This window comes from Prionailurus bengalensis, chromosome C2 (assembly GCF_016509475.1).
Source record: "Prionailurus bengalensis isolate Pbe53 chromosome C2, Fcat_Pben_1.1_paternal_pri, whole genome shotgun sequence".
Taxonomy (NCBI): domain Eukaryota; kingdom Metazoa; phylum Chordata; class Mammalia; order Carnivora; family Felidae; genus Prionailurus; species Prionailurus bengalensis.
Window position 1 is genome coordinate 27,140,523 of NC_057350.1, and position 288,358 is coordinate 27,428,880.

General features: G+C 35.2%; 1 long non-coding RNA gene and 1 pseudogene across 1 annotated transcript; one reads left to right on the forward strand and one right to left on the reverse strand.

The window, feature by feature from the left end:
• Nucleotides 1-54,435: 54,435 nt before the first annotated feature.
• On the reverse strand, nt 54,436-187,630 carry LOC122491289. The gene is made up of 3 exons (XR_006299325.1): nt 185,374-187,630; nt 114,815-114,859; nt 54,436-56,934 (listed from the first exon to the last, which is right to left on the reverse strand). It is a non-coding gene; the product is annotated as an uncharacterized LOC122491289 (long non-coding RNA).
• Nucleotides 187,631-187,730: 100 nt separating this feature from the next.
• On the forward strand, nt 187,731-190,278 carry LOC122491290 (annotated as a pseudogene).
• Nucleotides 190,279-288,358: the final 98,080 nt, after the last annotated feature.

Below are 288,358 nucleotides of genomic sequence, written 5' to 3' on the forward strand. Positions count from 1 at the left end.
GTCTAATCTGATACTAATTTTTTTTCCTGAAATCATTTTACAATCATTTTCCTCCACATCTTTATTTTATAAATCAGTTGTAAATGAGGAAAATGAAAAGGAGAGAGGTTCAGTTCCACAAGATAACTAATGGTAAAACTTGTATTAGAATGTGGTCTTCTACCTTCTACTTCACTATTCAAGTTCAGTGGTGGCACTTATGATGCAAAGGTGGAAAACTCCAAGTTTATTCTGCATATTTTGTTAACTCCCAGAGAACAGTCCAATTAGAATGCTTTGGTCCTTTGACTAAGTAATGTAATTGCTACTTTATGAAACTGAATGATCAATGTTATTGTATTAATTCACTTAAAAAAAGAAATTAAATAATAGCTTTTTTTAGAGGGATTGAAGTCATATGTAAATACTGCATTTTGGTCCAATTATTCTGGAAATAGCATTTTTATAAACCATAATTATTAACATTTTCATGGTCTATGGTTTTTAATCACCAGACCTTTGCATAGTATAGGGAATCATAAGAACAGAACATAAGCACTGCAAAATCCTAACAATACCCCATATCTTGCCCAAAGCAACTCAAAGTATATGGGTAGTTATTTCAGCTACAACTATAAAATAGGACACACCACATAGAAGTCTCATCTATAAAGTATAAAAGAGAATAAACTGCCAAATTACAAGACTTATGAAATGCTAAGGCACACAAAGAGGACAAAGAGTGTTAAATAAGACATATCTTTTGTAGACCATAAGCTATTTGAAACGAGAATATCTCTTTTTCTATCCTATAGGTGGCACTCAGGAAGCATGTGATAAACACATTTATAGTAAATAATTTTTAAGCGCCCCTGGATCTGAAATAATTTCCCAATGATGTTTGCCTCTCACAGTTTGGGACAGTGTACGCCCAGTAAATTTGGGTGATGAAAACGATAGTCTGTATAGCAAAGGCAAATAGTAAGACCCAAACAGGAAGAAATTAATATTCACTGAATGTTTTCTTGGTGCTAAAGACTAGGCTAAGAAATTTACTCAGATTATTTTATTGATCAATCATTAAGTCTACACAAGCCCTTGATATTAAAAGGTCATAAAAACTTAAATCAATGGGGGCACTTGGGTGGCTCAGACTCTTGATTTCAGCTTAAGTCATGATCTCATGGTCATGAGATCAAGCCCTGCATAGGACTCTGCGCTGGGCGTGGAGCCTGCTTAACAGTCTCTCTCTCTCTCTCTCTCTCTCTCCTCCTCCTCCTCCTCCTCCTCCTCCTCCTCTCCCCCTTCCTCTCCCCCTACTTGTGTGCATATGCATGCACTTACTCTCTCCCCCCAAAAATCTTTTTGAAAAATTAAAAAAAACTTAAATAGATGGAAATCAGTTTAGTTGTTTGGTAAATGACTCAGGCTACATCTAAATGCATTGAGGGCAACAATTACTTTTTATCATAATATCTAAAATTCTATAGCTAATATTCATACATCTGACATTTCATTTTAAAGCCAGTAAAATTTGTTAAATGATCAAGTCTTAATTGACCACAGTGATCCCACATGTTGATGTTGCCTTAATTCACTGAGATTTTTTTTAAGCTAGGTATACATTTGTGAATAAATGGATAAATTCATGGATTACCAGCTCATTTTGAGTTGATAAATTATATTTATGAACTGGCAAACCCCACATGAGTTTCATTCTCAAGCAGGGTCTCTCCACAACAGCAACAATGATGTGTTACTAGTGAGTCCAAATTTCTATCCTCTTTACAACTTGTAATTCCTGAGACAGAGAATGACAATCTTTTCCCAATATCTGTGTCAATTATAAAGGAGAACATTAGGAGAAAAGCTGCGAGAAATTTCAGTCCTGAATAGGTCATACTGGCCTTTAAATGGATTTTATAAGCAGTTGCTTATCTCAACATTAGGACTAATAAGGTATATATTCTTATAGATGTGCGTACTCTTTATAGATGCACCTGTCTTGTAGATAAATCAAGGGTAAAGAACATTTCCTAAAGTCAGTAAGAGATATGGCAGGGATCATTTTTTATCTTTCAAATGTAGCATCACACAGTCTAACTATTTATCAGCAGTTTGCTCTTTCAGAATCACTTTATTGCATTTATTTAAAATATTATAAATCATAGAAATGAATGGGAGGAAATGAGCTGAAAAGAAGACATAAGTTGAATATCTTTCTCCCAAAGTAGCAAGAGCACTTCTGTTATGGTATGTCTAATTGTTGAAAAATACATTATCTCTTTGTTTCATGTATATACTTAAGTGATTTTAGTCAGTGCACTAGGTGGCCCTCAATAGAGCACACCCTATGGAAAGAAAACACATTTTCTTTAGACATAAGATACAATTCCTTGGAGATCCTGTTAATCATTTTTCCTTTCTAATTGAAAAAGTCACCACAGAAATTAGAGTACGAATTTCATTATTCTAGAAAGAACCTTAAAAGTTGACATGTCTTTGAACAATTGTCTCAGAAATCCTTTTTTAAGTACATTTTCATTTTCTGGCATGGCTTGAATTGAATTCTAAACTTTCTGCTGCTTGTCCTCTAAGCCCCTCTGGTGAATTTAAATAGGCTTCCCTATATATTTAGTACATTCAAGAATTCTTTGTCGCAGTGCCTACTCTGCTTTATTATTAGAAGGCTGTCTCGGAAGTCCAGCAGCCAGTTTGTTTTTTGCCATTAATAAAGAGTCTACTTTTTTCCCTCACTTCTTTGAAGAAGTTGAAAGGACTCCATGTTGTGGGAGGGTGAGGGGAGCAGGAAGAGAGACAGAAGTGAAGTGAACCGACTGTAGTGTAATCCTCCAACAAAAAATGTTGTCTCATGTAGAAACCTCCCCAAGGTTTACAAATGCATAGGCTGGGTTTCTAGTGTGATATATAACAGAGTAATAACTTAGCCACAGCTGGGTTGCCCTCTCCTCACTAAGAAGACGAAGTCTACTAGGAGAAAGACATTACAGTTTTGGATCCTACAGAACCAAATACTCCCACCGTCTAGTGTTTCAACACAATCCAACTCTCTTACTGAAGATGTTTGGAAACTGGAAAGAGAATCACAATGTAAGTCTACAATTTCTCAACATTCACTTATATGTATAGGAAAATAAATAGAAGGGTTTCAAGAAAGACCTACCAATTTGGATGTACAAAACATTGATGTTGACTCATGGCCTAGGGAAAGCTAATTCAAAGGCAAGGAAAGATGATTCCACAGAATAGTCACTTGGTGCTCACAAATCATCAGACACCTACCAACAGAGAGGGAGAAACTTCTTAGAAAAAAGGAATGGTTAAATCCACCTGCATAAAAGAAGCCAAAATACCTTAAAAGACTAAGATGCAAAGTGGAAGTCACTATTCTTATTTCATTAACCTAACTGATATGCAGTCCATGATTATTCATACACTTTTTTAGGAATCAACTATTAAGGTAACAAACTTAAAATCACACTACTTATATGAACAATGAAAGATTTATGTCACCATATGAGAATTTTTCACTTTTAAATTCCCCATAAAACATGCATGAAATTAGCTGACTGATTATAAAAACAAAACTATTTAATCTTACATTCCCTTAATATCATTACCTTCAAGTTCCACCTGCTTTTAAACTTCCACAAGTAAAACATTACATACAAGTTAACAGTTCCGGATAGTAAGGCACTTCATCCAGTAAAGCTACATTTAACATAAGAGAGATTTGGGGAAAAGGCAATGAAAGTTGAAGCTAGCTCACTGAAAAACTGCTGTGGATGATTTTATGACAATATGTCAATTTTTACATTGATTTTATTGAGACTTTTTACAAATGAAGATATATACATATATAATAAATATATGCATATGTGCTTCAGTGTGTATTTGACCACAAATCATCAGAAAACTAAGTATGGAGATGACAGATAATAATAGCACCTAAGTTTCTGCACACTAAACATGTATTTGCATAGCTACACGAAAAAGTCTATTTTTCAGATGCTTAAAAATGCCCAGGATTTTTTAAAACTTCTCTATATTAGAAACTTCATTTTCCTTTTCCAAATACAGTTACTAAGAGATCAGTGGAATTTGAGTACCGAGTTAAATGTCTAGTAAGAAATTAAACAAAAGAATCTAAGTAATCAAAATGATGCCTGTGCTTGCTGCCTACGGAAATGTAGGCAGCACTGCATGTGTAAATGGCAAGAAAACTTGGGCGTTAGCTAACCCTTTATGTACTGTTTTCTCAAAACCTATCCAAATATGACAGCTTGTAAAACCATTTACATATTTATCAGGTGAATTCGACCAAACTTAGGCATGCCCATTTGGAAGAGAATGGAAGGCAGTATACACCTTTTCTGATTTCATTAGTAATTAACTTATACTATAATTCCCCTGTGATACTTATACCTCTTCTAGAGATTATTAATGTAGCCTAAAGCTTAAATGACTTAAGAATATCTCTATATACCTCTTCTTTAGCTTCTGGAACACTAAAGTGTTAAGGACTTTCATACGAAGAAAAATATTGATCCCATGAACCCTGCAATGAAATATAATCATATTTAGATTTGGCAAAATTCCAGAAGTGGCTGCCTTGATGGATCCTAAAAGACCTAAAAAAAAATGCCATTTTGGAAAATTGACATTTTCCTTACAGAGATTAAAAGTTAAATGCATGAGTATCACAATATTAACAGAGCAATACAAAAGAGACAGAAAAAAACTAATACTTCATTGGTCTTTGATAGATTTTAAACTGATAAGTTTAAAGTGAGTGATGGTTTTTAAAAAAGGAACTTGAAGTTCATAGTAAATTAACAAGCAATCTGAGAAAGGAATAAGAATCAAGCGGAGGTTAGTATATTTATGTAAAACAGTGATTTGCTATTTCAAAATTAAAATGTGAAAATAAGCTGGTGTCAGAGAGGAGGTGATTCCTCATTTCCACCGCATTGAGCAAGCTCACATCGGCAGCAGACAGCTCTTAATATATGCGTCTGGCTCAGGCTGGTCTCCCAACCAGGAAGCCATCGAATTGTTAATATCACTGCTTTTTTTTTTTTGTATGCAACACACATAATTTTCTCGTTCTTTGTTGTAGACCTCTCCTTTTATTTTAAGCTTAGTATGATCTGATTTTCCAAGTCATATTTTATACCCCCCAAACAATATTATTCTGTGACAGCTTAGGTAGAAATGCAGAAAAAGTGGCATTCATCTATCCATATACAGCATAAAGTAGTTTTATATAAACAAAGTCATCCACTTATATCTCTACTCACCTTTATGGAGTAAGAGAAAAGCTTTATCAATGATGTTCTCAGAAAAGATAGTTTATATGCAGGAAGGTTACATTGAGAGGGTTCAACGAATGCATGATGATTAGTAAAAAAGCAAGATAAACATCACTGCATGCTAAATTCAGCTCTGGTATCTTTCTTCTATGAAACAGAAGTTAATATATAGTGCAGTTCATAGATATAATAACATAGAAAATATTGCATTTGAAATAGCTTATATCTGATATCACTATAGCCAATAAACAATCATCCCTTATATTATTTTAGAAGTAAATTTATGAAACACCTTTTACGTGTTATTTATGATTGTGTTGAATCAGGTGTCTGTAAACATATACCTGTATGTGACATTGTTTTATATATGAGGTCATTCCTGATCGGATATATAAACATTGCTATTAAATATAATCAAGTCTCTATGCACTTGTAGATACATACACATAGAGTTCTTTGAATTGAGAAACTTGTGCTTTTAAAGCTGTCTAATTATAATGAAAATGTGGTTAAAACAAGTAAAAGATAAATACTACCAAAAATCTTCACTGTTTATATTACCTCCTTTCAGATGGAGTTTTAAAACCTATGTTTATACACACACATATACACACTTAAAATTTCAGAGATTCTAGATAAATGAAATAGGTGATATAAATAAGGAATCTGAATAGGTACAGTGTGGACACATGCTTAAACATATTCTATGTGGCTCGTATAGATGAAGAATATGTTTATAATATTGTAGTATCAATTTTTCAGGAAATACAAGTCATGGGTGATTAGGATCCTGGGATATTTCAAACATGAGTAATTGTAACAAATCCAATGAAAAGGTGAACAAAGACTCTCCATACAGTGTTCTAAAGTACATTCATACATTTATTTTAACAATGCAGAAGATACATATAATTTATAGCACCCATGTAAAGCATTAGAGTTAAGAGAATGAAATCATTTTGGTTCTTCTATTATGGAAAGTCTGTCATCTCCATTTTGAATCTTAGTATCTGCAATATTATTGTAAAATCTGTAAAGGGGTTTAATATACTGATTCCACTTACAAGAAATAAATATGTGATGTGGTAATGGCTAATAATGTTCAAATATGACACGGTAGTTATAGTTGGAATAGTTTATAAAACTGAAATTCTTCAAAAACGAAAACTATGCAGTTCAGATTCAGTTGACAGATGAATAGAGCAGTCTGACTTCATAGGTGGTGTTTACTGATTTATCTCACATAGGTTCATGATATATATACAAAGTAAAATGCAAAGACGAAAAGGTACCATATTTTTGCTAATTACTGATGACTCTTACGACCAGAGTATGCCTTATTATAATATGGCATATAAAGTATTTCGTCTGGTTAAAAGACTAAGGAAAACTCTGGGAGTAAATACCAAGTATAAAATAGCATTCTCCTTAAATCAGTAGTAAAAACTAATAGGGTCAGTAAAGAAGATTGTAAATGATTTATTTCTAGGCCTCAAGCATGATTATAGCTATACATTACATATTCTGAGCCATCATTACATGGAGACATATAGGATTTATGTAAGTAGCTAATGTATATATTTCTATGCATACGAAAGAAGTTTTAAATATAAACCACTCTCTTCCTTATTAACTAAGGAGGTATTCTCTTAGACTCTCTCAAAATACATTAAAAGAAGCATTTTAAAAACACCTGTATTTTAACTTTGCTTCTCACATAGTTATCTTCTATTGCTTTCATATGGTCTTTATAATATAATACAAATGCTACTCAGTGCAACTCTATAATCACTTTTGAGTACAGTTTCTGAAAATAGTATATTTGGGGGTGGGTCATGATGAAAACATTGCTGATTATAAAGAAAAGCATTGTTCTTTTCTCCTAGGCAGAATCTATGTATGTTCTTTTGTTCTGGTGGTAACTGCAGACAATCAATAAGGTCCAAAGCTGCTGGTTCCCCTCCGCCTAGGTCCCAAGAGCCTGACTTGTGATGTTACTAAAATACCTCACAAGTTAGGGTCTCAGGGACTAGGAAAAGTCTGGTTTGATGCGGTAGAATTCTTCTTCCAGTAATAAGGCTAGCTTAGAAATTACAGTTGGGTTCAGTTAAACTTTTTCGTCTAAATACTAATTAAAATACATACGTAGAAATATATAGGATATATAAAAGTTAGGATTAGCTGAATATTCACGACAACCATTTATAGACTAATTCCAGACCTTCAAATAATGAAGAATATGAGAAACAATGCAGACAATGAACAGTTAAGAGTCATTCCATCAGATCCAAAGAAAGAGACTAAAAATGGGTTAAAATCTGTTTCTAGCAGATTTGTACAGAAACACCATAGCCTCTATTACATTAAAGAAGGATTATATGCCAGTTAATGGGACCCTAATTGAAATTCTGCTTCCCATTACACTTCTTTACAGTACAACTGTTAAGGTGGGCCAAGGACATATAACACTTTAAATCTGATTTAAATATATACTGTTGCAGCTAAGAATAAAACGAAAACTTTTTTGCATGTCATAACTTAATACCTCTGAAGCTTGATTTTTCTCTTTGAATCTCCAAACTATTCAGACAGCAAATATTTCCATGCATACTCTGTAGCTATTTGAGCAATGCCACTTAAGAAACATGTAACTTAAAATGCTGGCAACATGAGAAGAAAAAAAAAAAGATTCTATTTCTTAAATAATTGCATTATAAAGCTCAATACTTTTGAAAATACACAATCCCAATCCTGCATATTCACTGAATTTCCTCCGATCTTTTAGCCTTGTTTGTGGTTCAAGAACAGAATTGGTACTTTAGGAATGATCCAAGGTTTAGTAGCATAAAACGCAGTGTATAACAATCGGACCAGCCATAACATAAAAGTCCTGGCCACAGAAGTGGAATCTGGTTCTTCTGAAGTGGTTGATCTTAAAAGGGAAAAGAGGAGGAAAAAAAATGGAAAGAATTAGAATGTTTTCCTGTAGAACAGGTGAATCATCCATTTCCAAGTAAGCTGCAAGGAAAGCTGAACAAAATATTTGCTAACTGGCCCCCCTCCTCCACCCTAGTACCACACCCCTTTCCAAACCACCACCCCCCACCCCTGTCCAGATCTTTACTTTGCCTTGCAAGACTTTAAATATTCTGCTCCATGATGTAATGCATCATTATATAAGATCTCTTTCTGTTTATCATTTGATTTTCCATAGTGAATCCGTTATGGCTTAAAATAGTAAATAGTTAAAAAATAAAATAAAAAAGCAGCACTCACAAAAAGCAAAAAATAAAACAGTCCTTAGATATAAGTCCATGCTTTTCCTTAAAACTGAATATGGCTTTACAATTTTTGACCATAGCATTCAACCAATTATTAGAATGAAAAATCTCACCCCTCCATAAATATGACATTAACATAATTATACCACCCCCATCACGGAGACCCATCCTCCTTAGGGAATACATCTGATGCTCCAAAGATGGAAATCAGTCAGATTTTAGTTGCTCTCCAACGTACCTTTGCTTCTCACTGACTGACTGGCTTTTACCCTCCACGCACTCACACGCCACCCCCTCCCCTCGGCTAGACACGGATGCCCGAGCGAGCACGCGCGCGCACAGGCATACAGACACCCAGCGAGAGGCGAGGCAAAGCATCTGATGCTGACTCAGAGCGCTTCTGTGTGCAGGGGGTGGCGGCGGCTGGTATTTTCACTGCGCTCATCATTAACATTAACTCACAGTCTAGCATCCACCCTCTCCCAGACCTGCGGGACTGCAGCATTTGCATGACGCTGTCACTCTAGCCTTTGCAGGTCAGATGATAGGGGGGGAAATAAAGAAAAGAAAGAAAGAAAAGGAGTGAAAAGAAAAAGCCCCAAGACTCTCATAAAGAAATGCCTTCATTTCTTCCAGGGGCTCCTTATGTTTCTACCTTTCTACTTCCTCTGTGGCTATGTCTCAGTTGTTTGACATCTTTCCGGAAGAAAATGTCCTGTGCTTCAATGAGCCAGTAGTCAGTTGGTCCTCCCCTCCCCTCACACTCGGATCCCCACCCCTTCTCCCCTCTAATCAATAAGACAGATCTCCAAATGCAGTTGTGGACACAGGCTCCGACACAGTCTCATCCTGGATCCACTACCTCAGAAAACAGGCAGCCAGGCTCACACGTGATAGAGAGATAACGCCAGCAATTCTTTAACAGTCCTAGACTTCATTCTACGCCTTCTTTTTCGGCGGCCCCCCCCCCCCACAGGCTGAAGAAAGAGCAAAAGGAGTCTTCCCACTTCTATATGAAGCCCCCAAAGAGCCCAAGGGACACATGAGTGAGACCCATCTGCATAGATCAATCATTTCTATTTAATAATGAACAAAACTACAATTTTAATAAAAATAATTGCTTAATATTTTTATTAGCTGTGCTCTCAGTTCGCAGGAATTATAAGATCTGCCAGGATCTGAGTCATCAATATGATTTAAACTGTGTTGAAATCCTAATTTGCTGCAATAAAACCAACCAACGGGATATTGGTATATTTTTTATTTTTATTTGATTTAAGAACTTATAAAAATAATAACAAATAGCTGTGTGGTGGTGAATGTGTAAAAGTTTTTAGGATTAAAAAACGCTTGCAGGCTGTAACTATTAGAGATTGAATATATGCTTACATAAAATATGGATTTGTGTACATATATGAAAACCGTCTACTATATACGTTGTTACAAAAGGGTCTAAAATATTTGGCTGAACACAGCTCTATTTGTGCTACAGTGTTTCACAACATGAAAGACGGTATGTAAGTATTTATCCAGTTCCTTTGTTCTTCGGTGGTTCTTTTTAATGACAGAATGTGGTAAACTGCCTACCTTTCCTTTCTACATGCGCACTATTTCTGAATTACTTGCCAGACAGAACTAGCCATCGATGACTCTGCAGCATACAAGAATTACATACAAAGGAAAGTACGGCCATTCGCAAGCCAACGGTAATGCTGTCTGGTGCTGTAGAAATTTCAGTTTACTCACACAGACAGATCCCAGCATGCACTGCAGCACTGCAGGACCAACTAAGGTAGCAGTTTGGCAACAGATCTGTGGCAACAAGCGCGAAGCACAACCATTTGCAGAGGTTCCAAAGAAAACATCACACAACCCATAAAGAGAAAGAAGCCTCTGAAGCAGGAGATGTGTGTCTGAAATCAGCTCCGACAGGCTCCTGATTTGAAAGAAAAAAGAAAAGAAAAGAAAAAAAGAAAAACTTAAGTGCAAAAACAAAACAAAACAAAAGAAAACAAAAAAACACAAATGAAAGAAGGGGGCACCCAAAGAAAACATGGAATTAAGTACACACTCTCATGAGAGAGAGAAAGGCAGGAAGGAAAAGCATAAGAAAAGGAGAAAGAAAAGGAAATGGAGAAATAGGAAGAGGGAGGGGAATGATGAAGGAGGGGAAGAAAGGAACAGGAAGTAAAGAGCAAAGAATCACCAAGCACTGAAGCAACAAATAACATATGAAATTAGATTTCAGAAACTCAAGATTCAGGAATGGTGTTCAAGCTCAGAATTTAATGAAAAACTGTAACAGAAATTAATGCGTGTACAGCAGAGCTTAAAATACTTATTGTCAGTAACAGAGATGCCTGCTGACTTCTTCCTTCCTGTTCTACCTGTATTAAACTGGTCATCTCTTAAGGTCTGTTTGCTCAAACCCATCTTTTTTTCTTTTTTTCTTTTTTCAAGCTCTCTAGCATCTTTGTCCTTTATGCTATTTTTTTTTCTAGACTGTGCCCACAATACTCTGGATAAATTAATGCCATGACCTCGCTATGGCTATCAGACGTAAAATGTCGACTATTTTAATAATTGAACATGCGCTTACAGCAAACTCCCTACTGATATCTTAGCTCCGTGCACTGTCTGCAAGAGCACCTCATTCCCAGCTCTGTGAATCAGAAACAACAGATGCAAATACAACTTTTTCCCCCCAAAATCTATGTCATCTCTTTCTCTTACATTCATAGACAGACACGCACAACACTCAACTTTACAGAAGGCATAAAAGCACTTACTAAGGAGGTTAGAAAATCAAGAGGAATAAAGGTTTGGTGAAAAATAATGATTATGACTGAATGGCCATGCATTTAAAATATTTATATCCAAACAGGAGTTAGCCAGTTTCAAGTGTCCAGGCTTCTGTCAAGACCACCATTAGGGCCAATGGGAATGCAGACTTGATTAAATCAATATTTGTTTGAAAGAAGATGTTGTAATCAATCAGTTCAATTGCTGCTGTCATAGATATGGGTTTAAGGTCTCTTCTGATTCTAATTTCTCATCACCAGTACTAAAACATCCCTAAATGAGGCTTTGACTATGGCTAAACTATTTACAAGGTAAAAATTTTACTATTTTATACTTCATTTAAGCAATGCAATGCAAGTATGGTCTTGCTAGATTAATTATTTTTACATGTTATTTGAGTTTTGCTCTGTTTCTTAAAAAAATAACCAAGATAGATCTGGATGTATATCAAATGAAATATTCAGTTAGAGGAAGCAATAACTACTGTGAAATACTTTAACATAACCTGTCCTCCACCTTACTGACAAGGCAGGGATATTTTATTTCTTACAGAGGCCATTTGAAATCAGGGTTATTATGGGAATCATATTTAAAAATATTGGTGGGGCTTGGGGTAAGAGATGAAAAACAAAAAAAGATCTGATTCAAACTCTGATTCAAAAGTCTGCATGGATATGCAGAATATATTGCTTTTTGCTAGTTGTATAATATTTTCATTGTTTTACTTAACCTATACTCTTCTAAAAAGGTCCGACCTTTTTAGAAGAGTGTAGCTGTTTTTAAAAATGTGAACGTAAGGGAAGGGAAACAAAAATAATATAAAAACAGGGAGGGGGACAAAACATAAGAGATTCTTAAATATGGAGAACAGAAGATTACTGGAGGGGTTGTGGGAGGGGGGATGGGCTAAATGGGGAGAGGACATTAAAGAATCTACTCCTGAAATCATTGTTGCACTATATGCTAACTAATTTGGATGTAAATTAAAAAAAATTAAATTAAAAAAAATGTGGCTATTTAAAAAAAAATTAATGTTTGTTTATTTTTGAGAGGGGGTGGAGAGAGAGAGAGAGAGAGACAGAGAGAGAGAGAGAGAGAGAGAGAGAGAATGAGTGGGGAAGGGGAAGAGAGAGAGGGAGACACAGAATCTGGAGCAGGCTCCAGGTTCTGAGCTGTCAGCACAGAGCTCAATGAAGGGTACGAACCACAAGATCATAACCTGAGTGGAACTCAGACGCTTAAACGACTGAGCCACTCAGGTGCACCCACATGTATCTATTAAATTAAAATTAAGTAAAAGTAAACATTCAGTTGCCTTAGCCATATTTCAATGTATAATATAACACACATGGCCGGTGGTTACCATCTGGGACAATGCAGCTATAGAATATTTCCACCCTTGCAGAAAGTTTTATTGGATGGGCTGACTTAAACTGTGTTTGTGAAAAGTTTATACATAACTGATCATTGGGCCCCAATACTTTCTTTTGAGTCTATTTTTTTTAATTTTTTAACGTTTATTCATTTTTTGAAAGGGGGAGAGTATAGGCAGGGGAGGGGCAGAGAAAGAGGGAGACAAAGGATTCCAAGCGGGCTAAGAGCTGACAGCAGAAAGCCCAATGCAGGGCTTGAACCCACGAGATCATGACCTGAAGGCAGATGCTTAACCGACTGAGCCATCCAGGCACCCCCTTTCCAGTCTATTTTTGGAGAATGAATCTATACTGATTTACTTAAGCATCTAAATTTCTTCTAACTGAAGAACATCTAGTGCTTTTGTTTACTAATAGTTTTGAAATATGCAAGATTAATTGCGGGGAGGGGTTTTCTTGCAAATGACTCTAAGGTAGTTGGTAACAAAACCATTAGAAGACACACACAAAACACTCAAGCTGAAGCCTCTGAATAAATCTGACAGATGCTGATTTGTCTAACCTTTCCCGATATGAGAGCCATGCTCTTTCTTTGTGTCAAACAACATATCTTACATATTTCTGTTTTCAATAAAGAAGGGATATAATAGTAGTGAGTAACAAAAATCCAGAGAAAAAGTAATTTTTAAAAATCCTAATCATATAAGGAACGAATAGCAGTTAAGAGCAGCAACAACTATGGTTAGAGTTTATATATTTTTAAGAGAAAACAAATAGTAATTAAAGTGTAGGGGAGACAAGAATCAGATGACAATACACAATGTTGATCTGGTTGGGAATTCGCTACTGAATAAAACACTGACAAAAACAAACAAACACAAAACTGGCGTGTGCGTGCGTGTGTGCAGACCTAGTTTGGGTAATTTTGAGTTACCAATCAGATTCTAGAACTAATTACCCGAAACAAAATGAAAATATAGTAAAATACAAATGTATATGAATTACAACTCTAAAAATGTTATGGTGAGGGATATGGTGAGGGATATAGCTAGTTTTTAACCAGGAAAAAAAATCGGACCTACATTTTCCTTTCAAAGTTTAGTATTTGGACTACTAGAGGATGATTCAGTGCTTAACTCAGACACTTTTGACTGGGATGCAAAAGGTTTATTTGTCAACCTGGAATTATTTTTTTAACTCTCTTTTGATAAGCACAGAGCATTACAACTGACATGGAAAAATAATCACACAGATTTCCTTTCAGGGGTGATCCTTTAGTTGCTGGTACATGAAATCTAATGTTCATTCTTCTAGTGAAGAAATGTATGATAGTAACTCTCTGTGGTAATCTCTCTCCCTCTCTCCTTCTTTCCCTCTTCCCTTCCCTGCCTCTGCTTCCCTCAAGTGAGCAACCCCTTGCGGATCCAGCCTGTCATCAATATCCACAAGGGGACCCCATTCAAAGCCACACCAGTGAGACGAGACTTGAGGAAAGCTTGTCTGAGACGGGGTAATTAGAGTAAGAACATGAACTTGAGGGAGGTCTTGAAGGGAAAGTGGCAGTAATAGCCACTGTTGTACAGCCACACACAGGAAGGACCAAATAGAAATAGGTCTTGAGGATGCTGGTGGAGTATCCGTCTTTTATGAAAAAGGCAGAAAAAAAAGAAAAACGGGTATGACAATGAGAGGCAATTTGGATATCATGAAAAAATGATGCCATGCCATATCAAATTATATGTAAATCTGGAAGAGTATTTTTCAATAGTTAGCAGGATACATGCCAATAATAAAACAACATTTCTGCTGTGTTGATGTGCTTCCTAGCAGGTGAAAGAGAACAGAATTAATCTTGGCTTTTTAAGATGGGACATGAGTAGAAAGGATTTAAATGGTATCAAATGACTTCAGAATAACTGTCATCTTTAGAGCTTGAACATTATGGCAAAGAAGCAATAATAGTTTATGTTTAAGCTAACGTTACTCTAAAAAAGTACTGTTTTCCTTATGTTCTACACACAACACTTTGAAACAGAGCTGGGAAATGGGAAGGGAAGTGATCTATGAGTCAGAAAACTGGGTCTAGTGCCAACTTAGTAAATAATAAAGTTTATGGTCGCAGATAAGTCACTTAACTCTCAGAACCCTAGTTCCTGTATCTTTAAAATTAGGAGGGATACTAGGTTAATCATCAAGGCCTAATTCAGCTCTAAAATATTGTGCAATGGAAGGGGAGTAAATTGGAAACACATGTCAGTCATTACTACTTACTATTTAGGTATTTGCATACATAATTATCTGATTTGATTTTCATAGTACTGTTTGTAGCATCTATCTCCAGAAAGATCCATGACACATCTTTATGTCCCAGTGATATCTCACCTAACAACTAAGTCTCAAAAATGCATCATTTCAGGGGCACTTAGGTGGCTCAGTTGGTTAAGCACGCAAGCCTTGACTTCGACTCAGGTCAGATACGACGGTTGGACTCAAGCCCCACATTAGGCTCTGCACTGACAGAGTGGAGCCTGCTTGGGATTCTCTCTCTCCCTCTCTCTCCCTGTCTCAAATAAATAAATAAATAAATAAATAAATAAATAAATATAAAAAATGTATCATTTCATATTAGCTGCATAATATGCTAATGTTAAAATGTTGCATTTGATATTTTATATGGTTTACCCTATTTAAATTTAAATTTTCATTTATTTGAAAAAATATATAAAATATTCTCATTTTAGAACTAGGGAGGTAGCAATTTTCTAAGATTTAGAAAAATGTGTATATACTGTTATGGTACATGCACTAGGGAGAAGTCATCGTTTCCTTGGATAACTCATTTTTAAAAATTAGCCTATATAGATAAAAAATGTTTTTGATTAATGGATCAAATAGACATATTTCAGCTTTAATAATGCATTCAACATGTTAGGCTAAAACACGTCAGTTTATAAAACTTCCTTCAGTAGATTTTAGAAGTTTTAAGTAAAAAAATCAGGCGCACCTGAGTGGCTCAGTTTGCTAAGCATCTGACTTCAGCTCAGGTGGTGATCTTGCAGTTCCTGGGTTCAAGCCCTGTGTCAGGCTCTGTGCTGACAGCTCAGAGCCTGGAGCTTGCTTCAGAATCTGTGTCTTTCTCTCTGCCCCTGCTCTGCTCATGCTCTCTCTCTCTCTCAAAAATAAACAAAAATTCTTTTAAAAAATCAGAAAATCAGGTGAATCATAGGTTTAAAAATCTGTCAACTATCAAAAACTTTTAAGACATCTTTTTGTCTTTTCAAAGTGCACATTTTGAATGCTGCTTCATTTGGATGGAATAAACTTATTAATGGATCATTATTATTCTGATTGCTCATAATTATTCATATTCTATATTTTTTAGAGTTTCCCTCAATATGAAAAAAATATGCTGATTTCATATGGTTTGTTTCATCATAAAGAAAAAAAGTCTTTATCTATTGATCATAATAGGTAAAATAGAGCAATAATGATTAAAAATGTATTTTGTTTATACTTTTATTTCTTTTCTTAATTTTTTCTATTAAAATAATGTATATTTTTGAAACCCATTATCATTTAATCATACATATTCTTTTTAAGACTGAATTTTCACTTTGTTATTTATATGCTCAATGACAAAAATTGTTTCTGGATTAATATATTTTTAGAAGTATAAATACTGTGAGACAAATTTAACTTTTCAAAACCTATTCTTTCATGAAGAATGCCACTATGCTATACTCTCAAATGTTATTACATAGGTTTTCCACAGAAGTTGAAGAAGGTTCCACTACCTGAGAGCAGAGGAAAATGCTTCTAGGCATGATGAACCCCATTTAAATATTTCTGAACAGTGAAGGTTCAAGTGTATCCTGCATTCCCATGCTTTGTTCCCATTCTTTCCAATCAATTGTATTGATTTGTTAAGGGTTAGAGGGTACACTTTCATTGATCAAGGAAATAGCCTGACACAGCAAAACCGTCTGACAAGTCAAGGCAGATCAATCCCACCTTTGCTTCTTTTTGGATACTTTATGGTTATTCATTCTGCATCACCCAAATTCCATAAGATCTATCTTAGCCTAAGAAAGGAAATGGAGAAACTTAACAGAAGACCATGGGGGAGGGGAAGGAAAAAAAAAGTTAGAGAGGGAGGGAGCCAAACCATAGGAGACTCTTAAAAACTGAGAACAATCTGAGGGTTGATGGGGGGTGGGAAGGAGGGGAGGATGGGTGATGGGCATTGAGGAGAGCACCTGTTGGGATGAGCACTGGGTGTTGTACGAAACCATTTTGACAATAAATTTCATATTAAAAAAAAGAAAGGAAATGGAGAAAGAATCACCTATTTTCTTGGGTAAAAAATAATACATTTCTGGATATTCCCCATACTGAATTGCTTTTGAACTTGGTGGGCATTATATCACCTGATCAAGTGCTTGGCTTCATCTTCTAGTTCATGCGAAAATTCTGTCCTTTTTCAGGATTTTACAAAGTATTAGGGAAAATTTTTTTCTTAAAAATGTTGAATTCATTTAGAAAACAAGTGTCTGTTTGAAAACATATCATTGTAGCCTTCTTTTCCAGAGCCATCTACCCATTCATTTTTTTACTGCCTTGGTGCAACCGGCTGAGCTGCAAATAGTCCACTGGTCCTGACAGCTTCTTTGTCACTTCAAGAAACTGGAGGACCCACTTTAAGTTGCCTTGGAAAATAAGTTAAAAAAAAAGCCTTTATACAGGGGTGCCTGGGTGGCTCAGTCGGTTAAGCATCAGACTCTTTATTTCAGCTCACATAATGATCTCGCAGTTCATGGGATCAAGCCCCGCTTTGGGCTCTGGGCTGACAGTGCAGAGCCTGCTTGGGATTCTCTCTCTGCCCCTACCCCACTATCGCTCCCTCTCTCAAAATAAATAAGCAAACTTAAAAACAAACCTTCACACAGTGTTATATTGGCATATTAATACACTTAGGAGGGTATTTTGTAAGACACTGTACTCTAAACCTCCAGGAGTTACTAGTACTTTGATTTTCACTGTCCTGAAAAGTTACATGCTATTTAATATCCTTCCTACCCTGTAAATTCTACTTTGGTAACAAAGTAAATATTTACAAAAATTCAAAACCCTCCTAGCCCAAATGGCCCACAGGCCTGTCAACTTTTTTGCAGTCATGCTTGATTATATTTCTTTATTTAGCAATTTAATTAATTTATTTTCTCTTATGTGCCACAAGCCATAACTCATTAAGGAAAAGGGTTAGAGTTTATGTTTAGATACTTTGCCATTATAGAACTTTGAATTTAGGAGAAACATATTTCCATTCCTGTGCTGGAAAAAGACATGTTTTAAAGTACACATTAAACAAAAAAGAACAGCTTTTCCATTACTAACTGCAGTAGGACAGAAAACTTACTGGTTCTCTTAAATACTACTAAACCTTTAAAACATTTGCTAGATGACAGCATTATAGAAAAAAATAGTTTCTTTAGCAAAGAATTAAAGCTGAATATGCAACATTTCTTAGGAGCATTGAATAAGTCTATTTGTCCAGCTTACTTTGCAAAGATTGCGTAGAAAACAGCACCATAAACACTTTCAGTCCCCACACAAGGGCTAAACAAAGAGTCCTCTTTCTAGCCATCTAATCGGGTAATTTATTTTTTCAACCATCACATAAATCGAAACACAGCTGTAACCAATGACTTGCAGATCCAGTTCCCAGCCAGCTGGAATCAGTTCTGCTGAAACAGCAAGATTTTTACATTGTTCACTTCTGTACATCTGGAGAAATCATTGAGGTTCAAAGGTGACCAGAAAAGCTCTTTAAATAAATTCAACCGACAGGGAAGATTTGCCTAAGGATCTACAAACTCCAGATTCACTTTTACAAAACGTTCATTTCATGAAATTAATTCTTATAAAGGCTATTTGCATCCTCCTCTGTATAGACTTTATGAGTTGCTAATTGAATTACGCACTTAAATGCCTGTTTCTTTCAAACAACTTGCTTAGGGTGCTTCCAAACTTTTCATAAGAGTTGTAGCTATTTAAAGATGGTTACATTAAAACATTATGTTACATGCAGAAACATGGACTACACAGACCTGGAACAAAAGCAGATACCAGAAATGTACCTACTCATATCTCAAGTTTAATCTTGTTTAGCTAATATAATCCTCTATTTAGATAAAAATAAAGGAGAAACACTATCCGAAAGAAAGCAGAGCAGGAACACCCCCGTCAAGCCAGGCAGGAAAATCCCTAAGGAGCCAGAGTCCTGGGAGAGACAAACCTCGATTAGGAATGTTCCACATGAGGTATTCCAGGGAGGTGATTCTGGCATAGAAAAGAAACCCAAGAGTAGCAGATACTTGTGCTCCGCCCTGGAAGCATATATGCGCACCCAGGGCAGAAGCTGACATTCCCAAAACAAAAACTGAGGCAGCCAACACTTGATGTAAAGAGCCTTCCGCAAAAGTTGGATAAACTAAGAGCAAATAAAAATCCAGAAGAATAAATGTAGCTTAGCATTTAAATTGCACACAATATATCGATTCAAATGCATCATTTTCTTCACTAAAGCCATCACAAAGATAATTCATCTTGGGAAAATGAATGTATAGGTCTGCCAAACTTCTCAGTAGTTTTTCTTGTGTTAAAAAAAAAAAAAGTACACAAACTAAGCACCAATACATTTTGTTCTTCCTTCTCTGGTTAAGTCTATATACAAGTAAACAAGTTATTTTCCTTAGCCGTCTTATGCAAATGTGTGGCTATTTCAATTACAGTGGAGGAAGAGTCAGTAACTTCCTTATGAATTATATCTCTAAAAAAATAAATATAAGTGAAAAAACAAATAGTACTAAAGTATACTTTTAGTTTTTACTGAATGACAGATGGTGTTCTCATAGTAAGGAGCAATTCCCCATTAGATGTTGAGTTCACATAAAGGTGTATATAAGTTCATTCACTTGGTGAACATATGCCTGATTTTTATGTCACTGTGCACAAAGGCTGTAGAAAAATAGTCTGGAACAGTTAGAAATGTGATTTAATAAATAATAAAATCTTCAGTGTCATGAGGATTACATTTATGATTTTAAGAATTTCGGAATCAGAGAAAATCGAATCTAACCAAAAGGCAGGAGATCTGCCCTCTTGTCCTCTACTGGTTATTGACTGGCCGTAGCACCTCAAGGAAGGCATGTAACTGTATAGATCCCTGTAAAATAAGAATCTAATGTCCCTTTCAGCTCAAATGCCCACATTCTTATAGGTAATTTTTGAAATCCCAATATATGTCTGTTTCTCCTATTGCTCCTGAAATGTAAAATCGTAGATTTTCTTTTTTAATTTCATCACTTTGGGGATGAACACTATTAAAAAACAACAACAACAATTATCTGTCCCTTTTTAGATATCAACCACTAAATCTAGAAATAACCAGAATCGACTACATCATATTCTTGATGAGTAGAAGTAAAGTTAACTTTATGGGAAAAAATTATTTAATGGACATAGCTTAATTTTATGAATACATCATTAAAAATTAAGCAACCAGTTAAATTTTTCATTGTTTTAAAATAGGTCTAAAATTAGGCAACTCCCACACTCTGTTCCCTACTGCAATATTAAAGCAGGCTTCATAAGGAAATTCACATGACTGAAGTTTCCAGTGCTATTTATAAACATTTTAGTTATTTAAATTCATATGTTTCCCAGAATCCTGTGATCTGTGATGTCTATACATTGATTCAAATGTGCAGTGTTTCTAAAACATCTGTAACATATGACATATTTACCACATATATATTCACATTTATACAAGTGAACATTATATTTGTAAACAAAAAATATCCAAAAATATTCATAAGCCGTGAGAGAAAATCACCTGTACCAATAGCGTGAAAAGTTCTCATGTTCCACAGACACTTGTTCATAACAAGACAAAAAAAATAGACTTCCCACAATAATTTCAACTGGATAATAAGAGGAGGGGTAAGTTCTTATTAGAAAGTAATTTGTCTTAGGTGTTTCCTAACTGATGATAGCTTGTAATATGCCCAGCTTACAACTAAATTTAATAAAAAATGAATTAGTCATGAGGATTCCCTTTAAGAATTTCAGGGTAATAGAAATAGTTCCTTACTTAGATCTAAAAAATCAAACTGTGATTTTTTTACCCATTTTCTTTTCTCACAAGTTTTCAACATTTTAGTTATAAAATACATATTTGTAAGTGATTCAGGAAAACTTGATAAAAAAATGCCCTATCTGTGTCATTATGAATTGTTAAGCTACAAAAATGTCATCCCTCGTTCGTCATCAAGAACTAAGAATGGGTTTTTCATTGAATTTTGAGCTGGTTAGACTATAAAGGTCTAAAATAGGCAAAAATTCAATGCCAATTTGTGAATTTTGCTTTTATTATGCTAAAGGATTATTTTGTCCATTGATATTAGCCTCTTTTTAAGTACTAGCCAGACATCGTATTCATCAATATTCCAAATCCTTTGTTAAGCATATTACATACAATCTTGTGTGATAATAATAGTTTTAATTTCTTTGGACTAGCTGTTTAGACAGTCACGATACACATTTTAAAAGTATGTCTTTAAATATAATTACCATTAAAATAGCCAGAAGAATTATAGTTGCAATTTAATAAAGGCTTTTAAAATCCTAATAATTGATTTTTTAATCATCTAGGCAGCATTTATTTATATTAGTTATTTGCTTATATGTATATTTCATTTGCAATGGTACCCAAGTTTCATCCAGTCTCTATGGGGAGATGGTAGAATTTTACATATTTAAAAGTGGTTTGAAATGTGGTAAGGTGGAAAGTTATAAGAACACACATTCAGGGAAGGGTGAGAAATCCAGTTTTGTCACATAAAGATGAGCGTAAGGAGAATGCAGGGATATGAGGCAGGAGAAGTGCCATGGGGTGAAACAGAGAAAGGGCTCATAAGACCAGATGATTTTCTTTTTTTTTTTTTTTTTTTAATTTTTTTTTTTCAACGTTTATTTTTGGGACAGAGAGAGACAGAGCATGAACGGGGGAGGGGCAGAGAGAGAGGGAGACACAGAATCGGAAACAGGCTCCAGGCTCTGAGCCATCAGCCCAGAGCCTGACGCGGGGCTCGAACTCACGGACTGCGAGATCGTGACCTGGCTGAAGTCGGACGCTTAACCGACTGCGCCACCCAGGCGCCCCAAGACCAGATGATTTTCCACACATGTTCTAGAGACTTCTTGACTCAAATAATACTTCCAAGTTATGATTATACATGAACTAATTTGTCTCTTTTCTATATAAAAAATATGTAATATTTAAACAATTTCTTCTCTACGTCTGATGAAAGAAAACTGGATGTTACATTCACTTGCAAAATATGATGGATTTATCTTTAAATTTTAAGCTCACCACTGCATATAATCAGGAATAAAGATTTTTGAAAGTCTACTCTGACATTGGAATTTCAAATTTTGATGGGTTTTATCTGTCAGAATCTGGCCGGTCCAGTCACTTCTCTACCCAGCTTTGGATATTGGTAATATTCCCTTCATATGAAATATTGAGAAAGTAATCAAGATATTTAACAACCGTAAGATTATGATCAAACATTTTGATTCTTTGACAGGATTATCAGATCTATGGACCCCTTGTCAGAAAGTTGAATATCATGAACCATTTTAGAATGTTTATACAAAAGGGTTTAGCCAAAATCTGGAGGTCAGGAAGGAATAGACTGTTAATTCAGGTATAAATTCTTTGGGAAAGAAAAAGACTACAAGTATATATAATGTATGTATGTGTGTGTGTGTGTGTGTGTGCGTGTGTATGTTTTTTATAAAATATGTATGTATAAAATATATTGTATATTTATTTATTTATATGCACATATATGCATATATATGCAATTATATATTATATTATATATATAATTATATATTATATATTATATATATAATTAATATATATATAATTATAATATATAATGATATATATGATTATATATGATATATATAATTATATATATAATTGTGTATATACATATATATATATAATTTTTTAGTTTAATCCTTTCAGTCACTCAGAAAGTAACTTCCTGTTAAAATGGCTCCTAGATTTATAAAGATATGAAGAAATCAAAAACCTACAAGGTGAAGCTTGATTTGGAAGCTTGATTGATATCACCTATCAATGGGTGAAGTTACATACCAGGCTACTACTAAATAAAATTATTTTAATTAGAGTAAAACTAGGAACTATCAAAATATGCTGACATTCATGTTAGGGCCAGGTTTCATTTTTTTCTTCTTTCCCCCAATATCACCACCCTTAATCAGTTTTAAAGAGCCAAAATTTCTTCCTTTCCAAAGAAAGGATTGTAAAATATTATGTTTGAAATCTTGAGTCTATTTTCTTTCAAGTGGATCTACAAGTTTTCCAAATACACCATGTTAGTCAATACATTTATCTTTCCATTTCTTCAAAAATTTCCCCAAATGTTATAGGCACCACCATAAGCGAGCCAGGGGCAGAGCTTTTGACCTACATAAAGGCTATATCCATGAATTAGCCTAGACAGAAGGCACATTACACCAATATTACTATAACTATAAGCTTTATATCTGTGCAATAAATTAAAATAAAGTTAGGGGAAAGAAGGGATTTGGGGTCAAGTATCTCAATACTTTTTGCCTTTTTTAGGAACCAAACTCACATAAATGAAAATTTGATACATAAAAAATTGGCAAAATCACATTCAATTGGACACCTCAAATAGTACACATCTTTCAAGAAGAGTTACGTGAGGCTATTTCTAAGCTTTCAGTCACACACGAATTTAATTTGACAGGTATTTTGTGAACATCCACTGTGTACAAGTGACTGCATCGCTAACAGAATTAACAAAATGAGGGGAGAAATGGTATCTGTCCTTGAACACCTTAATAAGTAGGGGAGGTGTCAGACACAAACAAGATTATAGTGCATGAAAATGTGAAGCATGCTATTTTATACAAAATGCTCTGAGAACAAAGGGGAAAGAGATGATTAATATCGAGCACTGCAGAGAAGGCCCATGGCAGGAAACTCCACTTGAGTTGAGCCTTGAAGGAGAAAGACACTAGAGGAGGCAGAGTTAGAGAAAAACAAAACAAAACAAAACAAAACAAAACAAAACAAAAACCAAAAACAAACAACAACAACAACAAAAAAAACCCATCTAGTCTGGAGGTAGAGAAAGAGGAGAGGCTCAAAGTGGGGATTCATGCAATATTTGGGAAAATGGCCTGGCGAGAGTGACAGAACTCTGACTTATGCAAGGAATGCTATTAGGAAAAGTGGCCAGGCAGTTGGACTGGAGCACAGTTATAACGGGTCTTTAATTTTATACTGGGAGTTAATTATTTAGGCAAAATAACCAACTAAATTCTTCTTGAATAGGTTTTTTTTTTTCAATTAGAATAATGACCCCATAGCAGTAATACCAGTAATTGTCATGGATTCCAACCCCGAATCTCTATCTAGTCCTGTGCTGATATACATCATGCCATTTTATCATACCAATGACTCCATGAAGTAAATGGCATTTCTCATTTGCAATTTATTGACAGGAAATCTGAGCTTCAAAGAAAGTTATGTACCCAAAGTCATACCACTAGTAAATGGCTAGAATTTGATCCTTGCCTATGTGATTCTGAAGTTTGTCATATCACCTCTTGAAATTAAATAGGCTTCTCTTAGAGAACACTTTTGAATCTGGATCTCACTACCCAAAAATGTGGGCAGACTACAGCATGCCAGGAAGATCCTCCACGGAACTTCTAAGAGGGTACAGAGATCCCTTTGTATTCTGGACAGTTTGGAAGTGACAAGGATTCAAACATGGGTCTTTCCAATGCCAAAGCTCATGTTCTTTCCTTCATTGCATGCTTCTATTTGTCTAATTGATAACTAAGCAGCTGTAGAAAATTTCATCTTGGGAATGTATCACAATTTGCTTAAATATTTCCCAACTGCTGAAAGTCTCTAGGGGTTCCAATTTGGGTATACTGTGAATAGTGTTGAAATCAATACTTTTTGTCTCTTGTTCTCTATTCGCATTTCCTCCTTTGAGTAATATTGCAGAAATGAGAAGGTTACAATGCTTTAAAATAGCTGAGTAATTTTGGCATAACTGAAAAACTGGTAGCCGAGAGAGGTTTTCCATTTTTATCTGTAGAATATCTCAAACATAGAACCATAGTAACTAATATGATTTCTTTAGAGCCTTTGCTTATAGGTTTCATTCATGCATTCAATTTTCCATTGTTTTATTACTCAAACACTTTTTTTGCTTATCTATTTCTGATCTGGCAACACATTAAATGAGAGATCAAGCAAAGATAATTTTTCCTCTACACGGCAGACTTTGAGAGTAGCCACTGAGTACTTTAATGTTCAAAGAATATATCAAAAAATATTCTATTTTCTCCTGTGTGGTAAAGTCTGAAGTTATACAATAAAAGAACATTTAGCAATACACCAGTATGTCTATTCCAAGGAATAAGGTCAGTTGGTAGAACATCAAAGTTTGTACCAAAATCTCCCATGAGGATTTTCTCGAAACAAGAAATCTACCAGTTTGGAAGCTTTTATTTGCATTCTATCGAATTCACATTTCAAACATTTTTAACCTTTTGAAAATAAGCATTGAAATCACAGAAAAGTATGGATAAGTGTATCACAGGACAAGGTTTCTGAGAGGTCTACATTAATTCTGAAAGCACACAGCACTTCTAATTTGAGAATTAGATATATTTTAAAAAGCAGATAAAAAGTGCGCTGAAACTTAGAAACTCTGAGTTCTAATTCTGCCTCTGCCATGTTCATTTTGAAACTACAGACAAGCTACTTAGCAGTGTGGGGTTTTGGTTTCACCATTGAAAAGGCATTAAGCTACCACATTGGATTGGAATGTCATTTCTGCAACTCTCAGCCCAATGAAAATAAAAAGTACCATATAAATGCAAAATAACATTTCCATATAACAGATTGATATAGGCTTATTTTAGCCGCTATTTTAAAATCAAGTTCTGTGAAATGAAAAAAAATTTCCCAATTCATCTCTGCTTCTTAAACCAGGCTTTACGCACCTGGATGTGGTGACAGAGTTTCTGGGTTTTGAAAATGTGATGCAGCACAAAGAGTACAGGAAAAAGCCTGAACTTTTTCCTTTGATTGAGGTACATATGGTCTAGTGGGGTAAAAAGAAATAGAGACTGCCAGTGGAATTTTCAGGATGTGAGGGCACTGTTATTCAGAGATGAAAAATCAGATAAATAAAAATTTCCAAACTGTAGTAATGCCATCCCATCACATATCCCTTCCAAAAAAGTTTTAGATTTACAAACCAAAGAAAAATATGAAAGGCATTTAGACTCCTTAAAAAAGATGACCTTATAATAATGTTTAAAGTAACTACCTACACATAGAATCTAAAACACATGTATGCTTATGGGAAGGAACAGGTGGTGAGGGAAAAAATCAAGGAAATGTAATATGTATGGGTCCTTTTACTGGTTTCTTCTATGCACCCTGGTGTTTCTGTACTAAGAGAAGCAGCAGCAGGGCACTTCCTCACCAGGATAGGAGGGGATATATTGGGTGGATTCTCAAATAATCCCAACCAGTTTTAAATGGTGCTGACTTGTACTGCAATAATTTATCCAAACCTCAGACACCCAACTTTTGCAATTGTAAAGTGAGTGGTACATGCCCATATATCTTGGATCATTTTCACAGTTTCTTTTCACTTTTAGTCATTATTTAGGGAAAAAAAGTCAACAAATAGTGCGGAGAAATATAAGGCATATTTTTACTCAGACTGCTCCTCATCTCCTATTCAGGTAGGCTCGAGAGTATTTGGAAGGATTTTGACCAATATTCTAGACAACACTCCCACACAGATCTGTTAACTAACTAACTAACTAACTAACTATATATATATATATATACATATAAATATATATATATACATATACATATAATATATACATATTATATATATAATCACATTGTTAGAAGTGAAAGGATTTCACTAATGTTTATTTCTTAAAGAGAATTGAACATGTTGAGTATTGCACAAATTAGGAGCATACAGTACAACAACAAAAGAATAGCAGCGATAGAACAAAGTGGAGCTTGTTTAATAAAAAATGCTTCTTCAGTCATTCAATCCGTATGGTCAAAACTCTTTTCACAAAAAGGCTATCTTGAACAAATCACAGAGGTAGAATTTCTAAACAAAGAGGCAAAAGTTGACCTTCCTAATTTTCAGGACAACTACCTAAACTATGCCTACAATTCTTGAGGATCCAGGCACTTTAGACTTTTATGTATCCCAAACACGTCTGGAATTTCGTATTCCTTTCTTCAGAACGGTTTGCCCTATCTTGAACAATGCCGAGTTAAGAATTTAAAGAAACCCTGTAAATTTTCCTTGAGATTAAGTACAAAATGTGTTAGACACTATTTTAAAAAATATGAAGATAGGAAAGAAAAGTCACGGAACAGTCTGTTCTTGAGGAGAAATAACAATGGTACATAATAATAAAAAAAGATGAAATTACTAAGGGCTTCAAAATTTAACAACACATGAGGTTCAAACATGTTTCTCTCACATTCCTCACTCTCCTGTTTCACTGGCTTATATCATTTTCCTCTTGGGATTTACCAGACAACTTCCATATCACCCGCTACTCATCCACTGAGCGGATGCATCGTGATAATGTGAAAACCATGCCTTCTAGTGCACAATCACTAATGCAGCTATGGGTGACAGAAATCCTACTACACTCGACTAGTTGAGCCTACTTCTATTTCTACCTATATTCAAGATGCTTTTTGCCGCCATTCCTATCATTTCCATCAGCTTTTAACCAACTACTAAATGGTCATTCACCAGACCTACTGATTTTGTGATTGCCTCTTTTTCTTTTGAGACTGTTGTGATAAATTCAGAAAACACTTGGTTACTCTTACTCAGTTGTCTTTGTTTGACTATTAGATGGTAGTAGTTTGGCATGTGTTTTGTTAACAAATATAGATCGATCCTATTTATTGACCTTGTTTTCAAACAATAATGAACCATTAAAAGTATTTGCACCTTTCTCTACTTACACATGCAAAATTCATTACATGAGTTTTCATTACATCCGTTACATTTTCTAGCTGTGACTGCAGCAATGAAAATCTTTTAAGTCTTTCCCAAAGTGCAGCAGTAACACAGCTCTAAGGGAAGATAACTTGAATAATAAAGAGTAGCCAGAGAATTGAATTTCATAAACGTGATAACAATTTGGAGCTTTAGGTCACACTAACCATGTTTCTGATAATGAAAGAAAACTTTTGTACCTTGAGTCCTGGTGATCAGAGAACATTGCTTAGTTCTAAGTTAGGAGTCTACACCAAGGACATCCTTACCTATTAGCCTTACCTGGTTTTAAAAATAATTTATTTTTAGAAAAATTATTAGGAAAGAACATACTGGTTTTAAAATTGTTATTGAAGAATGGATCTAATTCATGTATGATTTGAGTAATATGTACACATATATTACATAGAACAGAATACAACAAGGCTAGTATCACAAGGCCTCTCTCCTTTGGTCAAAATAATAAATGGAAAAGAAAATGCTAGCAATGGTAAAAGAGGTAATATGCATCAAGAGGAAGGCCAGCTGCCCATAGTTCAAAAAGCAGAGCCTTAGCTCTTCTGGAACAACTTGTGAATTTAACAAGGATCTAAGAGCTGTCACCTGATGTAGACTTACTGACCAGACTATCTGCCAAGTCCATCCCTATTTTTCCTGCATGGGACTGGACTGACCTTTGCTATTACCACCTAACAGGCAGCTCAGAGTGGGTGGGATAATGTTTAATTGGAATAAATCACGTAGGTAGCACTGAACAAGGCTTAAATATTTAAAGAACTATTTAACTGTTTGAAGATCAGCTCTAAGTAGGCTGATAAAACTGAGTTTAACCTAAACAAAGAAAAAAAAATAATTCAAGGCACGGACACCAGAAAAGGAAAACTCATGAAATAGAATCAGTAATAAAATGTGCAGGAAATATGTCCTTCTATGAAAACCTAATTATATCATGTTTGGGGTTTGTACACTGATGATGTGATGTGAATTTTGGCTGCCAGAAGAAATAGGGATATTTCTGAAAAAATGGGGGCAAACCACTTAAGCCATCTCATGGGCAATCATTCCTTTTTTCTTCAAAGTATGTGTAAATATACAATAAATATAAAGAACAGAACCATTATAATTATTTGAATATTAACCTTTGCAAAGAACTACACATAAGGCTATTCACAGCTATTCAAAATTAAGATGTTCTATTTTATTGAAATAAATGGAACTCATGGAAAGGAATGTGCATTATTTGTTTAAAAAAATGAGTAGTACAGACAAAACAAATAACGGGAGAGTTTGAATCTTTCAGTAGCAAAAGGGATAAGCCGGTAATACAGTCTTCATTTTGAAAACCCATCATTTCCCTGCAAATAGATAACGGGTGTTAAAATGCCTGTTCAAAATCTCAAAATAAAATAACTCTTTTCTGCAAAAACTATGACTAAAAATGTCCTGGATAGGAAACTTTTCACATACAAGCATCCTAATTATGGAATTAAAAATAAGCATTGTACATTCAAATACAAAGAGTTTATTATATCATGAGTTTCCATGTAGCCCTCTCTAACCCGTACTTATAGGACAGTTTAATTCATCGTAAGAGGCCTTCCTTCTCATATTCACTTGGTTTTAGTTTAGTTTATTAGATTCAAGGGGGAAATGTGCCTGTAATCAGACCTTCACCCCTAGATCCACCAGGAAAATATACACAGGCAACAGTTTTTGAGGCATTAAAAGTAGCAGCCTCAGGATGGTAAACACAGACTATGAACATTCACACTACATATTGTAGAGCGTTAATTGAAGAATGTTTATTTGGCACAGAAGCCATCCCTTTTTTGTACATTCCATAAGATGGAGGTGTCATGTTTACACGGCTATGCCACCTTGCAGCAATGCAGTCTTCAAAACAGTTTTTAGATGCTTATAATTACCTTTCTCTCAATACTGAATTCATACACTTAAGTCGATCTATGTTTTGAAACCCTACATGCAGACAACGTATAGCAAATAAATGGCTTAGATGCCTTTTACAATGTTGAAAGACAGGCATCAAATACAAACTGGTTTCACTGCATGCACATAAGTGAGTTGACTGTCCAAAGGAAGTAAGTAGGGTAAATATATTTTCTTATGTAGGTAGGATACTCACCTTTTCTTGATTTGTAAGAAATACAAAGCTTGAAGTCATTCTTTCATCTAACTGAACAAGTTAATTAACAGAGAGCTTTATCTAGGCCAAATATGAAATCAAGAGATGCATATAAACATATAGGGGGGATTTTTTTCATAGGAAAAAATATTAGTGAGCATGTTGAAGAAATTATCATTACTCATTTTAAGGAAGACCTTCTAGTATTGATGCATGATGTTGTGCTGTTAACAGGCAGTGTTAAAATAGGAACACCAAAAATGAGAAGGTTTGAATAAGTGGTCTCAGAGCAAGCCCTATAGAGTCTCAAAGACCAGGGAAACTTGAAAGATACAAGGGTCTTATATTAGTTTTAATAATTCAAAGTAAAACTGTTTTTTTTAGTTTACATTAAACTTGATTTAAAATTTAAAGTTGATTTAAATTTAGTATACATTAAATGGGAATGAAAGTTGCTAGTTACAAAAAAACCCTTTTTAATTAACTACTTTACAATATGGATTTATACTTTTCCATTTCTTGAATAGTAAAAGTAGTTTTTACAAAAGTAATCTCTTATTATGGGAACAAATGGGGCATGGTGGTTCCACTTAAAATTTTGAAAATCTGAATTCTCTCCTTAAAACTTGTTTTAACATAAAAAAATAATAAGCCTGCTTTTTTTGACAAATGATATTATAGTATCATAAAGTTATACACTCATAGTATTTAACATGACCAAAAAGCTCAGACTGCCAAAAAACCCTTAACAGCCTCTTCATCTGTATCTTTCTAAGAATTTTTAAATAAAAATTTTACTGATAAGAGTTGGAAAAAATGACTATGTGGGATCCACACTCAAATTCCTATTTGATGGCAGTTACTAATGTTTTAAAAATACACAATTAAGTTACACAATATTTAGCCAGAGATAATCATAATTTGACAGTGGGATCCTGTTAACTACTCCGTGTAACTCTTTCCTGACTAACTATATTTAGTATTTTATACACTTTTCTATGGGCATAGCTTTAGGACATAGCATTTATTATTTAAAATTTTATATTCACTTTTTAATTTTTAATTTTGAGCATATACAATAATTCTTTTGAACTTTAAATTATGGTGTGTAGAACATTCAAAATATGGTAACTTTCAATTTACTCTCCCACTTATCTCTTCTATCTACATTGTTTTTCAAAAAGCAATCATGTCTCACACACACACACACACACACACACACACGGGATTTAAGGGCAGACTATCACGTAAAAATGGGAAAATAAGATTGTAGGAATGAAAAGTAAGACCAAAGTCATACCTAGAATGGCATATATGAGACGTTAGACTAACAAGTCACTGCTTTCAACTCCACAATGTTATTCAGAATTTTGCAGATATATGCTGTCCTAATTTTTTTTTTTTAGCTTTTATTTATTTTTAAGAGACAGAGAGACCACAAGCAGGGAAGGGGCAGAGAGAGAGGGAGACACAAGATCTGAAGCAGGTTCCAGGCTCAGTTGTCAGCACAGAGCCTGACGCGGGGCTAGAACACAAGGACCCCGAGATCATGACCTGAGCCGAAGTCAGACACTTAACTGACTGAGCCATCTGGGCAACCCATACGCTCTCTTAATTCTTGATGCCTCTCAACTGACCAACAGAAGTAGATACATTCTCATCGGAGGACCTGAACTGTGATTTATTATATTTCCTGTAGATAACTAGTAAAGGTAAGATACTTAAGTACTAATTTATTCTACCTAGGGATGATAAAAAGCGCATACGCCAAGAGTTTAAAATATATACACAAAAATTCAGGATTACATAGCTGTAGTATTGAAAATACCATGCAGGTAAAACCCAAGGACATACATTTGAATAGCATGAAGAAATACAGCTATTTCAGGAAAAGTTTATTTTTAGCTTTTGGTCCCATAAAAATAACTTGTCTTATTAGCCATTTTTCATATGAAGGACAGACTGGAAAATACTGCCTTAAAAATCTGAGTCAACTAGAATTAGTATAAAACTCACTTTCAATAGCAAACAACATGACAAACAGTGATAAATGCCATTTATTTTAGGGTACTTTATAATGTTTACATAAAAGCAAGACTGAAATATGCCCAGGGTTTGTTCTGAGGCAAACACACACTTCCATCTTCCTACATCTATAATTTAGAAAAGAGAGGAATTTTGTTTTTGAAAAGAGAGGAATTATTAAAAGCAGGATTATAATCTCAAGTTAATATATGATCGTAATGAAAATTAAATGTTAAATTAGGTTCCCCCAAGAATATGAAGCTATAATATAAAGATTTTCTCAAAAAAAGATTGAAGCATGATGTCTATCTGGTAAAAAAAAAGATCAAATATGTTTTATAACAGGTGTTAATACATAAGGACAATGTAAAAAAAGCAGGAGTTACAGTGAAATCATACTAAATACAGATAATTACTAGACTTCCGTACAATTCTCTTGCTTTATTAAATTTTTTTATGTGAAGCTCATTTTTTAAAAATTTTAGAATCTTGCTAAAGTTTTATGAGAACGCTACTAAGAAAAATAGATATTGATAGAAAGTAAGGAAATTGGGAGCAAGTCCCCTCCATGCATATGAAGTTCTAGTGTCCCTTGAGGGGTATCTGGAGGTATCTTCATAGCAGTATAAACTAGTGACATAGCACAACTAATGCACTTTGCTGATCTACTTCTGCTTATCAGGGATGGAATGAGTTTCCTAACATTCTTTATTTGTGCATAGCAAACAGATGGTTTGTGAACACTGGTTAAGAGCAGGGTTTTTTGACTACTGAAGCCATTAACGGTAGTCAACCGTAGGTGAGACAGCCATAAGACAGTTAAACACCTCCTCCTCCATTCTTACACTGGGAAAATAGGAGCATCATTTGAGGGTAGTCAGATGGGGATTTCACCAAAGAATTATAAAGAGCATCCAAAAGGAAAAAAAACATCTAGCAAAATCTATGTGGGTTACTATGTTTATCCTTATAGACCTCTTCACTTCTTTTATCAAAAGCCTGGGTCTACACTTTTCCCCTTCTCGCAATGGGCTTATGACTTGCTTCCTCCTAATTACAAGGGAATGGGTTACCAGTGTGGACAATTCCAGAAAAGCATCTCCTTTTTTCTTCCCGTGTTAATTTTTGAACAAGGCAGTTTGAGGTGGATGGCCCGGGGGCTGAGCAAAGTCACCAGCGGGGGAGGTGCTCCTGGAATGTGTAGAATGTGCATTCTTTAGATGCTTGGAAGGGGTGGCTGCCCTCTTGGCTTCTACCCATTTTCACTGGTTTGGATGCGTCAGTAGAAAACAGGTACTACTTTTAACCACACAGTGGGTTCCCTAGCTCTTAATCACTGACAACTGATGTTCTTAGGATTTTGAAATTGAAATCAGGTTTTTAAACAGAGCTATGTTTTATCCACATATGGTTTAGGTCTCTTCAATTTTTGGTTTGTTTACTTTTTTTTTTTTTTAAATTTTAGAAGGAGGGTGAGGGGCAGAGGGAGAGAGAGAGAATCTTAAGTGGGCTCCATGCTCAGTGCAGAGCCTGACATGAGATTCAACCCCACGACCCTGGGATCATAACCTGAGCCCAAATCAAGAGTCAGATGCTCAACCAAAGGAGCCACCCAGGTGCCCATTTTTTTAAATTCTATTTCTTTTTATTTTAAAGTTTAGTTATTTATTTTGAGAGAGAGAGAGAGAGCAGGGGAGAGTCAGAGAGAGAGGGACAATGAGAATCTCAAGCAGGCTCTGTGTTGTCAGTGCAGAGCCCCACTTGGGTCTCGAACTCACAAACTGGGAGACTGTGACCTGAGCCAAATCAAGAGTCAGACGCTCAACCGACTGAGCCACCCAGGTGTCGCGTTTATTCTCTTTCTAAATTAAAAAATGTTGAGAGAGTTGTCTGGTCTTGGTTGAAATCTTTTTGGCAATGAGCAACACAGCATACTTAGCACTGGAAATAGATTAATAAGGCAAGACCACTTTCCTCAAGGAACTGGTGTGTTCATGGTTTGTTCTTCATTTGGAGTGACTTGGTGATTAGTAAATAATGGAAACAAACTCAGGCTATTTATTGGCCTTTACCTATATTTTCCATCTACTCAGTAAAGTACTTTAATTGCCATTATTAAATACTACTCTTTTCCATGGCTACTTCCTTTTCTCTGAAGAATAATTTAAAAACTCTGAAAAATGAAGTAAATCTTTTTATCCAGTCAACTAGTTTTTCTTGAAAAGATTTTTAATGAGCGCCTGGGTGGCTCAGTCAGTTGAGCATTGGACTCTTGATTTGGGCTCAGGTCATGATCCCAGGGTCGTGGGATTGAGTCCCATGTCAGGCTCTGCTCTGAGAATGGAGCCTGCTTAAGATTCTCCCTCTCTCTCTTTCTCTCTCTCTCTCTTTCTTCCTCTGCCCCTCTCCCCCACTTGCTCTCTCTCTCTAAAAATATAAAAAAAATAAAAAAATAAAAAAGATTTTTAAAAACAGCAGATGAGCTTCTGATCAAAACTCAGGCACACAGCTGCTTTCTAGAACAGTCTCATGAGTTCCTGACTCACCCTAAGCCATCTTCATGCCATATTGCACTCCTACCTAGTTCTTCCACTCATCAATTCTTGCTAATGTGCTTATGGTAATTCTCTTGAGAATTATCTTAGGATTTCAAGTTATATAAATGACAATGATGATAATTTTGCCTAACCAAGCCATTTAAAACTATCATAGATTAATCTATGTATAGACTTTTCTCTGATACCCAAATTAATGTATAATATGAACAACAATGAAGACTAGTTTGTTTAGAAATACTACTGCAATATTTATAATTTCATTAATTTGCACAGGCCTTTGGCTTTTTCTGAATTAGAAGGGTTATATACTACACATTGAGACACAAATGAGTATTCGAAGAATATTAAAAATTAAAATAGTGCAAATGAATATGCACAATCTTTATTCCTTCTTTGGAAATCCCACAGCACAAGAATACATTGTTCTGTGAAAGCCCTTATCACACTGTATTATAATTACTGTTTATAGTCTATTTCTCTGACGAGGCAGAGAGCTTCAGGAGGTCTTAACCTATTTATCTTTGGATCTCCAGCTCTGACATAATGTCTGGCACATAGAGGATGCTCAGCACAAATCTGCTGAATGAAGGAATAAATGAGGAAAGAGAACAGGCAGGATTTCCTTACTCTGCCCATTTATGGTGTGTGACCTCCTACTTCTTAGCCTGCACAAGTCCTCGGCTTCCTCATCTGTAATATGGGTGAAATAAGGAGTCGCAAAGAGCTTCAAAAGATGCCCTGTGTATGTAAACTAGGAAGAATTACACGGGGCTTGGTTAACTTTAGTGTATTTTAGCTCAATCGGAGCTGTTCAAGTTACAATGTGTGAAACTCTGGGCCAGGTTGTGGGACACCCAGCTCCTTTGCTAGTAGAGTGGAGAGTCTAGTGGGAGATAATGCCAGTTAAATGGGCAACTGCAGGAACACACATGACAAATGCTGGGCAAATTACAGGACCCTGAGGAGCACATTGGAGAGTCTTTCCCACAGCCTCGGGTATCTTGGGGAGATATCCTGAGGAGGATTCTTGGAGAATGTGATATTTAAGACCATGTATGGCCGGTAAATATTTCAGGAAATGGAAGAGAAGGTGAAGAGACCAAGAAGGAAGAGTGAGACTACGATGTCACATGTGTGTGAGGAGGGCTTTGTAAATTCCTCGTGTCTTAGTGTTGTTCCAAAGATCATGCAGGAATGCTTTTATAATCTTCTTTTATCTGTTTCCAAATCATACAGAAAAATATCTAAGCTCAATTACATTTTTTTTCTTCCATCATGTAGGAAGTTTTCTCTTTGGAACTACATTTCCAAAAGTCTCCTAACTCATATAACCTTATTTATCACTTTTGTGATTTAGCAAATGTTTCTAATGAAAAAAAAAATAATAGCAGAATCCCATCTTTACTATGGAAAAAAAATCTTGTCAATAATGTTGCTGAATAATTGTGTATAACAAAATTAGTTTTAAAAATCTGAAAGTGTTTTACCACGGAGTGGTTTCACTTCTCATTAATTACTGGTATTATTTGGCTTCCTTAAGGTAAAAAGAATACTCTTCACAAAAATATTTATGTTAACAGAATTAGCGACTTAATGAATGTTTGTCACATTCTGTTGCTACTTATGATTAATTATCACATATTGGATGATTTGTATGTTTCATGTCAATACCATAATCGTGTGATGTCTATTTCATGCTAACAAGTAAAGATTAAACCATGTACTAAGGTCAGTTGTCTTAAAATAACCTCTTTAAAGGAGTAGTGAAAAGAACATAGGCAAATCAGAAAATCTAGGTTTGATTCTTTGTGTAGCCACAAACTAGTTCTGTGGCTTCAGGTGGGTCACTTAACTTCTATTTTATTTAATAATTGTTTTCTTTAACCTTCCCATTTACACTTTAAACAATGTAGAAATAGTATTTGACTTTTCCAAGGAGACTAATTATAAACTACATACTTAAAGTTTACAATAAGTATGGGTAAATCCTAGAAATTAAAATCAAAACAAAACAAAAAACCTTCTATAACATTATCACCTTCTAATTCAGTACCTGAATTCTGAACTCAGAACTATCTCTTTTAGTACTGTTTTAAAATACAAATGTAAGTTATATGTTTTACTGAATTATTTTTTACATTATAACTATCCTCAGATATCAATGTTTAAAATGGACTGTGGCAACGTCAATAAAGAAAGACATTTAAACAATAACATTAATAGATCCACATATCCAAGATATTCAGTAAAAATAAGATAGAATTATGATGTTATGACAAGATTAGAACCTTAGGTATTTCTCTAGAAATTGTGATTATAAATATGTTTAAAAGAACAGTTTTATGTGTTGAAGGGAAGAAATTAGCTACAGAATAATCCCCATAATATTCACACCCTAAATGAAACAGTTCACTTTGCTCAGTATGACCTATCTAAAAATACACATACTACTCTCCCTGAAAAGAGCATATAGTAGAAAAATCTGGTGCCTTCCTGGTTGCTGAAAGAATTGAATGCTAATTACCTTGGAGGATAAATGTGGCTTCAAATCATGTATTTATTATACGAGTTATTATTTTTCCATCCCCAAATTTCCTAATGATAAGAAACAGCCTATTTTAATCAAATTGGCTTCCATTATGCTCCTTAAGTGAAAGAGACACCCATGTGGGCCTGGAGATAATGATGCCATGAGATGGCAATCTAAGTTTTAGGCCACAGTGTCAGGGTAGTCTTCTAAAAATAAGTGGCCATTTAAATGCTACCATATCTTGTTTTGCAAATCTATCCTCACACAGCAAATAATCGTTTTTGGTGCAAAAGTTAGTCATAAAATTCTCCATTAGTGGTTGGTAATGGACCATAATATTACATGTTTGTAAAAAGTGCATTTGGAAAATGAAATGCTGGAAGTAATGGCCAATAAGGAATATTAATATTTATATGAGATAACTTCGTAGGAAGAGATTTCCTTTTTACTGTCAACTGCCTGCACAGAATATTTTCTATTTTCTTGAGGAGGAAGAGCTTTGAAATTCTATCATTTGTCAAACTATATTAGTGCTCTGCTTTGTTGTGTCCTAGCTGCTTCAACAGAAAAATGGGAGTGATTATAATTGTTAGTTTTACGATAGATGTGATAAAATAAATCAGAAAGGAGTCTTGGAATGTTAAATATATTACAGGCAAACAATATTAACCTATGTCTATGTCAAAGTGAATGCTTACAGCAGATTTCCACCCTTCATTATTAACGCACAAACCCTAAAGGGATGAATTTCAGGCAACTATCGAGAGGGGGGTCTAGCACTTGTAATTGCACTTTCCACTTCAACATAAGGTTATTTACTTTCCTCATGTGGTGCCATCAACGCGAGAGACATGTTCAGTTTCCATCAGGGTCAAAAACGACAAAGATGCTTTTACTGAAAATAAGATGAACCAAAATCACCTAATTATATACAAAGAAATTAATTCCAAACACTTTTTTTCCTGTTTTAAAAGTAACTTGTTTTTATTCGCGTAAGGGAAAATACGATCGTATTTTCAATGATAAACTCAGATTGGATGAACTGTTGCTTTTAAGTTTTGCAAAGTCATGAATAATAATAATGACTAGGAGTAGTATTTACTGAGCACTCGCTATGAGCCAAGCGCCATTCTATTTGTTACTTCCTTCGCCCTTTTCCACAACCTTGCAGTTGGCTTTACACACGAAGCATCTGAGAGGCACAGAGAAGTTAAAGAACCTGTTTAAGGCCATACATCTAACAAGCGACCCCAGTTCTGACAAACTGATAATGGAACACACTCTATCTCTGTGTGTTGATCCTTCTCTCCCTGAACAGGGAAATGAAAGACTCATTGAAGGTTATTGCTCAGTTCAAGTGCTAATTACCAAATGCTGCGTTGCATTCCTAAACCACAATCTGAACCAGCCAGCTGTTTATTTTCATGAACTGAAGGGGCCTTTAGCATGGGGAATCAATGAGTGTATAGCCCATGGCTGTTCTTGGAACTTTGCTAGAACTTACATGGAAGAATGTTAGGTTTCTCCTACTGGTATAAAATAAGTATAGAATATTGTACTGGTGTAGAATAGGTCAGCCACAGATCAAAGGCCGACCCAACCCAGCAATGAGAAGCAAAATTATGCAATGTAAACTCTAGGATGGGAGAAAGGAGATCTTAATTCACACCAAATCTTAGTTTCTTCATCTATAAAACATGGGCCCAAATAATTTCCCTGCTTCTCCTTAGGTTATTATAGAATAGAAACAAGGTTAACAAGCCTGAAAGTAGTCTGTGGACAGCCATGATCAATTCAAAATAGGCATTATTGTGAGGTCACAGTTGAGACAATCAGTTGTTAGGCAAAAAAAAAAAAAAAAAAAAAAAAAAAGGACCACTGAGTTTGATGTCAAGGATAGAGGATCCACATGTCCAAGAACTTTACCAGGAAAAAATAATACCGCTTCAACTTCAATTTTCTCTGGGCCTGCCTCTAGGAGTATGAATCATTACAACTCAAAGTTAAGTGACTGCATTATAGAACCAGAAGAGCTCCTGACTCTTATAAGGATCATCTTTATTTAGACCACTCCAGGACGATCGAAAACTTTCAAGAGACCGTGAATCTTTCAGTAAGCGAATCTGTAGAAAAAGATGAAGTTTGACTGAAAGTAAATACAGTACAGTACAAAAACACTAAGTTAGAGTTCAGAACTTTGGCCAGAATAGTTTTGCAACGTTCATTTTTTCCAGAAGTATCCATCACTGTAGGTCTACCCTGAGCCAATCACTGTGGATACCTAAACTGATCAGGCAGACACCATTTTCTACTTCTTAGAAATTCACAGACTACTATGGAAGCACAAATTATACAATTAATTGTAAAAAAATGTTACTAATGAGTTTGAACTTCAGTTTTCCTATTTATTAAATCAGGATATTGGAGCAAATGATCGTCAAAGCTCCTTTCACTCTTCTTACCTATGACTGTTTCCGGAAGTGATAAAATAGAAAATGATACAATACCAATGAATACAGAAGAGAGTAGAAATGCCAAAGCATGCAAATTAAACATTATTAATTACATATTAATGTGAACATAGGGGATAAGCAGATCTTGAAGAATAAATGCAATTTTGCCACAAATAAAAGTAATTCAGAAGCTTTTAGAAGGAACAAAATAAGCAAAGACTTCTGAGTTCATCTTTAGCACATCACAACAGCTTCCACGTACTGCCTTCTATGCAACAAGCAATTTATATTATTACCCTGGTTTTGGACAAAGCAAGTGAGGCTTATAGAGACAGCTCCCACACCTGTAAAATGATACGGCCACATTTGTTCTCTGCTTATGTGCCTTACTGCCTTCCATTACACAACACAGGTGAATGGAGCCCCAGCGGGGGTGGATATAGGGCAGTGGTAAATGGGCATGACCTGGAAAGACAGGGGGCCAGGACATGGAGGGGTAGCCTGATATGGTTTATACTGGTACACTGGAAACAGATTTTAAAGTTCCTTAACATCCTGTAGAGGAATTTAAACTTTATTGTGTGTACAAGATAATAAATTTTTTTTTTTTTTTACAAAATATGCACTAGTCTTTGAGCAGGGACTTAGGGAGAAGAGCAGGAGCTTCGGGAGGCGAAAGAAAGCCAGAGGCTGAAATGAGGGTCAATGTGAAATATTGTGAAACGGAGTAAAAATCTAACTCAGATATGTGGGACAATTTTTTAAAGAATCCAATTACTTTAAAATATCCCATAGTTGACTTTGAAATATCCATAGAAACCATATAATACGTCTATTACTTTCAAATGTGTCATTAAACAGCCAGAAAATAATAACAACATTGGATACTACCATTTACTCACATATTTATTCATTTGAAAATACCTACTGAGTTACAAATACATGCTAATTAATGACTCAAACTTTAAAACAGAAAAATTATAGAATCATATAATCACAGAACATTACCGTATAGCCAAGAACTATGTCTAGAAACAGAAAGATTAAATAAATTTGTCAGGGTCAAAAAGCAGGCTAGGCAGAGATCTGTGAATGAATGGAATTCTTAGCAACCAAAGCAAAGTCTCTTAATAAATGTTATGAATAAATTCTAATAAATTGTCTAACAGTTTAGTGAAAATGCGTAGAGAAAACAAACATTTTCTGAAAGCCCACAATAAACAGTTTGGCTAGAGACTTTAAGTTCTCATTTACTTTTCACAAAGACATTATTCTCTGGTCATATGATCCTATAAGACAGAGGAAAAACTTAAGTCTCTGAAAAGATTGATTTAATGAAGGTATCAGGGTTCCAGCCTTGACTTGTAAGTGACTCCGTGACTTTGAAAACAATCTCTTGATCTTTATGTGCTCGTGTCCTTCTGTATAAAATAAAGGAAATGGGGCCAAGATGACAGGACAAATTGCCTCATTAAATGAAAAGATTCATGGTGTGTGAGCACGTGGACAAGCATATGTGTGCCTGGTGGGACTTGATGGGTGACATCGAAAGTCTCCAGGTCTGTGATTCTCTGCCCAAAGCCGCGAGAACAGGAAGGAACTTGGTGCTGATGAGTGTGGGGAGAAGACCCAGCCGGGCAGCTTGGCTCCCATGGGGGTTTTGAGCAAAACTGGAAAGCGTGGGAGCTGTTGAGCTGGGTGGGGGCAGGGGGGATGATCAGGAAGGAGCGGGTTTGGCTGGGGGAGACAGTGATGTGACATGGGCAAACATAGTGAGGGAGTCAGTGTCACTGACTGCTAAGGCACCATGTCAAATATTCACCGAGTATAAGACGAACACAGACCCAGTACAGGTTATCTGTGTGAGATTTATCTTGTCATAGCAACCGAGGCTGCAAAAGTTAAAGGGACTGACACAATAGATCCTGTGCAAAGCAAGGGAGGATTTACATTAACTCAGAAGTGAAAGTGCTTTAACCGGAGTGTTCATCTTTTGGGAGATTCTCCCTCCAGAACTCTCAACAAACAAACAAAGAAACCCCACAACAACCCCAAATTCTGTCATAATTAATGCAAAGTCCACTTAGAACATCAGAGAATGCACCAGGTAATGCGGCTTTGACATTATAACAAAATTTTAGTTCCCTGAATTTTATGCTGATGCTGTTGACTGGCTCCTGCTTGTTCAACGTCATTTGCTAAACTGCTTTGTTTAATCACGTGAGGTAATATAGCCTCATACTTATTTTACTTGACTTTAACATTTCGAAGAAAAAAAATTATTTCCAACTTTCTATTATTTTAACATAAGTTATTGTATTAATTTTGTATGCTTTTCCCTGGCATATCTTAAATCTCATTCTTATTTCTTTACTAGCTGGCACTACTCCCCTTATTTAATGAGAGTGCAAGTATATATGACAATGGCATGTGACACTTTATTTTGGAAAATGCTATCTAGAAAAGAATTGCCAAATAAAAATAATGCTTCTTCAGATAAACAATGAAAACAGCATGAGCTGCCAGACCTAGTGATACTAAAACAATTACTCATTATGTACCTAAAATTCAAATTTAATTGAGCATCCCATATTTTTATTTGCTAAATCTGGCAGCTCTCTATCTCTAAGGCCTATGTTTTATAATGAAACTATCTAAGTGAAGGTCTACCTTCCCTGTACCCAACAACTATCCATCAAATCTGAGGAGACCTAGTGTGAAGGCCACAGTACTTTCAAAGCCATCAGTAAGATAATCAGCATTTTAAAATGGGCAAGTTCACCATCTCAGCTCCTGAAATCTCTGCCACCTACTTAGGGCCAAGTAGGTAAAGATGCTATTTCTTGGAGGGTATTCAGGCCTTCCTCCAGGACCCAGGAATGTGATGTGGCCTGTCTGTAGATTTGTGGGACAGGATCAGAACCCTGGCTAATGGGTGTCAGGCCCCAGATGCCTTGCACAATTGAACTTTAGATGCTTATGTTGCTTCCTCTCTGGGAGAAACCTGCTTTGGGAAACTATCCAATACCCTGACAAAGAATCGTATTCAGCCTGCCGAAAAGAGAGAAAGAGAATCAAGTTCAAAACTTCACAAACTTTTGAACCCAGTGCAGATACCTCCTATCTAGAAGATGGTCTCTGAGAACCATCATCCCAGGTTGCCAGCTTCCCGAATAAAGCAACCTTTCCTTTCCCACCAAAATATTAAAAAATAAAAAGACTCCTGCTGTCGATTACCTAGAAAGACAATAAGTTACAATAAAATTACTGAAAATGCTTTCACTAAACTAACATGGAAGACCGAATTTAGTTTCTATAGGTTAAAAAAAACAAAAATAACTTAATCATGAAACATAGAGATCCACCCAATTTTCTGTTGAGAAATATTTAATGTAATCATTTTTATCGCACAGGCATGGTGTATATTCACTAGCTCAGACAGAAATGATTGGCTTCATAAGAAAGGAATGTGTTAGGACGAAATTACAGGACTAACTTAGCTTCCAATGGCATCACCTGAACAAGATGATGACCAAGATTGGCCAACAATGAATGTTTTAATTATACTATAGTTAATACCTTCCAGTGTCATATGAACTAGAAAGTCTACATTTCTAGCTGCTCTCATTGATTTAATTAATTCAATAAATCATTCATTTATCTAGTGAATATAATGTTCTTACTTTTGGCATTTGGCTAGATACTAAAAGAAGTAATTTATATGTAGTGACGGAAACAGACATTTGCAGAGAATTAAGCAATAAAAATATAAGCAGGACCTACCTACACAAAAGAGAAAAGGGAAGAAAAAGGAGAGAGACAGAGAGAGACAGTCACAGTAAGAGAGACAGGAAGACAGAGGTACCAAAGAGACTGAGAGAAGGACACAGAGAGTCACAGCAATAGAGACAAAGAGAAAGACAGAGGTACTGAAGAGACTTAGAGAGAGGGAGAGAGGGAGAAAGAGAGAGAGAGATCCTCTTCTTGGGGGAGGAACAGGTTAAGAATACTTTGATATTTCTCCTCCCCTGGGGGTCTATTTATAAAATTTCCTAGAGAAAAGTTTAAATGAGTTAATTTTCTATTATATATATATATATATATATATATATATATATATATAAATATATATATATTTACATATATATACATTAATTTTATTTATTTTATATATAAATTAAATATTTTATATTTAATTTTATATTTTAAATGGCTTAATTTCATATTTATATTAAAAAGCTGAGGCTTTTTCTCATTATATATTTTACTTTTTCAACATTTTGCACTGGAGAAATGCAACAAGCAGGGATTATTACTCTTATTTTACAGATGGGAAAAGGCTCTTAAGCAAATTATCACTTCACTTTATTTGTATATACACAGTAGTGATAAATTGCTTATGTTTACAAAAATATGAATTGTACAAATAGGAAAAGAATTAACTTCAGACATATGTAGAAGAACTGTAATTTCAGAAGGAAAAGGTGAGACTTCTTCACTATCATGCCTGACAATGAGAATATTTGAAATGTGACATATTCAAAACAAAGCTTGGCAGCAAAGCCAGGATGATCAAGAATCTAAGGAGAGGTCTTAGAGAAAATAACCACCTCCCAGTGTTTCCTGTGGTTGGCTCTGCTCAGGTAAATTCCACAGCTCTGGACTTGTGGGACCTTTAATAAATAAACAATACACTGTACAGTTTCAGAAGGCAATGATGGTCATAATAATTATATTCTTTCCACTCCTATTATCTGCTAGGTCCCATGCTTGCTAAATGCCATATACATATAATCTTTTAATCTTCACAAAAATCTTGCAGTACTGGTATCATAATTTTCACTTTACAGATGAAGATCGTAAAGCACTGATGAAAAGCTCTGTTTTTGTAGTAGTTGTTGACTCAAGACTTGTTATAAATTCAGGTGTGTCTGACTCTAGGGCCGGAGTTCAATTCCTTTATTACTGGGGAGTGGGGAATAGTCAATGACTGTGCTGTAAGTTTAACGTGGAATCAAAGACCAAACTATTTCAGAGCAGGGGTGACCTTTCTGAGGCCTCTGAAATCAGACCGCATAATGGGTGCCTATTGGAATGGGTGCCTGTGCAGATGGAAAATATGAATAATGCTGAGAACTTTTTCAAACTACACCCACTTCCCGCCCTCCATTCCTTTCCCCCTTCGGGTCCTCAAGAGAGACAAATTTGAGACCCACTGTTCTAAGAGGTCTTAAAACTCAGAGAAAGTCAGGGAATAATAAGCAAGTGTCAAGCTAATATTTTTAGCGGAGGGAGACGAAAAAGGAGGTCTTCTTAAATCGCTAGATTATGTAAGGAACAATGTTAGATACTTCCCAAATATTAATCAGCTAATCTCAAATAATACTTAAGGTTTACTGTACTCCCATTTTTAAAGTTTATTTATTTTGAGAGAGCGAGCAAGCCTGTAAGTGGTGGAGGGGCAAGGAGAGTGAGAGAGAATCCCAAGCAGGCTCTGCACTGCCAGCACAGAACCCACGAACCCACGAACCTTGAGATCACGACCTGAGCCCAAACCAAGAGTTGGACGCTTAACTGATTGAGACACCCGGGTGCCCCTATCGTACTCCCATTTTTGAAATACTTTAAAAACAGAAGTAATCATTTATGTAATAGCGAGATGCTGTTCAATGTTTCTCTTAGCCATTAAATAAACATTTAACCACACTGAGCTGATAAATTTCCATTAGAAATAAATATATTTGCTGTTTTTAGGTAGGTCTGGCAACCTTATGCTATTCAGTGTTTGAAAAAAATCAAACAGAAAAGAGCCCATCGAACTTTTGTTGTGTGGATCTCTAAACTGAAAGAAACACTGGGCCAGAAAATCTCTGGAAGCACAAAAAGGGCTGGCCAGCTCAACAAGTGAGGCTGTACTTTCATTTTAGAAGAAGTAGAGCAAATCTTACTTTCAAATTTTACTGTGGATACCTACTGCTTTCAAATTGCTGAGTCTCTTGTGGGAGGCATCACAACAAAGTAGTTGAAATCAACTCCTTTGGTGTAAGATGCATTTCAGTCCCAGGATTTACCATTTATGTGGTTGTAGGACATTACATAACCCCCTGACTTTTTTCTCACTTCTGAAAGAGGAGTAACCCCAGGGGAGCCTGGGTGACTCAGTCGGTTGAGGGCCCGAATCTTGGTTTTGACTCAGGCCATGATCTCACAGTTCATGGGTTCCAGCCCCACATGGGGCTCTGCACCGACGGCTCGGAACCTGCTTGGGATTCTCTTTCTCCGTCTCTCTCTGTCCCTCTTCTGCTCTCCCTCTCTCTCTCAACATAAATAAAAAGAAACATTAAAAAAGAAAAACAGGACTAATACTGTTATAGTAGAGTCCATCCTACCTGATGTGTTTGGACCAGTAGTTGACGCATTAAACAAAAATACTAGTCAGAAAGAGACACGTTAAAACATAAATACCTTAATTTTTCTTAAAACACATAAAGTTCAATTTTCTACTTTTCCCCATATTTTCACGTCCTTTTATTGAGTATAGGTTTGGTGACAGTCTTTTTGTGTTTCATAAATTATACTGGTTTAATGGACCCAATCACTCATAAGCAGAAAATTTGCAAACACACTGATATAATAAACTGAGAGATGGTCTAATCTATATTTTTATGATTTTGCCAATAATTCACAGTTGAATATTCACATTTCATATGACAGTGATTTTAGCCATCTAATTTTATTCAATCCTTCCAAAGAATTACGCTATTCTCTTTCTTAACTATGTTCCACAGGTTTAGCCAATTAATTAAATTATACATATAATATTAATTAAAATACATATAAATTATATATTGTGCAATGTTTAATTAGAATTTTACATATTTAATTACACATATAAACTATATAATTTGAAATATGTATGTGGATGGATGGATAGGAAGACAGATTTATGATGTTTGTAAGAAAAAGGCTTTCAATTCTATGTATTTACTACTTAATTAACTTCTGGTCCCTCAAAAAGCATTAAACAGCAACCTCCTGAAGTTATTCTTAACTTTTTCAGGAAATCATGGACTGCTAGGATAATCTGAGAAGAGCTGGGACTTCTTCCTCAGAAAAATAAACACACCTACATACCTTTAAAGTATTATACATTTTTTCAAAGACCCCAGAGACTCAACAAGTTCATTCTATGTCTCTTATGGATCCATGATCCTAAAGTAAGAACACATTTTTGTTTTTGTTTTGCTACTGCAATAATGCCATTTGCTTTCTAATTAGGTTTGTGTTGACTGAATGCTTCAGAAAGAGTTGCAAACCTCTGTAGTTTCAAATGTTTTGGCGGCCTTTTTTTGCATAAATTTTTAAAATCCCATCAAATTAAATCTATACCCAAATAGGAACAAAATAAACAAATAAAAAACAATAAAACAAAAATGAAATCCAAATCAATTAAAGTTTCCCAAGTTATTCTTCCCCTAAATCTTAATTCAGCTACTGAGGAAATACTTGTAATCACTTACCACTTCACAGATTAGCTGACATTTTCAACAGATGCTAAATGCTCCAGCATGCTAAATGCAAGTGTGATCCTTTCCAGAACTGCACTGTCCAATACATTAGCTACTATTCACATGTAGCTATTTAAATTTTAATTAACTAAACCTAAATTCACTTCTTCAGTCACATTAGACATCTTTCAAGTGCACAACAGCTTCATGTGGCTAATGGTTACTGTTTTGGACAATGTAGAGAACATTTCCATCACCTCAGAAAGTTCTAGAGCACTCAAGTATTTCTGCTCCCATCAAGTGATTTGTATGCTTGCCAGAAATCTGTTATGTTTGTTCCCAAACCAGTTTATGCCAGTTAGGTTAATGTGAAATTGTATCATTTAGTTAAATAGTATATAAACCAATTTAAAGATGAGTGAGAAAAGAATGAAGGGTTTTCTAAACCTTAACATTTTGGAAATGTTATATGATCATATTTAAAAAAATGCTAGAGAGTTGGATGTAGGTAAGACAATGTTAAAAGATTGGAAACAATCATAAAGAAAGTAGTATTCTGCTGTTAGATTTCTTGGCATTAGATGTGTGCTTAAAGACATCTGAGGAACAACAGAAATTAGAAATCATAGATGATGCATTAAGGGATTTACAAACAAAAAAAAACCAAAAAAAAATCACTAAGATCTGTAATCAGTAACCAAACTCAAGAGTAGTTCTTGGCTTGCATAAAAATACTGGCAAATATACAATCAAGCTTTTAAATTTAAACAAAATGTGTACTGTATGTATGTGTTAGTTTTTAAGATCCATTTCTCAAAAATCTTCATGGTATCAACAGCTAATCCTAATTGTATTTAATAGGAAGGTTTCTACTACACACAGCAACACTGCAAACATGAGTCTTCTTCATTACTACAAACTCAGTGTTTTCATAATTAGTTGTGTCATTTCTATTTGCCACATTTAAGTTCATTGGATTAAATTATATTGAAAAATTTATGGACAGGAACCTGATCTAATTCCAGATGTATGCATAACTGGTCTTTTAATTATCACACAATAAAATACAATTAACAACACCACCAGTTACTTTATTCTTGAGCTCTACTCAGTTGCCCTAATCTAAGACATTATACGGAGATGAAAACCCTTGAACTTTAATTGTGTTCACTCTATTTAACCTTTTGATTTTTTTCTGACTTCAAAAGGTTATTTATCCATCTATTTACAGTATCAAATATTTGAGAAATAAAAAGTATCAGGATTTCATTGTTTTGCACATTGAGATTCAGAGACAGAGGGAAACCTAAAACTACATAGTACTACTGGGACTACTATAATCACTACCACTACCTTTCTTTCATTAAAACAGCATCAAACAAATATTGCAATTGATAGTTGTTGCTTGATCAGTAAATATTTTCCACTAGTCCATTAAATTCAAGGAAATATTTAGACTATCATGGATCAGACATCTTTATTTGACATAATAGCATCAGCATAGAGTATCATAGATACTCCCAATTATCTAGGTCAACTGTAAGAAAAGATGCTTCTAGGTTTATTAAAGGAGAAGATTCATTGCAATTTTGCTTTACTGTGTGATATTTTCATGTAGGAGATGGAAAAATGGCTGCCCTTGGGAGCCAAATGACTGATGAAGTCACTTTGAAATACCTTGAGAGTGACTGTATCTTTGGTCTACCACAGTCCCTGTTCCTTCCTCTTGTCTTCAAGTCTGGCTTACTATATTGCCTAGACCCTGAAGCTATTCAAGTTCATGATCCCTGGTAAAAGTGTTTTACATAATGCTATCTTGTATGTCTTGGGGAGGATACAAGCAATTGAGCTCTGAAGTTGAGCTTAGTTATGGCTACCATTTCATATTAACTTTCATTCTTCCAAGCAACATAATACTAACAGGTTAACCAATTCACAGTTTCTTCCCTTTTTACTTAGGATATATCACTAACTGCTAGGCCATACTCCTCTCCCCTAGAGAAGGGTTCTGGAAGGAAGGGAATTACCATAGTGGACTAGAAAGTAGATAAAATTTTCTCTATGCCTCCATAGTAAGAGTGCATTTCTACTTGAAAAGAAAAAATGAAATGGAATGGATACAGAGTTCATTTTAAATGATATTAATTATATCTATCATATTTGAGTGTGCAGATAAATTATTGTGTTATTTGTAGTCTTTTAAAAATAAAACTTTATCATCTTATTTCAATCAATTACAATTTGTTTAATGATACTACCTAAAAATATATTGATAGCATACATAAAATACATCTTCTTGCATAGATCATTGACCTAGATAAAAATTTAGGCTGTGTCCATTACTAGTGGATTGGTTCTGACAAAAATCATTGAACATTCTAGGGCTCAGTTTCGTTATCTGGAAAATGGGTTATTGATCTCTAAGGTTCTTACCACTTATAAATCTAGATTTAATTTTTAATTTCAATCAAGTACTATTTAAGTTCTTACTAAGTAAATGTAATACATGAATTATACAGCTTACAAACTAACGTCACTGATCATAACTAAACCTACAAAATGTAATGGGAAAAACGAGGTTGAATATGATTAGGGTCAAGTAAGAGTTCCAGGAGTCCAGAATGAAGAGAAACAGAATAGGATTTAAGAGGGATCAGAGACAGGAGAGAGACATGGGTAAGTTTATTTAACTCACACATTCCACATGGAGTAGAAAGAAGTCACAAATGAAGGCACACACAAGACAATGCCAACTTAAAAATCAAGAACTACCCTCCAATAGACTTCTCCAAAGTTAAATATGATATTTCTAATTTCTCTTTAAAAAAACTTTAAAATCTTGAGGAAGTATACTTAAATATAGAATTACCCTAATGTATCACATAATGTTTTTGTTTCACTTAAAAATGTTTTGTTCATTCACCAAAGATTTCATCATATATGCAGAGCACTAGGGTAGGGAGTTGTGAGTTTGGAAAAGACAGCTATTTCTGTACACAAGGGGCTTAGGTTTAGTATAAATAATAGAGAGTAGCTAATTTCATAAATTACCTTCAAATAGTATATCACAGGCTTAACTGAACGTTATAGACTGTGTTAAAAAAAAAAACCTTATCCCATAATGATATATTCTTAAGAGTCTAGAAATATCTCAGATAACATAGGACTTTACTGCTGAAGCATAGTTTATTTTAAGGTGTGTATAGTTTCTCACCATTGCCTATAAATGATCTACAGTTCAACCCAATCCAACAATTAAAAAAAAAGTATATACAGTGCTAGGAAGTCAGTCCCCTTGGACACTTGGGCTCACCGCTAATGGAAGTTAGAAAAAGCTCTGTGGGAAAAAAAAGTTTCAATGGCTATCAGAATTTGAAATTGAGAAAGTCCTTAGAGAAAGAGTAAAGACTTGGGGATGAAGAAGTGATATCCACTAATCCTGAAGAACATGATGTTAACATGGAGCAGGTTTGTTTGGAAATAGTAGTGGATGGTAGCAATCAGTAAACAAGTAAGAGATGAATGCTCTCTCGGTATGTCAGATCCTTCACCTCATGGTCTTTCACAGGCATTCCTTACAGATCTTTTAGGGAGGTATCAGTGCTCCCCAAGATCAATGTTAGTCATGCAGAAGTCATAATAATTCTGAAAGGCAGAGGATATAATTAGTGACTTCAAGAATTATTCCTACATTCTGTGGAAGAGAATCCAGGCATGGGTACAAAGTAAGGTTCAGGGTGGCAGAATTTCGTATCACATCTTTTGGGGAATCTTAGGGAATCACCTATGCTCATGAGTCAGCACTTGATAATAGGGAATAAGAGAAACAGAATAATTATTTACAGAAAGAGACTCATTTATTCTAATAGCATAGTTCATGGACTTCTGGATTGTTTTCAAAAAGGCTCAGTTCAACTGCCAAGTAATTTATCTGATTCCCTCATAGTTCACTGAACTAATAATAACAAGCAATATAAGAGTATTAACATGAACTGGTGTTATAAACTAAATTAGACTTTTCTAGCATGGTCCAATTGACTGATTTGCAGTTGGTTTTCCTTTTCCTTCCTTTCTCCCTCCCTGATTCCATGCTTCCAGTTCCAACTCCTCCTGCCTCACTCCACAAAGCATCTAAACAAAATCAGCTACTCTGAACAAAAAGTCTCAAAATATCAAGAGTGATAGTGGTTAAGTGAAATTTGCCGATATTTAATTGTTTCCTGAATTTTCATACTTCTTTTGTTACCAATATGGAAATCTTGCTACATAATAAAACTTGACCACTTAAAATTCTTACAGGAATTACTCAATCTACACAGATGTTTCCTCACTGAATTCTAACTCTCTAAATGTACAATATTTCCCCATGGTTTATTGGGCATAATTGAACTATTCCTAGATATTTGATACCAGCAGTGGTCCTGAATCTTGGCTTCTTTGAAATAATCTCATCAATCTGTGTATTTGTCATCCATAATTTTTTTTTATAAAACTATATTAAGCTAAATAACCTCCATAGTTGGAAGAGAAAATTCATAATTAATCACTAGTGAAAGCATCCCCATGTAGTATTCTCACCCTACAGAAGAGTTTTTATTTTCTTCATTTATACTAATCATATCCTCTGCCTTTCAGAATTATTATGACTTCTGTATGACTAACACTTTTGATCACAGCTATGTCGTTGTAAGTTTTAAACTGTTCTCTCATGATAACAGTTCACTTTAGATAAGGTAGATAAGAGACCACAATTCTATGCATTTGACATGGTATTTTCAGAAGATTATCACTGTACACCACAGTTGACTTCTGTGATACACTTAACTCTGTTGCAACACGTGGAAACAGGCATTTCTGGGCAATAGTATTCTACTTGGCCCATCAAAGATGCTGACTTGGTCTTCAAAGCTATACACAAGAGTGTTGGGATACACACACACACACACACACACACACACACACACACACGTGTGTGCAAAAGGAACTCCAGGCTCTCAAGGGCTACACTATTTACAAAGATGTAATTGTTTACCACTCAGTTGTCTACTTCTTACACTTTTGTGTAGAACTGCTACCATTAGGCACAACATTGTTTTTCTTTGCTAGGAGTACTTTCCTTCTCATCTCTTCATTCCCTCTGTCTCTTTCTCACTCTCTTGTCTATGTCTCCTGCCTCTTGCTCACTATCTTTTGATTGGTCCTTAAAAAGACTCTTCCCAGGCTCTGGGCTGATGGCTCGGAGCTTGGAGCCTGCTTCTGATTCTGTATTTCCCTCTCTCTCTGCCCCTCCCCCATTCATGCTCTGTCTCTCTCTGTCTCAAAAATAAATAAACATTAAAAAAAATTAAAAAAATAAAAAGACTCTTCCTTCTTAGCAACTACTAGTATTTATTTATTTATTTATTTATTTATTTATTTATTTATTTGAGAGAGAGAGAGAGAGAGAGAGAGAGAGAGAGGCAAAGGGAGAGGGAGAGAATCTTAAGCAGGCTCCATGCTGAGTGGGGCTCAATCTCACAACCCTGGGATCATGACCTGAGCTGAAATCAAGAGTCAGATGCTCAACCTACTGAGCCATCCAGGAGCCTTAAGAATACTAGTCTTTAACCTCTGCGTACTAATCAAATAACTTTGCTTGAAATTATTGGTATTCAGCTTTCTAAGGCTCATGTGTTCTTCCTTTGGTGATTCAAAAGTTCCTTCTTCACCATTGTTGGCAAATTCTAGATTCTGAGATATTCTGGATGCCAGAGTGTTCTATAGGAAGCTTATCACCACATTGCCAGTATCTTAGGGTTCTTAACACATTGATATCTAAAAATCTTTTCTAATGTATTCAATGTTTCATACATAGAGTTTAAGGTTCCAATATCTACAACTATTCAATTCTGTGACTGAAAGATGATCTACATAAACTGGTTTCTCTATGTAAGTTACACCATTCATTGCCACTAAAATTTATGACAGTTTAATGGACTCCAAAGAGACTCATTTGCTTTGTACAGACAGAATATTACAGGTGCCTTCCCTTCAAACAAAAGTGTGATCTAATCCTCTATTATACTTCATATACTTATTATTAATTTCTTGACATACTTATGATATTGCTGTTTCTGGTTTATTCAACAGATGTAGCTGTACAAAAATAAAAGGTAGAATACAAGGGAAGTATACAAAACACAAAAAGCTGATTTGTAAAATTGATGCTGAAAGAAAAACTATTTATCTAGAAATCAAGGAATTTAAAAATTCAAAAGAAATATGCACAATCTAAATTTAGAGTTATAAACTATAATGAAATTATTAATAAAAATGAATCTGCTCTATTTTTATTCTAGGGAAAAAGTAATTCTAAATTTTAAATTGTATGTCTAGGATGAATGGGCACACTCAACACAGTAAAAAAAAAAGCAAGTATATTAACTGATGCAGAGCAGTGTGGGAATTAAATTTAGGCAAATTTCAGGGGACCAACACACAATACTCAAATTTGTGACTATTTTTGTAATTCATTCAAATATTCAGTAGAAACTCATCACAGGGTGAGATCTTATACTCCATTCATTCATCCAATAAATATTTAGATCTTATGTGAAAACCACTGTAGGGGATACAATGAAAAATAAGGCATGGACTTTGCCCTCAAGGGGCTTACAGTCTAGTATATACTGGGAAAAAAATAAACAAGCACATAGATAACCATAATATAAGGGAGAAAGTGATGTGTCATAAGAAAGACTCAGACAACGTGCTATTAGATCATTGATACCAGCAGACTTGTTTTTTATTTTTGTTTTTGTTTTACTGTAGTGTCTAAGTAGCCAATAGAATAGAAAGAGAGACCAATGATCCCTTTGCAAAATTAAGAGCCAAATTTTGTGAATCTGTGACTGAAGAGTTGCAATATCAATGCAGTTTAAGTCACAGCTCACCAGTTCCTAAAAATGTTCGCTCATAAAGTAACAACCTATTAGAAATACCATCTTGCCAATTTTTATAAGAAGATTCAAATGGAATAATCTAGTATTTAGGGATGAAAAGATCATTTTAATGTAATAAAGCCTCAAATTAATTATCCAAAATACTCATGACACATTACCTTCTTGCACAGAAATTGGCTTGATCAGATTAAAGTGGTGAAGGATTCCTCGATGGCTCAAGTGTGCTCCAAGGAAAGCTAGAAGGTTGTACAGTTAACTCCCAGGGTGTAACTCTAAACCATACAACCTACTACCTCAACCCGGATGCACACAGCTTCCAATGTTGCTTCAAACTCCTTATCATATCTTCAGTCAGCTCCTCCAAATATGGCGGCCATACACCTAAGGGCTTGGCAAGGATGTAGATATAATACGCTAACATTTCACCAATGAACTTAGTATGTGTCTCCTAGGACTATCCTAACCTCTTGGATTTCCAGCACAGGTCATACAAAATGTCCTCTGACATCTCTCCTGGCATAGTTCTCCCAGTAATTAATAATATTAAAGAGAAATAGCATTCAACTTCATTTTTCAAGAGAAAACAGCTCAATAGTAATACATAAATCCCAGTTATAACCTTTAATTTCCTTATTGAAGTCAATGAGGTATACTAACCAGTATAATGTGAACTTAAGTATCTGAACAGGATCTATTCAGACCATGTTTCAAACCCTGCTATAAAGATTCAAGTTTCTTAAGTAATTTACTATACTTGGATTCAAACTTAAATGGCTATGTTATAAACCCTTCCTAGTGTTCGACAATTGAAGCCTGCCTCTAAAGACAGATGAGGGTTAATATATACATGAGAAACAAAGAAAAATATAAATTCTTCAAAAGTAATCAACTAAAATTTAACAGGAGCTTGACTAAAATTTATTTAACGGCATTTGTCTATAACATTTTGTTAGATTACCACACTGACAAAGACCCATAGAAGCGAGCTTGTGCAGTCCACTTCACCACAAGATCGGATCTACGGGTTTATGCCAATGGGCAACATCTCACTTGGGCTCCCTATTAATGCAGAATTTGTTGTAAATATCTGATGAAATTAAATGAAAATAATCATATCGATCCTTTAGTATAAATATTTTAAATGCTAAAATGCTTTTAGTATACATATTCCCAGTTAAAGGCCTTCATAAATATCCTACACTAAATACAGGTTTCTATACATGAGAATTTAAAGACTAGTATATTGAAATATTTTTCACAGATAACTTTTGTTTTAATAGTGAATATTTTGTATTTGGACTGTTCTAATTAATAACGAGTTTTAAAAGAAAAAAAAGGATATATACATGCATGTATGAATTATGTAATTGTGAGGCATGAATGTAGTACTACCAGCCTATAATTAAGACCAAATTAACTATTAAGCTAATTGTGTAAGAGTCAGACTGTGCTTGTTTTAACTCTTTTATAAAACCTCGGTTAGTGGTTTTAAGGAATGGGTAACATTATAACTTTCTCATAAAACAAGTAAGATTCTGTTGACTAGACAGAGAATGCAGGAAGTTATTGAAAAGTATTAAATGTATACATATGTGTCTATAGTTGGAATAAAACTGAAATTAACTATATTTGGATAAACTATTATCAGAAAACCAAAATTAATGACATACTAGCAAGCATTACTACTACTAGCAATGTTACTACTACTAAAATTTATACTCCAGATCTATTGCATAAAAGAGAATATATCTTGCCTCTTCAACACAATATATTTAAATTTATTTTTCAAAAAAAGATATTCTTAAACATACTATATAGCTACATACAACTCTTACCTGGTCAACAGGTTGGGCAAAAATAAATTGTCACTAAAAAAATTTTAAACCACCAGACAATAAGCAAACACACAAAGAATAAACATAAAGCCAGCCACACTCACGTTTTTAAAAAGATTTTAAGCTCAACAGCAACAAAATTGTAAGTTGTACAATCATTAATCGTATCACTCATATCCACAATATTTAGCATTTCTAAATTATATCTTCATTGTGAAAAATAGTAACACTACATAAAAATTACTTAGTGTTTTTGCATGTTTTGAAATAAATGAAATGTGTTTCTTAAACTTTAAATAGATGATTCGGTCTACATAATTTTTGCCATTATTTGTTTTCTAATTATTGCCATACTTATTAAAAGCCACAGTAAAAAATCAACAATCATGCATTTAATTATAGTAAAAATGTCTCAACATATATTAATAAATTTAGATGTGAAATAAAAAGCAACATTTGTTTTGGGTTTTATCATAACTATAAGAATGTATATTTTGGTTTCATTATCTTAGTAGATCATTTTTTGAAAACAGCACAACTTTATTCCCTCCCCCCAGATTTCACTTCCTTTTATATGGTATGACAAATAAAAAATATATATTTTCTTTTTCTAAATTACTTTCTATTCAACCGTTCTATGAATGGATGTATAGCTACATGAATGGATATATAGATACAGAATTCAAAGGGACTCAAACTGCACACTGATCACAAACTCAGACAAAAATTTTTCACAAAGGTAGGTAACAGTATAAATTCTCAAGCCATCAATGAAAATTCCAACAGCTAGATCCATAGAGAATATGAAACGAATTCTTATCACTAAACACAGTCAAAATTGTTTTATTTTTTTCTTTAAAAATATTAAATATTAATTGCTCTTTTGCTTTTTGTTTTTACCTGAGATGATTTTCTCCTATGATCACTTTCTTCACTTCTCATATCCATTTTAAGTTTTTCCCTAAAACAACCACAAAAGGAGAAATATCAGACAACTGCTGTCTAGGAGAATCATCTGGCTGGATGGTGGGAATGAAGGTAGACGGTCGAGAACAAAACACAATGTCAAAATGGGCAAAACCTTTTAAAGTATTTTTTTTTAAAGGCTTGGAAGACTCACAGAGCCCCACCCAAGGCTACTCATATGACATATAATGTGGTTTCATAGTTTGCATTTATGCGTTCATTTTGGTTGGTGTTGTTTTCACAGTAACAGTTTTGAAAGTGAAAGGAGGCATGGCTGTTAAAGAAGCGACTAGGTTTTGCACAATGAACTAGTGAAAGCTGAAAAGAGATTTGGATTTGGCATGGAGCTTAATAAGATAATTAAGAGTGTAGAGATTAATGGCTCCTAAAAATAACATTTAAAATAATGTTTTTCAACTAAAGGATCTTGAAACATGAAAACAGGTTTATAAATGTTAATTAAGCCTGTGAAAGTTGATGCTCCATTAGCTGAGGCAGCATGAAGGAGCAAGGGCTATTTTTTAAATAATTAGTGAACAATAACCGATAAACTTAATAAAACGTTTTATTTGAATATTATCAGTATATAGGGTAATTGCAATTTCCCATAATTCTTCATGGAATAACAAAAAAGAAGGTAGAATGCATCAGTTCTATAATATTTTCTCTTTGTTTACCCTACATATTGTCAATATGATAAAATATGATTTTAAAAGCACAACAGTTTGCTTAAAGTTTATTCTTTTCGTGGCAAATATTATAGCACCAATTCTTAATATGCAAATCATAGTGTTCATTCATATACGCTGTATTTTTAAGAAGCACTTTCTCTTTTTAGCAATTTTTAAACATGTTTAGAAACAGTTTTAATCAAAATTAAAATAGGTGGAATACATCTGCTAATCCTTTCCCACTGAACCAGGCAAAACTGGGTTTTGTTATGAAATGCTTAAATTGCTTAGCAATTTACTTGTACAAATAGACAAAATAATTAGAATGCAATGCATTTATCTACTGAGCCAATCATTGCTTTAAACTTAAAACAAGTTTGTATGTACTTTTTCCACTAAAATACTTAATGGATATTTCTAGCGCTCTCTGGAACTGCCCTAAGACAAATGCTTCTTTTAAAATATATTTTAAAAGAGAGTATTATTGTGAAACAAGCTTCTTTTTTACTTAGCAACTGAGAACATGGTCTTTACATTTCTATTTCGGTTATACTGAAATCCTGGTAAATAGTTTAAATATAACTTCCCCCAAACTAATTTTATTTGTCAGTAGTTTAATGTATCTTCTAATATGACCCTTTTTTTTTTAGAAGTTCAAAAAGTTTCTTCTTCCACATTTCAAATTATGAGTCACAGCAAACGAAAGCTTTAGTTTCTTTAAACAGCTAGGACTAAACGCTCACTTTTCTTAGATAGCAAAAACTAATACTGTACATGAAAAGCATAGATAACATATTAATGTCTTTCCAAACTTCGATGTATAACAAAAGTAAAAACATGTACCGTCCTTTCCATAGACATTTTTCTATTTTTACTTAAGTTTCTATTCTAATCAGGATTAGAGCAAGACAGCAAAAGGAAAAAGTTAATAAGAGTAAAGTGGGTGATGAGCTAAATAAGAGTACATTGAAAGTTCAAGGTTCCCCTTTTATATAAGAGTAGGCTTAAAAAGAAACAACAAAAAAAGTTATACCTGATATGAAAGGTGCGATTTCACCAAGTGCAATATATTGCTAATTATGCCATATTTTTTGAAATAATAAAAATAGGAAGGCTCATTTGGTTATGTTGCCTTACAAAGCTGCTTTACAAAGCCCGATGTCTCTGTAGGTATACAAGCCAATGTTTGCTTTTTTTTGGTTTGTTTTGGTTTGGATTTTTGTTTGTTTGTTTTTGTTTTTGTTTTTGAGCAGGAGCGTCTCATTTTTTTTCAGCACTGTTGCATGAAGTAGGACAAACTCAGATTTTTTTTTCTTCAGGGCTCCTGTTATTTCTTGGAAAAAAAGGACCAGGGTGCTTGTCTTCTTTTTCTTCCTTCTCGGTATTCCAGGCACAAAGCACTGCGCAGAAGCTGCACCAATCCTTGCTGTCCCTGGCAGCAGAATGGTAGAAGGTGGGAGAGACCAGGAATCCTTCCAGGCTGAGCTGACTTTAGAAATGAGGATTGCACACGTTTGTCTCCTGAACCAAAAGGGTGAGAAGGCAGGGTGCCAGTTTGCTACTCTGCTGCAATGATCTCATGCTCACTGCTGCGGCCGTCCTGTTTGCCCTGTTCAAATGCCTGTTCATTATAAACCAAAAAAAAAAAAAAAAAAAAAAAAAAGTACTTGGATTCTTCAGCAAGCAGAAAGGGTATTAACATTAAAAAAAATCAGCAGTAAGAAAAGCCAAAAAACAAAAAGCACATACAATTTTAAGATTCACTTGTTATGCCTCAATATTCTGTTTATATTTTTCTTTCTTTTTTTTTTTTCCTATTTAGAGATAAGCAGCAGAATTTATCAGGCGTGAAAGGGACAGCCTCCTGGTGGCCTGCCAAAAACCCAGAATAAAGGCGAAGTTGTGCTTCAAAGCTCAGTCGCTTGCTGAGTCTGGCTAAAGTCAAGTATTAAGATCCACCATTTTCTGAGCCATGCTAGAAAAGAAGAAAAAAGTCAGGACGGTTGCTGCTTTCCAAGTCTCCGTTGGCACCATCACAAAATCTCAGTCGTAAGGTCACATGATTCTCTGCCAAATGTAGAGTGCATTCCCATCAAACCATTCTGCTGATACTGCGAAGGCAGCTATTGTCTCGTTTAGACCCAAAGTTCAGCCCACTCTTCATTGAATTAGCTGAAAAACGCATCACCTTTGGGGGCTGGGAGTCATGGAAACGTCTACCTGGCAAGCTGCCCACTTTTTCTGCCCATCAACCAGAGATGGAATTGTGCTGCCTGATGCAATGAGGACTTGGAATGTGAAGACTCGTCCAAAGTGAATCTGATTCTTGCAACGCCTGTTTCAGTTTGCACAGAAAACTCTGGCTTCTTTTATTTAAGGTGGGGGGGGGGGATCTTTCCTACTAACTGTAGCAAATAAAGGTCTGAACATGCCTACTCTGCAACTTTATTTCACAACACACCCAAATGGTTCTCAAATGAAAAGACGGAAGCCCTGCAAGTGTTCTGAGTTAAAGGCATCCCATCCTCTGTCTCCTACTCCTTACTAATACATGCAACAAGCTCAGGACATTTGTTTTAGTCTCTCACATTAAGATTAAAAATCTGTGCGATTCTTCTTGCTTTCTATTACTTTCTGATTTTATCTGGCACACGTTTTGTACTACATGGCCACAAAATCCACTAGCAACAGTGGGGATGCATTATTGCTTCAATCTCCTTCAAAGTGGTCCCCAGAGAGAGCTAGTTGTCTCTTCAACCACACAAAACCTTGCAACTGGGTTCTGTGGTAATCCTCATCAGTACCTAGCACAGCTGCTGTGCTGGTTTGCTGAGAATGACTCATGTAAGTAGTGCTCTTTCTGTTCCTTCGCTAGCTACAGTTTGCCTGTTTGGCATGAAAGATGCCTTTGAAAGATGTAGGGAATGTTATCAACACCTCTCAGGCAATAAAATGAAATGGTTCCCCCTCCCCAATGAATTTCCATTCTAGCAGGCGACCAAAGTTCCCATGGAGGAACATTTCCAGACTTTCTTACAAAAGTACAGTGAATTAAATCTTTCACCATTTCCTTAAGCAGAATCTAAAGCCAGGCGGGAAAACGAGCATTATTAGTATTTAAACCAAACATACTCAGTAGTACTAAAAAGAATCATGTTCTTCTCCTCCATTAAAAAAAAAATGGTTCGGTAATGGGAGATCTTTATCTAAAGTATAATTATGCTTGCAAAAAAATTATTTGCAGGACTTTACCAAACGATGGGCTAACATTATCCCTCCTCCATGGATATACAGCCACACAACGCACATTACATGACAAAGGTTTAAAGATAATCAAACCACGATTTAACTAAAAATCAATCATCATCATCAAAAAAAAAAGATTCAGGGATCTAGGAAACAGACCCTAAAAATAGTCTAGGTCTTTTTTATGCCATGTTCTTTGGGTCACTTTCTTTTGAAATGATAGGAGGGAATATGCACATGTGCACACATGCGCACATGCACACACACACACACACACACACACATACACACACGGGAACCATTCTGGCATCTGCCCCATTTGTAATTCAAAATACAAACAATTCTAAACCATAAAACAAAAACTGACACATGTGCTGAAATTAAAATTGCTTTCTTCTAGGTTGCAAAATTCTGGACAAAGTTTGCTAATGCCCTAAGCACATGCTTGGAGTGCCTGGTGGAAATCAAGCATGGGCTACAGACACATATGTATCATGCTTCAGCATAGCAAGAATCAAGTAGATATGCTCTTACAGAAAGAAAAATTTAGATTTTCAGTTCTCATTCACTTATTCAGCAGGTATTTATTAAGTACTAGAATGTGGGTTGGCCTTGTGACAGGCACAGGGTAATAGCAATGAATCAAATGAACCTTACCCACCCCCCCCCACCCCCGCCCATGCAGGAGTCATTCAGAGAGAACTTTCAAGTGAGAAAAGCTCACTTCTAAATGTAAGTGTCTCAATAAATGCTAAAGAAGACTTTATTGGTGATAAAGGAATCAAGAAACAAACTAGCAGAAACTGGAAAGTAGAAGTGAAATGGATATTGAAAAGTACATTACAGATAGAGATGTATTGTTTCAAGTTTTCTCTTTTTTAATAGAAAATTTATTAGTCAGTTTTTAATCATTCTGTTTAAGTTCCTTAAAGAAACTACTGTGAAAATTGAATATGCTGCCTTCCCAATTAAAAAAAATATATATAAAACAGAAAAAAAAGAAAGAAACAGGTGAAATTCACTTCCAGGAAGATGTAGTAGATAGTTTTTCCTAATCCTTCTGCTAGGTACAACGAAAAAACTCTGGACATCATACGTAAGACAAATGTAAGGAGACTCTGAAAGATGAAGAGAAGAAGACAGAACAGCTAGGGACCTCAGGACCCAAGGAACAACATCGTGGCTAATTCCTTGGATTTTAGTTTTGCCTCATATATCCAAACTTCAAGCTGAAGAAGCTGACAACCCAGAGACACCAACTGGTGCAGACCAGAGAAGTCCCCAACAAAAGCCTGTTCTCTGTAGCCAAAGAACCAAGAAAGCAGCAGCACAGAAAGACAGAAAGCACTGGGACAATACCACTTTGCTCTAGTCAGACACCACACACGCAGCCATCCCTAACCTGCAAAGGCCCAATGAGGAGCCTCCTACTGACCCTTGTTAGGCTAGAACAAAGCATCCTAACCTCCTCTCCCCAATCCTAGGGTGGTGTAAGGAAGTCTGAGTAGGGAATTGGGATTGGGACTTTTGTCCCTGTCAGCAGATAACAAAGTCTCTACTCTAACCTGATGTATTATCATCAGTAGACTCCAGATAGGGATCCTGGACTTCCACTGCAACTCAGTAATAATGAGACACTCTTCTCTCTCCCTACTAAGGTTGTGTTGGACAGAGAAGGCCAAGTGGAGAGTTGGGACATTAGAAACTGCCCAACCCTACAATTCCCCAACCTGTAAGGTACCAGCAAAGGCCATCATGGGAGCAATAACAAACCACTCCCATTACTCCTAGCCAATAAAGTATCAATGGATGCCTAGTGGGGAACAGGAACACTCACCACTACCCAGCAGTAACACAGAGCCCTCCCACTCAGGAGTCAATGCTAGCCAGGAGGGAGAGACCTGGACTTCCGTCTATACCTGCAATGACAAGTGTACCCCCTTTCTCTGCTGGAGTAGTGTCAGAGGAATCTAGATAAAATCAAAAGTTTAAATAATAGTAATAATATAATTAAATAATAATATAAAACTGAAGATAATCTGTCATACAATGAAGCAGAAACATCTCTAAATAAACATTAAAAAAATTAAAAAAAAAGGGGGGCACCTGGCTCAGTTGGTTAAGCATCCGACTTCAGCTCAGGTCATGACCCCACAGTTCGTGAGTTCAAGCCCTGCATCAGACTCTGTGTTGACAGCTGAGAGCCTGGAGTCTGCTTTGGACTCTGTGTCTCCCTCTCTCTCTGCCCCTCTCCCCCTCATGCCCTGTTTCTGTCTCTGTCTCTCTCTCTCTCAAAAATAAATAAACATTAAAAAAAAAGAAACATCTCAAACTAAATGTAAAAAGACATCAATACTTGTGAACACCAAGATAATAGAGATATTAGAATTATCTCACAAAGATTTTAAAGTAGCCATCATGAAAATGCTTCAGTGAGAAATTATGAACATGGCTGGAACAACAAAAAAAAATTAAAAGTGTTAGCAAAGACATAGAAGCTTTCTAGAATAACCAGATGGGAATTTTAGAACTGAAAAACATGGTAACTATGATAAATAAAAAAAAAATGCAGGGAGCAAAGGAAAGAACCAGTGAATAAGAAGAGAGAACAATAAAAATTATCCAATCTGAACCAGACAGAGAAAATATACTTTAAAAAAGTAAACAGAGACTTAGGAAACTGTGGAACTATACTAAAAGATAAAACATTTGTGCCATTGGAGTCCCAAAAAGAGAGGAGAAAGAGGGTAAGGCATAACACATGGTAAAAAATGGCCCCAAACTCCCAAAAGTTAGCAAAAGGCATGCAGATTTAAGAGTATGAACACACCACAAGCAAGGAAAAAAGCAAAGAAATCCACACCAAAACATATCATAGTCAAACTTCTGAAAACTAAAGACAAAGAAAAAATCTTGAAAGCAGCAAGAGAAAAACATAACCTTACCTTCAGAGGAAAAACAATTCTGACAAGTAAATTTCTCATCAGAAACCATGGAGGCCAGAGGAAGGGATACAACATTTTTAAAGGCTGAGAAAAAGAGCTGTCAGTCCAGAACCCTATATCCATGGAAAATATCTTTTAGGAATGAAGGGGAAATCAGGACATTATCAGATGAAGGAAAAATAATATAATTTTTCAACAGTAGACCCACCTTAAAAGAATAGCAAAGGAAGTTGTCTAAATAGAAAGGAGATGATAAAAGAACCGTGGACTTTTAGAAAGGAATAAAGAATTCAATAACAAATTTATGAGTAAAAATAATAGACTTTCCTTCTCTGAGGTTTTCTAAATTATGTTTGATGGTGGAAACAAAAATTTAACAATGTCTAACGTGGTTCTAAGTGTATATAGAGGAAATATTTAAGACAATTATAAATGGGTATGGACAAAAGTACAAAAAGGGAGGTATGGTTTCTGATTTCACTAGGACTAGTAAAATATACACCCGTTGTACACTGTGATAAGTTATGTATATATGATCTAATACATAAAACAGCCTCTATAAAAACTACATAAAGAAATACACTGAAAAATACTCGGTAAGTCAAAATTCTAAAAATTCTAAAAATTGTTTCAAAAACCCACAGGAAGCCAGGAGATATGAGAAACAAAGAAGAAAAAAACAAAGAAGAAACTGGTGTGCTTAAGCTATAACATATCAAAAATTACATTGAATGTAAATTGTCTGAATATACCAATTAAGTGGCAGAGATATGCTTAGTGGATTTTTAAAAAGATGGCTGAATTATATACTATCCAAAAGGAACTCAATTCAAATACAATGATATACACAGGTTGAAAGTAAAAACATGGTAAAACATGTATGTGTGTTATGTGTTTATGTTATATGTTATACCTATACATAGATATATCTGTTTTATGCAAACAAACATTAATTAAATAAAGCAGGAGTAGCAACATTAATATCAAGTAAAAGAACTTCAATAAAAAATTACCAGAGACAAATAAACATCATAAAATGATAACAAAGAATGTCCAACAAAACAACATAACAATCTTGAATGCACATACACAAAAGAGCTACAAAATATGTGGAGTAAAAGTGGTAAAATAGAAAGAAAAATAGACAAATCCATGATTACAACTGTAAACTCAACGTACCTCTCAACAATTGACAGAACTGACAGAAAATTAGCAAGCATATAGGAACTTAATATCATCAACAAACAGTATCTAAATGATATTTTTAGAATGTACACCCAACAAAAGAGGAATACACATTCTTTTCAAGTGCCCATAAATACATTCCAACATAGGCCATATCCTGGTCCATAAAGCAATTATCAACAAATTAAAAACAAGTGAAATCATACAATGTTTTCTGACCAAAATAGAATCAAACCAGAAAACAGTAGTAGACAGATAACAGGAAAATCTCTAAACACTTGGAAACTAATCAACACACTTCTAAATAATCCATAGGTCAAAGAGGAAGTCTCAAGAAAAAAAAAAACACTGGAGTAAATGAAAATGAAAATAGAACATAATAAAACTTGCAGGACACAGCTATAGCAGTGCTCAGAGGGAAATTGATAGCTCTAATTGCATACATTAGAAAAGTCTCAAATCAATAATCCAAACTCCAACCTCAACAACCAAGAACAAGAAGAGTAAAATCAATCTAAGGCAAAATACTACTACTACTACCATCAGTACTACTAAGGATAAGGATAAGAGCACCAATAAATGAAATTGAAAACAGAAAAACAATAGAGAAAATCAATGAAGCTATGAGTTGGTTCTTTGAAAAGATCAATAAACTTCTTGGCAAGGCTCCAGGATTCCTGACAAATAAAAAAGAGAGAAGACACAAATTGCCAATCAGAAATGAAACTGGTATATCACTACAGACACGTAAAGACAATACTGGAAAACTACAAACACTAAACACAGAACTTAGACAACTCAGATGAAGTGGACCAATTCTTCAAAAATACAAATTACCCCCAACTCACCCAATATGAATAACCATTTAACTATTAAGGAAATCGAATTTATAATTTAAAACTTGTCTCAAAAAGAAAACTCCAGGCCCAGATGGTTTTGTTGGATAATTCTAACCAATATTTAAAGATGATTTAACACATATTCAATACAATTGTTTTTAAAAAATCCAAGAGGGGAAAATTTCCCATTTATTTTATGACTCTAATGTCATCCTGATACTAAACCCAGCCAACATAGAAAAAGAGAAATACATAGACCAATATCCCTAACAAACATGGACTTAAAATCCTTCATACTATACTAGCAAATACAATTCAGCAATATGTAAAAAGAATATATACCATGACCACTTGAAGGTTATTCCACAGATGTAAATCTGTTCCAATATTCTGAAATCAAACAACATATTCACCGTATTAATGGCTAAAGAAGAAAAATAACATGATGATACGAATAGATGCAGAAAAATTCAGCACCCATTCATGATTGAAACTCTCTGACAACCAGGAATAGAGGGAAACTTCCTCAATCTGGCAAAGATCTCCTATATAAAAAAAACCCCACTATAGTTAGTATTCTACTTCATGGTGAAAAACTAAATGCTATCCCCCAAGATCATCAATAAAGCAAGGATGTTCACTATTACCATCTGTTCGATTTAGTGTTTTGAGTTCTAATCTAGCTGGTGTAAATAAGGCAAAAATAAAATAAAATAAAAAGGAAATAAAATGTAGAAATATAAACACAACATTATTAAAATCGCTCAAAATTTAAATACTTGGGTATAGATCTAACAAAATGTACAGAACTTGTATGCTGAAAACTAAAAAATGCTGATGAAAGAAACCTGAGAGATCTGGGGCACCTGCATGGCTCAGTCGGTTAAGCAACCAATTCTTGATTTCGGCTCAGGTCATGATCTCATGGTTTGTGAGATCAAGCCCCCATGGGTTCTGCACTGACAGCACAGAGTCTGCTTGGGATTCTCTCTCTCCTCTTTCTCTTCCCTTCAGCTGCTCATATTCTCACATGCCTATGAGCTATGTCAAAAAAAAAAAAAAAAAAGAACTTAAAGAAGAAAAGAAAGAAACCCAAGAGACCTGGAAAGACATATCATATTCATGGATTGCCAAGTCTCAGCATATTAAAGATGTCAATTCTTCCCAAATAGATATAAAGGTTTAACAAAATTCTCAACAAAATTCAGGGAAACTTTTTGTAGATATATATAAAATTATTCTAAACTTCACATAGAAGAAACTAGAATAGCTAAACCAATTTTGTTAAAAAATATGTTGGGATGAATTGTCTAATTTCAAGACTTATTTTATAACAGTATATCATTTAATATACTAATATTACATTAATATTATATGTCTATATAATAGGATATTATTATAGTAAATACAACAATAGATTACTATTTGATTGTAATCAAGACTGTGTGGTATTGGCAGAGGTATAGGCAGGTCAATGAAACAAAACATGGAATTTAGAAATAGACCCACACATATATGCCCAACTGACTTTTAACAATGACACAAAACCAATACAATGGAGGAAAGGTAGTTTTTTCAACAAATGGTATTGGAGTAATTGATCATCCACAAGCACAAAAATAGGGAGAGAGGGAGAGGGATGAGAGAGGGAGAGGAAGAGGGAGAGAGAGAGAGAGAGAGAGAGAGAGAGAGAGAGAGAGAGCTTTGACTTACATCTATACAAAATCTATATATCTTATAAAAAATTAACTCAGAATGGGTTGCAGACTTAAATGTCAAGCATAGAACTTTTCGTTAATAACCTAGAACAAAATTTTTGGGATCTGAGGCTAGGTAAAATGTTCCCAGAATTCACCAAAATCACAATCCATAAAACCTAATACACTGGTCTTTGTAAAAATTAAAAAAAAACTTTGCTCTATAGTAAATTCTATTAATAAAATTAAGTAGATAGATAATAGATAGATAAAAAGACCAGTTACCGATTGGAAGAAAATATTTTCAGACCACATTTGAAAGGACCAGTACCTAGACAATGCAAAGTATCTAGATAATGCAAAGTACTCTCACATCTCAACAGTAAAAAAAAATAAAATAAAATAAAATAAAATAAAATAAAATAAAATAAAATAAAATAATATAAAATAATCCAAATGGAGAAAATGGGAAAAAGATTAAAAAAAAGACATTTCATCCAAGAGCATATACAGATGGCAAAGAAGCACACTGGAAGATGCTGAACATCAGTAGCCATCAGGTAAATGCAAATTAAAAACATGAGATATCACTAAACTCCTATTAGAAGACCAAAAACAAAAAGCAAAATAGTGACAACACCAACGTTGGTGAGGATATTGGGTCACTGATATTACTGTTGATGAGAGTGTAAAATGGTACAGCAACTCTGGAACACAGTTGGTCATTTTCTTTTAAAAAGTAGACATATGCTTACCATATGACCCAGTAATTTGGCTCTTGGGCACCTATCCCAAAGAAATGAAAATGTATATTCATGCAAAAACCTGCACACGAATATTTACAACTCTTTTCACAAGAGCTCCAAACTGGAAACAACCCAGATGCCCTCACACTGACAAGCTGTCAAAAAAACTATGGTACATCCATGGGATGGGATACTACTCAGCAGTAAAGAGGAGCCAAGTATTGATATAGTCAACAACCTGGATGATTTCAAGAGAAATTATGCTGAGTGCAAAAAAGCCAACCCCCAAAGGTTATATTCTACATGACTACATTCTAAATTCTTGAAATGATAAAATTATCGAAATGAAAATGGATTAGTGTTTAAGGGTTGTTAAGGCGGGGTCGGGCGCAAGACAGAAGTGGGTGTGATCAGGGGAAGGAAAAAAAAAAAGAGGTTAGAGTGGGACAGAGCCAAAGCATAATAGACTCTTAAAAACTGAGAACAAACTGAGGGTTGATGGGGTGGTGGGAGGGAGGGGAGGGTGGGTGATGGGTATTGAGGAGGGCACCTTTTGGGATGAGCACTGGGTGTTGTATGGAAACCAATATGACAATAAACTTCATATATTGAAAAAAAAATAAAAATAAAATCTTAAAAAAAATAAAATCTTAAATAAAATAAAATAAAATCTTAAAAAAAAGGGGGTCAACATGAAGAATCCTTATGATGATGGAAATATTCTGGATCTTGAATGGATCCATGTCAGTATCTAAGTTGTGATATTACACTACAGTTTTCAAGGTGTTATCACTGGAGAGAACTGGGTAAACTACACATGATATATCTTTTTTTTTGTTTTTAAGTAACAAATACACCAAGGCAACTGCTTTTACTGGTGGTGTGCACTGCTCTTGTGTTACTGTAAAGAAAACTCTCCTGGAAAGATCTGAATGTCCTAGTTGTTTATTGGTTTGTTTAGACTCAAAATCCCAGAGTGCTAGTCAATGAACAGTGATTTGATTGGCTAGGAAAAATTAGCTTGGGGAAATGTTCTCAATCAGGGGGATGACAGATTCTTCTGTAAAGGGCTGGGTAAGAAATGTTTTAGGTGCTGCTGGTCATATGCTCTTTGTTGCAATTACTCCTCCCACTAGTGCCGTATGAAAATAGTCCTAGACGATGCATAAGTGAAAGAGTGTGGCAGTGTTCCAATAAACTTTATTTATGGGCAACAAAGTTTTAATTCATCAATTTTCACATACAAAATGTGTTTGCCTGCTTTTCCAAACACGCATAAATATAAAAATCATTCTTAGCAAATAGCCTACAAAAACAGGTCCTGGATTTAGCCCGTGGGCTATAGTTTGCTGCCCTCTCAGCAAAATAACTTTTCTGGAATCATCTACTGTCTCATGATTCAGTTTCATTTCCTTCTCTTCTTGAACATCTTCTACATTTCAAAGCTGCTAACTGCTCCCATTTAGGAATTCCTCATCACTGTCTTTCCATCTATATTTCCCCTGCTCAGGGTATCAAGCGATACAAACACAAGTTTAACTGTTAAAATGTGGAGCTTGGGACAAAGTAGAAAATTGGATAACTACCATGTTTTGTTTACATTTCTTCATAATTTCAGTGAGAAATAATGCTTCCTTTTGCATGCCCTGAGAATCTTTAAAAGAGGAAACTGTATGAGCAAATGACTTGAAACATTCGAATTTATTTAGACCAGAAGTTGAAAAAAAAAAAAGTAAAAGATAGAAAGGCAAAAAGAAACAGTGTGGCTTCTGTAGGATATAGAAGAAAGTTGTTCAGAGAGAGTAAATCCTAAAAGTTCTCATTGCAAGGAGAAACTTTTTTTTTTCCCTTCTTCCTTTTCATTTTATTGCACCTATATGAGAAGATAGATGTTAGCTGAACCAGTTATGGTAACCATTTCACAAGATATGTAAATCAAACCATCATGCTAAATGCTTTAACTTAAAGAGTGATATATGCCAATTGTTTTCCAATAAAAGTGGGGAGAAAAAGAAACTGGTATGCTGTGGTTATAGGTGTCACTTACATGGTAGTGGTGGGGGTTGGGGGGTAAGAGATGACATTAAAAAGCAGAAAAGAAGGAGCTCATGAAATTAAAAAAAACAGATTGAAATTGTTAACTTACTTAAATAAATTGATTAGACTGAGATGGCTTAATGTCCTAGAAGCCTTTATAAGCAAATCAAAACCCGGGTTGCCTGAGTGGCTCAGTAAGTTAAGTGTCCGACACTTGAATTTGGCTCAGGTCATGATCCTAAGTCATGAGATCGAGCCCTGCTACAGCCCCATAGCTGGCTCCATGATGAGCGTGGAGCCTGCTTAAGATTTCTTCTTTCTCTCTTCCTCTCCGTCTCTCTCTCTCCCCCTCCAGCCTTCTCCTCCCCCACTTTCTCTCTAGAATAAAATATTAATATTTGTATTTATATTTATTTATATTCACAAACCAAGACCTATGCCCCAAGGTTAAGAAAGAGAAAACTGGGGCATCTGGGTGGCTCAGTCATTTAAGCTTTGGACTCTTGGTTTCAGCTCATGTCACGATCTCATGGTGCATAGGTTTCAGCCCCATGGTCCAGGGCCTGCTTTGGATTCTGTCTTCCTCTCCCTCTGCCCCTTTCCCTGCTCATGAGCTTGCACTCTCTCAGTCTCTCAAAAATAATACATAAACGTAATAATAAAAAAAGAGAGAAACCTAAAGACAACCAATCACAGACAAGTAGGTGTTTTCAAATAAGGCAACTGCTTAAGCAATGGCCAATCAAATAATTTCTTGCCCTGCTTCTGTATCTTCTCTATAAGTCTTACCCCTAATGCCCATTGATGGAGCCCTTCTGAGCACTTCTAAGTGCTTTTGGTTTGGGGCTGCCTGATATGAATCAATTTTTGCTCAAATAAATGATTAAAATTTTTAATATGCCTCACTTAATCTTTTAACAAAATTAAACTTAGGTCGTCAGGAGAAAATAAAACCATACCAAGCACAAAGTGAAATTTAAAAGCAAAGCCTAGATGGAGTAAGGATCGTATATAATAATTTGTATATTCCTGTAGTCAAAATTTTCATTGAGGTCATGTAGGTAAAGGGGCAAGCTTCTAATGGAATTATTATTTTCATGAAATATAAGATTTTTTCCACAAATTATGTTTAAAGACACCATAGGCCGCAGTTATTAAATCATATAAATGAAGGACATCCTGGAGTCCTTAGACAATACTGTCTAGAATTTCTTTAGAAAATTAGAATAGACAAAGAACAAAGCATTTTTTAGAAATTAACTTCAAGTATTTATTAAAGAAAATTAAATTGATTATTATTTTTACCCTTATGATCAACTAAAAATGAAAACACATTAAGAACTAATGACCATTCATTATCTTTTTTATCAAATGATAAAAATTGATGAAAACATTTCAATTGGAATGAGAAGTTTTAAATAAACATAATTTCTTAAAATAGTGACCATAAAGTAAAATGAGATTTATATCATACTGATATGAGTTAATATGCATATTTAAAAATCCTGTTAAAAAGCTCTTTAATAGACGAGCACCTTGGTGGCTCAGTCGGGTCAGCATGTGACTCTTGATTTCAGCTCCAGTCACGATCTCAGGTTCGTGAGATCAAGCCCACATCGGGCGGCATGGATCTCTCTCTCCCTCTCTCTTTGCCCCTCCCCCACTCATGCCTTCTCTCTCTCCCTTTCTCTCTCAAGATAAACTTAAAAAAACCTCTCTAATAGATAGATATGCATAAATATTAATTTTTATTGAGAATTCTCAAATTATAGGTCTGGTGCTAAGCAATTTATGTGATTCAGTTGATAACTCTAAGATGGACTTCTCCAATCCAACTTCTATGAGAATGAAGAGTATCATACATGTATGGTTATCTTTGCTGGTACAACACTACTCATCACATGTTGGAGAAAAGAATGCTATTTTTAAGTGTGTGATAACATGGGTGTTTTAAGTGGCTTAGGGTTTTAACCATTACTTTTGCAGTAATTATGGAATTGTGCATTTCAATTTTTATTTTTTTCAAAACAAGAACCTGAATAATTTGAAATTTTCAGCATATGGATCTTTTCTAGGTAATTTTTAAAAATGCCTTTTTTGCTGCTTTTGGCTATCTGGGCCTCCTCAGATCTAGAGGTTTGGCCCACAAGTAATTAGTAGATTCTTTTAAACTTTGGCTAACTTACAAATTTGGAGTACCAAAATCATCTCCTGAACATACCAAATAGATTATAAGGACCTGAAATAAATTAATACAAGATTAATAAAAAAAATCAAGCTCCCAAATTCAAAGTGTATGTTGTAAATGCTCTCTTTTCTTGGGTCTTTTAAAATTTTTTTAATGTTTATTTATTTTTGAGAGACAGGGGGGCTGGGGGGAGAGAGACTGGGGGAGGGGCATAGAGAGAGGGAGACAGAATCTGAAACAGGCTCCAGGCTCTGAGCTGTCAGCACAGAGCCCGCTTGACGTGGGGCTTGAACTCACGAACCATGAGATCATGACCTGAGCTGAAGTCGGATGCTTGATCAACTGAGTCCTTTCCTGCATCTTTTAATAGGTTCTAGTAATATATTAAGAGAATGAAAAGGTAAATCATATCAAGTTTAAATTAATATATTTGGATAGTTAAAAATGTTACAGACTGGTAAAACCATTGGTTATCTTATTAATCTGATTTTGTTTAAGAAGAGCATTATCTTGGGGCGCCTGGGTGGCTCAGTCGATTAAGGGACCTATTCTTGATTTTAGCTCAGGTCATGATCATACTGTCGTGGGGTTGAGCCCCACCTGGAGCCTTGTGTTGGCTCCTCGCTGGGCATGGAGCCCACTTGGGATTCTCTCTCTCTCCCCTCCCTCTGCTTTTCCCCCCCACACATGTGCACAAGGTTCTCTCTCTCCATAAAAGAAATAAAAGGAGAGCATCTCAAATATGGGTGATATTTTATTTCTTGGCTTACAAACAAGTGAGGCTCACATATTAAGCAGTCTTGTAAGTCTGGCATCTTTTTTGCGCACTTAGTAGCTATGCTTTTTATATAAACTAATTTCAGGTTTCATGGGAATGAAGAGCTAGAACTTCTGTTTAGCAAAATGAAAGTTTTTTTATTAGAGTTAAGCACCAAAGTCATAAAACCAAGGCATTCCTTTCTACTTAATGAGAAGCACCATGAGGGTTTCCTTGATTTAATATTAAATGTTCATATAACTTCACTAATTGTATCTCCAGAAGTAAGTGGTAAAGCTTTTAGTATATGTGCTGCCGAAGCGAGCACGTGTGGTAAAGCTTTTAGAAACAAGCAGAGCATAAGCCAAAGAAGTCCAGTCAAGATCTGATCCGAGGGGCACCTTGGTGGCTCAGTCGGTTAAGCATTAGACTCCTGATTTCGGCTCAGGTCATGATGTCACTGTTTTGTGAGATCAAGCCCCACTATCAGTGTGGAGTCCGCTTGGAATTCTCTCTCTCTCTCTCTCTCTCTCTCTCTCTCTCTCTTTCAAAATAAATAAATAAATATTTAAAAAAATAAGATCAAATCCTAGATCTGAGGCAATATTGGGAGTACTGCTGGGAAGGACATGACTTCACTATTCCCTTTTAGCAACTGGAACTATTTGACAGGACTGTTTCTCCACATTCAAATGAATATGCTCAAGTGATGTCCCAGTGTAATGTAAGGATGTTTGGTGAATCAAAACCAGAATAATAATTAATTAATGCCATCCCAGAAAGGTAGAAGCAGTCCATTTTAGAATGGATTCAAGTGTCTCAGTGCACTTGAGAGGCTGCACCTTGGTTTTCTGTTCACCACATCTCTCCAAACTTTTTCCAGGGTCTGTTCTCAATACTTTTGAAGTCACGTATGACCTGACTTTACTCTCACACATGTACTGCCTATTACCGGTACTTTAAAATAATTTTGATTTCAGATAAAATTGCCCTCAACCTCCCTGCCAACTTGTGGTTGTGCTGGTTGGTGTTGTGCCATTCTGCAGGTCTGCATATCTTCTGTATGTGTGATGACAGATTCTCTTTAAAAGGGGTGTGGTTGAACCAAGAGTGGGCAGAATTAGCGAAACATGGATTAGTCATATGCTGCCATCTGTAGTCAATTGTGATAAATTTATTCCAGATCCATAATGGGAATTCTCCAGATTATTCCCATATTGGTGGTCTGACTGCAATCATTTTTTTACATCTCTCCGGGAGAAGCAAATGAAAATTCCACGGGATACTTACATTTGGAATCATGTCATGGCTACAGAAGGAACTTAGTGTTCATATTTTGCATGTAATCTTTTCTCTATTATGATGTTAATATGAGTGACAACTCTGTTTTTTGTTTATCAACAACCTTCATTTGTGGGTAATACAAGGATCATTTTATTCATATTTCCTTTATGAATTAAGAGCATTTTTTAATTACCCAAAACACTATGTGTAACTAAAAAAATAGAAGTGATTTGTGCATGAATTGAAAACACTTTAATCTGTTCTTTTCCCTATTGTTCCCAAATTCTTTAGCAGTAAGAAAGATATTACAGATATCGTCAGAGAATGCAATATACACATATTACTTTTCAGTACTGAAACTTTGTTATGTGAACAGGGAAATCACATTTAAAAACATGATATGTGATAGATGTGTGTGTGTGTGTGTGTGTGTATAGCATATTTTAACTTACCAAACAGAACGTATTATCATAACTTTAGTTTTACAGGTAGGTTTAGTTTTATAGGTGTCATTATTAAGAGCTTTGGTTATTGAACTTTGGTTGAACACAGTGTCCCAGTTCTGTAATGGAGCATGACAGTCTTTCACAAACAAGAAGGTAGATCAAGAGAATGAAAAGACAAGCCACATACTAGGAGAAAATATATGCAAAAATCTATCTGATAAGATTATATATCTATATCTATAGGCATATAGATATAGATCTATATAGATATATAGATATAGATCTATAGATTATATAGATATATATAGATATATAAGATTATATATATCTATATAGATATAGGTATATATCTATAGATATATGGATATACAGATATAGATATATAGATATATACTTGTTATCCAAGATGTATAAAGAACTCTAAAACTCAACAATAAGAAAACAAACAACCTAATTAAACAACGGGCCAAAGCCCATAACAGACACCTTGCCAAAGAAAATATACAGACGGCAAATAAGCATATAAAAATATGTTCCACATCATATGTTATCTGAGAAACGCAAATTAAAACAACAATGAGATATCACTACACACTTACTAGAGTGGCCAAATTTTGAAACACTGACAACACCAAGTGCTGACAAGGATGTGGAGCAATGGGACCTCTCCTGCATTGCTGGAGGGAATGCAAAATGGTACAGCCACTTTGGAAGATGTTTTAGAAGTTTTTACAAAACTAAACATACTCTTATACTATATGATCCAGCAACTGTGCTCCTTCATATTTACTCAAAGGAGTTAAAAACATACATCCACACAAAATCTACACACATATGTTTATCGCAACAGGTTAGAAGGAAAGAAGGGGCGAAAAGGCCCCGCACAGTGAAACTACTCTGTTTATTGTAACAGTTACAGCTGTCATTATATATTTGTCCAAACCCACCCGAAGTACAACACTGAGAGTAAATCCTAGTGTAAACTTCATGAACTTTGGGTGATAATGATGTATTCATGTAGGTCCTTCAGTTGTGACAAACGCACCGCTCTGCTGGAGGATGTGGGTAATGAGGGAGGCTATGAATATGTGGGGGAAGGTGGTATATGGAAAATTTCCCTAGAAAATCTACTCACAAAGAAGAATGTGTTCCCTTAACTTGTCAAGACATCGAGTGTCTGTGTAGCCCTACTGGACATAGTATAAAGTCAATATGAGTTTTCAAAAATAGACTCTGGTTATTTTTCTCTAAACTACATGGTTTTTATATATTTCTATTTTTATTATATTTCATATTGTATGATATATATTTTATAATTTTAGTTTCAACAGCTTCATTTACTTTTCTTTCTTTGTCTCTGTCAGGATGTTAATGTTTTCCTATCTGTCAGGGTCTATGCCAGCTCCTTATTTGCAGAATTGAATCTGCTGTGGCCTAGAAATAAACATATGACCAAAACATTATAGTAGTGTCCAGTTCTCCATCATTCAATTAATAGTTAATAAATAATGAGTATTATATATGTGCAAGGTGCTATGCAAGAAATAGGCCCATATCTTCAAAAAGCTCAAAATCACGTAGAAATGATAAAACATGTCAGAAAGTTCTTTAACATAGGCCAAATGTTCTTCCTCCAGCAGGTTATGACAGTAAGACATAGGTACCTTTAAAAGTTGATAGGAGTGCCTGGGTGGCTCAGTCGGTTGAGCTTCTGACTTGGGCTCAGGTCATGATCTCAGGGTCTGTGAGTTCAAGCCTCGCATCGGGCTCTGTGCTGACAGCTCAGAGCCTGAAGCCTGCTTCGGATTCTGTGTCTCCCTCTCTCTCTGACCCTTCCCCATTCATGCTCTGTCTCTCTCTGTCTCAAAAATAAATAAACATTAAAAAAATTTTTTAAATGTTGAATGTGATTGAGAATAGGTAGAAGGTTGAGTGAGAAGGGGTGGACCTTTACGTGGTCCTAGACACTGATGGTTAAGTTAAATCTGGAAATTAATTCTGTGACATATTTTGAAATTCAATCTATGCTTTAAGTATTACAAAAAAAATCATATACTTGATGGGATGTGCGCTACAAAATTTGTCTGACATTTAGTTTGAAGGTATCTAGAAGGCACCAAAAGAAGTAAGTATTTGGTGTAATAACTATTTTACCCCACAACCAATAACATACACAACTTCACGCCAAAGACAAAAAAGAAGAAGATAAAGTTCAGATATAATGCATATATCTGAATAAAATAATTATTGCATGTTTTGTTTGATTAAATAGTTCACATATGACAAGGTGGACCTGAAATCCTTGACTGCTTTGAAAATAATTTTGAGTCGATTTCTAATGAACAAACTCCATGTACTGCTTGTCCAAATGTGTGTTTTCTTATTATTTGAAAATGGAAAATAATATGAAAAGACAAAAATACGTATGTTTGTGTAGTGTTATTTACTTATAGTTGAATAATTAAAGGTATTCCTTATAATGGTTTCAATTTTAAAGAAAAGGAACATGCTATTATTTGTTATTTTCATTTTAACGTAGGAAAGAAAAGGAAGGAACTAGATCAGCAAAACTAAAAGTAATATTTACATATGCTAAATACATACTTTGGTTAAAATAATAATCTGAGACACCTTAAAATAGAATCTGTTTTAGAAAACAGCTCATACTATAGTCAGAATTGGGTCAGGGTTGACTGTTAATTTCACTTGCTTTATTCACTTCACAAACAATGCATCAATGATCACTATGTTTAACTGAACATATCTGAATCTGATAATGGTGGTTCCTAAAAGATGAATTCCCAGGGTGTGGAGAATAGATCTATTTAGCTATTCAGTCTGAGCTTCTGAAATGTTAACATGTGCATGTGTATATACAAAAATTTTGTACATATGTTGATCAAGCATGGTCAATATGTTTTATTTCAAAAGGTTTATTGCTTAGATTATACTGCAAAAATGTTTTCCCCATATACATAATAAGCATCTCAGAACACATTTATACAGTCCTATCATTATATTTAAAAACTTATTCTAGAATTGACCCTTCCTATTCCCTTCATTATCATTTACCCAAATTATATTGAAATTCCTTTCTTTAATAGGAGTAGTGAATTGTGGAAGTAGTTTTCTTTCTACAGTTCCAGGTATTCATGCTCGCGAGTAACAGGGAATTAAGTATCACCTTAAGTCAAGGAAGTGCCTTTTAGACTGGGGAGTCACTACAGAAGGAAGTCTCACCACAATCAGCACACCCACAGGCCCCTCTCATTTACTTACATTTCAACAGAGTCAGGAAAACTATAAAGAGGGATCCTATAAAAGAAATGGCCTTGCTGACACAGGGTTGGCCAGATATTCTGACACCCTTTTTGCACTGTGACCCTGAGTAAGTCACTTAACCAATGTATGCTGACTTCCCTCCCCTTTGCAAAAGGGATAAAGACAATAATTACCCTGTTAGCTTATTGAAAGAATTAAATAAGTTAAATAACCTAAATGGGTTAGAACATGTCTAGTGCAGAGTAAGCATTAAATAGGAGCTATAATAGTCATTTCTTAAGACTCAGAACTTTATGCCCAATTACAAAAAAATAACAAAAATCTATTTAGCAATATTTCCCAGCAACATTTCTTTTTCTTTCTCTTTTCTTTTCTTTCTTTCTTGTTTTAGAAAAGGAGCTTTTTTAAGTTTATTATTTATTTATTTATTTATTTATTTAGACAGAGAGGGAAAGAAAGGCAGCAGCAGGGGAGGGGTAGAGAGAGAGGGAGAGAGAGAGAATCCCAAGCAGGCTTCACACTATCAGCACAGGGCCCAATGCGGGACTCGAGCTCACGGTTCGTGAGCTCATGATCTGAGCTGAAATCAAGAGGTGGATGCTTAACCAACTGAGCCACCCAGGTGTGCCCTGCCACCGGCAACATTTCTTATGAATTAGGAGTACCAGTGATACAACCATGATTGTATGTTTATGTGATGCTATATTTTACACATACCGTTTCATAATCATATCTTTAAAAGTTAAGCAGAGCAGGTGCTATGATGCTCACCTACAAATCAGTGAACTGAGGTCAGAGTGATTAACATGCTTGCTTAAAGTAATATATCTGGGATATAAAACCCAGGAACCCAGGTCACCTGATTCCTATCCAAGGGCTAGTTTTTTTTTATTATTATTCATTAGGCATGATGTTATTTAAACAGTAAATATATTAGTTTGTTGTATTTTTTTCTTTCTGTTTCTCCCTTTCTCTCTTATATCTGTCTCACTCCCTCTCTTTGCTCCCATCCTCCCCCACCACCTGTGGGGTATTAGGAATAGGAGGAGGTATAGAATATAACATTATTTTTCCTGTATAATGATATTTAATATTTTTAGTCTTGTTTAGACCATTAAATGTTGGGGGGGGGTTGTTTTTACTCTTTTACATTCTTTTTCTTTTCTTTTTTTTTTGAGGGTGAAGTATAAAATTCACTTAAAATAAGTAAAAGTAAATAATTTTAAGTTTGGTGAATTCTGATTATGTGGACTGCTTGCTTTATGCGGAGAAGAGCATGAGGAATGTAAGGAACGTCCAGAGTTCTGTTTTGAGATAACTTCTGAAAAAGCAGCCGGTCAAGAATTCAAGTTGAATTATACTGTCATCCAGTTTTATCAACATAATAAACACACCAAAAGACGGCTTTTGGTGATTATTTTCATCAACAAGAGGCCTAGTTTTAAAAAGCATTTCTCTTACAGATTTTCCTATATGATCTTGAATCTTTGCAATTAAATTTTGTTCTTTTCAAATATAGTTAAATCATTATTGTTAACAACTTCTCCAAAGATCAGATTAAATCTGTAAGAATCACAGGAACACATGTGTTATAGAAGAGGACTGTACTAACTTAAATGTCTGTGAAGCTTAGATTTCACAAAACTCCGTGTGTCATTCTTAAATGGAAACGACATTGAAACCAAAATCTAACCAATATTTGTATATAAACTCAGGCTAAACGTTTTAGTAAGCACAAATAACAGGTAGGATTCTTACAGATTTTCAAACAAAGCATCCTTTCTATCATAATTAAATAAAATTTATTTAAAATATGCAGTGTGGTCTGATATTTCATTTTTTAAAATATTCATTAATATGTAATATAGATTCAATTAAGGCAAATCAGAAATCCAGAAAGTCCATAAGAAAACAGATAAATATCCTATTAGACTGAATTGCAAATACTTGAAGAGTAATTACAATTTGGAAGTGATGGAGAATCATTAATCTGGGTTTATTATCAAATTTTTTCTTTACTAGGGGAATAACATATTTTCTGTTCTAATCTATATCAAGCCAGTATAGTTGAAAAAGTCTAGAGCTTAGACAGAAAGAATAGGTTTACACTTGAAAGTTATCATGAAAACTCGTATCTGGACAAAGTGTCATATGTATTAGAAATAAAATTATTATGACAAGCAAAGGAGTTGTAGAGTTTGAATCATGAAATTAGCATCATTAAGTTAGTCTGTTTTTTTAATGGCTGATGATTCAGTTACATTCAGTCATACAATGCAGATGCATTAGATAAGAAAAGTGACTTAAGACGCATTGATTACTACAGGTTTCCTTGAGATAGGAAACAGAACAGAAGAGAAAAGAAGGATTCCAAGAAGGATCAAAAGAGTAACATCTAATCATTTGTTTTCATAAGGAGAGTTTTCTGCAGGTTCTAAAACATAAAATCTTTGTCCTGGTATAATCTTATAATTCTTTTTCCCTCTGAAAAAGAGTATACACAGCTTAAGAACACATTTGTGGGCTTTTAATCCTATAATGACAAATATTTTTATTTATTTAAATTTGGAAGGGAATTACTTCATAATATTTGAGAAGTAGAGGAGGGATTAGCTTCTCTCATTTGAATGTAAACTCCATGAGGGTAGGGATATTTGTCTGTTTTTTGACAGCTGTATTGCTGGTGATTTGAGGAGTGCATGCACAAAAGAGATGCTCTAAATATTTGTCAAATTAATGAATATTGAGTTGTTCTGACTTGTATAACCAAGTTAAGTTTCCAAGACAGTTTTTCACCTTGGGAAAAAAAAATGCTGTTTTATATCAAAGTTTAAACTGAATATCTTCATTGGCCTAAGTAATACTCTAAAAAAAAATTAACAAATGTGGAGTCAGCTGTATGTATTTATATACATATATACACATATGTATATATATTCAAAAATACACATATGTATATATATACATATATACACATACATACACATATATATATTCACTCATCCTCAAAGTAACAATTGTAGCAATGCAAACATATTCCTAGCATCTATATGTGCAAGAGTATAAATGCAAAAAACTTTTATTATTTATACAACATGAAAAATGTCCTTTTACATACTTATGGCATTCCATGCATTTGCTTTTTTTTAACAGACATAACTTGAGAATAAATTCTCTTTGTAATTATTTGAACTAGACAATATAAAATCTTACTTCAAAAAATTTGGTTCAACTGTGATTTTGATGAGCATTTCCCAAACTTAAATTTACCAAACACCAGTTACAGTGAGTGGCATTCCTTATCAAAAGCATGAGAAACACTGTGATAAAGTCAAACACTGAAGAGCTGAAATGCATTGTGGTATTGTGAATCCTCAAGAGGGAACACGGCACACAGTGTTTAAAAGATATATTTTCATGGGGTGTTTCATCAAACTAAGGTTATACTGAGCTTATCATTTGTGGTAATAAACCAGTAAAATGAATTATTTCACCAAAATATTTACTTCGAATATGACTTTTCCATCATGGTATGTACATATTTCCAATTTAAACATTTCTTTATAACCACGTATCTGAACACAAGGTGGCAGCCATCATGTGAACTATCCACCCTCAGAAATATGGTAGACCGTAGGAAGGACAACCACACTACAGTGCTACATTGAGTCTCTAAAAGTTTGAGTATTTATCTACTACAATGTACACTCCACTATGTGTACATTGTAGTCTCTAGCATTTTCCCTGGTTTTCATCTTACACTGGCCATTTATTCAACTGAAAAGATTTTGTGTAGATAAGGTTGGGGGTTGCAGGAATAATTTTTCATTCCTGATATTCTCTTCATATAGAACAATCCAGCCTCTCTCCTCCTCTTAGTCAGCCTTCCCAGTGACCCAATATGTTTGATATGTCTGCAAGAAAAACTGTTGTACATAAATCAATCCCCCTTGCTGCCCTATTTTCTTGGGGGGTGATCTTCCTATGAAAAGAGCTATCAGGCAAAAAATGGGGCCTGTCCCACAGGGGACACCTAGCTTTTCTAGTCTGAATAGATGGGTAGTATAATCTGAGGTTACTGTAAAAAAGTCACATACGTGCAGATTATCCTCTTATCTAGTCTTTACCCACAATAAATGTGATATTTTGACCAATCTGCCTCTTATTCCCCATCTTTTGTCTTGTTTCACAGTTGGTTCAGAACTCAAGGGAAGCCAGCCTGTAGGGTGTGTTTGTATCAGATCTTTTAAAGACACTTATCTGTTGACAAAAAATCAACATGCGGAGTTTTGCTTCACTTGCGGTTGGAAATAGATTCGATTTGTGGTTATAAATTAGTCTATTTTCCATGCTCTCTTTATATAATTCTTAGTATTGTTTATTCCTCAATGTGTCACTCGAGGCCACAGAAAGTTTCCTGTGAGTCCGTCTGTGGCAGTACTGAGTGCATAACTGATGTTTCTCTTCATACATGAATATTACTGATAAATCATTAGTAAGCAGATACAATGTGTAGTTGGGCACTTCTTCCAGGCATGTTGTTGGACTTACTTTCTCTTGTCCCATTTCCTTATGGTCGGTGGCATGCAACTTTGAGAATGTTGGCCTGAGCCTGAACTGTAGTCTGGAACACAGGAAGAGAGCAAACCTCACCAGCCCACACGGGGATCAAACCCAGGCTTTGGCTTCATTAGCCCCATGATTCAACCAACTGAGTTAATTAACCACAGATGCACAAGTATTACCAACTGCTGATCCCACTTCTTGAAGAATTATGGGTTGACAAATTGTATCAAAATGTCTGTAGGATAAACTGGGATGTGTTGTCTGAAATATATGTGCAGAAGTAAAAATTTTTCATTGTCTTTTCCTTTTCTTCAGAAATCTTAACAATTGTGGTAACTCTATCCAAATAGAAAATTGATCCAGAATTAAAAAAAATGTATGCCGATGCCTCCCTCTTCTTCACCACCCCCCATGCCACACACACTCATACATGGACAAAAATGTGCATCAACGTCCAGTGGCATTTATAAGCTCTCCTGTGGATATCCACTACTGTAAAGTTACATCAATGACATGGTTTTGGCAGTTCTCTCGGTTTTTACCACCAATTTCTCTTCTTTATGAAGCAGTTCCCTCACCTTATGTAAAGGTCTTCATAGTCTTTAGTTCATTCACGCACTACCCATCTTGTATTTCTCTTCTCTATTTTCTACCTACTACACCAGACTGATGGGAAAAATTCTTTTATGACAAAATATATATTTGTTTGGAAAAAAAAGCAGTAAATCTAAATAAGTCTAGCAAAATAATTTTTCCAATTAAAAATGATTACTGTCAGTGGCCTGAGAATACACATCCTGTCATTAGCAAATAAATTTTATTAATTTCATTATTAAGATCTATTAAACGAACAAACAAAAACCCTAACTGCTTGCTTCATGATGATTAAGCTACTTGGAAGATCTACGCTGCATTGTAAGTGGTAAGCCACAGGCAAAAACGCCATGCACTCCCAGAAATCCCTTTTTCCTATTTTGTTCTCTGCTGGTGAGACAATGAAATATTTGTGCTTTTTAGAGCCTAAGAAACACACAAGATTCTCTTTGTGGAATTCTCCAAATGAAAATTAAATTATAATACAAGAAGTTCCAACGTGCCTAATTTAAGGATAGTTTCTCACACTGACTTTTTAAAATTTGTATGAACTTTTCTCATGGAAATAAATCACCAAAGAAATTTTTAGAAAAACGTCATCATTATATACTTTAGAGTAAGAATTTTAAGCCCCTGGTTTGAATCTACTCCAACTTGACTTGTATTAATTCAGCATAGTTACAATTTGTAAAAATAGACCTACTTTAAGGCTTTATCTAAAATAGCTGCTTCATTTTTTTTTTTTTCCTTTTAGTATGGAGCAATCTGGTGCAATCAATTCTTGGTCTTTGAATTTTGATTTAATATCTTAAATAGCTTTATACTTGTCTACTCAATAGCATTCATTTCCTGAAGTAGTCCTAAAAAATATCAAAACACTTATTAAATATTGTCATACAGTTTTTTCACCATTTGCTATTTTTGGTATCATAAGAAGCTTCTGATGCCTTTCCTCTCCATGATCCTGGCACAACTTCCCTTTTGCTATCTTCATGTTACTATCTAAACTATTTACAATTTCTCTTCATCATAAACAAAGAATTCTTGTCTTTTCTTAAAATAGGTAATCACCACATTGATGTTTTAATTATCCTTATGTCTGCAAAAATTTAGATAAATTGGCTCTAAACAGTAAACTATATAATTTAAATCCATTTTTCCCCTTAAGTTTTTTAGGCAGTTAGGGCCAAGGGCAATTAGGCTACCTGTCAGGATTCTACCAAAGCTCTAATTCAGACAAGTACAGCTTAGAAAGTGAAATATTATCCTCTCCTTTTAAAAATGAAAGGTCTGCATTTCTGAGAGCAAATTCCTAGAGATTTTCAAACATGGGTCACTAATGTCCAAAATAGAAGTCGCAACTACAGGGTTCAAAGCTCCCTGAAAATACTTACCTCATTAAATAAAATTCACATAATATTTTTACTTACATCCCTATAATTTGTCCATGATTGACAACGTAGAAATAATATATAGTGATACGCATGGGTCATGAGTTATGAGTTCTAACAATTTAACCTATAAATATATGTTGTGTAAATAACATTCTTTTTAGGGAGGTATAAATGGCAGAAATAGACTAACAGATACACAGACACTTAGCATAAAAGTCTACAAATGTCGAAGGGGAAAAGTGTATTAAAAACAATCTTTTGATCAATCAAAAAAGCTTATTTGGATTACTTGTCAAGTTATTGATATGAGAAAGTCAGTTTTTAAAACCGCAGGACTAATGGAATTGACCGGGTCATTTTGATACAATATATACATATAGCACTGATACGTCAAAACTACCTTTTATTGAACCCCTTAGTCAGGTTAGAGTCTATACAGCAAAAGCTATAGATGGTTAAGACTCTTTGGTCCAAGTCTAAAGCCAAAACAACGAGAGCAGCAACAACAAAAACAGCAAAACACTGTTTGTAAGGTTGACACTCTAATTACAGAATGGATCTTATTTTTCCAATGGGCAGAAAAGAAAATTTCCCATTTTGCGGAAAGAATCCTCATCCTTGTTTTGCTGAACTCCATCTGATAAATGACCTCTAAATGGCATTTCAATTGGCAAGCACAGTATAAGTTACTAGTTTAACATGGGTAATGTATTCCTCTATCACTCGTAAGATTCATATAAGCATCAAATTCATGTCTTCATCAAATATGCTGTTAGTTTAATTTGGAGCATGCGTTCTGATAATTTACAGAATTAGTGAAGAGTGAAAGGCCTTCTTAGAGAGCTCAAAAAGAATTCTGTTAGTTTAACTTTCTACCATCTTTCTGGTAGCTAGGTTACCCTCCATGGTAGATTGTTTCTGCAGCTTAGTAGATGACATTTATGATACTATAGGGGGATGGTACCCATTATGTACCTGCTACCTTTTATTCCATAGAAGCAGAGTCTTCAGCCCCAAGCCATTAAATGGGTCACTAACCCTTGCCAACAATCTCAAAATACTGGCTGTTGTTCACACATACTGGCTTTGTAGAGGATTTGCCTGGTTCAGCAAATTCTACTGCCACTGCTGGAAAATAATTCCAAGTACATGCTTTTAGTGAACTCATAATATTATGTAGTACTATCTTTGTATAGACAGGACAATGTGGATTTTTAATAATGCCTTTAACTGAGAGAGATAAGGAATGCATTAACAAAACCATATTTTGTTCACAACTAACCCAACACATTTCAGACCAAACATATGAGGTAGTTAGAAGATTAAAATAGAGATATATAGTAAATTAAATGCCTTAGGTATCCTCTTTTCTCACACCATACTAATTGCCACCACCTGAAGCTAAAAGCTTATCACCGACTCCACACCTGCATTACTGTAACTTCTGACTCCGGGTTGCCTCTTGTCTTTCTTTACATCCGTCAACTGTCACGCATATATTGCATACTACTTCCAGACTCATCCATTTTAAATACTACTTTCATCATGTTGTGACTCTGCTTAAAAATCAATTATGGATTCTCATGTCAAACCACACCAAACACAGACTTTTCTATCTAGATGTAAACACCATACATAAACTGTTCCATCATCCTCATCTAAATTCACTTACTGTGATTCACCAACAAATACTTCCAGGGCACCTTCTCACTGCCTCATTAAGGATAACATACACTGGGGCACCTGGGTGGCTCAATCAGTTAAGCACCTGACTTGATTTTGGCTCAGGTCATGATCTCCTGGTTCGTGAGATCGAGCCCTGCATCGGACTCTGTGCTGATAGCTCAGAGCCTGCTTGGGATTCTCTCTCACCCTCTCTCTTTGCCTCTTCCCAGGTCACACTGCCTCTCTCTCTGTCTCTCAAATAAATAAATAAATAAATAAATAACCATTTAAGAAAAAGATCATATCCACTGAAACTGCATTCTCTTGTTGGTGAGATTCCCCTCGCATAAAATGCCTTCCACTGTTAACCATAACATACCCTTTATGTTAAGAAAGTTCAGTATGGCCTTCAACATTATAATCCTGGTATTTCCATTAAATACTCTCTTACTGCCACCATCATTAAGGCCCATCTCCTCTCAACTCCTATATCCTTTTTTTTAACTAGGCCCCATGTCCAGCGTGGAGCCCAACATGGGGTTCAAACTCAAGACCCTGAGATCAAGACCTGAGCTGAGATTGAGAGTTGAATGCTTAACTGACTCAGCCACTCAGGTGCCCCTCAATTCCTATATCCTTAATAACGCTTCCTGGTTATTATTCACAATTCTTTCGTGTGTTTTAGTCATGTTTTACAGAATGATATAATAACATATTTGAGAAAAGGTGCTTTGTTAATTACTTTGGTATCTTTTACTATGGCAAAACCTGTACTAAAATATAGAAAGCACTTAAAAATTATTGATTAATTGTAGCGCATTTCCACAAGTAATAAAAAAATTAAAGCATTATATTTTTGCCCACTTCTGAATCCATAAAGCATTTTTTCCTTTTCCAGTAATGGAGGTGGTTTTGAAGACACAATCGAATTTCTTTTTACTATGAAATGTAAAATGTGTAACATGGTCATGACATTAAAAGATAGAACTCTCGCATATAATAACTTATGAATTGCCATACCAATGTAGCACAGTATTTCAGAACCATGAGAAGACATGCGAATAAATTTCCGTTTACTTAATTTCTGCTTGAAAATGTAGAAACTAACTTCCAAATACTACATATGCTTAAGGGTTTTGGTAGTTCTTCAAAAATAAGTACAACTAGGGCAAGATGGCGGCATAGGAGGACGCTGGGCTCACCGCACGTCCTGCTGATCACTTAGATTCCATCTACACCTGCCTAAATAACCCAGAAAACCGCCAGAGGATTAGCAGAACAGAGTCGCCGGAGCCAAACGCAGACGAGAGGCCCACAGAAGAGGGTAGGAAGGGCAGCGAGGCGGTGCGCGCTCCACGGACTGGCGGGAGGGAGCCGGGGCGGAGGGGCGGCTCGCCGGCCAAGCAGAGCCCCCGAGTCGGGCTTGCAAAAGCGGAGGGGCCGGGCGGACTGTGTTCCGACAGCAAGCGCGACTTAGCGTCTGGGAGGTCAGAAATTAACAGCTCTGCTCGGAAAGCGGGAAGGCTGGAGGACAAAGGGAGGGAGAGCTGCTGAGCCCCCTGACAACAGAGCTCAGTTTGGTGGGGAACAAAGGCGCTCGCCAGCGCCATTTCCCCCGCCCATCCCCCAGCCGAAATCCCAAAGGGAACCGGTTCCTGCCAGGGAACTTGCTCGCTCTGCGCAAACACCCAACTCTGCGCTTCTGCGGAGCCAAACCTCCGGCAGCGGATCTGACTCCCTCCCGCTGCCACAGGGCCCCTCCTGAAGTGGATCACCTAAGGAGAAGCGATCTAAGCCTGCCCCTCCTGCCCCCGAGCACCTTGCCTACCCACCCCAGCTAATACGCCAGATCCCCAGCATCACAAGCCTGGCAGGGTGCAAGTAGCCCAGACGAGCGACACCACCCCACAGTGAATCCCGCCCCTAGGAGAGGGGAAGAGAAGGCACACACCAGTCTGACTGTGGCCCCAGCGGTGGGCTGGGGGCAGACATCAGGTCTGACTGCGGCCCCGCCCACCAACTCCAGGTATACACCACAGAACAGGGGAAGTGCTCTGCAGGTCCTCACCACGCCAGGGACTATCCAAAATGACCAAGCGGAAGAACTCCCCTCAGAAGAATCTCCAGGAAATAACAACAGCTAATGAGCTGATCAAAAAGGATTTAAATAATATAACAGAAAGTGAATTTAGAATAATAGTCATAAAATTAATCGCTGGGCTTGAAAACAGTATACAGGACAGCAGAGAATCTCTTGCTACAGAGATCAAGGGACTAAGGAACAGTCACGAGGAGCTGAAAAACGCTTTAAACGAAATGCATAACAAAATGGAAACCACCACAGCTCGGCTTGAAGAGGCAGAGGAGAGAATAGGTGAACTAGAAGATAAAGTTATGGAAAAAGAGGAAGCTGAGAAAAAGAGAGATAAAAAAATCCAGGAGTATGAGGGGAAAATTAGAGAATTAAGTGATACACTAAAAAGAAATAATCTACGCATAATTGGTATCCCAGAGGAGGAAGAGAGAGGGAAAGGTGCTGAAGGGGTACTTGAAGAAATCATAGCTGAGAACTTCCCTGAACTGGGGAAGGAAAAAGGCATTGAAATCCAAGAGGCACAGAGAACTCCCTTCAGACGTAACTTGAATCGATCTTCTGCACGACATATCATAGTGAAACTGGCAAAATACAAGGATAAAGAGAAAATTCTGAAAGCAGCAAGGGGTAAACGTGCCCTCACATATAAAGGGAGACCTATAAGACTCGTGACTGATCTCTCTTTTGAAACTTGGCAGGCCAGAAAGAATTGGCAAGAGATTTTCAGGGTGCTAGACAGAAAAAATATGCAGCCGAGAATCCTTTATCCAGCAAGTCTGTCATTTAGAATAGAAGGAGAGATAAAGGTCTTCCCAAACAAACAAAAACTGAAGGAATTTGTCACCACTAAACCAGCCCTACAAGAGATCCTAAGGGGGACCCTGTGAGACAAAGTCCCAGAGACATCACTATAAGCATAAAACATACAGACATCACAATGACTCTAAACCCGTATCTTTCTATAATAACACTGAATGTAAATGGATTAAATGCGCCAACCAAAAGACATAGGGTATCAGAATGGATAAAAAAACAAGACCCATCTATTTGCTGTCTACAAGAGACTCATTTTAGACCTGAGGACACCTTTAGATTGAGAGTGAGGGGATGGAGAACTATTTATCATGCGACTGGAAGCCAAAAGAAAGCTGGAGTAGCCATACTTATATCAGACAAACTAGACTTTAAATTAAAGGCTGTAACAAGAGATGAAGAAGGACATTATATAATAGTTACAGGGTCTATCCATCAGGAAGAGCTAACAATTATCAATGTCTATGCACCGAATACCGGAGCCCCCAAATATATAAAACAATTACTCATAAACATAAGCAACCTTATTGATAAGAATGTGGTAATTGCAGGGGACTTTAATACACCACTTACAGAAATGGATAGATCATCTAGACACACGGTCAGTAAAGAAACAAGGGCCCTGAATGAGACATTGGATGAGATGGACTTGACAGATATATTTAGAACTCTGCATCCCAAAGCAACAGAATATACTTTCTTCTCGAGTGCACATGGAACATTCTCCAAGATAGATCATATACTGGGTCACAAAACAGCCCTTCATAAGTTTACAAGAATTGAAATTATACCATGCTTACTTTCAGACCACAATGCCATGAAGCTTGAAATCAACCACAGGAAAAAGTCTGGAAAACCTCCAAAAGCATGGAGGTTAAAGAACACCCTACTAACGAATGAGTGGGTCAACCAGGCAATTAGAGAAGAAATTAAAAAATATATGGAAACAAACGAAAATGAAAATACAACAATCCAAACGCTTTGGGACGCAGCAAAGGCAGTCCTGAGAGGAAAATACATTGCAATCCAGGCCTATCTCAAGAAACAAGAAAAATCCCAAATACAAAATCTAACAGCACACCTAAAGGAACTAGAAGCAGAACAGCAAAGGCAGCCTAAGCCCAGCAGAAGAAGAGAAATAATAAAGATCAGAGCAGAAATAAACAATATAGAAACTAAAAAAACTGTAGAGCAGATCAACGAAACCAAGAGTTGGTTTTTTGAAAAAATAAACAAAATTGACAAACCTCTAGCCAGGCTTCTCAAAAAGAAAAGGGAGAGGACCCAAATAGATAAAATCATGAATGAAAATGGAATTATTACAACCAATCCCTCAGAGATACAAACAATTATCAGGGAATACTATGAAAACTTATATGCCAACAAATTGGACAACCTGGAAGAAATGGACAAATTCCTGAACACCCACACGCTTCCAAAACTCAATCAGGAGGAAATAGAAAGCTTGAACAGACCCATAACCAGCAAAGAAATTGAATCGGTTATCAAAAATCTCCCAACAAATAAGAGTCCAGGACCAGATGGCTTCCCAGGGGAGTTCTACCAGACGTTTAAAGCAGAGATAATACCTATCCTTCTCAAGCTATTCCAAGAAATAGAAAGGGAAGGAAAACTTCCAGACTCATTCTATGAAGCCAGTATTACTTTGATTCCTAAACCAGACAGAGACCCAGTAAAAAAAGAGAACTACAGGCCAATATCCCTGATGAATATGGATGCAAAAATTCTCAATAAGATACTAGCAAATCGAATTCAACGGCATATAAAAAGAATTATTCACCATGATCAAGTGGGATTCATTCCTGGGATGCAGGGCTGGTTCAACATTCGCAAATCAATCAACGTGATACATCACATTAACAAAAAAAGAGAGAAGAACCATATGATCCTGTCAATCGATGCAGAAAAGGCCTTCGACAAAATCCAGCACCCTTTCTTAATAAAAACCCTTGAGAAAGTCGGGATAGAAGGAACATACTTAAAGATCATAAAAGCCATTTATGAAAAGCCCACAGCTAACATCATCCTCAACGGGGAAAAACTGAAAGCTTTTTCCCTGAGATCAGGAACACGACAAGGATGCCCACTCTCACCGCTGCTGTTTAACATAGTGCTGGAAGTTCTAGCATCAGCAATCAGACAACAAAAGGAAATCAAAGGCATCAAAATTGGCAAAGATGAAGTCAAGCTTTCGCTTTTTGCAGATGACATGATATTATACATGGAAAATCCGATAGACTCCACCAAAAGTCTGCTAGAACTGATACAGGAATTCAGCAAAGTTGCAGGATACAAAATCAATGTACAGAAATCAGTTGCATTCTTATACACTAACAATGAAGCAACAGAAAGACAAATAAAGAAACTGATCCCATTCACAATTGCACCAAGAAGCATAAAATACCTAGGAATAAATCTAACCAAAGATGTAAAGGATCTGTATGCTGAAAACTATAGAAAGCTTCTGAAGGAAATTGAAGAAGATTTAAAGAAATGGAAAGACATTCCCTGCTCATGGATTGGAAAAATAAATATTGTCAAAATGTCAATACTACCCAAAGCTATCTACACATTCAATGCAATCCCAATCAAAATTGCACCAGCATTCTTCTCGAAACTAGAACAAGCAATCCTAAAATTCATATGGAACCACAAAAGGCCCCGAATAGCCAAAGGAATTTTGAAGAAGAAGACCAAAGCAGGAGGCATCACAATCCCAGACTTTAGCCTCTACTACAAAGCTGTCATCATCAAGACAGCATGGTATTGGCACCAAAACAGACACATAGACCAATGGAATAGAATAGAAACCCCAGAACTAGACCCACAAACGTATGGCCAACTCATCTTTGACAAAGCAGGAAAGAACATCCAATGGAAAAAAGACAGCCTCTTTAACAAATGGTGCTGGGAGAACTGGACAGCAACATGCAGAAGGTTGAAACTAGACCACTTTCTCACACCATTCACAAAAATAAACTCAAAATGGATAAAGGACCTAAATGTGAGACAGGAAACCATCAAAACCTTAGAGGAGAAAGCAGGAAAAGACCTCTCTGACCTCAGCCGTAGCAATCTCTTCCTCGACACATCCCCAAAGGCAAGGGAATTAAAAGCAAAAGTGAATTACTGGGACCTTATGAAGATAAAAAGCTTCTGCACAGCAAAGGAAACAACCAACAAAACTAAAAGGCAACCAACGGAATGGGAAAAGATATTCGCAAATGACATATCGGACAAAGGGCTAGTCTCCAAAATCTATAAAGAGCTCACCAAACTCCACACCCGAAAAACAAATAACCCAGTGAAGAAATGGGCAGAAAACATGAATAGACACTTCTCTAAAGAAGACATCCGGATGGCCAACAGGCACATGAAAAGATGTTCAGCATCGCTCCTTATCAGGGAAATACAAATCAAAACCACACTCAGGTATCACCTCACGCCAGTCAGAGTGGCCAAAATGAACAAATCAGGAGACTATAGATGCTGGAGAGGATGTGGAGAAACGGGAACCCTCTTGCACTGTTGGTGGGAATGCAAATTGGTGCAGCCGCTCTGGAAAGCAGTGTGGAGGTTCCTCAGAAAATTAAAAATAGACCTACCCTATGACCCAGCAATAGCACTGCTAGGAATTTATCCAAGGGATACAGGAGCACTGATGCATAGGGCCACTTGTACCCCAATGTTCATAGCAGCACTCTCAACAATAGCCAAATTATGGAAAGAGCCTAAATGTCCATCAACTGATGAATGGATAAAGAAATTGTGGTTTATATACACAATGGAATATTACATGGCAATGAGAAAAAATGAAATATGGCCTTTTGTAGCAACGTGGATGGAACTGGAGAGTGTGATGCTAAGTGAAATAAGCCATACAGAGAAAGACAGATACCATATGGTCTCACTCTTATGTGGATCCTGAGAAACTTAACAGGAACCCATGGGGGAGGGGAAGGAAAAAAAAAAAAAAAAGAGGTTAGAATGGGAGAGAGCCAAAGCATAAGAGACTGTTAAAAACTGAGAACAAACTGATGGTTGATGGGGGGTGGGAGGGAGGAGAGGGTGGGTGATGGGTATTGAGGAGGGCACCTTTTGGGATGAGCACTGGGTGTTGTATGGAAACCAATTTGTCAATAAATTTCAGAAAAAAAAAATAAAAAAAAAATAAAATTAAAAAAAAAAAAAAAAAAAAAAAATAAGTACAACTAAATAAATGGTATAACAGAGCTTGGCCATCCATACACCTTTAATAACTCTTCATCAAAGTATTATACTTGGGTTTCTCAAAGAATTTTATTTTTCTGGTTCTTTTCCTTCCTTTAAACTAAATAAGCTAGCAATTAAAGCTTTTAAAGCTCTGTGATCAGTAACAATGACACGCCTCAGGGTTATCAATTCTTGTTAAACTGCACTAATGAGTATTGATAGATTTAACCATTTTGAAAGGCTTGTGTCCTTTTGTAAAAAATTCAGTTTATTATTTGCCTATGCATTTCTTTATATGCCACTCATATTTCTAGAAGTAAGTTCCCATGATCATGCTTGTAGAATTTTTACAGACTTATAAAGAAGTGACTTTCTAAAGGCAAAAGCTACGGCAATTCTATTATGTAATCTCTACTTTGAGATGCTAGGATTACTGGTCAGTTATCCCAACCAGCCAGAATTGCAACAAGGGGTCCAGTAAAAGCTGTCCTAGATGAGAATTCTAATTTCTCCGAACTTCATTATTTCCTTGTACTCACACAGCTCTATCCTGTCCCTTCTTGCTTAGTGATTTAATTTGCCTACCTTAACGCTTTGCATATATGTTATCTTTGAAGAGCATAATGAATATTTCTATTATATCAATAATATTAATATTGATAATATTTTGATACTCCTGATAGTTGGAGTATCAGGATGGTTTATTAATATTTCAAATATTAATATGACAGAAAGATGTCTAGTGCTGTGGAAAGAAATGCAGCTTAACAGTTTTTTCAAAGCACGTAGAGATGGGGACTGAAAAGTATGAGAGTTTGTATGAATAGAATGGAAAGGTCAAAGTCATGGGATGGTCTGGGGAAGCTAGCAGACGTGTCTTTCTGCTGTATGTAATACAAATGTGCAAAGTAAAGAGGACAGCTTTGGTAACTAGTTTATTTTTATGTATGTGTTCATTTTAGCATTGCAGGATTATTCCCTGAAATATGATTTTTTTTCTCACCTCAAATTCAAATAAAACATTTTCAAAAAACAACAATCAAAAAAAAGGTGTGTTGTCTGTTTCCTTGTTGAATACAGGGCTACCTTTCATCTTTTATACAACTGGAATGAATAGGAGAGGCTCCAAAAACACAGAAATAGATCAAGAAATCTCCATCATCTAAAATACAACTTCTTTTTACTTCTTCAAATTACTTCAGTGTTAAATTTAAAATTATATTTCTATTTTTCCTGCTCTTAATTTTCTAAAATAGCTGCTATGTCTATGTCAACAATAAAAAGAGAAGTTATACCAATACTTCTTTGTTTCATCTGCCATGAGAAAAACAATCTCAATTAATGACGCAATGCCTAACAGTCCCCTTTCTTAACCTGTGCCCAGCTCAGCAGCCTTTTAATGAAAACCCAAGTTCAGTAATACGAAGGCATCCATTTCCCTGGAATTGACTACATCCGAATTATCCCTTTAATGAACTAAATATACTGGTGCCTGAAACTCAAATCATTGACTTAGTACAGTAATGAGTCTGTTTTTTCCCCAGCAATACTGCACATAATTATATTCATGAATTTCATTTTGCAAGCTCTATCTCATACTCTCCTCACATTAAGAAGGGCAATGTTTAGTTTTGTCTTATGAATTCAGTTACCATTTCCAAGTGTCAAAGCAGAGAGGATGGTAGCATTGGCCAAAAGACACTGTCCTTTGAAATGAGTAAGTATTAGCCTCTTTGCTACAGTATCTGCATGAATGCTCTGTTCATCTTGAAAAAAAATTTTTATTTGATTTGCTCTAGTTAGTTGGCATCCTCTATCCCTCTATAAGAATGGCGTTTCTATGATTAAAGCATATGTGTTGGATACCAAAACTACCAACCCAAAAGTGAAAAATTAAAATATTTTGGAAGGGTTATATTTTCATTTGTTTTTGGCTATAAGATTTAAAAAAATGGCAAGTTTAACTGAATTGTTGATGAAGTACATTGTGTGGTCCAAAGTACTGTGGTTTGGTCCACCTAGCCAGACGACTTCCCAGTATACTTAGGCTCTCAGATGTTTCTATATTCCATGGCTCCAGAGCTCATTTCCTACATAATATCTCTTTTTGTAATAAAGCAAAAGTAATTCATAGTGGTATGTGATGAAAGCACTAGAAACATATAATTCAAAGATGGAAACTATCACTTTTCTGGAAAATAGGAAAGGATTCTAATAATCAACATTTGTCAAAGGTAAGGGTATAGGTAAACAACACTCCAGATTGGTACTGAGAATTGTAAGAAAGGGTATGTATATGGAGAGCATTTACTCAAATTTCATCTACCAGAGTTTCATAAATCAGTAAAGAGTGGAAATAGGACAAAGGTACTGAGAAATGTCCACAGTTTTGTCTATGCATGCTTATGTCAAGCAAAGTTTTAGACTGCTGTAAGGTCTAATCATTAGATTCAAGTGTGAGCTTTTAGAGGAGGGTGAAGGAAAAGGGTGATGGGAAAAACTGATTACACAGAAAAAGAGGAAAATTAAAAGAGACCCGAGATCAAAGAAAATAATAAAAGGGAGAGACAGGCTGATTAAAAAGAGAAATGCTGTTATGCAGAAACCCCCAAAAAAAACCAAAACCAAAAACAAAAACTAGCAACACATAGCAAATTTCATTTTGTTTCAAATGGGAGCTAAAGCAAAAAACTGAGGTTTGAACTGTTGAAAAGCCAGCTTATGAAGCTCAGGATTTAATTTCAAACTCAGCTTTTCCCCATTTTTCTAGCATGGAGGTTTCCTTTTTTCCTTTTTAAAAAAGTGTCTTTGATCTTTTGCCATAACGAGCCTGGTCAATATGTAAAGAATCAAAATTGTGAGTGCTGATGCCTCTATTTTGTTAAATCAAGTATTAAACACGGCACTATTTGTGTGGTCTGAAGACTATTGGAATTATACTTTGACTGAGGTGTTTGAAGATTCTGGAAACAAAGTCCCTAACCAGAAAGCCACAGTGTTGTGTTTTGTTTTGTTTTGTTTTCCAAAAAGACTTCTTATTTATTTTGATGAATTAAGCTGAATAATATAAAAATAATCAATTCTCTATATCAGGGCTAATTAGTAATGACATCTGATAAGTCAAAGTCATTAATAAATGTGGATCCTAGTAACCCAGTATATGACCTAAGAATCTTTATCATTTTTCACTCTAAATTCAGCTAAACCAATAAGTATACTTTCTTTCAGCGCACTATCATAAATTAATAAACACTTTAAAAATTCAAATTCTACCTAGATTAGAGAAATAGCAAGTCTACTTCAGAGAGCTACTTAAAAAAATGAAATAATTTAAGTATTACTGATTGATTCTGTATATATAGTTTTTATAATTGGGCTTACCACTGGTTTTTAAGAGGACTACCACAGTTTACTGATCACTAGTTGCAAATACTATGCTAAATAAGATATAAATATACATGCAAATGCAAATATAAATATACACCAAATGAGACAGGTGATATTAACAGATGGAAGAAAAAACTCTCGATTTATTTTCCAGTTTTTGGTTACAGCTTCAAGCATGAGCCAGTGGAACTGATTATCAAATCAGTTGTTCTATTTTTCCATCAATAATTAACTTGTAAACTGAGTGCATATTTTGATTATTATGTTCTTAATTTTTTCTTTGGGAAGAAACATGTGTTTGGCTGAATGGAAGGCAGATTATCAAAAATGAATCACATGCATCTCAAGAAAGCTACAAAATTAAATGGACTTTAATAACCCCCATTTGGTGACAGTTACACAAAGTTACTTTGCATAATTTTTAAACTAAACTTAAATGTACACTCATATAGAACATAACCGCCATATCTAAATTATTTTAAATTATCTTAACTGCCTCAACTACGTATCATTTATATCTCTTAAAGCTATTTTTTAAAGACCCAGCAACCAGATACGATAAACATTACTGGGAAGTTCTAGATAGGTAGATCTGAGGTTATTTTGAAACACAAGATTTACAAAGGGTCTACTGTTTTGTAATTAAAGCTTGCCACAGTAGAACATTCTCTCAAAGTCTTTTGAAGTGCCAGCATTAGACTTTTCAGGCAAAACTGAATACTGAGAACAAGAAACAGAGAACTAAATACAATATTAAATAGACAGGGATCCCACATACATGTTAGGGCATATTTATCAAATGCTAAAGCCGTAGGTAGGATTTCAGGTGTCAGAAATGAGAGAGAGAGGTTTTGTGGGGAAAGGGGTTGAAATATACCAGTTTTGCACCATTTTAGGGTATGTGAGGTGGAGCTGAGACATTTAGTGAGGAAAAAGGAAATTTTGACTGGACTGTTAAAGGAGATAGTTTCTGAACCATGAATTTGGAGTTTATTTAGTGGATTACTCGGAATTGTTGATATTCTCTGCACAATGTGGTCAGAATGTGCTATAGTTACAGGTAGCACTGAGGTAGCAGTGGGTTAAAGGCAAAAAGTGGGAAGACAGGAAGACAGAAGACTCATAAAAATGGTGTTAAACATTTAAAAACTTTATCCACTAATTAGCATAAATGAAAGAAACCTAGTTTAAAATGATAAACTGCAAATTTTTATGCTTATCTAATTAGCCAACATTAAACATCGTAAGATTTCCCAATATTGGCAAGAAAGAGGTGAATTTGGAAGTCTTGCAAATTTCTCATGGTAATATGATTTTGTATTATCTTTCTGGAAAGAAATTTTGCAAAACATATCAAAAGTTCTACACTGCAGGATTATAGTAATTCCACTTCTAGAAATATATCCAGAGAAAAAAATTAAAATACAGATATTCTATAAAATAGGAGTCAGATATATAGGTGAAATAAGATATCGAGCTCCTGAAAAATTTTTACATACCAAGAAATTTTATTTCATCAGAAAGTACTTATGGAATTAATATTAAAACAGTGATAAAAGCAGGTAAAATGTGTTTACTTTAAAAATTTTTTAATGTTTATTTGAGAGAGAGGGAGAGTGTGAGCAAGGGTGGAGCAGAGAGAGAGGGGGAGAGAGAGAAAGAATCCCAAGCAGGCTGCTTGCTGCCAGCACAGAGCCCGATGCAGGACTTGAACCCACAAACCATGAGATCGTGACCTGAGCTGAAACTACGAGTTGGACGCTTAACTGACTGAGCCACCCAGGCACCCCAAAATGTGTTTAGATATTAACTAAAAACACATATATTTCATTAAAACTAGACAGTACCTGAAAAAAATAGCATAAAAATGTGAATAATTGTGTTTTTTTTTCCTGGATGATGGGATTATACATTTATTCACACACTAAGTAGTTATTGAGCATCTAGAACATACCTGTCATCATGTCATATGCTTCTGGGAATACAAAAATAATTCAGTTTATAAAACATTAGGGAGTTAGATACTAAATAAGTGTAGTGCATTGCTCTGCGTGCTGTCTAATCACGGAGTGGGATTTACAGAGGAGCGTGTGGACATTCTTAAGGGGACACTGACCAGGCAGTACACAGAGGCAAGGATAGGGGTATGCAGGGTGGGGAAAGCATAGAGAACGGAGGAAGAAGACTGAAGAAAAAAAGCCTATGTTGGAGAAGGTGGTGAGGCCATTGTTTGCAAGTTGTACAGGGAAGGAAAAAATGAAGGACATATTGTAATTAAAATAATGGAAATCTCAAAGGAGTAAGGAGAAGCTCGTCATGAATCTGGGAAAAACTGAGTTACTTCAAGCTGATTGGAACGAAAGTGTCAAAGAAGAAAGATGTATATGTAAGTTGATAAATGAGACAATAAACATCTCAAAATGCTTTCTCCAAAAAGTCAAGATCTGATTATTGTGGCTATAAGAGGAAAGGGCTAATTTTACAAAGAAAGCATTTCTTTTTCTTAATGCAATTTATTGTCAAAAGCGTTCTTACACATTTTTATCTCCTATTATGAACACATGAATTTCTTATTTTAAACCGAGGATGACAAAAACTTTCATATTCTAATGGATTATTGATGCTAAAAATATAAAATTTTTTTCTTGCTCATGAAATTCTAAGCTGGAAAAATATGTTAGTAGTTAAACTTAAGGAGTGATTTATTTTTGGATACTAAATTAAAGATAAATTCCATAAAATTGGACACAAGCTTCTTGCTAAAAGTAGATTGGAGCAATATTAAAATTAGCAAACACTTACTTTAATTATATATTTCATCAAGAAACTCATGTAAATACCAGCCTTGGATGACATACTTCAACATTCACTAAATAACCACACTGTCTCTCTTCTCCCCCACCCCGCTTTCCCGGTACTCCACTCTTCCCTCACCCCTACCAGTCTCTTCCCAATCCTCAAAGTCAGATTCCTGCAAACTTATGAGATCTTTAGAACCTAGGAAGGGAGTGTTTTTGGTTTTGTTTTGAATCTCCTCCTTTATAAGGTTTTTTTTTTTTTTTAAAGGTTCTCTTTTGAAAGCACTGCAAATTCTCTTGATATCTATTCAGCACACATAGGACAGAGCTATATGTGACTGTTTGGTCAAGGAAATATTCTACCAAAGAAAGAAGTATGTGCAGGAAAGAGAATGAGAGGTCAGGATCAGAACTGATAAAGGTTCAACCCATCCAACGTATTCATGAGAAATGACTAATCTTCAAATGATCACAAATGATAATATATTGATTTTGTTTGTGATGCAAACTTCTAAAACATTCATTTTTATATGGAAATGACTATTATAAAAGACAGACTTTATCTGTTTTGACTTGGACATGGCTCGATATAAATATATTTTTAAATGACAATTACAATAACATAACGAAAATAATGATATAAATTTTCTGACACCATAAATTAAACAAAATCCATTATCCAATTAAGTAATTAAGTTTTAACTCTAGTTTTGATAAAAGTTTATTGATTCACTTGAATAATATCTTGATGATGACAAAATACAGTAAAATCTGAGTAATAATGAATCCTACAGATATCTCACTAATGTGTATAGGTCTAATTAAAAGTTGAATATAGCTTGGCTAAAATATTAACCTAAAATATATTTTATATGATTTAATAGTCACCTAAAACCTATTTAATTCTCAAAGAAAAAAATGTCTTCTCAAAATATGTTTCTTTCTGTGGTCATCTAACCTTTCTATAACTTTGCTTTACAGTGTTAGATAATGAAATCATTATTCTTAATTATGTTAATCATATGAAGGTGCCATTAGACAAAATAGGAGCTGAGAAATATGTTATTCATATCAATATTTAATTTATTTTTAATCCCACTTATTTTTATGTTATTGGCATTATTTCTGATGAGCTAATGCAGGAAAATATTACCATGGCTAAGTGACTTAGATCACTGAAAATTTCACACTTTGAGAAGGTTGTTCTTAAGTGAGTTGGGTGCCATAAAGCTATTAAAAAACCAAAAAATCTGATAGGAAGAAGTAGGATCCTGAGTGCAGAATAAACTTTAATGATGTTTTTGTGCTCACACTTGAATAAGGTGGGTTTGAACATCTGTGAAGCAAAATATAAAGTGGACAGTTTAAAAAATTTGCAGAACCAGAACAAATACCAAGAGTTGGGTGCTCTTCTTTTTATTATGGAAAGATTTTTCCTAGACTTTAGATTCTTGTCTTTCAAAATACAAGGCATCTATTAAAGAAGTCACCCCACATTAATATTAAAAGACAATAAGATTATGGCCCACCATGGTTTCAAGTTCTGTTCACTTCTTACCATAAATATATTGCAAGACTACCCTATTTACATCAATGAATCAACTTGTACCTACATCTTTATACTGATTATATCCAAATCACTCTTTATGCTAGGTTTTTCTCTTAAGGGCCAGATTTATTCATTCAATAGTCTACTTACATAACTAACTGATTGTTGCTCAAACAAACATATCAACCTGTCAACATGTTCATAACTGAACTCATCTTTCCCCCAACCTGTTTTTTGTATTTAATTAATGGCATTTTCATTTACCCAACCTTTCCTGTAAAACTTGGGAGTTATCCAAGTTAACACTATTCAGGTAGTGTTAACCTCCCACACATGAACGGTGAAGTCTTGTCAATTTGATAGCTAAAATATCTCCTGAATAACTTACACAACTATATCTTCTCTCATTTTTTTCCTTCATTGATCACTCTTCTTTCTTGACCCTTTTTACTTGATCAATTTACTTAGCTTTCACGTTTGCAAAAACTTCCAGAGACCATACTAAAATATACATTCATGCCCATTCTTAAATTTACTCATTTGTTCTCTCCTATCTTCAGAACTTAATTCAAAGTCATTAGCATTGCATTCAAAGCTCTTACAGTCTGGCACATGCTAACTTGTCTTGCTCCTCCCCTACCTACCCTTTGCATTCCAAAGACCATATTGTTATTCCTCAAGTGTGCTTTTGTTGCCATCAATATTTGTTTATGGTACCTGGTACTCCCTTTTCCATTTTGTCAGTCTGTCTAACTCTTCAAATCTTCCCCTATTGCCCGTTTCTCTGGGAAGCCATACTTGAGGGTTTTGGCTGTGATTAAGGTTGAAAGCCTATCCATGCTTTTAGATCTATGGTGCATCTCTCTGAGGACAGATGATCTCACTTATGCCTGTGAGTCTACTATACAGTATATGACATGGGCAATACTCATTGATGAAATCCACAAATGAATAAACACTCAAAAGATGAAAATAAATGATGGGAAAACTACCTGCATGCTTTATAAATTTGGGTTGTTAAATATTTCTGAGTTTTAAAACACTCAACTTACATTCATACCTTTTAGATTCTATATATTTAATTTTTTTAATGTTTATTTATTTTTGAGAGAAAGCAGGGAGGGGCATAGAGAGAGGGAGACACATCCAAAGCAGGCTCCAGGCTCTGAGCTGTCAGCACAGAGCCCAATGCGGGGCTTGAACCCACAAACTGTGAGATCATGACCTGAGCTGAAGTCGGACGCTTAACCAACTAAGCCACCCAGGCGCCCCTAGATTCTATATATTTTAGATAGTTAAGCGAATTTGACTACTAAAACTTAACATCTGTGCTCATCGGTACAGAGGAAAAGGAGTTGCATCACATAAATTTTGTCTACCTTTTATGAAAGATAATCCAAAAAGGTAATTTGAGAAAATCATAATTTATTCATTCAGTACTTTACTTTCTGGCTTTTCCATTAACTGGGATGAAAAAAATTACTGAGTAGGTATTATGGTTGAAGTTTTAAGGACATAATGACAGCTATGCTGTTAATGTCTCCATTTAGTTGAAATCCTTAGGTTTTGGACTGTTATTTGGAAAAAACGGAGTTTGTGGTTAGGAAACTGAAGGATAAGTATTCTCTTCCAACTGACTATCCATTTTGAGTTTCACTGCAGGTGCTTGAGTTGGCTGGCGACCTAAGCCTTCATGACAATGATTCGAATATATGGAGAGTTCAATAATCTATTTGGTTTCTTTGGACATTTGAAATCAGAAGATTTCAAAGACTGGCAAGACTCAGTCACTGAGGTTTGTTGTGAAAAGGAATAAGAGGTGACAGAACTATCACATGATGACAATGAGGTAAATACTGGTTAAAGTTTTCCCTTTGCTCAGTGTATTACTCTCTAAACACAGAAGCCTATAATGCTACTGCTCTGAATTTTAAAGTATATTTTAAGTGTTTTCTCTGAAACCACCAAAACAGGAAGTAAATTTTCCTTTCTAATAATAGTGGAACATGAAAATATACCCACAAGCAAGGCAAAGCAGAAAACTAAGGCAATTATAAGGGTAAATTAGGCACAAAGGTTGTTTCTGCCTCAATAATCCAGGTAATTGAAACTGAAACACGTTCAGGCATGTAACTGGCACAGTTCCCCTCTTTGCTTTGGTAGTAGAGACACATGACATTTTCACAAGTCTGGAACCAGTTTTAAGCTACAGCATTTTTCTCTGTGGTACATTTTCAAATATGGAATGAATCACTAGAGATTCAAATGATACATTCAAGCAATAAGTTAATTTGACAGCAATAAATCAATGAGAAAACAAAGCTTTCACATGATTCTGTGTAGACAGAATTGACATATAGAATCCTTGCTATATAGACATACCTGTAATACATAAACATAAATACTACAAAAAATATATATATATATACACATACTCTTCTCCAGTTTTGACCTCTCTTCCTCAATGGGCACCTCAAATTTAATGTCTAAAATTGGATTCCTTTTTATGTCTCTCCCCTGCTTTCCAAATACTTACTTGTCCTCTGATTTACATTAGCTCAATTTAGGATATCCCCTAAATTGGATTCCATCCAGGAATCCAAGTCATAAATAAGGGGAACCTTCCGAGCTTTCATTCTTTTTCTTCACACTGTGATTGAGTCCTCCCCCTTCCACTATCCATTAACTGAGAAGTTCCATTGATTCTGTTTCTCAAGGGATTCCTGAATCTGTGCACAAATGCCCTTCCCCTATTCTCCATCCCTTCCTTTATTGCTCTATGTTATGTCTTTGTCTTTTCTTGCCAAGATGAGTAAAATGGACTCCTCATTATTATCACTGTGTCTGTCCTTCTCCCCTGCACTTAGTCATCTATAATTATACTACAATACAATCTCACAACGTCTTGCTCCTATTACCCATAGATAAAGCCTGGGGTCCTAGTATTGCAGAGATATGTCTCCATCACCTGTCTGCATTCTCCATATACACCTGTCTGTCATACAATTTTTATTCCACTGCAAGAGACTACAGATCTTCCCTTTCCCCCTACTCAGCATTGCTATTTTATGCTTTCATAACTTTGCCTAATTCTTCTTCCTAGAGTTGTGTTTACCTCTGGTTGGCCAGCTAATTTTAATGAATGAAATTGTTCATTCATTCAACAAATATTTATTAAGCACCAACAGTGTACCAGCTACTGGATTAAATGCTGAGTATCAGATTGTGCTCCTTCCCCATTCTGTCTTTCTAATCTAGTTTAATTTTCATCAAGACCTTTCATTGGCCTCATCTCCTCCAAGACACCTGAGAGGCTGATTTATCACCCAGGCCTGTAGGTCTTCTATACCTACAGATATCCCAATGAGTGTCCCAATCACTACACTGAAAACATGTTTGCTTATCACTGTGGTCATTGCAGGGCAAGTTCCTGTGTCTTATTCTTCTTTTCATTTCCTGATTTATGTCTGGTCCATGACTATTGCTTAATAAATATGTTTTAAACTGAGTTGAATGTTACTGAAATCGAAGACTGCCAATGTAAATGAAACTTAATGCAATCACATATTTCCTTCCTTTCAGGTCCCTCGTCCCTCCCACCATCATTATTTTTTATCCTCGTGCTATTCTTTCTCACATCAATTTTTCTCTTTTCTATATACATCTCACTATTCTTTATTTAAATATTTGGAAAACTGTGCCTAGGCTTTGTCATCTAGCAGTGGTATTAGCATTGGCCATTTTTTTTTTTTTTTGGTCAGAGGAGCTTATTTGTGTTTTGCCAGCAATGGGAATTCTAGGTTTCAGGTGGCTGAGAGAGAAAATGAGTTCATAAAGGAGAGGAAGAACAAGAAAATGTTCTATAGAGGGGAATACTATTGGACCCAATGCTCAGGATGCAATGAAATCAGATGTGGGAGGAGTTGCTATCACCCAGTATTGGAATCATGAGCTATTAGTGTCTGTTAAGGCTCTGACTTTTGATACCCACTCAACACAAACAAGCACACATACAAGTGCACACCCGCACAAAGGCACACACATGCCCTCACAATACATATGCATACTTTTCCACTTTATTATTCTTGAATTGCCCATTTCTCACTTTTTTATAAAGTAGAAAGATCCTACTCATTCTTCAGGTCCCAGGACAAGCTCACATTTATTCCACTCTACTCTGATGGGAATGACCAAAAACTGGGGTAAATGACTACATTTTAAATGTCTAGCTCCTCGCGGATCAAAGATTATGGCAAATACAATGTAAATGTGCTACTAGCTAAATTGAATTAAAGTCTCAGATAAAATATATCTAATACATAACTTTAGAATTATTAGATTCAGCAGAAATAGAATTACTTTGTCAAAATGCTAAAAATGATTTCTAAGTGTTTACTGCCAACTGCTCTACTATGTTACCATGAACCAGAAATAGCATGTAAACTGGAAACAGTCCATAAACCATGCTCTGAGAAACACTGCTATAATGAAATCAGTATTAACTTACATAGTGGCCAACGTATGCACACTCACTAAGTAAACTAAAGAACACACTTCTACATTGCTACGAGGAAGACACCAGAGCTTGTTGTTGTTGTTGCTGTTTTCCTATTTTGGACCTATTTTCTATTTTCCTCTTTAAAGTTTTGAATTATTTACTATTAGCATTAGCCAAGTGATTCAGAGTCAGTTTCCCAGTATAGGTGTTTATTCCTCAACTAGCATTTATTGAGCACAGCTTATACCAGACGCTGTTTTACATACGAGGATCCAAATTTATATAAGCTATGGTCCCTGCATCACAGAAACCCAAATTAAAGGTCTACAAAACAACTGGAATGTAATCTTCAAAAAATATCAGGGTCAAGGGAAGTCTGTGGAACCTTTCCACACTTACAGAGACTATTAAAACATGATTACTGAAGGAGGTGTATCATTTGGAAACAAATTTTTGCATTCTAAATGATAGCAGTTGGAATTTATCTGGACACCTGATAAAACTTGAGTGGAATCTGAGGATTAGATGATAGTAATATCAAGGTTAATTTTTTGATGTGTCAGTCAGCTCAGGCTACTACAACAAAATATCATACACTGGGTGGGTTAAGCAACAGGAATTTATTCCTCACAGAGGAAAGATTTGGGGATAACTGAGTTCTTAACACCTGAGGTTGATGACTTTATTGTCCTTATGTGGAAAATGTCTTTGTTTGTGAGGAGACAATAGCTGGCAATGTACTTTCAAACGGTTTTCTGTGTTGTACTTTTAAATTTTATATAAGCTTATGATTGTTTTCAAAAAAAAAGTTTTAAAGATATTGTTTCTTGTCTCAAGATTCTTCATTCTATTTGGAAAGAGAGATATGTGAGCAACTGCAATTAAATACCACTAAGTGCAGTGAACTGTGTCATAGCATAACAAAGTGTTGAAATAGAAGAGGGAGGGGTGAGTGTGCCCAGAAGGAAAGCAGGACAGATCTCAAAAAGGGAGTAAATCTTAAATAGGTCAGATTGGAAAACAAACCAGGATCAACTGAATCCATGTTTACTTAGTAATTATGTGACAGGATTTGCAAGTTTAATTTTTATTTTTGCCATGAATTTGACTTCCTTTCGATCTATCATCTTTATTCATCATTTCCTTTTTAAAAATGTTTATTTGTTTTGAGGCAGAGAGAGAGGGAGTGGGAGAGAAGGAGAGAGAGAACACCAAGCAGGCTCTGCACTGTTAGTGCACAGCTTGCCACGGGGCTTGATCCCATGACTGTGAGATCATGACCTCAGACAAAATCAAGAGGCAGATGCTAAACCGACTGGGCCAGCCAGGTGCCTCAATTCATCATTTCCTTTTAAGGTTTATGAGACAAAAGATTTGCAGAAATCTTGAGAAAGAGAGAGTGGCGTAAGGTAAGTTGGGGGGTCAGATAAAAGTGTCTAAAAATGATGTTTCTTAGCCATCACCTTTTAGCATATCATGATACATTTTAACCTTCTTAGCTTACTTGGTTCACCCTTGCTCTCCCCCTTCTGGCTTCTGGAATCCAGAGATAGATTGAAAAGGCTTATCTGGTAGGTTTCCATACTTAACACTGTGACTATACCCCTCCTTAAAATATTATATGAAATTTCTAATGGACAAGGGGGAAGAAGACTAGAGTGTTCTCTATCTATTTCTTATAGAAGTCTATGACTCATTTAGTTTTTTTTTATGGTAGATTTTCTTTTTGAAAATATTTATTTTGAGAGAAAGAGAGAGAGCAGGGGAAGGGTAGAGAGAGAATCCCAAGCAGGGTCCGCACCATCAGCAGAGCCCAATGCAGGCCTGATCTCATGAACTATGAGATCATGACCTGAACTGAGATCAAGAGTCAGATGCTTAACCGAATGAACCACGCAGGTGCCCTATGATTCATTTATTGATCAGTCAAAAATTTCACTTTTTCCATTCAAAGTCAGAAAATTGCCTACCTAAGGCATATCTTAACTCCTTAAATGGTTTCATTTTCAATGTAAGAAATTTAATCTAACACTCAAAAACTTTGAGATTTTACACAAAATTCCAGTATCCAACTCTCTATACCTCCAGAAATTATGGCCACTAGAACATACAATGAAATAGAAAATTTGACTGGAATGAGTAGAAATAGCTCTTGTATGCTGAGCATATGATCACTTGTTCCCCAGTTCACACCACTTCCTATTGAGTGATAACTGGTTTGTTACATTCACTTTTATTGCATGTGTGAGTCCTGAGGTACTTGCATATCCAATCCTGGCCTAATATATAACAATTCCTGGGAGCATTTTGAGAATAAAGAGAGCAGAAGTATGAATTTGGAATACTAAGTTTCTAGCTCCAAATTTAAAAAGGTCAGCAATGAGCTCAAAAAAAAATTTTTTTTTAAGAAGACTGACCAGGATTCTTTCCTCCTTCCCAACCTGCCCCGTAAAAAAGCATGTGAAATCAAAGTCGGGGCTAGTAGTCGGAGTAGGAGAAAAACTATTATGCACTCAGCATTATAATCAGTTTCAAAAGAGACTTTTACACCCACTAATTTTTAATTTTTCTGTAATGGAAATTGTTCTTGGTAAATCTGTTCAAATATTTGAAATTTAAAATTCCATTGAATTCAGACTAATGTGGAATCAGAGGATTCCTTCAAGCATAATTCCAACTATGAATAGCCCTACTTGTGCTAGTTGAGACTATGGTAAAGATTCATTTTAATGGCATGACTAGCAACTTGCATTATACAAAGTACTAAAAAGGTACTTCCTTTCTTCTAACAGAATTCACATAAAGAATTCTTTCACTTATTACTTCAATTTTGCAAATAATCATCCATATTAGTAATCCATAGAGTCAACTCTATGACTGCATTATTATTACAATAATAATGTTTTACCTATGTATAATGCTTTAAAGCTAGCAAACTCTTTTTAGGCCTGTATGAGGTAATGTGTAAATTCACCATACAAATATTTTTTTCATACATTCATAAATATTTTTCTGCAATATTTGACCTGTATTTGTGCTTTTGAGCATGAACATCACAAAAAATCATTAAAATCTGATTTAAGGTAATTTTCATTATATATCAAAAACCATGCGTTTTTACATTATTTGATCTCATTCATCAAAAGCACTGATTATTATTAATGCCAGAGACAATAAAAAGGCAGATAGGGGCACCTTATAAAATTTTGTTTAAGATTAAACATTTTTGCCTAATTCCTCCCCTTTCTCATACTTCAATCCAATTTAACTGAAAGACCATTGGTTCAGCATCTACAGGTTCAAAGATCAATAGCACACATTCATTATGGGTTAGCAGGCGAGTAGGAAAGAAAGACACAACCAAGGGTACCTGGGTGGCTCAGTCGGTTAAGCTTCTGACTTAGGCTCAGGTCATGATCTTGCGGTTTGTGTGTTTGAGCCCTGTGCCAGGCTCTGTGCTGACAGCTCAGAGCTTGGAGCCTGCTTCAGATTCTGTGTCTCCCTCTCTCTCTGCCTCTCCCCCGCTCATGCTCTGTCTCTCTCTGTCTTTCAATAATAAATAAACGTTAAAAATTTTTTAAAAAAAGACACAACCAAGATGAACTTTTATATCTGACATAATGTGATGAGATGTATTTTTCACTAAGGTGTTATGGAGATGTAAGACAACAGGAGAGAGTGAGGATGTGGAGGAGAGTCTCTTGAATGCACACAGAAGGAGATGTGGGGTGAACCTTGAAAAAAATCAGTAGAACTTTGGTTTTACACACCTACAAGATAGATGCATGAATATTGCTATTATTAGTCTTTCTCTATCCTGACCTTTTATGTGCACTTACCAAGTAATGTTTTGTATCCTTCTTTACTGTAACACTTTTTCTTCATTCCTTAATTTCCTGATTCAAAGTACAAATGGGAATAATTCTTTTGTATGCCTGTCAAAAGCATTATTAAGAAAGGCTATCTCTATTTTAAAGTTCTACTTCAAAAAAAAGGTTAAATAATATACCTAGGAATAAACCTAACCAAAGAGGTAAAAGACCTGTACTCTGAAAGCTATAAAACACTGATGAAAGAAACTGAAGACAACACAACGAAACAAAAAGACATTCCTTGCTCTTGGATAGGAAGAACAAATATTGCTAAAATATGTACACTACCCAAAGGAATCTACACATTTAATGCAACCCTTATCAAAATACCAAAAGCATTTTTCACAGAACTGGAAGGAACAATCCTAAAATTTGTATGGAACCACAAAAGACCCTAAATAGCCAAAGCAACCTTGAAAAAGAAAACCAAAGCTGGAGACATCACAATTGAGGCTTCAAGTTATATTACAAAGCTGTAGTGATCAAAACAGTATGGTACTGGCACAAAAAAAGACACAGAGACGAATATACCAGAATAGAAAACCCAGAAATGAACCCACAACTATATGGTCAATTATTCTTTGACACAGCAGGAAAGAATATATAATGGGAAAAAGACAATCTCTTCAACAAATGATGTTGGGAAAATTGGACAGCAACATGCAAAAGAATGAAACTTGGGCTCCTGAGTGCTCAGTTGGTTAAGTATCTGACTCTCAATTTTGGTTCAGGTCATGATTTCATGGTCATGATATTGAGCCCCATGTGGGGCTCTGCACTGGGCATGAGCCTATTAAGATTCTTTCCCTCCTTCTCCCCCCTTGCTCCTCTCCTCTCCTCACCTGTGTGCACTATTTCTCAAAAAACAATAAAACATCAAAAATAAAGAATGAAACTGGACCACTTTTTTATACCATACACAAAAATAAATTCAAAATGGATGAAAGACATAAATGTGAGGCAGGAAACCACTGAACTCCTAGAGGAGAACACAGGCAGAAACCTCTGTAACATCACTTGTAGCAACTTTTTACTAGACATGTCTCTGGAGGCAAGGGAAACAAAAGCAAAAATGAACTACTGGGACTTCATCAAGATGAAAAGCTTCTGCATAGCTAAGGAAACAGTAAAAAATACTAAAAGGAAACCTACAGAATGGAAGAACATATTTGCAAATGACATATCTGATAAAGGGTTAGTATCCAGAATATATAAAAACTTACCAAACTCAACACCCCAAAACAAATAATCCAGTGAAGAAATGGGCAAAAGACATGAACAGGCACTTTTCCAAAGAAGACATCCAGATGGCTAACAGAGACATGAAAAGATGCTCAGCATCACTCATCAGGGAAATACAAATCAAAACCACAATGAGATATCACCTCATACCCATCAGAATGGCTAAATCAACAACACAAGAAACAACAGGTGTGGTGAGGATGTGGAGAAAGGGGAACTCTCAAGATATGGAAGCAGCCCAAGTGCCCATTAACTAATGAATGGATAAAGAACATGATGTGTATATATACACAATGGAATATTATTCAGCCATAAAAAAGAATGAACTCTTGCCATTACCAATGACATGAATGGAGTTAGAGAGTAGAATGCTAAGTAAAATAAGTCAGTCAGAGAGGACACATACCACATTTTCCACATATGTGGAATTTAAGAAACAAAACACATGAGCAAAGGGGGGAAAAAGAGAGACAAACCGAGAAGCAGAATGTTAACTACAGAGAGTAAACTGACGGTTATCAGAGGGGAGGTAGGTGGGTAGGTGGGTGAAACAGGTGATGGGGATTAAGGAGTGCACTCATTGCGATAAACACCGGGTATTAAAATTAAAAATTAAAAAAACACAAAAGGTTAGAGGATATATTACATAAATCATGGCAAATGGGAAAAAGTTGTCTAACATGCAGCCATTAAAAAGGATAAAATGGATAACATATAGTGACTTAGAAAGATGTTCACCATGAAAAAGCAAAAACCATAATCACATATATGGTATGAAAATAAGGTAGAGAAGCTGAATACACTCCATTTTAGAAAGGATCCATCTCTGCTGTTTTTATGCTAAATTTTTACTTATGCTCCATATTTTGCTTCTGAGTAAGCTAAGTAAGCTCTGTTCCCACTTCAAGGGGGAAGCAAGAAAGTTAATCCTTCTCTGTTTTGTCTTAGGCCCCAAACACCTTTTAACACCTAAGAAAAGCCAGATCCCAAACACATTCCAGGACATTAGCTTCAAACAAACCTTGGCTGATGTTGGTATTAATACCACTCCTTCTGTGATTTATGGAGTAACACCTATTGTTCACCCGACACTTGCCTTTGATTGGACCTTACCCTGGATTCCTAGAGGAACACGTACCCTAGACCCTTTTCTAGCATAAACCCCTTGCCCCAAGAAATGATGAGACTCATTCTGCTTTCCTTTCTGAGTATCCTGGATATTCCATCTGCTATTCTCTACCTGTCACTTACACTATTTAATAAACTCTGTTTCCACTTTCTCTGCCTCATGTTTGATTTCTATCCTGTGTGAAGCCAAGGACCCTATTGGCTGGTTCTGTGGGACCCTTCTCTGGGTCTTTGGACCAGTCTGTCTGCATAAAAAGCATCATGTGGGGCACCTGGCTTAGTCAGTTATGCGTCCGACTTTGGCTCAGGTCATGATCTTGTGGTTTGTGAGTTCAAGTCCCGCATGTGGTCTCTGCACTTGATTTTCTCTCTCTCCCAATCTCTCTCTCTGCCCCTCCTCCATTTACATTCTCTCTCTCTCTCTCTCTCTCTCTCAAAATAAGTAAATATATATATATAATGTTAATCTATATAAAGAAAGGATTTGGTGGATATAATGCTCCAGCAAAACTTTTAGTACTAGCTAATACTGAAGGAAATAAATAATTTTCTGTTTAGTATAATTCTGTATTTTTTATTTTAAATAATTCAAATAAAAATATTTCCATTGAAAGAAGAAAAGTACACACCATCTGTTTTCCCCATTCTATAAACTAGAAAAATTGCTATTACTTTTAATCTCAGTAATTTAATTCAATAATTACCATGAATGAATAATTTGATTCAAGATAAACTATAGAAACTGTTAAAAATTATAAATTATATGAAAATAGAAATTCAAATTATTCAACAATCAAATTCCAGTGAAGAATGATAATTTTAAAAATTATTTTTATATTAAGGCAGGATTTTAATTTTATTAGGATTAAACCCAAAATAGTTTTTCATCAGTAAGGTTCACAATTTTCTGTCAATATGCGAAAACACTGGCAATAATTTCTTAAAGATAAAAAACAACAACTGTAGCAAATTCATGAAGCTGCTTTATCACTTTTCAATGCTTTAGTGGCTGGAAATAAATCTTTTTCTTTGAAAGTATAGTTGGCAACATATAAAAATTAAATACAGTCATAAAACCTCAATGATTTATGATAAAATGATACAATGCTCCATCACAAAGGCTGAATATGGAATATAACAGCTGGAAAAATGAAGAATTTCTTTAGCTTCCGCCACTACAGTATATCTCGGTTGGTCTCACCCAGAGCTACACAAGATATTCTTTCCCATCAGTGAGGCTTGCTGCTTGTTCTTCCCTCAACCAAACCACCAAAAATAACATGCTCTTCCCATATGGGATTAGAGCCACCACACATTTATTTTACATTCCTTGTTCTACTGCATCCTCATTGCAGTTCAACAAGTGGACAAGAAAGATATTACATGCATTTGCAGATGAGGAAACTTAGTATTCTAGAGGCACCATGCTTTGCCAGCCATAAATCGCATGAGCAGTGAGCAAACTATTGTGTACAAACACACAGCCAACACAAGAGATCATGAACAAAGGTATAGATCCGTGCAACCTGCTGTACCGTCTTCAGGAGAACTTTCTGAATCCTGGCCCACTGGTGGTTATGTTATTGTTGTTTTGATTTTAGTCTTATGTCTTTAATTTGCACTGTTCTGTCTCTTTTAAGCATTGAGCAATTTGTCTTGAATTTAGCAAAAAGGTACTGGAATGTGGGAGTGGGGGTTGACCTACATCTGAACGATTTGCATATGATTCACCACAATTAAACAATTGGGTTTGAAATAGCTACAATTAAGCTATTATCAGAGAAGTATTTACTAGACTAGAAATTCTAAATTTATCTTCACATAGGTCCTAGCCAAGAAAGGGACCACCTTTTCTGGCGCTCATATTAAGTAAAGCTAATAATGAAGTAAATTCTTCCAAATTAATATTTATATTACTAAATCACTGATAGCTAATTATACTTGTGGTTGCTTGGTTGTTTCTTCAAAAATTATAGGCTTAAAATAACAAGAAAAATATGAAATTAGGGTAGACAAAAGAATCTCAGTTTCTAATAATATATTACATGTATTATTATACACAAATGTACATATTAAAAAACTGCCTTCTTGATGTGTGAAAATTGTATATGATATGTCTCACCACCCTAAAATTATGGAGAGAGTAATATAAAAGTGTAAAAGAAAGACTAAATTCTGTCTACTGTAAACATAAATTATAATACTATATTATAGTATTATACATAGTGGTATGTATATTATATATAGTGGTATGTAATAGTATGGAAGAGAAATTCAAACTTATGATTAAATACTATGTGTTGGATGATTTCAAGTTTAGGAAACAAGTAGATGTAACAAACTTTTCTTTTTTTTTTTTTTTTTTTAAATTTTTTTTTTTTTCAATGTTTATTTATTTTTGGGACAGAGAGAGACAGAGCATGAACGGGGGAGGGGCAGAGAGAGAGGGAGACACAGAATCAGAAACAGGCTCCAGGCTCTGAGCCATCAGCCCAGAGCCCGACGCGGGGCTCGAACTCACGGGCTGCGAGATCGTGACCTGGCTGAAGTCGGACGCTTAACCGACTGCGCCACCCAGGCGCCCCTGTAACAAACTTTTCGATTATTCAGAATAAGCAACATCAATTCTAGCTATGTCTGACATGATGAATAAATTATTGCAACACAGCTAAAACAAACACAACATATTTTATAACCAGAAAAGTTTCTTTTTCCTACCTTTACAGGTGCATGAATATTTCTCTGATTAACTTCAAGAATACCCTACAAGAGAAATAGAACGTAGATGAGATAGAGAAGAATAAAACAGCAGGATTGTTTGAACATTATAACCAACACCATGTTAGTGGTCTCTTTGCTGGGTGGGGGGCGGGGTTTTTTTTTGTTTGTTTGTTTGTTTGTTTTTTTGTTTTTTTGAGAGAGAGGGACAGAGCTTGAGCGGAGCAGGGGCAGAGAGAAAGGGAGACAGAATCCAAAGCAGGCCCAAGGCTCTGAGCTTCAGCACAGAGCCCAATGCAGGGCTCAAACTCAGGAACAGTGGGATCATGACCAACTGAAACACCCAGGCGACCCCCCTCTGGGGGGGGCGGTGAGAGCTATTTACTGTGGCAAGGCATTGACTGTTTCATCCACCAATACACATGAATCTGGCAACACTGAAGGTGACATAGTACACACAAACATTAGAGTAAAGACGTGTGGATGGAGCATTTTTGCTATCCGTAGCGTGTGGATGTAGCGATTAGGACTCTTGTTCACAACTATAAGCCAATTTAGTTAATTTTACTATTGACAGTTGGTAAAGGTGGCAAGGAAAAAGTAAAATTACACCATATGGCTAAAATGAAGAAAGACAACTTACAAAACAAAGACTTCCAGATTCAATAACATCTTTTTAAAATTTTTTTAACGTTTATTTATTTTTGAGACAGAGAGAGACAGAGCATGAACGGGGGAGGGTCAGAGAGAGAGGGAGACACAGAATCCAAAGCAGGCTCCAGGCTCTGAGCGGTCAGCACAGAGCCCGACGCTGGGCTCAAACTCACGGACCGCGAGATCATGACCTGAGCCGAAGTCGGCCGCTCACCCGACTGAGCCACCCAGGCGCCCCAATAACATCTTTTTTTATGCAATTAAAAATATAGGTACTAATTGTAGTCCGTTTTGTGCATATGATCTCAAGATTTCAGCTTGGAATAAAATCAAGTCCTACATTTTGGAGATTTTAGACAGATGTTACTTGGCATAGGAAATTGCTATAAGAAAACTCTGGTGCCTATCATTAGAACAGAACTGGTATTAGAACTAGAGGTCAGCTTAAAAATTAACGGGTACAGAGGCACCTGGGTGGGTCAGTGGGTTGGATGTCTGACTTCGGCTCAGGTCATGCTCTCATGGTTCGCGGGTTTAAGCCCTGCTTCGGGATCTATGCTGACAGCTCAGAGCCTGGAGCCTGATTCAGATTCTGTGTCCCCCCTCTTTCTCTGCCCCTCCCCCATTTAAGCTCTGTCTCTCCCTCTGTCTCTCAAAAATAAATATAAAAATTTTTTTAACTCAACTGGTCCAACATCATCACTTTACAACGCACAGAAAGGTTGCACAGCTAGCTCAAGGCAGGACGAAGGGTCCTCAATACCTTATACTCATCCCACAGCATTACAATATTTAATTCTTTGTAACTTTCCAGGATTGGAAGGAAGTAGAGAGAGTGGGATTGCGTATTCTGCTCTTGGTAAGTTCCATCTCCTCGATGAAGCTTCATACTCCTGCCTGAATAAATGACCTGTGTCATCAATATGTATTACATCTACTTCATTCAAAACTTCTTTCCTTGCTGAAGGGAGATACCAAAGAATCAGATGACAGGATTCTGTTCTTAAGCTGCTTACAAATCAAGGGGAGCAAGCAGGAAAAAATCAAGAGAAAACGCACATGAATAACACCACTAGCTGGATAGGAGAGAAGCCACCCAGTAGTACTTCACATAAAATCTGTTTTCTAGGCAGCATTCAAAGAAAATCTACCACTGCTCTTTAACAAATGTTTTCCCTTTCTGAACCAACCTGTACTATTATACATAGTCATAAAATCAATCCCCTTTGCTTTCTGGCTAGGCCTCTTTTTTTAAAATATACAATTAACTTGTGATTCTTAATTAATACAATATAATTTCAGTAACAACAACAATTGCTTATTAAACCATTTCTTGTACATGCTCTCGAAAGACAATAACCTCTGGCCCAGTTTGTTTTGAAGTTAGCAGTAACCTCTATATCTTCAGAAAGTTCAATAACAGAATCAATATTACATGCACACAGAATCCACCTCTGTTCTATCAAGACCTAGAATTTTAAGAGACTGGGACCTGAGAAAGCAGCAATGAATCAGCTGTGGGGATGTTTTCTTGTGCTGGAATTGCAGAAACAGCTTGCGCGTGCCACGATGGAGGCTCACAGCATCAGTAAGATACCTGTGCCCTGGCTGGACAAACCCAATGATTAATTCATGCTTCCTTTGCAGAATGTCAAAGGATAAGTGTCATAAATGTAAAAGTTGTATCAGATATAAAAAAACACATTAGATAAAAGATGTTTCCAAAATGAGAGATTTAAATTACTCAAGCAGTAGGTCTAGCTAAAGTAGCTAGTGACTTTAAGAAGATAAAGCATTATTTAGTAAAAAGATGTATTTGCTGGATTTTATTATTCCAAGTTTTCAATTCTGCTTAAATCATGAAGGAAGAATGCTGAGACAACTTTTTTAGTGCCAAAGTTTAAGCAACTTAATCCAACCATATTTAAGAGAAATAAAGTCACAGAATAAATTTCGAAGAACATGTTTCTTTGAAATTTCAGTAATCAGTCAAGTAGAAAGTGGTCCTACATTTTTCTGCAAGAAGCCATATGACTATGGTTCAGCCGTCTTATTTTATAGATATACAGATATAAACACAGACACATATAGACACCATAGTGGGTGGGCACAATTGCATTGTATATAAGCAAATATAGTTAAATATCGAAATATACACTTCTGTCCATTATGTATTTTATGTTCTTAAATATGCTTGACTAAGGACTAGAGTTTTGGCTTTTTAATATCTCTAAAATCAGGTAATTATGGTAAATAAACATGTCTACAAGCTTCAAAGCGACATACATGGTCCCAATGACTGCCAATTTAAGGCAGGATTACCATAATGTAGAAGGCAGGATTTTGTAGACAGTTGGAGGACAAAGAAGTAAATGTCAAGTTACTATTTTTAATATAAAATTAGTTAGAAACTCTTCTTGCTCTTTGCTCTCCTCTTCTTCCACTGAAGAGACTATTTCTTACTAAGATGCTAGCACAAACACTTAAAAGATCTCCTGTTTTAGAAAAATCCAATTTAAACAACCGAGAGAATTTAAAATATGGTATAAATGTATTTAAGCTTTCATTCCTAAAGGCTTTAGTTCTTTCATCAAAATAGGAGGTCACAACAAGTGTATATTGTACAAAGAGAGCAAGGTGTTCAACGCATTTGAAGAATAGGAGCAAAATTAGACGTTAGCATTTCTACGGAAGCACATAAGAAACACCAACTTTGTTTTGTCTACACTATACACCTCTAACATACAGTAAGAATGATTTTCATGATGGACATTAGAGAATTAGACAACACATTTATTAAAATAAAATTTAACAGTATCGTTAAAAGCTTTTTGATTGTCTACATAAGTCCTCTTATTTTACAGATGTATAAATGAATTAGACATATACTATAATGTCTGTGAGTAAAGCCTAACTTTATTATCACAGCATACGTTTTATTTTGATTTCCACTAAGCTTAGTATAGCCATTTTAGGAAAAGCGAGCATTAAAACTGTCATATTTTTAGCTCTGAGGCTCACTTCCAGTCTCTCTTCAGGATTCACATTAAATAATGTCCATTACTAGATTCTCTGCTAGTATATTTTTTCTTGAAAACCTATAGTCTTCTATTCACCCAACAAAATATAAACACAAGATTAAAGTATAAAGTTGTATGTGATAATACTAATTTTTTTGACCTTAACTATTCACCAAGCATGATATTTGTTCATAAGAAATAAATATATTGTTTCCACCTGGCCTCTTACACACTCCATTTTCTCTTCTGTTCCCACAGTTTGAATGGCCCCAGTCTACACTTTGAATCCAAGTTTGGGGTAGGTGAGGGGTATGTTAGTGTCTAAGTTTTGGTCTGTTTAATAATTACATCAGGAAGTTGTGGCTTAGTTAATGGCACTAACAGATTCTTCTCACAAAAGGGGATAAGACCCAAAGCTTTTATAGCATTATAACCCTTTCTACTTCTTAACAATCATAAGATGATCTAAATCATTATAAAGGTCACTCCTGACCTTTCAAAAGTCAAACTTCCTTGCATGGTGCTAGATAGCATGTTTTGAGAATAGTTTCAACAGTAACTTCATGTCCAAGGAATTTGATAAGGCCTTTTTCCCCACAAAGGCTCAATTGGAGAGAATGATATGACTGGTTTTCTGCCAAAAGACCCGCTGTAGAGAGATTGATCTCTAGTGATCTTTTTTTTTCTTTTTTTTCCCACCAAGTGACAGTTGGAATATGCCCATTAGGATGGTTCTAGAAGTGTTCTTAAGCAACTTGTAGAGGCCCAGCTGAGGTCTTGTCAGTTGATCTGAGAAAAGCGGTGAAGGCATCCCAATGACAGACTGTCAGACTGTCATGTTTGATACCTTTCTGGAATAAAAATCTCCACGCAAGTAAAATGTGCTGTACTTTAAAATCACAGTTCCAGGAAGTGGAATTTTGAGCTATGTTTGTTATATACATGACAAAGTAAGTTTAATGCCGTTTATTAAAAACACACATGCACATACCTTCTTTAAATGTACTTTCTTTTGCAATAAATGAAATTCAAAGTATCTTATTTCTAAAAATATCTCGACATTTGTTTTGGAAAATACAAAATAATTGATGGTTTTCATTAAGGGAAGGTTACATCTAAAATAATAAATTGTTGTTCTTACAGAGCTTATAAACTACCAAAAGTAATTAATTTGTAAGTAGACATATAACATGACAAATGGTGGTAAGTGCTATGAAGAGAAATAAAGTAAGGAAGTGGGGAAGTGAGGAGTTGGTGGTATGATTTTAGATAAAGTGGGAAGATTAAGAAAATCAGGACGGAGAAGAACACAAAGAAAAGATCACACTGGTTCCTAGAGGTTATCATCAATCACCCTGGTTCTGCCATTATGGATGTTTGAGCCTGAGATTCTCCTTCATGTCACCATGTGATCTTTCCGTAAAATGGGATAACAACGTACACTGCAAATTTTTGTAGCACACAATTGATTGCAAAAATATTATATGTAAATATCTGGAAATAAAATACAGTGAATAAAGAGAATGGACCAGAAAGGAACTCAGTGAGGGGCATTTCACTTAGGCCACTTCCACATGTTAGTTGAAGCTCATTATTACTATTTCCATTTCATAGATAAGAAATAGATACTTAAGAGGAATAAGTAACTTCATAACATGGGAAAGACCATAGGCAAAGGCAAGGCTTTGATCTGGGTCTCTGGCACTCTGAAGCCCAGTTCCTGCAATGCCACCTTACTGCCCCTCTGAAGGCTAAAATACAAGGTTCCTTCCACCCTCATGTCAATTCTCTCAATCCCTAATATCTAGTGTAATAATTGCAATACTTTATGTTTCCATCATATCTTAAAAGTCTTCAAAACATGCTCCTTAATTACTTAATGTCACTCTTATAAAAGTTCTGGAGTAGGTGTTATTCAAGAAAGTGAAGGCAAAATGGTTATATAATCATTATGTCACCTCATCTAATTGTTAGTGAGAAAGGTGGCACTAAATCTTAAGTTAGCACACTATGAATCCATTTGTTTTCTACTATATGGTACTGCATTAAATTTGAGTTAGAAAAGTAAGGGAAAAGCTCTTCAAATCAGAAATGCAATTCTGTTTTTTCCTTGGGGTTAACCCATGTGGTAACAAATAAAAGAATTAAAAAGCAAGGTCCCCCATTTTCTGATTTTAGCATTCCCACACTTTATTTTTCACAATCTTATTTTACTCATCATTTTGTTCCCTGGCCCCAAATAAATTAATTTAATCAATTCTAATTTGGGGACCTATAAAGTTATACTTACTCAAACTTGGCAAATTCCAATTAATTGTTTATATCATAAACATTAATTAATTAATGTTTTTAACATTCCAATGAATTGTTTAAGATATCGTATCCATGATTATCTTAAAAACAAATGTCAATATTAGCTATACGTTGTTTTCTTTCTCAGAATTCCTCTATAAGTATTACAGTCTCGATGCAATAATTTGTTTTCAAGAATAATTTGTTTCCAGTTTTAGATGCTTCAAAAATTAAGGTTTAATAGTCTACCATGACCCAGAATGATAATTGTTCTTGTTTTGTGATAAATTTAAGGTGGTTTAGTCTATACGGTGTCCACTTAAATAAAATCTAAGTTCTTATGAAATTAATGCCTAAGTCAATAAATCACTTAAGACACTGAAGAAAGTTGGCAGCTCCATTTTCTACAAATGAAGAGAACGGGTCAATAACTTCATTTGACTAATATTCACTTTTTCTATATGGCAAACAATGAACTTCATCTGTCTAAGAAGTATATCACTTGAATTTTGTAGAAAATGATAAAACACTAGGGGAATAACATCAAATCAATGAAAAATTTCAAAGTCAGAAAAAAGTGCTCAAGATTCTAAACCAGTCCTTTGAAATTACTTGACATCCTTTCATATATTCATATACGCTCATCAAGAGTTCATCTTTATCACTTTTTCCATGTCCTCAGCAGTAGCAAATCACTTACAATATGTTTCTTAGCAAATCACTTACAGTATGTTTCTTGGACAGAAGACACACACTACCTCAAAAATCTTAAGTTTCCTTCTCACTGATACTTGAATTTTAAATCCCTTTTTAGCAAATGCACAAAGTTCCAATTCTCAAATGACACTGCAAAGGGATATTTTTTGTTTTGTCTTGTTCAGCAATGAATATGCCCCTCACATAGTTCTTCTGCCCTTTGCCTTGGACTCCTTGGCCTTGAAATGTTAGAAGCCTCAAATTTGGAGAAAAATCATAAATATTATATGGATACAATAGGAAACTGGAAAATGGCATATAAAAAGCTACTCAATTACACAAAACAATTTTTTTCTCCCCATTTAATGAACTAGTGAGTTACTAAAATTCTCAAAGCCATTAAAATCAAGGTGATTGCCCGATCGTTCTCAAAGATTTGCCAATGTTATCAAAGATAACATGCAGGTTGCTGAAGGTGCAGAACAAACTGACAGATCTCAAAATATCTAGCCAGTGAGCTCATCCGTAGATGACTACAAAAATTTCTCCCGTGACTAGACTTCCAGTTAGTTCTCCATGTGTAAAGACCTGTCACTACTATGTCTCCCCATACCTAGCATTGAGCCTGGCAAATGGTAGATGCCAGCTTAAAATTTCTTAAATATAAATTCTTAAGTTCTTCAAAATGCAGATTTAATCCTATACTCCTACTCATGCTTAAAACCCTTCAATGCCTTTCCATTGCTCTTAGACTGAAGTCTAAAATCCTTAACAGAGCCTACAAGGACCTGCTGGTTTAGCAACTACCCAATTCTCCAGGCTTGTCCCACATGAAACTCCTACTTTACTGTTGGTGCTAACTTAGATTTTTCCAGGACTTTGTAGACACGAGGCTTTTTCCCACTGACTGAAGGCATATGCTTTATGTAATTATTTTACAAATACTTCAAAATGTATAGAAGTATCAAAACTTATAAAGCGAGCTGTAATTATCCAACCAATATTAAATAGGCATTACCATTATGCCATGCTTGCCTCAGTTATCCTTTTTTCTCTAGTTCTTAAAAAAATAAAATAGAACATAGCTCATTACCTCATTTTATTCAGGTGTCTGCACAGAAAGAATTTCCCCTACCACTCCACCTGAAATGGCATCCCTCCCTAGCCTTTCTATCTTGTTTTGCTTTATTTTTCATAGCAATAACGACCACCTATTACATAATCTATTTATTTACTAAAATGTCTATTATCTGTCTCCTTTTCTAGAATGTAAGCCTCATGCTAAATAAATACTTTTTTGTAACCTAAGTTCTACCCAACACATTCCCTGTCCCTTCCAGTGCCCCCCAGATAGCCATAACAGTCTGAGGTTGGCATGTATTTTCTGTGTGTAGTTTTTACCTTTCCTATGTGTCTCAATAATAAAGACACTGCACAGCTCCCTTCCCCTTCTTTTTCGCCTGATGTTTATCCGTCCTCCAAATTTTAACTGTTGTGCTACTTCTTCAGACAAGCCTTACTCCACTAGCCCATTTATTCCTTTGCACTCCTTTTCAATACTTGTGACAGTTAACATTTTCTTTTTCTAACTCCCTGTGCTACTAGACTGTAAGCTTCATGGAGGTGGGGTCAATTCTGGGTTGATCATTCCTGGCACATTGTAAGTGCTCAGGAGACACTAGGGAATAAGTGAATCGAGCAGCAACACAATCCAGAGGAAATGATTCCTTGCTTACTAAGGCCAGGAATCAGTCATTTCCTTGGCCAGATTTTTCTTCTCCATTTTCCTACAAATGAAGTTGTTGGCCTAGCTAACATGAAATAAGGATAACAGGGTACTATTTCTCTTTGTCACACAGACATTTTCTCCCTGCAATGTTTTGTTATACTTCTGGAGAGCCTGCCATTTGTCTCTATGAATTGGTCAGTGCCCATATTGTTTCATATTTTAAGATAAACAACTTTATTTCAACACATTCCAAATCTAGGAGTCACCAAGTTAAATTCAGACACCAAAGAGAAAAGTACTTTGTGGTATTTACTGATGTTTCAGTGAATCAAGTGGAAATATTTCAAATTGTTGCCTCATGATTCTCAAAAACATTCCATATAAAATATGAGATCCAGTTCACCTAAGTTTCTGCTCAAAAGCTCATATAATACTGGATTAAATTACACAGCATGTGTACTTTGAAACTGAGCCCTTTTTCCTCTGGCCTTTTTTTTTCTCACATTCTTTCCACAGAATGTATACATACACACACACACACACACACACCCCTTGATTAAGAATTAAGGCTCAGACAATATGGAAATATCTATATTAGCATATAATCATTTCTATTTAGTTTTACAAAAAACAGACAAGTAAAAGTTCAACAAAACTTCAAAAATTGTTTTTGATTGAGGACTCTAAAAATATATTTATGTAAGAATGTATTTTAATAGCAAATTTCTGCAGGTCACATAGAATTCTTATACCTACTTTCACATCTGTGAAGTTATTTCTTTAGCTTATTACTAAGAAGAACAGAAAAGTAATATGAATTATGTTTTCAAAGTATCTTGAAACACTTTTATTAGATATTCTGCAACCATATAAAAGCAAAGCATGTCTCTAGGGTGAGTAATTCTTACATTGCACAAACAATCAAGTCAATATGTATTCTTTTAAACATAAGCAAAGACAAATAAATGTAAAAATGTATATAACTTTGATATATGATGTACAATACTAATCCATGACCCCCCCCCATGATAATTTAGTATTTAGGAGCAACTTCCAAAAAACAATTTTGCATTCTCTGATGTCATCAACTCAGCCATTACTTACAAATATGTATTTTTGGGCTACCTGAGTGGCTTGGTCTGTTAAGCATCTGACTTCAGCTCAGTTCATGATCTCACAGTTCATGAGTTCGAGCCTCACATCAGGCTCTGTGCTGACAGCTCAGAGCCGGGAGCCCACTTCGGATTCTGTGTCTCCCTCTCTCTCTGTTCCTCCCCTGCACATGTTCTCTCTCTCTCTCTCTCTCTCTCTCTCTCTCTCTCTCTCTCTCTCTCAAAAATAAAAAGAAACATTAAAAAAATACATAATTTTCCAGAAAATTTACTTAGTGTCCCTATTATATACCCAGATGCCTAAAACTCATATTCCTACAGAAACCCAGCAACATAAATTAATTACATGAACTAAGGTGAACTGTATTTGGCTCTAGAGTGTGTATCGGGAAGTTGTGACTTTGCTTTAAAGAAAGATGAAAACATCTCTGACGTATACCTATTTTTTCCCATATGCAGCAATACTTTTTTAATTAATTAATTCATCTTACATAGTGATTGCTTATACGCAACTTATTGTTTAAGGTGTCCCAAAGTTGCAAAGAATAATAAACCCATGTTTCTGTTTCAAGATGCCTATCATCTAGTGGATTAGACAAACTCATAATTGGAAAAATGATAACTGAGCATAGTAACAGCAATGATAGAGAGAGAAAGATACACAGGGTATTGTGGGAACATGGATCAGAGTCATCATTTCTCACTGAAGACAGGAAGTGCGTGAGAACAAGCTGGTTCTACAAGGACAGGTAAGAATTACCTGGAACTGGAACTGGCAAAAAGTTGGGAGTGTGAAGACAAAGTCTCCTGACAAAGAGATCAGCATAATCAAAAGCCCAGAGACAAGAAACAGAATGGTGTAAGAAGGAAATTTCTATCACTGAAGTGTTACACAGAATCTGAAATACGGACTGGTTAGAGATGAAACTGGAGAATTTGACAAAGGCTAGATCATGGATGACCTTATGTTGTAGTAAGGGGTTTATCCTAATCATTTTAGCAAGTGAATTTACTCTTATTGCCAAATTTTGCATGATGTAACTAGGTGGCTTAGTTTCTGTTTTGAGAAGGATTGAGAGGAAATATTAGGACTTTTTAGAATAGAATATTTTAGTTGATTACTAAATTTTCCATAGATTTGGGAATGGGAAGTCATGGCATTGATATGATATTTCCTTTCCTTGTTATACACAGCTGATGTCTTTCAATATATGTGTGGGGTAATATGTTAAAAGGTTTCTTTTTAATTGTAGATTATTCAGGAAAGACATGGAGTGGAGAAAGACATGGAATGGAGTGGAGTGGAGAGGATTTTGTGGTATTTCAGAAAAGAGAGGATAAGAGTTCTATACCAGGGCAGTGGGAATACACAGGGAGAAGACGGAAAGTTTCAAGAACTCTTTAGGAGGCCATATTGGAAGGAGACAGATATGGATGATGATGTTGAAGGAGCCACAGATGACTCTCCAGATTCAGGTTGGAGAATTGGTTCCTTCTGATGCACCACCTAAGATAGAAGGCATAAGAGCAAAAACAAATTTGGAAAGAAAAATGCTAAGATGTGACTTTGAGATTTAAGATACTGGTAGAGCCAACCTAGAGGGCAGTGAATATGTGGCTAAGGTAAGAAGTTGTTTTGTTGGAGATAAAATTGGGGGAACTATCAGCATACTAGTAGGAATTGAAATTATAGAAATCAATTTGCTCACCTAGAAATAGTGTTTAGGGTTTAGGGAGAAACATCCAATAATGATAAGTAATAGTGTTTGTAGGAGAAAGGAGCAATGGAGGGAGGAACAGTGAAAGATTAGGGGGAAAAAGAAGAATGCGGAGAGTCAGAAGTTAACAGAATTTCAGACAGGGTGGTTGACCAAGTCAAATGCACCAGAGGAATCCAATAAAGACTCTTATGACCCTTGCATTTGGCAATTTAGAGCTATGAGGTGACCATAGGGTAACAGAGTAGTTTCAGTAGAATTATAAGGGCATAAATTATATTTAAAAATTAATTGATAAACTTTTTCTATATTTATTGAATAAATAAAAGGCTATGGTTTATTCCTTTACATAGAAGGCACAAATAAATATTAATTTGCAAACAAACCATTTCTGTACTATTTTAGATATACAGAAAAATTAATCACATTTTAATTGAAATATGTATGAGTTTCAAGGTGCTTAGAGTTTAGTGGGTTAAATTCTAGATACAAAGGTGCTCTATAAGAAATAACTATAATTATTATGCATTTTAATGAGTTATTTTTACCTATTGTTATTCACTTCATTATCATTGCCTTTTGCAAATATTTATCTAAATTTTAATTTCTTAAAAAGCATACAGGATGTATTCTTTTATATCACTGAAAAAAGCATCTTTTAAAATAAATTAGTAGTCGGAGATAGTTTACATCATAAGACATCCTCTTTGAAATGTTATTTAAACATGAGCAATAAATTTAGGGCTTTGATTTTGTATAAGGTGTGAATCACAGGTCAAAATGTGAGAAGGTAGGGCAAGTTAGGTTATTCTACATGCAAAGCTTATAGGGTGACAGGTTACAATTGTACATAATGGAGTCCCTTAACACTGTGTCCAGCGGTGAATTCTCCAAATACTAGGGACTCTCACAACGTGACTATGAGAAGAAAATTCTAGATCTGTGATTTCTAATCCAGAAAGCATAGTGGGCTTACCGGGGAGTCTTTTCCAAACAAGCATGCCAAGGACTCACTCTAGACCTACTGAAGCAAAATATCCAGGAATGGGTCCAAGGCACGTGCATTGCGAGAGGCCCTCTGAGATGATGCTGATGTTCGTATGTAAATAAGAATCACTGTCCTACATGGGAGTGACGATTCCTCAACCCACAGATAAGCCCGCCTCTATTTTAATGTATTCTGCTTCAATCAAATGTCATAATGAACACAGAATTACTCCTGAAATTCCCTCATCAACCAGAAAAATGGAACTTTTCACCTGTACCAGAAAAGCTACAAGGTGGCCAAAAGACTGATATGGATTTTCCACTTCTCCATTAGGAATTAGAAAGAGATCCTAGGAGTGTCACTGTAGGACAAAAAGTAGGTTTCAGCTACTTTTTCTAAAATTTCAGTTTGTTACCTTCTAGGCTTTCCAATTAAACCAGGGTTGATGGGGTGGTACATTCAGATAAACAAACCTAATCACACAGTTTCACAAGTTGGACTTAGAGTAAATGAATTTAGTTAAAACCATTTCAGTCATTTAAAAATATATTTTTTTAATGTTTATTTATTCTTGAGACAGAGACAGAGCATGAACAGGGGAGGGGCAGAGAGAGAGGGAGACACAGAATCTGAAACAGGCTCCAGGCTCCAAGCTGTCAGCACAGAGCCCGACACGGGGCTAGAACCCACAAACTGTGAGATCATGACCTGAGCCGAAGTTGGATGCTTAACCAACTGAGCCACCCAGGCGCCCCAAAACCATTTCAGTCATTTAGACACATGGCACAATTGTATGAACTATACATAAGTACATAGCAATACAGTTTCAAAAATCAGAAAAATTTTGAATATCACATGATTTGATTTCAAATGGCCAAAATATTTAAATGACTTCTTAGTTATGCCTTTCCTTAGCCATACTCCTCCTTTTTCAAATCATAGAATGGAATCTGAAATAAGGTAGAGATGAACACTCAGCAGAATGTCCCCTATTCTCTCCCTCGGCTTCCTCACTTACTCTCTTCCCATGTAAAATGCCAGACCTCCTGTGCCTTCAAATGTGGCCACTAGGACTGTGCCCTTGAGAGCAGTGATTGGCAAAATGTGTGTGTGTGTGTGTGTGTGTGTGTGTGCACGCGCTCATATGTGTGAATGTGCACAGTGGGGCAAATTTCCCTTCTTGATGAAGGAAGCCTGCAGTCCCAGTAGTAACAGACAGAATAAACTGCTTACTGTATAATTATTAAAGGGAAGGAGGGGAAGAGACAGGAAGGGTCGAAGGGAGAGAGAGAGAGAGAACTTCTAATACGCTGGTGTTTTTGCTGATTCATAATATGTTCTAAGATTTTTACAAATGTAATCACTCAGTATTATTTTTACCATGTTTAATTAGCAAACTGTGCAATTCTTTCCCCATTGGTAAAGGAAAATGGAAAATATAATGTAGGCATCATTAAGAATTGATAAACAGAGAACTGGGAGAGCTGGTAAAAGGGAGCTATCTCCTCGTCTAGGAAGACAGATCCCACTGCTAAGAAAGTAATGCTCCACTTCCTGCTTCGGTGTAAATGGCAGGGACAGACAGCTGCAGAGCTTTTTCGAAATATCCATCCTATTTCTACTCCAGCTTCCTGCCCGCATCCTCAAGAATTACTGCCTTAAGGAATCCAATTTCTCCCAGAATTATCTGTCTTACATACACAGTTATTGAAGTCATTAAATGATTCTTCCCTGGTGCTCCTGATCCACAATTCTGAGAACATGGAAATCAAAAATCAGCAAAGACAAAAATGATGGTCTGGGTAAATTTTAGACTCCCTTGACCAAAAAAAGGGTTGGATTTACTTAAACATGTATAATGTGTTCCCCAGTAACGGAATAAAAAGAAACTGTACGAAGCTTGTGGAGGAACAATTTAGATTTTACCTATGTAGTGATTGAGGCTGGTAAATTGACTTTAAAGTTGGTAAGCCCATTCTCATCGGTTTTTCTCAATGGAACCATTCTCTTGCTCACTTTGATTCCAGATTACTAGCCTCCTTTTCAGCTCCTTAACACAATTTACTTACTCTGAGTCTAGACCTTTGAACATGATATTCTTTTTTTCTGACAGTCACTCACAACCAATTCATTTACCCTGCATGTATATACTGAGCACCTATTATATGAGGCACATTTCTAGGCGCTGGGAATGTGTCCGTGAAAAAAGAGGGGTACCCCTGCCATCATGGACTTGTATACCACAACTAGGGGTGGAATTATTTCAGGATTTCTCAACTTCAGCGCTATGGAAATTTTGACCTAGATAATTCTTTGTCCTGTGCAATGTAGGATGTAGAACAGTATCTCTAGTCTCTACCCATTAGATACCAGCAGCATTCCTCCAGTTGTGGCAACTCAGAATGTCTCCAGGCATTGCCAAAAGTCTCCTGGGAAGAGCAAAGTCCTCCAAGTTAAGAAGCACTGGTTCACTCACTAGCAACTGTTAGGCATTTCAGATTTTGTATTTATTGTAGTAATTATTAGAATACTGTCTTCTCCCACAAAGAGACACCTGTTCTCATAGAACACAAGGTATGTGTTTTTATTTTCCCCTTAATATCCCCAGCTTCTAGGACAATAACTAGTAAACAGTAGACACTAAGTAAATACATTTTAAGGGCCTGAATGATTAATCCAATTGGCAAACGGTTTCCTTCTCTCAAGCCCATTAGATGTTTTTATGTACTCCATTAGCTCTTCTTGCTTACCCCTTCAGCATACTTATTATACTGTATTATAATTGCCTTCTCATCCCTTTCATCCACCATACTGATCATTCCTTAAGGGTAAAGAATGTGTCAGGTCCATCATCATTTTACTTCCTAGCAGCATACCTGACAGAGAAATACCTAATGAATAGATAGATGAATAGCAACACTGATAATTACTAAGCATTCAACCTGGGGCAGGCACCGAGTTAGCTGATATGCTATACATATTCCATTTCCTCTTTACAGGAAATTTGGAAGGAAATATATAATCTCCACTTTCATAGAGCAAGAGCCTGAAACTTAGATATTAAGAAACATGCCCCAGGCATGACATGTTACAGTTAGAATCTGAACTTTCAAGGTCTGATGCAAAAATCCAAAGCATTACTCTGACTACATAGGTGGAAATTTCTTGGCTGTGTCTATGAGAACTTGTAAGTAAATGAGTCAGAAAATGGCACAGGAAAAGCAATCCACTTTTTTTTTTTTTTCAAATGAGATTTGAACAACATTTCAAATTACTATCTGGACCCAAGTAGTTTCAGAAGAAACAAACAAATCACTGTACGAATGAGATAGTTTCCTGTTATCTAAGTGTTTTGGGTGGGCAAAAAACTTTCACTTGAAAGTTAAATTTACATTTCATAAACACTAACCGTGGAATCCCAATTTGGTCCAAATTAAATCTTTTAAGTCAAATTTACATTTGTTTAGCTAATAATACTCCTGCCAAGTAGCACTTTATTCTGGAATCAACCGTAAGTTTGATTATACAAAGATAATTTTTGAATCTTAAAACATTTGTTTTCAAGCACTTCGACAGACTGAGATGTTAAGAAATGACATGGTTTTGAAATCTAGCGCTTAATAAACCATTAAAAAGCTCACAGGTTACATTTTAATAATTAATTCTTAAGTTATTTTCCCATTATTTGGTCCACAGTTACATTTTTTTGTTGTGACTGACTTTATAATTATTTTCAATATGCCTTCACTTCTCCTCCAGCCACAGATTAAAACAATACGTGCATACATCAGACAAGATTTTTATCAGTTTTATAAGAGAACCAAAGACTAGAGAAAGAAAACTAACAATTTCTGTCTACAGATAATGAATTAAAAGGTGGAATTCAAAACATACATTTGATTTTTTTGATTATTAGAAGGAAAATATCATAAAGCAGGTAATCTAATGCAATGACAATGTCTCAAATGTGGGCTTTACATTTTTAGAGCATACTCGTTTTAGAGCATACTCAAAGAATCTTACAGAATCTTTACAGTTCTGAAAGTTAGGTTTGGTTGCAATTATTATTTTACATGTTGTTGCTGAGAAATCTGAGATTTATATGACGTGAAACAGATTTCCAAGTTCACTGAGAGGGTAAATGGACTCACTTGAAACAATTCACATTCTCTGAATGTCAGTTCCAACCTAATGTTTAACTACACCTGCTGCTTTCTCAAATGGATGATTATATAGATAGTACCTAAGAAAAATGGGGAGAATTAAGGGCCATTAGGTTAATATCCCATCCAAGTTCCCGTCTTAGGATGTTGTACTTTCTTGGTATTTATTCATTTTCCCTTTTCTTAAAATGTAAGCATTCACTTCTATGACTGGTTTTGAAATTACTAAATAACGGTTGTTTTTCATTTTAACAAAGTATAAGTTTACCAATTTTATTTCACAAAAATCAATGACCCTATTTAAAGGCAACTTAAACTTCCCACCAGAAATGCCTTTATAAAACTAAAGCTCTTCTAACTTAAGATCATCACTAGAAGATCGTCCTTGTATCTTCTGCAGGGAGGTTCTTTTCTGCTGTGACAGGAAAATTTATTGCAATCTACCCATTGCTCCAGTTTCATCTTCTTTTTATTAAGTGATTATCTGCTCAAATTGTTTCAATTACTTTCATTGCCTGGAGCAGTGGTTTTCAACTTGCATCTGCTCAGAATGCACCCGAGGGCAAATTCATCTTCAGAGTTTTCTCCCATTAAAAAAAGGGGTGCCAGTACTGCGTAGTTACAAAGCCAGGACTTATGGAAATTCCTGGACTCTGAACTTCCAGAGGACTTTGTACACCTTATCACTCAGTTAGCATTTATGTGTCTAAGGCCTGATATTTATTAACATTTTGAAAACTTAATATTATTTCCCAATATAAATATAAACCATCAAGGTTAGAAACCTTGTTATATTTCTTAAGCACAAGACTCAGCACTAATAAATATAGTCGGTGCTCAGTAAACATTTGTTAAGATTAGCTAATTTGGCCATAAACTGATTTAACCAAAATGAGCTGAAACTCTCTCCATTTAAGATCAGAATCAGAATTACAATGATCAAAGCATCATATTATTTGCTACAAATGAAGTTCAGTTTCATTCAGATCATTAAAACAAACCTAATAAATTCAGTTCAATTCCAAATAGACTAGAATCCAAATAAGTGTTTACCAAAACATACTGTTTTAGGACATAAGAGAAGTGTAAGATGGAAAATAAAAGAGTCTGGGACTCTCACAACATCCAGTTCCCCCTGAATACTTGGCAATAACAATGGCAGGATGGAATTTCCATCCAGGGCATTTCTATTCAAGGAAGAGCTCCCCACTCATATCCCTTTAGTAGCCTTTGCAAAAATTATGAGAAAAATGATGTTTGATTTTCTTCTCACCCTAAATTCAAACAAAATACTTCTTTCTCTTTGTTCTCTTTTCTTGTTGGGAAAAAATTAAGGGGGCGGGAAATGTTGACAGAAAAAAAAAAGATTTTAAGTCAGGAAAAAAATAAGTACTGTATCATTCTTTTAAGTTCTCCTGTTCCCTCAGTTTGTTTACCTGCATGCGTGCATGTATACACACACAATATATATTCCTTTCATATATATATGTCATCAATACATGTTTAATAAACATGGCCAAAATCTTGCTTTAACTGCTATCGGAGTTATAGTCTGGAAAGGTGGAAAATATGTGAATCTATTCAGAAGCACTTGAATACCACAAAAATGCCTTTTTATTGATGAATTAATATCAAATATTCAATCTTTAAATCTTCTTCAACAGTTGAAATATAGAAACAGATACAATAAGAGAGTGCATATTAATTATATTGATTAAATTGTTATAAAAATTAGCTTGATTCAAACACCATTGGAAAGCCAAATGGGGAAAACCGTGACAAAAAATTAAATTCAGAGTTCAGATTAGTCATTTGAATGCAAATAACCTAGTTTATATATAGACATACACATATAGATATGTAAATACCTAGATATACTTTGTGTTCTGAGAATGATTACTTATACACAGGTTATATAACTGCTCTATACTGAATTGTCTACTCCCAGTATTTTTTTAATAGTCTGAAAAACAAATGGAAATGAAAGCACTGCAAAACAGACGTCCTTAAAAGAGTCTCCATGGGACATCTGGCTCAAGCCCTTACTTTAGAAATGAAGAAACTGGGATCCAAAGCAGTTTAACTGACTTTCATTTGAAACCTGAAATATAAATCCATTTGTGGATTCCATTTCTAATAAGTGAGGAGTCTGGTTGGCAATTCTTTAAATAGCGGTGTTATTTACAGCATCATTTCACTGAAAGAGATGTCCTTCATCTGCCTGGCAACTTGTTTGCCAGAGTCATAAGGTTTCACCAATGCTAACTCCTGTCTGTAGTTTTTGCTTTGTTCCTGTGCCCATTCTTCAAAGGCTTACTCAAATGCTACTCCTTCTTAATGATGTCTTCTTTGGTCATCCCAGCTGGAAGTGATCTTTACTTCCTCTGATCCCCTAGAGCAATTATCACATTCTGTCTTGTAATTCAACATGGCTTAGTAGGAGTGAATGGATGGACTCCGAAGTTAAGCAGATAGGGGTTAAAATTTTGGTTTTGCTGCTCACACGCAAATAAAGGGTAGGCATGTCAGCTTCTCTGAGCTATAGTTATGGACAAGTATAACTAGTTTATTTGTTTTTACCCCTCCTGAAATATGGTAATGAAACATTAAATTGCTAGAGAAGTTTTAAATCAATATGTCACATACATTTACAAAATATTTACTAAGTATCTTCAACATACCAAATACTGGACTAGACTTTTTCAAAATAAAAAAAGTCACATGGTCATTTATATAACTGTATTTCCTATCTCCCCAACCAGAAGATTTGCATCTTCAAAAGAGGGACAACAGAAATTATATTTTATGTTCCATGATGCTACAGGAGGTATTTGACAAATAGTTGAAAAAATGAATGAATGAATAAATGAATGAGAAATCAAATTGATTATTCCTCTTTTTTAAAACTTGATCAGCAGGTTGTCAAGAAGTATTACAAACTGTTTAAGAGCTAAGTATTCTTTTTGCACAAGAATGAACTATTTTTGTTGCTAATGTTAATCCACCTTAAATGAAAAATAAACTTGTTCTGTAGGTGTAATGAATTTAGATCTTTTCCCAAGGAATATACATTTGATTTCTTAATAATTTCACATGGAAGTTGTTAAAGGAAATTAAGCTTCTATTAAAATTTCTACATGGACTGAATGTTTGAATTTATAAATGTAAATAGACCTGCAGAATTGTTCACTCAATGGGAGAAAACACGATTTCTACTACTACCTACATTTATGATTTATTTTTCTCATATCAGCATATCATAACTCCTTCAATACCCAAAGCCATCTAATAACTATGGATAAATTACAAATGTCTGCCAGGACCTGGCACAATGCTTTGCATATTTAAATGCTTCAACACTCAGACCCCACAACCATAAAGCAGTGTAGTCAACATAGGCAGATTCATCTTTATGATGGGTTTTATTTTCTAAAAGGGTTAATGCTCAAAGCATCCTTTGTTTTGTGACAAGTATAATGTGAGGACCCTCAAAACCCTGATTTATCATTGCTCCTTTTTTTTCTCTTTCTTTCCTGGTGTTATTTTTTAAGTGCTCGCGATCCACATTGGATAAAAAAAGACATTTGAGGTCGAGAGCCGTGGAGGTTCAGGGTGGGAGGGGGGACGGCTATTTTGAATCTTGTGACAGTGAGGTTTCGTTCACTAAGGAGCTCTCTGTGGGTTTCTGGCATTGTAAGTGTTTTGTCTGCTTGCAAGCGAGCAGCTGATGGATGGGGAAAATGTTCATTGATTTGTAGTGCCTGCACTGCAGCCAACCAGCACTAGAATGAGGTGGTACCATCATGAATCTCTCAACTATGCATATTTATATGCAGCTGCTGTACTTCTAAACCTCCAGTGAATACAAAGTACTTGTGTGGCCACCAGTTCACACAATGCCGTCCTGCCGCATGCTCTGATTTAACTACTGTATGGAAGAATAGACTTGGGGGGCTCGGTGGGATATAGAAAGGAGAGGTAAGCATGGAGGGAGAAAAGACTCTTGCACAATTCCTTTTTCTTAGATAGTCAAGAGAATGAGATGAATGTGGGAACAAGTAGGGAACATTCTAATAAATGCTTTACGTGCTCGAATCTCAAGTTCTAAAATTGATTAATGGAAACGGAATCCTTTTAAAGATGGTGTGTTCAGTGAGCGAAGCTTTAGGACTACATGATAATGATGTGGTTAAAATATGCTGGCACCATTGAAATCATCATAGCACTGAGCCGTGTGTATGAGAAAGTCCCTCCCCTGGGGAAACCACAGCTTTAGTACGGAGAAATAGATGAGATGCTATACTTGATGGGGGGCGGGGGAAGGGGGAGAGGGAGAAGGAAGGCGAAATAAAGAATATTTAATAGCTTTGCAAAGAAAATTTAAGTCAAATGAAAATACACCGTTGTTAAAAAAAATACAGATGAAAGAGAATTCACTGTAAAATAGAAAATGGAGCAGGAGGGGTGGTTCGGAAGCAGGACAGCTATAGGGCAAGGTTCGAGAGCTGACCGCTTAGAAAAGGCGAAGGGGTACACCGTGAGCTGGAAAATGAAATTCAAGGGATACAAGAAACAAAGAGAAAAGAAGAGTCAACATGAGACTCCTTTCTTTCAAATAGCACACAAATATTTACTTGCGACATGTAGGTATATATTTAGAATTACAGGGTTTAAATAGTTTTATAAAAATGTAGTTTTATTGGGCTGTAAAACATGTGGCACAATAAATCTGAAAGGCTGGAGATTTTAGATGTGATGAGTACATTTCATTTTCCCGGCGTTTAAGGAAAAAGAATTAAAGAGGCAAGAAAGGAATTGAGGAAAATTGAAAATCACATAAAACTAACAGATACTATAAAATTTTTCTTGTTCATAAAGTTCTGAAGGCCAGATTCAGGTAAAAGCTACCGACAACAATAGTCCCACAGTGCATCTGACAGAAGTTCATTTTATTATAAGATTAAGGCTCAGCTCCAATATAAGCCCTATCAAAGCGACATCAAATGAAAAGTCAAATTCAGTATCAGGGTACAGTTTGATTCCATTATCAAAAATAAGCTTTATGCTTTTCCATGTAGAGTTAAAGCACTAATTCAGCCCAAATTGCAGCTGCTCTTTTGACCAGAACATAAAATGGCCTTTTTCTAAATAATTCTCTCTGAGTTTTCCAGGCAGGGTGTCAAACCTTATCTCCCACGGGTCTAGGCAAGACGGATCGAATCTTGAAAGTTATAATGCCAGAGCACAGTCAATGTTGGTATTATATTCCAGTCATTTAGCCTTTATTAAACATGTTCAGGTTTTTAAAACAATACACAAAACCTCAAAATTGATTAGGAGTTTCTCTCTTCTGGCACAGAAACACCCTTATAATACAGTAATATTAGACTCTGGGCTAGCAATGTACTCCACCCAGTGGTGTGTCAGAGTAAAAATGCCTTTTATAAAAGCTAACCCTGACCTAATTTCTTTCCACTTTTCACCCCCTAGAGTGGTACAATGTTAGATAAACATGTGAAATGTAACATGAACCTTACTCTTCAAAATGACAAAGTAGGAAAGGCACATTACCATTTTTGAAAGACCGTGTCTTCCAAGTTTTCAATTAAAAGTAAGTAAAATCTTTAATACAGCTCTCATATAAGGATTAAAAATAATCATCTTCACATATATGTGTGCGTGCACACACATACGCACACATTGGTAAAAGTGACAGTTTCTGAGGTCATTAAGTTGCTGCCTTAGGAGCGCCTGGGTGGCGCAGTCGGTTAAGCGTCCGACTTCAGCCAGGTCACGATCTCGCGGTCTGTGAGTTTGAGCCCCGCGTCAGGCTCTGGGCTAATGGCTCAGAGCCTGGAGCCTGTTTCCGATTCTGTGTCTCCCTCTCTCTCTGCCCCTCCCCCGTTCATGCTCTGTCTCTCTCTGTCCCAAAAATAAATAAACGTTGAAAAAAAAAATTAAAAAAAAAAGTTGCTGCCTTAAACTGATAAATGAAAAACACCATTTTCCTGATAGAGAAACAAAACTTGAATGATAAGCAAAGAAGCAAACAGATAAAAAGGCAAGCCAAACCACTGGTGACTACTAGAATACCTGGAGCATGGGCTCCTCCCATTAACTAAACTACCTGGTTTACTGGTCTAACCAGAACATCTTGCCCAATACTATTGAAATACCTAAAGTTCTGTTTGTTTATGCCCTTGTCCTAGTTGGCAGAGAACAGAGGAAATACAATGGCATCTTTCTTTTGTGATTTATCTTTATGATGATCGAAGACCATTACACATCAAAGATACTATGACTGAGATTAGGAAAGTACATTTAAAAAATTCTGGTTGCCATTTGCTTCTTATAAAAATTGAGCAGAAATAAAAACTGAATTAGTTTGGACATCTAACGCTGGGTTGGTGTTTTCCCATTTTAAACATGGAGGCATATAAAAGCCCATGTTTCCATTTAACAGACGAAGAGAATGTAGTTTGAGTAAAAATTGAAATGATATTAATGAGATAAATACATGGTAGAAAGCAACTTTGGACTATGTCAAATGACCACTTATTATTTCTATTCTAAATCTGCATTAAACAGATATGTAATATTAGGCAATTCACAATATTTTTGATTTACATATTAAAAAATGTACTGCTAAAACTAATTTACTCCCATTGCCAAGGAAGAAGAGGATTAGTAATTCTTGACTGTGTTAGTTTATGAACCTTTGGAGAATCTGATGAAATCTATGAACACCTTCCATAGCAAAATGTTCATATCCATAGACCCACAATGATTTGCATATAACTTTGGGATTTCAAGAATCCCCTGCCACTATTCATATACTTATATGATGACCATGAACTTCACGTCTGGATGAAGGTCTGGAAATTTTTATTAATTTGTATACCTCAACCAGTAGACTAAATCATTTATTTCTGTCCTCAACTCTCAAACAAGGTGCCTGGCCCAGAGCTGGTACTCAATAAATTTGGGGCATATAAAGTTGTTTTAAAATTAAAGCTCTGAGCTAAGGACTTAAGATCTGAAGAATTTGAGTTAAAATGAAAAGTAGAAACCAGGAACCACATCAACACATACTTAGTTCAATGAATATTCAGACTTTAAGTGCAATTTGACAAAAAGAGAATATTGGACCAAAATATTCACATGCATGGAAATATGGAGTATATGGCATCTTTGCTGAATTTTACATTGTCATCCTCTTTAGTTTTTATATAATGTGAGTGTCTCATAATTTTCCCATTAGAAAAAATATAATTACTCCATCAACACCTCATGGAATACAAAAGTTTTTCTTATAAAACATTATAAAAAGGCAATGCAGAATGCATACAGTCATTGTTCATTAAATAATGGACTCATGTTATACGTGACATCATCTGTAATTTCACATTTATAACTATACCACTGTGAGTCTCATCAAATATACAGTCCTGTTCAATGCAGCAAAGTAGAACAACCAGGTATAGTCTAAGCCCATTACGAAGTGGCTCACTATTAGACCCAGTAATACCCAGGGTCAAATGATGTCCCCAAGTAAAGCATAACATCCTCACTATGACTCAGAAAGCTCAAAGAGTTAGCATTACTCTTATTTGTTGCACTATATCATGATTACATTGTACTATCAAGGCAATTTTCAAAGATTTAGCCTGACCAAGAGAGAAGACATCTGTAGAGAGGAGCATAAATTATGGAGGAATAGAACTTTGGAGGAGTTACCTAATTCTTCTCAGAGGCCTCTGCTTACACAAAATGTTCAACATAATAGTAGTTGTGATTTTTAAAAGCCAAGATCAAGGTAAAGGGTACAGCAACATGCCTGGTATGAGGTAAATATTGAATACATGGTAGCTGCTACATTATTATTCTTAGCATTATTAGTACAATCAGACAACTTACTTAGTATGATCACAGCAGAATTCAGTCATTAACGTTTGCCTGTGCCTTTCCAGTAAAGTAAAAACAACAACAACAACAACAACAACAACAAACCCTGAAACTATCCTCTAATAGACAGCACTTCTTATAAATTCAGAACATCTATTCACCAAACTAATGTTTCAAGAATAATTCTTACACGACCAAATTTAGTTCTAAAGTTTATCCAATGTTTGTTTTTGAAAGGATAGTGGGCATAAAAGATACTGTCATGGGGCCTTTGCACCAAATACAATGTTTGAAACAATTGGTCTTTTAAATATTGTTAAAAATGTGTATAAGTATTATTATAACTACAGTGTCTACTTTCTTTGAATCGGGATCTTATGACAATGATCTCACTTCAAATCAGTAGTTGTGCAAATAACTGTCCACTGGTTATAAGTACCGAGCAATATAGCAGGGCATTTTTGACACATTCAAAACTGAATGTGCCTTTTTTGTTTGCATGTATCTCTGGAATACATGCCTGAAATACATGCCTTTTTTGTTTGCGTATATCTCTGGAAATGTTGCATATGTCACTGTTGAACAGGCATCTGTTGAACAGCAAAACATCTGTACTTCAATTTGATATTTAAATATTTATGGAGATGCATGATTACCTCTTAAGTGAAATAATTTTATTGATTCTCCTTTAGTTTTATTTATAGTAAGGACTAATAAAATAGTGGTGGGACATTTCATTTTATTTCAAAAGATGGAAAGATCTTATAGTTTTTCTTTTGTTTAATATTGACATCTGTTATGCTTGAATCTCTTTGGATTTTTTTTATCTTCTGATTTGGAGTACAAATCGACAAAACTTGCTTTATCTTCAATGAGTTAAGGTGCTTCTATTGAATAAGAACAATTTGGCTCATAATTCTTCCATAAAGTTTCTTTGGAAGATAAAAGAATATTATCAGAGGATAGATTTAGGAGACAGAAACATTATCAGAGGCTATAAAATGACTCACTGATAAACTCCAACTGTGCCCTGCTCCAGGGCAATAATAATTTGGTCATTTTTCAAATTAGTGTAATTCTCCTGACTTTTGCTTTGCCTCCAATGGCAGAAGGTGAGGAACTCGGAAATCAGGACAAAGGAGGCTCTGTGTTTATACAAGTTATGAAGGGAAATCAACGATTATATTTATACCTAAATTGAAAATTAGTTTTGTAGCGAAATCTTGGCCTGGAAAATGAAGGCAGATTTGAATTTCTTTTCCAGCCTCTAGATCTCTCAGAGATTCATAATGATAGCCTGAGGCACAGTGCTCCCTAACTCTGTCTCTATTTCACCACTGAAAAAATAAGACCAACACTTTCAGGCTTCCACCTTAGCTACACCAGAATAATTTTGCAAAAATGAATGTCAATGTGCAAACACGTAGTATCAATCTTAAAGGATATATGAATAACCTCTGAATTACTACACTGCATCTAGTTTCCAATCGAAAGAGATGATAAATAATTCACCTACCAGCTTAATTCAATCCACACAGTAATACTGCCTATTCTTATCCTTTGTAATTTGTGGAGAATTGCAGGGATGGAACACTTTCATTTGTCAGTTTGGATGAGACTTTGGTCTAACAATTTTGTACAGTAGGCCCAGTTGAAACTGAAGGCTGAGGCTTTAGCAAAACAACTAAAAAACACTCAGAACAAAGACTTTTCTGCATGTTGCCCCACCTGACATGAAGTGATGTTAGTTGTTTTGAAGTTTAGGAAACGTCCAAACGATTAGAGCTTGGCTTCCAATTAATATTTCTGTTCCTTGAATGGCTTTAATGGTGATAATTCGGTTGCACGATTTTCCAATAATCTCTTTTCATGTTTCTTCTTGGTATTTTTCTTATCACTCACTATCTTTACTAAGTGCCCAGATAGCTACAGTATACAAAGTTTGTTTTTGTGTTTTTTTTTTATTGTGAACAAATTTGGTAAACAATTACACCCTTTGGCTTTATTTTATTGGTTATTTTAGATGTTGGTACAGCTCCTCTGATTTATTTTGTCTGGGAAGATAAGAATGATAGATTTAAAGACATTTTAATATTTTATCCAAGATAGATTTTTAATATTGCCCATTTTCTACCTAAGCATGTTCTAAATGGTTGAATACGAGGCACCTGTGTGGCTCATTTGGTTAAAAGTCTGACTACTTTGGCTCAGGTCATGATCTTACGGGTTGTGGGATTGGGTCTTACATTGGGCTATGTGCTGGCAGCACAGAGCCTGCTTCAGATTCTCACTCTCCTTTTCTCTCTGCCCTTCCCCAGCTCATGCTCACTCTCTTTCCCTCTCTCTCTCTCTCTCTCTCTCTCTCTCTCAAATAAACATTTCAAAAAATAAATAAATGGTTGGATATATACCATGATCATCAAGTCAAAATCCCAAACATCAAGAACAGGGACATTCACCAGCAAAGCACCATAATACATTTCAGTACATCTCAACTTCAAAGTGATTAGGTTAGGAACTAAACATTGATTAACAGGAACACTTACAAAACTAAAGGGCTACATCAGTGGTTTCCTTATGTAGTTCCAGATTTTCTACTTGTGAGTTCTCAGGCCACATCCAGACACACCAAACCAAAATCTCAGTGCTAGGGCGCATGCATCTGTGTGGCAAACTCTTAATATGATGCACAGCCAGGTTTGGGAACCACTGGGCTAAATTACAATTAAAAAATCTATTTTTTAGACCAAGTGTTTCATAATAATACACATAGACAATTCTCATATTAATAACCAGTACAGAGTTTGTATAGAATTCATTTTGTTTGTTTTTTTTTAATTTTTTTTTCAACGTTTATTTATTTTTGGGACAGAGAGAGACAGAGCATGAACGGGGGAGGGGCAGAGAGAGAGGGAGACACAGAATCGGAAACAGGCTCCAGGCTCTGAGCCATCAGCCCAGAGCCTGACGCGGGGCTCGAACTCACGGACCGCGAGATCGTGACCTGGCTGAAGTCGGACGCTTAACCGACTGCGCCACCCAGGTGCCCCTGTATAGAATTCATTTTGATGTATGATAGATCTGTTTTGAATTCTGTCAAGGGGATTTATATACTGAAGAATTAATAGGATCTTATTTTTATGCAGACCAATAAGGTAATTCCAATGCCTCCTATCATTTTGTTAAATCAGAAAGATTTATGAATCATCCATGGAGTCAGACAGCTGGGAAGAGTGTAATGAAATACTAACACTGTATTTATGAAGCAAAATCCACCAGATGTGAGAGGAGGAAAAAAATTTGCCACTCTCAACACTAGACAGAACAAATGAACAAAAAGTAAGACAAAAGATAGAGGATCTAGCCAACATAACCAAGAGGATACATCTAACGGCTATACATTAAACTCTACCCTTAAGAATTGAGAATACACAGGGGCGCCTGGGTGGCGCAGTCGGTTAAGCGTCCAACTTCAGCCAGGTCACGATCTCGCGGTCCGTGAGTTCGAGCCCCGCGTCGGGCTCTGGGCTGATGGCTCAGAGCCTGGAGCCTGTTTCCGATTCTGTGTCTCCCTCTCTCTCTGCCCCTCCCCCGTTCATGCTCTGTCTCTCTCTGTCCCAAAAATAAATAAACGTTGAAAAAAAAAAAATTAAAAAAAAAAAAAAATTGAGAATACACATTCTTTTTAGGTACCTAAAGAATGTTCACAAAAACTGATCACATATTAAATTGCAAATAAAACATCAGTGACTTCAATAAAATAAAATATTATGAATAATACTCCATAATTATAAGGCAATAAAATGAGAAATTCTATATATAGTATTTAAAAACAAACAAGAAAGACCGTTCTACTTGGACATTTTTTGAAAAACCTTTTTATTAAATAGCTTGGGTAAAAGAGGAATTTATAAATTGAAGTTATAGAATTAAAAAAATGATGATAATGAAAGCATTATACAACTGATAATGAAAAATCACTGCACTAAACACTTTCATTAATAACAAAGAAAGAATGACAGTAAATAAATTTAATTCCCTTCTCTAAATACAAAAAAAGAGTAAATAGGAAACAAAAATAAAGTATCATAAGGATGAAAATAATAAAATAAAAGAATAAAATGATCAGAGAGTAAGATAACAAAAAAACAGTAGGTCTGATTAAAATCTTATTTTTTAATAACAATAGAGAAAAAGCACTGGCTAACCTGATTCAAGAAAAAGCAGTCAGAAAGTAGGAAGAAGAGGATGTGAAATAAATCATAAAAGGGAAGGGCACCTGAGTGGCTCAGTTGGTTAAGCATCCAACTTTGGCTCACGTCATGATCTTGCTGTCTGTGAGTTCAAGGCCCATGTTGGGTTCTGTGCTGACAGCTCAGAGCCTGGAGCCTGCTTCTGATTCTGTGTCTCCTTCTCTCTCTGCCCCTTCCCCACTCATGCTCTGTCTCTCTCTCTCTCCCTCTCTCTCTCCAAAATAAACATTAAAAACAAATAAATAATAAAAGGGAAGAAGCCATTGAAATAAAAGAAGTTAAAACACGTATACACAAACACAACTGCTCTGTAGAACTCTACTTAAATAAATTTGAAGAACTAGATAGATATTATCATACTGACTCTATTTGAATTATAAATCTTAAACAAAAAAAAATTCCATAGGAAAAAAAAACAAGCAAGTTATCTAGGAATTACTTCACAAAAAAGCACTAGGCTCTGATGGTTTCACAGAAGATATATATATATATATATATATATATATATACACACACAGATATAGATAGATGTAGATATAGGTATATAGATATATCTGCTTAGTTCCTATGACCACATAGTCTAAACTCTAGAAATTATACCAGTACATTGAAAAGGAATTAAATTTTCATAATACTTTTTATGAAACAAGCGTAACAATGACATCTAATGAAATAAAGACATTACAAAGGAACAGAAGAACTCATAATTAATTCAAGAATATAAATAAAATATTAACAAATAGGATCTAGTACCATATTAAGAAAATAATGCACTATGGCCAAATAGGTTTTATTTGAGTAATGTTTAATCACTTCAATATATAAAAAGTTATTACTATCACATATTATGCTATATCTAAGGGGGGAAAATCATATTGTCTTCTTAGATGCTGAAAAATCCATCACAATAAGTAAACACTCTTTAATTATTAAATAAACAATAAGAAATTAGAAATTTAAGGATATTTTATGTGCGTATATTTATGTGTATCTATATCTATATCTATATCTATATCTATATCTATATCTATATCTATATCTATATATACACATACATATATATAGCCAAAAGCCAGCATCATTTTTAATGAGGACAGTAGAAGCATTGCCAGTAAAATTGGGAACAAAGTAAGCATGCCCACTATTTATGCTGCTATTCAACAATGTATTCAAGATATTAGCCAATGCAATTAGATGACAGAAATTAATTAGTGACACAAAAACAAACAGGAAGTAAAACTATCTTTATTTGTAGATAATATGATAGCATAGCAAGAAAACATACAAAAATAGCTTTAAATGCCAGTATATAAATAGCTGAAATAGAAAATAGTTATTTTATAATAATAATAAAGAAGATTAAATATTTAGGAGTTGATTTAATGAGAAATATGGGATATTTAAAAATTACTTTAAATACCTTTTAAAGACATAAATACAGACTTGGACAAAGTGAAAGACATCCCCTGTTCTTGACTAAGACAACTCAACATTATAAAGACGCAATTCTTCCTAACTTAATACATAAACTCAGTGAAAGCCTAATAAAAACATTAGCAAGCTATTTTATGGAGTTGAGGCAAGTTGACTCTAAAATTAATTTTTTTTTAAATTTTATAGTAAGAAAGAATGGGGGAGAGAGGCAGAGGGATAGAAAGACAGAGAGAGAGAGAGAGAGAGAGAGAGAGAGAGAGAGAGAGAATCCTAAGCAGGCTCCATGCTCAGTGCAGAGCCCGACATGGGGCTTGATGCCATGACCCTGGGATCATGACCTGAGCCGAAATCAAGAGTTGGACGCTCAACTGACTGAGCCACCCAGGCGTCCCAGACACTAAAATACATAAAACAATAGTCAGGAAAACTAAGGGACACTAGCCCTACTAAAAATTAAAACATACTAGAAAACCTCTATAATTAAACATGTAGTACTGGCACATAAGTAGATAAATAATCCAGAAAAATAAAATGCAGACAGTCTAAAATTTGGCACATGTTAATAGTGGCATTTCCCATCACTGGAGTGAAGATAAACTTTTAATAAATGGTGCTAAAACAACTGGATAGTCATTTGGAAATCGTAAAAACATTAGATCTATATCTCATAGTATACACCAAAATAAACACTAAATAAATTAGGGATCTAAATTGAAAAATGAAACAATATAGGTGCTAGAGGAAAACATGAATGAATACCTCTAGTTGTGGATTAGAAAAAGGCTTTCAAAATATGAATCAAATCCAGAAGCAATATAAGAAAAGATCCTAAAGTTCTCATCACAAGGAAATAAAATTTTTGTGACTATATGAGGTGGTGGTTGTTAACTAAAGTTATTGTGGTAAACATTTCACAATGTATGAATGTCAAGTCATTATGCTGTACACTTTAAACTCACAAAGTTTTGTACATCAATTATATGTCAATACAACTAGAAAGAGAAAAATATCGATAAATTTAAACAAATTTAAAAAATCTAAAAGTATGTAGGAGAGAATTTGCAAAGTCAAAAGACAACTGAAAAGCCAAAAAGACAATATTCATGACACAAACCACAAAGAACTAATATCCACAATCTATCAAGAACTCCCAAAACTGAGGAACAAACACCCAAAACATAAAAGTTGGAAAAACATTTGAACCAACTATTTTCACACAAAAGTAAAAAAAAAAAATCCCCAAGTATATGAAAATATTTGAATTTAGTCACAGTCACTGTAGTGCAAATTAAAACACCTGATGTATCATTTTTTAACTCTGAGATGAGCAAAAATTGACATCACATTCTGTTCACAAGGATGTGGGGAAACCGGCACTCCCATTTATTACTGTTAAAGATAAAAATTGGTCCAACTCTTGGGAGATAAAATACTTTACAAAACTATGTATGTAATTACCTTCCGATTGAGCAATCCAATTTCTATGACTCCAATGGTTAGAAACCACACATACACAATGGTATTCATTGCAGGCTTGTTTTTAACTGCAAATAATTGAAACAACCTAATGGGGGCACCTGGGTGGTTCAGTCGGTTAAGTGTCTGACTTCGGCTCAGGTCATGATCTCATGGTTTATGAGTTTGATCCCTGCATAGGGGTCTTTGCTGTCAGCACGGAGCCTGGACCCTGCTTCAGATCTGTCTCCCTTTCTCTCTGCCCCTTCCCCATCTCCTCTCTCCCTCTCTCTCTCTCTCTGTCTCTCTGTCTCTCTCTCTCTCAAAAGTAAATAACCATTAAAAAAAAGAAACAACCTAGTACTCATGCACAGGAGACTCATTGCATTTATTAAAGCAATACAACAGAGTACTATGCAGCCTATATAAAAGAATGAGGAAGATCTCTGTGAAGTGAACTGGTGTAGTTTCCAGGAAAATTTGTTAAATGAAGTAGTCAAATTGCAGAAGAGTACTTATAGTAGCTACCTTTTTTTTTTTCTTACAAGAAAGCAAAAGATATAAGAAAATAAACATGTATCTATCTTGTGCCTTGGTACAAAAGAGATACAGAAAGGATAAGCCAGTAGTTAAAAAAAAAAAAAGTTACCTACAGGGAATGGAAAAGAAAAGAGTGGGAAGAAAGGGGAAGTGAGAACCTGGTAGTAAGAACCTAGAGAATGGAATGCTTCTCTCTCTCTCTCTCTCTCTCTCTCTCTCTATATATATATATATATATTTTTTTTTAGAACTATAGCACCTTTTAGCACATTTTAGAACTACAGCAATTTTCACATTCCCCTCTCCAAATTAATGAAAAATAAAATTTTTAAAAATTAATTAAAAATGAAAATAACCCAGGATATGAGGTGAACATATGAAAAACAAATGAACCTAGATGTGTTATAAATGAATAACATAACGTTATTGAATAGGATGGAGAAGAAAATCATGAACCAAAGAAACTTTATGAAAAAAATATTTTAAAATACTGTGAGGCAAAAAGAATGGTACTCAATTAGCTCATTCTGATTAGTTAACCAGTTTCTCACGCGGGTAAGGGTTGTCAATTTTGTAGCTACTTGGTATGTGTATCAGGACTGAACATATAAGTTAAGTGTATTACAGATGGTGGGAGATAAATTTTTCACTGTTAGAGAAAAAAGTGACAAACAAGGAAAGGCTGGAGGCTACAACCCTGTTGTATTACATTAGAATTAGAGACATCAGTATTAACTCATAATTGTTCATATATTTACAGACATAGAAATAAATATGGGTAAATATGGGTAAATCCATACACAGATTAGCATACACACATACATTCCTAGCTCTATTAAAGAGGGCTAGAAGCAATAACACCCCAGGAGCAACAAGGATACCTAGCACCCAGATTTTGGTTTCTAAATACCATTTTCCAGTTAAAGGAATAAGTACTCTGTGGACAAGTAGCTTATTTCAGGGATGAGCAGGAAAAATAAGGCAAATCTGGAATATCTTACCAAAATATAAGAAAGTGCCCCAAAAAAGAAGGGGGGAATGTCAAATAGACACTGAAGCCAGAATGAAAAAAAATTCCCAACAGCCAGAGCTGGAATAATTTGAACAAAATACATAATAATATTATTGAATTATAACCCCTAAAATAAATAAATACCCATATGCCCACACTAATATAAATATGTACTTAAATAAATAAGCAAAAGGGAAAAGGGATATACCTTGTTTAAGAGAATTCTAATTAATAAATGTGGATGGAATGAGGAACATACAAAATCTCATTACGCAAACACATTAGTAATAATTGTTAGAGACAAGAAAGATCTACTAACAATTATCAAAATCAGTGGGCAAAAAGACTGAAGAAAAACAGGATATAGGCTTAGTCTAAAAGTATCTTCACCAAAGTATATATTAATTATGAAGGGAAAAATAATAAACTTATATTGGCAAAATCTGACCCACACCACCTGCCTCAAATGATGAAGGTTAATATCATCAGTAATAAGACACATGATACCATGCATTCCCTGACATGGTGCATGTTGCCTAAAAGCACAACCTCAATGTACACATGAGAAAACATCAGATAAATCCAAATTGAAGGACATTCTACAATATAACTGAGCAGTCCTCTTTAAGAGTGTCAACGTCATAAAAGACTGAGAAACTATAAAATACTGAGGGCATAAAGAGACCCAACAACAAAAGGTAATAAGGATTTCTGAATTTGATATTAATTTCCTAGTTTTGATCTTTATATTAGGGTTGTGTAAATTATCAACATTAGGAAAAACTGAGTGAAGGGCATATACATGAATCCTCTGTGTTATGTTTGCATCTTTTCTGTAGGTCTAAAATTATTTGAAAACAAAAAATATTTTTAAAAATCATCGCATTGTAAGTCAAGATTTTACTTTTAACTTGACACTGGGTTCTGAGCTCTAGTCCTAGCGTTGATGCTAAGAGATATGACTTGAGTATGTGTCACTTAACATTTCTGGGCTTCATTCGTTCATTTATTTATTCAATCTACACTTATAATGTAATTGAGTAAGATCGCATCTACTCAATTTTTTCTATTTTAATATTGTATGGTCTAGAAACAACTGAGAAACTTTTAGAAACATTATTTGTTACCTCAATGTCTCTTAATACAATAGTCATACTACTCTAGATATTTTATTCAAGTTACTCAAATTCATACTTTGCAAGCAAATCTTATTTCCTTCCTAAGTTTGGTTCTCTCTTGTCATTTTTTCTTTATCATTTAATTTCAGGGCAAAAATAAGGCAGCAGAGAGCATAAACCACTGTTTGCGATCATATATCATCTCATCGTAAATATATTCTTCTAAAAGACTGGTTTAATTCTTAGAAAGATCAATTAGCTTTCCATCAAATGCCAACTATGAAAGGCAGAACAGAAGATGGTGGGAATACAGAAACGAGGAAGAAATAGTCCCGGCTGTAAGGAGCTGATAGTTTAGTCTGAGAGCAGACATGTATGTAAGTGAATATTTGTAAGGCAACGTGAAAGCGTTGTGATAGAGATATGCAGCATCCCAGAGAGGGACAATCAACTGCCTGGGAGAGTAAGAGAAGAATTTTTCAAAAGAGATGTCAGGGTATTAGAAGACCAGCAGACAAGTTTCAGGTAGAAAAGAAAGGAAGGGGGGGGCGGTGCCTGGGTGGCTCAGCTGGTTGAGCGTCCGACTTTGGCTCAGGTCATGATCTCTCAGTTTATGGGTTCCAGCCCCACATTGCGCTCTGTGCTGACAGCTCAGAGCCTGGAGCCCGCTTCAGATTCTGTGTCTCCTCCTCTCTCTGCCCGTCCCATGTTCATGCTTTGTCTCTCTCTGTCTCTCAATAATAAATAAACGTTCAGAAAAAAACATTTTTTTTAAAAAAGAAAGGAAGGATTTTTCATGATGTAGAATAGTATGTGAAAATGTATAATTCTATAAAAAAAAAACTGATGAGTTTCACACCAATTGAATCATATGCTATAAAGGCCTTAAATGCTAACCTGAATTAAAACGCATGGATGAATATACTGGCTTTCTTTAATTCTTGTCCTCCTTCCCATTGTTCTCTTGTTTGCTTGCTTGTTTTCTATTATACCATAATTCATCCAAAAAATAAAAATAAAAAAACCACCAAAGAAAAACTAAAACCAAACATAAAACCAGACTTCTCTCACGAGCTTTACCTTTACTTTGCAGACAACAAGAAGCAAAAGGCTCATTCTTGCTCCTAATGCCAAATTCTATTCTGTGACATTCATGGGGAAAGCAACTTTTATATAGAAGATTCTGGATAGAGGGGCGCCTGGGTGGCACAGTCGGTTAAGCCTCCGACTTCAGCCAGGTCACGATCTCACGGTCCGTGAGTTTGAGCCCCGCGTCGGGCTCTGGGCTGATGGCTCAGAGCCTGGAGCCTGTTTCCGATTCTGTGTCTCCCTCTCTCTCTGCCCCTCCCCCATTCATGCTCTGTCTCTCTCTGTCCCAAAAATAAATAAACGTTGAAAAAAAAATTAAAAAAAAAAAAGAAGATTCTGGATAGATATAAATAAGAAATAGTCTTTGCCTTGGAGATATGTAAGAGGGCAGAAGCATGGTCAAAAATTTTTTTTATAAAAAAAATCACATCTTCAGAAATAACTTCTTCCTGTGTACATCTCCAAACAATCCACTTCTCTGTCTGTAACACATTAATGGAAACCTATGAGCTGATTTGTCATATGGGGCAGCTAGGTGGGTGTCTTAGGGCAGCTCTCTGAAGTCATTCACCAAACTCAAATGTAGAAAATCATCAGAGCTCTTCTGGAAGCAGAAAAGCAAGCTGGATATTGGGTAGACAGTTTTCCCACCACTCTGTGGGGCAAAGAAGAGACTGCTTGTCCAATTCCCAGTCCTTCCAAATAAGTATTGTTTTTAAGTTTTTGTATTTATATATTTTGAAAGAGAGAGAGAGAGAATCCCAAGCAGGCTCCATGCTGTCAGTGCAGATCCCAATGTAGGGCTCAATCTTTCGAACGGTGATCATGACCTGAGCCTAGATCAAGAGTCAGACACTTAACCAACCAGCCACTCAGGCATCTCAAGTAAGTATTTTTATCATTCTTTTGCTCAACTGCTAATACTTCATGCTAAAGCAGGTTTTGTATTTTTTTTAAAAAGCTATACTTTGGTGCGTATGATTAACTTCAACAATAAAATATATGTAATCACTAAACTGTGTCTAATATTAATTCAGCTTGAGATCTGAAACTCAATTAAATTGAAAATTTTTATTTGGTATTTGATGCTGTGCTGACATTTAAAAATAGGCATACTGAAGGGTTCTTGTTTTTGAAGGAAGCATATAAACTACAATATAAGCAAATAAGAAAAATACCACCTCTAGATTCAAATGACAATGCTTAATGTTCTGAAATCTTCATTTTCAGGTGACGTTTTATTAAATATGAAATTGGTCATATCATTAAGTACACAGCTTTTAGCTCTAACATATAATTCCCAAATTATCCTGCATTTGCATATTACTACAACTGCATTTAGACAGCAAAAGCTCTCAATAGCCAAAAGGTAGATAAAACAACTTGTACTGTTCTCAAAAGTCACATGCAACAATCATGCAGGAGGTGACGGCATTGTTTTGACCATGATATAGAAATCTGTCATTATTCAAGCTAGCTTTTATTGAAATTATTATTATTCTTTTTGTTGGAAGCAAGTATAATTTCTGAAGAACACCATTTTCCCCAAATAGCATAAGAACTATAGCACTGAGTACTTTAATGTACAAATGTGACAGTCTAGGATAGTAAGGCAAAAAAAAAAAAAAAAAGTTAAGCCAGTGATTTTTATAGATGTTTAATACTACAGAGTTTCATTTCTCTGTTTTCTTAATTTTACATTTTAATTGACGCATACAAATTCAAAAATTTTATCATCCAGTATTATTTCTGAAACTCTGACTTCTATGATTAATCAGAATATTCATTTAAAATCCATTATTGTCAATATTTTACCATAGGTCTCAGCAAAGATACTTTAAAAGCAAACTCAATTTATTTTTTTAAATCTCCTTAAAAGTATTCTGGGTGTTATTTAAATAGTGAGCAAACAATAAATATCATGTTACAGTGGTAGTTATTGGTACTACAATAATTCAGCAATAATAATTTCTTCACAGAGTAGATGATTACTAGAAAATAGTTATTGAAATGAAAATTTTATCTCCTTATTTAAACTGTCTTCAAAAAATAAACATGCATTTAAAACCACAACATATAATTTCTATATTTTGGTAACTAAACAAAATCAGTTTATCATTCTTTTTAATCTTTACATATATATTTCTGTTTATAGAGGTTGACTCTGAGGAGAATTTTTAAAATTTTAACAGCTATGTTTTTAGTCAAAGAATGACCTTGGAGGCCCAATTCATGGTTTATACATAAAAGTCTTCTTGGAGATTGAATTATTTCTTTACCATTAATAGTGGTAATCATATTTTTAAAATGGAATTTATGAAAAGGATAAAGGTAGATACTTAATGAGGCAAATTAAGAAACACTAAATTCAACATAATATGGCTGCCCTACATCATGCCATCACTTTTCTCTCTCAACTTCATTCCTCACCTATTTCCTTATACCTCTGAGGATCTTTCAGAATCTTTCTGCAAAATTTCTGTGGAACATCTTATGTGCCTTACGTAGTCTAACTTACAAAACAACACCGAGAAATGTTTCCTCACAGAAATTTTCTCCAAGATCAATTTAGTATTATTAATCTGTTAATGACACCCAATATGAAAGTTTTTTTTTTTTAATTTTTTTTTCAACGTTTATTTATTTTGGGGACAGAGAGAGACAGAGCATGAACGGGGGAGGGGCAGAGAGAGAGGGAGACACAGAATCGGAAACAGGCTCCAGGCTCTGAGCCATCAGCCCAGAGCCTGACGCTGGGCTCGAACTCACGGACCGCGAGATCGTGACCTGGCTGAAGTCGGACGCTTAACCGACTGCGCCACCCAGGCGCCCCTGAAAGTTTTTTTGGGAGGAAACAAACTTCAGAGGTCATTAAAGGTTCCTAGAAAAGAGGTAATTTTAAACTTTTTAAAATATTTATTTATGTATGTTAATTTATGTTGATTGCAAGCAGGGGAGAGACAGAGAAGGAGAGAGAGAATCCCAAGTAGGCTCCACATTGTCAGCACAGATTCCGACAAGGGGCTCGATACCACAACCATGAGACCGTGACCTGAGCCAAAATCAAGAGTCAGAAGCTCAACCAACTGAGCCACCCAGGCATTCCATTCTGGAGATGTGATCTTAATTTTTGAAAGAAACTTCAGGCAAAAGGGGAAGGGTACAAAACATAATTGAAGGGATAAAAATTTGGAGATCAGTTGGAAAACTGCTATACCATTCCAGCTCCAAAGTGCGGATGTATTATCACGGTGGAAGTCTGTCTTGTAAATAACCTTAAACCTGGGTGAAAGCAAATTTAATTTCCTTGGGAGGTATAGTTAGATATTGCTACAAGAATAAAGTGGCAGTAGGAAATGACAGAAGACTTTACTTCCTTATCCCTTTGGATGGACAGCACACAGATGTTCTCAGGAATCACTAGATCAACTGGTAGATAGTCTTTATCCTTTTTTAAAAAATCAGGCAACACCTAGATGCAAGGCATATGTTCGTTTTACTGCACTCAAGAATTCTGGGTATCCTTTGTTATACTTCACCCTCTAGTTTCTGAAACCTGGTTGCATTAATCTAAAGTACCAACACCAAATCATTTCCTTTCCCAAAGCATCCACTCCTTCTTAAACTTTTACTTTCAGCTAATTTATTTCTGATTTGTGTCTCTAGCTAAATCTTGAAGGCAAAAAGAAAAAAAAATCTCACCATCAGGGCTTATATTTCTGTGAGAATTTGAGACAATAGAAGCACGGGTGTTTGAGTATCTGCAATACAAGAGATCCCAGATTGGAAAAATTTATATTAGATCAGCATAGATTACATACTGTGCTCCCCCCTAATAACTACTCATCTGAAAAAGGTCTGTTCTGCTCTTAAAATTGACGTTTTGGACTTTGGATAAAGAGATTGGATTAGAGACAATAAGATTTTCCCCACTGGAAACTAATTAAATTTTTCAAACATTAAATAGATCAAACCATATAGTATAAAAATATTTTTAAGTAGGGCAAGATACACTGACACTAATATATCTTATTGAAAAATTGTTTAACTTGACTTGGAACTCTACTTCATGTCTAAACAGCTGAATTAAGCTTAAGGGTTGTTCCAAACGTAAATATTCAGCCCTGTACATAAAAGACAATAATTAAGTTAAATACTGATTTCCTTTCCAAACTTTAAAAAATTATACCAGGTTTCATCTGGTATTCCTTTCCCTTGATTTACTAAACAATAGAATTAGCATCAGAAGGAGAAAGAAGATAATTGTGAACATCATCCAGCCTTTTGACAGTAATCAAAATAACCAGTTACTGCAGAAAAGAAGACCAAGAGAAAGTGACAATTGATTCCAGAAAGAAACAGAAGAGTTGAGAAATGTATATTTCATCATCTCTCAACTGGAAAGCTGGGAATATATGAAACTTGGATTTTAAATTAATTGCTTTTTCTTATGTATACTTATACTATGAGAAGTGAAATGGATCCTTTGAAGTTTTTCCCTGGTTTAATTAGTGTGCTTATGGTTCCTTGAAGAAATATTTCAAAAGAAAATATAAATGGAAGATAAGGCTGGCATACCCTCCAGTTAATGTTGATTAAAAAAAATGAAGCAGGAAACAGTAACTACTTTCCAATATTGTTAGAAACTTGCCACTCTGTTCTCTGTTTTAACCTCCATGATGCCAAGACGTTGGGTACTTTGATGCCTCTTTCAGTGATGTTCTATGAGCAAAGAGTAGCATCTCAAAAAAACATGCTTCCTTTCCCATTTGATTCATGTCCACTCTCATCTGCACATTAACTTCCACACATCTTCACTTAATTGGAAGAAAGGTTATTATTTTTTATTAAACAAATACTGTTAAAGCAGCTGTTATTCTTACCAATTTGCAGGTAAGAAGAATAAAGTGAAGATCGATAACTAGCAAATGGCAGAAGTGGGATTTGAATCTAAGCAATCTGCCTCTATTAAATATCTTTTTAAAATCTAAATCGAAGTTAGTTGACATAGAGTGCAAACTGACTTCGAGAGTAGAATTTAGTGATCCATCACTTACATACAACACCCAGTGCTCATTCCAAGTGCCCTCCCTAATACCCATCACCCAGTGCTCATTCCAAGTGCCCTCCCTTAATACCCATCACCCATTTTTGCCCATCCCCCCACCCAATATCCCTCCAGCAACCCTCATCTCTGTACTTAAGAGTTTCTTATGGTTTACCTCCCTCTCTATTTTTATCTTATTTTTGCCTCCCTTTCACCATGTTCATCTGTTTTGTTTCTTAAATTCCACATATGAGTGAAATCATAGGATATTTTCTATTATCCATTCTTTTAACGATACTCTATTGTTCTAGGAGCCCCATACAGACTCTGAGGGAGGGGTGGTCTTGGCAGCTGCTAGCATTATTTTTGCTGTTAAAATTATTTGCCCACAGCTCTCTTCAATTTCTTTCTTTTTGAGGAAGGAGAGGAAAGGTCATGGGTTTTATACCTGTTAGAAATATATAGTGAAGTACTTCAGTCTTCATACATTTGACCTCTGCTATATCTCCAGATCTTCCTTGACTTATGATGAATTTATGCCCCAATAACTCTATCATAAGTTGAAAAAATCATAAGTTGAAAATGCCTTTAATGCACACAAACTACCAAACATCGTATCTTGGCCTATCCTACCTTAGTCATGCTCAGAATGCTTACATTAGCCTGTAGTTGGGCAAATTCATTTAACAAGATGATACTTTAACTATGATACAATACAAGGAGGCCAAAAACAGGCTGCGCACAGTTTTACATCTCAGTTATTACCTGATTTTTAAATTGTATTATAATCTAAATTTTTAAATCTTTGGTGACAGTCTTCCTTCTTTTGTGGACCAGATATAGCCACGATTCCAAGTTCCTACACAAATAGATCCTCAGAAATTGTCAATTTCATTGGCTGATAATATTACAAAATGAGAATCAGAGTGATTTTTCAGAATATTTAAGCTTCCACCAGATGTTATTCCTTTGCAAAGTAACTGAATCATCAAAAGATAAGTGTTCCAGAGGCAGCTTTAAGAATCTGTCTTTAAGGAAATGAGCTGTGTTAGAATGGGAAACCCAGTTAGAGATACAAATATCCATTTCTATTATGAACGTTCATCATTTATAAATTCAACATGTATTTATTAAACAACCATTGTATGTCAGTTCCTGCTCTGCAACAGAAATAGGAATGGTGCCAGATACATTTTCAGGGTAGATTTTACACAGAATATCAATTAATGCTTTTGTTGAATTCAGTTACCTTTTTCAACAGGCTCGTATGGCACTTAAATGTTCATTTTTCGTAGAAAGTTGCTCAAAGAGATTTTTGCTGGCTTTGATTTATTTTTTATTCTTTTAAGTACAGCATAGGATAAAGAAACAAAACAAACCTACTAGCTCAGTTAATTTAATATAGTCTATTCTCTATTTTTCACATGCTGGCTCATTACCGTTTAATATTCCCAGCCAGGTTATAATATTCATGGAAATAGAAATGCACCCAAATGTGTTCTTAATAAGGGTACAGACACGTGTATTCATTACATGGAAGGTTGTTAGCTAACTAACTACTCTGATTACAGATTGATTTTTATTATTCCAGGGAAAAGGTAGGTATTAGTATGGTTTATGGATGTATCGTGTCTTCGGTTATCATTTCTTTGCTTGAATCATTTACCCAATAACTTGCTCCCATAAAATGTTGGAATAACATACGATGACAAGCTTATCGGTCAATTTGCAACATTTCCTTAAAAGACTGTTTGCTTTGGTAACCAAACAATTAATGCAAAAGGACGGGATAATCTGTATCTCTTTATCTCTTATAGCTTGAATTGTATTTAAATTTTCAATACAACTCAAATGACATTATTAGTCGTGCATCAGAATGGAATATTATTTCCTATCAATGGCCATCAGGGCCTACAGTGAATACAGAATAAATAGTTCTGACAGGACTGAAGAACATTGTTCCGTGTACGGCAATTTTCTTATTGGGTTTGGGTATCATTGTGGTCCATATTGGTCAGAATTGCCATTTAGTTTTCTATAGGCTAGTATTTCTTACATCAAGACAAGGAAAAATTTAAAGAAATAGCATATACAACCAAATCCTCCCTTCAAAAGAAAACTTATTGATAAATTATCAATTATAACTATGCTTATAGAAAAAGAGCTACTGTAGACAGTAAATTCTGTGCATCTAACATGCTAGAAATTTTGTACTTTATCATTTTACAGTAACTCTAGACAAAATAAAAATATATTTAGCTCTTTCTGTTGTTCATCATAGTTAAATATAAATTCATGTTTCTTTAAAAAATAATAATATTGGGAAAAATGATTACCTTTAATGTACTGCCTCTTGCTCTATATCATACTAACAAATAAAAAATGTTTTCAGAATATAATCATCATAGTTTCAAAATAAACTACTATTAATAAAAAATCATTTATTATTGCTTTCTCTGGGAGATCTTTGTACACCCACCAAAAATAACCTGAGATTTAAACTATTCCACATACAAATTCCAAAGCATAAAGTAATTTCTAGCAGTTAAGTTTAACTCAGTAAATATATATGTATAGGTTTATGCACATGTACATATATACATACAAAATTATTGTATAGGTTTATGTACATGTACATATATACAAACAAAATTATTGTACTATATATATATATAATACCATGACTAATAAACACACGTACATATTCTACTATTTTTTTACTTGTACCTCGGCAAGTCATGCTAGTCTTATGAATTATAAATCTTATTTCTGATGACCATAGTATAGCAGTTTTATTAAAGCAAACAAAGAGAATTGCAAGAAAACAGAAATAAGGACTGATGAATTAAGTACTAAAAACCCTTCAAGAAAAAATTGCTTAAATATCACAGCAGGAAACATAGGTATGTGGTGAGGAGTAAAAAATCCTCAAAACTTATTGTGAAAAGTTCAATGCATTCTTCATGACAAAATGGCTATGAAGTGAACATATTTAGACAAGGATACCTAAGTGGAGGCACTTTAAAAATATCCTGAAGTAATTCTGTAGTTTCCTTCTTGATCTCTACCTATTTCTGAGAACTCAATGTAAATAAACATTTACTTTTTCAAGATCAGTTTCTTCCTCTAAGGTAATTCCTTCTGCTGTTCTCAAATCCAAGCTGTGAACCTGACCTTCTCCATAGTGAGATCAGAATAACTCCATCCATTTTCACGGGTCAGTAAAGGCCAATTGCTACAAGGTGACATCCTGAGTTAAAAAGAACAATACTTTGAAGTCAACCAACAATATATAGCATGGTGGTATGACAAACTGGTCTTTTTTAATACTGGTTTTATTTATTTGTTTATTTGGGAACCTCTAAACATTATGTACATTAGAAAATGTATTTAACACCTAAGATAAAATTATGGGGAAAAAAACCGGCCTTGCAGAAAGTTGGTTTTCTCTTCTTATTAGATGCAAATACATCTAATTAAGCAGAAGCACAGCAGTGGAATTTTGTAGAGTCCATTACATGTTTGAATTGTGAACAGGCCATTTACGAATTCATCTGAGAGGGAAGCTTACTGCCAGCTGGTGTCAGAAATGGAATCATTATCAGGCATTGTATAGTTGTCAAAAATAATAGCAAGCACCATTGACCTTGGCCAAATTTGAACTGGTTATTTAAAAACAAAAATACTAGAGAGTGGTATTATTGTTTTTAGGGGTATAATGTCTTTAAAATATAACCCCCAAGAAACCTGTAAAACAAATTGTTATTTATTGTTGCTAAATTTCCAGATTATAAAGAATTTTTTAGTGCAATAAGTACAAATAAAATCAGTTTTCTTAAAAGGAAAGATTTTAGAAAACTGTAGTGAGCTACTTGCTCACCCTGGACCCAACATATGAGTTTCCATGATTTACAGAAATTTAGTTTCTTATAATCACAGACAGAAGATTTAGAGTGAAAATAAATCCCAGTACAGGTCACCAGTCTTTACTAGCTATAGGATACTAATTATTTCACTGTTAGAGGTGGAGGCGTGTGATACATTCTCATTCCCAGTTAGTGTGTGTATAATGTCATAGGGCTTTGTAAACTACATTTTAATATACTACTTTAATATTAATATTATTTATTTTAGTTAAAGTAGTTGCTTATTAGTAAGTGTAAATAATACCCAGATGATGACACCAGACTGTTTATCAATATAGCCAAGGTAATAAATATATTCATTAGCACTTGGGGGATGCACTCAATAAAAGCTTGTAAATAGCTCAATAGGTGAATTGGATAATAACATCTAAATTACTTAATCTTATTTTTTCAACAATAAAAACTTTTTCATTTTTATTAGTAATGTTTGTGTTTTCCTAATAGAGTAGATCATCTTAAATCTGAATATGGAGTCATAGCTACTGTGGAACTACCAGAAATAACATAGAAAGTAGTAACAAAAATTTCTCTAAAACGATTCCCATTACTTTCAAAGAAGTCTCTACCCTTATTGTCAAAATATGGGATCTTATTTTGCTTGTATATGAAATTATGAGGTTAAATATGTTCAGAATTGTTCGAAGTTATTCTTTAGCAAAGATAAATTAATTTATCTTGTTTTACACCAGAACATTTCAGCAATCTACACAAGCTCAATAAAAGAAAAAAGAGAATTGATAATTGAGTTTAAAAAGATGTATATCTGGGCAACCTATAATATAGTTACACATATGTAATAAATAATAAGAGCAAAGGAATAGTGGTCAAAAGTTTAAATATTTTAGAGATATTTCTTCAGCATCTTCTTAGAATAATGGATACTAATTTTCATTTTTAGAAAATATTTCCATAAGGGGCACCTGGGTGGCTCAGTCAGTTGAGCATCTGACTTCGGCTCAGGTCATGATCTCATGGTTCATGAGTTTGAGCCCCATGTCGGGCTCTGTGCTGACAGCCCAGAGCCTGGAACCTGCTTTGGATTCTATGTCTCCCTCTCTCTATGCCCTTCCCCCACTCATGCTCTATCTCTGTCTGTCTCAAAACAAATGTAAACATTAAAAAAAAATTTTAAGAAAATATTTCCATGAATAACTCAGTAATACTGAATCCTTACTGTCCATGGTTCAAGTGTGCATGAGTCAGTTATCACTTAAAGCAAGCACTGCTTTTAATGGTATACTTAAAATGATCCTATTTTCGTATTTCATATATTAGAAAAACTGACCACTACCTTTTTAGCACTGATCTACATTTTAAAAATTATGTAAAAAGATAACTGGAAACAACCTAAAAGTGTGGAATGGAGAAATAAATTATACCCTATTCACATAAAAATATTACACAATAAAAATGAGCAGCCTATTGACATATGCAAATGTGGAAATTACCTGGACAAAATGTTAAGTAACATAAGTTAGACAAATGTGCATACATGGTGTGTGATTCTATTTATGTGAAGTTAAAAAAAAACAACTGGTAAATCTAATCTATGGTGAGAAATATCAGTAGGGCATGAAATATTCTTCTGGAATCTTAGAAATGTCTATATCCTGGTCTGTGAGATGATTACACACACACACACACACACACACAGATATCTATCTATGTATCTATCTATCTATCTATCTAGATATATATATATATATATATATATATATATATCTGTATGTATACATAAAATGTTCACCCAGATGTATGCCTAAGAATTGTACATGTTAAATGTCTCCATTAGAAGAAAAAAAAAACACTTTTAATCGCATAAAGAAAGAAAAAATCCAAAGAACTATCTTCATTTTTCAGAAAGATGCTAAGTGAACATTTCAGCAAAACTCATTAAAGGATCAGAGTGTCCTAGAATATAAATCACAGATAAAATTATAAACTAGAAAATTTAATAATGTGACTTTACAGAAACAATAACTTATGGGCAAGTTTATATTCAATTATATACTTTTTATTAACTTTTTCTATATTTAACAATGAAGCTGAATCCTCCTTCCATTATGCTTCCATACCACTAAAGTTAAAAAAAAAAGAAAAGAAAAACATAATATTTGCTAGCTGGGTAAAAGTGATCATAAGCTAAGAGGCCCTTATGTAAGAGGAAGGAATACAAAACTAGAAGGAAAATCTGTATTCAAAGCCAATCCTCCAGAAACTAGTGTTACTACCATGAGCAAAAAGGCCATTTTTTTTCTCAAGTCACCATTATTTCTGCAAAAAAATGAGAGAATTAAATAAATATCATTCAATGGTCACAGCTCTAAAAGCCAATGAATTGAATATCTGAGTGCTGGAAAACTGATATTGTACCAAATTTTTCAGTGTTCATCAAGATATTTTGAATCATAATATCAGGATTATCTGAAACTTAATTGAAATAAAATAAACAATTTTATACATCATGTCCATATATATCCTCATTTCTTTTAAGCTGTAGTCTTGTCAACAGAGGTTCAAAATCTACTGTTTAAAACAGTGACCCAGGGCGCCTGGGTGGCTCAGTCAGTTAAGCGCAGGACTCTTGGTTTCAGCTCAGGTCATGATCTCACGGTTTGTGAGCTCGAGACCTGCGTGGGGCTCTGTGCTAACAATGTGGAGCCTGCTTCAGATTCTCTCTCCTCTCTCTCTGCTCCTCCCCTGCTCATGTGCTCTCCTCTCAAATAAATATACTTTAAAAAATAATAAAAAATAAAAGTTACCAACAATTGGTCTATAATACATTTCACGTTTCTTTCTGCACAGCATGTGATATAGACAAATTGTACATTTTAAGGAGACACAGATAGTTGTCTAGTGGGGAACACCTATTTTAGAGCAGTGGAGCACTTTGGGGAAGGATTCTGAGTGCTTCTGTGGGATGCCATCATGGAGCACTGCTTGGGAGCAGTGGATGGTTATCAGTGGCCACAGTGACAAAATCACTGTGCCTCTCTAAATATTGCACCTCTTTGGTTTTAATAACATATATGTTAACAAAACAAGCTAGTGAAATCTCCTGACTGAGAGATTTCTTCCTATTGTGCTATTCCACGAGTTTTAATATGTTAAGTCACTGATGTGCTAAAGAGCCTCAGTAGAAATGCAATTGTTGCCTATATATATATTTTTTATCTTGTTTTGTTTTGTTTTTTGTTTTGTTTTTTGTTTGAGAAAAGCTGCTTATGACCAAAAGTGTTTCAAAAGTCACTGGCTATTGCTGAACTTAGAATAATATTAAAAGTACTTCAAATATTAAAAGTACGTATTGTATAAAAAACCTGTATCTGCCGCTACTATCCATCAAGTGGCTGACTTTAATATAATTTTGTTGAAGAGCATTTAAGTCAAAAGGTTATAGTTAATGTTCCTAATATTCTCAAGGTCAAGATCATTAAATACGTAGTACAATGATGTAGAAGCACCACTAACACAGGTCCAAATCTTGACATCAACACTTACTAGTCCCAAAACTCTGGAAACATTACTTAAGGACTCTGAGCCTCCCATCTGTACAACAGGGATGATTATTCTCACCTTTGATGGCTATTTATAGGAGTAAGTGAGATGAGATATATGAGGAACTGCACGGGATCTGAATCATTGCATCAATGACTGGTCTGTATAACACTTTCAACAGCAGGGCTCAGTCACTTGAAAAAATGTTCTAGACAGGATAAAAGGGTTCCATCAGCACAGTAGTAACAAATGAATCAGTTTTCTAATTACCTCCGAGGTCAAATTTTTGAAATTCTTTTAGTAATACTCTTAGGAAAGCAAATTATTGCTGAAGTAGTAATGAGTTGATTATGATACATCTGTGAGCTTACACGGAGTAAAACTTCTTTCATTCCCTGGTCCAGTGCAATCCCCCACCTTCCATTTCTCCTTCTTCCTTTAACTATCAATATGGCTTCCCAGAAGAGTTGTAGAAAAAACTTGTCTATTCCTGACTCCAAAGAACAGAAATCTATTTCAAGACCAAGAAAACGTGGTCAAGAACAGGTCTTTACCTGACGGAAAAGTTATGAATGACAGTAGTTTACCACTATTAAGTATGTAAGTAGCACCAAGTAAAATGCATAGTTAAAAAAAAAAGCTGATTTTCCAGAAATGTAGGTTGATAATTATTGTTTTTAATCCAATACAAACAAGCAGTTTACCAGTATTCCCTATCTAAACCAATGTACCAACATCTTACTCTTGTTATTTTTTGTATCATTAGGCTAAGAAAATATAAACATTTCTTACACATGCACACACACACGTGCACGCCATCTTGTGAACATGCATATAAACATATACACACTTTTCCCAGCAATAGCCAAATCATTTTTGCACATCATCAGGGACTATATAATATAAATGGCATAAAGGCACAGCATGTGTAGAGGGGGTCTACATACTGACTAATCAATGTTCACAAACGTGCTGTAAGTTTTGCTCTGGGGTTATAATTTCCAATACTTCAATGGTTCTGCCACCGAAATAGAAATTGTCCCAGGTATTCATAAGTATTAATTTCCTTCATCTAGTAAACCTGGTAATGATGCTTCCAATCCAATTTAAAATCCATTAAAATGTGTGACTTTTAAACCCATTATAATTTAGCTCATTTCTGTGAAATTTAGTTAGAAGAAAACAGCTGTGCATTTGCACATCTGTAAATTACTTTTAATTGCACTTTTCTCAAGTGAGAAAGGAGAAGCTTAACCTACAATGCAATTTGTATACCTGACCACACGAATGCTAGTTAACACCTGTGCTTGAGGTATAATTTCATTTTGGGCTACATAATCTCATCTCACTAGTAATCCAGACTTCTATGTGATTTAGCTACTCCACATTTGATCTCGAGCAGACTTTAAAATGGAAAGTGGAGACTCTAAGATATTTGATTACCTTAAGTTATTTACTTATCTAAGAAAGAACAAATTTCATAGGTAGACATGGCTAATTGTGTAATTTAAAAATGTGTAAATACAATTATATTCATTTTGAATGATTTGGATATTGAAAATTAAAACGAATTCCAGATATGTGGTAGCTTGATAACTTACATTTTTTTCTAAGACCTATTCATTTAATAAATCAGCCCTCTGTCTTATATCAGGCATTTAGAACTACTGATTAGCAAAGTCAATTACTGCCTTCCAGTCACAAATAGCAGTTTCCAAATTAAATTGGTTGGCACAAAAATATGTCAACAGAAAAATGTTATCATTCCATAAATATTTCTGAACTGATTATTGCTGGGTTTCATCTGCCAAAATTACAAATCATTATCTTTCTACATTCTTGTTGATTCATTTCCTGATAATCGAAGATGTTTTAGAAATAGTTAAATCACACTTGAGTAGGAATTTTCTGTGCATCAACCTTTTTGAACGTCCTACCTGAATGTATTTAAGACTGACTCTTGACCTAAAAAAAAAAAACAACTCTCTAGAGAATATCTATGAATGGCGGACTCTAGGAATGGAGAGAAAAGAACATATGATTGGGTTAGGATCCCAAAGAACAAGCAATGGCAACAGAGATATAATTTTCAAAAATGCTCTACTAGCAGAAAGTACACATATCTAAATCATCATGCTTCATGAAAAATGTAAGAGAAAAATTTTTAAAGAAATGCTTTTAAAAAGTAACTCGCAGATGACATCTCAAAAAGAATTAATCCTACAAGTTTAATTTCAGGACAATAGCTTCTATCATTTAAATATTTCGGACATACAATATATATCGATATATATTATTTCAAACACAAGACAGTTTATAAACTCACAAGTAGAATATACACATTGTACAGTTTTTAGCAACTCAGCCTTTCATATACAACTGTCTGTGTTCTCCAGGAAAGTGCCCAGGTTTAGGGAAGAATGAAGAACTAATTATGTTTGCTAAGGGTGAGTTAGCTTGGTTATTATGTTGACTTGGTCATCCGACTGAGCTGACCTACTCAACCTGGTGATTTTTTTCAAAAAATCACCATACACAGCACACTGCCTCTGCCAAAGTATCCACAACAACGTACCGTCCAATGAACGATAACGATGAACGTGTTCTGTTGCAACCCCTCTCTCTAAAAAATTTCTGAGATTAGTGATGTGGAGCTCTGAAGTAAGACTATGGGATTTACATGGGAAATGGCTGGATGGACCATCGATCATATAGCCTGGACCACAACCATCCCCTTGCTGCCTTTTTCTCAGCTGTTCCTAAGAGAAGAGTAAATGAAGGCTGCTCTTTGAGCCCACTGATCATCTCTCCAGTTCGTTGTTTATGTGTGAACACAAAGTTGCGATTATTTGCTATAAAAATATACCATGTCATTAATCTCAATCTTATTTTCTATTTTAGTTTTATGACTGATGTCCACAGAAAGCCCATGTATTCCTCATGTTTAGATAACCATTCAAAGATACAATCGCTCCTTTGAAAATCTCCACAAATAGTAAAGTAGTTGATAATCCCAGCAGGGAAATTTTTTAAAAATATTTTGAAGCATCTCCCTCCCACTACACATGTTGACTTCTTATGTTCATGGGAGAAATAGAAAGTAAGGCATCGCTTAGTCGCATGGTATTTTTAAAGAGAACTATTATGCAACATTTTAATAATAGCAAAGTGGAGGCAATTATAAAATGAGTAAATATTGATAGTGTTTGAGGCAAAAGATGGAATTTCGTATTTTCTATCAATTAGTAATTATTTAAAGCCAGTAGTAATCAAATATCTAGAATCCTCGCTCAAACACGTAAATGACCAGTCACTTGCACTAAATATTCAGTGCTTTAAATGATCCCAATCACCAGATTCACTGTGTTTGCCTATACTGAATCAAACACAGACTAGACTTCAATAAGATACTCAAACTTTTGGCTTATTTAGAGCAATATGGAATAAGAATAAACTTAGGGCTTCTTACTACACTTTCTAGCCTAACGCTCATAAGAGAGATATCTCAGGAGATAGGCAGAAACTTAGATCGACAAACCTACCTGAATACATAAACAAGAGAAAACTCAGTGTTTTTAGAAAAAAATATTGAGCACCAAAAGGAGATCCCTTTGCTGATCATGACTTTGAGAGAAGAATATACAGATAGGCATAAATCATCATTGTTCAAATATATAATAGGTCAGGTTGCTTGTAAAATAAGCCCTACCATGTTTAAACACTTTATCAAATAGCAATATTTACTTTATGATAGTATTTAACCAGATTAAATCAATATTCAGTTAAAAATGCAACAAGTGTAAATCAACCATTCTTTTATATGAAAAAGACTTAAACTCGGAAAACATCATTCTTTTATTCAACATTAATTACATTTAAGTCAAAGCACAACCTTTCACAAATTACTTGGTTACTTAATGTTAGTTACATGTTGGTCATTTTGAAACAGGATAGTTAAAATTCTGCAGTTAATTTTATGGAGAAAGTCTTCCACATGCATTACAGATTGTAATTTTTTTTTTAATATTCAAGATGTATTGCATTAATGAAATGAGAAAATATTACTATCGGCAGTTTATGTGAAAAGTATCTCCTTTTATTTTGCACATACTTTTCTCCAGAACAACAAAGGTTAGTGTCTCACGTGTTTCACTTATTTACTTTTGTTATTGCAAATCCAAGATCATCTCACATATACTAATCTTTTATGGCAGAGGTCACTGAAGTTGTGCCAAAATTCAATAATGATGTTGTATCTAGTGTAGCAACACATTTATCTCATCGCTGGAATTCAGACCATTTAGAACAAAGCATTTCATTTAAATGATGAAACACTCATCAAGAATGCTCTCTTGCAGACACTTCTCACATTTAAAAAATTGGGGATAAAATACTGCAGTTGTAAAGCTGTCTTTTCAATATAAAATCAAAGTTAACACTTAATTATGTAATCTCTCTTTTAATTGGGGGACAGAAAGAATTTTATGTGCCTGTTGCATAATTGAAACAAACAAAACTGTCACACTTAAAATGGTAAAGGCCCATAATCTAAATTGACAAATACAAATGAATTTAACTTTTTCTGAAGAGTGAAGAAATTTCTACTTGTAAAGTGTTTTTAACATTCCCGAAAGGATGGGAAAAATGATAAATGAAACGGACTATTCAAGTTGTTCTTCACAAATAGAATACATTGAACAAAAATATTGAACTATTTTTATTTTTACCAGAAATCGTATTCAGAATATTGTTTTAAAAATGTCAACTCACCAAAGACAATGTAATAGATATCTTGTATTTATGGTCCCAAGTAAAATTAGCTAATAATTCTGCCCAAAAGCCTACACTATTGAAATGCTCAATTACAATTAATAGCTATAGCAAAAGAAAGTAAATTCCTTAGTCTTTTTAGTAAAGAGTATGACAAATTCTTCTCAGTACCTACTTTTTCTACCTCAACTCAAAAATATTTTTCAGTAATCATGTACAATTAAGTTTTTTTCTGAACTTACAAACTAACATATCTGTGTGCTCTAAAAGTTCTATATTTTGTGTCATTTACTTTGCTATCTATTACCTCTAATTAACAACAAAACCTGAAATTTTCAGTAGAAAATTTAGTATGTCTTAGAGAAATATTCTGCCAATTTCAAATAAGTGAAATAATTGATTTAAAAATAATAGAAAATAAAAACAAAAAAGTGTTGTTATGACAGCTAAGATTAAAGTAAAAATAGAATTCAAAAATAATTTTTAAGCCCGAATCATGCTGAATAAGACAAGCGACCTTATTGTTCTTGCACCTGTTTGACAATAGTTAATGATAACATGTTCCTGTTTTATCCAAATTTTGTAATGCTATGTATTAATTTCTTTTTAAAAAATATCAAAGATTGCATTAAATGAGGACTCCACTGTCAATTCACATAGAACTACAGAACTTCTCCAGGTAAATTTCTATAAATAGCAGATATGTACTGTCTTTTCTCACTTGAAAATATCTATATATTTTAATGTTAACTGATGTAATTTCAAACACTGCTTGACCTAGTGCAACTAGCAACAAGGTATAACAGGATCATAATTCAGCCCACAGCAACATATACACAAAAATTATATGAACATAAATTATATCTAAACATAAATTGATCTGAAGGAAATCAAGATACATTTCCTAATGCTAAAATTTACTTCAAGTTAATTTCCACTGTTTCTATGGCCCGAATTAGCAACCTTTGTGTAATAATAAAGGGAACATAGACATAATGACATACATGGAAAACATACCTATTAAGACAGCTCTAAATCATATTTTTTCAAAGGGGGACTAAATCGGGTTCTCATTAATATTTTAAAGAGAAATATGATTATTTCAAAGTAATAAATAAAGTTTCACTCTAGATTACTTTTGAGGAACATATAAGGCAAAATAATATTTAGGACAGGGATAATAGGATTTCTTAAAAAGAAACAGCAACTGAGATCCTACTTTTCTGCTTTTAAATATTCTGCAGTGTATACTTTTAATGTCTAAAGGTACTGCTGAAAATGGCTATATAAAATCTGAGGTTGTTAATGTCTGATTACTGTAGTATTGCATCGCAACTTAAGAATTTAACTCTTAAAATACTGGCGTGTTAAATAACGTATCGACTCACATGACCAAATTCAGTTATAGTAAAATCAAAATCAACAGTTCCAAAAATTGGGTGTAAGGTGCCTTTCGGCTTCAGAATTTCTTTCATGAAAAATCATCTTTTTAATTGCAAAAAGCAACTGAATACAATCATTTAAAGCTATCCAGTCATTTTTATATAACAAACATTTCTTTAAAACATTTGTTAGAAATACTATCAAGGTGTTCATAAATTTTTAATATTATATACTAAAAGGTAACATGTTTTAGAATCCAAAGGCCATGACATTTAAAATATACAAAATTCCTATTGAAACCATGTGAAGCTTAATTGTGCGTACAACGAAACTTCTAGAAAACTTCATTACTTACTGTTCATTGAGTATTACTTACAGAGATGAACAGTTTTAAGAATTCATCTGTTATTTATCTTGAAGTGTTTTGAATAACCCTTTCGTATGGTATACATCTCAATGAGATGACCACCCCTACTCTGATCTGCTGAGAAAAACAAAAAATAAATCGGTAAATTTTCTTCAAGACTGTTCTTGTTCTAACCTATTGTAGGTGGCCACAAGCAGGAATTCATAACGAGGAAAAGCAACAATATCAGGAAATTTTTTTACGCACTTGTTTCATATGAGCTGTATAAAGTCATTTTGACGTGCCTACACAACTGGTTGTGGCAGCTTTCAGACGTGATTTCTAATCAAAAAAAAAAAAAAAAAAAAAATTTGCTCCGGGTTCTTTACAGAAAGCTTGCCGCTGGGAAGTTGATTTTGGCCAAGTGCCAAAATCATGTGCAAAGGGGCCTCATTAGGGATTCATGGCAGCCTTCAGCGCTAACAAAAAATGTGACCCAACAGGCTAAATCAGCGACTAAAACTAAAAAGTAAGAGACAAAGACAACTTACTTAATATTCCTTCCAAAGCAACATTAAACTTTTTTTTTGGTAATTAAACCCTTGTTAGTCTAATGCAGTGTTCCTCTGTCCTTAAATGATTGTACAATTACTCTTTAAAACTTGTCAATTTCCCTTCTAAATACACTTTCTTTCTGTGGCAGTTTACACAGATTTTGCTATATAGTAAAACTCTATATCCACTATAATCAGTTCAATAGCAGAAAACAAAATCGTAAAAATGCAGACCACAGTATTCCCTTAAGATTTAAACAAACAAACAAAAAATAGGCAAACAATACGCAGTACCTTGTAAACTTCTCCAAAAGTGAACATGCACACTCCAAAGTCATGTCGATTGTGAGGAATCATTCTTACTGCCCAACTTTTCCCCCAAAAAGTAGATTTGATATGTAGCCTTACCTAGATGTCTTCTGGCTTTTCTGCAGATCAAAAAGTTTCCTGCCTAAGCACACAGATATTCTTTCACAAACCATAAAGGCCCTTTTATGAATCCAGCACTGTAACAGGCTGCTTTCCACACCACGTTGAGAGCCCAGTGCGTCAGCTCCCAAGATAAAATACATTGCTAATACACAATTAGTGGGAGAGGTTGTCTATTGGAGAATTTATCTTAACGAAAGAAGGAAAAAGAAGGGGTTTTTTTCTTTTTTTCTTTTTCTTTTCTTTCTTGTTCTTTTTTTTTTTTTTTTTTTTTTTTTTTTTTTTGGAAAAAGCAAAGAGGGTGCGGTCAGATGTTAGCTTTGCCTGAGAAAAGGGCCCTACACTGCACTAGTACCTAAATACTAGCAGAAGCTGCCTGGGAAGAGAGCCAATGGAAGGACTTTGTTTGACCCAGCTGCCAATCTCCCCTGAAGCCGTGCGCCAGACTAAACACTCACACTATTTTAACTCAAATCAGGCTACAGCAGCTGTTTGCTTTCCGGCTCTGAGCTCTGCACCCACCATGGCCTGTTCAGTTCACCCACCCGGCGAGCTCTGCTAGCTGCCTGGCTGAAATCTGTTCCGGGTTGGGATTTGTCACTGGACAGCAAATTTTAACCCTATTCCTCGTGGTAAATATGGACTGTGCCCATCAGCATTTGGATCTGACAATTTGGGATCATTTTAATGATCTTTTAAAAGAACAGTGATATTTTATCATAGATGAGAATTGAGATTTGAAGGACTCATACATTTCTTTGAAATTCTAACCTAAACTCTTCTGATGTGTTCAAGTTAACCCATGCATCTCTAAGAACAAAGATGGTACCTGTTGACCCTAATGGCAAGATAGAAAGTTGAGGTCACAAGACTGGAGAGACTCACATCATGCTAAGAGTTAGTACTGACTACTTTACGCTCTGGAAAGTTCCTCCAGAAGCAACACTGAGGCACACAAGTAGTTTGTTTTCTTTGTATAAAAAAGTGCCAAGGGGCCCAATTTACCTTTCCTAAATTTCTAAGCATATTTAGCTATTAGGCTGAGTGTAAAAATTATATCCTGAATTGTAAAACATTAAAATTTGCCCACTGGTAATCTCAAGTGGAAAGGAAAGAGAAGTTAGTCAGGGAAGTACAGTTTAAGCAATCGTCAAAATTATCTGAAGTAGCAGAGAGAAGAGATGTGATAACAAAGGTCTATTGCACACTAGACAGGAGCCAAACATTGTATATGTGGAGAAAAGAAGTCAGTAAGTCATTCAACGTGTGGAAGAGACAGGAGTTAAGAGGAGTGTGATAACATGGCTGTCACCAAGTTATTCTTACTCGTGACCAAACCCCTAATTATGGACAACAATGGTGAGAGAATTCATTTAGAGATTTTAGTTTTTGCTGCTGCAATGGGGTAGAAAGATGTCTCTTCATTTAGGTCAAATAGCCAGTAAGACTTTTATTTTATTTTTAACCTGAATTGGTTTACTCTGTAGTCAGAAGATGAGTGAAAAGAAATGTTTTCAAAGTACTGTGAAAGTATGTCCAGGAATGTTTTCAGAAAGTTCTGTTTTAAGCAGAGTTTACTTTGTTTCTATTCCTGCCCCCAAATGATATGTCTGTTTTCTTATCTTAGAAACTAGAGATCTAAGTTACAAAAATTGTAATTTTATAATAAAATGTTATTTCCTCAGATGGGAAGTGGTGAATATGGTTATAGAGAGGTTGAACTATTAGGTTTTATGGGTGCACATAAACTGAAAGACCCAATTCATTAAAAATGCATGTCAAGATAATATTGTAGAACAGGTAAGTTACCATCCTTCTTCTGACAATAATACATGTATAAACCCAGAAGATTCCCATTGGATCTGGTTTCCGACATAGCACAGTACACTTTGATGCTCAAAATTCTTATGGAATCAGATAAAACGCTGGGAAATTGTTTCTTCTGTGCCCTTTTCATTCAATTCAAGAAAATATTCAACACATTTCTCTGAGTGGTCTATTACAACCTATCAAGTATGTGCCTCTGCAACAGCTATAAAATGGTGAACCTGTAGTAGCATTTGTTCATCTCAGTAGTTACTTCTCTTATACTGCGTTCTGCATTTCAATCTTCTCCTTAGATGCCCGTGCACAAAGCAGTTGGTTCGCATCATGAGAGCTATGGGCTGAAATGTATTCTCTTCCCCCATTTCATATGTTGAACTCCTCACTCTCACAACCCCAGAATGTGACTGTATTTGGAGACAGGAACTTCATTAAAGAGATAACTTCATCCAACGGGGTCATTAGGGTGGGCCGTTATCCAATAATGACTAGTCAATGTCCTTACAAGAAGTGATTAGGACACAGATACAGAGGGAAGATCATGTGAAGACACAGGAAGAAGTCCAGCTGCAGCCAAGGAGAGGGGTTCAAAAGAAACCAAACCTGCTGGCCCTTGATATTGGACTTACAACTGCCAGGACTGTGAGAAAATAAAAAGCCAACCTGAGGAAACTAATACAATACCTATGTAAAAAGGAGTGAAAAATTGTCTTATTGCTGGAATACAATTTGTTTCCATACTCAGGTGTTTGATTTTGTCCAAGAGATGAAGGAAGTGCACATAATACTATTTTCCAGAAAAGGGGAAAAATTATGTGTGTGCTGAAAATTTTATATAAAAGTCATACATGATGTTAAGAATGAAGGACAATATAATACAATTGCCACTCTTCCACAATACTTCTCAATTCATATTTTGAACAGGAATATTGTGCTTAAGTCATTGTCTGGTACATGATAAAATAGTATGTGCACAATTTATATGCACAGGCTTTGCAAAAGAATTATGGAAGACATAGGTGCTTAGCTTTTCCTTTAGGACAATAAAAAATGGCATGTAAATCTTTGATTTTGTAAGAAAGTTTTGATGCATGGGCAATTATAATCAAGGCTTGATAGTAGACAAAAATTTCATATCAAGAGTTGGAAACACAAAAGGACAGTCTTTGAAGCGGAGAGTTCAAATAACTTTTACAAAGGGAAGAGGCTCTAAAGGGAGAAGAGAAATGTAGAAGAGTCTGGATAAAGGTAAATGAAGTGAGACTGAAGGTAATCAAAGATAAAAACAAGTCAAGGATTAATGAGAATATCCCAAAGGGAAACCATATTTTTCCAGATAATTAAGGGAAGGACACCCCACATACATGAAGTTGAAAGCAACAAGTTAACAATGAGAAATGGATTAGAGTAGAAATACTTTTGTTACTGTGGTAGGAAGAACTTCGAGTTGCCCACAAGATTCCCACTCCCTCGTGTACACTTGTATAATACTTCCTCAGAGGTTGGGTAGAACCTGTGAATATGATGAGATGGTTGCTTTGTTGGTTAAGTTATCAGCCTATGAGTGTCAATGAGATCTCCATGTAAAGTTAGTACAGAGAGAAAGAAGTCAATACTAAATGAACACACTTGACCAGAAGACGTAAGGAAAAGGTGACTAGAATTACCACTGCAAGGAGATAGTGTTTTACCTAGCAATGATCCCCACCAGATGACATGAGGATGTGACTATTCATTCATCTTTTGATTCAACTCATCCTCTCAAAACTTCTATTTAATGCCCACGTTGAGTAGAGCATGGGCTAAGTGTGTGGGATAAAAAACATGGCCGCAGACGTCATGTTCCAGATAGTCTAAGAAACAGAATGCTGAGGTAATGTCCAGTGGTCTTGTGAATGTGACAGAATGCTACAAAAATATTGATATTTATCACACACGCAAGCACTTAAACATGTTACTGTGAAAGGCATTATCATGGAAAACAAAAATAGTTTTTGTCCCCCCATAGCTTCATGGTGACATTGTCTTAAGGTACCTCCGTATGTCAATGCTTGTGTGCAATTATGACTGTTAGTTTCACTTATCTTTTTTGGTATACATTTCCTTTATTATTTCCCATGGTAGTTGACACCAGAAAGACCATATACCTTTTGAAATGCTAATATTTGATAATAAGATCCAAGACATAATCCTTGTCCACAAAAGCCCTTTATTCCTCCAAAGTAAATAGCAAACTGCACTATAATGGCTTTCACTTTAAGCAAGATATACTACTAATAACAGTATTACCTTGAGAAAAACTATTTCAAATAAATGTCAAGTGTAAATTGAATGTGATCATGGAAAACTCCAATTATTATAAGGAAAATTATCTTAAATGACTATGTGAATATTTTCCATGAAGATCCTTAGCAAATATTTAAAATAAAACATAATACAATATATATTTCTCAAAATGGAAAGAACTTTTTAAAAAACTTCCTGCCAGGGGTAGCAAATGGAAGGGCACAGAGGCACATAGAACACACATACAAACAAATATGATCTCCCTCTCTCTGCCCTTTCCCTGCTCATGCTCTGTCTCTCTCTCTCTCAAAAATAAGTAAACATCAAAGAACTTCTTTAAAAAAAAAAAAAGAAAAAACAGAAGGTAGAAGAGTGGTTTCCAGGTGCTGATGATGAGATGTGGTCAAAGAGTAAAACTTTCAGTTATAGCATGAATACATTTTAGAGATCTAATGTACAGCACGGTAAATATAAATATCAATGCATTGTAGACTTAAAATTTGCTAGGAGAGTAGATCTTAAGTGTTCTTACCATACATACACACACACCGGTAACCAAAGGAGGTGATGGATATGTTAATTAGCTTGATGTTAGTTAGTAATCATTACACAAGGCATACTCACATCAAAACACCACATTATACACCTTAAATATATACAACTTTAAATTTGTCATTCCTCAATAAAGCTGGAGAAAAATAAAAATAAATTTTAGAAAGAACCCAATATGGTCTTTCTTTCTCAAGTTGGACCCCAAACTTTCTATTTGGATTTGGAAATCCTCCCTAAGTCATTCTACTTCTTTTTCTTCTCCTTTTCATATACTTATAAATAGATTTGTTATGCTACATTCTTTATAACACAATGTTGGATCACCACCTAAAATAGGAATGATATGTTCTACCTTAATACCTGCCATAACAATACCAGCCATAATAATGGCTAGTTTTTTTTTTTTTTTACAAATTTGTACTGTGCCAGAATTACTAAACCAAAATTCTTTTACTTACTTTTTCTTTTTCATAAAAAAAGTGTGCAAAGGACTAGAACGATAGTGAGGATGAGATCTAGTGAAAAGCTTGCAGATGCAGGTATTTTCTGAGAAAACCCCAATTTACAACTTTTTAAAAGTAATATAAGAAATTTCTTTATTTTTTTAAATGTTTATTTTTGTTGTTGTTTTGAGAGAGAGAGGAAGAGAAAGAGACTGCACAAGTGGGGGAAGGGCAGAAAGAAAGGAAGAGAGAAAAATCCCAGGTAGGCTCTATCTGTGGAGCCTGAGGCAGGGCTTGATCTCAGGAACTTGTGAGATCATGACCTGAGCAGAAATCAAGAGTTGGATCCTTAACTGACTGAGCCACCCAGATGCTTCTCCCCAATTTATAGCTTTTAATGGCAAGTTCCTAAGAATGTGCCTCTTATAATTATGCTTCCAATCAACCAGTGGTGAGTGATCTTAAATAAAGAGCAATAGTAGCAAATAACATGCATTGTTCACTAACTACTGAACTAGTCCTATGACTTAATCTCCTTAAAATCTTCACTCCAGCACAGTGAAATACATTCTATTGTATTGAGTTGAATAGTCTCCCCAATATTCATGTACCTCTGGTACCTGTGAATTTGAAATAGGGTATTTGCAGATGTAATCAAGTTTAGGTGAGGTTATACTGGATTAGGTCCTAAACTCAATATGACAGGTGTGCTTATAAAAAAAGGAGAGAAACTTAGAGACTGACACACACATGGAGAATGCCATGAGACCATGGGAGGCAGAGATTGTAGTGATGCATCTACAATATAAAGAACACCAGGGATTGTTGGCAAAATCATCAGAAACCAGAAGAAAGTCATGGTTTCCCTAGAACCTCCAGAAGGAACCGATGCTGCTGATTCTTTGATTTCTTACTTATAGCCACCAGATGTGAGAAAATACATTTCTGTTGTGCTAAGCCACCCAATTTGTGGTAATTTCTTATGGTAGCCCTAGGAATCTAATACATTATTATTATTATTATTATTATCATTATCATTATTATTATTATTATTATTATATAGATGAGGAAGTGAGACTTAAAGAAGTTCAATTGTTCAAATAAATGGAAAAACAGAATTAAATAAAAAAATCTGACACCAGAGCATAGGCTCCTGATCACTATGTATACTGTCTCTAAGGTAATCTTTAATTGTGTGCTCATTATACAACAGGCATCTACTCTATAAGTGTTTTGTGTAGTATAATCATTGTTTAGGTTAGCTGTTTTATAACATTTCTTGCGAATTATCCATATTACCCCATTAGTGCATGAAACTAGGTTCATTGTCATGTTCTCTCTCCTCATTCTGGACACTTGTGGGGATGCCCTTCCTTCCAGCACTTTGTTTGGCTCTCTTCCATTTGGAGACAGCATGGGTATGAACTCAATTAGAAAGATTTTCCTGACTAATTCCTAACCAAAGTCTAGTTGAGCATTCCTTCTATGTATCAGTACAATACCTATATCTCAATAACATAAAAAAATCTACTGTAATTTGCTTTTCTCAATTTCCCAAGACTTTAAGAATGGGGGACTGTGCTTCCTCATTTCTACTCTCAGTAACCCACACAGTCTTTAGCATTGAGAAGCACTCCTAAGTGTCATGTATTACTTAAAGAAAAAAATTACTAAGTGGAATATTAAAGTTCAATAAAACAGAAGTCTTGAATTACACAGAAAATATAGATGGTTACAGATTAATTTAAAATTTGAAAATATACAGAAAAATACAAATTCAAATACAAGAAGAAACTGGATTCTGGAGAGTGGACAGCATTTTTGAGTCATTTCATACTGTCATTAATAGACCTGAGATTTATTTTAATGAATGAATAATGTAACACTCCACTTAAGTGATTTTCTTATTTAGAGTGTTTGTTCCTTTCTCATGGGGTAAGTATTTTTTTGTCATCCAGAGTATTCTTATGTTTGAGTTTTTTATGGGTTGAATTGTGTCCCTCAAAAAGTTATGTTCATGTCATAACCACTGATACCTGTGAATATGAACTTATTTGGCAGTAGGGTCAATGAAGAGGTAATTAGTTAAAATTAGGTAATACAGGAGCATCTGGATAGCTCAGTAAGTTCAGCATCCAACTTCGGCTCAGGTCATGATCTTGTGGTTCATGAGCTCGAGTCTCGCATTGGGCTGTGGGCTGACAGGTCAGAGCCTGGAGCCTGCTTCAGATTCTGTCTGTCTCTCTCTCTCTCTCTCTCTCTCTCTCTCTCTCTCTCTCTGCCCAACCCCTGCTCGTGCTCTGTCTCTCTCTGTCTCTCTCTGTCTCTCTGTCTCTCTCTCTCTCAGAGATAAATAAACACTAAAAAAAAGATTAGGTAATACAGAAGTAGGGTGGGTCCTTAACTCAGTATGACTAGTGTCCTTATAAGAAGAAAAGACACATAGACACAGACACCCAGAGGAATGACAGCCATGTAAAGACTCATTCACAACGGGAACACCATGGGACAATGGAGACAGAGACTGAAGGGATTTCCTCCAAACTGAGGGTACCAAGGCTTGCTAGAAACTACCAGAAGCCAACTGAAAGGCATGGAAAAAGAGTTCAACGGAAGCATGGCTTGCTGACACCTTCATTTTGGACTTCTGGCCTCCAGAACTTTGAGAAAATAAATTTCCATTGTTCAAAGCCACCCAGATTTGTAGTACTTTCTTATGGAAGCCCTAGCAAATTAATACAAGTGTCTTTATCTTGAAATGTAATCACAATGAATTATATTATGGGTTCCCCACTTTCTAAAGCACCTGCTTTGGGTTCACGGACTTTTAAAATTTTAACTTCTTAAATGTTTACAATCATTACAATTTTTTGGAATCTAAGGCAAATCGCAATAACAAAAACTTGATATCTTAACACATTATATATGTTCTAATAATAACGTCGTTGTTGTTAAAACTTGAAGATAGGTATAAAATTTATTGAAATGGAACATAGATCTCTCAGGAAAAAGACACTGATGGCAAACAGACTTGCACTTTCATCTGGCCAGCCCCCAGCCCTTCCACCACAGCATTCCCCACACATGAAACAGATTACATTTCAAATTTATAGCCTTCAGAAGAAATCTGAAATGCTCAATTGTGGGAACGAAAGGCCCGTTATAGTTCTGATGTATCTAGTCCATACTTCATAACACCCATGTGAAACATAATGTATGGAATGCTGATGAGGTTTTAGGGTTAAAATCTCAAGACAGCCAAAAACGTGATTAATATTAGCCTTTTGGAGCAAAGGTCTAAAATAGAAAACATTTTATTTTATTAATAAAACTAGTGGGACGTAAAACTGAGCAGATATTCAGGTATGACCCATAACCTTCAGTAGTCCTCTCAGAGCATAAGGTACCTCTAATCTCACAAATAATATCACTGGAATTAAATGTAACAAAAGCAGAGATCAAGAATGTGCACGGCCACCAGGGACATTAGCCAAAGTGCAAAGTATGCTATTTGTCTTGGGAAACTTCTCACCTCTTGGTAAACTCTCTTAATCAGACCTCAGGCATCCAGTGCCCTCATGCTGCCCTTTGGCTGTCCTAGGCTCCCCTGGCCCATTGAATGCCAATGTCCCCTCCTCCTTGGAGCAGCAGCCCTGTGTTTTAAAATCAAACTTCCTGTCAGAAAACTCCAGTTTCCTCAGGCTGCTGCTTTTGGCAGGCTCTAAGAACAATCCTAATTTGATAATCTGATTAAATTAATTCAAAGTAAGTTGTGAATGGCCAATAGCCTGAATTTTTGAGAAGCTGAGTTCTTGACAATCTAATTTGTCGAATATGCAAAGGACTTGAACTGGAAACTTTCTTAGTGTCTTTCCTTTGTACTCAAATTTCCTCCATTGCTTGCCTGCTTGCCTTCCTTGCTTCCTTCCTTTTTTCTTTTCTTATCCATCCATCCATTCCTTTCCTTCTTTTCCTGCCTTCATTTCCATTCTCTCTCTTTCTTTTCTCTCTCCTTTTCTCTCCCCCACATCTCATTTCTCTCTCTCTCTCATTACTGAGTCAGTAATGTGACACTTGCTTTTTGCATGTTAACTTATCCATAAATTAAATTCCAGACAGGAATAAAACCAAGGCAAATGCTTGCTGTCTTTCCCAAGGTAAATGCAACTTCCTCATTCACCAATATTGGCAGTATCTATACTCAGTATTTTCCTCTGCTGGTGACTTTTTAAATCTGTAATGAGACGAAGAAATTATTTAACTACTACTCAGGGTTATATTTTCTACTACTATAATAATCCGTCACCTATTTAAAATGTAAATAGTGCACTTGGAAGTACAATGAGCCATTTCTATTACTATTACTATTACTATTACTATTATTATTATTATTATTATTCAAATACTTAACCCATCACAGCTACTATTGATCAGAATGTCTTTCCCAGAAATAGTAGGTATCTTTTATCAGTAATTATTGATATTTGCATCAGGCCATCAATGCAAAACACATGTATGTCATATATTTATTATGATTAATTTTCCTTTAAAATAATCATTAAGAAGGAATACCATGGTTTATATTTTTCTATAAACAATCAAAATAGTTTATATTTATTTCATGGTTTTCTGTGCCAGATGCTATTCCAAATACTTTGCATACAACGATTCATTTAATCCTCAAAAAATATTACGGGTTGGAGATTTTTTTTAAGTTTATTTATTTTTCAAGAGGGGGGAGGAGGGGAACAGAGAGAGGGAGAGAGCATCACAAGAGTGAGATCATGACCTGAGGTGAAACCAAGGATTGGATGCTTAGACAACTGAGACACCCATGTGCCACTGGCTTGGGCATTTTTATATACTTACTTTCAACAGATGTAGAAGATGAAGGCTTGATGTATTTAAGGCGTGGACTTTCCCAGGATCATACAATAAATAGGTAAGTCATATTTAAAAATCACTGCATGAATACATAAAAGAGTAAGCACTATCTACTCCTCCAGGAATATGCATGTTCCTTTTTTTAAAAAAAGTAAGTTATATAGGAATATTGATTCTGTTTTAAGAATGGATGGAAGGTAGAAGGTAAGGGACTGATAAGGGGGAGTTAGGCTGATATTGAAGGACTGTCTCATGTGGCAAACCAAACAATTTCTGAGACTATCTTATATTAAGCTGGAGGACGGCTAGTGAATGAGATCCTACAACTGGGAAGAGCAGTAAGAAGTATTGTTACTCCCAGATCACTTCCTTTAAGGGGTGGTCCAGAATAGTGGTAGGGCCATTCAAGCCAGGCTTTGGCAAGTTTATGAATGACATCTCTGGTGGCGAAATGGCGAACAGAATAGATAAAGACACATGAGAAGTAATGTCTCCAGGTGTCTAACCAGTTGGTGAAAGAGAAAATCAGTCACCCTAATTGCTATAAAATAGGAAGAGAAAAATACAACTTAGATTCTTATCAGAATACAGCTGTATGTAATCTAATAATATAGCCCCAACCCAATATTATTTCATTTGTTTCTATTGAATAAATTGGGACTTTCCAAGACGCATTGCTAAGCAGAATACTATTAGCAGGCCAGACAAGAGACATTTAAACAATTGTTCAATAAATATCATCGCTGACTGTTTAAAATTATACAAGTAATACCTTCTTGAGGTTAAAAAAATCTAGTAACACAGAAGCATATAAAGCGGAAAATGAAGAGGACTTTCTGTCTCTTCTCTATCATTCTATTCCCCTGATATAACTAGTAACCCGTGTGTTTTCAAGACATTTTACTGCATGAACAAATATATACTCTTTCATCTTTATGTAAAATAAATGGACTAAAATTATAATTCTATATACATGTACATAAGGCTATAATGTAAGATTGATATTTTTTTCTATCAGAAAAGAAATCTTATCATACACGTGCTATTACTTGATTTATCTCATTTCCCCCCAAAAAATACATCATGGAAAACTTTTTAAGCCAGAACATACAGTCCTACCACAGTCTTTTTAAAAAAAATTACAGAATATTCCATAATATGGAATCTTATAAATCATTAAACTATTCCATAACATTTTATCATTTTCTCAAGCTAGATTTTCACACAATTATATATATATTGCCATGTGTATTTAGAGACCTAAGTTCCAAGTCATTACCAATGCAAGTTTTTAATCACAGAAATACTGTCTGTTTTTCTCTATTATCTGGAATAAATAAGATACTAGGGATTTTTTGGAAAAGTCACTTTATCCCATTCCTTCTCATACATTTCACACTAAATATATTGGGGGGCAAGAAAGTGGATGTGAAGCCAATTGGCTGAGTTTAATATACCCTGTAGACCATAGTTAAGTATGTAAAAATTTAATAAACTCAAATTTCCAGTTACTCTGGCCAAAAGTTTATGTTCAAGAAATATTAACTGACCATCTTAAAAGTAAATCCTAAATGTTGGGATAGGTAGTTAGGCAAAGCATCCCTCTAATGATTCTAAGGAAAACTCACTGAAGGAGTCAGTGCAGATGGGGTCATCCGTGCAGCAGCAGCTATATTTTCTTTTCCTTTTTGCTTATCCCCCCTTGGCACTAAAGACACCCTTGTTTACAGAGAAATTTTGCAGCTGGGCAGAAGAGACAAGCATCTGGCTAAGAAACAACACTATAACTCAGCGCAACTGTTGGCTTTCTACATTGATCTTATTAAATTTCAACTTGTTCTTCTGGAAAAGAGATTCACTAAGAGAAGAAAAAATATTACACAATTATTTCTGGTGTAATGGCTTAAGCTAATAGGCTTCACATAGCATCTAGTTGGGAAACACATTCACCATCAAATGGGGACATGGCCGGCATGGGAAGTCTTCTTGGGGTCATCAAAAACCAAGATAACTTCCCCTCTCTTCCCACCAAAAAATTACCAAGATATCTGGACTACTCCTTTATATCTGGCATATTTAGCAAAAAGGATAAAATTAATAGTCAGTTAGTATAGACACAGGTTGAGAATCTTTGTTAACAGAGTTCAGTGAAAGCAAAATAGTTTACTGGAATACCAAAGAACCAGTATTTTCATTAGTGTAAATGGAAACGTCTACACTTCTACTAATGTCCATATTATTAGGGATAAGGATACTGTCCAGAAAGCAGAACAAATAATTTCCCAAGCCTCAAGCTAAGGTAAAGAAAAATTATGGCTAGGTCAAATTTGGTTTTTCTATTTATAAATGCAAACAAAAACAAACAAATAAAGCAAATAAACAAAAACAAAACCCTGGAGGGAATAGAGATAAATATTCATATAACAGATATCAATATCAGCAGAATATTTAAATAGTATAAATATTATAATATAATTATAAATAATATAAAAAACTATGGCCATCATAGACATGCACCACTTTCTCAGGCACTGGACGGGGTAGGATGGGGTTGGGCAGAATACAAAGCCAGTAGCATGCCTACACTCATATTCCAGAAATGACTCTGGAACTCTCTTATCTTTCCTATGCTCTTTCAACCCTCTATCAACTCATTCTCTGAGAAGCCCTTGAGAGGGTCTTCTGAATAGGATGAGAAGAGAAAAGAAGTTGTCTGCAAGATGCTTCTAGTTCCACTATAGACAACATAGCAAGAAAAGAACAATCCAAGGCACTAGCAATTCTTATAAACTAAATAAAGCTAGCTTGCTTTTGTAAATCAATCAAAAGCCCTTTAATCATCAAGATATATTTATATAACTGTTGCATGCATCAAAACCACAATGAGGTACCACCTCACACCTGCCAGAATGGCTAAAATGAACAACTCAGAAAACAACAGATATTGGAGAGGATGTGGACAAAGGGGAACACTTTTGCACCGCTGGTTGGAATGCAAAACGGTGCAGCCACTATGGAGAACAGTATGGAGGTTCCTCAAAAAATTAAAAATAGAGCTACCCTATGACCCAGCAATTGCAAAATGCTGATTCGAAGGGGCACATGCACCCCAATGTTTATAGCAGCACTATCAGGAATAGCCAAATTATGGAAAGAGCCCAAATGCCCATCAACTGCTGAATGGATAAAGAAGAAGTGGTATATACATACATATATATACACACATATATATACACACACACAAAATGGAATAACAGTACTTGGTGATCAAAAAGAATGAAATCTTGCCATTTGCAATAATGCGGATGGAACTAGAGTACATTATGCTAAAGAAATAAGTCAGAGAAAGGCAAATATATGATTTCACTCATATGCGGAATTTAAGAAACAAAACAGATGAACATAGGGGAAGGCAAGAAAAAATAAGATAAGAACAGAGAGGAAGCAAACCATATAGAGAACAAACTGAGGGTTGTTGGAGAGGAGGTGGGTGGGGGAATGGGCTAAATAGGAGATGGGCATTTAAGGAGGGCACTTGTTGGGGTGAGCACTGGGTGTTATCTGTAAGTGATGAATCACTGGGTTCTACTCCTGAAACCAATATTACACTGTATGTTAACTAACTTGAATTTAAATGTAAAAAATTAGCAATAAAAAAATATATGTTGAATAGTTTGAATACCATAAAAAAATAACCAAATTTTAAGAAATTATAAAGTCTTTGCCTGCTACTTTATAAATCAGTATTATGATCCTAAATATCACTTAAAAAATTCCATGGTTGTAGGAGCACAAACATGTGTGTCCTAGTCATGTAAGCAGTCTTGAATTCTCCCTGATTAAAAATCAAAGTTAAAATCACCTGCCACAGGGTATAGCCAAGTGCCTTTTATACCAAGTTTATCAAAAGAAGTTTATAGTAGTAAACAAAGTTCAATTCAAATATGGTTATGCATCACAACTGCTTGCAATAGTGACAACCACAATTATACATTTGTTTACATTTTACTTATTTATTTTTATTTTTCAATGTTTTTGATTAATTTTTGAGAGAGAGAGAGAGAGAGAGAGAGAGAGCGCGCATGTGCATGAGTGGGGGAGGGGCATAGAGAGAGGGAGACACAGAATCCAAAGACAGGCTCCAGGCTCTGAGCTGTCAGCACAGAGCCCGACATGGGGCTCGAACTCACGGACTGTGAGATCATGACCTGAGCTGAAGTCAGACGCTTAACTGACTGAGCCACCCAGGTGCCCCGCATTTGTTTACATTTTAAATTGTATTAGAATTTAATTGGAGAATTGACATATAATATTATACTAGTTTTAGGTGTACAACTTAGTGATTTGACAATTATATACATTATGAAACATGACGATAAATGTAGTTACCATCTGTCACCATATACCGTTATTATATTACCTCTGACTATATTCCTTATGCTATACTTTTCAGCCACGATGCTTACTTATTTTAACTTTGTGCCTCTTAATTCCCCTCATCTGTTTTGTCTTTTTCACCCCCTGCCACTATCCTCTCTGGCAACCACTGGTTTGTTCTCTATGAGTTTGTTTCTCTTTCTGTTGTTATTCGTTTCATTTTTTAGACTACACATATAAGTGAAATCACATGGTATTAGTCTTCCTCTGTCTGACTTATTTCACTTAACATAATAGCTTCTAAGTCTATCCATGTTGTTGTGAATGACAAGATTTCATTCATTTTTATGGCTGAGTAATATTCCATTGTGTATATATACCATATCTTCTTTATCCATTTACCAATGGACATTTAGGTGTCTTTCATATCTTTACCACTATTAAATAATACAGAAATAAATATAGGGATGCATATATCTTTTTGAATTAGTGTTTTCATTCTTCAGGTAAGTACCCAGAAGTAGAATTAACTGGATCTGTATGTTCCTTCTATTTTTAGTTTTTTAAGGAACCTCCATACTGCTTGCAAATTACATGTCTGATAAGGGGTTAATGTGCAAGTTACATAAAGAACTCATACAAATCTACACCAAGCAAACATGTCTGATTATAAATGCACAGAGGATCTGAAAAGACATTTTTCCGAAGAAATACAGATGGTCAACTGACACACAAAGAGATGCTCAACATCACTAATCATCAGTAAAATGAAAATCAAACCACAACAAAATATCACCTCACACCAGTCAGAATAGCTAGTATCAAAAAGACAAGAAATAACCAGTGTTGGCAAGGATGGGGAAAAGGGAACCCTCATGAACTACTGGTGGGAATATAAGTTGGTGCAGCCACTCTGGAAAACAGTAGAGAGATTCCACAAAAACTAAAAAAATAAAATAAAATTTAAAAAAGTATGCATTTTATATGTGTGCAACTTACAAATGATAACTACACAATAGAATTAGAAAATTGGCCGCACTCGTCTATTTGCAAGTCACTTACCATTTTGTATATCTCATTCTCTTCTCTATTTAAATCTTGACATCGAGAATTTTCTTTATCTCAGAAGCAGCAACAAGCTCCTGAAAATTATTTTTTATATTATAAAAGATTGCATTTATACATATACATATATATATATATTTCCCCCAGAAAATGGTCAATTTTTTGAAACTACCTTTCATATTTATTAAGAGATATAGGCTCAAAAACAATCAGCAAATTACTAGATTATGTCTATGAACACTTGATTTTTATTGAATATTGTCAAGACATCAAATGTGCGGGTTCACCTTTGAAAAGTGCTAAATTTGCATTTATTCTTTTGTCCCTAGGCTAACAGCTGAGTGTTGTTTTTTAAAGCACCCATTTGAGGTGTTAAGAGGTCCTAATTAGATGAATTAAACAAACACAACATTAAGTTTCGGAAATGAAGTGTCAGAACAGATACCTTTTGATCTGCAGATAACTAAGGGAGCAACAGTAAATTGCAAATAATGTGATTGCATTTCCTGCCTCAACATATTGGGTTTGATAAAAAGTTTTACTTTAGTAACTGCCCAAGATATTGCTCTGAGTAATTGAGAGGGAATAGATTATATTTTAGGGACTGCCAGCTGCTTTCATTCTCATTTTTCCTGCCCATGTCAGGAAGGAAGGAAGGAAGGAAGGAAGGAAGGAAGGAAGGAAGAAGGAAATAGAAAGGCTTCTGTGTTACAGCGTAGCATTGTTATCCTTAAGAGGAGTATGTTGTTTGTAGGGCCACTAAACAAAGTAAAATAGAACAAATAAACATAACAACAACAGCAAACCAGGGGTGATGCATTTTAAGTCAGTTCAATCAACCAATATGTAAGTAGGCACTGGGTTCGTTTTCGAGGGCCACCAAGATCACTTGAGGGATTTACAATCCAATGAGGAAAGGAATACAGATATTTCTACAACTAATGATAACATATGAGACATTGAAATTAATTATAAACATGAGCATCTTCTAATTATCTTTGAGGTGGTCAGGGTAAGCATCACTGAGATAAATTTCAAGTGTACCAAAATGAAAACTCAGCACATAACACATGGGAAAAGAGAAGAAGAACAATCCAGATTAAGAGAATAACGTGGGTTAGGACAAAGTGTGATGGGAGAATCTAATTCGAGATTTCACCCCTGCCCAAGTCCAGGAGTTAGGGTAGGAGAAAGAAGAAGTTCAAGTTCAAGGGTGAATTAATGATTTTAGCTTGATGGCTAACTGAGTTTGAAGTCTATGGGAAATTCAGATCTAAAGCTCAGGGTGGGTATCCAAATTAGAGGTAAAGATGGAATCATCCAGACAAAGATGGTAACTGAAGCTCTGGGAGCCTTTGGGCTAGCCCAGAGTTTATGCATCAGTATTGTTAGAGAGTAAACCCACGGAATGCCTATAGTTAAACACAAGTTAGAGAAGATGAGAATAATAAAAAAACCTCCTTGGAAGCAGCAAGACAACCAAGAAAGAGTGTACCTCAGATACTGTAAGAGGGTAAGCATTTCAGGAAAGAAGAGAGTGGCCAACATTGTCGAACAATGCACACTAGCAGCAGACTCAGCTATGAGAAAGTCATTTGCACTCGTGGAAGGGGCAGGTTCAGTGACTCGGTGGGGTGAGAAACCAGACTGCAGACTGACTTGGGTAAACTGGTCAATCAAGTCATGAGTGAAGAAGTTAGCAAAAAAGCAGGATGGGAAGTTTTTCCAGTGGAAAAGCATATTAGAAAATGGAGAACAGGAAGGCAAATACATCCAAAACAAAACAAAACAAAACAAAAAACCTCTAACAATATCATTATAAAGTACTATATTTTAACTGTGGTTTCTGTGTGCTATTCATTGAAGAGGTGCCTCAGTAAAAGCCTGAAATTTTCCAGGCAGAGCAATGAGTAGATCACTTCAAACAATTAAATTTTGGCATCTTGAGTTGTGTGATACCGCCTAACTACTAATTTTTAAGGAAAAATATGTGATGTGTGTAATTAAAAAAAAGTTTCATATTTAAAAATATTTTTTGATAAAAGATGCATATTCATATCCATAGAGACTTACGAAGCTCTGGAACACAATCTCAGTGTAAGTCTTTCAAAGGACTAATACAGGACAAAACATCTGCAAAGAAGAAAAATAAGACTTTCTGCCTTTTTTTAAAAGTCAAATTTAAAAGTTGAATCTTAAAAGTCAATTGAGCCTGGGTGGCTTAGTCAGTCGAGCGTCGGATTTCAGCTCAGGTCATGATCTCGCGGTTCATGGGTTCAAGCCCGCATTGGGCTCTGTGCTGACAGTGCAGAGTCCACTTCAGATCCTTGGTCTCCCCCTCTCTTTGCCCCTCCCTCTCTCTCTCTCTCTCTCTTAAAATAAACTTAAAAAAAGTAAAAAAGATCCACTCTTATACCACATGGAAACTAAGGCTATCGTTCACCAAATATTTGAAGAAATAAATGTTTCCCATCCAAATAATTCTCACAAATATTCCTAGATCATGAATATATTTCTCAAAGGATATAATTACTGCTTTCACATCAGATGACCTGAAATTGACATCCTACAAAATAATTGGCTCATGGTCTTTATAAGTGTCAAGGTCATGACAGACAAAGGAAAAATGAGGAGATGTCAGATGAGAGGAGACTAAGGTGACTTGAGAATTGGATCCTGGACCAAGAAAAGGGACCTTAATGAGAAAACCAGGGAGACTTGACCAGGTCTATAGGGTAGTTAATAGAATTGACTCAGTGTTAACTTCCTGGTTTCAATAATTATATCCTGGTTATGAAAATGGTAATATTTAGGGAAGCTGATGAAAACTATAAGAGAATTTCTACAGTATTTTTCAAACTCTTTTGCAAGTCTGAAATTATTTAAAGTCAAAAGTTAAAAAAGAAAGATTTCTAACTATGAAAAGAGTGAAGAACCATGTCTGGAGAGAATACAAAACACAAATTTGACTATGTAGTTATATGTATCTTATTGCTTTAAATTTTTTTAAAAAATTTCAACCAGCTGAAAAGTTTCTAGAACCAAGTGACAATAAGAAAAACATACTAAAGCTGGGTCGCGGATGTGGGGAGAAAGCAACTGTGGGGAGAGCGTGTCTCGACCAAGCACTTGGATTCAGCTCCTGTATTTCCAATGTGGAAGAAACTTACATGGATTCCCTGGACCCTGAAAAGCTATAATAATGTCCCTATGATAAAAACCACTAGATCAGGGCCCACAGATTTCCCTATCATCTTACCAGGAACAGAAAGAATCATCCTGATGTCGCAAACAAATTGGCTACTTGTCTCCCTCTACCAGGTTCCTTGACCCAAAATCATTCATCATATTTCAAGCTGTGACAATAAAAGTTGTATTGAGCAGGATGTTGTCAACAAAACCAGAAACCTTGAACAAGGGACTCTAGCTGGGAGCACGTGTCAGTACCCTTCTTGTGATGAAGACTAGGATAAAGATCTGTGCGAACAGACCAGCATCCCATTTGCCTGGGACACAGTCAACTACTGTGGCAACAACAGCTCTGAAAGCCAGCAACGTAGTTATGGAACATTAGAGTAACCTGGCTTCAGGCATGCATGTTCCCAAGTCTCTGCTGTATGTTCTGCCATGGAAAGACAATGGAAATGCACAGTAACTGAATATCTATCTCCTCAAATGCCAGATCCTAGAAGACTCATGCTTCTTCCTGCTACCAGCGGGTTCCTCATTTTTTTTCCTCCTAATCTAATTATAGAAAGATAAACCGTCTATGACTTTAAAACTGAAAAGAGAGAGAGAGAGAGAAAGAGAGAGAGAGAGAGACAGAGAGAGAGAGAGACAGAGAGAGAGAGAGAAATATACTAAAAATGCTTTGGTCCTAGAGAAAGAAATTTCTTGTTTACATGTGAAGTACTCTGTGTATATTTCAGTAAGTAAACTAATAAACAGAAACTCAGAATGTAAGTTTCAATCTGGTTTCTATGTGACTTTATAATGTGAAGATGATGATAAAGGCCAATTTTGAAGTTGCCATGCCATTCAGTTTTGAGTATCTACTATATGCAAGACACTATCATAAGCAAAACATGGTCTTTGATTATGAAAAGAGCCTCATAATGTTCGTAGACTATTATACATGTTTCCCAACAGCAGTATTTCATAGACTGTTATAACAAAGAGGCAAGCCAAGTCCTGTTAGGACATAAGGATTACCTTGCAGTGGCCTGGGCTATCCACCATGGAGAAAATGAGTCAGGGTCATTTGAAGGCAGTAGAAGATTCTGATGAACAGTGATGGAGGCATAAAGGAAAAAAGCATTTTGGGAAGAGAAAAAGCCTAAGCAGAGTCACGAGATAGAGAAGTACAGGGTTGTTTTGATTATCTAATTCAAATAAGAGGGGAAGAGCTCCCGGAGTGAAATTTCATTGAGTGATAGGGAGTGAACAAGATAGTCTGGAGCTTAATGAGCCTTGGGACTCCCAGAAAATTATGCTTTGTAAGTAAATATTACCCCCTGTCATGTTCAGGACCAGTACTATTAAATACTGCTCAATACCTTTCTGTCCCTGCATTCAGAGTATTTTCATAGTACCAAAAGTATGAAATATACATTTTAGTTGTCTACTCCAAAATGGTACTAGAAAATTCCAAATAATCTAGATCTTAAAATATGTTCCAGGTGCACTGTTTTGCAAGTAAGCAATTACAATTCACTGTCCACTTCTAAAAGGTCAATAATTCAGATTGCTCTACACGATCCTAGACCCAACATCAAGCTGCCCACTGAAGTTTTACAAACCTGAAACTTTCTTTGCTAACTGGATAGGAATTTCATTCTAGCAGCAAATGCTAAAGTATTCTAGCAGCACTTTCCTCTATAAAACAGTAGTTTCAGAACATGTTAATATTGGTGTGATGTAAAAAAGTATCTCTTCAGTAAATAAGTTTGGTAAACACTGGATGAAGGAAGGTTAATCAGATATCTTTGCTGTAGGAGTTATCAGAACCTTGGTAACGCTAATGAGAAATACAGTACTCAATGAGGAGGGAGATAATACCAATTGTTAAACCCATAGGAATCTAGTGATACAAGTGTTGCAGAGAACTGCACATTTGAAAACTGCACCAGATGCATTTCTGCTTCCTCTTATTTTAAGTCTATCACACATTAAATGGAATGGCTTAAACAAAAGTCTGTAAGGAAATAGAGGATTTCTCCAAAACAATTTGATTTCTGCATGCCTGTAGTTACTGTAATATCACCTTCTTCAATTAATTCTATTGGAAAATTTTCTCTCCTTGAGAAAATATCTCTGGTTTTAAAGTGGAAATTAGTCGGGGGGGGGGGTGGTGGAAATCATGAACATATATGCCCTCTTCTGCTAACTTCTCTGAGGGGAAGGTTAATTTGTTAATAGGAAACCTGAATTTTATTAATCTTATAACATGGTTAAATCATTGGCAATGATTGTGTAAATGATGATGTAGACACTAAGATAGAATAGAAAATTCTACCGCAATAGAAAATCAAAGAAGCTAGATACACTTCCAAAAATTAATGTGTAAGAAGGGAGCAGCAGTTTGAAAATCTCTGTGTACTTCACAGATCTCTAGGTCCTGCTACAAGCCAGCAACAACATGGTACATCCATAAAATATGGCTATGTTATGTCATGGCTTGGAATTGGTTTGTATTTACAGGCATTTGGATCTAAAAGAGAGTAGCAATTTCTATGCAGATCTTATGATGGTTCTGTAGCTTGAAAAGTGAAAGCATATGTAAATACCCAACACTAGGGTCTGGATCAGCAGAAAGGACGACACGTTATTACTCTGTCAAACTTCATTTCACAATGCCAATGTGTAGTCGTCTGGGTGCTTCACAGAGATGCTCTTATTTTGTGGTTGTAGTAGGGACTGAGGCAAAAGCTACTTATCTATCTGCCACTATATATATATATATATATATATATATATATATATATATATATATATTTAAAATTTTTTTTAATGTTTATGTTTATTTTTGAGAGACAAAGAGAGACAGCATGAGTGGCAGAGGGACAGAGAGGGAGAGAGACCCAGAATATGAAGCAGGCTCCAGGCTCTGAGCTGTCAGCACAGAGCCTGATGCGAGGCTCCAACTCACAAGCCGTGAGATCATGACTTGAGCTGATGTCGGACGCTCAACCGACTGAACCACTCAGGTATCCCCCCCTTTTTTTTTTGATGGGTGGCAGAGGGGGCAGAGGGACAGAGGGAGACTCTCAAACAGGCTCCACGCTTAGCATAGAACCTGACACAGGGCTCAATCCCATCACCTTGGGATCATAACCTGAGCCAAAATCAAGAGTCGGGCTCTCAACTGACTGAAGCACCCAGGCGCCTCTGCTATTATATTTCTTTTCTTTTCTTTTTATTTTTTTTAATGTTTATTTATTTCTGAGACAGAGAGACAGAGCATGAGTGGGGGAGGGGCAGAGAGAGAGAGGGAGACACAGAATCTGAAGCAGGCTCCAGGCTCTGAGCTGTCAGCACAGAGCCTGACATGGGGCTCAAACTCACAAACTGTGAGATCATGACCTGAGCCAAAGTCGGTCGCTCAACCGACTGAGTCACCCAGGCGCCCCTATTATATATCTTAATCATACTATGTTAGCTAAGGATTTTTGGCACTTTCATCAGGCTATTTACATAATCATAATTATTTTTGGTTCACAGCACTCTCAATTAAATATTAACATTATCCCTTCTCATGTATATGATCAGAATTGCCAAACATATGCGAAACATTATATACTCTTCTAAAAAGGCATGAGGTGTGTTTTAATACAACTTGTTTGTTTGTTTTAGGAGTTTATCAGTTGTAAAACAAACAAACAAACAAAAACCCCAAAAGACAAAAAAAAAAAAAAAACACCACACACACAAACAAAACAAAACAAAGAAACAAAAATACCAGCCCTTTGCTAATAGATTTCTATAATCAGGTACTCCCACACAAACAGTAATTTACTTAGTTGGGATAGTTCCATCTCTCCAGAAAGTGAAATGTTTTCAGAATATCTTAGTGTTGAGGCAAATTTAATTGTTTTTCCTAATGACAAGTGAAGTTTGATCATCTCACCCCAACTCTCCAGGTTGCTATTACATTTTTTTACACCATTTTGGTTCATCTTCACTTTCAACTATACCAAGCAAACACACACAAGAAATATTTGCCACAGTCTCTAGAAAAAGCTTTCAGTAGAAGTTTTATGGTTGGAATGAAATAGCATTTTGTTTTAAAATACTGGAATTTTTAGATATAAGACGACATTAGCTAGAATATAGAAATAAGATGTTTGCTAAGGAAAGTGAGTCCTTTCTCCTTAAGCAATGAGTGTTTGCTTCTTGCCCCCTCCTTCCCTACCTTGAAAGCTAAGTGCAAGCCTTGTGTGAACAGCCACTTGTAGTAAAGAAAATAGCCTTCTGTTTCTCTTCCCTGGAATGTTCTCCCAGATACACATGGCTAGCCCCTCACACTTTCCAGATTTTTACTCAAGAGTTACCTCCTCAGTGAAGCCCTCACTGGCTAACCTATCTACTATTTTTATCCTCCTCCTAACATTTCTTTCTCCTCCCCCCCCACCCCGCAGTGTTTTTTTTTTTCTTTCCGTTTTTATTTAAATTACAGTTAGTTAACATACAGTGTTAAGATTAGTTTCAGATATAGGGGCTCCTGGGTGGCTCAGTCAGTTAAGGGTCCGACTTCGGCTCAGGTCATGATCTCACAGTTCGTTGGTTCAAGCCCTGCATCAGGCTATGTGCTGACAGCTCAGAACCTGGAGCCTGCTTCCAATTCCACCTCTCCCTCTCTCTCTGCCCCTCCCCTGCTTGCAGTCTGCCTCTCTCTCTCTGTAGAAGAATAAATAAACATTAAAATAATGTTTTTAAAGATTAGTTTCAGGTGTAAAATACAGTGATTCAACACTTCCATACAACATCCAGCGCTCATCATAAGTGCACATCTTAATCCCCATCACCTGTTTTACCCATCCCCCTACCACCTCTGGTAGCCATCAGTTTGTTCTCTATGGTTTGGAGTCTGTTTCTTGGTTTGCCTTTCTCTCTCGTTCTCTTTCCCTTTTGCTCATTCATTTTGTTTTTAATTCCACATATGAATGAAATTATACAGTATTTGTCTTTCTCTGACTTATTTTGCTTAGCAAAATATTCTTTACCTCTATCCACATCATTGCAAGTGGCAAGAGTAATATTCCATTGTGTGTGCGTCTGTGTGTGTGTGTGTGTGTGTGTGTGTGTGTATCACTTCTTTACCCATTCATTAATCAATGGCTTTTGGGCTGTTTCCATAGTTTGGCTATTGTAGATAATGCTGCTATAAACATTAAGGTGCATTTATCCCTTTGAATTAGTGTTTTTTGTATATTTTGGGTAAATACCTAGCAGTGCAATTGTTGGATCATATGGCAGTTCTATGTTTAACTTTTTGAGGAACCTCCATACCGTTTTCCAGAGTGGCTGCACTGTTTCCCACCAACAGTGCAAAAATGTTCCCCTTTCTCCACATCCTTGTCAGCACCTGTTGTTTCTTGTGTTGTTGATTTTAGCCATTCTGACAGATGTGAGGTGATATCTCATTGTAGTTTTGATTTGTGTTTCTCTGATAATGAGTGATATTGAGCATGTTTTCATGCATCTGTTGACCATCTATATGGCTTCTTTGGAAAAATGTCTATCCATGTTTCTGCCCATTTTAATTGGATTATTCATTTTGGGGGTGTTGAGTTTTAGAAATTCTTTACATATTTTGGATACTGACCCTTTATCAGATACGTCATTTGCAAATATCTTTTCCCATTCAATCGGTTGACTTTTAGTCTTGTTGATTGTTTCCTTCACTGTGCAGAAGCTTTTTGTTTTGATGAAGTCCCAATAGTTTATATTTGCTTCTGTTTCCCTTGCCTCCAGAGACATATCTAGAAAGAGGTTACTGCCTATGTTCTCTTCTAGGAATTTAATGGTTTTATGCCATACATTTAAGTCTTTAATCCATTTTGAATTTATTTTTGTATATGGTGTAAAAAAGTGTTCCTGTTTCATTCTTTTGTATGATGCTGCCCAGTTTTCCCAATACCATTTGTTGAAGAGACTGTCTTTTTCCCATTGGATATTCTTCCCTGCTGTGTCAAAAACTAATTGAGCATATAGTTGCAGGTTCATTTCTGGGTTTTCTATTCTGTCCTATTGATCGTTATGTCTATTTTTGTGCCAGTTCCATACTGTTTTGATTATTACATATTTGTAATATAACTTGAAATCTGGTATTGTGATGCCTACAGCTGTGCTTTTCCTTTTCTAGGTTGCTTTGGCTATTTGGGGCCTGTTGTGGTTCCATAAAAATTTTAGAATTGTTGTACTTCTGTGAAAAATGCTATTGGTATTTTGATAGGGATTGCATTAAATGTATGGATTGCTTTGAGTAATATATGTATTTTAACAATGTCTGTTTTTTGATCCAAGAGCATGGAATGTCTTTTCATTTTTTTGTGTTGTCCTCAGTTTTTTCTTCATTGTTTTATAGTTTTCAGAGTACAGGTCTTTCACCTCTTTGGATATGTTTATTCCTAGGTATTTTATTGTTTGGGTGCAATTTTAAATGGAATTTAATCCCTTCAATTCTCTTTCTGCTGCTTCACTACTGGTATATAGAAATACAACAAATTTCTGTTGACTTTATATCCTGTGACTTTACTGAATTTGTATTAATTCTAGCGATTTTTTGGTGGAGTCTTTCAGGTTTTTATATGTAGAGTATCATGTTATCTGCAAATAGTGAAAGTTTTACTTCTTTCTTGTCAATCTGGATGCCTTTTCTTTTTGTTGTCTGATTGCTGAGGATAGACTCTTCCTAACATTTCTATACCCCCATTTTCCTGCTTTATTTTTTATATTTATTATTTTCATTACTTAACACACAGTTATAGTCTACCTACTCATTGTTTATTACTCGCTTTCATCACTAAGATGTAGACTCCACAATGACAGAGAATTTGTCTTTTTGTTTTATTATGCATTGCCAGGACCCAGGACAGTATCTGACATAAAACAGATGCTCAATAAATTGAATAAATGAAACTCCACCATCATATGAAATCTCCTCTATGTACACAGGTAAGCTTTGTTAAACAAAACTATCTTCTCAAAACTCTTTATCAGTTCAATGACAAGGACCAAAAGCTGACGCAACAGATGATACAACATTAGGCAATCAATAAAATGTTATAATGTGATGAACAAATGTTTATGTCACACGAAAAAACCTTAAAAACAATTTAAAAAACAGTAAAAAAAAAGACGGATATTGGATGGAAATATTAACAGTCTATATCTTATCTATACTTCCCTAAATTTTACAAAACAGACTCTTTTTTTCCAACCTTACCTCTCTATAAGCCTCCACGGACACACCCAAGTTGGTTTGGTCTAGTCATTTCATCGTTTATCCAGATTACATATTAATTTGCTATCATTTTATGACTCTTCTCTTTCCAACTTAGTTGTAAACTCTCAGAAGGCAAGATTATGTTTTAAACAACAGTGGTCCTACCACACCTCACTCAGTAATAAATGTATGGCCAACTCTTACTACATATGTGTATACTGACTGGCTGGTTGATTCACACCCGGGATTGTGTACCGTATCTGCAGATACAGCATAGCCTCTGCCATCTTAAGGTCAGTTGGCTCTTTAGAGTAACACTACGGTAACAAGCAAAAAAAATTTAGCATAGCAGACATTATTCTACATTCACACGAAATTTTAGGGTATCATGAACAGCTCTAATTTAAAGGGCATGAACAGCTCCATGTAAATGGCACCTGGGTGGGTTAGTTAGTTAAGCTTCCACTGTTGATTCTGGCTCAGGTTGTGATCTCACTGTTTAGGAGACTGGCCTGCATCAGGCTCTGCAATGGCAGTGCGGAGTCTGCTTCGGATTCTCTTTTTCTAGCTCTCTCTCTGCCCCTCCCCACATGCTCTCTCTCTCCCTCTCAAAATAAATAAATAAATACTAAAAAAAAGTTAAGAGTTACATTTACACAAGTGATACATATCTACAAGATGAAATGCATTCTCCTTTGAAATAATTTTCAAAGATATTTACATTTTTTTATATATCACATGTAAAAAATTAGGAAAAATGATAGTTTACATTATTAATATCTGTTCAATGCCACAATGTATTTAATCAGAACCTCAGTGTCCAACATTTTGATTATTTCTAATTTTTTTATTATAATTAAGCCTGTAAAAAATGGACTTTAAGATAAATTTCTGTGTGATTGCCATGGTATAAAAAAAGAAATTCAGATATTTTTACTTAATAAGCCTTTAAAAAAGATTATCAGTAATAGTGTTTCAATCCATATTCTGAGGCTTGCTCAAAATTTGGAATTAAAATTTATAGATTAAAGATTATACTTGTTAAAGGGATTTTCATGATAGTGTCAAATGTGTGTGTGTGTGTGTCTGTGTGTGTGTTTTCATTTATAACTTTTTTTTTTTTTTTTTTTTGTGAGCTCCTTTCATTTCCAGGCGGGGACTTTCAGAAGACCAATGAGTCAGCACTTGGGATGTCTGTGGTACAGTTTAAACATGTGATTATATTAGAATCCTAGGGGCATTTTGATTTTTTATTGGGAATAAACATTCCTGCAGTGATTAAAGTACATGAAATATGATGCATTTTTCCACTAAGTGATAAGTAAACATTACCAGAGACATAAGCTTTTTCTTATGACAGAATTTGTGGTGAAGCTTAATCCTCAAATGGTGAGAACATATAGTTTCTTGAAATAATAATATTTAATGTAGTTGTCTCAGAATGGCCTTATAATGATCATAAAATGGCTGCCTTTTTTTCCCTTTCATACCAAAAGGTCTCTGTCGATTAAGTTCAAAATCTGAAGGGATTAACTTCTAAAAATCAACTCCTTAGAAAAAAGGTTTTGAGAAAAGTCTGAATATTGTCCCAAAGCACAATATTCTGACAGCCAAAGAGAGAACCCAAGCTAAAACGGCAAGGGTATTTACCAGTAGCAAGAATTTCATACCAAAGTATAACAGAGCAAATAACATAAAGGTTACTTTTAAGCCATGACTAATTTAAGAATAAGAGTTATGACAATTTAAAATATGTAAACCATCTTGAATGTTATTCAAGCAAATAAGGGCCAAGCATGTAGACATTTTAAGATTTTCAGATGCTCAGCATTTTTATTGGTGTGTTTAAAATGTTCTCTTTTTAATTAAGGAACTCAGTTTTAAAAGCTACTAATAGAATGAGTGGAGCTATATTAAGTTTTACAACATTTAAAAATGTAATAGCCATACATATAATTTCTTTAATGCAATATTAATTTTATATTTTTAATAGATCATATTAAGATCAACTTTCAACATTAAAAAAATCAAGTCAAACAACAAAAATGTTAGTGTATCTAAAAAAGGCTTATTGAGAAACCGAGCAAGGAAAAATAAATTTCACATTAGTAGAATTCCTTGGGATTCTACTTGAAAAGTCAATAACTAAAACATAGAAAGAAAGAAGGAAAGAAGGAAGGAAGGGAAGAAGGAAGAAAGGGAAAAAAGAAAATAAGAGAAAAAAAGAATTAAAATATAAGCCTCCATGTATCACTAATACGTATTATAAAAAGTGTATCCCAGTCATAAAGTTTAGAAGTTTAAATAAACAGTGGAACTGTAAGGTACTCTGTAAAATAGTAACATGGCAAGGTACTTTGTGAAATCTTTATGGATGAATGATCACATGGAAGCAACCTGTGTCACAAACAGGGGAGGGTAAATTAGGGGAGGAAGATGAAGTGAAAAGGGATGTCAAATTGTAGATCTTATGTTCAGATTCCAGAAAGAATAATAAATCTGCTCTAGATAAATCTGTTCTAATTCTAGGTGGGACACAATTTAGAGAAACTTGTTTGATGCCAAAAGTCCCTGTTTTTGCCCTGATCAGAAAGGTAGCACTTGTAAGCAAATACATTTTAAAACAAACTCAATAAAAGCAACTTTTAGCTGCATACCAGATACTTGCTGGAACAGAGGAGATAGTTTTCTCCGCGTATATTAATCCACCTGTTTTGGCAAGGGAGGAAAGCAGTTCCTTAAAAAGCAAATTATCTACTACTTGACATCTCTTCTTTTATTATGAAAAAGGGGTCCTTTACTTTAAAATGTATACTTTCTGTCTTCATTTCAATATCAAAAGTAATTCAATTTAAGTTAATTAAAATTAAAGTTAATATATTTCCAATAACTAGAAAACCTGTGGTGAATCACTACTCCCAAAAAAATACATTTAGTAAAGGTAAGTTATAAATTTATCTTAAAAGGCACTTTATGAGCAAAGTATGGGCACAGATTACTATAAGTAACTTTTCTTTAGCCAGATGTCTTAAATTCCAGGGAGCCAAGGTCTTGAGTTGGGCACGGATGAATAAAAAGAATCTTCCCATTCACCACTGTTACACTATTCAGAGGTATCATCTTCAAAACATATTAAATTTTAATTTGCAATTATAAAAAGATGATTATTTCAATGTGAAAGAATTCTTCATAATTAGGGAAAATGGGTATTTGGGGAAGAGGCCAGCATTTGCAAACAATAAAATTGAGGATCTTCTCATGTTGACACAACATCAAAGCAACTAGCGTTTTGTTATGCTGGATGCCAGAGGTCCAAAAGCAGAAGTCAAAATGTCCTCATGAGATCACCTGGCATTTATTTCAATATCTCTTGTTTGAGACATGACAGCAATCAGGCACAAAGCACAACAATGCACTCTACTTTATAAAGACCTCATCCTGTAATAGTTGTTCTTTTTTAAGACAAGTGTCCTTAGTTACATAAATGAGCATGATTTTGGAACAGAAAAGACTAACCACAAAGGATAGCCATGTCCTCTGGACTGACACAGGTTTCAAAATATTTAGAAACTAGAGGTTATTTGAAATACCTCTTCTCTTCAAATTGGTTTTACAATAAAAAAACTTGGTTTAAAATAATAGTTTTTAAAAATGTTTATTTATTTATTTTGAGAGACAGAAAGAGAGAGAGTGGGGGAGGGGCAGAGAGAGAGTGAGAGCGAGAGAGAGAGAGAGAGAGAGAGAGAGAGAGAATCCCAAGCAGGCTCAGTATTGTGAGTACGGAGGCCAATGCGAGGCTTGATTTCATGAACTCTGAGACGATGACCAGAGCCAAAACCAGAGTCAAATGCTTAACCCACTGAGCCACTCTGGTGTCCCACAGTAATAGTTTTAATTCATCAAATTTCTTGTCACATTACTTAGTACAATACACTGAGTAATTTATTAGATATCATCTGGGGCCTGATGATATCTACCACAGTGTCTGGTCTGTATTAAGATATTATTTTTATTGTTATTTTATGACAGATGATTTAAATAAAATTTAAATAAAATTAAAAAGGTAAAATATGTAGTTAGGTTAGATTTGCAAAAAGTTAAACTAGCTGAAAATACATTTACATAGCCATGAATTATCCAGGCATTGAAGGCATTTACTTTCTGGTTATTTTCAAAGTAGTGTGGGATGACTTTTCATTTAAAATATAAAGGGTTTTTCCTTTAATTGTCAAGGCAGTTGATAAAGTATGCCTTCTCACATCTATTTTCACCTCTGCCCCATGGCACCAAGACCTGCTATGAAGAATTAGAAAGCTCTGAAAAAGAGACAATTCTCTTGAAATTGAACATAAATGGATTTTTTCCAGTAGCTAATAGGACTCAAAGACACCCAACAAACAAAAAATACAACTCATGTGCTTGAAGCAATCACACTCGGAGCAAATTTTTGCAAGTAATATATCAAATGCATCAACTATTTTATGCATGCAACCTTTTAGTTCAATGCAGATTACCATAGCACAAGGTTTGGCACTGAGCATAGAAAGAAGATCAAGTGGGGACACAGAAACAAGGAAGTTTCATACAGATATAGAAAACAGTGCCTTAAAAAGAAATCTCTCCCAGTTAAATGTTTCAAAAATACCCTAGATGGAAGAATTAATAATAAACCTCAGGACCACACAGTGGTTCTGCAGCTTTGGATTTACTGCAGTTAAAGAATTTTCATATATGTTTAAATTAACTGTTTAGAAAACGTTAGATAACTTAGTCTGTAGGGTCTTTTTCTTCAATTAATTTTTTCTGTTTGTACCAAAATCCAACTGTGACATTTTTGGTACCATGGTTCAGATTCAGAATATTCAAAGTAAAAAATTTCCCTTACAGATGCTCATGGAGCAAATCATATTCCCAGATACATATACCACATGTTCTACCAAACCTTCTGATTTGGCAGTGTTTCAACATGTCTTTAATGCTCATCATCAAACAATATCACCAAAAGCAGTTTTCATTAATAGAGTTGAGGAATTGAAGTACATCATTCTCTGGGATATAGGTGATCAATAGCTTGATAAATAGAATCACCCTGAAAACAAATGGAAACCATAAATGTGGCCTTCAGTGGGGTGCTTGGCAGTCATTCTGGTGTTGGGAACAGACGTGGGCTCTTTCGCCACGTGCCCCTGGGCACAGGGCATGGTTACAGGGCCTGACCTTCCTTGAACTGAGAGTGAGCCAAACCAAACTCCCAACCATGGGCCCAGAAGAGAGTGGTATTCAGAATCTGGGTCATTCATTTAGATGAAAAGAGCAAGTGTTAACCAAGTCTGAAAGTAGCATGATGTTGGAATGATCTAGAAAAGTCTGGATTTTTTGAAGTGAATTCTTCATGTTTCACATTGTTAACATCCTGAAAATTTGTTAAATGTTGAAAGAGTTATTACTATTTTCAGATCCTTTCAATAAGCAGACTTGTTTTAATACACACACATACACACACACACACGCATAAAGATAGAAAACATATACAGAACTATCAAAATCTGACAAGTATTTTATGAAAATAAGTCATTATTAAATAAGCTATCACTTTGTGCTTGTAGTGGGCAGACAACTCAGAAATGGGATAGAAGCCAAGAGAAACAAACATAAAAGTAATAACTGAGGGAAAAAATGATGTTCTAGGAAAAGTATTTAAAATTAGTAACAATCTGGAGTTGGAGGCCGGAGCACAGATGACTGCTCCAAGCTGCATTCATAAGGAAAGAATCTGGTGAACAGACACATCTAAAGGTAGAGCCTACAGGAAGGAATGTCTTCTTCAGGGTGCTGCCCTACCTCCTTTTCTCACACGTAGGAAGGAGTTATATTTAACTCCTTTCTGGAAAAAAAAATCCTACAACTTTCCCAAGAGAGTTAATGGCTCTTGGTCAACATTTTTAAGAATTTGGGTCATGTGTCTAGATTGTAATTATTTATTTCTCTTTCTCCCAAACCAGAATGTGGGCTTTCTCAGGGTTGGTACAGTATTTTAGTCATCTTGGTATTTCTCAAGCCTAATAGCAGGACTTCTAGTAGCCGTTTGGATCTTTCCTCTTTTTTTTTTTTTTGGTCAGAAAGACATACATTTACTGTCTTTCCCTCAGTATTTTTTTCAGGATTATATAATTTTTTTCTCAGATTTATTACAATTATTTTAGGCTACATATGAATCATGTAGTATAAACATGTTCAAGGCTCCTTTACTCCTGAGCTCTTCCTAATAGGCAGGAAGAACCCAGGCTCTACCTGTAAATTTTATTCCATTATTTCTAGACGCATTTACTGGTTCCTTGTTACAAGGTCTCTCCACAATTGGAATTGACATACTCATGCATCCGGAAATGGTTATTACAGTCTTTATCGTCTCTTGGCATTCTGAACCTTCCAACTTCTAGTTCTGAGATGACGCAAAATAAAACAGTATGGCAGAATCATTGCTAAACCTTCAAATCACCAGAGTAAAGTTAGAATAGTGCCACTCTCTCAATAACCGGAATGACATTGTGGTAAACGGGCAGGTTGTTATGGGCAACTCCGTCATTGAATCGAAAATGTTACCAAAGGTTAGCCTTTGGAAAGGGAGGCTAAAAATAGCTGTTAATCTAACAAAATGAAAGATGAATATATACTGTGTATTTTTGTGGACAGCATGTGTGTATTCACACACATACACAGTTGTATAAGTTTTTGGTGTGTACACACACATGCAGATACACATCATGAATATTTGTATAAACAATCACTAACAGTGCTAACTAGTTAGCATTATGTTAGCAAGTGCTTCCCAAAGGAAAGCAAGACCATGCTGGAGGAAAGAAGGGACTGGAGGAAATTATTACATATAGTGCATAGTGTTAGGTCACTACTTGAAAGGACAAAGTAAGTCTAAGGCAGGGTAAAAATAAGGGAAATGGGATAAGACAAGGGACTGTTCTCTCTATACCATTAACAGTGTGCAAAAATGCCAAAAGCATAGACAGGGCTTGGACTAATGGAAGAATTTTTTTTTTTTTTAATTCTGTATTCTTGACTCACAGATGGAGGAGAGGGTGAAGGGAAAGTGGTGAGAGGCTGTGGGGGCCCCTGACTGTTGATGCTGGACTGCTTCCTTCTTTTGGACACTGTGGCTTTCTCAGAGGTGGTGAAGGAGGAAAGCCACTAAAGAGCAGGAATGGAAAGCAGTCGAGTCCTGCAAACCCCGGACGCCTCAGATGTGGCGCTGGCAGGCCGCCATCTGTGGGCCCCGTGGTTACGGCACTGGAGTGCCAGTCTTCATCCAAGAGCAAGCTCAGAAAGCTCATCTGGTGAGGCTATGACAGGGTGGCCGTGACATTCAGATGGCAACATCCTGAGGTTTCACTCAGGGGCATTAAATAAGGAGGGAAAAGTTCTTCCTCCCGTTTGTTTACCAATTTTTTTTTATACTCAAAATAACCAGTCTTGTCATCCTCAGAGCTAATGACTTAAGGCAGTGATAAACAAAGTGTCTGTTTGAAATTCAGAGTTTAGTCTCAACGGCCAGGGGGCAACCTTATTTAGCAGCACAAATTATGTCTAAATATGGAAAAAGACAGGTGGTCAGGGTAGGAAATTATACTGAAAGATCTTTTTCCTTGGGCTGACAGAACTGCTCTTCGCAAGTGAGAGAGAACTGGCCACGTATCAGAAAACGGTTGTTGCGGGAGATGACAGGTACACCAGAATGTTCTTTAGGACCAGGGAACATGGTCCAGTGTTCACTCCGTTAAGTTCTATTTTGAGTCTTTTGTTACTTTACATGACACAGATGTCCCAATAAAATAAAAATTTTAAATGTGAGTATTATCCTTGATGCTGGTTTGGCAATACTTGGTTCCACAGCACAGGCAGGCCTAATAACTGCCCACAGCCAACATTTCTTATCAGAAGAATACATCGTCTACTCTCCTTAAGTCCTTTTTGCCTCATCTATAAAGTGTGGACGATGATGATGCCAGCCACTGATGGCTGTTAGAAGACTCTGATGAGAATATGCAAAGGGAAGGATAAAATGTTATTCGGGGGGAGAATTTTATTCTGATAAAAGCATTTGGAATGCCTAGTGAATAGTGACGGTAACTACAAAACTGTTTATGTACTTGGAGAAGAAGAAAAGTGAAAGATAATCTTGATTCAAGCATTAAGCAGAGGTAACACGCAACCCAAGAAATGTATGATTTAGTAATGTCTGCTATGGTGTGTACTGTTAGTGATAACTCTATATTCTGTAGATTCTATAGAGTATGAGATTCAAGCCTCATGTCTATTTTAGAGAGTAAAAAAATGTAAGTTCTCAGACCTCAATTTTTATCTGGGGTTATGTTCTCACAGAAAGGTCTTAGGTTATGATTGGTTTGGTTGCCTGAAGTATATACTCAATACAACTGACAAAGAAGTGGGGTGGGGGGGATGGGACTAGTGAGGATGTATGAGGACATCAGAGGCTGGGGTTCGTGGAATATTACACGTCTACATTACAGGTAAGGTAGAATTCCAAACTGAGGACAGAAGACCAAAGGCCAGAGTTCAGAGGAAATTCTACTCCCAGAAAAAAGCCAGAAAGCAAATTGCCATCAAAGACAAAGCTCTGAGTGCTCCCAGAGTTAGGAGCCACTCACCTGGCCCACAAAAGACAGATGGAGCTCATTTGGGAATCAGTATACCTTAAACTATACTTAGCCGTAAAAATTATTAGCTAGATGGAAAACTTTCTTGATGCACATTAAATAGCATAAGATCTCTCTAACCCATTATCTCATTGTCCTGCTTTATCCGAGTCTTCGCTTGTGCCGCATCCATATTTAATCAACAGATGAACAGCCCTTCCACAACAGCTCCAGAAGGGCTCTGCGCAAGGGTCACTGTCCCCAGCAGATTCTCCTCACCGCTGCCTAAACCCAAAGGAGTGTGGACCTATTACACATCTTGGCAGTTCTGCTGCCCCTGGAATAGGAGCCTGTGAGACAGCAGTAAAATGTCCCCTAACCACTTTGGGATATCCAAATCCCAGTGGCATTTTAAGTCCAGGAGTCTTTATCTGGTCCCAATTTTCCATTTTTTTAAATTTTTAATTTAATTTAATTTAATTTAATTTAATTTAATTTAATTTTAGAGAGAGAACAAGAGAGAGAAGAGACGGGGTGGGGAGAGAAAGAGGAGAGACAGAGAGACAGAGAGAGAGAGAGAGAGAGAATGAATGAGAATCTCAAGCTGGCTGCACGCTCAGCATGGATCCTGACACAGGGCTCAATTCCATCACCCTGGGATCATGACCAGAGCCAAAATCAAGACTCAGATGCTCAACCAACTGAGTCAGCCAGGCACCCCAGCAATTTTCCATTTCTACTGTAACTGTGTCTGTTCATTTACTAATTCCTTCACAAAATGTTTATGAAACCTCCACTCTGTGTCACACACCTAGTAAACGATGAGGGATACAGATACCAACTTCATGTTCATTACAGTCACCTGGCTTACACAGATAAGACTGGTGAGTTGGTTAAAAATACCCATCTTTGTACCCATCTTTGATTCTTTGACCGCAATATGAAGTGCATAGGCATTTACCACCCCTCGCAACTCTACAGGAGAGCCTGGCCACAAGGAAAGACTCAGGCTTCTGGAGGTCCCAAGACGTGCCCAAGGTCACACAACTTTGAGTCGCAAGGCTGTCTGGAGCAGATCCCAGATGAGGCACTACACCGCAATACCTGTGATTTTCCAATGTTCGTTTCTTTTCACCTGGATAGTAAAACTCTTCACTTAAATGACATGTTACTGGAAATCCCAATATAAAAATAGATGAAAGCAAAAGTTCTCCATTAGAATCAGGCCCAGAGTATGCTAGGTGCCTGTCCTCATCCCTTCAGTTGTCACCATGTCACTCAGTGGCAGAATCCTCAGGCTCTTGGGGACAAGGTTCTACACTATTTCTCATATAAAAACCAAACTGGATGAAACATGTAAAACAGAAAACAAAATATGCACTTGCTTCTTGCTATGGGCTGAATGTCTGCCCTCCCACTCTGGTCGCCATTCATATGTTGAAGACCTAGTTTTCGAAATGATGGCACTTGGAGGTGGAGTCTTTATGATGTAATCAGGTGTAAGTGAAATCATAAGGGTAGAGTCCCTGAGGGTTTGTGATGTAATTAGTGTCCTTATAAGAAGAGGAAGTGACCAGAGTCCTCTTTCTTTCTGCTGTGAGGTTAGAACAAGACGTCACCTGTCTGCAAACCAGTAAGAGGGCCTCACCAGACACCTGCCAGCACTTGGATCTTGGACTTCCCAGCCTCCAGGGAAGAGGGAGAAATAAATGTCTGTTGTTTGAAGAATCCAGTCTCAGCATTTTGTCATAGCAGCCTGAGCTAAGGCAGTGGTATTGTTTTTGTATTCAGCTACATATGAGACTGAAGAAAGGGAGGATCGCACTAAACAGAGGAAAGAAAAGACATTCACTTCATGCTATTAAATCCTGCATAATTGGGACGCCAGGGTAGCTCAGTCGGTTGAGTGTTCAACTCTTGATTTTGGCTCAGGTCATGATCTCATGGTTCGTGGGATCAAGCAAGCCCCATGTCGGGTTCTGTACGAAGTGGAGCCTGCTTAGGTTCTCTCTCTCCCTCTCTGCCCGTACCCATTAACACTCTCTCTTTTTCTCAAAATAAATAAACTTAAAAAAATAAATAAAAAACCACTTGCACAGTCATTTTTTTTCTCCAAAGCAAATTTTATAAAGGGATTTTAAATATTTTCAAAAGAGTTTCCTCCTTTGCATACTGATCATCTTGTGTCCACAGCTACCATACTAATATAGCAGAAAACTTAGAAGCCCCAAGTTAAATTTGAAATCATAACTATAAACTCTTGACACAAAACAAACCAAAAAAAAAACAAAAAACAAAAAAATGAAAACAAACAAAACAAAGGAACACCAAACAACAAATTGATGCAATGGAGTAAGTAAACTAGGAAAACAAGAAGTTGTTTTTTGAAATCTTTAGTTAAAGTGCTAGTCAAAAGGGGAAATTTCAAATAGTTAGTGGCCTTCATTTGTGTTAAAGAGATTTTTTGATGTCTGTAATTAATACATTTGGCTCTTTTGTATGAGAATTTAAATCGAGTGTTAGAATAAATGTTGTAGATAGTGTAAATTTATATTGGACATTGCTTATTAGAAGATATGTGGACATTCATTTTCAAAAAATTCCTTTACACATAATAAATATATCCAAAAATCCCCTTGCTCTTGTAATAGAGTTCTTCATGCATCCTATTTTTCTCCCTTAAATGAAAGAATGTTCTGTTTTGAATCTTTTGTTATTTTGTATTCCACAGGTTTTCCAATAAAATTTTTAAAATTACAAATATAAACATTGATGATGATTTGTAATATATATTACATAGTGTGGGGGTCCCTAACAACTTCCCGTAGCCAATAGTAGTTATCAGAAGAACTATTTATTATCCCTCACAAAGATTTTTAAAAAGGTAAAGATACTTTAGTTTGATAGATGTGCCTGAATCAATATTAGTATCTCTATATCTCCACTGTGAATAACATGCCCATTAGGTTTATCACAGAACACCCAGTATCAGTATATGATAAAATTTAAAATCACCTAGTAAAGCAGTTTTGAAATTGTGGCTATACCTATTACTGAGAAATTTTTGGTGGGAAATGGAGCACTTTAAAAAAAATATATTTGAGGGGCACCTGGATGGCTCAGTCGGTTAAGTGTCCGACTTCAGCTCAGGTCATGATCTCGTGGTTCATGGTACCAATTCTGATACTCCTTCCTATGTAAAGTTTTCTTAAATGCATATGCCAATCTTCTATTTACTATCTCCTGATGGCTTCTGTTGCCTTTGGGATACAATTCCATCTCCACAACATGGCATACAAGGGTCTTTGTGATATGGCTCTAACCTCAATTACGAATACATTTTAATATAACTAATAATAATTTATAATGTATCAGGCAGTGGGCCAAAATGATAAATCAGAGAGGCAGGGTCTCTCTCATTGTGGAACTTGCATTCTTTTCTTTTTTAAAGATTTGTTTTTAAGTGATCTCTACATCCAACTTTGGGCTCAAACCCACAACCCTGGGATTGAGTTTTATGCTGTACCAATTAAGCCAGCCAGACGTCCCATGGAACTTGCATTCTACTGGGAAAGACAGATGATAATACAAAAAATACATTGAGAAGATAATTTCAGATAGTGCTGTGGAGAATATAAAACAGGAATATATAACAGAGTTGAAGGGAGGGGTTGGATGGATCAAGACGTCTTTAAGAAAAGGATGTTTCAACAGAGCCTGAATGATCTAAGCCAAGTTTGAACCCAAGGGAAAAGTATTACAAGGAGGAACAGCAAATGTCAAAGGCAGGAATGAGCTGGGTAAAACATATGGTTGCAGACTGGCTCAGAGAAATAGTCAGGGCCAGGTCAAGCAGGGTCTTACTGGCTAGGCTGTGTGAAATTTGGATTTTCTTCTTAGTGTATTAGGAAGCTACAGAATGGTTTTAAGCAGAGGAAATCATGCTCTGACATATTTTTACATGATTATTTTGGCTGATGTGAGAAGAATGGATTTTAATGTTATAAAAATAGAAGTTGGGAGAGGAAACCATTGCAGTAGTAACTTCATCTCCAGCCACTCCTACATATCTTCTCTTTTCCCTGGATGTAACTTTGCAGAATAGTTTTTCCACTGACTAACATAGAAGAGCTGGAAATGGAATTCTGTTTTATGGGTAAAGATTGTATTTTGAGCAGTGATATTTTAGTGATGTGGAAGTCAAAAGATATAAATGTTTTTGTTTTTTTTTAATGTTTATTTACTTTTTGAGAGACAGAGACAGAGTGTGAGCAGAGCAGGGGCAGAGAGAGAGGGAGACACAGAATCTGAAACAGGCTCCAGGCTCTGAGCTGCCGGCACAGAGCCTGACATGGGGCTCGAACTCACGAACCATGAGATCGTGACCTGAGCCGAAGTCGGAAGTTTGACCAACTGAGCCACCCAGGCACCCCAAGATATAAATGTTTTAAAAATATAGTATCAGTTGTGTTAAGTGTAATACTCATTAATTCATTTCACTCATTCCTCTGGAAAATATTGGTTGAAAGTTAATATGTATCAGGTACAGTGCTATTTTCTGGGATTGGAGGGGTGGCAAAAATAATAGCCAAATAATGCTAACAGTAGCTAAAATATATAGGACATTTACTAGGTATTAAGCTTTTCACATACTCTATACATATAGCAACTCATTTTTTCTCACAACAGCTCTATGAACTGTATCATTATTTGCCATTTTATAACTGAGGCAGCAAAAACAGGGAGGTTAGAAACTTCCCCATTGACATTCAGCTAGTACATATATAGGGTTGGGACTTAGGGAGTCTAGCTTCAGAGCCTACACTCTTATCATCTACTCCATAATGCCTCTTTGAAAAATAAAACAGACACAGTACTTATTTTCATGGAACCTACTATCTGGGTCCTTAAGATAAATGTTAAGATTATGAGGAAACATGGTCATGGCTATTGCAAGAGTATTATTTTTTGATAACCCGAGATATTGACATTCCCTTAGTAATTTCAATGAGTTAGGAAAGAAAAGATATCAGGATGTATAAGCAATGGGTTTGGCCATTTATTTGAGAAATTGGCCAATTAAAGCAAGAATATCATAAAATAGGAGCAAGAGTTGGAAAAATTTTTCTTTACAAATGGAAGGCTCTGAATAAATCTGGAGGTAAAGCGAAAGTGCTATTTGGAAAGTAAAAATAAAGAGTTTAAAACCAGGAAGCAATATTATATACAGAAGTCCCTCCAGGTAGGGATGATCTAACTTCAGCTAAAGGAATTATATATAGGATAGGGCAGAAAATTTTGTCAACTAGGCTTGAAGCAAAGACGAAGAGGGGTGATCAGAAATAAAATGAAGTAAAAATTAAAGAGAATAAGTAATTCATATTATATGGCCAATATATAATAGAAACATCTTAGATGTTAATAGGTATTTCTAGTAAAATGGCCATATAATGGGACATGATAACGTAACAAAGATCATTAAATGGTATCGAATCTCCACAAAGCTACAACATCATATGTCTCTTGCTGAATCAATACTGGAAGATAATATCAGAACTATATATATAATATAATTTATATATATTATAATGAATATAATAAATATTATGAATATAATATAATATAATAAATATAATGAATATAATAAATATTCATACTTATATTAAGTATTCCGTGTATGAAATATAGAGCATACCATCAGACATTCAGCTATTTCCATTTTGTTTTGAGATTGTCTTTATAAAACACCACAACTTAAAACCCCTTCAGCCATTCTCCAATAGAGTCAGTCTAGTTGAAAGGCCTAAGAATTTCAATCAACGTAAGACTGAGAGAACAGTGGTGTTTCAGATGGGATTATTCTGGTATGGAATTGCACTTGCCAGTCACCTCAGACTTTGGGTGACCCAACTTTGTCCCGTGTGGCTAACACACAGCCCCATGTATACACCACTTATATCTGAATATACATAGCTCCGAGCTGATTGTGAAGTTCGGAATGGATGGACGAATACAGAAGAAATCAGAGAAAAGACAGAGCGAGAGAGGGAGAGAATACTACCAGAACTCCTGCGCAAACCAGTGTAATCGGTGAGATGTGCACCAATGTGTCTGAATGCTTATTACTCCACTGGGGTTGGGTGTCACGCATCATCGTCAAGAACAGGTGTTGGCATCATTTACAGCTCATTCATCATCAGGCTGCAGCAGTGTTAACATATGCCGCTTTACTGCTAATCGTGTTTGCTTTTACAATCAACGTTGATCTGCCCTTCATCATGCCAAAGAGATAAATGTTAGCTGAGAAGAAATAAACCTGGAGCATCATATTATTTACTTACCCAGGTTCATGCTCTCTCTCCCTCATCCCCCCAGGCAAATTCCCATGCCTGAGACCTGTAGAATCTCAAAGATTTCAAATTCAAGATATTGAGACAACTTAAAATTGTCTCATAGACAATTTCTCTTATAGAGAAAGCATTTTTTAAGAATTATACTTGGCATGAACTTATCAGAGAATTCCTGGTTAAACCCTTAAATTCTAATATTGATTGTATGTCACTGATTTAACTATAGATCACTGGATCAATGGCATTCCATTTAACAGAGACTATTTAGAGATTAGGATTTAAAGATAATTAAATCTGAATTATGGACAGCCAGTCTTGGTATTCAATTATTAAAGTATAAGATCAGAATAAAATGTTTAGCATTTTAGTAAAAGCAGAAGGCATATAATCAGATCTATACAACAATATGCTACACATATTTATTGATTAGGTTCTGTCAGATTTAATGAAAAGACTCAAATACAGAACTTTCTCCCCTTCTAGTATGGCTGTGGTTTTCATTAAGCTTACCACTTCAGTTCAGCTTAACAAACTAAAATCTGTTAATTAAGTAGCTCATTCAGGATCTCTAACTTGCAATTTGCGTACCAACTGTTAGTTCTTAAATAGATTATCTAAAACTTTTAGAGAAAGTTTCTCCTGAAATGTTTTATCTCATTTTTGTATGTCAACAAAAGTTTTGCTAAGTAAATTTCAATGTAGCCTCATTGCAAATTTAATAATTTCTAAATTGGGAGTAAAAAATCGAGGCTGTAAACCAAGTAAATCTTACCAGCTGATTTGTTATTGTTGTTGTTTTGGCGTTTTGTTTTTGTCTTTGTTTTGGTGTGTATGTGTGTGCTACACGAGACTTGCTTATGCCTGCAACTCCTTTCTCTTTTAGTTTTTTGCCAAGTCTTTCTCATTGTGTTATTTTTTCTTTCTGTTTCTGGCTTGGATTCCACTTTCTGTGGTTTTTGCATTTGACTTTCAGGTCTCTGATTGTAGCCAATTTGGTATCTGTTACTCTTTTTGTCTTTCCTGTGCACTGGTATAATTTGTTGTTGAGATAGAGCATTGTTTATTTGATGAACTTCTAGTATCTCACACTTCCCCTTTTCTGTTAAGTTTTTCTCAGTGACTTCTTTCTTTGTAGTCTAATTTTATGACAATCTTCTTTCTTCAATGTGATTATTTTTATTTCATTTGCTTTACTCTCTAAGATCTTGAATCTTGTCATTATGTCCATGAGATTTTATGAATATTAATGCTATTTTTCACTTTGACCTAAATAGTACATAAATCTTTGAAGCAGAGTATCTGTCTTAGGTTATTCAACCACTTATTATAAAGAGTCATATTTTACTATGAAGTTGAACTGTCAGGCAGTTTGGAGTAGTGATTAAGGACACAGACTTTGGAGTCAGATTATTCAGGTTCAAATTCTGGCTCTTCTACTAGTAGTACCAAATGATAAACTGAGGCATATTAAACAGTTTATGTTTATTTGGGTAAAAATTGATTCAGTTGAATCAGGCAGCGTCAAACAGGACGCGGTGTAGGAACACTGCACTGTCATTAGCTAGGGAAAGACTTTTATAGAGAAGGTGCAGAAGCAAAGAAAGGAAATTATATTTTGGCTACAGTTCAAGCATTTGCCTTAGTTGAGAGAACCTAGTTGTGATTGGGTGTTCTTGGGTTTTGATTTTTTAACCTTGGGTAATTCCAGGCTTAGGTTTTGGTTTACTTACACAGACTACTAAGGCTATAAAACCACCTCTTGGCCTCCTTGTTTCATTCATTGAACACCAGTTATGTATTCCTGGGCATTTGACTTAATCTGCCTGTTTCCTAAATGTCCTTAACTGCAGATAGTGCAGTTGCTGTGAAGATGGAGTAAAAATATATAAAACACTGAAAATAGTGCCTGGAAATTTTAAGTTGATTTTTGAAAGCATTTACTTAGGTCTGAGTTTTCTGACTTATCATTATTATTTAACTATTATTATTATTTATTATTATTTCAAAGATGAAACATTTGTCTTTATATAACGTGTGTGTGTGTGTGTGTGTGTGTGTGTGCATGTGTGCTGCTCACAGTGTGTTGAAGGGTACCATTTAGGCATCCAAAATGCTCTCTTAAGTTCCAGGAATGGTTTCGGCCCATAACCCAATACTTGCCCTCATTTCTACGTGAAGTCCCAGAGAGCTTACTTTTGCTCAGTAAGCCTCAGTGTTCTCTGGAAAGATTATTTATTCTAACAGAGATGAGACCCCATACATCATCTCTGGACCCTTAACAGTTCTTCATAGGACTAAATGAGAGATTTCCAGCATCCAGAAAAGAAAATTGCCTATCAGGAGCAATGTGGACCAGAAGAGCTAATGATGGTATATCGATAAGCACAAGTTCACTCACACTTCCCATGCATTCAGATACCAAAAAATTCAGGCTGACTATGGTGTATGTAACTCTTATTCAGCCTGTTTTTTCTATGAGATTTCCAATTCCGGAATATATGGACACCTATCATAATTCTTTACATAAATGTTAAAATACTACTGTGATTGATAGCTACCTATATCCCTGCAGCACAATCATACCAAATTAAACCGGAATAATGCACTGTCTGTGCTTCACACTGTTTCTGATTCCTACAGGAAAAAACTTGTATTGAAATGAAATGAAAAAATAAGCCATGTCACTAAGTTGAGAGTGAGGCATTCTCTCCCACAGATCTTTAAATAAAATTCCTCACCTTTAGCAATCTTAATACAAATCACACAATAGGATAATAACACTGGTCCCTTCACTTTGCATATACTGCAAACAAATTAATAACTAAAAACTAATTTTAGCCCTAGATGATTTTGCAAATGCATTTATCATCACAAGACTATCATCTCCCATAGAGCAGGGAACCATGACCAGTCAGCCCCATAATCTAGAGTGATACATACTCTGTAAGTATTTACTGATGAAGCAAATGAGAAAACAAAAGCATACAGGTTCTCAGAAAGATCTCAATGGTAACTAACTTATTAAGGACTAGGTATTACCATAGTAAAGTCTACTATCGTGCTCCATATTTTAATTTTGTATTTCCTTTTCTTGTTGCATTCAACTTTGCCTTTATGAACCCCATTTCATATTTTTCCACGATTCTATGATTCACAAAGTATGTATGTATGAGGTATGGGTTTGACTTGTTAGAAGAAATCTGGTATAAAAATGCTCATCTGTACATTTAAGATTTACGAACTTACTGGCTCTGAGTCAATGGAAGTTTTACTCTACAAAATGTTTGGAAGCCTGCCCATGCCTTTCAACTAAAATGTGTTTGATATTACTGCTTTCCTCGTTCCTTGCTGAGAGTCTCCATATTTCATTGTAGGTTAGAGAAAGAGGTCTGAGTAATCCGAGAGTGACATAACATCTTGGTAGAAAGTAAGATTTGACAGAAACAGAGTCACTCGTCAGGTCAGTGTTTTCCATTCAATAAAGTTGATATTGTTGACAACAGCCTTTGGGCATTGTATCACCTTGCTAAAAATAGGTATAACTTTTGTTTACATTTTTATTTTCTTCTTTTTTTAAAAATACAAATAGTTTGTAAAATAAAATATAGTTTAAATTTTTCCTCTTTGTGACATCATCTTGTCCTCTTTCAGACGTTTTACATTTAGAATTTGTATTACTCATTTCTACATCCTTCCCTCTTGGCTCAAAGTCACAGTTTCATGGAAAGAGCTAATCCATTCAATATAAATAATAGGAAATAGAGATAGAATTATTGACTTAGTTTAAAATCTATGCCATCTTTGATTTTCACCACAAATTTCTCCAAATGTGGTGGCAGAGGTTTTCCAAAGATGGAGGAAAGGGAGGGATGTGACTACTTATCATATTTATGGTGTACATTATACGTTTGTATTTTAGCTATCAAAGACTATCATGAGTGATGTCACATCTAACCAAGGCAAAATGAACATGATTATAAACGAGAGATTTGGCTTTGTTACAAAAAATGAGATTACATTTTCTCAGAATCTTTTTAGTCTGTCTTTAATCAATATGAATTCTATATGGATAGCACACATAAAATCTTAGAATCTCTCCTAATCAACAAATATCACAAACGATGCCTTCCAAATACCATATAAACATCCAAAGGTTATGGAAAGCAAAGTGATATGCATAAAATGGTTTAATATGGTACTATGTCACTCACGTACAATGCTATAGACAGTTTGATTTGGAGATATAAGGTTAACAAGTATCATAAAAGACTTAAGGAAAAGGAAAAGTAAGGTTGATTTAGAAGGGTTAAGCAAGATTTCAAAGATAAGGAGGATAGGAGAGACCAGAAAAAAAACCCAATAGTAAAGTGAAAATAAGCACAAGATAATAGAGAATGTAAATAAGTGAATAAAATAAGAAAGAAGATTACTTTTGAAATCTCTTAGGGGTCTATGTTCTCATCTTATTTTATCTTATCTCCAAAGGCAAAAAATTACCTTTGAACACCTAATTATCAACCTATTAGGTAGTAGAAGAGAAATATTGTGTCTTTAACAAATCTTTTATGTATGTAGTATTTTTGAAATTGAAAGACCTACAAGTATCTTAGATGAATTTTCCCTTGCAAATATTCAAATAAGTTAGGTTTGTTAGTAATTAAATTGCTTGCATAATTTTTCTCATTTATCTTCATCATGGGAAAAATATCCACAGATGAACATTTTCTTTAAATACTTTTTCCCCCACTTTGTCTCAATAAAATGCAACTTATTTAAGTAAACCTTAGTGGTCAGAAAAAAGTTAATTTGGTCACAGTTAGTGGGACATTGCTTGATTTGAGGGAATATATATATATATATATATATATGATATATAGATCATATATATATACACATATATACATTCATATAATATATATAATACATCTATATTACATATATAACATAAATTACACATGTTATATACAATATATATTATATATATTACATATATGTACACACACATATACATATGTCATGTGTGATGAAAAAATAGAGGTCCATGGGACAATCTTTAGTGCATACCACAAGCACACTCTAAGGAAAAAGAAGAAGAGGGAGAGGTTCAGAAGGGGAGAGAAGGAGAACAGGAAGAGAGAAGGAAAAGTAGAAAACAAACCCAAAACTGTTTCTCAAATAGGAATCTTTGTCAGGCCCCATTTCCTCATTATGTGCTTGGAATACGTGGAAGTCTATAAAATCAATTGCTTACTACTTTCATCTGTAGCCTCTTAAGTATTAAAGGTTACTACTTAAGGAGATTCCATTTTGCATGGCAAACAAACCATTTAAGAAATTACTTTCAATAAAATATAAGTTGAAAAAGTTAAAAATTTCTTGGAACACACATTAAAAATACAGAGATTTAGAACAATGATTGTTTAAAAATTTTGGTTATTTCATATTTTTAATTACAAAGCTATCTCTTTGCTTCCCCAAATATTAATGGACATATTAAATATTAAAATAGAAATATTAATTTAAACCTTGGAAATTCTCACTCTCACTTAAGAGACAGCTCAAAAGTCATCTTTCTCATTTGTTGCTTGATTTTACTATCCTGGTTTAAAAATTATTTATGGTGAATTGCAGACTTCATTTTGTCTTCTACTATTAGTACGTTACAAAATCTGATGTCTCTGAAACTAAGAATCACAATTTCTTTGATGCTGCTGTTAATCTCTTTTCCCAAAGCTTTTGTTTGGATAGGATGGGAGAACCAAATTGAAATTAATCTCAAGAAAAAAATTAAAAGCAAAAACCAGGGTAGAGCCAAAAATAACGTAAGCGGGTCCTCCGGCATTCAATCTTCCTTAAGTGTTCTGCCAGTGTACTCTCAATGTGTATATTCAATTACTATCAAGGGGCTGTAAATTATGTGACACATTTTGAGTGGTCTAATGTCCACTAGGGAAATGAGATGGATGCTGCAATGATTTCCATTTGCTCACTGACTTTGAACTCAAACTACCAATAGATCTCACTTGACTGAATTTTCTGCTTGAAAGATTTGAATGTATATGTCATAAATAAAAAAAAGATACTATCTGTAAGTATATAAAATTTTTTCATATGGTTTTCTGGTTTGGTGAATGAGAGTTTTGCTATGTCTCTAATACTCTAGTCATGACCAGTTAATGGCTTCACAACTCTTGTATTTTTCTGTATAAAGCTTGCAAAGGCTTCCCCCGCCCTCTCTCTGCACAAGGAGTACATTCAGGGCTTTTGGGAATTGTATTGTGGAAAGCCTTGAAGTGGAGGGAGGTAAAGAGGGGCTGCCAATCAGGCCCAAGGGTTTTGTTCATTCCAAAGATAATGTAAAAGGCAACCATCAGCCTTGCTGATGAGGCTTCTGATTTGTCTCTTAGAAGACTATTAGGACCCAGCTGTTTGATTGCCTCTTCCATCCAGAGACTATAGGGAACATTTCTGCAGCTACCAGTTGGTACGAAACATTACTTTGGTTCTAAATTTGACAATCCATGAGTCACATGCCCACACTTCCGCGACATACAAGCTTTGAGTCTCAAGATGTAGCACAGACTTTGAATTATATTTTATGTGTATATTCAATGCCTGCTTTGAGCTAAATTGAGAGCTTTTGTGGGAGACATTCTAATTTCTTTGTTTTATATGCCAATAATTTTTTAAACAAAATAACCATTTCCCCAAATGATTATAAAAGAACTGAAATGAAGCTGAATGATTATGAAGTTCAACACTATCATTTTATAATTGAGGGCATTCAGAGTTGTGAATTGATTCACTCAAAGTTGCGTTATGTTATGCTGTTTCAATGCCAGATTTACCCTGATAAATTAGTTGTTTCTACCTTCCTATCCACTAACCTACTCATCAGCAGCATTAAGAGTAGTCAAGAATATCTCAAGAGTATATCAGTCTGTGGGGGGGGGGGGGGGAGTCGGGGGGTATTATTAAATTAAATTATTCCTACCTGAAATTCAAGGTATTATTTGAATGAATTTAATTTTTTTCTCAAAGTAGTCATTAAAAAAGTTGCCAGAATGCTCAAGACTAAGGACCCAATATAAATTTAATCAATCTGAAAGAATTTTACACTCTTTCATTGAAGATGCAGCAACAGCTAATTTTACAAGTTGTGTTAGGAGTTTTTAATTTGTAAAACAGTGATATTTTATATTCAACACATAGCATTACAATCATTAGCTATTATTAATAATAAAATCCTCCTTTAATCTATACAGCTTATAAATAAGGAGTGCAGACCCTCCCAGAATCAATAATCCTGGTCTTTTGTAAATAGGTTAAGACATTTCAATTCAGAGTAATAGGACTCTGGTAAAATTATGTTACTGTATTGCTCATGTATTTCAATTTATCTGTGGAGGAAAACAGGTCCTTTATTTTGATACTGTATGGCGTATACATACATACATACTACTCCTACATTTGACCTTACTTTCCAGATGATGGTTATCTAGTTCTTTTATACCAGGGGAAAAACAAAACTATCATATACACAAGAAAAACTGCTTTTTGGAAATGTGAAGTTATCATTTAAGAGGAGACGGTTGATCATTTTATTTTTGTATATGGAGATACTTAATTAGGTATCTAAACGTTTTTATTTTTAGCATCAATTAAAATGATAGCTGTATACATTATCATACTTGGATTAAAAGCAAGGCTTGTATTACAAACTATCTTCCTTTATAAAACGGAGTATAATAATGATATATCATGAACTCTTGCAATTATACAATTAAGACTGCAAAATAAAGTTATAAAATTTATAAAATAAAATAAATTTATTTTTTTAATGTTGATTTATTTTGAAGTGGGGAAGAGTACAGGGCAGAGAGAGAGAGGGAGACCTGAGCCTGACACGGGCTTGATCTCATGTCCATGAGATCATGACCCGAGCTGAAATCAAAGTCAGACTCTTAACCAACTGAGCCACCCGGGTGCGCTGTAAAAGTCATAAAATAATTTTAAATGGTGTGCTCATTTCATTACAACAAATATTTCATATTTATATCTTAGTCATTTCAAATTATTTGAAGAAATGTTTTAATATTTTTCAAACTTGAACATTGAAAAAAAATTTATAAACCTAGAAAATATTGAATACTTTTAAACTTAGAAATTTCACATATTCAAACTTTCGCTTGTCAATTAATATCAAGTTTGATCCCCAAAACATATATTTGGATTACAAAAAAATTGTTTTCCTAAGTGAATCATTTTGAACTTTGGGTCTATTTCTTTAGACTAGGTTTAGACTAGAACATATAGTTAACTAGAAAAAAAAAGACGATGCAAAAGTAGCCATCTTAATTGACAGATTAAAATTTTACAGAACATACAAATATGTGTGGTGAAATAAATCTTTCAAACATGAACATTTTATGCAATGATGGCAGGGAAGATCATTGGTAACGATCAAATATACTTAGCACTTTGATGTAAAATATATCACAATAACATGCCTTGCAATATTAAACACATCATTAAAGGATTGAATTCTGGGTTCCTTCCAATGTTCTAATTGGCACTGTTCCTGCTTTCTTCATTTATTTCAACCACCTGACAGTTCTCATCCACATCCCTAAGTTCAAGTGTCTGAGATTTAGAATCAAACTAAATCTGAACAATCTTACAATTATCTTTAGTTTATGATGTTAATTAGGTTATTAATTTCCTAGTTTTACTCTTCTACATAAAGATGTGCTCACATATAAGTATTTAAGAAAATCTAAAGGAAAACATCATGTCTTAGGCTTATTTCCAGCTCCCCCACTGGGGGAGAAAATGATGGCAAAACTGTTTTCCTCAAGGTTACTCATTCATGCAAACATTATGAGTACAACTTCAAACAAATAAAGATATCATGAATTCTCATCTCTCTGTCAGAGTTTGAGTCTCTGCTTATATTACCTGAGGTTATACAAGGGCAACGGACTATTTTCTCAACAAACTTAATAGGAAAAGCAGAGAGAATGATGACCCAGAACTTCTCCTTTATTCAAGAAAAACTCTGACATCTTTAAATCCCAAGACGTACTTCCAACATGTCTTAAGATCCATGTCCTAATAGTCTTTAGTGGCAACTGGATAAAAAAAATAACACACTCTTAATTGCGATGTCTTTACATTTTTTACATCCTTCCTTTTTCTTTTCTTTTTTTATGTTTATTTATTTATTTGGTGGGGGAGGGGCAGAGAGAGAGGGAGACAGAATCCCAAGCAGGCTCTGCTATATCAGAGCAGAATCCAAGGCAGGGCTCAAACTCACCAACCGGGAGATAATGACTAGAGCTGAAATTAATCATCAGACACTAAACCCACCAAGCCACCCCATCCTTTCTTTTTCTAACACTCATCACCTATAGGTGCCTACTCCCACTCCCACTCTCAAGGCTGGGAACTCAAGGGACAGTTTCTTGTTTCCTTAAAATCAAGGTCCTGCAAAAAACTTTGTAGGCTTTAGTGAGTTTGCCAGACCAAGGAGATGACTCCATTGCCGGGATTACCTTTAGGTGACAAAGTAACAAGTGAGGGAGCACTAATTTCATTGTAGACAATGACTCTGTTTTACAAAATTGTCAGGATGTGATCTGTATTTATCTGAGATCTATCATCTAAATCTAGGTAATCTTTTACTTATTTATAAATAAAATGTATAAATTACTAACCCGAGTGTCATCTTTCATTTGATTTTTATTACATCTCAAATCTTCCACCAAGCGGCGCCTGGGTGGCTCACTCAACTGTCTGATCAGCTCAGGTCATGATCTCACGGTTCATGGGTTCGAGCCCCATGTCAGGCTTTGTGCTGACAGCTCAGAGCATAGAACCTGGTTTGGGTTCTGTGTCTCCCTCTCTCTCTGCCCCTCCCCTGCTCATGCTCTATCTCTCTGTCTCTGCCTCTGTCTCTGTCTCTCTCTCAAATATAAACAGTAAAAAAATTTACAAAATCTTCTAACAAATCAACCAACGACTAATTCCTCTGCAATGAAAAGGGTGTTATCTTCACCTCCAACTGACACATACTTATACATTAATCTCATGGTCTCAAGATTTAATGTTCTATTCATATTTCACAAATGCATAAACTCAGCTCAGTAAAATCCCAATAAAAGGAAATACTATGGGAGTGGAAGGGACCTGGTGCCCAAGCTAAAAACTTAATGTTCACAATCGACTAGCGCCAATGTGTTTTTGAAATAATAGTTATAAAAGTACACAGGAGGAAGATGTTTCTACAGGAGAATTTTCAAGCTTTACAAGAATTCATTCCCTCCTCCTCCATGCAGGGTTCTATTGAATGCATATGGAGTGTCGGGTGTGATGCTGGCATAAGTTCACTTATAGATACAATCAATAAAATGGTACTAAGCATTTTAAAATTACTTGACAAGGCTATAGGCCAAGTGACAGCCAAGCACAGTTCAAAACATCAAGTTCAATGTTTTGGGGAAAATATTATTAAAACACATGAAGAAATAGACATCTGTGAAATATTTTAAGACACTGCAGTCTGTAACAGCAAGTTATATTGAAATATATATTTATAAGCAAAATTCCTCTGATGTCCTTGAGATGCACATGTAAAAACACATTCCCAATGGATTCCATATGCTGCTCGACACTAATTACATACGTAGTTATATTTACACAAAACTAAATAAGAAGTCTCATTAGCATTAGATTAAATTTATGGAGCCAATCTTAGTCTTCTTTCCTTTTCTCAACTATGTAAGACACTGACACTCTTCAAAGACATTAGATTCATTCACAATATAAAAGAACTCTTAAAATACTAGTACTTCTTATCTCAAAACTAAACTTGGTCTCAAGTCAGTTGTGGAATGCACGTGATGAACTCTCAAACCAAGTGGCAGGTTTTCAACAAAAGACTTTTCAAAAAGGAAAGTTTAATAAAAACATACATTTTGAACTTTAATGTAAATGGAATTTAAATTTTTGTTGAACTTTACTGCAGAATTATCAAACAGGAATTTCAAATGAATGGCTTGTGTCAACAGTATCTAGAAAGGACTGGTTTATTACAGTTATAGTTGATGTCATCTATTGCCTTTGAAATATACATCTGTACACAGAGTCTTTAAGTAAGTACTTTACTATAACCTTCCATAGTTGGTTACTTTATGGATTCTGTGTCTTCTCAAAAATAATCTTAAATTTCATGACATAAGAGTAGGTTTACCAATGTTAAGTTTCCAGAGTAATAAAAGTAGGAATAGTTAAGGTTTTACACATTAAGCAAAATTCATCATCCAATAAATCTTAAATTGTTTAAATGCTAATTAAAAGCCACTGACAATTCCTTTCTTTACATACAATTGCATTTAACATTCATTTTATTTTTTCTTATATAAATAGATATTGTATATAATTTTTTGGGTTTAACACATTTTACTATATGTCACTATGTGACTTGTCATGAGAAGATACTTTCACATAGATAGAGATTGAAATGCATACACATTCATAAATAGGCATGTATGTATTCACCCACCACATATATATTGCTTTTGATGGCTCCTCATGTTAATATTTATTATTAATCTATGTCAGATTATGGGACCATAAAATAATGTCACAAAATCTAGAATAGTGTATTTTTTCAAAACCTGTTTTCCCTACTTGATATAATATGATTATATACAACAAATGTTTTTTCCTTTATCCACTTATTTACTGTTTCCTGAGCCTAATAATGATAATCAGATTCGGGTTATGGTTTTCAATACTCTGCATGCTGACAAAATCCAAATACATTATCTGGAGCATGGACCTCCCCCCTAAACCCCAAACTCCAAATAAAATGCCAACTAAACACTGCCACATATCCGAACATGTTCAAATCTGAATTGTAAACTTCTACCCAAAAACTGTTCCACTGTATCCATCCGCAATTTAGGTGACTGGAATACATAGTGATATAACGCTCAGCCAGTTGCTCAGTCTAACAAGTTTTTGAGTCATCCTTAACTCCACCCAATACATTAAAAATTGGGGCTCTATCTCCAAAATTTATTTATCATTTCTCAATATCTCCACTACTAATAGCCTGGGCCAAGTGTTATCACCTTACAAATTATTTTCTTGAAGTGGCTTTCCAATGGGGCATCCCATTTCTACCCTTGCTTCCTTCCTTACTTTTTACTAAACTCAGCAGCTAAAGTAATGCTATTAAAATGTAAATCATATCATGTGAATTCTTTGCTCAAACCTGTAATGGTGTAGCAACTCACTCAGACTAAAAGCCAGATCCTTAAAATAGCTAAGGCCTTAAAAGACATCACCCTGTGACCTCGCCCATCTTTTGCCTTGTTTGTTAGTCTTCCTTTTCTTTTTCAGCTTTCAGCCTTCAGCCTTCTTCAGCTTCCTCTTCTTCAGCCACAGCTACCTTCTAGTGTAATGTATGCATAGCAGGATCACTCACGCAATCAAAACGAATAGGTATTATAGAATGTACATCGTTGTCAAGCTAATTCCTTCTTAAAATAAGCATCACCATGATGTAGAAAAATGGGTAGATTCTACCATGCTTGATCAACAGTTTGAAATCTTTGGCCTGTGGTCAAATCAACTCTTAAATAGAAATGTTAATAGTACCAATTCTGGAAGCTGAATTTGTGGATCTCTGCCTTATTTCCAAATACAACCAGCGAATAATAGAACTTGTAATGTATTAAATTAATAGATTCTATCCTCTTATTATGTGATGTCATCAAAATTCATCTAATCCTTAAAAACAAATGTGATATTAGTCACGGTGTGAATATATTTTTACTTAAGCTTATTTATATAACTATTCTCTTTAATGGAGATACAATAGAACCTTGTTTTTAAAAAGTAAATAGATGGGATGCCTGGGTGGCTCAGTCAGTTGGGCGTCCGACTTTGGCTAGGTCATGATCTCACAGCTTGTGGGTTCAAGCCCCGCTTTGGGCTCTGTGCTGCAGCTCAGAGCCTGGAGCCTGCTTCAGATTCTGTGTCTCCCTCTCTCTCTGACCCTCCCCCATTCATGCTCTGTCTCTAACGTTCAAATAAACGTTAAAAAAATAATAAAAAATAAAAAAGCAAATAGAGATAATCTGAAAAATTCTAGAACAAATTAAGTAAAGTCAACCCTTTAGTAAACTTTGGAAACACAATTTAACCATTCAGTTGAGTATGAGTCACATAAGCTCCTATCAAGAAGACAATACTTCTAGCCAATTATTTTAACTCTAGGTTGTCATCATATCAACAATAGAGCTTTGCAGTTGTATAGTGCCTACATAATTACTAAGATCTGTTTATGTGACATAAGAAATAAACACAAATGGGAAGTAAAATGTTAATATATCATATTACTTGTACCAGGGTAGCAATTCAAGCCTTCCTAACTATATATACTTGGTGCTTTCCAGAAGCTAAGATAGAGATAACTCTACCCACAGAACAGTAATTTCCCTTACAAGTATTGCTAATCTATGTTAAATAAGTAGAAATTTAAGCATTACATGCCCATGCTTATTAAAGTCCTTTCTGTAATAGTGAAAACTAGAAATAATATGCTTAAAAATTGAAGAATGATAGAGGCACCTGGGTGGTTCAGTCGGTTGAGTGTCGGTTTAGTGTCCGACTTCAGCTCAGGTCATGACCTCACAGCTCGTAAGTTCAAGCCCCGCATTGGGTTCTGTGGTGACAGCTCAGAGCCTGGAACCTACTTCAGGTTCTGTGTCTCCCTCTCTCCTACCCCTCCCCCGCTCGCACTTGGTCTCTCTCTCTCTCAAAAATAAACATTGAAAATATATTTTAAAAAATCCAAAAATTTTTTTAAAGAATTGAAGAATAATAAAATAAATGGTGACAGACCATTAAGAATTTAATTATATGGTCATTAAAATAAAATTTTGGACAATTTTCAGCAATATTCATATAACTGTGTCATGTACAAAAGGATAATATACGCCTCATTTTTCCCATTAGGTATAAAATATTTACGTGTAAAAACACTAGAATGATTGAAATAAAAAATTAATATTGTTTTTTTACTAGCTGATGGAATGATGAGTTTTCCAATTTTTCATATTTTTTAATTCTTTACAATAAGTATACTTCATTTTATAATGATTCAGCACCTCGCATTTGTATTATCTTTGTCAGATACATAGGAAAAGAATCATTGGTTATTAAAACACATTCTGAAGAACAGAAACTTCCATAATAACATTACCTGAGACATTTTTAATTTTCTTTTTTGGTTTTCCTTCTTTTGTCTTCAAAACATTTCATGATATAAGTTTTGAAATAGACCTGACTCATTACCAAAAAGACTTCATTCTATCTCAAATAAAATTGGCTGCATCAGAAACAATATAATACCTTTTGTCGTATTTGATTTTAGTTATTGTTAGTAGTTCATTTCTTAGTCACTGAAAGCTTTAAAACGCTAAACAGGTATTCCAGATATGTTGCAATGTTTCTAAGCAATATAGTGCTGAAAGGGAAAAGAGCGATCTGTACATGGAGCTATGAAAATCCTGTGCTGATGGTCCTATACACCATCACCAGTTACAGGACACAATAGTGAAGCCAAATGAGCAGAAAGTGGGTTTTATACATTTATATTTTGCAGTTGCATTTAGTAATCAACCTTCATTATCCAAGGAAATCACAAAGTTTCACAAGAGATGCATAATTTGTATATTTACATTAAAAGTGTGTTTGTGTATACAAGGACCAGAGGAATTGCAGGAGAACACAAGTGATTACTAATGGCCAGTGAAAAAGATACTTAGGCTGAAACTACAAGAAAATAGAGTCCTATGTTCAATATACACAGGTCACACTACTAACCTACCAACTTCAGGAAATGGACGGACTATTCTAAATTACTGAAACCTCTCTTTGACCATGCATCTCCAGAGACTGCCCTCAATAGCTGCCGTATATATGACGAAACAACAGAAACAGCAGGAGCACTATAGGATAACTACTTATTAGGAAACATTATTCCCGGAAAGCCCAGTATCACAAAGTAGTAATTAATATTAACAACGAAACAATGAAATAGAAGCAAATGCCAGGACTTCTCAGCTATAATAAAAGGGATGGCCATAAAAAGAAGTAATTTTAACCAAGCCCAAATTATATATTCATTTTATGGCTATATACAATATAATATTCTTCCAGAGGGAAAATTACATTTCTATTTTATACTAGCTAATGTAATGATATGGAAATTCAAATCAATGAATTTGAATATGTGAAAGTAGGCATATTTTATATTAGCATTTTATCATGCAGTAGTCATGTAGCAATATATAAATATATTGTATGTAGCAATATATAAATGTATGAAACCAACATGTTTTACACCTCAAACTTATACAATGTTATATATCCATATATGTCAATATATTTTATGTATCAATAAAAATAAATAAATAAATAAATAAATCTTATTAATCCTTATACATTCATTACATGTTGGTTTATTAAGATGCTGTTATTTGCATAATATTGAGGAGATTCTTTAGTCAGAAGCACGCATGGAATGAAGATCAGAAGAACTAATGTCCTAATCAATATTTTAGCACTATTTGCATTACAACCTGAGAGAATGCAAATCCAGAACGTTAACACTTGGAGAGATAAACAAGAACAAAGGGTTTAAATGCCCAAGTCAAGAAATGAAGCTTCATCCTAAATGCAATGGGGCCGCTGAGCAGTCTTCAGCATGAAGATAATTCCATTTGAGAAAGAGCACTGTGTTGAAGGATGGAGAATAGATCAGAGGAGGCAAGGCGGAAAACAAGAAAACTAATAAAATGTTTCAGTAATTCAGTAGAAAGATGTTAGCCTAATTTAGGAGAGTGAACGTAATGATACATATAAGTAAATAGAATTCAGATCTATTTAGGAGTTAGATTCAAGTGATTGATTAAATACGGAATTACGGAGTTGAGAAAGAGGGCAAGGATGGCATGTAGGCTGTAAACTTGGGCAACTACCGAATTACAAACAATAGGAGAAAGAGTGAGTTTGGGGATGGGTGAGGAGTTCAAGTTTGGATATGGAGGATTAACTTCAGAATTTACATAATGCAAGAAAAGGAGGAATTCTTACCAAGTATAGAGCAGAAGCATGAAACCAGTTGCACAGTGAGCAAGAATTTCAAGTATGTGTCAACTTGGGATAATTACATTGTTAAATATACAGTTCTTTCTTTGAAGTGTAGTTTTAATTTCTCCAAATCAACTCTTTAATTCAACAGTTCTATAATTAAATCCCCCCAGAAGTTTACACTGACTGTTGGTTTGTGAAGTATCATCCAGAAACCAGAGGGGCTAGAGGGTTCGGCAAGTATTTTATTCAGATTTCATGCTTTGACAATTACGCATTTGGAAGACTTTAAAACATTTTAACACTATGAATGCTTACTCAAAGGTGACAGGAGGATGATGCTTTGGTGACAAATCAACAAGAAAGTCACTAGTGCAGGTAGGTTTATAAACTCATTTGTGCAGTTATCAGAGTAAAGCTTCTGTTGTCATCTTAATATAAGATACGGATGTCTGGTAAATGTGTCATTAATTAGGTGGCTGCAAAGCCACACTGATCTGTTTTTTTAAATCAAACTCTTATTACCTTGTCTGTTGATAGAGAATGTTGTAAGCAAATATCTTCCCCTGCACTCAGATGCCAGGTAAGAAGAGTAAGAGGCCTCTGCCTGATGCTAGCTAGCATGATGATATCGTGGCATAATAACCATCTAAAGTGAAAAGGGGACCTTATGAAAACTTTAAAAAGCAGGTTTAGTGTTTATTGTAAGTTTCAGGGTTTTTTTAATTTTCAAAAAGTCAAATATAGTGCATCATTCCGTACCTTTTTTGGGTTTTCTTTTTATGAGCAGCACATTTTTCTATTAAATTGCTTCTGAACAAACCAATCCCCTAGACTCAGAGATGAGCATATGACCCAGGTACCTCCATTTCTCTTAGTAATATTGGTGGAAAAGAAAAAAAAAGGGGGGCACACATGTTAAGCAGTCTTTTCCTGTGATTGACATGGATAAAGCCTATCTACTATAGATGAGAATGAGGCAGATCCTTCAGTGAAGGAGAAACGAGAAATGGATGGAGGTATAGACTGGTAAAAAACTGAATCTCCAGTTCCGTCTCATCTGAGATTCAGTCTTCCTTTGAATGTATGAGTTACTATAGCAACATCCCCAATTCAGTGTCCCAATAATTCGCTTTTTGTTTTTGCTTAAACTACTTCGAGTTAGACATCTCTCATTAATGCTGAAAGAGTTCTGACCAGTACATTAAGCAACTGTAATTTGGAATTTAAAGTTGAATTGGTATTAATCAACAACAATCAACAGATATTTTTTGGTATCCGATGAAAATATACCAGGTGCATTGATAGCATTTTTCAGATGCCATTTCATGTAATTATCACAGCAACTGTATCATGAAGATACCTCTATTATCTTCATTTAACTGATTAAGGAAATTGAGGCATAAAGAGATTTTTTAATTGCCCAAGGGCACACACTAGTAAAAAGAAAACTCTGAATTTGAACTCAGACCTTCTGTTTCTAGTGTCTGGACTCTTAATCTTGACTGTATACTACGTCTCTTGACATGAGCTGAGTTCTGATTCAGCCATCTAACTGTTGAGTGCCTTAATCTTTCTGAAACTTATTATTTTTTTTAATCTATAAAAGAGGATGACTATTTCTTATGCAACGATTGTTCTAGGAATCAAAAGAGATAATGCTTATGAAAGCATTATGAAAACTGCCTAGCACTAGAGAAATGTCAGTTCACATTATAAAATTATAAACTACATTAAAGCTTTACCAGCTATGAATCCTGTAATTGAGTTAGTGCAAAATTTAATCAACATGTTTCAGCCAATAATATCTCAAAAAAGTAGATACAAGAGTCAATTCATGTCAGGAAGCAGCTTTTAATCTAAACTAAAATAAATAATTCTTGTGTATAAAATGCCTTTCTTCAATAACAATGATGATGATAATGACTAAGATAAAATTAACTTACATTTCAATATCACTTTAAATTTTCAAAATTATTGCACATTTTTTACCTTGTTTAGCATATTTCAATGCCTTGGGAAATGGATTACATTTATTTTTTTCCCTGTTAATGTCCATCCACTGTCACTGGGCAAGTTTTAGTAATAAGTACCCTGGATGCCAAAGTTTTGTGCAGCTCATCATGAAGCTCTCAAAAATGGTAAACATGAAATATTTATTCAAATCTGCTTTTGAATGCCTTTCTTTTGCCTCTCTTGAAGACTGGCTAAAATCTCAGAATTTTCCCCATAATGTTACATGTAAATGAAATGAAAACATAATATTCACTACAAAGCCAACAACTTGCACATTTGTACCCAATTCCTTATGGCTAATATGAGATAAAAGCTCCCCAATTACTTATTGTTTACATAAAACAAAAGTTCTATACAGCATATTCATTCATGCATTTAATCATTTCTTCCTGCCTGGCACTTTCAGGTGATCTTTAGATGGTTTTGTTTTATTTTGTTTTGCTTTTCAACAGTGCACCAGCAGGGGAAAAGGAAGAGGAAGAAAGAGAGAGAGAATCCTAAGCAGCCATTGGGCTGGATCTCATGATGGTGAGATCATGCCCTGAGCCGAATGCAAGAGTCAGAAGCTTAACAGACTGAGCCACCCAGGTGCCCCTTTGTATTTAGAAGTTTTAGTTCATGTTTATTTTTATTTATGTTGTTGTATACTTGACAACGGGGCTATGCCAATTAATCCTACATTAAGGAAGCAGGTCTTTAATATTACTAAATGTCATGATTTAGTTGCCAATTCTAAATCTTATATTCATAATTAATATTTGTAAATATCAAAATATCACACAATTTTGTAGAGCCCAACAAGATTTAGAGAAGATTCAGGGTTGAAAAAACATGTTTTGGCTTGCATCACATACTGAATAATTTACTCTTTTAATGTAATGTTTTATGGAGTTTGTAAAAACATTCTAATTAGGTCACTACAACTAATAACATTCAATTTATCTAGGTCTTAGAAAAAGTCAGAGAAGAGAAACAGGAAACAGGGGAATGGGAGCAAAGAATGTATTAGGATGTGTACACACAAGAAACAACAATAACAGAAAAGCTAGAAATTAAATGTATATGTTCTGAACTTACACATGATAAATCTGATCTACATTTAAGCCCCTAGCAATTCTAAATTCCAGTTTCTTATTGCCAATAATATTTCTCAGAAATAACCTCTTTTCACATTTATATAAGTCACAGAGGTCTATTTTATGAGAACACATAATCAGGCAAAATAAAATGTTACATAAAATGGAAAAAGATATAATTTGTTTTTTAGTAGTGTGTTAATGAGCCACAGCAGAGCAATTCTTTTATCATATCTTAAAATTAAAAAGATACAAGTATAGCTGCTGATTTATATGTCCCTTATTTGACTTTTTATACATATGCAATATTATTTTTAAGCTCATTTGTATTCATGTGAATTGGATTGCAATTTAAAGTCTGGAAGGTTTGATTTCATTAAACATTTTTGCCTCAATCAAAAAGTCTGTATACACATGAATATTTCAAAACCAGTATCCATTTCTTTTAAGACTTTCAATATTGCATTATTAACCATAATGGTAAGGAAAATACACAATAGGTTCTAACATAAAATTTTGTGAACAGGTTTATTGAATGACCTGGACTTAGTAGGAACCAAAGTCCAAAATAAAAGAACTTTATCGTCTCTCTATCTGTCTATATCCATTTTTACTGTTGTCGTTAAAAATTCATGCTACTCTGAATTTCATACTTAGGTATACCTAAGTATGAAATTCATACTTTCTTCCTGGAAAAAAAACATCTAAGGAAGATCCATAACTTTCGTAGATAACTTGTGTTACAATTTACAATCCGGTCTTTCATCTCTTCTGGCTGGGTTTGCGTCAGGCTCAGAAAATGCAATGATAGAGAAAGAGGAAATGTTGTACATAGTCACGTATTTCTACAATTCATACCTTGAGTTCCTTTTCCCCACTTTCTACGCCATCTCATAATTACATAAGAGAAATGGAGGAGAGCTGAAGGTGCAGAGAGGATCTTTCTTAATTAAGCCAGTTGTAACTTATGTTGGTGACATTTTTTATGGGATTTTTTTATGAATTCAATGACTATTTCTTTGAAGATGAAACAGACAAGTTACTTTCTCTAGTGTTTAATTTGAGGGTTTGGACTATTTCTTTAGAATATGTGGACACATATACCATGGTTCTCAGGTATGAAACATCATTCAAAATTCTAGATCACCAGGAAAAGTCCCACTTAACATCCTGCTATATATATATATATATATATATATATATATATATACACACACACACACACACACATACATATACATATATATGTATCTGTACTATATATATATAATATGTTATAAAACTTTATTACACTATAAAAATAAAAACATATATCTATATATATAATATATAGATATATATAATATAGATATACATAATATAGATATATAATTTTTTATTTGAATAAACTATATTTGGGGAAACCCTGATTAAACATAATTTTTAAAGAAAACGTTTAGAGATTTCATTCTAGCAATATGGCCCAGTATTCACACTGGGATATATTTCTATCACTTCAAATACATAGCAAGGTAAAGAAAGTATAGGAAGAAAAAAAAACAACCCAGAGACAGAGATAGGTTCAGTAACAAGATAAAGTCATCGGGCACCTCGGTGGCTCAGTGGGTTAAGCTTCTGACTTAATTTCAGCTCAGGTCATGGTCTCAAGGTTGGTGAGATGGAGCCTCAGGTCCGCTCTGCCCTGATAGCATGGAGCCTTCTTGGAATTCTCTCTCTCCCTTTCTCTCTGCCCCTTCCCTCTTATGTGCACACACAGATGCTCTCTCTCTTTCTCAAAATAAATAAACCTTAAAACAACAGCAATAGCAAAAACAAAAACAAAAACAAAACAACAGCAACAAATCCACAAAAGCAGGATGAAGTCTCAATGAATGAAAACCAAAAGAGAAATGCAAATCAGCAAGTGGAGTTAAAGCTTCAGGTCCACAGTTTGAAAGTAAAGAGAGTGATCGGGTTATTTAACCCCTGATGGTAGAAAAAAATCTTCCACATGAGTTGGGGGACCAAACACAGCCATGCCTGCCCTTTGCTTCAAACCAGGGAACAAAGTAAATAGAACTCCTTTATTGAGTGAGAGGTTGAGTAGGAACAAATAACAAACAACAACAAACCAAGACAATTACAGCTGAAGCTGTCTAGGGAGTTAGCTTTATAGAAGGACCAGGGCTTAAGTTAAAGGGAATACAGAGCCTTTTTTCAATCACAGATTAAACCAAGCTATCAATGGTTGTATGGCCAAGATAATGGGTTCCCAACCTCATTGGGGGAAAAGAAAAGGGGAGGCAACTGCAAACATATGGACAGGAAATTGACAAGAAAAAGAGAATGGGAGACTGAAGGGGAGGAAAATCCCATAACTTGGCTCTCACTCAGAATAAGCCTGAAGACCTTAATACCTAAACAAATAGACAAGTATAAAGATAGAAAAGACAAGCAACAACCTCAAAGCTAGAATTTTATTTCTCTTCAGATTCAATTGATCTTATGCAACAACCTAACAAAGAGTAACAATAAGTATGCTTAGTAAAAATGTCCACTTAAAAAGAGCATAGAATAGCAGATATATATATATATATATATATATATATATATATATATAGGTTGATATGAAAATAATTAGAAATCATAGTAATTAATTATATAACCATTAAAATAGAAACCTCAATAAGAAGGAAATATTCTAGATTTGATACTGGCTAAAAAAAAAGTAGTGAATTGGACAATACTTAGCAACTCACCCAGTTTTACAAGTCAATTTTACACTCTTCAAAGAACAGATGTTCTCTATTGTTCACAAAATGCTTCACAGGTTAAAGAAAAAAAAGAAAGCTATTCAATTCACTTCATAAAGTTAATATAATTTTGATAATAAGGCCAATAAGAATAGTACAATTAAAACAATCATAGCCCAGTCTCATTTATAAGCATAGGTGAAATATCTTAAAACAAGTATCAATAGTCAAAATAAAAATATATATTAATGTGTTTTGGATATAAAAATTAATGTACTAAAAAGTAAAATTACCCTAGAAATAAAAAACTATTTATCTATCAGATAATACAATCTTGTAATTTACAAATTAGCAGATCACAGGAGTTAACCTTATACAATCATCACAACAGAGGGGTGATTAAACATTTATTCATTGAAAAACAAAATTAAAAACAGAAAAAAAAAATGTTAAACCAGAAATCAAAAGACATGCCCTTAAATTTCTTTCCTGTAACCCCCCAACAAGGTCTCCTTATCCTTTTTGTCAGCTTAATATTTCTCTATGGAACTTACAACGATGCCATGTATTATATGTTTTACTTCATTTACAACTGCCTTTCTCTAGTACAATGTAAACTTCAGGGTGGAAGAAACTTTGTTTTTTCCATTGTATGTTTCATACCTACAAGTTTCTCTAGGATCTACCAGTTCTCTCTTCCTGATCCAGCTGTGCGTCATTTTTACATCCAATGAGACAGTGCCACTGCAAGTGTAATTTCAAGGTCTCTGCCTCTTATCAATCATTTTGTTACCTTTCTTGGACAAAATGGAGTACAAAAATTAAATAAGAATTTAGAAACTTTAGAAGAAAATAATTTTTAAATCTGTGAAACAAAATAATAAATGGGAATTATATCCAATGTCTTATTTTACTTTACTTTTTCTAGCAATACAATTTTACTATATTTTCTAAAAATATTAGTGTGCAAGGATTTAATTTTTTTAAATTTTTTAATGTTTATTTATTTTCGAGAGAGAGAGAGAAAGAGAGACAGAGCATGAGCGGGGAGGAGCAGAAAGAAAGGGAGACACAGAATCCGCAGCAAGCTCCAGGCTCTGGGCTGTCAGCACAGAGCCTGATGAGGGGCTCAAACTTATGAACTGCAAGATCATGACCTAAGCCGAAGTTAGATGCTCAACCAACTGAGCCACCCAGGCATCCCAAGGATTAAAACAATTTTTTAAAGTCTCCTTCACCACAGGTAGTTTTGAGAAGTACGAATTTATCATATTGCTTTATTTTTCTTTTCTTGGGTTCTCAGCTGGACTCCGAGTTGTTCAGCGAAAGTATCTTTTATTTTGTTTTCCTTAGTACATACTATATATTTGTGAAAGCATGAATTCAGTTGATTTCCAGCTTCTTTTATTTTCACACTATTAATATAAAGTATAATATATCCAACTCAGGAACTTTTATTTTAAAAATATAGATGTAAAACACTTTGGCACGGTTGGATTCTATAGCACTTCTGTGACCAGAAGAAAGTTGGTGCCATTATTAAGATTAGGAAAGTAAAGAACAATGGTATTTTACAGAAAAACATGATTAATGTGTTTTATAATTACATTGAAATAATATAGTACTTTTAAAGTGGAGGTTGGGGGGATGGGTGGTTTGTGCAGTAGGACTAAACAGGAACATGAAAATGTAAGGTACAGTAACATAACTGTTTCCAGATGTTAAAAAGGTTTTGTCTAATTCTAGAACTGATTTTAGGCCAACATACAAGTTAAGTTTCAAAAGGTATAACCATTGCTTTGTAAAGTACAGAGTTCTCAGTATTAGCAATATCCACACATAATTTGGAAGATTGTCTGCTTTTAAGTAAAAGATTAGACTAGAAGTTATTTAAGACCCTTCCAAATGTAAGCTGTTAGGATTCCACGAACCATACAGAAATTGACTGAATGACCATGGATGAATTGGATGATAGCTAAAATTTGGTATCTGTTTACATTAAAAATCAACATGATGTTACAAGAAAACTACAATTTGGAATAAGATGGAGAGAAGAGAAAGCAGTTGACATTTATTAACATTCTACTCTGCCACATATTGTGATAGTTTCTCTAGAATCTCTTCATTTGAGACTTTTAGTAGTACAGCAATGTAGCATTTCTATTTTCTACTCGATGAAACCAAGACTCAGAGAAGTTGAATTACTTGAGCGTCTATAGCTGGTAAACGGAAGGGATAAAACTCAATCTGTCTATCCACAGCCAATTTAACTGGTGAAATGTTGTTCTCTTCATAAAACCAAGCTGTGTCCAAACTTAAGATTTCTCTAGGTCCATGAAAATTACACTTTTACCCACAAATGATCTAAAACTAAAGATCATGATAATAGTATGTCCATTACCATCCAATATTTAATGATGGTAGCCATTGTAAAAATTCCTAAACAGATTATTACAGCAACATTCATAAAAACATTTAAAAATTTTAAAGGTGTGTTACCTTATAAGGAAAATCTAACAGTCCCTTTCAAAATACCTGATGTAATTCTAAAGCTTAAGTTTTCAACATCAAGTACCTGGAACTGACTTTCTCTGATATGGAAGCCACAAAGATAGAACAAGTGGAGGAGACACAAGGGAGCCTGGGTTTGGACAGAATGTTAAATTCATCATTGTGATAGCTGAGGAAAGATGTGGGATAGAAGACAAATTTCTACTCTATAGCATAGCTACTTCATTTTATGAAAATGTATAACTAAGCAAATTGACTCAAAGGACCAAGATGGTGGCAGAGCATGAATGATCTCAGAGCCCAAGATCATATAATAGAGGAATTCATTTTAAAATAGAACTTGAAATATAAAATTTCAGGCTACCCAAACAGATAATCTATTCTAAACCTGGAAAACTAAAATCTGCTTTGAGCTTCAGGCTCCAGAATCCAATCCTCATTGGACTCTACATACCAACTTGAATTCACTGGACATGTATGAAGTGACTTCCTTCCAATGATACCATTAGGTAGTAAAGTGATTTTACCATAATTATTAACTTCTAAAAGGTACAATTTAGTTCCATTTATTCAAAACTGCTCCCAAGCAGAATTTGCCATCTATTTAATGTCAGTATACATATTAAAGGCAAATTCAATTTCCCAGCTTTCTCCACATGAGACTGAAAGTCAAAATTTCTGGGGAAGATAAACGGCCTGGTATCTTTGATAAACAGAAACAGGAAATAATAGGCATTTTTGGTAGACCATACTTGGAAATACTTGACTAAGAAAAGCCAAAGACCATATGGTACATACAAAGAGAAGCCCTTCTCTTCCCTCTGAAGTGATGCAAATTAAAAATGAGTCCATGTCTAAACTGCCTTACTACTATATATTTTCAGATCCTTAAAAATGCATGCAAAAACACTGTTTGGCCTTCACATTAAATAGGAAATACACTAGCAAAAATTATGGAGACCATCAAGTAACCTATCAAGGAATAATCATTTGGTACTATTTTGTATATTTGTAAAACTAAGCATCAATTATCTGCAGATGGCTTGTATTAATACAATACTAATGGCAAACATCATAGTATAGTGAAAAAACTCCCATAGTATTAATCAAAATAATTTTTAAATATCATTTTGACAAGCTGAGTTTTATTCCTCCTCAATCCATATCAATATTTATTAAATAGGAGTAAAGCACGTTTATCTTACAAGTTCTAGTTAATATCTACATAAAACATTTTTTTCTTTCATTTTCAAATGGAATCAAAACAGTAATTATATAATCCACATTTGGAATTGTTCAGTTAATAATTCATAATGAAAAATTTATTGTGTTTCTTTAGTCATTTTATTTCTGAGATATCAATTTGTTTTTATACATAATTTCTATATCACATTGATAGAATGATCAAGTTATTGGTAGGTGATCATCTTGTGGCTTTGAAATCAAACAAAGGTTTTTTTTTGTGAAAATTAAAATTTTATGTATGAATTGAGTGAGGTTGGGTAAGATAGAGATAATTTTTCATCATAGATGACTGGAATCATTAGTAAAACAGGATGTGAGGGGAAAAAATGTTGTGACTACTGTTTATTATTGTTATTGATTTGGGTTGAAAATCTCCAAATTGTAAAAACTAGTGTTGTGACCGCCAGACTTTTAAAATGTCACAGAAATCCGAAGACATATGCTCTCTAAGGCAACACTGTCCAATAGAACTCTCTGGGATGATGAAAATATTCTACAGTTTTTTAACACCCAATATGATAGTCAAAAGCCCCAGGCGTCTTTTGAACATCTGAGATATGGAGAATACAATTGAGAAGCTGAATTTTACATTTTATTTAATTTTAATCAATTTAAATTTGAACAGTCACATGGGTCTAGGATTGTAAAAGTGTATGGATTAGAAAGCTCTTTGTTCATGTTCCTGTGGTTCCAGATCTCTAGTATTTCTAAGAAAGTGTGGTCAGAAAGAGAGTGAATATGGTTATCTCTAGGACAGCACTTTTCCATCTAAAAGACCTGATGAAACTATTGATCCCACCACGATTTCAGACGACTCTGACATAGCTCAAGTTCGTCACAGTAAAATACATTACAGGCCTGGGATGGACCCAAATAAGTGGAACCTTGGTATATTTGAGTTGCGCTGAAAGTAGCACTCTCTCAACCCTACTTCTACCTACTCCCATCTCCCCCCACCAAAAGAAAAAAAAAACACAAAAACAAAACAAAAACATTGCCAGACTCATCAAAATCCCTGAGGTCTGTACCTCATGAGCAGTTTCCAGACCAACAGATTGGAACTGCCTTTTCTCTCTACACACATGGTTCCACTCTATCCTCACTGACACGCCTGGGCTTGCTCTTGCCATGCTAACAGGATGACGTCGTCTCCAGTTGGACTCTGTCAACTTTACCTTTGAATCCTTTTCGTAGTTTCTCTTTGCCATGGTTAATAAGACAATGACTTCTGACTTTGGCCTTCTTTTTATTATTATTGTTTTTTGCTTTAAAAATTATCTTATCTCCTCTCCCTGCCAATCTTATCTACTCTCACAGCCTTCATTGCTGAGTTTACACAGGTGTATCTCTTGAATCTCCACTCCTACTCTTTCCTAAGTTCCAGTCCTGGATTTCTAGCTAACAGCTACATATTTTGCCCTGAATGCCTTGGCACCAGTTCCATTTCAAGACATTTTAAATTGAACTGTTCTTCCTTCCAAAAACAATAGCAACCAAAAAAATCCGCAAAAAAAACCCACAAAAAACCAACCCTTTCATAGTCTCTACCTTATTTTTGTAATGATTCTAGTTATTCGTGATCAAAATCCTTGTCTTTGACTCATTTGTTTCATGCTTAAAGTTTGAAGCATCAAAGTGGTTAAATTAAGAATGCAGATTCAGGAGAGAACAAAGCTGGACTGGACTCCTGGTTCCACCATTTACAGCTTGCATAACTTGGGTATATTACCTAAATTGTCTAAACCTTATTCTTTGGCACAAAAAAATGAAACTAATAATAACTGACATTTGTAGGGTTCATTCAAAATACTTTACGCCTATTAAAATAGTTAGTCTTTACAACTCTATGAGGTAGATCCTATCATTACTTCTTTCCTACGGATGAGAAAACTGAAACACAGGGAGTTAAATAAATTGCCAAAAGCCACAATAGTAAGTGGCTGGGATACAATCCCAGACATTCTGGCTCCGAGACTGTAACCACCATACACACTGTCTTCCTGATAATAACAGCTTATCTCATACTGTTGCTGTGAGGCTAAACTTCAATGAAGCTTATAAAATACTTGTCAATATCAGTTGCTATTGTCATCATAAATTTCTAGATTGCCAAAGTCAGAAGTAACCTGTCATTACATGAATTCCTATAGCACGTACTCCTAGATCACATGGCATATATACTGCCTTGTACTACCTCACTGAACAATCATGTCTTATTACACTGTATAGATTATAAGCTGCTTGAAGCTAGAGATAGTGTATAGTCATCCCATGCTCAGTAACTATGAATAGAATTAATAGATGTGAAGGACTTTTAAAATCTGTTATTACGGCTCATATCTATTTTATAGTCTCTTAGATCCTGGACCTTAGTTGTCATCGAGTTTACAGACAGATGAACTGCACGCTGTGACAATTCATGCTTCTCCAATTTTTGACACCTCTGCCTGAGGTCATCGTCCCTAATATCAAAGTACTTTCTAGTTCCTCTTCACGACCCTTTGAAGCAGGCTTATCCCTATATTCTACATGTCCTTCAAGTGGGCTGGTCTCAGCTCCCCAACATGCCCAATCTCCACTATCCACAATGGTTTTAAAATGTGCTCAGGACCTACAGCTTAAACACAGATGCCATACCTGAAGGCTACACCCACAATCCCCTGGGCTACAAGGAACGTGTGTGGGGTTACCAGGAAAACACTATGTCGGAAGGTACTTTCCTATCTTTTCCAAATAGATATTTTGTGAAAGTCAACAGGGATGGGCTACATTCTTTAGTATTAATTATGTTGCTTATTAAAAAATACTCAAAATTCTCAAAAACTATAGATATCAAAAGTTATCTCTAGTATACATTAAAAATGCTGATTATAAAAGAATGCATACAATATGGACCAACTGATGGATGTAAAGATGTATATATGCATAGAAAAATGTATGAAACATTGTATACCAAAATGAGTATAGCTTACATCTAAAGCAGTGATTATGAATAATTTCCCTATTTCTTGTTTAGCTGCATTTTCCATTTTCACCATAAACATTTACCATTCATAAAACAGATACAATATTTAACAATCTATTCAGCAACATTTTCATTAACTCTTGCTATTATTTTGGTGTCATATAATTAGCACACTATCTAGCAGAATTTTACATCAGTAATCTGAAGCAATAAACTTTGCTTCTATGTTTCTTTCTTTAGGATCTTACCTAAAGTCCATTTTTCAGGTTAATTTTAAATTTTGTCTTCTTCCTGTCATCAGCTACACGGATCATTGATGATTTATATGCTGCTTTAAATGTATTCTAAATTTCAAGGACACTTTTGCTCAATCTTTAACTATACATCTTTCTCAGGCAGCCAATTTTGCTGGTCCCTGGAGTTGTTGCCTAATACAAGATTGGCTGTACACATGCAGGTTTTTTATATCATCTATCTAGAAAATGGAGTATTCTAAACGCAGGGGAAGTCATTTGGGTTTTACACAGGTCTTTTTAAAGAACAAAGTTTCCATTTTCTTTGGAGAAATAATAAACTTTAAGGTAGTATGGAACAATTAACATAACAAATGACAGTCCCTCTCTACACCCATACTGAAAAAAATTCTAATCTTACAAAGAAGTATAAAAACAAAATACGTAAACATTTATACAATAAATGTGGTCTTCAAACCATTCCTCACCAACATACTGCATCAGCACAGCAATCCAGTTATAAAACGTTCCCACATAAAACCAAACCAGTCTGTTTTCTAAAGTAAAATAATGCTGATAACCAGAGTTTCAGAGCACTGATCATATATGAACAATTCTAGATGGAGCTGTGATGGTAAAAATCTGCCTGCACGTCCATAAAGCAAAACCTTGGGGAATAGAAATGAAAGAGCAATCCAAAATACGAAGGCAGACAATGATTATACTGTTTAGACAAATTTGTATGTGGAAAAATATACATGCATAGCAAAAAAAAAAATTTAAAGGAGATATTCAAAATTGTCAAAACTGAAGCTGCTACTGAGAAGTATGACTTTCCATCGATTGGAGCACCTATGTACAAGAATTTCTGTCGAGGGGTGCCTGGGTGGCTCAGTCTGTTGAGCACCTGACTCTTGATTTTGGCTCAGATCATGATCTCACAGTTGGTGAGTTTGAGCCCCACATCAATCTCTGTGCTGTGCAGAACTTGCTTGGGATTCTCTCTCTGTCCCTCTCTCTCTGTTCCTCCCCAACTTGTGCCCTCTCTCTCAAAATAAATAAACTTAAAAAAAAAGAATTTCTATTGAAAGAAACTTTAAGTTGTGAATTAATGTATTCTTTGTCACCATTTTTACCTTCAATAAACTCGTGGACTAAGAATCCAATATGATGAAAACACAAGATTTCCAATACTTGGTCCATACCTACTGTACAATATGCAGCAGGGCATGAAGAAGATGTTGGACTTGGAATGAGAAGTCCTGATGTTCAGTCCTCACTGTGTCACTTACTAACCTTATGACTTTGCTAATCGTATCTCTGCTTTATTTTAGGAATTTTTATTGTTATTTTTTTATCGTTTTTTACTATTTATTTATTTATTCATTTGAGAGAGAGTGTGTGAGTAGAAGAGAGGGGCAGAGGGAGAGAGAATCTTAAGCAGGCTCCACGCTCAGCAGGAGTCTGATGTGGGGCTTGATCCCACGACCATGAGATCGTGACCTGAGCCGAAATAAAGAGTCTGACGCTTAACTGACTGAGCCACCCAGGTGCCCCTATTTTTTAATGAATTTTTAAAATAACATTTTGCCCGGGTGCCTGGATAGCTCAGTCAGTTAAGTGTCTGACTTTTGATCTCAGTTCTGGTCTTGGTCTCAGGGTCGTGAGCCTAAGCCCCATGTTGGATTCTATGTTGGGCATGAAGCCCTCTTTAAAAATAAGGTAAAGTAACATTTGGTCAGAGAGATTTTGAAGGGGTTGATGTGATGGTGAAATGAAGTCACCTGTGGAATTACATAGTAAGCTGGAAATGCCATAATGGAATATTTGGTGATATTATTATTAATTCTATCTCTCCGATAGTAGGGATGGAGTGTAAAAGGTAGGAGTGACCTTCTGGCTTTCATACTTGTGTTTAATCTTTTATAACATATTTGTATTTTTGTCCTAAAGCACATTTTTGTGACTCTATACTCCATATATTTATGGAACAGTACTGAGTTGAATTTCTTATTATTTATGCCAAATTTATATTTCTATATCTTGAAAGCTCCAGCAGGAACAATTACAACAGCAGGGAAAGAACAATTATAAACATTCATCATTCAGAACTTGCTATGTGTCTGAGATGATGATGGGTGTCTTTAATTCTCCTGTAATTTCCATAGTGTCCAATCTTATAAAGAGGAAGCTGAGATATACTGAGTGCTAATTAATGTTGCCCAAGGGGATTCAGGTAAGTGCTTTCCTGCCTTACTTTCTACATTCTTTGTGTGTGATCATATTCACTCTTACTCTTTATCATAGAAGACTGGTATTGAACTTTGTAGATAAAGCTTACAGTACCTTCACTTTCTTTTTTTTTCCTTTATCTATCTTAACATGTGGCAAACATAAATTCATACTCAAATTTGGGAGTACAGGTATAAGACTAGACTAATTTTGTTTTGTTTTGTTTTGTTTTGATGAATTGTGTGGTTCCTAAAAAACACCTCTATGTTGTATTATACCTGGGACTTTGTTAGTCTTTTTTGGAATGTTATTAATATGCTAAAATATACATAATATCATAGAATTTATCAGTTTAGCCGTTTAAGTATAGTTCAGTGGCATTAGGCACATTTACACTGTAGTGCAACCATCACCACCATATATCTCCAGAATTCCTTCATCATCCCAAGCTGAAAATCTGTACACATTAAACAGTAACTCCCCCTCTCACCCTTCCCCGGGCCCCCGGTAACCACTGTTCTACTTCCTGTCTTTATGGATTTGACTATTCTCCTTACCTTATATAATTGGAAACATACAGTATCTATTCTTGTATATCTGGTTTATTTCACTCAATATAATGTCTTCAAGGATCATCCATGCTATACTATGTATCAGAATTCCATTCCTTTTAAGGCTGAATAATATTCTAGCATATGTATATACCACATTTGTTTTTTTTCATTCATGCATCATTGAACATTTGAATCTCTCAACACAATAATGGTTTTCACAAATAATATTGCTACAAACTTAGGTAAATAGCTCTCTGTTCAAGTCCCTATTTCCAATTCTTATTTATGCATCCAGAATATTATGTATCTGAATATGTATCCAATACAGATCCCATGTATTGCATCTTTAGGGACTAGAATTCAGTAAGCCTTGATCCCTTTATATAATATCAGCTTGAATTACATCATCCAGTAAATATGGTTTGATAATTTAACTGCATTAGGCTGTCCATGTGGGATAGATTACATTTTTCTTGCCATTATCCTTGCAACTTAGAACATGAGTCATTAAAGTACATGGTAATAAAAATTACTTTTATTATAAAACTAGTTTTTAACTCACCATTTATGTACACGAAATGGTTGGAAAAAATTCAAATTCTCAAATTTTAGAGAAAGAATTTTCAGAGTTAAAATGTTATGTCTCACTTGAAGCATGTATAAATACTCATTAACATAAATTTACATTAATAACATCTTACCCTGACTGTAACCCATAATTTAAAATTTTAGATTTTTGTAATTCTTTACATACTTTTCTCCAGTTTACCAACAATACTTTATAAAAGCAAATATAAGTACACTTAGGCAAAGCTTAAAACCTGAGAGTCAGGGGTGCCTGAGTGGCTCTGTTGGTTAAGCGTCTGACTCTTAATTTCAGCTCACATCATGATCTCATGGTTCATAACTTTGAACCTGAGTCAAGATCTGTTGACAGTGTGAATCTTGCTTGAGATTCTCTCTCTCCCTCTTTCTGTCCCTCCCCTGCTTGTGTGTATACACTCTCCTCCTCCTCTCTCTCTCTCTCTCAAAATAAATAAACTTAAAAAAAAAAACAAAACCGAGGGACAAAATTTAAAATATCTATTCATATAAGCAAAGGTACTAACTTTACTCAAAAGAAAACAGAAATTAAAAAAATTAACTAGAAATGACTTCACCTAAATGGGTGAAAGTTATCATCGTTTCATCAGTTACAATGCTAAAATCTTATTTTTTGAAGCAAAACTATGTAAATATGAATAATTTATCACACATTTTTATAATTAAGCATACAACAAAGAAATGTAACATAGCTTATTAAATCACGTAAAATACAGCATAAGAAAGACATGACAGCTCATATATTTGATGGCCTATTTTCCCACAACAGATTTATAATAATATTAAATTTATCCAGAATCTATGCCCTTTTATGTCCTTACACTTTATATGTGCTGCTGCGTGATATGAATTTGGTGCTGAATAAAAATACATTTCCCAGATCAATAAACTGTGGTACATCCAGACAATGGAATATTACTCAACACTAAAAAGAAATGAGCTATCAAGCCATAAAAAGACAATACATGTATATTGCTGTGTGAAAGAAGCCAATCTGAAAGGGCCATATACTGCATGACTCCAACTATATGACATTCCAAAAAAGGCAGAACTATGGAAACAGTCAAAAGATCAGGGGTTAATAGAGAGGAGGGGGATGAAAAGGCAGAGCACACAGGAGGTTTAGGGCTGTGAAATTACTCTGTCTGATACTCTAATGGTAAATACATGTCATTATACATTTGTCAAATCTATAGAACACAATAAAGAGTAAGCCCTAATGTAAACTATGGATTTTGACTTATAATGATGTGTCAACACAGGTTTATTAGCTGTGACAAATGTACCACTCTGGTGGGGACTTTAGAAATGGAAGTGTCTACACTTGTGTGGGGGTAGGAGATATACGGGAAATCTCCATACCTTCTTTTCAATTCTTCTCTGAACTTAAAACTGCACTAAAAAATTAATGCATTCGGGGGTGCCTGGGTGGCTCAGTCGGTTCAGTGTCCAACTTCGGCTGATTTCGTGGTTCGTGAGTTTGAACCCTGCGGTGGCTCTGTGCTGACAGCTCAGAGCCTGGAAGCTGCCTCAGATTCTGTGTCTCCCTCTCTCTCTGCCCCTCCCCTGCTCGCACTTTCTCTCTCTCTCTCTCAAAACTAAATAAATGTTGAAAAAATTAAAAAAAAAATAAATGCATTCCACTTCCATTCCAGACTAGGTTCCAGGTAGTACAAAAAGGCAAAAGTAAATAATCCTAATATTTCTTATTGGATATGGTTCTTTTTATTTCCGACACCTAACTGGATTTGTTTACAAGGTAATTCACAAATTTCTTAGCCATTTTATCTTTCAGTGAAACCTCAAGGCAGCATCTCTCACATGTTTACATCAAGCTTTTTTATGGAAATTTCCAATTCTCTCTTCTTTGAATACAACTTTCAGGAGTGTGAGTATACTCATATGTCCAAAAATTTACTCTGTGACACATGTTGGTGATACTAACATTTATCAGCCACTATGTGTGTTAGACATTATGCTACATAATTTAAACAGTTAGTTTTAACTATATAAAATTGTGGATGCTTATTTTTAATCTCTAAAAAGGGAATTTCCTATGGCTCCTTATGAGATTTTTTAGTGCATTTATTCCCCATAAAAACCATGGGATGCTGGTATGACTGCTATTTTATTTTACCGATTATGAAATTGAGGCTTAGAGATGTTAGCTATGTATCTTGCCCAAGGTTACCCACATAGTAAGCAACAGAGTCAAGAAACAAATTTAGCAGTTGGACTCTACAGGCCATTGAAAGAACTACTCTACTAGATTATAACAAGATGAGATACAGTGAAGTGTACTTTGTGGGGGGTCTGCTTCATTTCTGGACACCTTCCCCATGATAACCTACTGAAAGGATGTAACTGCTCAAAGTATGGCCTCATCACAAACAGCAGTATGGACATCACTTGAGAGCCGTTAGAAGTGCCAAATCTCAGGCAATGTGGTATTGAGTCTGAATCTGCATTACAATGATATTTCTAGGTGATGGATTCCTATGTCCCTTAAAGTTTGAGAAGAACTGATCTAAGGTATCTTAATTTTTAAGACAAAGCATATGCCAACCACTTAATCTACATTCCAACAGGTAAAAAAAAATAAGTATACAGTAATAAGAATCTTCTGTAACCTCCCTATATTCAGTGGGACATCACATTTTATGTGTTACTTGGTTCTACACAAAATGAATCCTAAATGCACGCACCCCTTCACACCCTTTTGTCTCCCCACAGACCTCTTTAACTCATTCAGGGACTAGATATCTATTATGTTCCAGGGCATACCTTTGTTTGCTGTTTTACTTCCTGCAATACGCACACAAGGTGGTTTTCCCTTTAGTCCTAGAACTTTAGGGCTTTGGATACAATCCTTGACATGGTGAAATGGATTATTTTTTCCCACTAGATGGCAGTAACAGCAATTTAATAATACATTTTATAAAGCAATTACCAGCCTGCCACACGCACAGCAAACAATGACTCTTTGTGAGGGTTTCATGAATTGCTGGTTTTAATATAAGAGCAAGGACTTAGTGACAAATTAGAGAACACTTTTCTCTATTGATGTCTATGTTTAAATTTCGTCTGGCTTGCTTTCCAAAATTAAAAGCAGTCTTGTTTGCATATCTCTTACCCTTAGCTGTAAGAATCAGCTATCAGGAATAATTTTCACTTGTAAGAATTGGAAAACAGACAAGTGGTTGCTAAAATAAGATACTTTGTAAACATAACGGTCAATAAATTATTTCCTTATTCCAGTTTATGAAGAGATCTTTCAATTTTTTGGTCTTTATCCAAGACCATACATGTATAATTTCTAAGTGCAGAAATTCAAGATTTTCAGGAGAAATCATATATTGAATTCATAAGTTAGTATTTCTTAAGTTTTGTAATAAATTTTTAGAGATCACCACATACAAATCCTATGTACTCTAGCAGTTAAGCAGTACAGCAAGGAGAAATTGGGTTTAAAGTAAAATAAAATTAGAGTTTTATAAATGCAGTTCTATTGACATTCCATTTAGTGTTTAAATATGACTTCTTGCATGCAGAATGTTCTCACATAAATATTTAACAATTATCTTAAAGAAAGGAAGAAATCTGTTAATCAAATATAAGATCCTTTGGGGATATAATTAAGCAACTTCATTACAATCTTGATGCTTCGAGGTAGTAGAAAAACAATACACTTTACTATTGATCAGATTTAGCCCAGTGCTTCTCAGACTAATCCTGGTGAAGAGCCAGACTATTATTCTTTCCCAAGTAGTCATGAACTAATATTTTAAAATTCACACTAACAATAAATAGCTAAAGAAATAAAAAAAAATTAACACAGCCATATTTTATTGAGTCAACAGGCACAAAATGACTGTTAAAGTTTTATAAAAATTTTTAAATGCTTGCTCTTAATTTTCAAACTTCTGTGTTTTCTAAGTGGTATCAAACCATTCTCAGAAGGATCTGGCCAATGGACCACAGTTTCAGTGGTGTGGCTCTCATTTCCCAGCAGGTGAAGCTGCATCCACTGGGAGCTGGTAAGGTTTTAAGCAACCAAATGTAGTAAAAATCAAGACTCGTTAAGTTTTACCACTGGCAAAATCTCTAGGGAAAGGGCCAACTTGAAGACCAAGCAGAGGTGTTTCATTCAGTCTAAAAAAGGTAGACTATTTTTAGACTATTTTTTAAATTTTTTAGTGTTTATTTATTTTTGAGAGAGAGAGACAGAGACACAGAGAAAGCAAGGAAGGGAAAGAGAAAGAGGGAGACACAGAATCTGAAGCAGGCTCCAGGCTCTGAGATGTCAACACAGAGTCCAATGCGGGGCTCAAACTCACAAACCGTGAGATCATGACCTGAGCCTAAGTCAGATGCTTCACCGACTGAGCCACCTAGGCACCCCTTTACTTTTCTTTTTAAATGTGGTTTCTTTGGTTATCCAGAATACTATAGTTAGTTTGCATTTACGTACTATGTATGTAGTAAGAAAAATAGTTCTATTTCACCCCTGGATTTACCCGCACCATGAGATCGATGTTCACAATCTGAGACTCCCCGGCACAGAGGTAGATCCTTTCCTCCCATCTGTGGTTCTCTTGAGCCCTTGCCTTCCTTCTCTCTGTCCCCCTCTCCCACCCTGACTCTGTCTTTTCGTCTCCCAGATGAGTACTCATGACCATAACCTCTTCCAGGGCCAGATCTAGAGATTAAACAACAGCAATTTATACTGGTTAGCAAGAAAAGCAGAACCCTTGTCTCTGCGTGCACAATGTAACAGCTTCTAAGACATCAGCTGACTGTGTACATTCGTTTGGTAGCAGGATGAAAGACTAAACAAACATCTCTCCATGTTGATATCTTTCTTTCTTTTTTTTTCATGGTGACATCTTTCAGAAGACACTTTAGTGCTAGGTTGATGGCAAAGAGGCCTTAACTCAGGATTTTATTTGTGAGATCGCAATTCTGTTTGGACATTGTCATAGTAACTTTCTAAAGGCCAGTAATGTAATTTTAGGATCATTACGCAAAGACTTATGAAAGTGGACCTAAATAAATATTGATATATACAGCTTTGAGGTGTTTCACATATGTGAAACCAGCTTTTGCCACATATGTTTTACATTTAAAATCCAAAATGAGTTCAGTGTCAACTTTTATTAGTTAATCACATGCAATTTAGCTGAGACCAGAAGGAATTGCAGCATCACATCAGACTATTTCAAATTTGGCCTTAGATATGCAAATGTATTTATCATTAAATTGTAAATGTTTACTGAAAGACAAGCACTCACGAAGTTGCTTTACATTCCAGAGTATTACTAACACCTTCTATGATTACAAATATAAATTCCACTTTTTTCTTCTACTTTAATGGAAAAAATATGGAATATGTTGCAATTATCCAGTTCATTTACACACAAGATAGGTAAAATTTCTAAAGTATATAAATTGGGTTATCAGACCTAGCTCAGAAAACTGGAACATTTTATCTATATTATTTATTCATTTGGCTTAATGGTCTGTTTTTGTTTATTTTGTAACCACATTAAAGGTGTATGTTATAAATATCAATCAGTATTTGAAACTTAAGTTAAAATTAGCACTACTCATCAGGCTAAAAAGAACATAACACCGAAAAGAACAAAACAAAATGCACACACACACACACACACACACACACACACACAATAAAAAACCCATCAACACTGATTTGTTTACCAAATAAACCCTTTGTTAAAAAGCAGTCCTCAGGAAACTAGACTAAAGAAGCAACAGATTTAAATCATTCTATTTAAAAGCACCTAGCCTAAAGAAGTCTACTCTTCTGAAGTACTATCATAAGTATTTAACTGATCTTCCCTTTCTCTCTCAGGCTATTCTTTACACAACAAAGTGAACTCTTAAAAATCTAAATCAATTCACATCTCTGATCAATAGCCTCTGATGGATGGCTTCCCATTTGACTTAGAAAAAAAATCCAATATTCTTAACATGACCAAGAAGAACTTTACATGGGCTTGCCCCACCATATTGGACACTTGGGTATTGCTCTAATATGCCGTATACTTTCTCCTTAGAAACTTGACTTGGGTTCTTCCCTCTGCTGGGATGCTCTTTCCTAGACAAGTGCATAACAAGTCTCTTCTCATATGCTACTAACTCAGAAAAGTCTTCCCCAGCCTCAAAGAGAGGATACCTTCCCCCAAGTCTCCCACTCAACTTTATTCATCACAAAACAGTATGATATTTTTTATCTGTTTGATCGTTGGTTTAACGTCTGCCCTTCCTCTGCCTCCATCATGGCCACAAGAATGTAAGAGCCATGCTTGTCGGGACTTACATCTATGTAAATGCACCACTTAGAAGCCTATGTAGCTCACAGTAAATGTTCAATAAATATTGGTAGACCGAATTAAATCATTCTTGTCAATTTTCTCTTCATACTTCAGCTGGGCTAAAACTGCCTGATCCACAGTGTTAACTCCAAATGTAGGCTCAATGCTATGAATACATACACAAACACCATACTCTCACACAGAGACTTAAAGCTTATTAATTTGAAAACCCTTTTAAAAGTTCAATCTAGGTTTGTCATACTGTCATGTTAGGATTTAAATTTTATAAAATACAAATATTCTATGGTCAAAAGTCAGATGCATCTATGTATGGAAGATATATAATATAGAGAATATATAAATATATAATAAATATCAGTATACATGTACTATATTTAAATAATGAATATATATGTTATAATAGTTTATATTATACATACCTATAGCTTTCTAACGACCAATGTCATTCTAAACAAAATCGCTTAATGTTTTCATTAAGTAATGTTATTTACCCTCAACTATGTTTTCACTATGTTTATTTTCCTTGAATTATGTTCATTTGTAAAAGTCTATGGCTTAATTTATTTTTCTCTCTTTCATATTACCTAATCTTAAAGAAAATGCTGAATATTTTAACCACTGATGGTAGTAAAATAGCAAATCCATTCTCTAACTCATTCCTTTATACTGAAACACGTAATTTCATAATGTGATTCTTTTTTTCATCAATTGTGGTGTCTGAAGAATGCAACCCTTACATCAGAGCAGCATGTATTCTATAATAAGGATCAGATAGTGTTGGAGATGGATAACAACACATCACAGACAGATCAGGACAAGAACTCACGTTTACTGAGTTACTATTCACCTCAGAAATCTTGATATCTGTTCTGACATAGGCCTTGGAGTCATTTTCATGCCTCTCAGAGTTGGAATGAAAACATCACTGAGATTTGCCATTCATGGCAATACAGGTATTTTCTCATCTATGGCTGTCATAAAAAAAGGATGGTGAACATCCAGATTTTTGTTTTAATTAAAAGTAGTGTGGCAAAATATGGAATGTTATGCATATTAACCTGAAGGGATAGCTATGAAAGACAAGGTGAAGAGCAATGTTCTTGATATTTTGGTCATAAAAAATATATATATCAGAAGCAAAACTACTTCTTTCTGACAAAAGAGATATGCATCTGTGCTTTCTGAGGTTGGAGAAACTCTCCTGAGTGAGGTACAGGGGAACATAGCACACTTTGACACTGACTATCTCAGGGAGGAGGATGGAGACTAAGAGGAGGAAAAGGTTACTATGAGTCTGTTTTGAGTTTTACAACATATTGCTTTTATAATTATATGTCTATATAGTCACATATATTTAAATATTTATATATACTTATATAATTACTTATATGTACTTATATAATGTATTTAAATATATTCTATATCATCATATACTTATATGATACATAATTACATATCTATAAGATATGCAATTATATAATACTATTTAGTCATTTCATTTCTATGTGTGTGTATTTGTGTGTGCACACATATATTTAAATTCACCCACTGTTTTGAATTTAATGTTGTTTTTCTGTGTTTTATTACTGAGGCTATCTTTGTTAATTGCATTTTTTTTCCAACTGTCTTTGGGTAGAAATGTTACAAACAGAAAAATATATTTTAATGTCAGGAGAGAAAGTAAATCTGTTGCATTAAAATAATACTGTGTTAAAGTATTGGTTAATAATTTAGCCAGAGCAGATATTTTAAATTATTCTAATGAATAACCACTAGACAAAATATTCTTCTAGTCTATTGTGTAGGATATATGTCCATTTCAGAAGAAAACATATGGCTGATCAAAATAGCTTATTATAAATATGAAACATATTAAGATTCATGGCTTAAAAGAGCAATGATAATATATAAACATGAAATATAAGTGTATTACCAACAGGGATCATCTAACTCTAATAAAGAAAGAAATCTTATCATATTTATCTCATCTGGTTTAGTCAGTAGATCTTCTGACTGACAAAAGTTTAAATCCAACATAAACATTAATTATTTTCAGCATAGCAAAAGAAACAATGTATTATTGTTCCTGTAAAAACACCAAGTTCATAAGCCTTTGCACCAAAAGGAAAAATTGTTTCAGGGAAAATAAGGATATTGAATTAGAAGGGAAACACTTTGTTGACTTTTCTCAAAAATAGGACTGTACTACAGTCTGCCAAATCCAAAAATTATTGACTAGCACAGTTTAGTTAAAAATATTTTGGCTTCAAATAAAAATATACTTTGAGGTCTAGGGGTTTCTGTTCACATTCTATGCCCTATACTAGCCCACAAAATCAGAACGGGAAAAAATGCCAAATACGCTGTCATATGTTTTAGTACAAATTTAAGTGTGTCTTTCAAATAATTAAGACTTACTGTTATTTCTGAGTCATCCCTTTACAATGCCATTTTAATGATCAATAACCTGAAAGGAAAAGAAATGAATCAAGATGTGGTCATCATTAAAAAATTCTACAAACTTTGCTAAGAGAGTAGAACTTAAATGTTTTTATAACAAGAAAAAAATAAATATGTGCGGTGATAGATATATTAATTAATTAGATGGGGGAATCCTTTCACAATGTATATCAAATCACTAGTGTACACTTTAAATCTCTTACAATTTTATATGTCAGTTATACGTCAATAAAGCAAATTTAAAAAAAATATTCCTGAACTAACACACATCCAAAATGTTTTTACCTTTTTTCAGAAAAAAATCTTAAACCGAAAATGTACATCCTCATCAAAAAGAGATGTCTAAAAAAATTAAATATTTCACTTTAAATCCCGTCAGTTGGAACCACCTTTCCTATAATAAAAATAGTCATTCTCTTAGATTCCCTAAAAACTATTACATAATAATATGATCACTAATATCAATAAATTACTTTGCTAGGAATAACCAATCCAACTCACTGTAGGTCTGCTTTCTAAATTTGGAAATATATGACTTCCAAAACTCAAAATTCACAGGAGTCAAAATTAATAAAAATATTAAAACAGGTCCAGCCAAAATTAAGTTTACATAAATTAACTATGAAGGCAAACTGTGCTCTTGTTACCATTGTTACTGTTTATAAAATGCCATAAATTAATTTTAGAGATAAAATGTCACGTGGGTAAACATATGAAACACCACCAGTTAATTAATTAATTAATTAATTAAATTTTTTTAACGTATATTTATTTTTTGGAGACAAAGCATGAGCAGGGGAGGGGCAAACAGAGGGGGAGACACAGAATCTGAAGCAGGTTCCAGGCTCTGACCTATCAGCACAGAGTCCGACATGGGGCTTGAACTCACAAACTGCGAGATCATGACCTGAGCCAAAGTCAGACGCTTAACCGACTGAGCCACCCAGGCACCCCAACACCACCAGTTAATTTAACATCTGTAACTTCATAAACAGTATTTTTTGAATCATAGGGGTTATTAGTAGAAAGCAATTTTTAAAATAGTTTTATTTTAAAATGTTAATATTGAAACATATCATCATAAATTACATCTAATGTCTAAAATTTTAATATTCAAGACACAACTCCAGATTCTTAAGAATATTTTTCAGTCATTTTATAAGCTTAGAAAAAATTAATTTCCTTTCTAATCTTATTTGCTCTCAAAGGCATTCAGAAATTAACTTATATGTAACAGTAACTAGCAGAATTTGAAATGAGGTAACTATTTGGGGAAACATACTAACTGATGGAGTTTTACAAGTAGTTATATTCCAACTCTGTGAGAGAGAATCTACAAATATTAACAAAATGATTGATGGCCTAGTTCAGTTTTTCAAACAGCAAAATATTCATGTAGGCTGTAGGAAGAATGTTTTCCTTCGTTGACCTAGTTCATTCACAGTTGGCAAAATATTTGGAAACTAAAACATTAAGGAAGGTTAGTATCCTTTCCAGACCATGAATATGCAGAAAGAGGACAGCGGAATCTAAACTTACACCCCAATGTTTCCAGATTTTCATTTTAAGCTGATATAGTCTATTTTTTGTTTTGGTTCAAAAAAAATTCTACACAACATATAAACAGTTCAATAATACTTTGTTGCTGTTTAGTAAGTACAAATAGTTATTGATCTATTAAATACTGAAGGAAACTATAGAAATACGAAAAACTTTACATCATCTAAAGTAAACTTAAGCCTCAAGTACTATTACATTTGTATTTGTGAAGTAAAATAATGTAAGTTTTTGTCAGTTTTATGTTTTTTGTACTCCTAGTAGAACATAAAGGTAAATAAGCAAAAATCCATAATTAATTCTGTTAGTGCCTATAATTTAGTTTAAAGCACTCCACCAGGTACAATATGAAGTACATTAGTTTACCTTTAACTTACAAACTAGAAAAAAATTGATTAAGATTTGAAGAATTCTAGTTAAGGAATCACTCTCTAGGTTGGTTAGGATTTCAAGTTTCTTAATGAACAGCTTGAACTCTAGGGGCAACTGTAACAAATGCTTTGAATTTCCACATATTGCACTGTGAAATTTTACACGGGTGGGGTGTTGGTAATTTACAAAGGATGTGCCGGCTTTTCATTGGCGAGACAGGTGGGCTTCAAGATGCTGATTGGCTAGAAATACTGGGCAATCATCTCACTCCGTGGACAACATATACAAATCCTAGTAAAAGGCCAAGAGGCTAACATCTTTGACACTTTAGATTTGGAATTCTATTTAATTTTTACCCACCCCTTCTTATCAGGTGCTGTATGACATACCGAAAAGGACAGAGAACAGAGATTACCTCCGGACGTTTGGAATGGGCTGTTTGATGGATTTTGTAACTAATGTAAAAGTTTGTATGTTTGCACAAATTGGTCTGTAATTTATTTGGGGGATTGGTTTTTCTGTTTGTTTTTAAAAAAATTTTTTTAATGTTTATTTATTTTTGAGACAGAGAGAGACAGAGCATGAATGGGGGGAGGGTCAGAGAGAGAGGGAGACACAGAATCTGAAGCAGGCTCCAGGCTCTGAGGTGTCAGCACAGAGCCCGACGCGGGGCTCGCACTCACGGACCGTGAGATCATGACCTGAGCCGAAGTCAGACGCTCAACCGATTGAGCCACCCAGGCACCCCTCTGTTTGTTTTTTTAAACAAGCTCCTTGGTAACAAAGTTGCAAGAGAAGAGACATATATATTTAGTTCCTGCCAATCTTTTATTGTCAAAGATTAATATATTGACAGAAATCCCTGACCGTTAGCTTAGGTCAGTTCACAATGTCAATCTGTTGAATGGAAGACAGCTCTGGTCCAAGATAACTGAGTTTTGCTAGAGAAAATTGATTATGCTGCAGTAATAACCAATCTCCACCTTAGCAGCGTAGAATTACAAAGGTTTTTCTCACTCATGCTAAGTATTACAGATTGGCAGAGGAGCACTGGTAATCATAGTAACTCAGGTAAATACAAAACCAAGGTAGCTTCCATCTCAATTATGAAGAAAGATACAAGAAAGATGAAGGAACACTTGAAATTAAATATTCTGGCCCCAGGTACAATACTTACTGGCCTCAACACCTTTTCTGGCCTATGTAAATCACAAGGAGACTATGAAATGCAATACAATTCTATCCTGTGTCCAGAACAGGGGAGAATAAAAAATATTTAGCAAACTTTTAAAAGTACCAGAGCAATTCAATGTCTAAAATTAAAACTGAGGTTTTTTTGGTTTGAATATATCTTAAAGTTGCAGTATCCTAAAATTGTACTTTATGCAAGAAAAAAGAGGATTAAATTTGATTTTACTATTGAGTTACTTAACTGAAGACCAAAATCTTTATGACTGAAATCATTTCTGTTCTAATCTATGCAATCTAGAATATGAGTGGGCAGGTTTAACTATATAAATGATATTAATTGTCATAAAAATTTTTGCAAATGGATATTCTTAAAAAGGATAAAAAGATTATACTTTAGGGGTGCCTGGGTGGCGAGTTGGTTAAGTGTCCGACTTTGGCTCAGGCCATAATCTCACATTTTGTGGGTTCAAGCCCCGTGTTGGGCTCTGTGCTAACAGCTGAGAGCCCGGAGCCTGCTTTAGATTCTGTGTCTCCCTCTCTCTCTGCCCCTCCCCTGCTCTCTCTCAAAAAGATATAAAACCCTTAAAAAATTAAAAAAATACATACTATACTTTATATTTACAAACTTTATCAGGAATGGCCAAATCTTTATGTGCATACTAGTAACAATGAGTATTTGTTACAACATGGATACTTGGACCTTGGGCTAATATTATTATTTAACAGGTCTAGTATTTGAATGCAGGATTCTACATTTTAAAATACACCCATTTAGGGGGCCTGGGTGGTTCAGTCGGTGAAGGGTCTGATTTCTTGATTTCAGCTCAGGTCAGGATCTCATGGTTCATGGGTTCCAGTCCCACATCCAGTTTCACACTGACAGTGCAGAGCCTGCTGGATTCTCTCTCTCTTCCTCTCTCTCTGCCCCTCCCATTCTCTCTCTCTCTCTCTCTCTCTCAAAAATAAGTAAAATAAACTTAAAAAATTATTGAAAAATTAAAATACACCCATTTAATTCTGATGCAGGCAGTTCTGGGTCCTGGAACCAGATTTTGAGAAGTTATGGCTAGAGCTAACTGGTTCCAAGAAGCAAAAAGCTTAGGCAGGAAATTGAACTGGGGGACGAGCAAGTAGGGCTTCAATCCATTCATGGCATAGGATTTACTTAGTTGCTTAAATTATGAAAAAATGTAACAAGAGACCATCTGAGTCAGCAGTCTCCACAAGATGCAATAGCCACGCATTGACATTGCTTCCCTGATTTGCATGAAAACTCTGAATGACTGGTATGTGATCAATCCTTATTTAAAATTTGAAAAACAGGGCATAGCATTCTCTTTACAGACAATTCCCAAAGTGACATCTCTAGTCCAGACTCCTCTCCCGAGTGCCAAACTCAAACATCCAACTTTCTACATGATATCTCCATTTGGACAGACCCAAGAGACATCCGAATCTTCCTGTCTCTGAAACCAAATTCCTGACACTTGCCTCCAAAATTGGTCCTCCTGAATGAAGCCATTTCCACCTCAATCAATGACAGCTATTCTCTAAGTTATTTAGGTCAAGAACCTGCAAGCCATCTTTGGTGTGCCATTTTCTCAGTCAGCAAAGCCACTCAGTGATTTCTTTGGAGATTCCTTCCAGAATCAGATGACTTCCTATCATCTTCTTCACTACTACCCTCGTCTAATCTCAGCCGCCATCATCTCCCACTTGAATTGTTGTAACAACATCCTAGTGTTCTCCTCCAAGACGTGCTCGTAAATGTTTATCAACAACTTTATTTATAAATAATAAGTACCTATAATGTTAGAAAAAAAGGAAGGAGGAAGAGAAAGAATACAAAGGAAGGAAGGAAGGAAGAAAAGGAGCAGGGATGAAGGAAGGAAAGCAAGCAAGGGCAAAATGAAGAAGGGGCAGAGAGAGAGGAAATTCCTGACTTGGAGCTTTTGCACACCTCCATGGTGTACACGCTTCTACCATGACTAATGTAAAGTGACATGACCATGTGTCAGGGAAGAGGTAAGCAGAGGGACTTATTGGGAGCCAGAGGGAGTGAGTTCTAGATACCACCAGTTCTCGCTTCTGTCACCCTTCCCAGTTGATCTTCATCATAAGGCAGCAGGAGTGACCTGAGTCCGATGGCGTTACTCTGCAGCCCAAAGCCTTCCAGAGATGTGCAACTTCACTCAGAAAAATCTCGTATCTGAAGCCTGTGGGATAGAGCCCAGGGCCATCTTTGCTCTGTGGTCCCATCCCCTCCTACTCAGGCCTGGCTCATTGCCCTTCAGCCACGGGTGGCTCCTCCTCACTTGACCTTAAAAACATCGAGCATGCCCCCACTTCAGGGCCTTGGCACTTTCAGCTCTCTTTGCTTGGAACACTTTTTCCTTCAATATGCCCCTCCCTTCCCTCCTCCTGGGCCTAATCAGGGGCTCCTGCCCTGAACATCTGACACAAAATGGTATAACATCCTTCCTTCTCTAACCTTTCAGCTTGCTTTTATTCTTTATAGCACCTCTTACCCTATGATATTTATACATACAGATAGATATTATTATCAATAATTATTATGGCCTGTTTCCTTAAGGGCACACACATCCGTTCAGTTCCTATTTTGCTGTCCACAGTTCCCATGATACCGTCCGTCACATAATGAGCTAATAAAATTGTGGTGGCTAAACAGACATACAATATACAAGCAAGTAAATGAAGAAGGTAATTTTAGTAATCAAACGTGCCATAAAGCAAATAAAGGAACATGGCAAGTGATCCCACGGCGGGTGCAGTAGCCAATGGGTGATGGTTACCTCAAGAGGTGATATTTAAGCTAGTAAGAAGGACAATACAATGAGTACATTCTACACATAGAGTGGAGCACGTGGGTGGCCCAGTCGGTTAAGCGTCTGATTCTTAGTTTTGGCTCAGGTCGTGATCTCATGGTTTGTGAGTTCAAGCCCCAAGTCGGGCTTTATGCCTGCATGGGATTCGCTCTCCCCATCTCTTTCTGCCCCTCGCCCTCTCAAAATAAATTTTAAAAATTCATTATAGCATAAAAGAGTAGGAGCAGCTTCATGGACGATTTTAGGGTTTTAAAAAAGAACAGGCAAAACAAATGGCTGGACGTGTTCTCAACAAGTGCACACCAAGACCTAAAAAGATGTTGTAAAAAGACAGGATTTCATTTAAAGGAGAAGGAAAAGGAGGCCGAAAAGATCACCCCCTCGAGTGTCCCACCTTGGAGGGGTACTGAGGAATAGAAAAAGTTAAGGGAGAATTCTTATAGTTGGACAGTCCTTGACATTTTCCAAATTTATGATTTTCAAATTTATTTATCATATTTATCTGTCACAATGACTTTGAAAATAGGCAGAGTTTATTATTCCCATCATTAAGAAAAAGCGCCTAAGACTCACAGAGGTGAATGCCTTCTTTAAGGTCAACAGACTAACAAGTTATTAAACAAGGACCTAGCAGCCAGGTGTCCTCACACAGTCCGTTATACTGTGCCCAGTATGCTTTGCCCCCTTGGTGAAAACTGGCAAAAGATTACCTGGAGGGTTGCCAATCTGCTCCATCTGAGCTCAGTTCTTACAGTGGATTTGTATTTAAATTCCAGAGATTTGAATTAAAGGTTGACTTTGAATGCACAGCAGAGGGGCCAACAGTAACAGTAACAATCAAGATTCCTTCATGTCCCCCAAACTGAGTACAGACTCCTGTAGGTGGCATCCAAGGCCATCACGGTGTGACTCCAGTGACAATTTTCAGCTTTCCCTCATACATACCTAAAGAAAAGTTCTAAAATCTTTTTGCCTATGTCAGATCATTTGCCCAAGTCATTCACCATGAATAAAAGCTGAGAGGAGAAGGTATGATTTGTTCCACATGTAACATCCACCCTTTTCCTCCTCTCATTTCCTTCGGTCACGGCTTATAACCTTATTTATTTGATATTTATTTATTTATTTATTTATTTATTTATTTATTTATTTATAAGTAGGTGCCATGCCCAGCACAGAGATCAAAATGGAGCTTGAACTCATGACCCTGAGATCAAGACCTGAGCTGAGATCAAGGGTTGGATGCTTAACCTCGGCTCAGGTCATGATCTTGCAGTTCGTGGGTTCAAGCCCCATATTGGGCTCTGTGCTGACAGCTCAGAGTCTGGAGCCTGCTTCGATTCTGTGTCTGCCTCTCTCTCTGCCCCTCCCCTGCCTGTGCTCTGTCTCTCTCTCTCTCTCAAAAAAGGAATAAACATTGGAAAAAAATTTTTAAAAAGAGAGTTGCATGTTTATCCAACTAAGCCACCCAGGCACCCCTGGCCATTTTTAAGAAGTCTTTATACATACAGATAGATATTATCAATAATTATTATGGCCTGTTTCCTTAAGGGCACACACATCAGTTCAGTTCCTATTTGCAGTTCAGTTTCCTGTTGCAAAGCTCTCAAATCAGCTGTTTTCACCTCTTAAGCAACCTTTTCACTATTCATCAGAGTTTGATGACACTAGTCTCATCCTGCCTTGAACTATAGTTACTAGAGAAGTCACAAAATATCCCATTCCTTAAAGAGAATGCAACGATGTAATAAAAGGGCTGTCCTTTCTTTAACTTCTTCAATTTTACACTCCTTTTGCAGAGAATCTGCCATATAGGGGGGAATCAATGAATATTTATGGAATTGGATAAAACTGATTTTAAAAATGTAGCCTTCAGATTAATGATTCCAACACTTTATGGAAGACAGAAAGAAGGGTAAGAGAGGTACAGAGTGTAGAGTGAAATCAATAAATGAAATTATTTGAGAGAATGAAGAAAAGTAGGAGGAGGAAGAAGAAGTCAATCATATCTTCAGAAGGTGGCACAACTCATACTGCATAGTAGCTGCTCAATAAATATCTGTTGAAAGAACATGTGAATGGGTAAAAAGGCGGGGAGGGTAAATAAGAACAAAGAACTATTGACAGATAAGATTAAAGCTGGCTCCATCATTTCAAGCTAAATGGGCAAACACCAACAGAAATTAGGGTATAAAATACACTATTCCAAGGATAAGATGAAATATCTACAAAGTATTTTCCTAATTAATTTAATTTCAACCACAGAGCAATTCTGTGAAGAGCAGGAGAAACATGAGTCCATCCATTTTATAGATGAGGAGCAAAGTCAAGAAGAAAAAGTCTCTTGGGCAAGATCAGCATCTGGGGGCAAAGCCCGAACTGGAACTCCATAATTCTCTCTTTGACATTCTAACTGTGTTCTACAGACCAGAAGTATTTGTCACTCCTGGGGTCTTAGAAATGCAAAATCTCAGACTCTACCCAAGGTGCTTGAATCAGAATATGATTAGCAATATCTCTAGATGATCTGAAGTATCTTAAAGTTAACTATTTACCTGATACAAAACTCGATATAAACCTGTCTGCCTTCATAGACAGAGCATGCTTTATGATATATGTATATACATATATATGTGTGTGTGTATATATATGTATATGTATATGTATATATACATATGTATATGTATGTATATGTATGTATATATATACATATGTATATATATGTATATACACACACACACACACAAGCAACTGAAGAAATATCATATAGATATGTTACCTTTAGTTAGTCACATTGAATATTATTATAAATATATTATTGTAAATAATGATCATTATTAAATCATAATATGATTTCTGTAAGATATATGATAATAAATATAAATTAGAAAGGAATATAAGTTAGGTCAATGGATACAGCCCTTAAAGAAAAGAAACACTTAAAAGAATGAGTGTCTTTTTAATTAAAGCAAAACTGAGCATTGTTGTTGGGCATATTAAGGATTCAATCACGTCTTTGAGAAAAAAAGAATGCAAAAGGGAACACAAATATAGCAATATATTTGCTATATAGTAAGCACAATAGTTGGCATCCATTTATAAAAACAAAATACTGAGAGATGCTTATTATACAAAATACTGAGACATGTTAACATCAGAGGGTTCTTAATATACACGCACATACACTCATACACACACACACACACACACACACACACTCAAAATAGCTCAGTAGAATGGATTTGATGCTTAACAAAAATAGCAAGATTGTGATATGCAAATCAAGGGAAATTGCTTTTCATAAGCTTTTGTTAGTAATAATAAACAACAATTTTTGGAATTTAGGCGATAATGGAGCCTAAACATGGCTTATTATAAACACATGTACACCTCATGCTCTAAAGTAGGAAGCTCATTTCTCCTTTCAGAAGGGTGAAAGATCATTTTTATTTTGCATTTTTTTAAGGTTCAGACAAAGCATTTCTTGCAAAGTGGTTGAAAGTTCAGAGCTGAGTTTTATATTCAGTCACTACAGCTCTCCAGTGTGAAAATTTCTGCATATGTCTTAAAGCTTTTCTATTGTCATCTATTTTTATTATTATTTTACCTTAGTAAAAATCTAAATGGTACAGATGGGAAGGAAAGCGAGTGGGTGAGAAGGACAGAAAGGCAGGAAACAAAGATGTTCCAAAGAGAAGGGAAATACTTAACAGAAGAGAAGATAGTTGAGCTAGGTCGAGAAAGATGAATTAACTTTTCCAGAGAGAAAGTAAAAATTTTTTTTTGTGTTATCAAAAGGAAAGATAGCTTCTAAAAACTTATATAAAAGGATTACTTTTATTTATAAAACTGAAAGACAATAGTGCTTATAAATGTATAAATATAATCGTGCTTATAAATAATCTATCAAAAATCAAAAGTATTTTCATTAAAGACCTTACATCAAATAAGTCATTTAAAAACCTTTCATGTGTGAATATTTTGCATTAATATATTATCAAAATTGTGAAGTACTGTTTGAAACAAAGAAGGGTTCCAAGTTATGTGGCATTTAGAGAATTGTCCATTGCTAAAATTGTGTATTATGTTCAATAAGGTTAATATAATAACAAAGTAATGCCTTTTACAACTTTTGATATTTTTTAGAGTTCTTGGAAGCATAGCATTAGTATGTCAAAATATTTTTTCCCAACTATCAGAAGCATCTTATTCCATGAGTATTCAAACATGTCATACATACACACAACACAATATTGTCCAAGTTGAATGTCTGTGAGAATTCACATTGGGTTTACAAGTGATTATTACATGTTTGTCTTATGATAATGGCTTAGCATCCTTTGAGAATCCTGACTTTATATGACCTGCTTCCTTGCATTCATGAATAGGATGTATAGCTAGTTTCTGTAATTTATTTGTCTTCACTAACTCTTTACTTAGGTCTATATTAAGAATCATGTCCTTGCCATCTTGACTATACTGTTTGTAATTGTAGTTGTAGGTATGGAGCTGTGATGCACCAGCATCTAATATGTACTGAGAGTAGAATACATAAAGTATATGAGATTCTGGGATAATTATTGGCATTTGTAATATAGGTGTATATTAGATTTAAAGTAGACAGAGTTAGGGGTGCCTGGGTGGCTCAGTCAGTTGAGTGACCCACTTCGGCTCAGGTCATGATCTTACATGATCATGTGAGTTCAAGCCCTGTGTCGGGCTCTGTGCTGATAGCTCAGAGCCTGGAGCCTGCTTCAGATTCTTTGTCTGCCTCTCTCTCTGCCCCTCACCCGCTCATGCTCTGTCTCTCTCTGTCTCAGAAATAAATAAACATTAAAAAAAAATAAAGTAGAGTCATATTCAAATGGTTTTCTCTCATGATAGCAGCATATTGAAGGTGCTTTCTTCTTGCACTTGATGATGGGCTCCAGGCAGATATCATGTATTAGTCATGTTTGGATTCCCAAATAATAATACAATACTTGGACCAAAAACAGATGCTCAAATTAATGAACTAATTTGAGATCCATATAAGCTGAAGTGCAGAGTGTTTGGGATGTATGATTGGGAAGCCAATTAGAAACATAATATAACTAGAACCATAATATAAGTCATCCCATGTATTGTCACAAAGTAGATCGCAGAGATACTTGAAAACATGCCACCATAGAACTCATTTCTTCAACTAAAAAAGAATGGATTTTTATAAATAATTATTCATATTAATATATTGATATAAACTTATTACATATTTCCATACAAATATAAAATATATTTAGATATTTTGAATATATATCTTGTATAAATATAAAGCATATTTCATATTTTAAAAGTATATACATTTATACAGGTGTTTATAAATATGCAAATTTTATAAATAAAATAAATTTATTTATAAAAAAATAAATCATTTATTATTTCACCAAGTATGTATACTTATAATCCACCCACATTTAGAGATTTTTACCTATAACCTACCCAGAGTAATTTCATAGATAAAAGATGAAATGGGAATTCAGTGGCTTGTCTGTCAAAAATGTGTATTTCATTTTTCCACTCATAGATTTCCCATTTTTGTTTTCCACATAATAATCTCATTCAAGAGATCAAGTGGGTTAATACTTCTCATAAAATGCCTGAGGTTAAATGATACGCTACACAAAAGTATAAATTACTTCAAGATATCTCATCTCAGTTTTGTAAAACTTCACTGAGGGGCACCTGGGTGGCTCAACCAGTTAAATATCCGACTCTTGGTTTCCGCTCAAGTCATGATCTCACACTTCATGAGGTCGAGTCCCGCAGCAGGCTCTGTCAGCACTGTGCTATCAGCACAGAGCCTGCTTCAGATTCTCTTTCTCCCTGTCTGCTCCTCCTCCCTGCACTTTCTCTCTCTCACAAAATAAATAAACTAAAAAAAATTCACTGCTAATGAAATGAGTCTAAGTTAGAGACCCATTTAAAGGATGTCTGGAAATTTTCAGAACCCTGTTGTCACTCACTTAAAAATCAGCTGACAATTACATATCAGAGTATGTAAACATTTTGTTAGAAAAGAGATGAAAGAATAAACATAGATGTTTATTCAGGTAAATTAGAAAAGTCAGAAAGATAAATTATGTGACTTTCGGATATAAAAGCTAAGTATTTAAGAAAAATTTAGAGTGTCTAATATTTTCCACAGCTGTCCCTCTCTTTGATATCTAATCTACATAATTAATTTATATTTTATATTTTAGACAGGTTGATGAATAGAAAATTTCTAATCCTATTGACCTCTTAGTTGTTATAATTTACCTACAAAGATGGATTCAGAGGGGGAAATTAGGCAATAGTATGCTGGTAGATTTTTAACAACAGCTTCTAAAAAAAGAAGAAAAGACCCTGATTTGTGGTATTGGCTGATTTGTATGGTGCAAATACTCCTGCTGTCTCTGATTTCAAGTTAAGAGAAGGATGTCTCTTAAAAGTGGAATTTGGAAAGGAATAGTTACAATGAGCTCATCCAAGTTGGTTTTAGCCAGCTTCAGCACATCATTGAAATTAGGTCATATTAAATTAATAAATATTGTATGGGGAAAGTTGATTAAATACATACATACATATAAGTAAGTATTCATGAAAAAACTAAGTAACTTTGGAAAATGGTGTCAAGTGTATGCCTCTCTTGGGGATACGCTAGATGCATTCGTTTTCTGACTGCTCCAGAAAGTATTGCATATAAGCAATCCGTTCAACATTGCATTAAGTAAGCACAGACTACTGACAAAAAATACTCATTTGCGCAGAAACATCGTAACAAAAAGTTAAAAAAAGATACATGAGAAAGTAGATACATGTCCTGTCTTTTAGGAGATTGTGTTATTTTTAGGTAATTGTTTCATTAGTGCAATCCCAGGTTTATTTATTTGTTAGACATATTTTATTGACCACCTACTATATTCAAAGCACTATCAGACACTAAAGCACTGGAAAAGTTCAGTCTTTTCTTTCAGATGCTCCATTAGGTAAGACAAATTTAGTTTTTCTTTTTCTGATTTGGCAGTAAGGAAGGTGAAATACATTAATTATTCTAAATATTCTAAGGAATATTTAAATCCAACACATCTTGCCATATGAGTGGAGTTTTTGTTGCAAACTACATGGAGTATGGACATATTATCCAGCTATTTATTAATACTTCAGATATAGAGAATCTTTCTTAAGGAAAGAGTCTGTCATTTCCCCCCAAAATATTCAGTATTAAGTGTCCTATCTGCATATTTATGTGCTAATAGGATTTTAATAACCACCAATCTGATTCTATGACAATGTCTCCAAGTGTTTACATATATCCACATTTAGCAAGTTAGGGTAATTTTATGTTCACACATAAATATGGACAAAACTGAGTATGTTTTGAAAAACAAGAGAGCAGACTAATGGCTAAATGTTAACTGAAAAAAAAACCGAGTCATCTATTTTGCAACAGATTTCGTGCAATAGTCTCATTTTCTTTTAACTACAATTTACAAATTATCATGTACTATGTAAACCTTAGTGCATTTGCTTTTGTTTTGTTTTCCTTTGGAGAATTGACAGGTAGATTTTTCCACTGAAGAACTAACTGGCACTTGACCTTTGCCAGCAAGTATGATCTGTTGTTATATCAAACAAACTCTGATGTTGAATTATCTTAGGAGTAAGTAAATCATTTCTTAAAAACTAGAACATCTTTTTAGATAATATGTTCGTTACTTATAGCAGTGCATGAATTACTACAGTAAAACAGTGACACCACGATAGTTTATTTTTTACTCCATATATGCTTTTCTCACCATCCAAGCATAGAAATTAATGTATCTTGACACACTGAAAGAAATAAAAACTGCATGCATACGTTTAGCCATGAACCTAGCTCAAAACCCGGCATCAGTATGGAGGAACACGCCAAAAAATTATATTCTGATTTCTCAGTTGAGAGCATAAAATTGTTGCTATCATGGTCACCAACACTTAATCGCCATTGTAAAGCTACAGGATAATTTTCCTTCGGGGTAAGTATATAAAATGAATATCTCCATACAAGCAGACCATATAGTGCTCATTTATAGTAATATACAAAGCTTCTGAAACATTAATTTAATGAAAGGTGTTTTATGCCTTGCCCTTTGGAGCATTCCTTCCTTTTTCATTCCCTAATTTTAACAATATACTTGTGAACAAAAATTGCTCAAAGGATAAATTGCATGGAACATCGATAGTTAATTGTACGTCACTGGAAGGTAACAGACATGAGCTCCTCTAATATTTAGTTATGGTACACTGTTAGAAGAATGTCTCATCTATGTTAATTATTCATATGTCTGCATTTCGTGTGGTTATTATCATAGACCTATTCTCAATAATACAGAGCATGCTACATTTTATATTTGTTAAATTTTTATTCAAATAGCATCAGCTGCTAGTATGTCATATGACAAGATTCAATTTAACAACTAAATATCTCACAGAAAGGGGGAAAAACTTTTATATTTGAATTTACAGACTCATGATGTAGCAAGCAACAAATAAAATATCAATGCGTGAATTAGAAATAGAACTACTGTCAGAGGCTAATGGTTTTGACATAGATTTGAATTTTGAATATTTCAAAAGGCAGAGGAAACCCTACCCTTTCTTAGAACAGTAACGCCACAGCAAAGAAGTTTCTCACCAAATCTCCTACCTTCCTCATGAGATCTAACCACATAAATGAACATAAACATGGGAAAATCCAGGGCAGGAAATCAAAGAGAATCAGGTTAGAGAGAGAGATTCACGAGAACATATATTCAATGTCAAGGTCTGGCAAAAAAAAAAAAAAAAGGAAATATTTTTAAGTGATATCCATAATAAAGCTATATTAACAAAATTCTACATGGTCCTGCCATGGGAGGCTGGGTATTATCTTGACTCTTGACCTCTTCTCACTTAAGAGCCTGAGAAATAAAAATCCTCTTCATCATCGCCGTTTGTTTTATACAAATTTACCATCTTTATTTAAACTGGTATAAGGGAGGAAAAATTCTATTCTGAAGTAGCCCAAGTCAGGTTCTTAACAGTCATGTGACTTTTTTTTCTGGCAGCCATGTGCTCTGTATCATTTTACTCTGAAATAACTATGTGGATTTCAGCTCAACCTGCCTTTGCTTATAATGCATGGCATACCCCGTGAGGGAGCCTGAGAACAGACTCCCTTGAAAAGCAAGGTTCTCATAGTTGGCCTGTAACCATGGAAGCAGATGCCGGTTTCTTCTTACCCCTGCTTACCTCTTTGCAGCCTCGAGCTGCTCCCTATTGTTAAAAGGGGTACGCCTTGATTTTTCTTCATCATGACCGAACTTGCCTCTTCTTCAAAGGGCATGATGCTGCAGGTCATTGGTCTAGACTGTTTGCACGGTCCAGAGAACAGCCTTGATGTAACCCTTGCTCTGTCGGAGCCACACCACCAGCCGCGCATCTGTAGACTGTAGGGGACATTGGAGATCTGTATTTGAAAAGAAGTCTGTCTGATTTTGCCATTGTGCCTTTTCACTCATCGATCGAATGAATATCGAACCTTCTGTCGTTGCATGTGTGAAATAGATAGCTTAGCAAGCACTTTTGTGCCCAACCTGTGCGGTGGGCCAAAAGGTTTTCCTTTAGTCTCCAGAATTTTTTCTTCAGATTTTATGAATTTCCTGATAGCTTACATTATTTATATCCTTTTATTTTATCCAACTGTTATGACTGTTTGCGTTAATTCATCAGCAGTGACTTTCTTTTGCTACCAGAAGGAGTATTTTCTTTTCTGTCAACTATGGGTTTTTTTTTTCTTTTCCTCTCGTAGCTTTTTAAGATCTTCTAGCTTAACTTCGTAACTACATGTGGTGTAAATGTACCCTGTTAAGCCAAAAAGTTAAGATGTCATCTTAAGAAGATGATTAGATGATTTCTATCATTTAACAGATTTAATTCCAGAAAGGTGAACTTGAACTGCCTCAAGGTATTTCAGTGCTTTGTAAGAGTAAGTAAATCAAATAATCACATTGATTTTAAGTTACACAAAATGTCTGATACACTCTGTTCATGGGGAAATTTTTGTTTGTTTTTCCCCTTTCAAAAATTTGTAAAAATGCTAGTCTGGAGTATTGAAATATACTTTAAGGCATGTGAATTTATTACTGCGATTTGGTGTGTTCAATAAATACCATTTATTTATAATATGCATCTTATGACATGATTTAATTTGAAAGTATTCAGTAGGAAAATACGCTGTTTACATTTCATTTTTAATACGATTGCAATCCACTGCTTGTCCTCAATAACCAATAGCAACTATACTACCTGCTTGTTCTAAAATGTATTCTCTTGCTTAAAATCAGTCACTTCAAGATGCCTCATATGCTTGTCTTCAGTATACTGCTTAGCAAGCATTGTTTGTGTGTGTCATCAGTTTTTGTTGTGTTTGGTTTAAAAAAAGAACCACTATCTCCTACTTCAAGGCATACCTATTTTCTCTAATTGCCACAGGCGAAGGGGAGGTCCATGACAGAATAAAGAAGGTTATTGTGACAGATGAAACATAATTCACAATGAGTACTCTTTTCATCCAGCCTTAAGTAGAAGAGGATTACTTCCAAGCTGAATTTGGTGGCAGAATGTATGTGCTGATTTTATTAACATATGAGGACAGGCCAAAGGCAGAAAACCTATTTCTCTTCAGCTGACTGGTGGTGATTTTGTGTGTCTGTTTGGGGGTATTATTTTGTTCACCTCAAAGAGAAGAGATGCTGAACAGAAGACAGTCTGAAGAAGCGGAGGGAGTAGGTGGGGAGGGCAGGAAATAAGAAACTTAAAGCAATAAAAGTTGGGGTTTTCTAGACCAGATAATGAAAAACCATGAGATAAGTATATTTCTATATTCTTTGCCATGCACATGAAATAAAGTCATACTTTCTTTCAACAAACATATGAGCTGCAAAAGTAGGTAAATTTTATTTCATAAACTTGACTTACATTTCTTTAGGTAATGATTTTCTTGTCTTTCATAGTCTTAATTTCAAATGGTTTGTTAGATTTCTAGATGCTGTTTAGTTTTATATGAAGGCTTAATACTGAACTTCAATCAAGTGGTATGTGCTTGTTTGGATATTTTCCTTGCTTTTCATTGTTTGTTTTGTTTCTACTGACAGGGATTTTATTTGATCTTTATAGAATGTTTGTATTCAAATACATATAACTTTTTCTTTCTCTTTCTAATGAGGTCAGATTTTAAATTAACTAAAAGATGGGCAAAATATTGTACTTGTTAGACATCTATGCATCAGAAGAGAATTCCAGACTATAAAATCCATTGCATTTCGTTTGTTTTAAACACAGTTTTATTCACATTAACCATGTTGATTTTGTTATTCCTGGAAAAAATTCTTTTTGCTTTATTTTCAAATACTTCCTAGGAGTTGTAGTTGACGTCGGGCTCTATTTGTAGAAGAAAAAGTAAGCAGTTGTTCTGTCTGCTAGCACATCTCTGTTACAGACCTCACTGCTATGTTCTTGTCAGTCCTGGTTTGTTATTCCAGAAAGTGAAAAAAAATCCAAATTCTAGATTGAGATTTTTCTCAATATAATGGATACATTTCATACTTCAAATATTGCAATGAATAATTCAGATGCAACGAATTTATGTAGGTATTTCCTGGAAGAAGGCATAAAAATCAGAATCTGCACTTTTTCTTTCATATATATATATATATATATATATATATATATATATATATTTTAAAGCATAATACTATGGTTCTGTTCTACAATATCAAATAGATGACTTACATTAACCAAAATGATTTTACTTATTTAAGTTGGCTTTCTAGCTAAAAATTTTATAAAATATGCAATCAGATTCTTTCATCTTAAATTTGTCAACATTGTTAACAAATACTTATTACTCCTTAAACATTTGCTTCTTGAAACAGATTTTAATATCTGTTTATGTGGCAATTGAATTGTTACTATTCAAAGAAACCATCATTTTAAAAATAAAGAATGAACTATTCTAAAACTTCAGAAAATATAAGAAATCATATAATTATTATCTGTTGGTTAAAATAGAAATCTTTCCTTATACCCCCTGCAAAAAATACTGAAGTAAACTACATATTATAGAATATTTTAGAATACATGTTATATGTTTTTATTAATACAAAAAAGAGATAATCTTTAAACAATATAAGAATTTCAAAGTAAAAGTATAAAAATATGTATATATTTATTATTGCCAGATCATCGACTCAGATTTCTCAATTGTAGATGTTATATCCTTGCTAATATTTACTCTGTAGAAACATGCCAATGCACATACCTTTTGCATTTGGTAAAATTTTGCACTTCTTTCATAATTACTGCTTTATATCATTTATTTGAAATAACCTATGTGATTTATTACTAGGACATATGAATGAAATTAATGAGGACTAGGGGAAAGAAGAAAACGTTAAGAATGAAGAAGTTGATGCAGAAATTATTTAAATTAATTAATTTTTTAAATTAATTAATAAATTTTTGAAATAACATGTTTTATTTTATACATGGTCTGAACTTCAAATCAAATGGGGTATGTTGAAAGATCATCTCTAAAAGCAGAATTCATTTGCACTCACCGAATATTATAAATTATAGGAAAATAATTGTATCATTCTGAGGATGAGACTTTCATTTGCAATTACATGACACTTTTTTTTAAATAACATTATGCAACTTCAAAGTGGTAACACTGTAGGTATTTTTAAATTAAGCTGTATATTCAGCGAGGGTCATGAAAAATAATAAAAAATAGGGGTAAATATATTGAATTTTCATGCACTATCTTTGCAGAGTCAATCTGTTTTATTTAAAATTTGTTTCCTGTGTTTCAGGCCAGAACATTTTTCATATCGCTTTCTTCTTCCTCCCCCTCCCTAAAACACATTTTGCTATAAACTTCTGCACCAATCACTAGGAAAGACACAAACGGCAGCAGCCGTTCAGGAAGCAGCCCTGTGAATGTAAAAAAATCACAGACTTTGATTTTATAAGACAAGTTGGATAGGAGTCAAAACTGCCACATGCGGTGTGAAAAAATGCCACCCTGGTGTGAACAAAAGGTTTAAAATGGAGTCAAGAAGCGTGCAAGCTCGATGTCTAAGCCTTTCCTGTGAATTGTCTGCTACAACCTGCAGGGTAGCGAGGGGGCTGGAAGAATAGAGGGCTCTTGGAAGCCCCAACTGAGAAACATAGGCAGTCAAATGTGTTAGTTTTTTTTTTTCTAATTTTGTTATGTTTTGTTTTGTCTCATCTAGGCATCATTATACTAAACTGTTTTACCCAAAACATAAAACAAATCCCAAAAAAGTCACATAATGTGTGAAGAAACTGTTGCTTACAAATGAATTGTTAGATTTTTTTTTTTTTGCATTCCTTCATTTATAGCAAAGGAAGTTACCAACTGTACTTTATATTTAGATTCCTTGTTTTGTGGGCCTGAGTTTTATTTACAGAAGGGTGAAGAGGGAGAAATGCTCATAGAAATCCTGAAAACTACAGTAAAAAAATCTAAGTACAGTATTCATGTCTGATTATCTTCTAAATAATGATAATGGAGGAAAAAAGATAACAGTTCACTATTGGAAACAACTATTTCATATCTTAATAAATAGTACAATGATAATTTTGAATGAATATTCAGCAGAAATCATCCTTCAGAAGAAATACTACTGCAATATACATAAATTTACACCTTTCCTAATATACTGCAATGCAAAAATTTACTCCACAGCCAAGAATGTTTGTTAACCAAAAAATAGTCAAATCCAAACTTAAACCACCATCATTTACTTAAATAACTAAAAAAGGCAATTCAATTTTAACTGAAAAAGGACAATTAAAATGTATACCACCATGTCATAACCACCACTTAAATAATCTTACTATGTTTATAAAGCCACATATGAATGCTAATTACATGATGAATTATGAATAGCATTTAAAGAAAGTAACATTTCCTAGGTGATTGTGATCTAATCAATACAAACACATCTAAATGCAACAAGAAACATCTTTGATGAGCACTGAAAAGATCCTTAAACTTAGAAGCCAGTTTTATTACATTTGCATCTTATCTCTTATGAAGGATTGGGTCTAAAGCTAGCAAATCCCATTGGTTATGAATGCAGGTCAAGACGGGAACATTTTTCTATTTACTCTTTGTAACACTGGATAGAAATCAATCTGTTACTTTCATTACAACCACACAATCAATTCCATTTAAAGTATAATACAACAGCCAAGTCCAAGGACAATATGGATCCTTGGAAAAAGCTCATACCATTTGCAGGGCTGTATTTGATATAGCTCCTGGTGAATTGTTTTCTTTCTAATTAGTGTACACGGTCATTTAAAACAAACATACCTAAACTGGTTTTGCAGTGTAGAATCCAACCAAAAGTAAGTATGGTTTTTGTCAAAGTTGCATTAAAAAATTATTCTTTATAAACAGTAAAAACCTTACAAGGAAAGATTCTCTCTTCATTGCCTCTAATGTGAGCAAAACATCATTACAGAGCCATTTTGATATTTTAAGAAAAAAACTGCACACACCAAAAATTCTACCTTGAAATTAGCATATGAAATCCTTATTTAGAATGCCACCTTTCTCTCATCTCTCAATAAATGACTTTTTTTCTGATCAATTGTATCTTGCCTTAAGATTACCAAGATTTTTGCTTCTAGGAGTTTTCTTACACAAAGCAAGCTCAATAAACAAAAGAAATACGTCCACTATGTATCCATTTACACATCATAAAATCATCACTTCAGTTATTTTTAAATATAAAAACTAAGGTAATCTCCCTGCTGTAAATTACTTGAAAGCACCAGATAAACCACTGAATACCAACACCAATAGTAGTTGAATGAATTATCTTCTACTTATTTTATAAGTGAGGATATTTTCCTTTTTCATATTAGATTTAAGCATTTCAATTTACATAGCCTTCTGATTTCTTCAAACATGCAGTGAATAAATGTCCTCAAGAAGAGCACAACTTACAATTCTCTCAAATATAACATTTAAAATACATGTGTTATTCAAAATGCATTCTGCCCCTTCCATAAAAGTGGGATAATTCAAATTTAAATCAAATCATTCTTGCTTGTTTTATTAAAAATACTATTTTGGGGCGCCTGGGTGGCGCAGTCGGTTAAGCGTCCGACTTCAGTCAGGTCATGATCTCGCAGTCCGTGAGTTCGAGCCCCGCGTCAGGCTCAGGGCTGATGGCTCAGAGCCTGGAGCCTGTTTCTGATTCTGTGTCTCCCTCTCTCTCTGCCCCTCCCCCATTCATGCTCTGTCTCTCTCTGTCCCAAAAATAAATAAACGTTGAAAAAAAAATTATAAAAAAAAATACTATTTTATTTATGCAAATTGCATGATCTTGAAATTTTGGAGTTTGGAAAAGTTTTCTCCACTTAGAAAAATGTATTTCAAATTTAGTGTCAACATTTCATTTTTCTGCAAAACTGAAGACCTGCTTCTCTGTCACCATTCAGTATTGTAACTGTTGTTAATGAATTCTCTTTTTGGTGACAAGAAGTTGGTCCTGGGACTGAGCTCTCCTCAAACACAGCCTATAAATAAGCTCTCAGATGTGAGGGTGCTCCCATATGTTCTAGGAGCCTTACAGGTTTCTGAACAGAAAGGGGTGTGTTTAGTGCTATATTCCCTGCATAAATAAGCACAGGATAATGAACCCAATGTCAAAGTCCCCAGACAAACTGTCACTGCCTGGAAGACATTCTTCATCACCTCCATTACCCAAATTCTGATGGCCTTGAATGGCCTTGAACGAGACTCCTGTACAGTTATGTTCTCTTGTTTTCAATGCCTGACAGCCTCTAACCCTATGTCCTGCTCTCCGGTCTACCCACCAGGCTACGCTTTTCAGACTAAGCAGGCACCACACTCACAGATGAGTTGTAAAGATCATGCTCTGGGCCGCAATGAACTTACAGTAGATTCATAATGCAGTGGTCAAAGACGGGTAGACCACACCACTGACAGCAACTCAGAAGACACCAGGATGGACTAGGACAAACAGAGTCATTTCGGAGTAAAGGGTACCTTGGGCTTAAATACACAATACATAAATCATACAATCACTTAAAAAGGCAGTAAAGTCATTTCAAGGAGGCAGGCCAAAACCTAAAAGGAAAATAGATATCACTATAATCTTTAAGCACAGGCAAGTGAACGAAAAAACCTTATGTGCTGATTTTTATATGTTATTGGCTTTTATTCCAACTGTCACGTTGTTTTTCAATGTTTCTGAAGATACACAGGGTGTTCCTAAAAACTACAGCTTTTAAACTTGTATCCCTGACATCATATTTAACATTTTGTTTTAAGTTTTGTATTCAACTCCATCATTTATCCTTGTAAATGAGAGGTAAACTTCCTGAAAATTCAGAAATCAGCTCATCCTTCATAGTCTACCCAAGTTTGTCTGGAATGCAGGACTTCCTAAAGTGAGATCAGAATCACTAGCTGTATTGCCTTTATTTATTTTTATTTAACATTTGAAAAAAAATGGGCTAAAATGTATTTTTTTTTCTTTTTTACATTTAAATGTGTTCATGGAAGCTCATTTTTTATATCAAATGATATAAGGCACAATACCTCCTACACTGAAGGAATTTTAAGGAAAACTAATATATATAATTTACCTTTAGTTTTCCATTGGATGCATTACATTTTGGTAAAAGTAATGAGCTTGAATTACTAAATCCCTAAAAAGAAGCTATATAAAATATATTTTTTAAATGTCAAAACTTGATACATAACATTTCATGTGTCACAAAATTATAGGTCCATACTAAATGTGGTTACAATATGCTTACAATATGTCTTAGTAGGCAATAAAAACTTCAGATGCTTTCATTGTTGATCTGGACTGTAGGTGAAACCCCATTTATCAGCTATGAGTTCTCTAATCAAAGAAAATACGTGTCACTGTGGTTCTGGGGAAAAAAATATATCTTAGTCAATACTATTTCTCAAAGCAAAATCTCAAGTTCAAGTCTATTGGTAGGAGCCCAGTGCACTGACTCTACTTCTCAATTTCTACTTAATAATTTAAAAAACACAATTGAGATATTTGTAGTATTATAATATTTGCTATCAAGAGCCAATATACTTCAGTTGTGTATATTTGATTGTGAAATATTGCTTTAAAAATGGGCGGCTCAGTGGGTTAAGCAGCCAACGTCGGCTCAGGTCATGATCTCGCAGTTTGGGGGTTCAAGCCCCACATCAGGCTCTGTGCTGCAGCTCAGGGCCTGGAGCTTGCTTCAGATTCTGTGTCTCCCTCTCTCTCTCTCTCTGCCTTTCCCCTGATCATACTCTCTCTCTCTCTCTCTCTCTCAAAATAAAAAATAAAATTAATTAAAAAAACGAGAAAACATAGATCTCTAGACCCACATTTTACTTTAAAATATGTTGATTAAAATTTGGAGCATTAGAGTATATCTAAGGACCATTCATTCTTCCATAGACTGAGACAAAAAAGTTATATACGGTTTGAAAGATTTATATGATAAACAATGTAAACTGCAATAAAATGGCAACTGTTCTTTGGGGATGTGAATCATTTAATAGAGGCCTGCTCTCAAAAAGACATTTCTAAAATAACTCATAAAGTGAAATAGATATTGACAACATTTTATGTCAAGTGGTCCTTTGGTCTTAAATCCATTCACTCATTCAACTAACGTATGTTTATTGCCTTTGTGCTTTTCCAGGTTTGGAGGGCATTTATACATTCAAAAAATATTTACTGCACATCTATTTAGCAACATTCCAGATGCTAATACAAATTTTTAAAAAGTAATCACTTTTTTAAAGGACTTTTTCTAGAGGATTATGTGCTATGATGGAGAACAAATGAGAGTTAGAAGGAGAAAAAAGAGTTCCTAGGTAAACAGGACAGTCAGAAAAGGTCAAAGGAAAAGATCTCCAGAGGCATAGGTAAAATGAGGTTTGAAAGTGGGAATGACTCAGACGTGGGAAGAACAATATGTAGTTTCTCCACTAGAAAGAATAGCTTCTCTGAGGGACCCAAGGCAGAAAGACTCGGCATATTGGAAGCAGTAAGACGAGACCCCATCACTCCTAGAGCATAACCTGAGAGCAGGGGAGAAGTGACCTGAGGTTAGCTGGGATGGGAGGGCAAGGAACTCACGACTCAAAGACTTAGAAGACCACAGGGAAGAGTTTGAAGTTACTCCCAGGGCACTGGATCCTTCCGGACGCAGAGCCTCTCAGGAATGACATGTCGAGATATGACTTTTTTTTATCCTTCTTAGATTTGGAGGCCATCAGCTGTAACCCAATATAGTAAGCAGTAGTTCTTAAAAATGTCAAAAAAAAAACCAAACCTGTCATTATGTGATGAATATTTCAGGCCTCCTTATTTTTCTTAACAGAAAACTGCATGTTTGGGGGGCGCCTGGGTGGCTCAGTCGGTTAAGCGTCCGACTTTGGCTCAGGTCACGATCTCGCGGTCTGTGAGTTCGAGCCCCACGTCGGGCTGTGTGCTGACTGCTCAGAGCCTGGAGCCTGCTTCCGATTCTGTGTCTCCCTCTCTCTCTGCCCCTCCCCCGTTCATGCTGTGTCTCTCTCTGTCTCGAAAATAAATAAACGTTAAAAAAAATTTTTTTTTTAAATTAAAAAAAAAGAAAACTGCGTGTTTGGGATATTAAGTTTATGATGTTTGTTCCCAGAAGCTACTGAAATAAGTACCTTCCTAAAAGCCAGTGTTAACTTGTGTTACTCTGGTTATCAGGTAAGGTGCATGATTCTGGAAATGAATGTATGTAACGTTCTCTATCAAGAACAGCTATATCCCAAGTTTGCCTACTCATATGGAAAAATAATTCACCAAATAGATTTTATTTAACTTTATATGTATTTAAGTATTTAAGTGAAAAGTTTAAGGGCATCACACTACACAGTAAAAAAATACTGAATCAGGAATTCTCAATTTATTAGCAATTGAATGAATTGAAGAGCACATAGGTTGCTTCTTTATGTTACAAATAAACCTTATACTATTTTCTACTGAACAATAATGAGTACTAGTCAATTAAAATATCCTTTAAGTCTATTGGTAGGAGCCCAGTGCACTGACTCATACTTCTATATTTCTACTTAATAATTTAAAAAACACAATTGAGATATTTGTAGTATTATAATATTTGCTATCAAGAGCCAATATACTTCAGTTGTGTATATTTGATTGTGAAATATTGCTTTAAAAATGGGTGGCTCAGTGGATTAAGCAGCCATCGTCGGCTCAGGTCATGATCTCGCAGTTTGGGGGTTCAAGCCCCACATCACGCTCAATTAAATATCCTTGTAAAAGTTAACTGATTAGATCTATTTGGGAAGATAAAATATGTTCACTAAAACCAAAAGGAGCAAAGCTCTAAAGATTGGACAAGCAGCTGGAATCATTACTAAGAAGCCGTGGCCAAGGCGGCAACTTTAAAAATTAATATAGCACAACTATGAAGCTAAACTACAAGGTGTTTCTGCTGGGATGTTTAATCACAAATTTCATTGTACTTTTTCAGTCCCTAAAAGAAAAATCATTACAGCACTGAAGTTCCAGATATTAAAATACATGACTAAGAGCAATACACTTTAAACTTACCATAAAGTACTACAGTTGACATTTCTTTCTTTTTTTAATATTTATTTATTTTGAGACAGAGACAGAGACAGAGCACGAGCCGGGAGGGGCAGAGAGAGAGGGAGACACAGACTCTGAAGCAGGCTCCAGGCTCTGAGCTATCAGCACAGAGCCCGACCCGGGGCTCTAAGTCACAAACCATGAGATCACGACCTGAGCCCAAGTTAGACGCTCAACCGACGGACTCACCCAGGCACCGTTATAGTTGACATTTATAATTGAGGGTTTTTTTTAGTGAAGTTTTTCCCTAGTAAATATCTTACACCTCTTAAGAGAATAATACACAGATCATTTCTTCCTGGAGATTTATGTTTAACCCGGTATAAAATGAAATTAGCCTTCAACGAATGCTTAATACACTTACATGTGGAATTTTTTATTTATCACTGAGAGTGCACTTTTATGAATGCATTCAATATTTTGGTTTCCATTAAAAAGTTTTTTGATATGGGACACCTATACTAATCTTTACATACTGAAATGTCTTTTAAGTATTCAATTTGATAAATCTAATTTAAAACCAGGCAGTTAAAATTGTTACTTCATATAAGATCTTATCTATTTTATGTACATGTCAATGCATTACATTAAAAGGTTTTACTGGCATAACAGTACGTAAGGGATATTAGATCACAAAGTGAGTTTCAAGACAGACTTCCTTGTAGCAATTTCAATGTAGGTGACCCTGAACACAGTGAACCTAGAAAAGGCTCAGAATAAGGAGATATGCGAGGATTTTCTGAACATTACTTTGAGGAACATTCTACGTGCCCCTCCAATCAATTTTAGTGAGGGGGTTTTCAGACGACCTGGAAAGCTGAAGTTGGGAGACAGAATAGAATTACTCCTGCCTGGACTATGTAAGTGACACACATTGATGAGGTAACTGCTTTAGCATTACATTTAAAAAGAACTTCCTACAATGTTGATGGTTGGTTGGTGCAAAAAATGCATCATGAGTGAATATGGCCTGTGCACCAATGCAGTTCAGTTCCAACCATGGAAAGAAACTGCCCAAAGAAGCACCTGGAAGAATGGTGGATGTCATTAGGGAGTTTGAGTGGAGTAGATCCTTGAAAATGCGAGGTGAGGATGGCACAGCTATCAGAGGAAAATCTTATTATGCGAATGCACAGGAAGTATAATAGAATGTTCCCAAGGGTGATCTCTGATGTGCATCCAAAATGCCCTGACAGATTCAGCCAACTACATACCCTAGACAGCAGGAAGCCCACTTAAGACAGTAACAGAAAAATGAGTATCTCTTGGTACCCTCTCTGCTCTCTACTGCAGCATTGATACTATGTAGTATAAAACTACCCTTGGAAGATGCTGGAAGAGGAATGCAAGCCTAAGGTAGGAAGGAGCAAAGGTTCTCCCTTCTGTTTCCTGGGACATGGATACCTTACTAGCAGCAGATCCCCTCTGAGCAAAAGGAGAGGTGAGTTAAGAGGGATAGGCGGTACCCAGCTAATATAAGGCTGGGCAATTTTAAAAAATTAGACTATATTTTAGAGCAGTTTCAGGTTCATGGCACAATTAAGTGCAAGATACAGAGATTTCCCATATACCCCTGCCCCACACGTGCATAGCTTCCCTCGTTATCAACATCACTCACCGGAGTGGTACTTTGTTCTAACTGATGGACACATCATTACAAACCAAAATCCATGAGGGTTCACTGTTCCTGTTGAGCATTCTATAACTTTGGACAAACGTATAATGACAGATACCCACCATTACGGTATCATACAGAATAGTTTCACTGCCCTAAACATCCTTTGTGCTCCACCCATTCATCCTTCCCTCCTCCCTGACCCCTAAAAACCATGATCTTTCTATAGTTTTATCTTCTACAGAGTGGCTTATGGTGGTTGGACTCATACAGGATGCAGCCTTTTCAGATTGGCTTCTTTCACTTAGTAATATATACACAAGTTTCCTCCATGTCTTTTCATGACTTCATAGCTCATTTCTTTTTAGCATTGAATAGTATTCCATTCTCTGGATGTACTGGAGGGCTTTTTTTTTTTTTAAAGGAACTTTTCATTCAGTGTACAATGGAAAGACTTTGTAAAGTTTTGAGAGGAATGACATGATGAGATCTGCAATTTAAAAGTATAAATCTGGCTTCTGTATAGGGAAGAGGTTAAAGAAGGATAAGGACAAAGTCCAAGAGAGCAGTGCGTGTGCTACTGTAATAGTTCTGGTGGGAAAGGAGACAGCGGCACTCTGGGGGGATAGCAGTTGAGATGAACAGAAGGAGATGGTTTGAAAATATATTTACGAGGTAAAAGTAATAGCATTTGTTGATGAATCAGCTATTCAGAATTATAGAAAGAGAGGTCAAGTATGAATTTTGGGTTTTGGGCTTGAGTAATTGGGTGGATGAGGGTATTTAACAAGGGTGGGTGGTGAAATAAGGCTGGAAGTCTGACTGGAGAGGGTTGATGCCAAGCCAAAAACTCAGCACCTCAGACATTTTCTATTAGAGGCATATAAAAGTCCTCACCAAACATAAATCTCATTTCCTTTTCCTTGCAGATTGTTGGCCACTCCTCTTAGGCTCCAGGGACATGAATAATGTCCTTAATAATGTCAAAGAATTTCCACCAATCCTTAATTGCCCACTAATCTGTTTCTACTGTCTTAACCATCTCCTTAATGGTGTTCCCAGCCACTACTAAATTTGACATTTTATATCTGGCAATACTTTCTCAGTTTGTTTCTTTAATTTTTCTTCTTTTTTTCTTCAAATTGTTGTTGTTGTTGTTGTTGTTGTTGTTGTTGTTGTTGTTGAGAGACAGAAAATCCCAAGCAGGCTCCTCACTGTCAACACAGAGCCCCATGCAATGCTCGATCTCATGAACCATAAGATCATGACCTGAGCCGAAATCTAGAGTCGGACGCTTAACTGACTTAGCCACTCAGGCGACCCTAATTTTTCTTTTGCTTTCTTTTTTTTCTTTCTTTCTCTCTTTCTCTTTCTTTCTTTCTTTCTTTCTTTCTTTCTTTCTTTCTTTCTTTCTCTTTCTTTTTCCCCAAACTGCTATTATTTGCAAACATTTATGTCAGTCAAAATGTCAAAAATATTTGTTGGAACTCTAAATAAATAACATAAAAGTAGTCCATGACAGAGTGCTAAGATCATTTGTAGCAGGTTGTGTTCATAATCACTGGCTAACATGATAGAGTACAGTCCATCATATTAGCTCTCATTGGCTATAAGATTAAAATAGCACTCAGCATATAAGGAGCTTATTATATTATTCTTTCTATATACATTTTTAATAAAAATGATGGACAGACTAATAGCATTAAAATCAATTAGCAGTACCAATGTTAATTTCTTGGTTTCAATTATTGTACTATGATTATATACGAGAGTAACATTAAGGGAAGCGGGGCCAAGAATATATGGACACCCTGTGTATTATTTTGTAACATTTCTGTGGTTCTAAAATTATCTGAAAATACAAAATTAAAAAGTAAATCATTACTGCAAGGGCATAGTTAAAAGGGAAATACATTTGTAAGATATCTGAAAGAGACAGGTATTCAAACATCAGCACTAAAGGGATATAATTCAGTGTTATGCCTTTACATATTCTTGATTAAATGCATGAGTTCACTTACATTTGCAAATCAAATCCAATTAATTTATATGAAATAAGATAAAACAGGAATACATGAATAAATATATGCCTATATAAAACATCTTGGATCTTAATGAATAAATAAGAATTAATATTATCTTTAAGAATTGTAAAGGAGTTGAGAATCCACCAGAAATCTAAATTCAATGTGCTTAAATTCTAGACCAGCTTGCCCTTGTTCTTAAGAAAGAATATCTTATAAATTCCCTGAGTTCTAAGCCACGTCTTTTAACTATACCTAAACTGTCCATCTCAACACCGTTTTTCTATTTACTCAGGTACAAAATGTCAGAGTCCTCTTTTACTCCTCCTCCTCCTTTTTTGCTTCTGTGGAGTCTCCACATCATGCCAAGTCTTTGTCTTCATTATCTTCACCTTTATCTTATGTTAAATCCTTGGTGCTTCTCTAGGGTGCTACATAAGAATATCTTTCTAAATACCATATTTATTTTCCCTGACTCAAATGGTCCTTTCCATGTATACAAGATAAATCATTCATTACAAATTACAGACCTGGTCATGTTCAAAGCCTTCAAAGGAAACATATCACTTTAACAAAGAAAGGTAAAAAAATGAATTTAATAAAAAAAAGATAAATAAATAAAAAAGGAAAACAGAAAAAAAACCCTCCTCTAGAATCTCATCTATATCATGACTCCTTTGTGTCTTGTAAACCTCAACTAACCCCCTTTGTTCCATGTATGCTCCCTGCCCTCCTACCAAAATCGATTGTCTGCCGTCCCCAAAGAGGGGACTTTTCCATCCATGCCTTTGTTCATGTTGTTTTCTTCCAGGTGAATATTTTTGTTTTCTCAGTCATTTAAAGGACCAGTCTTAATGCAGAAAATCAAGACATAACATTCAGATGACAGAGTGCTCTTGCCTTTGAAAGGCTCCTAAAGAAAGATCACTTCATACATGCAACTTTCCTAATTCATCTGTTAGTATATAGACTTTTCTCCCGTTGACCTGCCTTCTTTATTGTGAAGGCATCAATATGACTGTACCCTGATATGTACACATATTGTTTTCACAGGTGCTAATTTTACAAGGCCTGAATCTGTTTACACATTTTTTTTACCCCTTGAAATGTTCACCAGAGAACTGGGGGCTCAGTAAAGATCAACAGAATTAAAGTGAACACTGAAGGCATCCTCTAAGAAGCAAGGAGAATTCAAACTCAGTTCCCAATCAACTCCTCCCTTTACCCTAACCTCCTTACTATAACACACTTATCTATATATTTTTTAGCCTTAAAATATTGACAAGCCTAGGGGTGCTTGCTTGGGTGGCTCAGTTGGTTAGGCTTCTGACTTCAGCTCAGGTCACGATCTCACAGTTCCTGAGTTCGAGCCCCAACATCGGAGTCTCCATTCTCAGCAAGGAGCGCACTTCGAATCCTCTGTTTCTGTCTTTCTCCCTCTGTCTCTCTTTCTGCCCCTCCCCCGCTCTTGTGATCACTCGCTCTCTCTCTCTCTCTTTCTCTAAAACACAAACATTTAAAAAATATATTGAAAAGCATGCCACTTGGCTAATAGTGTCATTTTAGAGTTTGGATTAATAATAATCACTGACCCACAATTAAATATGACATGATTATAGTTGTAGAAACCAAATGTGTCCTTAATTCTGCATACTGTTCAAATTTCCAACTGAAGGAAAGCATAGCTGAGCTGGAACTATGACCCGTCTTCAGTTCACTCTATTCAGAATCCTATTCTGTCATCATATTTATTATTGAATATTTATAGAGTCCCTGCAAGTGGTTGTTTGAACTGTGCCCTATGAAAGGGACACTGGCCAGGCAAAGTAGGTGAAGCTGAAATCTAGCCCATACTCTGCTTCCCAAACCATAAGTATGACTCCAATTATACTTACAAGTATGCATGTGTCATCTGCAGAGAAGAAAGGACACCTTTTTACAATTCACAGAAAGTGCAAGGGGGGAATTAAGGTAGCCAATAAACTTTAATATATTGTATAGAAAAACTTTTTAATACTGAAATCCTTGGTGTGTTTTTTTAAATCCAATTTTGTTGATAGGAGTACAATTTTCATCTAAGTGTATTCTGACATAAAAGCAGTGAAGAATTCTATGAATTAAACATACACACTCTCCCTAGAAATAATAAAAAGATACATTAGGTCATTGGATCGATTTCTTTTCCAATGTAAGATTGTTCTCTCTTGTGTATTTTTCATTGCTCTGTCCCATATGAGTCTAAACTATTTAAACTATGGTTCTTATTCTATTTCCCAAGGGTGTTTATTCAAGAATCTAACAGACATCCATGATGATGAATTGAGGGGTGGGTAGTTTCATTTTATGATTTTTTGATGAAGTAAACTGGCCTAGAATTCAGGGCACTTTTTATTATTATTGTTATTGTTATTAACGTCGATATCCATTGGCCAACTCTTATATTCATCATGCTCATTATCTGTAATCCATTCTACAAAGTAGCCTAATACGTAGTGTTATTTCCAGTTTTTACAAAAGAAAATTCAGGTGTTTAGTGATATCCTCAAGTCCAGATGGTAAGTTTGATGTGTTCAAACTCAAACTTAAATCCAGTCTTCCTTGCTACAGAAGATTTCCCTACTCTTTTAGATGATATTGTGCAACCCATGTTCCACTTTCTTAAGTAAATTTATTCAACAAACACTTACAGGATACTTCTTATGTGCCCTGCATTTTCCTGGATGCTAGAGTTGAGCAAAAGAGACAATATTTGCTTTTATGGGGCTTACACTAGGGAAAGAGACAATAAACAAATACCTAAATACATCAGTTCAGGTATCAACAAGTACTATGCCATAAAACACATCAGGGTAAGGGAATGGAGAGTAATGAGTTGGAAGTGGTGGCCGGAAGGTCAGAGAATGTCTTTCTGAGGAAGTGATATTTTAGTAATGGCCTAAATGTAGCAAGGAGAAAGACACACGGACGTTGAGTGGATGAGGGTCCCAGGTTAGAAGAATCATGGCATTTCAGAGAAACTCCATGAAGGCCAGCATCACTAGGACAGGATGCATAAGTGGGAGAGGGGTAGGAGGTCAAGTTGGAATATAGGTAGATCTCATAATGCAGGCTCAAGTAAGCAAGGGTAAGAAGTGGGATTTTCTTTTCTGATGAGAAACCATTGGAGGGCTTTATCTAATTTGCATTGTTGACAAACCACCTTGACAGCTGTGTAGAAAATTAACTCTAGGGGGAAAAGAATGGAACAGAAATACCAGTTTGAGGCTATTGCAACATCGCTTCACCAGGGATGACAGTGGCTCAAGGAAGAGTGGCAGCCCCAGAGGTGGGGAGAAGTGGCTACATTGGAACAGAGTTGAAAATCGAGTTGGCAGGTCTTGCTGATGGAAAGAATGTGGGTATAGAAAAGATAGAAATGCAAGATCACACCTAGGTTTTACACAAGATACTCATGGGGTTGTTGGTGCCCTTCAAATTGGAAAAGAGCAGGATTTTAGGAGTGGGTAAGTGGGAAATTAAGAAGTCTGTTTCATACATGTTATTACTTCTTATGGCATTTTATACATGTTCCTTGTCTGTTTGGGGCCTATGATACATAAAGTACATAAGAAAAGATCTAAAGGGTGTTGGCACATCCCTCCCACAGATTTATGTAAGATGTGAAAAAAAATGTCTCCCTACACATATCCACTCACCCACAAATACAAAAGTGCCTCTACTATTTTATATTATGCCTACATAATTCTTCATTGGGACACAGTTCAATTTGGATCATCAAATCAGTGATTACGTCTAGCCGGAGAAGAAACATGCAATGAATATTAATCTTTTTGCCATAGATCTTTCCTATGATGTCCAAGGGCAATTTTCAATGCGTCCATTTTCTCTATCTAAAATGTGTGTTTTCTTCTGGTCCTGAGATTGGAAGCAGAGATACAGAGTTCACTGAGATTTTTTGCCTTCGTTGGTTTTTCTGTCTCTGTCTTTCAGAATAATTCTCAAAACACATTTCTTCTAAAAGCCTTCTCTGACTGTTCCAGACAACACAGAAAAGAGCTCAACTCTCTCCCGGAGTCCTTAGAACAGCCTTACGACTCTTAGTTTTACTTTTATTTCTAGGTGCTTTCTACCTAGGAGTATCGCAAGCTGCTTAAGGTAAGAAGTGATGTCTTTTTGTACACTCAATATCACTCAGTGTTGAGCACAGAGCTCACATAAGAGGACTTTGACTATATTTTGCTGATTTAAAAAGAAAAAAAATGTCTACTCTCCAAGATTCAGAAAGGATACAAAATAGTTGTGTGTGGACGTTAGTCATGTATTTGTGAAATCATCATCTGCTAACTCTGGAAGCAATATTACAAATAATCTTACCCAATTCTGCTCTGCCTTTGAATCTTTGCTAGGTAAACTGCCACCTGCTAAAATCAAAAGAGACAAACTGACAAACAAAAAGGACAAGAACGTACATCTGTGCCTGACAGTGAAATGCTTTGGTTTGCTGGTGACTGGCTTATTCTTTAGAGTTTTACCTTTTTAAGTTATTTTTGTCTATTTTGAACTAACATTCCTATGTTTATATTACCTATAAATAGTGATCATCAGCATGAATAGTAAGAAGGGAGGAAATAACAAAACATTTGAAGGAAGCTTCTCAACAACCAAGTTTAAAGACTCCCCTCCACCTGACTGGAACTTCAGGTGATAATTATGTGGTGATAGTCATTAGGGTTAATGTGCACTATTTCAATTTTTAAATCTGTAAGGGTCATCCACACACTAACCACATTTCCTAAATAGTCTATTATACTGAAAAGAAAAGCTTTTGACCAGCAAACAAGTACTGGTGTCCATGTATCCATGGTAGTTTGCTTTTTTCTATTGCTTGTCTCTTACAAACTTGAATTCGTGAGAGTTAAGTTTCAAAGACTTTATCATCTTTGAGTAAAATGATCAAGCAAGTTTTCAGGCCAAACACGGCTGAGCCCTGCCACATTTAGACTCAACTAAGGTACAAATCCTTTTTGAGGTTCAGCCTAAAATAGTGAGCTTTTATCTTTATGCACCTGATTTACTGGAAAAAAAAGACATGAAAGATTTACCGTGAAAGGAAATGAGGCAAGAAGTGCATGTCTATATTTTAAGACTTTTCCAGTGACGCATGGAAACACCAGAAATTGTTTTCTCAAGCCACAAGTTGAAAGTAGAGTGGCCCATTTCTATTTTACATCTATTCCTATTGATCAACGTGGCCAGATAATTCCACCTCTCCTTTTCCCACAGTTTTGATTCAATCTGTTATAAGCCCATCTTTTAGAATGCTTGCTGTGCCCAGTGGTTAGAAACAAATTTGGTTCAATACTAAACTGAGTAATTCAATTGGACAGCCAAATAGCTGATATTATACTCATCAGTGACTGAAAACAAAACAAAACAAAAAAACCCCACAGGGATAAATTGGATTTGGTGAGAGAGATGATAAAAGACCTCGGTGAAAATATAGTGGGCAGGTTTGTCAACATGGAGAATTTCTATTTCCCTTCTTGAGTATGTTCTTATATGTATGATGTTTCAATATATCTTATACTTTTAGTATAGTATCTCTTAACCTTCTACCACCAAAATGTCTTGTCAAATTCCCATGTGTAGCAGACCATCAGGAATTCTCAAAAAAGAACCTTACTTAGCAAATGAGCTTGCATCTTCTAATACAAAAATCATGAGCATGCTAATGCTAATACTAATCACCTAGAAATGGTCTAAGGGGAAACAGAAAAATAGGGTCCTGAGTCTTTCCTCTAGAGCAACAGAATCTCGATGAAGACAGAATTATCAAGAGGTAGTTCTAAAACATGCAAACTCCTCTTAATGGTGAGAAGAATACAGAATTAGCACACTGGTGTCTGGGAAGATGAAGTCTAACTCATCTTGTGTTAGAAACAACTTCAAACATGACACAAAAATTCATGGATATTTTAGCATTCATTCACCTCCTCTCATGTGCCAGGCACTGTGGACAGAAAGATGATGAATAAGACAAGAAACTGCCAATTCCAAGACAAGATGATAGAGTTGCTCCTTTAATAAGGCATCTTGACTTTTCCATAACGCGAGGATATTTCCTAAACTTTCTCTTTGATTTAAGCAAATAGAACCTTTGTGGACCTCAGGTTCATGCCAAACCTAAAACCTAATTTTATGATTCCAAAGAGTTGACAACATCGTTACAGAAGAGGAGTAAAGTATGAAAACTAAGAGAAGGAGAGACAGTGAACGAGCCAACAATACAGAGAATGGATTTAACTGGAACAGAGTTTCAGTTGTAAAACATCAACTTGAAGTTGCCTTAGGTTGATCCTTAACAAAAATACTGCTAAGACTTGTAAGTTGGAAAAGGATAATCTATTTAAACTATATGGTAACGGACTGCTGAAGAAACATTCTGAACCTTGTTATTAGGCCAGAAAGCCATGCAGAAAGGATATTGTTTCTTTTAGAACTACAAAGAACAAGATAGAGAGACCAAGAAAGACAGATACTAAACAGAATCCTGCACACCTAAGATAGACACTAGGTGATTATAAAAATTGATAGTAACTTGTGTATAGTTTTCCAGTTTGAAATTGTTCATACCCTGCATTCAACAAAATGCCTGTAACATCATGTCAATTCAATAATAAATGTAGAGCAGATGTTTAAAACTGTGATCATAAAAGACTATTCCTGTTCCGTAAACTGTAACGTTAAAAGTGAATGTTGGAGAGAAGGAACTACCAGAGATTTGGTATGGCTTCACCCTTTAAATCCCTCTGGTGAACAGAAAATAAGAATGGAGGCAATACATAAACATTCTGTTTCCTGAGGACACCCCTCATACTGAGTCAGCATGATGACTTCAGCAAACATTCTTTGATCATCTGCAATTGTTTTTTACTTCACAATGCTCATGTTCTAATGAAAAGAGAGCCTATAAAGCGAAG